Genomic DNA, 246,008 nt, shown 5'->3' with positions numbered 1-246,008 from the left:
AATTCCCTCCCCAGTCAATCAATTATGCACAACGACAATCATTGAGGTGATTGTTATACTTCAGGAAAGGCAAGGCTATTGAGATGTGTGTAGGCTAAGGCTGCCTCTAATTCACTTCCCCCTAGCTCCTTAGAACACCTGGAATTAGGAAAGAGAATGAAATGCACTTCCACCAAGCAGTCATGTGCCATTTTCCTAACACACTTTCTTTGATAAATCTTTCATCTAAATAAGAAAGGCTGACACTAGATATTCTGCCTTGCCATCTGAAGCTGTGCTTATTAGAGATTGCTGTAGCTCATGTGGCTACCTCCATGGTGAGCTCAGTGTGCTGCAGGCCTCAAGCAGCTGAAGTGGGGTGAGCCACAGCCAGCCAAGCAAAAAAGCCAGGATGGTGCTCATGCTGATACCAACAGTGAAACATGAAGTGCCTTCTTCCATTTCTCCACTGCCCCTTGTTCACAGATCATTTATTTTCTAAGCCACAGGAAACACTGTGTTTAGTAACTTGTCAATGATCTATTTTGAATTTGAATTTCTCTCCTTAAATCAATGTGTTTCAGCACCTGAAACAATCCATGATAATTACACAACTGAACACTGTTAAGAGCTGGTACTTTTGTTTGTTCTGAATCTGCCAACTGCTACTTTCTTGTGCCATCTAATTCTCCCCTTTGGAAAAGGAAAGGACGTTTCATCCATCCGCACCATCCAGGCATACGTAGATCTGTGCTGTAGTCCCACTCCAGGCTGAAGCATCCCAACCCACAGTTACTCTTTGTACAGAAGCTCTTCACTGCTCTGTATTCTTCTTGTCTCTCTCTAAACCTTTTCTAACAGAAATCCAGGTGGCTTTAAGTTCAGTGTTACAGCGTCTGCTTTTTTGTAGCACCTGAATTGCTCAGGTTTGTTTTTGTTTGCTTGTTTTTTGTGCTCGTTAGCTTTGTACTGACATTTTAATAACACTCTTTTTTTAACTCCAGGATTTTGTGTATAACTGGTAGTAGATGACTCATAATGCATCATTTCATATGTAAAGTAGGGTTATGTCTTATGCCCATCAGTTTATGTTTCTCTACACTGGATTTCATTTCCAAATTTAATCTGTAGTCACAACATTTCATAAGATCCTTTTGAATTCTTCCCAATTGGTACACATCTTTATTACCTCAAATAACTCGGCAACTCCAGCATCTCCTTATTATCATACTCATCCTTCTCCAGACTGTTCCATAACATGCAGAGCACCATGAGTTACAGCACAGATCACTAAGAAACTCCACTCCTGTCTGTGAAAGCTGAGTACTTTTTCTACTCTTTGGATCCTATCGTTGGATCCACAGACCTCCCCTCATTTTACAAAACTTCTTAGCTTCTTAGTTTTGTGCCCATCAGTACATGGAAGACATTGAGGCCCTGAAATGCATTCAGAGAAGGGCAAAAAAGCTGGTGAGGGGCCTGGAGCACAGGAGCTGAGGGGCTGAGAGAACTGGGATTATTTAGTCTGGAGGGTGCTCAGGGGACACCTCATTGCTCTCTACAACTACCTGAAGGGAGGATTTGGTTGGGGGGCGGAGGTCAGCCCCTTCTCCTGCGTAACTATCAATAGGACAAGAGGGAATGGCCTCAAGTTGCACCAGGGGACTTCAGGCTGAATATCAGGAAAAACTTCTCGGAAAGATTGGTGAGGAACTGGCACAGGCTGCCCAGGGAGGTGGAGGAGTCACCGTCCTTGGAGGTGTTCAAGAAACCTTTAGATATTGTACTGAGGGATGTGATTTAGTGGGGAAATATTGGTAGGTGGGCAGTTGGATGATCTTAGAGGTCCTTTCCAACCTTGGTGATTCTATAATCCTTTAAAGACTTCTGTAAGGAATCTTGGGGTATGCCTTTTTGGAATTAAAGTATAAGTTACGTTATAGGATCTCCCTTAGCACACACCTGCTGATTCTTTCAGAGAACTGACTTCCTCTTGAAATATTGTGTGCAGTCATCCCAGTAACTTCCTTCCTATCATTACAGTTTCAAACTTGAGTTTGTCCAACTTCAAACCACTTGGCCTTTCTATGCCTTTCACAGCAAGATCACAAGCCCCTTGAATATTGGAAAATCAAGCTTCAGAAAGTTCAGGGAATTTGTGACACTGATCCTTGTTCTTCTGCTATCTTTGCTATATTAGAATAAACTTCTCAGTAGTAAATGGCAACATTCTGGTAAAATTCTGCTGTTTTATTTATATGGCGGCAGTCTCCTATTTCGGCAGAGTCCTTTGGGACAAGAAAATCTTTCTTTTATGTATACAGGCTGTATTGAGATCACTGATGTATAATTGTATATATATGTATCTATCACACACAGATACGCAAATCTCTCTGTATCTCAAGAGATGGGCGCATATAGATTCACAAATATTCTATAAATAGAAGAAAAGTCTATAAAGACTAAAGACATTCTAACGGTGATCTTTCACGTGCTGTGATCTTTCATAAACATGAAAAGGGATCCATCCTTGCCCCATTTCTTCCTAGTAGCTTCATTTTGTACATGAAGAGTTGTGTAATCAGCCTTTTTGGCTGCCACCTGACTGGCAGCTTATGCTGAAGTGATCATCTATGGTTACACTTAAATCTGTCTTTGAATTCTTGCTTGCCAAGACAGTCTGTGTGTCTGCCTCTGGTGTTGCATAAGTTGGAATTTAGCTACCTGCCAGTGGGTGCCATGGGACTGCGGCCAGACAAGGCAGTTTTGCATATCAGTAACCCATCTTTCTCCCTCTCCACTACCTCCCAGTTTTCACTTCTTCCACAGCTTTTGCCAGCAGAAGTTTTATGTCACTGTCTAGTTCACTGATAAACCGAACTGTAGCAAAAAGATGCCAACCTTGTGGCATTTCTGATAAGGTGGTTATGCTTGTTGATGGTCTCCAGTGATCGATATGTGAATCAGTGATGAGATATCAGTGAAAGAACCTTTTTTTAACCCATTATAGTTAACTCCCTGATAACTCCATACTGCATAAGTTTTTAAAACATAGTACTTTATTAATGTGCTGGAGGAATTAACATTATACCTTGATGGTTTTTGTTATTCTACAGATATGCACTCCCAATATTAAAAAGACAACAGCTTTCAGACCCACGCTCTATTAATTCCCTTTGTCACTACTGGCCATTAAAGTGCTCTGAACTGGAAGGCTACAGATGATATTCCCCATTTAGGATCTCCTTCTCCATTTAGCTTTGAGCAGGAAGCGCTGCTGGCCAAATCCTTGTCTCTGCTGCAATTCCTAATTATGAAAGGAAATACCTTTAGATAAAGAATGTGCTGAAAATATTTGTCAGCCTTAGTTCGCTCAATAATGTCACATGGGAAGAAGAGACCACAACCACAGGGCTGTCAAGCATAGCTCTGACCTCGCAGCTTGTCTTGCCCTGGGCAAACGCCTGCGTTGGATCAACCTTGCCAAGCCAGAAGACCAGGTAGACTGGAGGGGGTCCTGGGACACGGCCTGCTCAATCACCAGGAATTTAATTCTCCTGCAGAAGGGCTCGAACACCCACAACAGCCCCATTGTGCATCTCCCTGGAGGCTGTGAAATCCCTTACAGGCTCTTGCTTGGAGCAGTTTCCAACTGTGCAGGCCCTGCCGTGCTGTCCTGCCAGGCCCTGAGCTCCAGCAGTGTATAGGCAGCAGTGGGCAGATCTGGGGCCAGAGTGCCACAGTACTACTGCGACACTGGCACTGCCAGAGTGAGTGACAGAGTATGGCTGACACCAGGGTGAAATTCAAGGTGGTGAGTTAGATCCATCCCAGATGTGGAAACCTCCTGTTCATGAGGTGTGAGCAGGGAATGGAAATCATCTAGCATAACATGTCTCACCATGCCAACCTGCCCTGGCAGGGTGCATTTGTGTTTGTAGCCAAGCTCCCTCTGCTTGACTCAGAAAAGCCAAGGAGTTCTGCACAGCGTGCTTTTGCTACTGACCCTTCAGCTTCCAAGCTGGGGACCAGCATAAGCGAGGAGCTACCTCCACAGTGACTCCTCTCCCATCACCAGCCATGCAAAAAGTTCATGGGGTCCTTAAGCAACATCAGGCTGCTGGCCAACACTATTGCCCCCATGGAAGTTTTATAGGGATTATGTCCTCTGGGAAGACACCGGCCATCTCAGATCTGCATGTGAGGTCTCTGCTGTTGGAGCAGGACTGCAACAAGGGTACCTCTGGGTGAAAGTGGTGAACCATGTGAGATGTGCCCACCTCACTCCCTGCACTGCCTTCTGCATAAGGGCCTCTGTAGTAGTCTCAGTGTGACCTCAGTGTTGCTTAGGAAAGAACAGAGGTAACACCAGAAAGGAAAAACTATTCCAGAAGGGGCAGAATCCAGGATTCTGTGATGCTTTCTTCTGTCACTTGAATAATAAACCAGCAGACCACAGTGTTTGTAACTAGAGTCTTCTCTATATTTTTAGCAACTGATCTATGAGATCATTTTGCTATTTTCAGTTGTTTGTGACTTGGAACTTTCTGCTGGGAACATGCTGAGTGGTGAGGAGTGCACACATACCCTGTGCTGCCAGCAAGGGTCCAAACAGTGCTTGAAAAACAGGCCTCAGCAAGCAGTGCACCACCAGCTGCTTTGGAAATACCCTCAAGGTTGCTCCTCCATGACAGAGATGAATAAGCATGGAGCCAGGGGAAGGCCAGTCTTCGTTAGACTGAACTGATCACTCCCTCTGTCGGTCTGTCCATCTGGAAGCCAATTCCTGTGCCTCATTTGCAAGCAAGAAGCTTCTTGCTTCATGCAAAGAATGTAATTCCCCCACACATCATTAGGTGATGCATGGATTTTGGTGTGAAGCGTCCCACAGCAGATCACGTTCTGTGCATTTTACATGAGCCCAGCTGTTAACAAATCGTTTGAAAGCACTGCACACTTTTGTGGCTGCCCAAATGCAGAGCCCTGGGCAAATCTCCAGGTGCCCCAGCCCAGATACGAACACCTTAAGCTACTTAAATACTTTTTCAACAGTGTTTCAAATGTATGAAGGATCTAAACATGCAATTTTTGCTACCGAAAATGTGCTTACATGTTTTTACTTCCCTTTCTGTTAGAGACAGTTAGAAGAAAATATGAACTTTCTTTATCCGAAAAAACAAACTGACCTTTTGACTGTTACGAAAGCCTTTATACAATGATTTGGGCAAAAAGAACTGGAATTTCTCCTGTGAAGCATATTTTTCCTTAAAAAATGCCAGTTTGTTACAGAACTGCTGGCAGAAAGGCTTGGTTTCAATGAATCTGCCCATTTGGTGCACTGTTAGATAGGTTCTGAGACTGCAGAACTGAGCTGGCTTCGTCAGCACAACTTTTCAGACAGAAACTTCATTCACAGCTAGTTAAAAGAAAATAGAACAAGTAAAAGTGGTAAAGGGATCTGAAATAAAAATGAGGTATTTTTTCATAATTTAAAACAAAAATGTTTAAACTGACAGAAGTCAAACGTGTTGTTATTTTTGCTTTTGGGGAGCAGAAAAAAGGTTTGTAAGCAGCCCTAGGAGGAGAGTGGGGACCAGAAGGGAGGCTGCATCCTGAGGTGCACAGAAAGCTGCCAAAACTGAGCAGCAGCGGTACTTTCCAGTACATTGAAGCAAAAATAAAAGATATCAGGCAGTCCTTCTGCCTTAGTATTTCCTTCGCAGCTGGAAGATGGGACACAGCCACTGGATGGTTTGTCTGAGCCTACGTGGCATGGGGAGGATGGGTGAGATGTTGGCTTGCTCTTGTTTGTCCCTGTTACACCGATCTGCTGCTGTTCGATGGTTTTGTTTTGTTTCCTCTGAATAGTGCAGCTTCAAAGCAACAGGTGAAGCATTTCTGGCTCTCTCCCCTTCCACAAAAGACAAATTAAAAAAAAAAAGAAAATGTCTTGTTATGCTAAAAAGTTAGAAGGCTTAATACAGTCTTCCTACTGATTTTTATCCCCCAAAAGGATATGTGCTGGGCTAAAACTAGTGCGAGGTTCAGTCAAAATCCTGCCCGCTGCTAAAAGTGTTCTTTTTCAGGAAATATGGTGGGGATGACTGACGGGTGGAGGAAACCAAAGGAAATCATTAAAGATAAGTGAGTAAACTGTCTTTCCTTTCTTTTCACCCTCCACTTTCCACACCAGAGAAAGATTTGAGAAAACACACAAAGCCAATTACATTCACTCCAATTTTGGACCAAAAAACTGTTTTTTAAAAGAAAAAAAAAAAAAAAGAAAAAGGCTTCACCCTGGAATAACACCTTCCAGAGTTGGCACTGGAGAGGTGCTAAATGCTCTACCCAGCTGTACAAAATGATGCTGCCTTTGGACTTCTGCCCCATGGCACACCAAAGGCATGACATAAAAGCTCATTGCTGATACTTTCTATCATGAACTTGACTTACCCTGTAGGAGCCACAAAGCTCCCAGGACAATCAATCTGCTATAAAAACACTAGACCCAACCTAGCATCTCTGGGGCTGATCTGATTGCTTCCCTCTGCTTTAGAATGCTCAGCTGTGACAGGTACTCTGTCTCACGCTTGGCTTTGCCTTTCAGTTGGAATCCCTTGGGTTTTGTCTGGTTGGTTGTTGCTGTTACTGGTGGTTTTGCAAGTCTTCTCTTATTAGGTCTACAAATGTGAAATATTTTGTAACTTTGTAAAAGTCATCCTTTAACTCATCCAGATGATATAGGAAGATGAAGACCACTGGGTGGATAAGGAATTGGCTCGATGGTAACACCCAAAGAGTTGCAGTCAGTGGCTTGATGTCCCAGTGGAGACCAATGACAAGTGGTGCTCTTTGGGGGTCAGTACTGAACCAACACTGTTTAACGTCTTTGCTGGTAACACAGACAGTGGGCTGCGCACACTCTCAGCAAGATTGCTGGATGGCACCCAGGTGTGCGGTGTGGTCAACATGCTGGCATTTGGCAGCAGTTAGTTTGAGCTGTGTGGACATGTGCTTCTCCTGCGGGAGACACGCATCTCCCAACCCACACAGTCACTGGCTATGACCTGCCTTGTCTGCAGGGGATGCAGGCAGGTTTATCATGGCTGGGCTGAGCATTGAGATGCCTGAGCATGGTCCTGTGCCAGCACAGCTCTACTGCAGGAGCTGCATTTGCCATAAACCTGAGACAAAGTGAAAACCTCAGCCTTCCCTCATGGTTAAGATTGAGTTTCTGATTGTTCTAGAAAGAAGAAATAAAAAATAAAAGTGTTTCACTTAAACTACATTGATTTTAAATTACTCATATTTTGAGTTGGTACAGATTCACATTGGCGAACCCAGCACAAGAGGGAACACAACCACTGAATGGCTGGAGCTGGAAGGCTGCTTCAGAGCTTCTGCTCCAGGAAGGTCCATGGGAGATCAGGACAGGGTGCCCAGCCCAGTGTTCTCCTGGGCCTTAAAACTGAGTCAGTAGATGCACACTGGTGCAGTCCCCTGTATGCTATTTCACAGAATCGCCAGCTCTTTGGTGTAGGTCTGCTCTTCCACACATTCTTAAGAAGGTGGATTGACCCGAGTCTGCAAATACACCAACCAAGCTAAATTGTTTGCAGGTGAAATAAGAACTCAGGTTCATGATGACAACTGTACATGTTACCAGGACAAAGTATAGCATCTGGAAAGAAAACCTCTGTGGGTGCGCATGAGGCTATTGAGCTGTTTTGATGGGGAGTATTGATTTTCCTCTGCCGTCAACTGCTGCCACACAACCTCGCAAATACTCCCTGCTTCGACTTTGTTGGAAAGTTCAAATTTGCCTGTGGTGCTGCAAAAAAGGCTGATGAAACAATAGTTCTTTTTCACTTGTCTTTCTTAGGCAACACAGCGAGAGAAAGTTGCAAGGGAAGAAGAATCAAGATGAGGTTCACCCTTTTTGCCAATGGGCTGAGCAAAGAGCACACAGCATCTTCTCAGAGGAAGCACAGAGGCTGCAGTGAAAGCTACAGCAGAGCGCACTCCAGTGCCAGGAAATCCTAAGTGTTCCCTCATGAAATGACATGAGAAGATTTTTTGGTCATTAAAAACTGTTACCCTCTTTCCCAAGGTGCCACAGAACTTAAGAGTGCAAGCAGTTGCCATCAAGTGACAAGACAATAAATCTCTGTCTCAAGGGCAATAAGAATGAAACCACCTCAAGTATTATTGGAAAATCCCTCCTTGTTCCTTACTGTGTTCAACCAAATGATTAAATCACAATTTTTTCCCACTCAGAGCTGTGCATCTTGTAGATAAAGGATGACAAATGTACTACCATCCACCTCTGACAGTTTGCATGGCTGATGCTCTGTGCCCAGGGGCTGCAGAAAACTACCTTGCAGAGGAGGCAATGGCTCATCCTTACAGGAATTGGGCCCTATTTTGGTTGAACTTGCTTTTTATTTTTCATGTAGGGAAGATCCAACATCAACATTGCTGTCATAGCAGCAGCACAAGGAAATAAGTGATTTCCTGTCTGAGCTTGTTCCACAGCTCTGCATTTTATTTTTGTGCAAAACCACAGCTGTGTGTATCATCCCACCTTGCAATGCAACACTTCACCCCATCTTCTGTCATGGGAAAGGCAGGGGGAAAACATCACAGAAGCAAAATTGCGTCCTAAATGCCTTCTTTTTGGTTGCTCCAAACGCCTTTCCCAGAAGCACGCTGTCATGGCAATCTTCTGGTGCCCTGGATTAGCTGAGGGCCCTTCTTGCAGCATATGCCCCTTTCTCCTGGAGCAGTCAGTGGAAGTGGGAACAAGAAATCCAACCTTCAGCTAATTCTTCAACCAGATTGCTCCAGAACCTAGAGCATGAAGCCCTCAGGTGGTGGTGCAAATAGTGGAGAAAAACAACAAAACCTACTGACATTCCCCTCCTTGCTTTTTTTTCCCTTAATAATAACAGTAATAATTTCAATAAGATAAAAGAACTAACATATCCCAAGAGAGATACGCTCTCTTTGTGTGTTTTGTCATTGATGTCTACGAGAGGGTTATTGGCAAGGGCATTTGAGTGTCCCAACCTCAGGCAGAAATACAGAAAATGTACTGCCAGCTGATTGCAAAACTCGTAGTCACCACCTGTTCCCTCACAAGCCTTTGCACAAGCTCTGGCCCCAAGCCATGTGCCCTTGCACCGGCTGGAGCAGGAAGCAGTGCCTAAATGCAATGTAACCTCCCCAGCCCACTACAGCTCTCGTGATGACAAACTCATGCACAGCTCTGCAGCTCTGGGGGCTCTGCTGCCTCCATCTGCCTCAAGCTCCTGGTCAGCACTCTGCGTTGTTAAAGTGCTGAAGATGATTCCCGCACTAAAGACTGAGTGTCTTAACAGGGCAGCTGAAATAAGGCACTTTTTATTTACACACAACTGAAATATTCTGTTGGATCCAAAATATCACGTTTTGTGTCTGATGACCTTTTAACCTATTCTCATTATCAAATTACAAAAACGTCGATTAAAATCTGCTTTGAAAATAAAAAAACCTCTACATCTTCTTTGAAAATATGCAAAAATGATTTTTTTTATTTCTATACATGTATGTAACATATATGTAACATATTCATCAAAACCTCTCATCTCATCTCTTTCTCTCTGTGTACGTATTGTACTGTTACCTTCATCCAAAAGTTACTTTCTGAATTAGGTATGATTTCTGGCCCATGGAAGAGGGAGTTGGAGAGAATGCCACCTAACTAAACAAAACGAAAAAAGGAATAGGAAAAAAGGGAGAAAAAAGGCACAAACCCTTTTCTAATTCTGAGATTTTACTTCCACTCATTTCAGCAGTCACTAGCAGAGATGTTGGGTCTTCTGAATGCACCCTGAATGAAATTCAATCCAGTCTTGAGGTCAATGCGAATGTCAGCCCAGCCTATGTGTACAGGTCCTGCTTGAGAGGTATGTGATCCATTGGCCTGTGCTGGTTCATCACACAGGGCTGAATGTGACCTTTAGATCACTCCTCCAGCTCATTTGCCACCTTGTACATTATCTTTAGGACATTAATCACAGCAGGACAAGCTCTCCAGGGAAATGCTGCAGTGCAGCCAACAGGCTGATTGCTACTTCCATGGCATGCAGTGTGATCCTTAGTCCCCAACTTCTGTCATATGATTGTAGTCATATGATTATATGAGGAGCTCAGCTTCCACTACAACGAAAAGAAAGTTTCTAGCCATTGAGACTGCAAAGAAAAGCTGGCGAATGCCACCTCCTAAAGGTAAAGGATCAGAAAACAAATGGAAAGGAAGCTCAGCTGTATCTGATTTTTAAGTCAACATGGCTTGAAAGCTGGATGGTTTTGAGGACTAACAATTGAGGTTTTAGTACTTTAAAAGAGCAATAATGCCATGAAATTCTTGCAGAGAATTGCTTTTTCCTTCTTCTCTCCCTACCCTTATTCCTTCTAAGGCTCGAGACAGTTGCTCACTCTATTTGATGCTTCTCAGCCTGAAGATGCCATTGGAGAAGGATGCTCTTAGCAGTCAGATGGAGTGTGAGTACTGGGGATTTTCCAGGGTTACAAAATGTTTTCCTTGCATCTGCCAAAACTAACGGCAGCCGTTGCTGAACACGTGTCACTGGAAAATCACAAGCAGGCTGGCTGCCAACTGCGCAGAGCTCTTTGGACAGAGGCTTGTCAGGGTCTTGTGAGTGTGAAAGGACACAGCCGTGTGCGAGCGGGGCAGGCAGCGCCGCAGGCTGGCTGCGGGCACAGGCGGCTCATGGCTGCTCTCTCAGCCAGCAGGCCTGGGGCCAAGCCAGCACTGCCGTCAGAACCCTGCTGCCAGTCCTTGGCCTCTGTGCTGAAGTGAGCCTTGTGTGAAGATGCTACGCTTGCCATCGGATGAGCACATTCGTTTTTCAATGGAGAGGTCTAAGTGGAAGCAAAGTGGCCAGACAGAAACAAGCAATGAGTAGCTAATGGTCCGCTGACATGCCATCATAGTTCAGCTGTGGCATCTCCCACGCACCTTGAGTCTTGTGCCAAGCCGTCAAACCTTTCTCACTCAGCAATAAGCATGTGCCAAAAAACAGATTTAAAGGAAAGCTGATGAGGACTTTACCTACTGTGAGCAGGTGAAGAGGAGTGTCACCAATGTAGAGAACTTTAGATTTATACTTTCCACGTAAGACATGAGCAAAAATTAATCATCGAAGCACTGTCCATGCTTGGTCAGTCCTGGGGTCTGTTCTCCCACAGTGCACAAAGACAGTGGGAAGCCTCCATACGCCATGGAAGGGTTTCTCCCAGCCTTGAGTGTGTTGTGACGCAGGAGATGCTGTGCGTGTTTTTGGTCACCACCATATAAGAAAGACATAAAACTATTAGAAAGCATCAAGGGCAGGGCACCAAAGATGGGGAAGTGTCTGGAGGGCAACGTGCGTGAGGAGCAACTGAGGTTCCTGTGTTTGCTCAGCTCAGAGCAGGGGAGCTGAGGGAAGGCCTGATGGCGGCTGCAGCTCCTCACAGGGAGCGCTGAGCTCTGCTCTCTGTGGCAGCTCCAGGGCCCAAGCAAACGGCATGGAGCTGTGTCAGGGGAGTCTGTGTGTGGTGTCAGGAGTTGGACTCAGTGATCCTTTTGGGTCCCTTCCAGCTTAGGATGTTCTTTGATTCAGAGGATCTGGTGAGGAGCTCTATTCAAAACATGTACAACCGTACAGTGAAAGGGCATGTCATGATGTATAATGCAGAGAAAAGCCAGCAAAAAGATGAATCCATGTAATTAAGAGAGATCATAGTATTTGATAGCACAGGTGAGAATCGCATATAGAGAAGAGCATGGTATTCCCCCAGAAATGCACACCTCTGCATACATCTGCTCGTGTTGGGTTGATTCTACCTTCATGCTTTTACACTGAAGCCAAATTCTTCGCTGAAGAAGATGGGAGATGCTCAACAGCACCCATTTTTTAGTGCAGGACTTCCAGAAAGCTATTCTTGATTTATACTAGCTTAATGAAAGCACAAGTGAAGCTCCACAGAAAGTTCTGTCAAAATGCTTAGGTCCTAAATTCTGCCTTCCCTTAACAACATGAATTTTAATGAGGTGCTTGAAATTTACAACTTAATGTAAATTACATCTGAATATGTTATGTGCCAAGCCTATATATACACGCTTGAAGGAGCTCCAAAAAAAAAGCTGTCTTGGATGCTAACAGGAAAGCATGGAGAAGGTAAAATCGTTAGGCACTACGTATGGCCAAGAATTTGTTGTGTGCTCAGTGCAGAAGGGATGAAGAGAGGAAGTAACAGTGGATTTATGCCTCTGCAGCAGCAGCCAAGCTGGGTTAGCCTCGCAGCATGCAGCCCCATGGCCCTCCAAGGTTGCTCCAGCTTTATGTTGGAGTAACATGCAGTGCCAAAACATTGCCTGGGGCTGACAGGCTACCAGCAGGACTGATTAAACCAGCTACTGGAAAAATCCCCAGGAAGCTAGGCAAAACATAGCATTTTCCAACGCTGAAACACCAGCTGTATCAATTCCTAGAACTGACTCTGGGATTTGGTTGTTTTAAATTTTAGGTACACATACACTTGCACAGCAGATCGTGACAGTGAGGTGACAGCACAACTACAGCATGCCACAGTCAGGGGTTTCAAAGTGCCATATACAGATAAAGTAGCACTGTCTGTGCTCTACTGACATGCAGATATTTGCTGGAAGGCATACTGCAGTGGCAGTGGCATCGGGATATATGTAAGAGACCCCAGAGCCACCATGCAATTAGGCAGCCTAGACTTCCCTTCCAGGCTTTCTATTCTTCTTCAAAATACTCTCAGAGCAAAGGGCTTGTTTGTGAATATGATGAATGGCTAATGAAAGAGCTCGTCCAGCGGGATGCTTACAGTGCCACGGGCTGAGAGCAGACACAGAAGCATTATCACTGCCTGGCTTCTTGACAGCCTCCTGCTGCCTTCCACCTCCTGTCTCCTGGAAAATCCACCCAGGTTTGATTAGCACGAGAAGGCCTCCAGAAAAAAATGAAGGCAAAAAGAAGTTGATGTCAGAAGGGAAAAATCAGTCCTACAAGGACCCACACAAGCAGCTAAATGCCTCGAGAAAGTGGGAGAGCAAGGCGAGTCCCTGGAGCAGGGGGAAAGAATTAAACCCCAAGCAACTTCTTGCTCCGTGCCATGACTGTACCCCAACCCTCCCACAAAAATGCTGTTTCTGGACAGAAAGATTGAAGAGTGGCAAGGAGAGCCACCTCTCCTGGAGCACTGTCAGTGATCCTAGCAAACTGGTGAAGCACTGGAATTTGGCTTCGGCACACAGACCTCACTCCTACATAATTCCTAAGCCCAGTTCAGAAGTGAGGATGGCCTGGCCCACCCCACCAGCTCACACAGCCACCGCAGTTTGGAAGGCCCTCAGCCACACTTAGTTTACTGGAAATAAAGCATCTCTGGAAACTGTTTTCTTCCATGTTTTACACTGCATTTTTGCCAGTCACCATGAACCAGATATGGCTCTGAGAAGGCTTTTTAAAGATTACACTGGAAAGATTCCCAAAGGAAATCTGAAACCTGACTTGCAAGATCTTACTGTGAGGGCCGGGGTTTTTTTACAGCCCAAGTAGGTCTAGGAAGCCTATAGGAAATCCTTTTCTTTTGATTCCTCTGCAGCATTTTTTTCCTAGGATAACTGGGCAACACTGCATCATCCTTCTCAACTGGCACCCCCATTTGCTCAGTGTTCTGCCAAAACGGCACCTCTGCTGCAGGCAGGCAGGTAGTGGCAGTGCCTGAGAGCATTTCCTGGCTCTGAAGGCAGCAGGAGAAGGGCAGGGGTCATCGAGCGCCTTCTCGGTTTGTTTCTGCTAAATGTCAAGTGCTGAAGCAGGAGGGACCATGTTAAACATGCAGCTACCAACCCGCAGCGCCAAGAGTGCAGTTTGTTGTTCTACGAGAAGCTGGACTCGGCCAAACCCTTGGCTTGCATGAACAACATGGCTCACTCTTTCATTTTGCAGGCTGTGAACGTTTGCACTAAGGATTTATGAACTATTTTTACTGAGCAGCATTTGCATTTAATGGCATTGAGAAAGGCTTTTATATTTACATGGGCTGCTTGAGACTTGTTTTGTGTTTTCATTTCTAGAAAATATAATCCGGTCAAATGATAACAGAATTAACTGCATAGCAACACTTAATTTTATTATGCTCTCTGTTTCAGTTTTTCCTCAATTTCTCACAGCTGTTTGCATTTTATTTCATCTGTATGTATTTTTACAACGTGTGATCTAAACCACGCAGTCTACCCAGTGCATTTCATTGCTTCCAAATTTTTAACACACTCTTTGCGAGTATCTATTGTGTCCCACTTGGCAAGCAAATAATACCTGCTGAACCATCTGTATTTGTGTACAGCCGTTCCACCCAAGCACATAAGACTTCCTTTCTCACAATTTAGAATGAGAAATATTTGTACTGTTGAATAGATTAATTTTTGTTTTGTGGCTTCGTGTCCACGACCCAGATTTGAGTTATAAACCTGCCATGTGTCAGGGCTCATTATCCACTGATTGCATAAGCTATTGTTACCAGGATACATTTAGAATTAATTCGAAATTCACACTTAATAATTTGAGCAGCTCTACAAATAAGGCCAGCCATTATCTACTGTCTTTTAGTTCATGTATATTTAAGTTCACTGCTCAGAATATCTTCTGAGTCTTTGCTTTCTGATCAGAAATATCTCATCCCCAATTCATACTATTTTGTGTAGTTATCTCACTAACTTGTGTGTCAGCATGTCTTTTAAAGAGCAGCATAAACTAAATTTGTGCACAGATAATAAAAGAGTAAAATCTGAAATAAATACTGTTTAGATCCTTTCTTTGGCTTTGTTTTTCTGTCAAAAATATTTTACAAGTAGATATTGATTGAAGACAATTAAGCTAAGACCTAAAATGTTTGTCCTAAAACATTTTTGTTTTCTCAAGTCCAGTAATGCTTCAGGACTATTTCCATCTGGTAGTAACAGTCCTGTTTATTATGGAACATCTTGGGTTACATTGTGCGTCTGTGCCACAAAATCCATTGAAATCATGCAAAACACCAATGTCTCTGCCAAAGTCAATAAAATTACTGCTTGCTGAAGAAAACAGTAAACAACAGAACTTCATAATGATGACATTAACACATCCTTTGTCAACAGTTGGAAAATCTGGAACCTTAAAAAAATAGAGCAAAGCAATGCATTCTGCTTGTATAATTAATTATGCAAAAACTTCTATTGAGATTTGGTTGGCTGGGCAAAATATTGGGGTAGCAGCACTAGGTGCACAGCAGCACAGCAGCGTGTGTTCAGGATGCAGAGTAGATGCTACATTTATTCATCCACCAAATAAATGGGAAAGTTCTAAAGCTGCTTTGCTTCTCAGCCTCAGTGTGCTACAAGTCCTTGGAAACTTGAAACTGCTGTGTAGATCTGAGCTGAACTCCAGTCCTGCTCGGAAAAACACAGTGCATTTGGAAGCTCCTGAGGAATCCTGTCCTACTCTGCCCAATTCTCCTGCTCTTTGTGTTCTCAATACAGTGTCCTGAAAGGGAATCATCATCACCTTTTTTGCCGTGGACATCTGATGTCTTCTGTGGAGGTCAGGTTGTTTCTGGGGGGGTCAGAAATCACTTTGGCTAAGGAGAAATTTCCAAGACGAGGTAGCTAAAAGAAAGGCATTTCCTGCCTCCAGCTGCTCCATCCTAATGCAAACTACATCTTGCTTTGTAACAGCACAGTTTTGTGCATCTATTTAGTATAAGTAAATAAGTACAACAAAAGAAAATAAATTACAAAATGAAATCATTGATGGGTTTCTTTTTCATCCCAATCAAATGTGTGACAGTGCAAACTTCTGTGGATGGAAGTGCAGCCAGGGGTGGAAAACCACTTTTAACCAGCATACTAGGTTAGTTCTCAGAGACAGTTATCAGAAAATGAAAGTGGGAGAAAGAGGAAGGGTTACCTTATTTCATCAAAAAGTAAATTATAAATAGCACTACAGAGATGTGCTTTGCCATAATATACAGGTCACTTGTAGTAATGTTAGGCTTTAATGATTCTAATGCAGAGAAGCTTCTGATGCTTACACAGCGTTTGTCTGGCTGACCATACTGATCTGGCTGAAGCAGAGAATAGGTTCTACCTGCTTTCTCCCACACTTTCCACTTTAAATCATCCACAACATTGTTGATATCTTCCTTTCATCCAATAAATTCATTGTAAATGCATTTCTATTGGGTTTCACAAGTGACAAACATAAATTAAGAATAATTTATGGTATGAATAATAACTGCCTTCTCCTGAAGTTGGATAACTTCCACAGCATGCTGTATGCTAACAGGCCACTAGATGGTATGACAGGATGCTGTCTGCACAACTGCAGCAGCTCAGCACAGCTTCATTCTGCTTGAAGATTCTACAGTGTAAGCTGGAATTTTAAATACAATAGCACACATCATGATTATTATCTGGTATGTTCCAGAGCTCCATCTTCAGTGACGACCTTTTGAGGTGTACTCAGAGAACAATTCACAGCTCAGCACAGTGCTGCCTCACAGCTGACTCGTTAACACCTACAAACGTTGAGCTATGAAAATTAAGTCACAAGGTTCACTTGTAGATTTCCATGAGGAAATTAAACTGCCCAGGAGGAAACTGCAGCTCCAAGTACCTTGTGTGGTGGCAATGCATTAGAAGAGGCTGCCCAGGGAGGTGGTGGAGTCACCATCCCTGGAGGTGTTCAGGAAACATGGAGACGTGGTACTTAGGGACATGGTTTAGTGAGCTTGCTGCAGGGAGACACCTCCAGAACCCCATACTTACACTTTATACTCAACGTGAATTACGTTCTTTGATTACATGCAGTCATCCCTGTGGTAAAATTGTCTTTTAGTATCAACCTCTTCCTTCCCTGAATCTGGTGTACTTCAAGCCAGCAGTAATATCTTCAGTTACTCTTCACTTTGATGAGCTAAACCATGCAACTTCTTTCAGCCTTAGAAAAGGAGCTCTCCACGACCTTTAAACAATCAGACAGTTTGAATTCATCTCCCATGAGAGTCAGTCAGTGAGGCTGCAGTGCTCAGAGGATGCTTCTTGCAGTGCAGCACTGGCACCTTGCTGTCCCCATTAGAGATGTGTCTCTGAGCAGCAGGCAGACCCACAGGTTTCTCCCACCACTAGACACCCTGACAGCCGCTATGTAAGCCCCACAACTCTGTCTTTTCTCTTCCAAAGAATGAGACTCAGTATCTCGAGAAATTATTTTTACTTCCTCACTAATTTATGAATTCTCAGTTTAAGATATAATCAGTTGGTTTCTCATAGTATTTCACATCAGTTAGGTAGCTTCTAATTACATCAGTGTTTCACATCAGTTTTATATTCTTCTGCATTCATCAAGTCCCAGGTCAAATATATGTCACAGTGACAACTATTAACTGCATCAGCTCAGTATTTTGATCATGCTGCCTAAGCACAGGCTAAGGCATAGGCCAGTCAGCAGAAACTAACTCCCAAATGACCATATATCTCGAGATAAGCTATGTTTATTTAATTCTCTATTGAGAGGGTTATATTTTTTCCTTAGGAATAGTGATAAATGGACAGGATTGGCCTTGCCATGACATCAGACATCTGGATCCTGAGCAGTGTTTCAAAGATGACTGGCAATCAGTAGTAGTATTACAAGAGCTCCTTTATCAGCCTCATCCAAACTGGTCTTGCTGGGTACGGACAGCTGATGGAAAAGCTTTAGCAGATGTGACAAAACACTCTCCTGAGCCCTGCTGGAGTGGCAAGGATTTATTATACTATTAGCACATTAATACTTCTCTGCTTTTTCCCAAATACAGAACATAATATTGATTGTTGCTGCATTTTTTTTTCCTTTGAGTTGATTTCCACCATTTCTATTTATTCACTTTGGTATAATCTCTTCCTTCTACATTTTAAAAATGCACAGCTGTTGTCTGCAAGTCTGCAGATCATATGCTGGTCCCTTGGTCCATTTGCTCCCTTATCACTTTTCTGCAAGAGGCTACCTTCTAATTTATATTCATTATTAACTGCTTCTCCCACTTGCTGTATAATTTCTATACTTCTTTCACTTTCTCTCATAGCCAAACCAATTTTCTAAGCAAAATAACTCCCTTTTTCTGTAGTGCACTTTTTCCTTGCTCTTACACAGTTTCGTGGTTTACCTGCTTAAATTCTTCCTTGCAGAGATTCGATTTAGAATCGGGTTTAGCTTATGAAATTTGCACTGTGGAAGCATCATCTACATTTAATATGTTTGATACCACTTTGGAATGCAACCTATTAGAAAAAATGTTCCAAAATGCTTTTAACCCTAGTGAAGAGATAAGTTATATGAAATGAGAAATTAAGAGCCTTTTACAGTTTTGAATTAATGAGCCCACAGCTAGAACACGGCATGAAGTTGAGAGTACTTCCATATCAGGTATTTGATACCTGGAGAGACTTTGGAAAAAAAAATCAATTAGGGACTGAGAGTATTTTTGAAGAATGCTTTAAATAAGGGAATACTTTTAACCAACTGATGAGTGATAAAGGAGAGGAATCGCCTATGTGTACTTTTATAGAGGTGTTCTGAGGTTTAAGTAGAAGATGGGGAGGAAAGAAGATAGAGAAACAAAGAAGAATACTCAGATATTGGATGTAGGGGGATTGTTTGGGGTATTTAGACTCAAATGCCAGTTACATACAGAATGGTTTTTCCTGCGCATACAGGATGTGGTAAAGAAAATAACCAAATAGATCTTCCATCTTTTCTCTTGACCTGTCCCTTTTTTAATAGTCTTATTTAACTCCTTAAAAGAACTGCCTGCTCAAGGCAGCTATGCTACCTAGTGTGGCTCAAACACTCACCATTGCTTGTTTTTTTTGGTATGTTGTGCTGAGATTCATGTACTACACAGTCAGCAGGGCTCATAGATTGTCTCCCCCAGGGTACATTTTCCTGGTTCAGTCGCTACTCATTTAACTCAGGGGAAAAAGCACTGAACTGTGACAGATCCTTACAAGAGGTAATTTCACCAGCCACATTAGAAATACTCCTATTGACACAGAAAAAAAGAAAGAAAAAAAAGAAAAAAAAAGAAAAAAACATCAGCTCCACAAAGACTTCTCCACCAGAGTTCAATCCCACAAGATCTTCACAGCCTAAAGTAAAGAACGCTTCAGCTGTGCCACTGCAATATCCCTGTGAGAGAGCTCTGCCTTAGTAGAGTTAAATGGTGGGTACAGATTAGGAAGCTGGTGGTGGGTACAGATTGGAGTTTTTTCTCTATTAACAGAGATTACATTCAGCACCAAAATAACAAATTCCTTTGCAACATTAGTCAATGAAGTCAAATTTGTCATAACCAATGAAATAACAAGTTTTGTCATCTTAGACCTTATCTTGGTCAGGTGCTGAGCATATCTAGAATAGCCCTGAAGCTGCAGGATGGATGCCCAGGAAGACAGCTCTGCCCTGAGCTGCTACAGGTCTGACAGCTGTGCTGAACAACGCATCTTCAGGAGCTGGAGCTCTCTCAAGGCTCCACATTTCCAGCACAACACCAGCACACACACTGGTGTTGCTCCATTACAGGAAGGATTCAAAGCCAGGCTGAATGAGCAACCTGGTCAACAGGGAGGTGTCCCTGCCTATAGCAGGGGGTTGGCCCCAGATGATCTTAAAGGTCCCTTCCAACCCAAACTATTCTATGATTCTATGACCATCACTGGCCTTGTTACTTTCACTTTGAAATGCAAGCTGCAATTCTGCGGACTGGTGATTTAGGTCCCTGCTGTCCTGAGGTTCCCACTCGAGTGATACCCTGCTGTCATTTCTAATCACACAGTGTTTAGTAGCTTACTTCAAGGAGTGACTGATCATGTTTGTGCTTCGAAGGCATACGCAGACAAAAATAAGATGATACCGAGTTTCAAAAATCAATTCTAGCATATGCTTAATGATGCCTACACACTCTGCTGGAGTGCTGAGAGGTCTGGCACTCTGTCCTAGCTCCCTGAGTGCCTGCACAACAGCCTCACACCTCCAAGGAAAGCTGCACAACTAGCCTTAGCCAAGCAGGTGCTCTCACCCTTCAGTGCCCACTGCACCATTTGTATTTTGTAACCACAGATGCACATTCTTGGAGAGCTCCAATATACAAGCCAACTAATTACCATTTGTAACTAATTAATTATTAATTTGTAAGTTGATCTTAATAGCAAGATGACACTTTAATAACTAGTGTAATACTAATGCTGGTGAGCCTGAAGTGACATCAGATTTAAAAGAAGTTTACAGATTTTGGTATAAATAGAATCAGTTACACTAATTCATTGTATTGTGAAGCACCACCATCATTTTCATGTAATAAATGAGCCCACTCTACTCATTTTAATGGTTTATATAATCCTCACAGACAGGCACATCAAAATGAGACAGCTGGGGATTGACAGTATTTCATCTGTGCAGTTCATGTTACACTCACAAGCACACACAAGAACAAAGCAGAAGTCACCAGCCAGGGAGGAGGCTGCCAGGCTGTGCAACTATATGGATAACACAGCAGTGAAAGAAAGAACCATCCTTTTCACAGCTTTACATTGGGCTGCCTCCAGTAGCCCATCGCAGCTGGCAGATCTCAGCACCTCTCTCTCTCCGCACAGTAAGCTCCTTCTTGCACAAAGGAGCAAATTATGTGATAATGTCACACCCTGCTGCAGTGTCAATTGTATGAGCTTCAACAAGACCAAGTGCTGAGTCCTGCACTTCTGGGTATTTCACAAAACAGCCAAAGCTGCTCCTACCCGTGACTGCCCTCCTTCCCCAAGCAAGATCCCAACTCACGTCCTCCATGGCAGCAGCAGCCATCTTACACAGCTGGACTTTCCCCTTGCACAGGGTCCCAGTGTGACGGAACAGTGAGCAGGGCCATCAGCAGCGCGAGGTGGTTGGGGGCAAGACCACCCCGTATGAGGTAATGGGGGCGGGGCTGCCTACAGGGTGATGCGAGTGGGCGGGGTGGAGCCTGGCAATGTCTCTAAAGGGGCTGCCTGGGGACTGGGGGTACTAGGGGTTTCTCTAGGACTTGCAGCCTGCTCTGTGGTCTTCCAGGATGTTTGGCTTGCAGGTGGACTGTGGCTTGTTGCTGGAGCCCCTGGGCTTCATCAAGGTCCTCGAGTGGGTGAGTGGGGCAGGGAAGGCCCTGGGGTTGGCTGTTTGTCCTGCTCAGAGCTTGGCTGTGTAGTCCTCAGCAGGAGTGTGTTGGTCAGCTGCCTGTCTGTGTTGTGCAGCTAGGAGTGGCTGCTCTGCAAAGAGGTGCTCCTCAGGTCCTGTCTAGGAGGGAAGAAAGCACTTCTGCAGATAAATAACACGATGTACTCATCGCTGCTGTTACAGCAACTTGGGCTGCTGGGTGGTAGTATCTTACATCCTGCTTGTAGGAGCTGTGGAGTTTCCATACTTAACAGAGGGCAAGCAGGAGCTACTTAGAGATACTGCTTCTTGCTGTGTCGGCATACAGTTGTGGATGTCTGAGACTCCTAGAAGTGCTTATTAATTACAGGAGATGCTGTGCTGGCTTTCCCTGACAGCATTCAAATCAAAATGGTACTTTCTCAGTAGAACTGAGTGTAAACAAGAGTCTTTGAAACTGACTTGTTTGCTTTTTTTTCCCAATTATTTCTATAGAAATACAATGCATTGATTCCTTCTTGCTTTTGCTTTAATGCTTTTTTTCATTAATAACTTGTTTGCTTAGTTCTTGGTTTTTATTAACTTCTTAATAAATTAATTTCTTAAAAAATTAATTTCTGCTAAAAGACTTTGAGCTCTAGTGGTGTGTGCTGATGTCTTTGTTTCAATTTCTAGATTTTTTCCATCTTTGTTTTTTCAACATGTGGAAGCTTTCATGGTGAGACTACCCTTCTAGTTTCCTGCAGGGGTGTGGTGAACAAAACAGTTACAGCTGTGTTTGCTTATCCATTCAGGTGAGATTAATCTGTTCAGTTGTTACTCATATACGCTGATTATTTTTTTCTTCACTTTCATCTAGCTTTCTCCTTGTGAACAGCTCACATACACAAACTAATATTGTGAACCTCTTGACTTGATCTATGGTAGTTGAAGGGAAAGAAGAGAGTATTAAGTTGTAATGACTGAAAGCACTGTAGTCATTGGTGTGCTGTGGAGGCAAGGAAGTAAAGGTGATAACTGACTATTTTGTATTGCTTTACCCTAAGCTATGTTCTGCCCATGTGGGAAAGCTATATAAGGTGATTAATCAGCAGAACAGTACAAGTAATCAGGGATCTTTTCCAACCTTAATGATTCTGTAAGATTATCTACAGTATTAACAGCCCCTTTCTTTCAACATAGTTGATCTGGGGACCCAGGTACAACTGTTTCTGATGTGCTGTTGTCATGATATCTTCATGCAAAGGCAGAGTAGAGAAAATTAACTTCGTAGTTTATTCCACTCTAGTCTTTCTGAGGTTGTTCAGTACGTGACTAAATACTCTACTGCAATTGTAATGTAAATGCAAGCTGCTTTCTTGGAGCATGAGGAAGAAGGCTTATTCTTTCTTTTAACTTTGGCACAATCATAAGAAGTGTATGTGTTACTTTCATGTTCAGTAAGCATATGTGTAATGATAGAAATGGATTCAGATGCTAGAATGTAAAGACCTCTCCAGAAGTACAAAGCTTAGTCACAAACCTCAGCATTGTAGCAGCACTTGGAGGAGAAGGTAGGCATCTGAAATGCTTCTGTGCTGGTCATTGAGTTGCTACTGGTTGCAAACTTAATTGAGCTTCCTTTGCTTGAAGATCCAGTGCTTGCATTTGTGTGTAGGTATGCAGTTGTTTCGTTTTAAGTCTTGCCCCTCACCTTCCCTCCACCTTTAAATGCTAGCCTCCAAAATATAATATGTCTGCTTCCAAACTGGAGCTACTTTCTTCAGTTAGTTGAAATATAAGGTCAACACTTCTCTTTAAGCTACTGTTGCATATCTCAATGTAGGAACAATCTTCAGAGATCTGTGTACCTTTGTATTGTATAACTGGTAATGTTATTCAAACAATTTTTCTTACAGTCTTAAACAACTAGCATGCTGAAGGAAGCAGTGGTGTTGTGAAGCATGACTGTATGAAGTTTCCTCTGCATAGTAGACTATTACTATGTAATATATTTTATCTTTTCCAGGTTGAATACTGTTCAGTTTAGTGCACCAGATCCTAGTCGCTGTGGTGGTACTTGGACTGACATCTATCTTGTGGGCAACTTCTCCTCTTCTGCACAATTCTTTGTTACGCTTGCAGCATTGGCTTTCCTCTACTGCATTGCTGCCCTGGTAGTATATATTGGATATAAACACGTGTATCAGCACAACAGCAAGTTTCCACTAACTGTGAGTAATAAGTATTTCCATGTCTTTTTGTACTTCTAAAAAGGATGGAAAATGCTGTTAAGGCAAGCCAAATCTGAGTTATTGTATAAATACTCGGTAGTTCCAGAAGCTGCATGGACTGTGAACCATGTGTCTTGGATGTGTGGCTACAGCACTTAAGCAAAAGGAGGAAGGAACCCAAAGTCCTTTAATATCCATGGCATCTTGTCCTATACATCTACTGAAGCGAAGACTAGAATGAAAGTCCTCCTAAAGTGAACAGTGTCTTCCCCATAACTTACTTTTATTATGTATTTGAGTGTACAGTTATTCCATGGGGAGAGGTCCTTCCTGTTAGGCACTGGGAACTCCCCCTCTGTAGAGCATCTGCTGTACAGATGTGATACATGGAGGGAAACTGTTACCCTGTGGGTTGAAATCACCTTATATACCAAAGCCCTGATCCTTACAGTGTTTTTTGGGTATGATCTGGAATACCTCTCAGTCCTAGTGACCTTTTCAGCTAAACTTTGGGATATCAGCAGTCCAGACTGAAATCACCCTGCTACCCCAGTTTTGTGAGACATTAATTTTGGTAAGTGCCAGCTGTCTGGTTTAGAAACAAATTTCTTCCCAAGGATAAAATTGCTTATTGCTTGATAGATACAAAAGGCATACGTGATTTAATGGCTGATACACAACTTTATTACCCATGTTGACTTGTAATTACGAAGCTGTTAATGTTTGTGCTTGTGTTCACTAGTACTGATATGGTTATTCTAAAGTAGTTGACACAGTCTCTGCCTTATTCTGGTGTGTACTTAATTTCTTTTAAATCTTCTAACGAGTACTTCTCTTTTGTAGGACTTAGCTGTAACTATTGTAACAACCTTTCTGTGGCTGGTCAGTACTTCTGCTTGGGCAAAGGCACTTGCTGATATCAAAATATCAACAGGGGCTGGCATTATTCCACTAATTGACTCTTGCAGAGCTCCAGAAACAACTTGTCATTTTGGCTCTGTGACCAGCATGAGATCTCTGAATGTGTCTGTGGTATGTATGTCTTACATCATGCAATTTTCAATGAATGTTATAGAATGCAGATGGTAGCTGAGAAGCATATTCTCATTACATGTGTTGATTTTAAAATTGCTTTGTGGGGATATTGGTTATACTATGATACAGTGCTTATACCTTTAAAAAAAAAAAAAAAAGGAAACTCCTCTCTTCTTATAAAGGAATAGAAACAACTTGAAGGATTTATCTTTAGAGTTGTTAGATATGATAGTTCCTAGACGCATTTAAGCCTCCTTGCTATTTCTGTCTCTAGCCTGTAGCACCTTTAAAATGTTTCTCAGCCACCCAAATGGCTCAGACTGCTTTAAGGAGGAAAAACTGTGCTTCCTGCTCTGTCTTCTGATACTGAACTTCACTTCTTAAAATCAGCTGTGTGAATTTTTACACCTCAGAGGTTCCTTATAAGATGGTTGGCATAGAGTGCTCACGTGCTCCTTGCAGCAAGGTAGCTCTGTCTCACTGTAAGATCTTCCTAATGAAACTTGCTTTCCAGAACTCAGTGTTATTTTTCATTGTCCCACTATAGTGATCAGTTGTGTGCTCTGTATGTGCAGAGGGAACTTGTATTTCTGTACAAAAGACAGAATATCAACTATCTGATTTCCAGAGAAGTCTGTTTAAAATATTCATAATATTCCGGAGTATATGCAGGTATCTTCTGTCATCTCTTTGGTTTGGAGAGCTGTTTCTGGCTTGTTTAGAAGTCATATTCTGCATTGTTGGGGTATTTTTTTTATTTTTTTTTTTGTTTAACCTAACCTCGCTTTTTTTTCTTGACCTACAGGTATTTGGTTTACTTAATATGGTTTTGTGGGGAGGAAATATCTGGTTTGTGTACAAGGACACCAACTTGCACAGCCAATTAATCAGAGGTTCTCAAGTTCCAGGGACATATTCAGCTCAAAGAATATAAGACCAAGATTATACTTTGCAGTGCTGCTACTTTCACATCAGACTGCCAAGAACATGGAGCCAATAGGATTTATTTCAGTAATAACTGATGGTACAGACTTCTGTTTCATATGAAGTGTTACCTTGATGTAGTCTTCAATATTTCAACTGAATTGCTACCTTGAAGTATATTATGCCTTAACAAAAGGCTGTACAACCTTGTGCAATATTTCTGAGAGAAAATGTTGAGGTTGCCTAAATGCTGGCACCTTGGGGGGTTCTTTAACCTCATAGGAGGGATGGGGAAGGAGCACCTGTGTTTGAGTTACAACTGCAGCCTATCTAGTTCTAACAAGCCTTTACTGGAGAGAGAAAAAAAAAAAAAAAGAAATGCAAATACAACCAGGACATGTGAAATCCCAATGAAAAATGTAGTTGATCTTCTTGGTAAGATGGACACCATGCCAAAGCCATCTGCACACAGCCTGGAGCTCTGTCAGGATTGTGGACGTCACACCTAGATTTGCAGGTACTCCTTTCAGATTACAGCATCAACTCTGTCAACAGGTCTTTTTTGGAGGACATTAATTTGTTTAATATTTGGTTACTGTTTAGTATCTTAGGATAATCTTCAGATGAGAACTGCAATATTTCAGTGTAAGTTCACTTATCAAAGGTGTGTGTGTGTGCAGAAGGTGACTTAGTCTCAGAACTTGCTCACATATTGTGGACTCCAAAGCTAATATTCTAGTGGCTAATATCAGTCTCTACTCCTTCCTCTGAAGGATATATACAGTCTTTGCACATGGAAGGGTTGGACTAAAGCTGTCTCAACATATGAAAGTCTTCATCGACTCTGCTCAGCTCACTTGTATTTACTGAGAGCAATACTTGATGGTTTCTGTGAACATCTGTGTGAAGATACCTGACTCTGAATTGCCTAGATACAGTTTATTAGACAAAACACATGCTTGTTAATCTTATCTTTAAGCTGTATCATGAAAATAAGCAAAGGTGTGTCACTGTATATGATGCAGACTTAGACTGTTGACTGTACAAGAGCTGTATTTCTGATAGTAAGCTTCTAAGTATAATAAAGTTAGTGTGGCTGCTGCAAAAAGAGGGTGCCTTGTGTCCTTACTGCTGTAATAGATGCAGATGTGTTGGGATGTGGCTTTAGCTGCTTCTGACCTTGCTAGCTGAATGAGGTAACTGCTGTGGAAGAGCAGTTAGACTGATGCCTTGAATTGTGTTTTAGTGGGTGATTTGGTTGGTTGGTTTGGTGTGGTTTTTTTTTTTTTCTCCATTTTTTGGGTAAAGATTCTTTGAGAGGACCATCACTTACTTGAGCAGGTCACATTCACCTGGTGCTGTGCAGCACTTCTGCCAGCTTGTTATATGGGACCTCTTATTACTTTTAACTGTCCAAAGTTTCTTTTGAGTTTTATTTCAAAAGCGTTAAGAAATGCAGTGTTCACATGGCCTTTTTAAAGGACATTGTTTCTTCCCAGTTCAAGGATAAGGGTTTTGAAAGCTATGGATATCTCACCATTTCCTGTTTAACAATGCCAACTCTGACTGATAAATAGGCAAGCTGCTTTTATTTTTATAATCACTCATGAACCAAGTACTATATCACCTTACAAAGGCTTGTTTTGAGGGAATGTGGAAGAAAAGTAGTACTTGATTTCAATCCACACATCAGGGGCATGACATGTAAAATCAAAATGTAGTCTCCTTGAGACCTTCTCAGTAGAAAAGAAACAGTGAGGTGCTGGAGCAGGTCCAAAGAAGGGCAACAAGGCTCGAGAAGGGCTTGGAGATGTACCCTATAAGGAGTGACTGAAGGAACTGGGGCTGTTTAGTCTGGGGAAAAGGAGGCTGAGGGGAGACCCTATTGCTCTCTTCAACTACCTGAAAGGTGCTTACAAGAGAGCGGGGATGGTCTCTTCTCACTGGTGACAGGATGAGGGGAAGTGGCCTCAAATTGCACCAGGGTGAGTTTAGGTTGGATGCCTTTACAGAAAGGGTTGTTAAGCACTGGAATAGGCTTCCCTAGGAAGTGCTTGAGTCCCCATCCCTGGATGTGCTTAAAAACTGTTTGGCTGTGGTGCTCAGGAACGTGATGGAACATGATTTAGCAGATGATTGTTAGGGTAGTATGGTTAGGTTGAGGTTGGACTCGATGATCTTAAAGCCTTCTCTGATCTGAGTGACTCCATGATTCTGTGCATCTCACTTCCACTAGCTCAAAGAAGCTGTTTGCTGCACCTTCTGGTAGGCAAGGTGCAATTCTCAGCCTAAAAAGGCTACAGGGTGGGAGAAGTGAGATGTTGAATGGGCTACACCTGTTACAGGCTTGTTCAGGGTTTGGTGTGTTATTTTTTGTGACTTTGTGGATTTTTTTTTTTTTTGGTAGCAACAGTGATTTGTTGTATGTTAGTCTGCTCTGTTTGTTTAACTGGTGTTAACACCTGGCTCGATGCCAGCTTTGGAGGTGTTCTTTAGGACCACCCAGTATAAATTGCTCTGCAGATGCTTCCTTCTGAAGGACTGATAAAACTGTCAACGTGTTTCACTTTTGGCAGTGCTGTTGGTCTTAATATTCAAAAATCCTCAGGCAGTCAGTGGTTGGTGTTAATGTAGTGCTTGACTGAGCTGTCTCCACAGCCTTGCTTGGGTATCTCTTCTGTGTGAACTGCCAGGATGTGTATGCTGTTAGTAATGTTACGCTCTTGGCACTTTCTTTGCATCGAGCTTCACAAAATTATTCCTGGCTGGGTTAGGTTTCTGTCATTTCAGTAGTCTTAATTGGGTCTTGAAGCTTCACTGGCATTAGTGATGTCAAGTGCTGAGCCTCATCTTGCCTTTCATCTCTGCTACCAGCTGGGTCGTGCCCTGCAGAATTGCATTGGGCTATAAATAGTGTGAATCTTGTTGAAAGGCTGCAATTACGATGCTCAGGCGTTAGCTAATGCAGGGCACGAAGCTTTTATCAAGATTTAAAGTATGGAGCCAGATAGCTGATTATGAATACACAGAGGCATTATTTTTAAGTGGTCTTGCACTAACTGTTCTCCTGTCTTCTAAGATCACATGCCAAAAACAACCTCTGTGGTGTCCTTTCTAACCTCTTCTCTTGTATCAATTCCATGCCCTAAATACTAACCTCAAACCTGAAACTCTCATTTCTCCTTGAAGAGATTTCTTTAATTAAGGGCTGTTGTGACAGTTATCACCAATGGCTGCCTTTGTAACAGTATGCTTATATCATGTGTGCAGATGGGAAGAGAAAAAAAGTGTTGGTTAAAAAAGGGGGGGAAAAAATACAAGTAACTTTGCTACTTATAAGGTTTTTTCACTTTGGGGGAGGGAGGGGAGTGGGGGGGGGGGGGGGGAAATACCAAAACTATTGGCCCTTCTCAGTGTTCCTGGTAGAATTATGGACACTTGAGACTAAGATTTAAAAAAAAAAAAAAAAAAAAAAAAAAAAAAAACAAGCTGTAGGATCACTACTACAAGCTTACCATAAAGACAATATTTAGGTGTTAGAGTAATTCCATTGCTATATCTTTAATTTTGGAGCAAACCGGTATTTGTGACTTGATCAAAGCTTGCACTGCTTTGAGCAAGGTTGAACCAAGCTTTTTTTTTTTCCAAGTTCTATATTGTTTTCTTTTGTCACCTGGTGGATGACTGTTTCCCTTTGTACCTTGTTTTTCTCTTTTAGCCAGAGGCTCCCTGCTTGCATCATGCTTAATTCAAGCACGTATTGAATCCTAAGGTCTAAAACTTCTGAGTTTGCTTATTGCTTAAGGAGATAAATAGCTAACTATAGACTAATTAGGCTCTTCAATCTCATAATTCTTTAGGACTTCAGGTTATATACAATGTGTATTACTATTTTTCCCTTTAATAGTGTTTTTGTTAATTTTATTAAAAAAAAAAAAATCTTGTTCCTGTCTATTTACCACCTGAAGCTCCAGTTCTACAATGAGCTGACTGTCACAGAAAATGCTATTGGAGTCAGTGTTGTATTTTTTTTTTGTTATAAATGGTCATTGTGTGTATTTTTGCACATAAGAGAAGGAAAGGATTAGATCAGTGTATTCTTCATTGGCCAAGGTCTAGCCTGCAAGTAAAGCTGAAACAAAGCTGGGGTTTAGCATGCTCTCCTTCTGTAAGGTCTATATGAAGAGGTATTCCTGTTCCCCATAGTCTGAAGCTCTCTTACACTTGTAGATGAAATGTGTTCTATCCCTGGAGTACTTCCCTTAGAAGACAGACAAAATGTGGCAAATGAGACTAAAATTGGTGAAATATACATAAATTGATGTAATTTCAGAAAAAATTCAAATTGAGCATGCCATGTTTGCAGTCATCAGCCAGGTAAATGTTAATGGTGTACTGGCTCTGCAGACTGAGGTGAATGTGATGCACAGTCCACAGCAAGCAAGATTTCAGAAAGAATAACCATGTGTCCCTTCCTTGTTCATTAGGATAAGGCTTGTTTTGCTTCAAAAAGAGGGGATTGCTGTAGGATACTGCTGCCTTTGATGTCTGTTGGAGTCTTGCTGCTGAGATGAGATGGGACTTGGTGCAGCAGAAGCAAGCAGCTGCTCTCATTTACACTGGACACCCACAAAGGGCTGAGGAGCCTTTGCTTTGAATTGATATCACATCCATGCTGGCAGCACTGAGATGCTTAGTGCCTTATTTACTGACAAAAGCGGGGGGGGGGGAGGGGGGGTAATGGGGGTGGAGGAAACCTGCCTGGTTTACCAGCTTTATCTTGATTGCATGAGTATCTCTGTGGCTAACAGGAGATGCAGTTTGCTTATCTCTCTGTGCTGAGGAAACAAAGGGCCTGGAGATCTGCCAGGTCTCTCCACTGAGCTATCATCAGCTGGCAGCAATCCTGGCAGCCTTCAGTTGTGCAAGCTCAAAAATCTTTAGAGAGTGTGTGGATCCTCCTGGTAGCAAGCTGTAACTATGCAGCCCTAGCATTTGCGCTGAGGGGTGATTTGTGGTGTGGTTGTGAGGAGCTGTGATCAGAAGACCAGGGTAGGAGGGAAGGCTGGACAGTGGAAGTGGAAGAAAATGGAGCAAAGGGGTTGGTATGGGACATCACTAGGGAACTTTCAGGCTGAGAACAAAATCCTGTCGTCATTAAGAGATGTCAAAGGAACTGGCTAACTTGTGGCTTAGGAGGCTGTGATCTGTGATGTGAGGGTTAGATCTGTGCAGCTGTGCTGAGAAATGAGCTTGCTGAGTGCATCAAGACCCAGAAGAGCTGCTGTTATGGCAGTTGGCGTTCTGTTGGCAGTGGGTGACGATACTGCCACAACCCTGCAAGAGAAGTCATAGGAATTGAAGAATGAGAGAGATCTGGCCACATCACATCTCCTGTTGGTCATATGAATGGAGTCCCTGGAGATGTTCAAGACACACAGAGATACAGCACTGAGTGATGTGATTTAGTGGGCGTGGTGAAGGAACCTGGCTTTCTGTTATTGCTCTCAGCTACCTATGCCCTGCCAGTGAGGAATGGCTTGTACTTGGCACTGCATCCAGCCAATGTCTGAGCAATTCCTCATTTATTCATAAAATGCACTTGTTGGCTGAAGGAGATGTTACTGCTGTCAGCTGCATTTTCTTCTCACCAGTCTGCCGGGCAGTTTGCCTCACACAGCAATGAAGGAGGCTCTGTACAGGTCCCTTAGAGCCTGATTCTCAATCTGAGTAAAAGCTGGTGTAGCAGATGCTCCAAGTTTACTCAATTTCAGTTTTATTCAAGTATTTTTCTACAAGTACCACACTCTGGACCACAGCTGTGCTTCCACCCTGTGGCCCAGGTTCTGTAGCTATCTGTCCTAAATTCCACGGGCTGCTTCTTGCATTGTAAAGCAGCTGGAGTTCTGCTTGCTGCACCTCTCCACTTTGGAGTGGTAACCTGTCAGTTGTTACACATACTGCTGCTCCCAGCTCATTTTTATTTTCCCATATATACACATCATTTCCTAAATCACTTTCCTCTGGTGACTTCAAATCTAATTCTCCACCACATTCTGCAGATGCAGGAGCTATTTTTAATTTTTGCATCTTGATCTGCCTTTGCAAGCATCTAATTTTAGCTTTGCATTTAATACAATCAGGTTCCCTTGGAGCTCTCCTTTGCTCTCAGGGAAATTGCTGCACTCTGCATCTTAATCCTTCTGCTGGATTCTGCCATTTTTCTGCTTCTGTCACTTTCCCTTTTTCTGAACTGTGAATTTTGTATTACTTTTCTGAGCCTTTAGACCACACTCCTTTTCAAGTTTGTTGGGGGTTTTATTTTAAAGTGCATTTTTAATAACTGCTGTGATTGTTATTTGCTGTTTTATGCTTTTGTGCTGGCTCTCTTACCACAAGATGTTTTAGTTGCATCCCACAACTGTTGCAGTGATGTGGGAATTGTGTTCTCAAGTTTCACTTCATAAGCTCTACAATGACTGGAGAACATATGTTCAGTATTGTCCCTTATCCTGCAGGCTAAGTTATCACATATATAGGGAAGGAAGTGGCTATGGCCTGGAAGGTCTTGTGTGGTTTTTCGGTTTGTTTGTTTTTTGTTTTGTTTTGATTGATTCTCTTGTATCTCTCAGTTCTTTAGCCAGATCATTTGGTACCATTTGGGCAGGAAATTTTGACTGCCTGCAGGGGAGGCCCTGAAGTTTGGTATCCAACAAAGAAACCAAAGGCTGGACGCACACTGGCTGTATAAAGATCATGGGATTATTTTATTTTTCTGCTGTGCTCTATTCTGAATGAATCAAAAGGTAGCTATGATGCCATCAGAGTAAAACTATTATTCTTTATCAAAAGGTCTTTGTGGAATATTGTACCTTGGGAACCTTTCCCCCTCAGCTTCCCAGCCAGAGAGTCAAGCATTGCCTGTGAACTTCTTGCTGACACAGTATACTTACAGCACTCCCACGGCTGGAGCAATGTTTACACCATGGAAACAACCATGATGGGATTGAACTGAGTGTTTCATAGAACCATATAATCACAGAATCACCCGGGTTGGAAGGGACCCCAAGGATCATGTAGTTCCAACCCCCCTGCCTAGCAGGGCCACCAAACATACACATTCAGATCAGGTTGCCCAGGACCCCGTCCAACCTGGCCTTGAACACATCCAAGGACGGGGCATCCACAACCTCCCTGGGCAGCCTGTTCCAGGGCCTAACCACTCTCCTTGTAAAGAACTTCCCCCTAACATCCAACCTAAATCTTCCCTCCTTCAACTTGCATTCCCTTAGTCCTGCTGTCGTCAGCCCTTTTGAAGAGTTTACTCCCCTCCTGGGTGTAGGTTCCCTTCAGGTATTGATAGGCTGCAATGAGGTCACCCCGCAGCCTTCTCTTCTCCAGGCTGAACAAGCCCAACTCCCTCAGCCTGTCCTCATAGGGGAGGTGCTCCAGCCCCCTGATCGTCTTAGTCGCCCTCCTCTGGACCCTTTCCAAAATCTCAATGTCTTTCTTGTACTGAGGGCTCCACACCTGGACACAATACTCCAGGTGGGGCCTCACAAGAGCCGAGTAGAGAGGGACAATCACCTCCCTGTCCCTGCTGGCCACCCCTCTCCTGATGGAGCCCAGGATCCCATTTGCCTTTTGAGCTGCCAGAGCGCACTGCTGGCTCATGTTCAGTCTCTCGTCCATCAGGACCCCCAGGTCCTTCTCTGCCGAGCTGCTCTCAAGGACCACTCCTCCCAGCCTGTACAGGTGCCTGGGGTTCTTCCAGCCCAAATGCAAAACCTTGCACTTTGCTGTGTTGAACCTCATTAGGTTCACCCGAGCCCAGCTTTCCAGCCTGTCGAGGTCCCTCTGAATGGCATCCCTTCCTTCCACCGTATCAACTGCACCACTCAGCTTGGTGTCGTCAGCAAACTTGCTGAGGGTGCACTCAATTCCCTCATCGATGTCATTAATAAAGATGTTAAAGTGCACCGGTCCCAAGACAGACCCTTGGGGGACACCACTTGTTACTGGCCTCCACCTGGACATAGAGCCATTGACCACCACCCTCTGTCTGCGGCCTTTCAACCAATTGCTCATCCATCGGGTCGTCCACCCATCAAATCCACTTCCCTCCAATTTGGAGATGAGGATGTGGTGGGGGACCATGTCAAAGGCCTTGCTCAGGTCCAGGTAAATGACATCGGTCGCCTTCCCTTCGTCCACCAATGCCGTCACTCCATCATAGAAGGCCACAAGATTAGTTAGGCATGACCTTCCTTTGGTGAAGCCGTGCTGGCTGTCTCGGATCACATGCTCATTCTTTATGTGACCGAGCATGTTGTCCAGGAGGATCTGTTCCATGATCTTCCCAGGCACAGAGGTGAGACTCACCAGCCTGTAGTTCCCCGGGTCCTCCCTGCTCCCCTTCTTGTATATGGGAGTGACGTGACCCTTCCTCCAGTCATCCGGGACCTCACCTGACAGCCACGACTTCTCAAATATGATGGAGAGCGGCTCGGCAACCACCTCAGCCAGCTCCTTCAGGACCCTGGGATGCACGCCATCTGGCCCCATAGACTTGTATTCATTCAGTCTAAGGAGGCACTCTCGGACTTGCTCTGCCCTTACAGTGGGGAGGGATTTACCTCCTTGGTCCCCACACAGAGGTTTGGGGATGCAGGGCTCAGGGACGTGAAAAAGACTAGAATCCTGGCCACCAGTGAAGACCGAGGTGAAGAACTCATTCAGCACCTCAGCTTTCTCTTCTTCTGTTGAAGCCAGTTCTCCTTTTAAATTTACCAAAGTAGGTACGCCCGTTTTGGCCTGTCTCTTCTGGGCAACGTACCTGTAGAAGGTTTTCTTATTGTTTTTCACGTCCCTTGCCAAGTTCAGTTCTGCCTGCGCCTTGGCTTCCCTGATCCCACAAGGTTGGAATCACAAGGTTGGAAGCGACCTATAAGATCATCTAGTCCAACCGTCTCCTCATCACCATTGCCACTGTGTTGGTGCTTGGTCATCCAGCCAGCAAAGAAGATATCCCATGCCAGAAGGAGAAGAGGAGAGAAAAGAAGGTGATGTGCTGGTAATAGGTCTAAAGGAGAAATATAGTGCTATAGTCACACTGCAAAAGCTCAGGTGTGAGCCCTGGGCTACCAGAGGTTCCCAGCAGTGGCTGTGACACACAAAGCAGCTTGAAGACAGTGTACAAGCAATGACCAAGGCCGGCATTGGTAGCAGGGGAGGAGGTAGAGCTGGAAAAGACACGGAGGCTGCACAAACAGGCATGGGGCTGGTGGGATTTCATCCCTAAAGATGATGAATGCAGGTAGATCAGGCAGTTATGGTTAGAGCAGAACACAGCATGTGACAGGAGAGGAGATGAGGGGATTATTTTTAGCTTTAGTTTCCACAGAGACTGTGCAGCGTAAGTAACGAGAAAGGACTGGTTGGCACAGGAGCCTGTGGGGTTGCACTCAGCTCCATGGAGAGTATTTCTAGGTTGTAACTGTGCCAGGATGTAAATCTGAGAAATGCATTGCTGAATCAAAGAAGCCAAAGGGTGTGTATCCCATCTTGTTCTGGGGCCTTGGAAGCTCTTAGGGAAATAATCATTTCATTATGATCATTTTTGACTGGCTTTTTTTATGTACATATGGCCTATGTGCCCATTTTGTAGCTTTCAACTTTACTGGAAACAGAGGAGTGCTGCTGGAAAGCTGCAATGTTTCTGCTTTCTTTTTCAAGAGACTACAAACCTGTTCTCCTGTCTGCAGTGCAGTTACACACACATCTGCAGCAAGTGCAGCAGGCCTTCAGGGTGGAGTGGCCGTTTGTATCTGCCATGCATCAGCGTCGGTACCCGACACGGACAGGCCTGGGGTGCACCTCTGTGCTGCTGCTCAGCTGCAGCCCCGGGCCACCCCCGACCGCTCCTCACCTCATCTATTTACGTTTATTTATGTGTTCGTATATGCACAAAGGAAAAGGGCCGTGGCGCTTCCTTCCCGCGCGGTGGAGCTGCCGGGCCGCTGGGGGTCAGTGTTGCCCCGCGCAGCGCCGCTCCCGCCCGGGGTCGGGGCACGGCCTCGGCTCCCTGAGTACCGCCTTGCCGCCGCGGAGCGAGCCTGCGAATGGGGCAGGGCTGAGCTGGGCGGGCTGCGCAGCCACGGCACTGCTGCTCCCAGACCAGGATTTCGATAACCTAGCAGCCAGACGCTTTGCTCGGGAGGAGATTGTCCCACTCGTCTGACCCTGCTGTGTTTGAGGGATCCATCTCTAAGTGGTGTGAAGTAGCAGTTTTGTGGGCAGATGTTCTCATCTCTGCAGCCAAAAGCTGTTCCCCTGTGTGGGTCTCTTGGAGACCATGAACAAATACAGTGTCAGCACTTCTACATTCCCTGATAAAAATGAAGTTATGTGGCCAGAAGCTGAGACATTTACTGGAAGTTCTATTTGGTGTTAATACTGATGTGAAAGCAGAGCATTTATGTATTAGAAGAGTATTTGCTTTGGAGAAAAGCTCTAAAACCACAGCATTATGTTCCCACAAGCTATGGGCATACGAGACCAGTGGGGGAGAGTGAGCCGTGCTCTTCTGTAACCTCTCTTGAAACTTCCACAGCAGCTTTATTCCAAAGGTCCTAAGTGGAGACGCAGCAGTCAAACACTACAGCAATCTCATTGATTTTGGAAGACTTTGGATAAAACTAATATGCAATGTGTAACAAGCAACTAGAGGGAAGAAACTGTTGCCCTCAGCCACCCTACTTGAACCATCAGAAGCCTTTCTCTTCTAGTCTCAGTTTATCAGTGCCATCACTCTAAAATAAATGGCACCAAAATTCACCTGTTCTTATCACCCGGTCTGTCCTCTCCTGCACACAGCAACATTCTTGCCTTCTGAACTCTTCCAATGGTGGAAAAGCCTCACAGTGTCAGCTAACCATTCTAGTAATTAAATGCTCGGACCTGCACATTGTCCTTGCTCACAGTCCATCTAGTGGTTGTTTCCAATGCTAAATGTGTGCCCTCAGAAACACTTCTGCATGAAAAAAGCTCAAAGCTGGTTGAACAGATAGATGAGGTTTCTAACATTTAAAGCTGCACTGCACAGCATCTTTTCATATATTCACACATGTAATAGGTGTGTGTCTAGATCTGTCATTTTTGTCTTCTCTCCTTTTGCTCAACCAAAAAAAGAACAAATAACTGCATTCCTGGTGAGATATGAGGCTGTTCTTGATTCCCTCACAGGGGAAGAAGTCAATAGCGCTGGGGGTAGCTGATGAGGAGGCTGTAGCTGATGGGGGGCCTCTTTTCCCAGGTAACAGTAATAGAAGGAGAGGGAATGGCTTTAAGTTGCTCCAGGATACGTTCAGATTGGATATTAGGAAACATTTCTTCTCAGAAAGTGGTGAGGCACTGGCATGGGCTGCACAGGGAGGCAGTAGAGTCACCATCCCTGGAGGTGTTCAAGAAAAGGGTTGGTGTGGCACCGAGGGACATGGTCTGGAGCAGTCACAGGCATGTGCTGATGTTTGGACTAGAGGATCTTAGTGGTCTTTCCAACCTCAGTGGTTCTGTGATACCATGAAAATGGTGCTGCTTTTACATAAAGCTGAGGCTCAGATAAAGCTGTGCTGTTCCTTGATTTTGTAGATTCTGAACATAAGTTTGTGCATAGTGAAAATAAAGAGTAGGATGAAGAATTAGATGGAGCTGGAGATGAGCATCACATCACCAGTGTGGGTCAGGAAGCATGTAGCTGTGCCTTAGGTTCAGCACACTGGTTTCCCCATACAGCAAGTGGCATGGAATTGTACAATGGCTTATTTTGTGGGGACTGCCCCCAGAAGGGCTGGCTGCACCAGGAAGTTCACCTACCCTGAGTAGTATTAGCTCTGAGGTCGGGCAGATCTTGGGCATCAGCAGTACCTCTTCATAGAGCCATCAGCTGTTCTGAGGTTTTCAGTGCTGCGGTAGTGGCTTTCCTCCAGCTGTTGGCCAGCTGTGGGGGGCTGCAGCACCGACAGCATTGGCTGTGACAATGAGTTTGCTGAGATGGATGTTTACAGTGTGCTGTGATAACGTTTTGCCATTGTTGGTTTTTTTTCCTGAGAAGGAAGGAAGGAAGTTTGTGTAGCTCAGCAGCAGAAACAGCAGTAGCCAAAGATGAGTTTTTATCCATCTCTTTCCAGGTTTTCTGGCTGAAACTGCAGTCTCTTTCTGCCTCCTCTCCAATAGGGGGTAATTATCTCTTAATCGCAAAAGTAGAATGAGAAGAATGGAGGAAGCAGAATGGCGCCCTGGAGAAATGCCTGGGAAAATAGGTTTAAGAAAATGATGAAAACAGTGCGTTTAACTTCCATGGGTAATGAAGATACAATATTTGGAGGTGCTGGGTGTGCCTTTGGGTTTCTCTTTGTGTCACAATGACAAAGCAATTGGAGTTACAACCACTACCAGTTACCATAGGAGTTCTCTTAGTGACTGGAAAACCACCTACACAGAGATTGCACGTAGCGTATTTACAGCAATGAATGGGAACAATGGCAGCTGGAGCTCCAACCAGCTCTGTTGGTGCTGGAGGGGCAAACAACACTATAACAACCACCACAGCCACAGGAACTGATAACACATTCAGAAACCATAAATCACTCTTTCCTATCTCTATCATTGTGTCCATGACACGCTGAGTTTCTGATTGCTCAATGAAATGTCATTTGACTCCAGACGTTTGGTATTTGTAAGGAAAGCTGTTCCTGAGCCAAATCACTCCTTTGGAGTGCAGCAAAAGGCTACAGCACTGGTGAGGAGTGGCTGTGTAATGTGTGGGATCCTCAGGGGCATTACCTCCCTGGCCACATCTCCCCTCATACAACAAAACCAATGCGTGTGGCAGGATCTTACTGTCCCCCCTGAACCTAGACCAAGGATTTTCTGTTGCCACCAAGCTGAGATTTGTCCCTTGATGAAAAAAAAAACAAAACAAAACAAAAAAAGCACCACCTTTTTCTCATCAGGAAAGAAAAGAATATAAGCCACTGAGAATTAAGTAATCATTTATAATTAATTTTATTCTGATTAAAATAATTTTTGGAAGTCTTGCAGGGTTTGCTTGTTTTATATCGGGTTCCTAGACAGCACTTACATTATACACGCTCACACTTGGAAAAGATTATTTCACCACATGTGTTTACTGTAATTATTCTTTTAAGTGTGCTCCATTTGATTCTGTAAAACACTGAATGTGCCAAAGGAAATACCAAAGGTGAAGATATTGAATGCTGCTCGTGGTACAAAAGAGAAATAAGCTGAAAATATTGACATAAGACCCTTAGTTGCCATGACAAGATGTGGGTTGTCCCCCCTCCAAAACTGCTTTCAAGCTATGTTCTTTTCTATGGCAAGTCTGGATGAGAAGGAAGGATGAAATAAAACACTGAATGAAAATATTTCTAGCTGTCACTAGCAAACTTTTCAGCTTTAATCTGTTTTTCACCCATTCGGCTTTTCAGACTTAGCAGAGACAGGAGAAGCAAGCCAACCTCACGCTTGGCTCTCCATGCAGCTGCACTCCTGGCCCCATTCACTGTGTCCATGTGCACGTTGCCCTCCCTGAAAGTGATCTGGGGACACGGCCATGTTGGTCTGGGGGCAAGGAGCTCTCCCAAAGGAAGCTACAGCCCAGAGGGCAGCAGATGCTTCTGTCCATTATGGTGCTTTAGGTTCTTTTTCTCATTCTTTCACATCATCCCTTTCTCAGTAAACAGCCTCTGCTGCCTGCAGGGACTGTCTCTGCACATGGAAAAGCAGGGGCTGCATTCTCCCAGATCACAGTCACTGTTCTGTTACTTTCCATCCCTTCTCTCCCAGTCTTACCCAGTTCTGCAGCTGAGAGAGGCAGAAAGCTTTAGGCCCGGTGTAACCAAAGGCAGCATTCATTCAGGGAGAAGAGTCAGTGTCTGTGCTGCTGAGCTGATGAGGGTAACTCCCTGTCCTCAGGCTCCCCTTTCTGCTTCGGTACCTCCAGCCCGTCCTGGCCTGGTGATAGGGATGGCCCAGCCGAGGGCCTGGCAGCTTCTCTTGGCTCTTTCCTCTTCTCTGAAGTCTCTTTTTTGCTTGGCACCTCTGCTCTGTCTGTCTCTTGGTCACCATCCCCTGTGGCACTTGACCTTACCTGCAAGGCTGCAGTGGGCTGGAGGGGCTCATTGCTCTTCTTCCACCGCCGGGCCCCTGACTGGGTATTGAATTCGTACATTTTGCCAGTGACTTGCAAAGAAGAGAAGACAAGGAATTAAACCATGCCTACTTTAGCAGGTTAAGATGAGACAGATCTCATGATGGGGCTAAAAAAGAAAATGTGAAACACCTGGAAACCAGATGAGTTTGGGAACAGAGCCAAGAGGGAAAACTTCACTTCTTGAAGCAAATATGCCCACCTTCCTGGGCAACTACCAGTTGTGGTCACTGCCCAAACGAGATGCTTCTGCATCTGTATAAAAACCAGCTACAAACATTTTTTGCCCTTTTCAGATTTTGTGAACAATTTCTACTTGGACACTAAACGTAAGTCTCTGCTCTTTCAGTTCACTTACTGTTCAGAGATAGGTGCAAAAACAGCTCTCTGTCCTGTGTGATCACATCACCCTAGTCTAATTTACTGCCTCTTGCTAAACAGGTAGAGAATCAGGAGCTTTAGTGGTACAGCTTTTAATTCAACATTATTAATATGAAACAAACAAAGGACTATTAAGGCCTGCAAGGAAATAGTGGCTATGTGTTACTGCATGTTACAGTTTGTATCAGAATTAATGGTTTCTGACACATGAACACAACTTGAGCAATTAAAGATGAAACTGGATCTCTTCACAAGGTGTTTCCTGAGTGCTTACAGGACAGACATGTTACAGCAGCCCAGATCAGACAGCAGCTCCTGACTGGCTCTCGTAACCAAATTCAGCAGCTGATATGCTGGGAATTATCAAATCTCATCTCCAAACTGCCAACACTTGATCCCCTAAGGTCTGGAATGAGCCACGGAAAGGAGAGGAGAGGAGAGGAGAGGAGAGGAGAGGAGAGGAGAGGAGAGGAGAGGAGAGGAGAGGAGAGGAGAGGAGAGGAGAGGAGAGGAGAGGAGAGGAGAGGAGAGGAGAGGAGAGGAGAGGAGAGGAGAGGAGAGGAGAGGAGAGGAGAGGAGAGGAGAAAGCAGGCCTCATTTCTCTGCTGGAACCACAAAGCCATGTTATATTGTAGTGCTTGTGTGAGGCATGACCCAAGTGCTATTGCTCAGGGGGGCTCAGATAACCAAAAATGTGGTGTGATCAGCTTTGTGAGGAAGGGAGCCACCAGCTGCCCTGTCACAACGCTGGCAAGCAGCAGGCTGGAGAACATCAATGTTTAGCGTTGAACAAATCCAGTTACAAAGTGGACTTCGGAGCTCATCCCTTCTGCTCCTCTGTATAAATAGCAGGTGGGCTTGAAGCCAGCCAAACCAGCCTTGAGCAGCTCTCTGGATGGCCTTAATTGCACAGTAGGGCCCCATTTGTTCACCCAAGTCCCTGTGCCTAGTGTTTCCTATTAGCTCACAGCCTCAGAGAGCCTGGAGCCAGCTAATAAGAAACACAAGTACAGACACTTGGGTGGAAATTTGGCCAGATTAATCCAAGGCTCAGAACAAGCCTGCCTTTTTCTGAATAATTTGAGACCTATTGTTTTGAGCCTATTTTCAGATGTGTTTGTTGAAGGCATATTTTGGCTGAGCGTGCCCCATTTCATCAGCCACCCTTCTCCGTGCTGAGGTCCTCAGCTGCCACAGTTCATCTAAAAGCAAACGCTATTCCTTGTTCTCCCCAGCCAGCGATGCTCAAGACTCAGAGAAATGGCAGCAATGCCTGTTGCTGTCTGGAGGAGGTTTGTGCAGGAGCAATCAGCTCACCCATGCAACCAGGGAGCAGTTTGGGATGCAGAACCCATACACCTGCAGTTCCATCAACCTGTGGCCGTTTCTCAGACAAGGGGAGTTCAAAACCATGGAACTGTGACAGCAACCAGGGCAGGGGACAGGAGCTGATTCCTCCTCTCCTTCTACCTCCTGCACCAGATCCATACATGTGGGTGAGCAGTGAATAAAATGGCCATTGGAAGTGGGTTCATTCCTCCATTAGAATTGTTAGTAGGGCACTCTCCTGCTTTTCACTCTGTGAGATAGAGCTCCTGCTCTCCTTGGAAACAGCAAACTTGAAGTATGAGAAGCAAATGTCGAACTGTATTTAAATCAATTCATCCAGTTTCTTTCTGGCCAAATGTTCATATTCACTGTTAATTGCTTTTTATTACCTGGGTCTCTGGCTTCTCCGTCAAAGACAGTGTTGAGTTTTATCATTTCCTGTGAAGAGAGACAAATTGTTAAATGAATCCTGTGAATCAGGTAAGCAAGGAAAGCAGTGACTTGGAAATGTTGACCTACATGGATGGAGGTGGATTTCTATGACCTGTGTGTCACATTCCTGTAGGCTGAGTTTAATCAAAACTGGCAACAAAAGCCATTTGTGGTGAAGGGTGTTGCTACTAGATGTTCAAAGGAGAATTATAAAGGTCTGACATGCACCATACCTCCACATGTGCAACCACAAGAGGGTCGCCTCCACCCAGGGGAAGGTTGGGAATACCCTCTGCAAAGAACCTGGGAAGGCAGAGTGCAATAGTGGGAGGACATTGCAATCTTTATACCATTACAGCTATCTGGGAGCAAAGAAAGTCACTGCATTATTTTTGTCACAAAATAGTACCAGAGAGGCTGCAGAATCTGGCAGTTGGAAGCAAAGGAACCATGATGTGGGTGAGCACCACCACACGTGGGGTTGCTTCCAGATGAGGAGGTCAACTGCAACACTACCCTGTTTTGCATTTAGGGACAGTCCTTTTTCCTCCCTTACCATCTCAACGTTCTCTTTGAAAAGAGTCATCCTCCATAAAAAGATGACCATATTGCATGATGGGGCTCAGAGTAAAACTTTTGTTCTGTGTTGTTCTGAGGATAGCAGTACTCACCAAAGCCACTTCTTTCTTAGGTTTCTTCTTTTCTACAGAAAAGTAAATGCACATAGCAAAGAATCAGATGTAACCAGATATTACATTTTTATCCCCCACTAAACAGAGATTTTTAGTTCCTAACTTCTCAGCCTTCTCAAAAAGACCTTACTGCTTTTCACAGGATGATCCCTAATGCTATTTGGAAAGTGAACACCTTCAGAGTGTTTTGGAGTGAGGCTCAGCCACTGCCAATAACTAACCAAAGTGCATACACTGAAAGGTCTTATTCCTTCAATAATGAACAAATAACAATGGTTTCTTAAATAAAATTCCCTTCCTAAATAATATGAATAGATACAGAAATTCAAATATGTTTATTATTAAAGTTTATTCATGTCTTTATTCCATGAATAATTCCTTGCATCTACGCCACTACACACCACCACAACTGGGGATTTCTTTGGGGTGAGTTCACTCCACCTGGCCCAGCCATCATGGGTCTGTGCACCACATACTGCCCCTTCAAGGCATATTTTGAGGGCTCAGGTGTTGTAGGAGCTTGGACTAGCTGTCTACCAGCAAGCAAATCATCCTCTGGGAGATATTTGAACCACAAATGCAGATTATTGTGTTTGGTGGGTTTTTTTTTCTGTGAGTGTTTGTACCTGCAAAGCTTGTGCATTCAAACATTTGGAGACAAACCAGGGAAGTGCTGCAGATCCAGTCAAGTCAAATTGGGACTGAAGAACAGTTTGGTTATATGTGAATTCGCCATGCTATTAATTCATCCCATGTGCAAACAAATGTAGTGGTGTCTCAGCAGCACGGCATTGTGGATGATACCCAACTAGTTGCTGTGATTTTGTCTCACCATTTTGTTTAATGCCCATCCTTTGGAGAACTGCTTGCTGGCAACATGGCCTTTTGCATCTGGGTGTGCAGTGCTGAGGCATTGCATTGATAGGAAATCTATTCTGTCCAGCCTTCAGGCCTTTCTGCCAGCCCTTGGGAACCAGTATTTTCAGAAAACATGAAGCATCACTTTTTTGGAATCTGGCCAATGCTGAAATGCCTCTAATTGGGCAACCAAGAGAACAGCTAGCTTTGTTGGGCTGTGTTAGTCATGTTTTTTTTTTGAGCTGGGCAAAACTATTGAGTAGAGGGAGTTATAAAAGTGGATTCTTAATGAGATGATACAAACCACGCTTGTTAGGGGAAAGCTAGTGGGTCTAATAAGATAAAAAAAATGCGCTTAAAAGCACCTATTTAAAAGGTGCTTCTTTTTGTATGTGCAATCTGTAGCCAGGCTAAGTGATACAGACCCCTGCAAAGGCACCAATACTTGACAATAAATCTTCAGGTATATGTAATGGTGCCAGGGTGAAATGAAAGGTGTTGGAGAACAGGGAAGGCAGTTGCTGATGAGGGATGGAAACATTTTTTTAAGAATTAACATATAAAAAATACAGTCATTCTTTACCATCTATGCCAGACAACTAGACTACTCTGAATTTGGTTTTTGCCTAATAATTAATAGGCATGAATATCGCAAGGACAATGATATAACTTAGGCTGGCATCCCATCATCAGCCAGGGTGTTTGGTCTGAGTACTTCTGTACTGGAGCAAATGTATTTGTCTAGAAATGGGTTTACAAATTTTACACAGAATAGTAAACTTGGTGCTGTTGAGAGGTATTAAAGAAGTACACACCTGGAGCATTTATCCTGCAATGAAGAAGAGTGAGAGATATTGTTAACAAATGTCTTAATTTCCCTGTATAAAAGTATCATGATTCATTCTCCTCCACTTGGCAAGAAGGTTGTGCTTCCTTGACTTCTGAGATATGCTTGGTTGGTTTTGTTTATGTTTTTGTTTTTACTGAATGCCTGCTCCATTTAACACTGTTCCCAAACAGGAAAACAACCCTGAGTGTTGCTCTGACACCTCTCCAAGAGGGAATGATAGTGAAAAGATACACTCTTATTGATTATAGCATTATGGATTTATATAATCTGGAAAAAATGCATGTTCAGAAATTCTCATCTTGTTCCATCCTTTGAGGAAGGTCATTTTTTTTTTATCTGCTGTGCTCAGATAATACTTTTTAAATATATGAAAGACTGTAAACGTATTTGAAAATATAAAAATTGCTTTTTAATGGGAAAGCCTGCCTCCCAATTAATCACTAGCTCTATTAATAAATAATAACAATGGCCAGGCTATATGCTCCTGGATTCATTTGTCATTTTTATCACAAGTTGCTAAACTCCTTGCACACATCAGTTGAATTATAATCACCATCATATATTACCTCTACATTTTCTATCATTTCCAAATGTACCTCAAGTCCTGAGAACACTTACATAAATCCTTTCCAAATCCCATGAAAGAGCTCTTATCTCTGTGTTTGTGACAATGCCAGTTTGCAGGCGCCTTGGCTCCCAGCAGCCATCTCTTGCCACTCAGAACCAGAACTGTTCCCAGTGGCTTTTGCCAAGAGAGAGCACCCGGAGGTACTGTGAAGCTCCATGGGTCAGAGCCTTGCAACAGGCCAGGGGAGTGCTGCAAGAAGTCTGCAAAAGCTGTTCCAGAACAGAGAATTTGGCATTAGCGCCAGTGTTTGAAACAGCCTCCGAGTAACATGGCTGAGCGGGAGGAGCACATGTGGTACCACCCTTGTGATGGGCATAGACTATGGCTGTATTTTTGCTCAGCACAGACAGGTACAGACTCCAGCTGTGCCTTATGAGCTTAGCTGTCATTAGAGGTCATAATGCTAAATCCACTATGACCTTCCGCTAATGCATTTGCTGCACTATTAGCAAATCCATGAAAAACAATCCATGGACATTTCTGGTAGATTTCTTAAAACCAAACATTAGAATCATAAAGTTATAGAATCATCAAAACAAGCTTCTCAAGAGATGAGCCTAGGGGAATGATGCTTGAGCAGGGGGTGAGGCAGATGACTTGTCTGAAATGTGTCTATACCAATGCACGCAGCATGAGCAACAAGCAGGAGGAGTTGGAAATGATTGTGAGTCAGGCTAATTATGACCTTGTTGCTATTTCTGAAACATGGTGGGACCACTCCCATGACTGGAGTGCTGTGATAGATGGCTGCAAGCTCTTCAGAAGGGATAGACGAGGAAAGAAGGGTGGTGGTGTGGCCCTTTATATTAAAGACTGTTTCAAGGTAGAAGAGCTTGGGGTTGGGAATGATAGAGTGGAGTGTCTATGGGCAAGGATCAGGGGGAAGGCCTGTAGGGGCAGCATCTTGGTGGGGGTCTGTTATAGACTGCGTAATCAGGACGAAGAGTTGGATGAGGCATTCTATGAGCAGCTCGCGGAAGTCACGCGATCGCCCGCACTTGTTCTGATGGGAGACTTCAACTTCCCTGATATATGTTGGAAATATAATATAGCACAGAGGAAGCAGTCCAAGAGGTTTCTAGACTGTGTGGAAGATTGCTTCTTTACGCAGCTGGTAGGAGAGCCTACTAGGGGCAGTGCCCTGCTGGACCTGGTCTTCGCTAACAGAGAAGGAGTGGTGGGAGAAGTGAAGGTTGGGGACTGTCTTGGGCAGAGTGACCACAGAATTGTAGAATTCTCCATTCTTGGGGATGTCAAAAGAGTGACCAGCAAACCTACCTTCTTGAACTTCCAGAGGGTGGACTTTGACCTGTTCAGGGAGCTTGTAGCGCGGGTCCCTTGGGAGTCGCTTCTCAAGGGTAAAGGAGCCCAGAAAGCCTGGACGTTCCTCAAGATGGAAATCTTAAAGGCACAAGAACAGGCTATCCCTGAGTGCCCTAAGGCGAGCTGTAGGGGAAGACGACCGGTGTGGATGAGCCGGAAATTACTGTTGAGACTCAGGGAGAAAAGGAGAGTCTACGTCCTCTGGAAGAAGGGACAGGCTTCTTGGGGAAATTACAAAGAAGTAGATAAGGTATGCAGGGAGGAAGTTAGGAAGGCAAAAGCCCAACTTGAACTCAGGTTACCCTCTGCAGTAAAAAGACAATAAAAAATTCTTTTATATCAACGGCAAAAGAAGAACGAAAGATAATTCTCATTCTATACTTGATGCAGCAGGGAATGTGGTCACTGAGGACAAGGAGAGGGCTGAGGTCCTCAATGCCTTCTTTACATCTGCCTTCAACAGCCAGATCAGTTATCCTCTGGGCTTTTTATGCCCTGATCTAGAAGTCCGGGATGCTGCTCAGAATATGCCCCCATCAATCCCGATGGAGGCAGTCAGAGAGCTCCTCCTCCATCTGGACTGTCACAAGTCCATGGGACCGGATGGGCTGCATCCTCAGGTGCTGAGGGAGCTGGTGGGGGTGATTGCTGAGCCGCTCTCGGCCATCTATCAGCGCTCCTGGTTAACTGGTGAGGTCCCAGAGGACTGGAGGCTTGCTGATGTGACTCCCATCTTCAAGAAGGGCTGTAAGGAGGATCTGGGGAACTATAGGCCTGTCAGCCTGACCTCGGTACCAGGGCAGGTTACGGAGTAAATCATCTTGGATGAGATTGCACGCCATGTGCACGGTGTCCAGGGGATCAGGCCCAGCCAGCACCGGTTCGTGAAAGGCAGGTCATGCCTGACCAACCTCATCTCCTTCTATGACTGGGTGACCAGTCTGGTAGATGAGGGAAGGGCTGTTGATGTAGTCTTCCTAGACTTCAGCAAAGCCTTTGACACGGTTCCTCACAGGCTTCTTCTGGGGAAACTGGCTGCCCGTGGCCTGGACAGGTACACACTTCTTTGGGTAAGGAACTGGCTAGAGGGCCGTGCCCAGCGGGTTGTGGTGAATGGAGTGAAGTCCAGCTGGTGACCCATTTCAAGTGGTGTCCCCCAGGGGTCGGTACTGGGGCCCATCTGCTTTAATATCTTTACTGATGACCTAGATGAGGGCACTGAGTGCACCCTCAGTAAGTTTGCAGATGACACCAAGCTGGGAGGTGGTGTCAATCTGCCTGAGGGTAGGGCGGCCCTTCAGAGGGATTTAGACAGGCTGGACCGCTGGGCTGAGGTGAATGGGATGAGGTTCAACAAGGCCAAGTGTCGGGTCCTGCACTTTGGGCACAACAACCCCTTGTAGCGTTACGGGCTTGGGGATGAGTGGCTGGATGATTGTGAAGAGGAAAGGGACCTGGGGGTGTTGGTTGATGCTCGGCTGAACATGAGCCAACAGTGTGCCCAGGTGGCCAAGAGGGCCAACAGCATCCTGGCCTGCATTAGAAATAGTGTGACCAGCAGGAGCAGGGAGGTGATCATCCCCCTGTACTCAGCACCGGTGAAACCGCACCTCGAGTACTGTGTTCAGTTTTGGGCTCCTCACTACGGGAAAGATGTTGAGGTCCTGGAGCGTGTCCAGAGAAGGGCAATGAAACTGGTGAGGGGTCTGGAGCACAAGTCTTATGAGGAGCGGCTGAGGGAGCTGGGATTGTTCAGTCTGGAGAAGAGGAGGCTCAGGGGAGACCTCATTGCACTCTACAACTTCCTAAAGGAAGGTTGTGGTGAGGAGGGGTTTGGCCTCTTCTTCCAGGCAACGAGCAGGAAAAGGGGTAATGGCCGCAAGTTGTATCAGAGGAGGTTTAGATTAGACATAAGGAAGAACTTTTTCTCTCAGAGAGTGGTCAGGCACTGGAATGGCTGCCCAGAGAGGTGGTGGAGTCACCGTCCCTGGCAGTGTTCAAGAGGCATCTGGATGACATGCTGCATGATATGCTTTAGTGCTTGTGGTGGCAATGGTGATGAGGTTGGACTAGATGGTCTTATAGGTCGTTTCCAACCTTGTGATTCCATGATTCTATCATTCTATGATCACATTTGGAAAAAACCTCTAAGATCACCTAGTCCAACTGTCCACCTACCACCAATATTGCTCACTGACCACATCCCTCAGTGTCACATCCACATGGTTCTTGAACATCTCCAGGGATGATGACTCCCCCACCTCCCTACGTAGCCTGTGCCAGTGCCTCACCACTCTTTCTGAGAATGTTCCCTTATCTCCAACCTGAACCTCTCAGTGTACAACTTGAGGCCATTCCCTCTTATCCTGTCATCTTATTGTCTTATATTGCAGCCAGCAATTGCACTTACTGCAGCAGAGGACGTATGGCTACAAAACATTCAACCAGGATTCTCACTCACAGAGGTGTGCTGTCAGCTTGGGGTGCAGACAGGCAGCGGGCACAGAGCCACCTGGCCAGGAGATGGCCCAGCAGTCCCAGGAGCAGCAGGCTGCCCAGTGTGGTGACAAATGGCACGTACCATGCTGAGTCCAAGTAGAGGTTCTCCTTCTTCGTCACCACTGTAAAGCCAGGCTATTAAAACAAGATAGGAAACGTTTCTCAGTGCTGCATTCCTGTACAGCACCGTTCCTCTGGCTGAACTTCTGCACCCAGACACCTGGCCCAAGGTGCCCCAGGGCTCTGCTCATGATCGGCAGAGGCAGATAGCATCTGTTGGAGGTGGTGATTCATCCCACGTACCTCTCTGTGAAGACCGAGATGGGCCATAAGCTCAAGGGGTAACTGCAGGCACTGAAACAGAGCCCACCCACCTCGCTGCTTCCAGATCGTGTTTCAATGTCTTATATTAAAATAGGCATGCCATGATGGGGCTGGAAAGCCTCAGATTGCCTGAGAAGATGTAAGCATGCTGTTGGAGGGTTTGGAAGTTCAGGGAATACTGCCATTATCAAGATAATGGTTTCTCGTTACCTAAGGCGAAACTGGAATTAGGTCATCTTCATTGCAGTGATCATTCGGCCCCCTTTGTAAAAAGAGCTGAACCCTGAGAAGTTGTGTTGTTGTATAAAAATAAGTGAAACTTCTTCTTTCCCTTGCTCCAGAAGGGAAAATCACATTTCCTGAGCACCTGCAATCTGCCACATCCTCCATGCACACAGCTCTGAGCTGGCATCTCTCTTGGTGCTAACAGCTCATTCACTGCGGTCCTGCCATGATACTATCCCTATACAGATCAGAAATTGCTTGTTTGTTCTACGGGGTTAATACATGGTGTGGTTCTATTCATTCTGATCATCTACTGAAGTTTTTATTAAATCTTCTGTAAGACGTTTGTAATCACATTGTGTATGAAATTTAGTGGGATATCTATTTGCTTTCCATCTAAGGACACCTTTCAAAAAATGGCACACGGCTGAACTGGGTAATATCTGTAACTATTAAAAGGAAGTGTTTAAAATGAAGAGGTGTCAGTGTCTGCTGTCAGCCAACAGGGCTGAGCACACCAAATTTTTAAAGAAACTAACAAATAATCTCAAACCACCACCACTGCAGCCTCACTGGGATAGAAGTACCAAATGACTTTGTGATAGGGTTTCCCACCACTGTGCTACCAGCCTTCCATCACCAGACTCATCTGGCTGTTGCCTGAACGCAGGTAACAAGTGGTGATGGGAGAAGGTGCTGTAATGGAAGTGCTCTTCTGGAAAACAGTCTGTAAGTGGAAGGCTGGTATCTCTGGGGAGGCAGATTTAATGTTGTGGTATGTGGGCTAGACTGTTTGCAGTTGTGGTAAGGCATGAGAGAAGAAACACAGAAGTTTTGTTATTCAGCTTAACCTGTTTCCATGTCAAGTAATGGGGAGGAGAAGGCTGTGAGGAAACCATTTATTCCTTCCCAGCAGAGCAGTAGATAATAATTAATCAGTCTACAAATTTTAATTTAAGCATTTCCATAGCAAAGCTTCCAGATTTGTACATGCTGCTTGGAGCACCCTCTGATTCTGTCAGATTTGGACAGTTTCACAATGAATAGCTCTTTTACACTTTCAGTATCCTCACATTCTCATTCCTGCATGCAGTGGAGAAAAGACTAATGATGTCTGCAGGCAGGCACAAAATGGATGGACACTGGATGATGGCAAGATGGCATGGCAAGGGATGAAAGCAGTAATCAGCACAAAGATGAGGACAGACTGGTCTGCGTCCCTCCAACTGCGCTTCTGCAGCAGGCAGGAGGAAAGCAAGAGCTGCTCATATCCTGCACCAGCCTGGTGGAAATCATCCAAGAAGCAAAACCAGTGAGCCAGAGCTTCCCTGGGATGGATGTGACAAGGAGCAGGTTGTATCATGGGCATGCTGGTCTGGGTGTAAGGCCAGAATACCAGCCATGGATCATTATGGGGCCCAGGAGCTCAGGAGACATCCAGCCCACCTGCCTGGTTCTCCCTGTCTGAAACATGCTGAGGACTCAGAACATGCTGAGGATGTGCACAACTGCTTCAGTTCCTGACAGGCAGCTTGAACTTTTACCTGAAGGTGACCTCTGCGTGGAAAAGTATCCCTTGTAAATGATAAGGATTTCTTGTTATTATAGTCTTTGCCTATTTTGGCTTTGGTAGGCACATTACAGAGTAATGCATACCCCTGCTAAAGAAGCACACAGAAGTAAAGGATGCTGGAGTAGAAAACAGCTTTAAAAAAAAGTAGTGCATGAGGTAATTTTAAGGTTAACCCCTACCCTATCCTTATTAACAAAGCTGTCAAAATCTTTAACTTTCCAGTTATGTGATAATGGCAGAGTGCCTGGTCTTTTTTTTTTGTAGTTCTTTTTCTTTTTAGAGACTACAATACAAAACACATTACAAATGTGTAACTGGAGCCAATCCCCCATGACACCAGGCAAATCAATGAACATTGGCTTCAGTGCAAGAACACAAAGCTCAGTGCTTCCTAAACCTGGACCCACGGTAGGCTTTTGCTTTCCTTTTGCATACATCTACCTTCTTTTCTTGAGTCTCATGCAGATTAGCCCATGAAAGAACTGCAGGGTAGTCATAATTTTCAGTGAACTTACCGTCGTGGTAGTGACAGTTGTTGGGTTTGGGATAACTCTGATGCTTAAAGTCACTGTTCCAGTTTTAACTAGGTGTGTAGCCTTGTTCTTGACAGATAGTAAATTGTCATCTGTTATGTAGACACGCAGTCTGTAAATCCATTTTGTATCAAGCCCACTCTCATAGTCAAAGGGAGATGCAAGAATCAGCTGAGACGTGTTGGAGCCAGCCACTGGTGAAAAGGTGAAATGATTGTTCACATTGCCTGCAAGTCACAGTAATGAACAAAAAACAAACAAATCATCAAAAAAAGAAGAAAAGTGAAGAAAAATCCCACATTAAAACAAACACATGGAACAAATTAAAAGATTGGTTTCTATTGACAACCTTTGATGGATCACTTATTGCCCGTGTAGTCATATGGCTCCTTGATCTTCTTGATAACATATAAAATCATTTAAGTAAATCGTCATAAAATCATAGTAAGACTGTCAAAATCAAGTAAGACTGTCTATGAAGACTCAGCTGAGGCAAGGCTGTAAAAACTCCTCAGTGCCATCAAGGATATGAGAGGAGATTCTCACCTCATCTGAATGATTTTTTCTTGTAGCCTGGAGTGCACCCTGAAGCAGCAGAGCCCAGTCTGGGTGATGTACGCCAATCTGCTGCTCATCATATTGGGGTATTGAATAGCGAGAGAATGGACCAGGCGGAGCGGGGGACCGATTCACTCGGGCGCTGGCCTGAGGGCTGTCAGGCCACTGCAGGCCGGGCGGACTGTAACCTAAGTCGCCATGAGATCGGCAACAGGGTGAGAACCCTTGTATGTCTCAGTCCCACTGCTGAGGTGGCTCTGCAATGGCCCCTTGGCCACATGGGCACCACCTGCATCTCATAGGCCCCTCCACTCCCTTCCCACCACTTGTTTCTCTGCGCAGAGCACACCGCACGGCCATTGATTGGCTCCCTCTGATGACAGCTTATGACTCAGAGCAGCTAATTTCCACCGAGGCTTCACTCCCTCTGTGAGTTGCTGCAGGAGGCAGAGAAGGGAGATTGATGTGTCTGGCCTTTCATCTCTTAATTCTCTGCTCAGGTTACTGGAGATCTGCTGGTGACCTGTGCAGTCTTTGGACTGACCAGAGCCAAAAGAAATCAAAGCCATAGAAAGGTAGCAGAAGTACCTTTGTTCTGCTTATTTTGCCTTGTAGAGCTCCAGAGTTGAGGTGATTTTGAAGGACACATCTACTGTGCAACAAATAATGACGCCATGAACTGGCTCAAAGACCAACTGCACAGCACAGATCATGTCTCTATAACCAAACCTCAAGGCCTGCACTCTAGAGGGCCCTTACACACTGCACCCAGCAAGGTCCTGGGCTCTGCAGCAATGCCCAGGATTTCTCTGAGGCTGTACTTCTTGGCACAGACCAAAATCATGCCAGCAACTACAATTAAATTTTCAGCAGTGTAAGTCAATAACCTCAGCTACAAAATCAGCAACAGCAAAATAAATTCATCCAAGAGAGTGTATTCCCTTTTATTGTGAAGCTGAATACCAATCCATACTCTTCTTCAAATGGATGCAATTGATTAATAGGTTCAATCATTCTTTCTAATAACAGGGTTTTAGCACATGCAGCATGGAACTAGAGCATGCAGGTTTACTCAATTATTTTGAACCACGTGCCATTATCTAAGTGAAAGCTACACAGGGTAACAGAAATCACCTTCATTTCTCAAGATTTACTCAACTTTAATTGCAAGTGAAATTTAACCATTAAGATATATCCCTCATTCTACTGAAGTCCTTGTCAGTAATGCAGTTAATTGTGGTTAATTAATGTGGTAGGCAATCCAAATGTGCAATGGCATCATTCTAGATGGCAGCAAACTTATAGAGTCATCTCTTTACAAAAGCAGCAAAATAATGATGCATGAAGCTTGAGGATCACAATTAGCTCTCCATAAGAAGCAGCATACAAACTGTGCTAGATTTTTATTTACAAATCAAATTGAACCATCAATGTTCAAGCACTTTTGCACTGTTTTCAGTTCACAGTTCACACACTGTGACACAATACCTTCAATGAAGTAACGGAAAGACCTGGGATCAGAATCACGATCTTGACATTGAATCCTGAAGCCATTGACATTGGTCCCAACTGCTAAACTGACTGGGATTTGAAATGAATAGAAATTTGGTGAACAAATGGGTTCTTCATCATTTACTTCCAAAACATTGACAGTTACCTGAAAGGAAAGAATAATAAAAGCTGAAGGTCTTCACTGTATTGGGTCAGAATTTTATTAACTTCAAAAACTATTTGGCTTTGCCAGTATTGCTCTTTAAATCAGCAGCAGTTGAAGAGAAATGAACCTCTCTTCCACACTAGATTCAACCAGAAAACATAAATGTTCCTTAGACCTTTACTTCTTTTTGTGACCAGTACTCTTTTGGGAACAGGTTCCTTCACTTGAATCATATTCCAAAACCACAGGGATTTCAAACTGATCTGTCTGTCTAGTTGAATTACCTGAGGTGTGTTATAGTAGAAATGATAAATATTTCCAGGTATTCATTAAACTTTCTTTCCAGTGTCTCAAATTGCTTCACAATTATTGCTTAGGCTTCTTAGTACAATTTGGTAATAATTCAGGGCAAGATCCATGGAAGGGATGAAGATTCCTTATAGACCGACCAGACTGAAAGAGAAATGCTGGTGATGGCCTTCTGCATGTCTGGAAGCACCCTTGTTACACCAGATCTTTTTAATGTGAGCTGGTGTTATCTGGTTGAGAGAAAAAGCTTACTACTCTCTAAGCTCTGTCCTTTTGTGTTTGTTGGATTTTAATACATAACAGATAAACCTGTCACGATTACAAGTTCCTGATGCTAAGTTTTCCTTAATGATTGCCTTGAAATATAACAGGTAATAAAGAGATTTAGTACCTCCTTCCTAGTGTCTCCATGGGCAGTACTTGGCTGGAATAGGAAGCAGGCCTAGAACCCATCCACCTCCCACCAGATGTGAAAAAATAAAATATAAGGTCATGACAGAGGATGCTCAAAGTATTCTTGTCAAGAAGAGAGACAAGGAGGAGAAGTAGAGTGGGTTTACTCACAGATGCTGTTGCAGTCTTCTCTTGGTCTGAGGCTTGCACTGTGAAAAAGTGTTTCTGGGTTGTTTCATAGTCTAATCTTTCTAAAATCTTCACATCTCCATTAATTGGGCTGATCCAGAATGCATTTGTGTAATCCTTGGTCCCTCCTCCAGCTATAATGGAATAAGTGATGACACTGGGCGGCCAGTCTGCATCGCTGGCAGTCACTTTTCCAATAGTGGATCCAACTAAGAAGAAGATAATCTGTATTTCATTGACATTTTAAACTTAAAGGAGAAGGAATTACAGAATACTCTTTCCTGCCAAAGCTTGATAAAAGTGTAACTACATATCTGCTCTAGAATTTTTCACCCCAAAGAAGTAAAACAAAGGCATGAGAAACACTGGTTTACCATATTGGGTCTGGCTCCCCACGTATGTGTCTGCTAACAATGAATACCACAATGCAAGGAATCTGTAGAGAACGACAGCAGAAATTCTCTGGTGGCAAGGGCTACCCCATAGCCTGGCACCAACACGCACTAATTATTTCCAGTGTCCAAGCACTGGCTTGAGTTGGGAGGAATAACTTGAGAAAAAATTGTTGCTCTTCTCTCTGGACAGTTTGAAACAGCAGTTATGGAGCTCAGCACAGACAAATGCAAATCCTGCTTCTGGATTAGGGTTTAAGGCCACATTTGCAGCAATTGTCCCTGGGCTGTGACAGAAATGGGGAAAAGCTTGGCTCCAGCCTGAGGAGCTACACTGCCTGTTGGAGCACACACTTCCCATCCAAGCACCCCTATCCCACTGTGCCTCCTCGGTCAGCTAGGTCTAAAGGGATGGTGGAGTGAATGAACACCATGCCTGGGCCAAGGGAGTCCTCTCTCATCTGTACCATGGTCTACATGTACAGTGTACAATGGTTTCTTCGCACTACCGCAGTCCTTTCAAAATGCTAATTTAGCAAGAGCAGAAAGACAGTCTCAAACAAGAAATCTGAGTTCAGTTCTCGGCTCTGTCCCAGATTTTTTCTATAATTGCTGAATTTGTCTGTCTCGATTTCTATCTGTACAACTGGAGTTCTTGCCAGTTTTGTCTATTTAGGGGTGCTAGGCAATTGTACAGGACCCCAGGTGAACAGGAGCTTTGAGCAATTCTCCTCATTCAAATAAATGAAAACATGTTTGGAGAAAAGTATATTTGTCAGCATGACAATGCTGCTCCTATCATGTAAGTGCTACTTACTGTACCTTTGGTAATTTCTGGAACATAAAATTCATATGATGGACTACTGAAGACTGGAAAAAATTCATTCACTGGCTTTATCCTGATATAAATGTAAACGGTATCTGGAAATATAACACAAGATGAAATCATAGTTAAGTATGGCTGTGAAATTTTCTCATGCATATATTCAAAATACATATGGCACTCCTCTCTCCATGCTGTTGCAGCACAGAAAAATATTTTTAAAAATGTGTAAAGAGGATACTTGCTTGAGTAGTTAGGAGAGGCGATATCTTGCACCCTGACAGTCAAAGAATAAACCTCAACTCCTGGATTAGATGGATTTTCTAAATCAATACTTTCAGTCATCTAAATTAAAAAGAAACACAATTGTATTTATAGTCTCTTACATGAAGTCACAACACTCATGATGGCGATCAGTTTTCTCGGCATGCTGTAGATGTGGTCTCCCTCTTGAATACCCAGAATAGTCCCGTAGGAGTAATATAGGCTATAAATCAATTACAGGGTTGAATTTCAGGCTTATCCTTCATGTTCACGGTTTGGGGTCTCTTGGCAATTCAAAACACTTTCCTTCTGCCTGTCTTCCCCTTTAGTGCAGGAACTTGTATCATTTGAGCACAGGGTCTTTGCCTTTTACCTGCTTAATTCCAAGTGCATGTAATGAGCTGGCTATTTACCATGCCCTTTGTTGGCTCAACATGGGCCTGTGATTGCTAAATAGCAATAGTTACTCCTTGAGCTCAGGTGTGCAGACCTATATTAAAGGTATCAGGTTCAGCCACAACTGTTTATCCAGGAACCAAATAGCTACTGAACAGTGGCTCATATAGAGCTTTAAATGCTAATCTCCTGAACTCTCTCTCTGCAAGAGCCTCATAAATTCTGGGGCAGTGAGATTAAAGCACAGGCATCCACTGCTTTTTGTCTATAGGAAAACTCCTGGAGAGATGGGACGCTTCAGATAGCCTATTACATTACACAAGCACAGTGATCAAAGAGATGACAACAGTCGTATCCTGTGCAGCACTGAAAATGTCTTGTGTGCTGGCAGATGAAGCAGCTAAGGATGGTGGTCATTCACATACATGCTTCTAAGAAAAAACTAGCGTTAGTCATACAAAATCATTTTACTGCACCTATCACATATTTGTCTTTTAGGCAGAATGCCTGTGCTCTCTCTACAGTTTGTGGGGTTTCTTTTTTCTGTATTTGTCTGTGGTTCTTTTTAAAGCAGCAAAGCAACCGTCACTGCACATGTCCAGCAGCTGGTGGGGATTCTGGCAAATGCAAATTTTACAGTAGCTATTAGCATAAGGAAGTCATATTTTGACACGTCAAATCACACAAAGTACAAATCCCACCACACTTTTGTGAATATTTACCACATTTACCATATTGCAGTCCTTCACATTGGAGAGAAAGATCTTCCATGATCTATCGTGAATAAATAGGTATGAGATGGTATCAGATTGCTTTGCTTAACCACTTCAAAGTTGGTGCTTCACATGCCCTAAAAAACTCTTTTTTTTCAGTCCTATCTAGCACTTTGATTTAAAACAGCCCTCTGTCTTCCAAACTCTGTAGGATCCATAGAAACCGTCCTATTAAAGGGTCTGTAGCTTACATCTAATCAAATCATTCTCACCAACTCACTCTGTTGCAACATGAATTACAGTAATTCCTTTTTCTTGTACAGGCAAAAACTCCAAAGTAAGAAATGTCCTTTGTGAAAACTCATAAGATGCTTTCTACAGCGAGTCCACTTGACATAAAGCTACAAATGACTGACCACAAGTCTTCCGGACTCCGCAGACTCCAGAGCAAAGTTGTTGCTTCCAAAACCAGATAATCCAGTGAAACTAAATAGATTGTTTGGTGGATCAACATCAATATCTCTACAGCTGTTTCTGAGATCAAGAAGAACTATCCCAGCAGTAGTATTTTCATTTATTTCTTTCCTGTTTAAAAGAAACATGTTTCCCATCAGAGCTCCTTATATTTCTCCTCTTGAATTCTTCATATAGTCCATGCCAAAACATCGACGTACTTCCATTTATTTTCTAAATGAAATCCTAGATCTAAATAGACAACAGCTGATGAAGCAATCTAGAATCTGAACCATATGCTGTGGTGGATAACAGCCCCATGTAATGAGCAGCACACAGACCCAAAACCAAGACCTTGAAAATCCACTGAACTACAGAAGGCACCATGAGATTTTAATGCTCAAGATTATTTCAGTTCCTAATTTGTATTTCAAAACATCTTTACAACACTCATTTTTTCATTACATTATAATGTTTTCCTGATGAGAAGTTCATTCTTTTCTCCTTAACTAATACCTGGATCATTCTGCTGCCTTGTAAAGCTAGTGTTTCTGGCCCTGCTGTTGACAGTGATGGTCTCAGTGACGCATGTGATGGAACTGGTAATGGAGGGTGCTGATTTTATCTTAATCAAGAAAATAAGACATAAAAGAATAAAGAACTAACTGAAATGCCATTATGCCCTGATGTTCCCTTGTACAATCCCTATATACAGTCTCTCATTTCTCCCCTGAAGACTTTTGCCTCATTCAGATGAAAGTTTGAGCTCAATGGACCACAGAGACTGTTGTGCTGTCATCATGGACATTGTAACCAAGCAGTGCTCTGAAGAATTGGATTCTTTTCCTGCTAGTCCATAAAACTACATGATTTAAACGCAAGACATTTATCTTAGCTAGTGAGCAAACAATTTAAACAGACACCTACTAACCAGGAATATCTCACTGCAGAGGCCTTGGCATGAGATGCTGGATCTTTATTTGCAGAACAGTCCATCTTTGGACTGGACAGTCCAGTACTTCGGGAACTACCCTATAAAGTGCTGTGCCCCCTACAGCATGGGACATCCAGCACTTCAGATGGACAATTTTGACCTCAGTCTTTCTGTGAAATTGATATAATGTCATATCCTCATCTACAAACATAAGCCAGCTGATCATCATAGAATCATAGATTCTTTAATGTTGGAAAACACCTTTAAAATCATCTAGTCCAGCCACCAACCCATCCCCACCACATTCACTAACTACACCCCTCAATGCCACATCTCCATGGTTCTTGAAAAGCTTACAAAGGTCTCAGAGAGTTCAGAGCCATGCACAGACATATTGCACAGACATATATGACAAGAGGCTCTGAGATCTGAGGACCCTAAGCGATGTGCCCTACACTGGGCACTGGGCTGTGGCAACAAGGCAGTACTAAGGCAATCAGAGCATCAGTACCTGAAGGTGGAGGGATTGCATTCTGGTGGGTTGTCATTGATGTCTCCAATGATGACTGTGATCTCCATTTCACTGGAGTGCCCCACACGAGGGCTGTCCTCCACCCGGATTATCATGGAGACATTGGGATGGAGCTGCAGGGGAAGGACATCGCGGTCGATTCTCCCGGACACCTGCAGCACTCCAGTTGCTGGGGAAAAGCAGCCAGCAGTTAGATGCTCACCCTCAGGGGAGGCAGTAAACACTTGTGGCGTACTTGTGGGAGGACGGGGTAGCTCAGCAGACAGGTAGCAAGCTGAAGTCTTTTGTTCTCCAGAAATTATGACTGGTTTAACTACTTTTTAAAATGATACAAAATGGCTTTGATAGCTCTGTGTAAGCCTTTCATAGATAAATACCCACTGCTCAAAAATACACCAGTGGCAACCTCAGCAGAGGGCTTGAAAAGCACTTAGATTTCATTACACTCTCAAGGAAATGGTGCAAGTCAGAGCTGAGTGCACTCACCAAGCAGCAAGCACAATGAGCAGGCCATGCTGTCCTTGTTCTCTAACTAGTGAGATGGCTTAACTTTCTGCTGTTGTATTTCAAGCACACTTCACCACATCTAAATCTACTCATATATCAAAAGATCTGCTCTCGGCTTGTGTCAAGTGCTCTGATCAGCCGTTCAATTAATTACTTCTTCAATTCTGTTAGCCTCTATCCGAAAAAGAGAAGATTGTTCTGGCAGAACACAATACTGTTGCCAGAGTCCTGAGGAGATAAAGGAACAGTTTGTATATCCTCTACCTTTTGGAGTGTAATTGAGAGGGATAGTAGCAATGCACAGCCAAAGGGCACAGGGAATCTAAAGCATGTGAGGATAATCTTGATATCCCACAGCTGGGTGGCATATTCTACCACTGTGATAAACATCTTTAAAACAATAGCAGATGAGGGACAGAGCTGAATTACAGCTCTAGGAGCAAAATCCTCAGGACAGACACGGGTGCATCCCAGAGAGCATGGGGACTTGGGACCAGCACACAGGAGATGACTCTTTAGAATGGCCTCACCTGAATAGGGGCATGAATAAAGCCATGAAGCTGAGCAGCAGATTTTGTGCATCACAGTGCTAGAGCAGATTTCATGTAGGAGAGAGCAAGCTGTGGTCCAAGTACTTGCAGCCATTGCAAGAGCCCCAGAAAAGTCACTACAACTGTTAGAGAAAAAGGCAGCTGATTCAACTTCCACTCGAGGAATCATCAATCTCCAGCCATAAAAAAACATTTGTCAATAAATCACCTTTGGTCTACTTTCTTTAATATATTTTACTTAATTTTATTCAGCTGATGGAGGAACTTGGCCCTAAAAACATGCTGAGAATTTCTTTTTTTTAGGGAGACACTAAAGAAAGTCAGAAACAATCAGGCAAAAACATCTTCTGTGTGGCCACTCTCTTTTTCGAGAGAGTCAGAAGGTATGTTTTTGTTTGTCTTACATGGATTTATGGAGAAATATGTGTCAGAAGACTGGATGCTGTAGAAAAGTCTGCTAGGAGAGTCTTCATCATCAGGATCTTTAGCTGTTATATTGGCAACAACAGTTCCTGGGCTTTGTTCCTCAGGAATCCTGTAGATTCTTTGTTTTCTATAAAAGAAAGCAACTGTTCATTCAGCAAAAGGCCTGCCTGTGTTTGCAAGAGCAGCTGAGCACAGACTTAGCTGAGCAACCAATTGTAGAGGTAAAGCATTTGGCCATGCTGGGCTTGGAGTTGTCACAGTCAATATCCCAGTCAGTGGTTCTGCCAGCTGGACTGCAGCAGCAGCTGAGCTGCAATGTGCGCATTAAGCATGACAGAGCTGCAAAAATAACTGTCCTTCCCTTTCTCTGCAACTTTTTCATAGTGACTGCAATTTGACTTTCACGGAATTGTGGAAACTGAAGATGGACAGGGCTGTTCAGTCAAGCAGTCTGTCTCCTTGCAGAACCACCAACCTGTCATTTCCTGTAAATTCTGTTATTTTCCAGGAGAAAAACAAAAATAGAAGCAGTAACAGTTATATTTTGGAGTGAATGCTGGAGGCATATGGGGTGCAACAGCATTACTAAAAAGCATGAGCTGCTCCTCAGGTAGAGGCAATAAAGAACATTCCTGTGGGTGCTCTGCTGATGTCCCCATGATGTTGCTCCAATTTCCCAACGTCTGTCTGATTCATTTTAAATACAGATGCTGTTTGTCATGTCAGTGCTCCCAGATTTCCCATGTAGTGAGTTTTATGGCTCAGATATGGTCTGGCAGACAATTGTGTAGGATTGTTTATAATGGTTGCAACTGAGTGTGCACGTAGGCACTAAAGTATGCACTTATGGTACTTGACCCATGTGCTAAAACAGGTATGGACAAGCATACGAAAACTGTGCAGACTATGTGAAAGGTGGTTTATTCTCCTGAAGTGCACAAACACAAAACATCTACTTCTAAAAGTCAAAGGGAGTTGAAGACGCTGAACGGTTCAAAGAAGCATTAGGAACACGTTTCAAGACAGAAGCTTTTTTGTGCATTTCAAACTGTGCCACCACAAACAGACTAGTGCATAGTTCCTAGTTCAGGAAGACATGAGCCCTATGCCCCAGAGAGGAATCACAACTCTGACCTCTCTCTGCAGCTCTATCTTCACAGCCCCGCCAGCCTTACATGTACCACTGCCTTGTTGCCACCAGACAGATTTCTCAGGAAGGAGTGGGCCATTCTCAAGAAATGCCTATTACACCGAAGGCTCATACAGCTGGGCAGGAGCTGGAGCCATCTCCTACAGAGCCATGTCTGGGCTGTGTCCTGTTGTCAGAAGACCCACCACTTGCCAGTCGTATTTTACAACACAGTTCAAGCAGACCTTTTAGACACTGTAATATAATTGCGAAGAAAGCACGTATTTGTTTTCTTGTCCTCTGTTTTCTTGACTCCACAAGTTTTCCACTGATTTTAGCAGCCAGAATTTCAAAAGGGTGAATGCTGATGCAGTGTTGTGAACACCAAAAACAGATGTGCCTGCATATACCACGGGAACAATTAGAAAGACCCTTTGAAACTCTGCTCTTGACAGCTTTGATCAGGAGAAAATAAAGAAGGTTTGCTAACTTGTCAAGTTTCCCAACTCCCATCTCAGCACTAATTATTATAGTGTCAGAAAACACATAGTCCCAGCATGCGGCTCACATTTTAGCAGGGTGAGGGCATGCATGTGCGTAGTGAGGACAGCTCACAGAGTAATTTAATTTCAAGCTCTTTACAAACTCAGCTTCTATTTTCGGTCCCTCTAAGAGGGAAAAGATTCAAACAAATACCATGCCTTATTTGTGTCATACAACAACTGAGTCTTAGACATTAGGTGTTACGGATACTCCACTCACCGTCTTGAACAACTAGATAAATATTTAAAAGAGCTCCTTCGGCATTCCAGACATAAAGATAAATAAACAGAAATGGCAACATTTGGATGAAATAATCAGTCTAGAACACAATGTGCAAATGTTGGCACTGGCAAGTGGATTCCTGCTGCTTATAAAGCACTCTGGATAGAACTGTTAACCTTTTTGGTTACTTCATACCTCTTGCCCTATCACTGTTACCTGAAAGAAGAGGCTGACCTCCACCTTGTCACAGCCTCCTTTCAGGCAGTTGTAGAGAACGATAAGGCCTCCACTGAGCCTCCTCTTCTCTAGACCGAACCATCCCAGATCCCTCAGTCACTCCCCATCAGACTTGTGTACCAGACACTTCACATCCCTGTTGCCCTTCTCTGGACATGCTTCAGAGCCTCAATGTCTTTCTTGTAGTGAGGGGCCCAAAACTGAACACAACACTTGAGGTGCAACCTCACCAGAGCTGAGTACACCCACCTCCCTGTCCAGCTGACTACACGATTTCTGAAACAAGCTGGGTTGGCACTAGCCTTCTTGGTCACCTGAACACACTGCTGGCTCGTGTTCAGTTAAGCGTCAGTCAGTACACCCAGATCCTTCTCCTCCATGCAGATTTTAGCCACTCTGCCCCAGCCAAGCCTGTAGCAGTGCATGCAGTTGTTGTGATCAAAATGCAGAACTTGGCACTTGGTCTTGTTGTAGCTCATACAGTCGGCCTCAGCCCAGTGATTCAGCCTGCCCAGATCCCTCTGTAGGGCCTTCCTACCACGCATAGATTGACGCTTCCTCCCAGCTTAGTGTCATCTGCAAACTTACTGATGGTGCTCTCAATTCCCTCATCCAAATAATCAATAAAATACTGAACAGGCCCCAGTACCAACTCCTGGGGAACATCACTTGCGACCAGTCACCAACTGGATTTGACTCCATTTTACTCCCTGGGCCCAGCCTGCAGCCAGCTATTTGCCCAGCAAAGAGTGTAGCTGTCCAAGCCACGGGCTGCCAGCTCTTTGCATAGGTGGCAGGTGAGATCTCACCATAAATACTCCCGCTGGGGACCTTCTACAGCCTCAGGATCAGACGACATAAAGAGAACATCTAGAATCTAATTAGTGTCTCACACAGAATGACAGAGTTAAATCAACTGCAGAATCAGACTAATTCTATAAGAACTGTGCTTGTCAACTTCCTGATTCAGAAACCATTTGTTCACTGTGCTTCCCACCACAAAAAATAGCCCCCTGGTAGCACATAGCTATTCTTTCCTATTTCTCAAATTTTCAACAACGTTCTTTATTTCAACTAAAGCTCCATTTATTTTCAAAAGCTATTTCTGACTTCTGTGTTATGATACCACAATTTCCTGCTTATGACAGAGACAGGAATGGCAATATTTCAAAGAGGACTAAGGTCGTTACAAGTGTGTGTGGCTGAGGAGAAGAGGAAAAGATAGATCAAAAGTGAGACCTTCTTATGTCTAGACATTTCTGCATGAATAAACATTATTACAGAGAAACACACATCTGCATGAAGAGTTCTGTATGATTGTACTCACATGGGCTAGAACAGGCCTTTGTCTAAACTTGTCCAAAGGTCTTTGCATAGCTTTGACCTCTACTTGCTAACAAGTACAACAAGCCTGTTTGGCTGCCCTTAGCGCCAGAGCAGAACCTGGAAAACTTAAAACTAATAAAAATACAAATAATAAAAAAGGGAAATGAAAGCAAATCTTTTCAGTAAAAGAATAGGAGACATAACAAAATGAAAACACTGTTCTTGGTAGTACTGTGTTGCTGTATTAGTTTGCCCTCTGTGACAGCCTCCCAGTGGTGCCAAGGCAGTAAAGCTGGGAAAACATCTACATTCTCAGTACAATGGAAATTTTTCACTCACGTGGTAAAGTAAGGGCTTTCATCATCGATGTTAATTATATTTATATTCACTGTTCTAGTAGAGTTTAGTCCTTCTGGATCTGTCGCTGTTATATTTAAAAAATAGCTGTTAAATAAGAAAACAAAATAAGAATCACTCTTTGGCTACATAGAAAAGCATTGCCTACTGCAAGCGCATGAATAAGAGAAATTCTCACCAGTGTGGATCCTTCTCGTAATCTATTTTTTTTCTTGAAAAAATGTCTCCATTTTCCAAGACTTGGAATGGCACTGATTCAGGGAGTGGTGAATACTGAAATGAAGAAGAGAATGAATTAGTTTCTGCATCATTTTGTTTGAGCATCCCTCTGGTCGTGCACTGCTTTGTATAAGGGCCGAGGCACAGCACAGTGTCTGACCCAGAACTGCATGATGAAGCACGGAAACACATAGATGCATTTCCCTCTTCGAGTCCAGCTCCTGAATGTGCTCTTTTATGTAACAACAGCCAACAGGACAGAGCTGCAAAACAATTCTTAGCTAATTGCTGCTACTTTTCTCCTTTCTGCAAACAAAGTTATCATTTCCCAGGGATTTTTGCTGATATCCAGAGTGTTTTCCAATATGTTAATCCATTTGCTTAACTGAGGGTCACAGTGTGCCCCAGGATTGTCACAAAAATAAGATTCCATTGCCTTGTGACCAGTTTCTTTACTGTCTCATATGAAAGAATTTACATTGTGACACAGAAGATTAAAAACTATACATGCTTTCAGTCACTATAATCTACTAAAAATGTTCTGAAGCCATTTTTTGTTTTTAAATGCATGATTCCTGCTGTATCTCTGATTAACTGCATCAAATTCTGCCTTTAGTGCCCCTCAGTTTTGGAATGCTGAGAATTCAAAATACGATTTGTGTTCAAACATCGAGGCTGGATTTCCTCAATTTATTATTGACAACGCTTCAACCTTTTCCAGTGTTCCTGATGATGAAGTGTGTTGTTGGAAGAGGCAATTAGCACTTCAGATACAGCGGTTGATATAATTTCTGGGTTTTTTTTCCCATCTTACTTTGAGTTCACCGTTTTCAGGATCTGTTGCATTGACTCTGTAGATGAGTCCAGGAGGCATTCCTTCCAAGACATAGATCCTCACAGCTGCATGGATAGAAGTGCACACAGTGTTAATTGCACAATAATGAAGGGCACACTAGCAAGAAGACTGACATTCTGAAGCTGTCTGGGTGCATTACTGTCTGCTGTGTGCTCTCACTTCACCAGCCCCTATCAAAATTCTCACAGGAATGAACACAAACACTCAAAAGATTAAAAGGAAAAATGTGTAGACATCCCTCACTGATAGTTGAGACAGACTGATCTGTAAATAAGGTCTTCCCTGAGCTGCTCAATGGGTATGGAGCACAACTGCATTTTGTAGATACATGTCTGTCTCAACCATGCAGATGGAGAGAACGTGATCTGTTCTCCATCCCCATCCCCTTCACACCCTCCCCTGCCCCCTGCCAGGAGACTTCAAAGCCTTTCCTCTTCATTTATGCTTTTCCTTTACATCTGTGGAGTGAATACATGGTAGATGGCCTGTGCTTAATCTCCTGCCTTACTTAGAGTAAGGGGTATTCCTCCACAACTTTGCTGCCCCACACTCAGCCACTGGCAGCTGGCTCAGGCACAGTGATGAGTGGAACAACAGCTCCTTAGATCCCATTATTTGCTTTCTGCCCTTTGTGTCTGCTGAACCTGGCATTTCTGGACTATTAATTGCTGCTGTGACCCCTGCTGACTGCTGCTTCTCATCACGGCAGTGGGAACCCCAGAGCAGCGTAATGAGTTGTTCCCAGAGGACAACAATACAAATATAAGGTTTAATGAGAGGGAGATGCTTTTTAATAACCAACGAATGCGCAATTAGTGTCTAATTGTGGCTGGTACTGTTAACTACAGCCATGCAGTTAGACAGATCAGACATCTGTGCTCACCAATTTATGGCAGCTCTAGCTGAGAGTTAAGCTGATGCACTTATTTGTAACAAGCTCTCACGTAGTATGTTTCACGCTGTGCCAATCCCCTGAAGTGTCACATTTAATTATTATTAGATTCCATCAGCACCCATGATACACAAGACACCCTCAACACTGAGAAGATGACACAGCCTCTTCCCTCAGGGAAGCTAATTTGCCTTAGAAACTAAATGCTGTATGGAACGGAGCACCCACATGCTCATTGGCATTGGAGAAGCAGCTATGCTGTGGCCGTGCTGTGCTGAGCTCAACCTGGGGACAGCCCAGCAGAGCCTGCACAGTCAGCTGCAGCCCGTGTAGCACTGCCATTCTGGGTCTGGGGGTTGGTCAGCCCTCCCAAACACCTACCGCGAGCAGGTGAGTGTGATATTCTCATACTAAGAAAAAAAAACAATATAAGGAAGAAGTTTTTTACAATAAGGGCAGTGAGGCACTGGAACAGGTTGCTTAGAAAGGTGGTGGATGCCCCGTTCAGGGTCAAACTGGACAGGGCTCTGAGCACCTGATCTAGCTGTAGGTGTCCGTGTGCACTGCAGGGAAGTTGGACTAGATGGCCTTTACAGGTTTCTTCCAACTCAAATGATTCAGTGATTCTACAATCAAATGTCCTTGTGCTATTGTGGATCCAGACACCCAGCCTCATTGTTGATGCTGTTGCAGACTTTTCCTCTTTGCATTTTTGTGACGTTAAAGCAAACCTGGTTTCCTGTGTGTGCAAATTTTTGCACAGCCACAGCGTACACTTCTTTAAATTTATCTTCCCTCTCCAAATCTGTCCAGTTTCAACAAACTACTGCAGCATGGATCCATCAGTGTAGGCTGCATCCCTATCAAACTTCGGGTTCACAATTCATATCTCTAGGACACTTCATCTCATTAAAAAGAAAAAAAACACCAAAAAGCAAACAAACAAAAAGATAAAGCATGCAAATATAAATAAAGGAACATATAAAAATAATATTGCTTTTATCTTTTTCCTTTTTTTTTTTCATTCTTCAAATGTATTTAAATGTCTTAATCAATTTTAGTCAAATCTTCAAGAAAAATAAACGAGCATTTCTGGAGATGAAGCATGCCAAATATTTGTGTGAAATAAAGTTTTGATAGAAACATCATCCTGTTCCACCTTTGTTTTCCTATGGGAAAATGTTTGGACCACTTTAACTACAGGCATTGGGTGCTGTGAAATTATGTATCTGATGCCATCTTTTTGAGTGCTGCTCTTTTCAGATGCCACCATTATCTTACTTTGAATTGCCATATTTCCCCAAAACACAGGACGTTCATTCTTATCCGCTACTTGGATAGTTAGTGTGTTGAGGTCAGTCCTCCCAGCAGTATCTTCAACAAAAATCTGTAAATCAAAGCGCTTTGGCATAGTTTCATAATCTAGGATAGGGTTTCCTGTGGTAACAACCTGAAAATAAAAATCAATGTTATTAGCACATCATGCAAGAGATGTAAGTTACAGTCTATAGGAGTGAATCTAAGGAACATCAACAAGCAGTGACCATTTTAGATAATCTTCCACTTACTGACACAGCTCTTGCCAGTGCAAGAAATGTGAGGAAAAAAGGACAGGCAGACCAAAAAGTTGTGGCTTTGTGGAGCAATGCAAGGAATTATTGTGTGAGGGACAGTATGGGGAGCAGAAAGCCCGGCAGGAACTGTCCTGCCCTGAAGGCAGAGTGTTGCCTTCATGACCACAAGCACATCTCCTTTGCAGAAAGGATCGTGCAGCAGGAGTCTGTAGAGCCCAGCAGGAACAAGGCCCTTCCCTTTGTAAGTGGGTCTAGGAGAAGACTTGCAGGAAACCACAGGAAGGAATGAGCTGCAAGAGCACACCGCATGAAAGTGAGACCAGAACTGCTTGGGGAAATTGAACTAATTAAAAATTAACACAGTCCTTATGTTTTGTAAGCCTGATAATGCAAATGTTTGATTTGTTGAGATTTTTCTGAAAGGCTTCCAGCTCTGCACGTCACCCCTTAAAATAGAAGGTGATAATCAAATGGCTTGGCTTGGAAGGGAGCCTAAAGTCTGCCAGTCCCTTTCTTGTGCTGGGGGCCCCAGGCCTGGACGTAGGCCTTGATCAGAGCAAGAGCAGGATGCTGAAAGTTGTATGCTACAATCATCACTGTGAAAGCCAATAAAGAAGCAAGAACTTTCCTTTCTTGGTACAAGAAAAAAAAATGTAGCTGCTAACTTTGTGAATCTAGATGATCTCTTTTGAAGTTGCACTTGTGAAGAATGGCTTTGGACTGGTGTAGGCTTGAGTGGTTTACTTCGGTTCCAGGCAGGAGCAGTGCTATCTGACAAAGGCAGCATCCACACACCTGAAGCAGCTGCAGATACAGTGAGCAGCGTCTTGAGTCACTCCATAACTGCCCACCCCTCACTCCACATGGAAGTCTCACTGCTCCTTGCTTTCCCCTTCAGTCCTGGGGAGCAGAGGGAGCATCACATCAAGATAGCTTTGAGCACAATATATTTTCATTCCCTCAGCACAGTGTTTACATCTCAGTAATGAGGACATTCTCAGAAACCCCAAAGCGTATCAAGAAGTGTGATATTGCCCAGGCTTGCTGCAAAAGGGCTTGGTTCACAAATACAGGAGAGCCTGTGCTAACAGGTACTTACCTAAGCTGTAGGCCCCATACCTTATGTACAAATATTGCTTGTATCTTAGCAAAGATTTAGTGGCAGTAAGAAGAGCTGAGGGATCTCATTTTGGACCACATTACTCTTGATAAATGTTGTACAAATCCGCTAAAAATAGTGTAAATAAATAAAAGTATCAGAATTCATCAAATAAATTATCTAAGGACACTCATGAGCGTTTATCCTTGCCTTGTGGGTTGCCAGTCAACTGCTAACTTGCACAACTGGTATGTAGCTTTCTTTATGAGTTTCTCATGACTGATATTCACTGGCTCAAACACCTCATTCCAGTTCCTCAAGTGGGTTAGGAAACCCCAATACCAATTACTGTTCAGTCAAGTTATACAAAGTCCTCAGAGGCAATTTAAGTAATGGGACTGTGTAAGAATGATGATGACAAGCTGGAACTTTGGAGCGACAGAGACTTTTAGCTATTTGCAAGGTCATTCTTCCTTCAGATTAGTTTTCCAGTCCCACTCCTCAAGTAGCACAGTGCTGCACAGCTTGTAGATGGCACAGGACAGGAATGAGCAGGCATAGGAAAGGACTATATTTTGCAGCAGAAGGGACAGCTTCAATTCAAAATGATACAATACAGCATAGGAAGTGAGAAACTTTCAAGAAACCTCCTCGGAAATGCCCAGAAAAACGTAATAAATTGTTTTTTAAGACTCTACTCAGTATGTATCTGTATCTTTTAAAGGTGCTCAAGAGCATCACTGTTGAGATTCAGACACACAAGTGGGCTGCAATGGGGTGACAAGCATCATGCCTCTGAACACTCATTGCCAGTGGCAAATGTGAGGCAATGCTTGCTAATTTATCCAGCAATGAAAGCTAGCTGGAGCCAATAGAAACTGCCTTGCATTTGACACAGAACAAGAGCACACAATCGATAGAAATAGATCAGGGATGTGTGGAAGTGTGATAACTTTGTACCTCCAAGTGACTTCCTCTTGGGTCACAGCTCTCATTCAGTGTTAAACACAGCTTTGATCTGACTCAGCTTACACTGTTTTGGAAGTGAGTCAAACTCATTTCAGTTCTAGGTGGGAGTGTCCACGCAGGAGCTCCATGTGATTTAAACAATCCACTTTAAATTCACAGGCAACTTCATATTAAGTAGGTTGAAAAACTTACAGATAACTACAGATAAACCCACAAAACAGAACTCTGTCCTATATACCCTTGTGATTATTGTGATGAGTGGTTTCTGCCTAGATGCAATTAATTGCAATCACTATTGTTACTCGTTTGTCCTATCTACTGCAGTATGTCCAAATAGCACCACAGTCTGCATTTACAACACCTTTCTGATTAACAGATGAGTCACTGTGCACTGCCAATTCTCAGCAATCCAGGAGCCATGAACCGACAGGACGGAGCATTGCTCAAACTGAACAGAAAACTCACCCTATACACAAGATCTCCTGCGGATACAATAGCAAATGCTTCCGTAAGTGGATTCGGATTCACTATGGTAGGATGTATTGCAACAGCTCCAGAAGACAATGGAGAACCAGTCACATTGAAGGTATAAACGGAAACACCAGCTGGTGCATTTTCTTCAACAGTACTTGTTGCAGGTAAGCCCCTAAGCAGTGGGGTTCTTCTTCCTGTAAGATGAAAATGATTGAAAAATTACTTCCAGGAGTCCCAGACTGGCAAGAACACACAACTGCTGCCAAGAGGTGTCACTGAGCACAAAATGCCCTTATTCTCCTTTTGCTGATGAAATGTGGTTTGCACTGCAGTAAGCCCATTACTAATGGCAGCAGAATCGATCTTTTCTTTGATTCAGTACTGTGCTATTTTCACCTCAGATAGCTGATGTTTAAGGAGTATTGCCTTCATATCCCCAAACTGGCAGCGTACCTCAATGAGACTGAGAAGGACAGAATGCTGATGGCTTATCCAAAACACTTGCCAAGAAAGCTGGCTGCTGTTGGTAAAATTTTCTGTGCACTGCATGCCAGGACAGCAGTGGACCCTGCTCACCGAAAGGCCAGGCTGCTCATATCCCAGCAGCAAAAGTACCATGAAGTCTTTCTTTTGCTGGGCAGCTGCAAGGTAAAAAGCTTCTAGGAAGACTGTTCTGAGGCCATCAGGTCTGCAGCATGTTTGCACCTGGGTGCTCAGCCTGAGCCTTAGGAATGCCAAAGGGAAATGTGCTGTGTTGCAACACCTCTGAATGGTGGGAAGGAGCCACGTCCTTCTGCCCCTCCTCATGTGGCTGAGGAAGGATGGCCCACATCAGCCCCCAGAGAAGCCCTACAATTGCCATTCCTCAATGATGGCAGGGCCTTTAATCTGGAGGGAAGAAATCAGCTCCAAGAGTTTCAAATGGCATTAGAAGAAGCCTTGGTGATTTTTGCCCTAAACTATCAAAAATCTTGTTTCTCTGACTCACTAGTGACCTTTTGGAGCAGATTACAAATGATTTGTGTTTGTGTGACAGACACTGCTTCTGTTACTGAACTCTCAAATAATCATTCCCCATAGGACTAAAGACCCTGGGTCCTAGTGTCTTTGCTTCCCAATAAGCAAACGCAACAGTGATAGTGAGTCCATGAGGCAAAGCATGGAGTACGATCCCTCTTCCCTAAACCCAGTGAAGGACTAAGCTTGTCTCAGTGTTCTTAAATATTCCAGAGACCATTGTCAATAAACATTGCCTTTGTAAATGAGATTGTGCCGAGAGTGCTTTCTGGGAATACATCACAAATGGAGCTGAGCTCTGAATGTAACCTGTGGGCAGTGTTCAGTATCTAGTACTTAAAACAAGTCAGTTCATTGACAGAAAGCATTTACAAAGTCTATTAAATCATTCATAACATTTGAAAATGTAGGGGGAAAAAAGTTTATATTTTCATATTATCTCTGAATGGTTCCTTGGCTGTTTACTCAGGATTCGTCTTTCTAAACCATAAGTGCTTGCTTTTTGCTCTTTTTTTTTAACTGAAATTTTCCATACTGTATCTAAATGGTTTCTTCTTTCAGCTGATTTTACAAAAGCCCTCCCTCTTTTTCCACAAGTCCTTGGTTACCTCCTCACTTCACAGCATGAACCATGCTTGAATAAATTTAATACACTATTTATCAGAATTACCAGTCCCAATCATTAACAAATTCTGAGCCCAATATAAAGCAGTTATGAGAATGGCTTTTGGAAGTATATGTATATTCAAGCCCTAATTACCTGTGATTCATTAACATTTACAGAGGGCTTGAGTCATATCTTCAAGCTATTCTCTTCCCGTAACCACATAGGTTAGATAAACTCTGTTCTTCAGGACCAGTTTAGATTCACATGCAGTGGCAATGCCCTGACAAAATGCAGGGGGGCATCAAAGAAAACACCAAATACTGTCAGGTTTCTGAGGATTGGAAGAATTCTTTCAGTTTCTTGAGAGCAAGTGATGCTACCTGAGAAGACAGCTTGCTACAAGCAACTCCATCAGTGACACAGATTGCAGTTTGTAGATCCATTTTAAGTTGCTAACATGTACGTATTGGCAAACTTTTTGTGTTTTTACACTGAGCAAAAATACTGATACACTTCTAATATTCTCCATAAGTGTTTTTCTGTTCAGCTTTACTTCATCAAATAGAAATGCTAACAATATTTGAAGGGACAATGCTACAATATTAAGAGTAGATAGCATTTCTGGCAGAACTGACCTCCTTTCCCACTCCAACACTGTCACACTGAGCAGCAGCTATTGCACACTGAAGTGCCTCTTCCACAAAAAAAGTCTTGTGAGAGGTCATATTCTCTTCATTATACTGCTGCAACCACTGCTGTAATCTATTTCAGTAGGAAAATAATTGTTACTTGATTTTTTCCATCTGTGTCTGATCCCTAAATATGTATTATAAAGTTCCCAAGAGAAAGTACAACAGCCAACAGTGTTCTAATTTTAGCAGTGTAATGAAATCATGTTCTTACCAGATACTACTACTCCCAGCAAAACGAAGAGAAGGAACGTGCTCTTCATCGTCTTTCCAGCCCTGTCCTTCGTGTCCTCAGGATGCCAACTAAAGGAAGACCATGGCATGTTTTCCCTCCTTTACAATCAGCTCCACCTAAATTCTTCCTCTTTGTCATGTGGCATGAGAAATGAAACACAGGACCGTGTCTCTAAGGGAGTTTCTAAACACCGTCAGCTTGTTTGCTTGTCAGGGAACTGCTCCTTGCTCACACTCCAGCCACAGACCTGGGCCACACTTGAGAAAACAGTCATGAATAATCCTTTCACTGCAGTGATCTTTTTTACTGAAGCATTGTGAAAAGAACCTAGGAAGTTCTAAATGTGGAAATGCTGCACTGTTTTCACAGCTCTGGCAAATGAGCTGCTCTCTTCAGAGACCAGTATCAAATACTCATGCTTTCTTTCTTACACCAGAAACCTGATGTTTTCTCATTTCACCAGGTACCAGAGAACTACTCGGAACATGCACTGTATACCTGGAGGTGAGACTGCAGCACATGCACGTGACAAAGTCAACTTTGCTGTAGCTGTCTCAGGAACAGCATGGACCACCAGTGCACTGATTCCTTGGGTTGAGCATTTAGACACTAGCCCACAATACACTTGTGCAACTTTTACTTGTTTGACCTAAGGGCAGTCCTAGCATTTTTGGTGAAGCGGATTATCGAGGTGGAACTAATACTGGAACTGGTGGAACTGGATGCGATATAGGTGCATCATTATCAATTCACAGAATGATTCAGGTTGGAAGGGACTTCTGGAGGTCACCTAGTCAAACACCCTGCCCAGAACAGGCCCAGTTAGATCTAGTTGCTCAGGAATTTGTCAGTTGGTTCTCAAGTACCTCCACACAAACTTTTCAGCTCTGCAAGGAAGTTGGAGCTAGTGATTCAGTTTTTTACACAGCTCTGGAGAAACCACACTGATCTGTGAGCCTCTAGATATACCTCTGGAGGGTTCTGCATGATGCTGTGGCTGTCCTGGTGATACTGCTTCAGGGAATTTGTAAGAAACATCCATTTGGTGCTTCTAGTGCCTGCTGAGTCCAGATATGGCCTTGGCCTACAAGCAAATGTGGTCACACTATGTCACCTGGAAGCACATGCAGCACCACGCTGTTACTGAGGAAGCTAATCTTCCACTGCCCTGGGAAATGTGGGCCTAGATACTATATTAGAAATATATATGTATATATATGGAAAACCTCACCCTCAAATGACCTAATTATGCTGATAAGATATGAATGCATATGTATTCATAGCAGAAAAAAAAAATCTGACCTGTTCCTTTACATACCAGGTCATTGCCCAGCCCTTCACATGCATTTCTTGGGTCTGCAAAGATGCTTTTGACCTGAACGGACGTGTCACAAAGATGAGGTCTGTGTGCACAGACATGAACAAGGCCTGGGCAATAAGTACATAATGATTTACAAATTACCAGAACAACATGAAACTGCTGCTAGATTTTTTCCCTCCTTCTAGTTGTAATGTCTAATCTATCCCATTATATTGCTATTTATCTTACTCTTAGAAGAGCTAAAAAAAACCAAAGGCTAAATTTTAAAGTCTGAAAAATACATGTTTACATTTGGTTAGCATTGACTTTGATAGATAGTTCATATCCTAAGCTCCAAATTGCCAAACCATGCGAGAACACAGAGATCACAGTTTTTTAGCCTTTATTTTCTTTCTCTTCATTCTTTGGCTGCTTTGGGGAGTTTGCTGGTAGTGGTGGTTGTTTGCTTTGTTGTTTGATGTTCTTTTTTTGCCTACAAATACATGCTTCGACATCTTTGTTTTGTCTTTCCTCTGTGTGAGAATTCACATGGATCTACTTTCAACAGGAACTCAGTATCCAAAGATACCATTCAGACTTCTCCCTGCACATCTTGTGCCAAAGACACCGTAGAGGGACCCTGGAGACATGGACGGTACAAGCGTTTGGAAGACATACATGCTTAAAATGCCAGCCTCTCTCCAGCTTCTCCTGGAAGTGCAACAACTTTCAGGTGCTGTGTGAATTCCCAGTGGAACAGTTAATATGTTTTTCCTTGAAATCTGTCTTCATGGCTTACAGGTATTCCCTGATAAGCCACCTGGTTCAAGCATGCTGTGAGAAGATCCCACAGAGGTGACCAGGGAGGGAGGGCTGGGGGGGGAAGCGCATAGCAAGGGAGGAGGGGACAAAGAGCAGCTGTGGAAGGAGTGCCTGTGAGCAGAAAGGGCTCTGGCTCTTTCTTCCTCCTTAATGCACTGTCAGTACCTCTCAGTACCTCCTTTGGCCTCTCTTTTTTGTATTCCCCTGCTGAGATGGTTTGTGTGGTTCCCTGATCTGTCCTGGCAGGTTGTGAGGAATGCGAGAAAGATGCCAGAGTTAAGAGAGCCCCAAATTGGGAGAAAATCAAATAATATCAATAAGTAAATCCATATTGGGAAATATAGAGGTGCTGAGGAAGAGATGAGTTAGTAAAGGTGAGCAAGGCAGGAGCAGCTTGCTGGCAATGAGCTCTGCTGCTGCAGGAAGGACAGGGATGAAATCTGTGGGGTATAAAGCAGCCAGATGAAAAGAGGTCAGGGCAGTGCAGGCAAGAGTGCAGCCAGGGAGTTTGCAGGAGAAGCAGAGGGAGGGAAAAATTAATTGGAGCACATGAAAAGGTCAAGGAAGGAGCTGAGGTTTTAATCATTCTTTGTTTTTCAAGATGATCTGAAACCTGAGCATTTTAGAGCACTGCTGAAAAAACACATTTCTGAAAAAAATGTCTTCTGGATTATCAGATAAAATGGAGAGAGTGAGAGGAAGGTGCTACACCTTTCAAGAAATTAAGGGTCTTTGTTCAGGGAAAAGACCAACAGATCAGCATGAGAGAGGCTGCTCCCATTTTAGGCTGGGATGCAGAGATAAAGCACATCAAAATTGAAGATATCAGGTAGAAAAGAGCAAAATCTAACATGCAAACTTCGAATTGCCTGTCCTCAAGAAAATGAGGGATTTTAACATAGGCCAGTGTCAGAGAAGCAGTCTCCTTGCATAACAACATGTGCAGCTTCAGGACTCTTTTTCTGTGCACTTAATTTTCAACAGCCTTCTAGTCCATTAACAGGAAAAAATGTTCTCTCGCTTTTCAAATACATCAGAGGTTCGAGACATAATTTTCTCATTAATGGCAATTTCAGCCAGAGTAGCGGCTCTCTTTTGTGTAGCCAACCCACAGGAAAAGAGGCATTTTGCTCTTACTGCGATAAATACCCACTAAGTATTGAGCAGCTTAATGAGAATTTTCCCACCCCTGATCCAACTTAAGGTCAAGGGTATTTATTGGTATTTCACCAGTCAAATTACTCAGATTGTCAGCTTTTATTTTCCTATCCTCTCTCTTTAAACAGTACAGCTTCTTCATCCGCTACCTTGGTAACCTTTCCTAAAATATTAAAAGAGTACCTCAGCATCCTACACCAAAAACTTACGCACCATTTCATTTGACTTCTCAGCTAAAAGCTTCCTCTGTACTGTTTGTGAGTAACAAGAGCAAGCTAAAAGCCATGAGTATCCAGGCTATCTTAATCTCATGATCCCAGCTTAGCAAGTTTAGTAACCGATCCCATGCAATTATGTAAAAACGTCCCAGACGGATATCTGGGCCATCTGTTTTCTAACATTGACTTGTAGACACGTAAACGTTATCAAGTCGTCTTGATAATTAACTTAGATGTCTGTTAATAAGAAGCACTACCATCACATCAAGGGCTTCTATGGCATTCAGCTTTAAGTAAAGGACAGTCTTAAATCTGAGTAAGGACGCACAGAAGCCTGAAAACATAGTTGTTGTCAGAACTGAAAACAACAGGATGGAGGTAGGCAGTGGATTGCAGAATCTCATAATCATAGGGGTTGGATGGGACCTCTGGAGATCATCTAGTCCGACCCCCTTCTAAAGCAGGTTCCCTGCAGTAGGTTGCACAGAAAAACATCTAGGTCAGTTTTCAGTATCTAGAGAGAAGGAGACTCCAGACCTCTCTGGGCAGCTCCCATTTGTGCCCATCACCCCTTGTTCTGTTGCTAGGCTAAAATGAACCTGGCCTCATCTATTTGATACCTGCTCTTGAGATATTTATAAGCACTGATAAGACACTGAAATTAGTTCAGTAAAGCTCTAGACACAGGAACATATCCTAGAATCCTTGAATGGCTTGGGTTGGAAGGGATCTCAGAAATCATTGAGTTCCACTGCCGTGGCCAGGGTTGTAAACTGCTAGATGAAGCACTGGATCAGGTTACCCAGGACCCCATCTATGCCCGTATAACTGAGTTCTCCCTACAGAGAAGTCAAATGACTTCTCCAGGCCCCCGCAGAAAAGGACTGCTAAGTTCAGTAGTGCTAATTGTAAGATATCATGACTTCAAACAGCATTTTCTTGCAAAATGTTTTTCCCTGTGCTGTTTGTTTGTTTCAACAAAACATTAAAGTTGGTGAAGCACAAGCTCTGCTATTCACTCAGTTGAGCAAAAGTAGATGCTACCAGAAACTACTTTGTGTTCTGTGGTTCAAGATCAAAAAGACATGGTAGTTTAGAACATCCAAAACCTGCAATAAATGCTACCTCTTGTCCATGTCAGCCACGTATGTAACTTGGATTTTAGTCATGTGAGCTGTCTTTAAATTCCTATATACATTAAATTCAGTGAAAAACGCACTGAGGTCAATGAAGTCTCCTGAGTGCTGGAAATTGGATTGGGGTCTGAGCTCATGTGGTGAAACCTTGTACCTTGGGATACAGTATTTATTGCAGATTACAAATTTGTCTGTTACTGTGATTGCCAGGCCACCTGGGATGATTGGTAAATATATAAACAAGGACTTGAAGTAGCAAATGATGCAAATGCAACAGGAAAGAATGCTCTGGGCAAATATGGGTGCAGAAACTCTGAGGTTTCTATGTACACAACATGATGCACTTCACTTTGGCATATACTTCAATATACCACCAAGAATTGTTTAAACAGGCCTTTGCATCACAAACCACACTGCATTCTGTCTATTTTATTCAGCAGAAGGGATTGATTACGCTCAGCAAAAATGACTTTTTTGCACAAATAAAATATTTCTATATTCACTATTTTCAAAAAGCGTATGGAATTAACAGAAAAGTGTACAGCTGGGCACAGGAAGGGGGCTCATGTAGTGGAGTATCACGCAAGGCGGGCAGTTTCTTAAAGTTAAGTTCCTCCATCTTTGGAACAGGAGGGCTGAAGACAATTCACTACTTCACTGCAGGGGACAGTGCTCTTTTATGAGGGGTCTGAAGTAAGTTCATAGTGACTTATTCAAGGCTCTGTGTTTCTGGTGATCCTGTCAGCTTCTCTCTCCATCACATTACTGCACATCAGCTGCAGTGTGCATAGCCTCAGTGCTACCATCACCCTTCTTGAGCTCAGCAATACCACCACAGTAGCACCATGATATTTTCAGCTATGTGACATGAGAACATGAGGACAAAGACTTATGATATAGAGGATTGAAGCAGGGGCTATAGCATGTTTGATGGTAAAGGGAAATAGTGGAGGAAGCTCAGGGAAAGTTGAGGAGTGGAAGAAAGAAGAAGACAGGGCATGGGAAGCTGAGTGGTGATCTGAGGACATGGAGAAGTGCAATAAGAGAATAAGGGAGGAAGTGGATATGGCTTTGGGATCTTAGAATCGTAGAATCACCAAGGCTGGAAAAGACTTGCAAGACCATTCAGTCCAACTGTCCACCTACCACCAATATTTCCCCACTAAACTGTGTCCCTTAGTACAACATCTAAGTGTTTCTTGATCACCTCCAGGGACGGTGACTCAACCACCTCCCTGGGCAGAACTGTGGCAGCATGGTAGTAAGTTTGTCATCTGGGAAAAGGATTATGTGGTGGGGGAAATGTAAAGTGCTATTTCAATAGACCTGGGTCTGAAAAAGAGTGTCCTGAAGACAAACACAGTCTCAGCCACACAAAGAAGGTAATGCAATATTCATAGCTGGCTCTGATCCTTGCTGCCTGTGGGCTTTGAGATCAGAAAAAAAAAAACCTTTAGTGATATCAAACAAGGATAGGGCCAAATTCATCTGGGTGCAGATACAGGAGCACTTTTTTATGGTCGCTGAGTTCACACGATGCTTATTTTATCTGAGAACAAACACAAGTGAAAAAAATGAGCCACCGATGAGTGGTGTGAAGCAATACTGCAGCTGAGTAATGACCTGACTGAGTCTATCACCACATCAATAGGCAGAAGGCAGCAGAAAGCAGTGCAGTACTCCACACGCAGATACTTCTTCCCTGTGGATCTGAGCACAACATCATGAAATTGCCTGAGAACACAAAAGCTTTCTTAATGAAATGGAAGAGCCCATGCCATAAACATACCTGTCCAACAGATGCTTTGACAGAGAACTGTGAAGCTGTAAAGATAGGTGAGGAAATATACAGAGAGAGGAAAAATTTCTGCAGCTCAGACTTCCATGAGTGATACAAAGCCTAGCTCCTACAAGCTATGTGAGTGATAACAAGGCAACAAAGTCAGAATGTGTCCCTTTGCTGTGCATCACTCCCCTGACCGCCGCTGGAGCTGAGGGAATATTGCCATCTAGTGCCACACAGAAATCCAGCTGTCTGCACAGAAAGCCATTGAGTTCCTGTAGGCAGGGTTACAATGTATATTAAAGATGTGCCAGGGATGTCAACTTGGTCAGTGTTTTTGCCAAACTTGTCATTCAAAATGGTACATTCTCTCATTAAAAAAAAAAAAAAAAAGTAGGTTGTGTGAATTGAGTCATGCTTTGGAGGAGAGACCATGTGCACATTAGTTCAAAGGTTGTGAAAAAAAGTGCAAATGTCCTTGCCTAATACTATAGCGACTCACAGTCAGATGGACAAGAAGTCATTCAGGATCAGATTTAGCTCACCTGCCTTGGGCTGAACGAAACACAGACGTGCTATATAGTCACCAGGCTTCTTCGGGAAACAAAGAAGCATTACCAGGGCACAATCGATGTGACCATATTTAACCCTGTTCTTCAGGATGTGATGTGCTGTATTTTTCCATTGACTGCAGTGAAAACAGGCACTGTCCCATCCCAATATTGCATTCCCTGATAGGCAGACACACTGGACCGTAACATATTTTACTATCACCTCTGTGGGCAGCAGTAAAGGAAACTTCCGTCCATTGTCATGCCAGAAAGAGCCCTGAGGGGTGAGAGAGCATTTCAGCTCCCCTCCGCCAAGCCCCTGCTGAGCCAGTGATGAGGGGTTTTTTAATCAGTGCATATGTCTGAGATACTTTTAATGAGGCCGTCAACTCACTTATCTATGCTACCAAATACATGCCAGATTATAACAACTTCCAGTCATTGCCCATCTGGAGCAGATTCAAACCAGTGGTTGATGTGCAAAAGCAATTTGAAATTCAGAATCAATTAAGCAATCAAATCTTCCGGCTGCAAACAATGTCCACATTTTCAAGCCAGTAACATAACGTTACATACGTTGACTTAAAACTACTTAGATGTCCCATCAGTACCTCTGAGTTAATTGGTATGTTACTGCTTGTAGCTGTGACCCTGCCCACTAAGCATGTAAAGAACAGGATTAAATCACAGAGAGAATCAAAGTCAGTGGTGTGAAAGAGTAGTATTTTTCAACCTGAGAAAATGTAGCACATTTGAGATAGCTACAACTCCATCTTCTTTCAAATAGCATGAACCCCAATTAAGCAAGAGGCTGCAAATTTAATTTGCTTATATTTCATAAATTATTTCACACTGTCAAGTACAAATCCTTACAGCGGATTTTCTCTCTCCGATGCTGATTGGAAAAAGAAATGTCATAGATTGTCCCAAATGAGGAATTATTTAAGTACTAAAGAGCTTCACTATAATAGTAGTGAATGAATTTCCTGTGTGAAGTCAAACTTTGCTGGGATTTTAGGTGTATTTTCTTTGCTTCACAGGGAGGGTCACTTGCAAAGTTCTTACATATGGTATTAGAGAAGCAGCAAATAACAGCACTGCTCCGAGTGTCCACAAATATACTTCAAGATTCCATCTAAAGAAGAACTTGAAAAGCAAGAATGGCAGATGCTTATAAATATGTTTTAAAGCACCTAAAAATGAGATGCTCTAAAACCCTCACTTTTATCATCTTACTCCTCCATGACTAAGATTAGCTAAAATATCTAAGCTGAAAACTTCCAGAAATAAATAAGAAGCTGGCTGCAAATTCCTAGTTCCCCCATACCTCTTGGTCCACAGGGACATAGAGTGACCTTTCAGATGCAACACAAAACCAGCCAATTTCCTTAGGTTTTTTCCTGAGACAAAGGCTAGCTCAGGCAGTCTGGGTGTCGTAGTAGGCAGAAAAAGATTACTAACATTAGCCCAGTACTGTACTTAAGTGGCTGTGCAGCAGAGCTGGATCCAGCACAGAAAGCTCTCACTGATTTCATTGGGATCTGGATCTTTTAGGTTTGAAGAAGCTGGGGATGTGGCAGGAAGGTTGGACAGCTTCCTCACTGGTGTGAGATGTTGTGGCTCTGCTGACATTTGCACCAGCTGAGCCTCTCCCCCAGGCTACACACAGCTTTATGAAAGCTATGACATAAAATAAATTCACAAATTATTTTCCCATCCGAAGAGGAAGCAGTGAGATGAAATACCACATCTTTTTTAGAATGAAGAAACTGATGCCCAAAATGTTCACACACCAGGCGGTCCAGCTGGTTCAAAGTGGTAAAGAGCAGTAATGTCCATACATGTATCTTTTGTCTCAGCTGACACTGATGGCAGATTTTTCTAACCATCTCTAGCTGAGACCCGGGAAACTGGATCTGTGAATTGATTCTGGATAAGAACTGAGGATGACGTGTCCAGGAAGGAGTGGCCAGGACATGGAGGGTCCGGGCAAGAAAGTGCCTGTGGAACCACAGCCTGAAAGACTTCCTTCATTTGTGTGCAGAGGATGTGGATTAATGCTGGTCTAGGTCGCGGGATATTCCGTAAATGGGGTTTACAGACCTTGAATCTCTAACACTGTTGCTCTTTTGTGAATACAGGAATTCAGCCTTGCTTCTGTTTCGGAAAAAGGAAAAAAAGAATTGTGCTAAGTATATTATTACTAGTTTTCTGCTGAAATGAATAAAATGCCCTGTGAAGTTTCAGAGGGGCACTCACGGTGTCCTGGCTAAATGGCTTCTTTGTAGCAAATTTCTTTCTATTCTTAAGCAAAAAAGAATTTAATCGAGTGTCAGAAACAAACTACGTCTTGACAGATTAGCAGGGCTGCTGCTGTTAATACAAATTTGTTGCCAGATTTGTTTACAAAACTTCTCCTTCAGGGATGGGTGAACTTTCTGGAATTTGCCAATCTTCTGAATAAATATTGTGGAGGATTTGTAAAATGAGAATTAATTAAACTTTTCTTCTGAGTGTAAACCAGACATATTGTTCCATGTACAAATTGCTTATAAGCAGAGGGAAGCCTTTTTGGAGTGCAAAGAAATGTGAGGGCTCTCTTTTCCTTGAGGGAAAAAAAAAAAGAGAGAAAACAAAAGAAGTCTGACTAACTCAGGATCTGCAATTTATTCACTAGATTTGATATGTCACTCTTTAATTTTCTTCATAGCTTTGGATTGAGCTCAATACATTTGACTTCAGCTTTCAGAACCTCAAAGGTTTGTGTATTTTTAATGAACCTTTTTGGCTGCTTCTGTAAAACATTCGTTTCTGGAAGAGTTTTTTGATACTGACTCCTATATGTGATTTGTGTTGCCCTAATGAATGCGTTGCCCCAATGAATGCGTGTGCTTTTTGGGTTTTGGATTGGGATTTTCTGAGGGTTTTTTTTGGTCAACATGAGGTACTCGTTCCTGATGAAGTCTTCCACTGCTATCATTGGGAAGATACTGACTCTGGCAAAGCCAGAAGCAGTAACAATCTGAGGGGCACCAACATCACTGTGAGGGTGAACTAAGGACATGGGCTGTTAGTAGAACATACAGATAACTTGTTAGAGATTTCATCGGTCAGAGCTATCACATGCTGCTGTTGTCCTACCTTAATTAAACACCACTGAGTCCATTCTCCAAAGGCTTTGCTGGTGCAGCTGAGCAGTGTTTCCCATAGCTGCATGTTGGAGGGATGGTTACACATCTCCATCTTAAAAACAGCCTCAAGCTTTTGCTTAAAGAGGCTAACACTGCCACTGACAACTAGGAAATCCTGGCAGAGAGTCCACATGAATATCTCTTTCTATATTTGCACAATGTCAGACATACTATCAGCACTGAATAAATAACAATCATAGAAACCTGGAGTCAGCCAGGAAAGAGCTGTGAAGGAGACATTCATATTTTAAAACCCGAAGCTGCAAAATTATCACACCATGACTCTGGGAAAACTGTTCTTTTTCCTTTTTCTGCATTGTTTTCTTTCCCTCAATAGGATGAAATGCTGCTGTTGCTGAAGGTACCAAAAAACACAAAGCCTTTATTTGGTCCTGTATTGCAGAATGTAAGACAATATCTACACCTGGAGTACCTTGACTGCTTAATATGCAAAATCCCTTCAAGGAGCAAAATGAAGAACATTTCTGATTTTAAAACCAAAGAATACATTTCTATCTGGAAAAAAAGAAAAAAAAAAACCAAAGAATATATGGTAGAAATTGAATACAAATATGGGAAAAAGAGTGCAATTTAAAAGCAATTTTAATAATGTCTGGACGTTGTCAATTTTTTTCTAAATATGGTTAAATCTCCATATTAAAACAGATTTATGCAAGCCATAAATCTTCAAAACAATGAGCAAAATTCATGGGGAATTTCATCTCCAGCTCCACAGAAATAATAATAAAGGGCGACTCCCCTTATTAAAACAGTTGTATTTGGTAACTCTCATTTAATTCAGACTCTTGAGAAACATTCAGGGTGGCTCTTTCTTCACAAAAGAATCAATTATGTTTCCTCAGCTGTTGATGTGTAGGGCTCCTACAGAATACAGAGGGTATTTCAAGACTGTACTTTTATGGTTGCGGATGAGAAGAAACAGACTCTTAATGTACTTTAAAATTGGCTTTTATAACTACTGCCAAGGATTCACATACAACTTCTTTCTTTTTTTTTTTTTTTTTTGTTCATTTATTGGTCATCTTTAATGAAAATACAGAAAGATCCAAGGTGTGCCTCAGTCTAATATAAACTGCAATTAAGTTAGTCCAGGAGCATTTTTCAAAAGATATAATGGCAAGGATAATAAGGGAGAAGAACAAGCTGAAAACACAGAATGCCAAAAATCACCATCTGCTGAGATGATGGAGTATCGTGCTTAAAGCTGTTAAGGTGTTACTAGAGCTGTTGTACGTTACAACATTAAACAGTTAATTGCAGTTCATGGGTTTTAAGTAAAAGGACTGGGGCCTGCTTTTTACCATAGCAACCACAGAAAAAGAAATTTCTTAAAGCATGTATTCAACTCACATCAGCAAAAAAAGCTAAGAAAATAAATATACTTGGTATTCAGCATTTAAATTGCAATTATTTGGAGAAATTCTTCTTCCCAAATTTACATTCAGAGTATCTTGGCTGGAGTAAGACATTTGTTCAAAAACTGCCAGTAGTCTTTCCTGAGGGACAAGAAGACGAATTAGATTCTGTATCTTATCTCACTACCAACTGCTAAGATGACTCCTGCTGCTTAGGTAAACAGAGTAGGGAAGTGAGTGGAGAGAAAAGAAAACTTCTGTCTCGTTGATGTGTGGCCAATTGTGCTGCAAGCAGAGTATGTGTATAAATGAATCAGTAAAGATCACATGTATACCACTGTTCACCTTTTGCCCCTCCAACCATTTCTTTTGTTTGCTGAGGTCAGCTTATTAGTGCTCTTTTAGTAAGAGAAATAAGTTACAAGGACAACATTTCTGATTGTTTAATCCCAGGTCAGGTCAAGTTTAAAAGGAAGGTAAAGGACAGAGAAAAGGAAAGTAAAACGACAGTGGCATCATCGCTGTTCCTCAAATAATAACACATGATGTTTTGATACGGATAGAGCTTCTTAACCATGTGCTCTTTTGAAATAAAATGCTGGCAAGTTAAAATATCTTTCAAGAATAGGTTCCATTTCAGTGGAATAATGAACATAAATTCTTCTGGGTGGTTGGAGATTCATGACCCTTGAGGTCCCTTCCAACCCTGGCCATTCTGTGATTCTGTGATTCTGCGAAGCCTTCCCAAAGGCCGGGTGGATGTAGGAGCAGCAGACTCAAGCGGCAGCCCTGCAAATCACCTGGAGTGGCAGGTGATGTAGGCAGGTAAAGAACAAGAAGGACTGAGGTCACTGTACCCAGAGAATACACTGAGGACAGGACACAACGCGAAGGACTGCATTTCACCAGCCCTGAACTGATTGAAGATTTGAATAAGGAAATGTTTTTAAAAATCTGCTGCAGCTGATGGAAAGTTACGTCTGCAGTATCTGCCAGCTCTCATAATCCCCTGCTGTTGTTTTAAAAGTATGCATGGGAAATTCTGCAAAACCTAGGACCAATAATCCCATGGCCAACACAGCATGTTCTTAGACTCTTACACAAAAATGTGACGTGAGAACTGAACAGGACAGGGGGCTACACTAGGATGCAGACTGACAAGGGTGGTCTGAAGGGGCTTTGCCAACTGATGTAAAAATTTCTGTAGACAAAAACATTAAATGCTGAAGAAATGTAGGATTTCATCCATATATGAGCCCCTTCAAAACCTGGAGACATCCTTCAAGTTTTCCCTCTACAAATGCAGGAGACTCATTCATGGCACAGTACATCTGCCCTTCAAACAAGACCACTTCTAACCCTCCAACACAGACTCAGTTATCCATTTCTAGCAATTTGTATCGTAATCCTATTAAATGTTGTGTATATCAAGGGACTGTTTTTGGGTCTGCTCACCACCATAATTCATTTCTTACATACAGCCTCTGATTTGTATATACAAATACAAAACTTCCTATCTGTATTTCTTTATAACAGCATGACAAAAGTTTTGCTCCACTGGTTATGAATAGCTTTGGAAACATTTAACAGTGCCCAACTCTACTGTCACCAGAACAAAGAATTCAATAAAATTCCACTGCTTATGCTATTAATAGATCTGTGAGAGTTCCTGTATCAATTGTACTAATTTTGATGAGGTATGAGAGTGTAGAAAAAAAAGGCTGTATTGTTCTTTTAACCAGAAGAGCAGGCACCTCTTGCCACAGATGACTGGTAGCTCAAATATGTTTAGACAGATAAAATTTTATGAGATTTTTCAGCCCAGTAACATAAAGCCTTCTGATTTTGGTAGTCTTTCCCATATCACAGACTACAATTGCAATTGCCTTTTAAGTCGTTAGCTGCTGCAATGCCATGAGAAAAAAAGTGTTCATAATGCAGCAAGAAAAACTGCCATTGCATTATCAGATTGTGAGGGGGTGTGATGGGGTCCTTGAAGGTAAATACAAATGCAAGTAAAAACAGAAGAGTTCAGATTTTGGATATTCAGAATAAGGCTTTAATTCTACATAAGGAGGAAGATAAGTCTGTGTTTAGGAACTGTTTTGAATTTGAACATTTCTAATTGATCTTACATAGCAGATCTATGATCTTACATAGCATCTTACAATTCAGCAGAATTAAACAAAAAGGGAATCTACACATGCCTACTGTCTCTTAAAGGAAAAGCATTTTGTTTATATCTGTCAATGAAAAGATTTAGAAAATAAAAGCCAATTCTAGCTATAATCTTGAATCAAATAAATGTGTATATGAAATACAACATATTCAAATACTGCATTTATAATCTCTCTTGAGGTTGCTGGCTTTTTTGGCTAAAACGGTATTGCTCACTTTTCATTAGTCTTGTAACTTTTACATGTACAAGATGGCACATGCTCTGTACCTAGAAAGCAAGACTTATTCAACACCCAGAGCTGTTTCACTGGAGGTTATTAGCTAGTTAAATGTTTGATAGCCAAAGATCTACAAATACTTTCTTAATTTGAGCCTGGAGATTTGGCTAGCAATCAGCTCCTATGCATTTTAGAAGTGTGAAGCCCTCAAAGGCATCACTTGATATTTTTGTTAATGTTTCAACTTTTGGCTTCTTGACTAGATTATTTTTTTTTTCTTTTTCTTTTTCTTCTTTTTTTTTTTTTGGCATTTAACACCAAGCATTATTAGTACTGTGTACTTACATGCATCTGCTCAAAGGAAATCGTAACTACTCACCAAACTACAATTTTCCAATAAAAAGATCATCAATGGATGACCTATTTATATCTTTAAAAGGAGGATTAATTTTAATTTTAATTACAAAATTCATTAGATCTGTGAGACTGTAACTTGAGTCCATTCAAATCTGACATCTGCATTCATATTGTTTCTGTAAAATGCTTGCTGAAGAATTTGACAACAGAAGTGTAGGATCACCTGCAAGATGTTTTGAAGGATGATGTTATCAAAACTTCTGTGAAACAGCCTCTCATTGCATGCAAGCCATTGCCTGAATATTAAACGTGTTTTTAACTTCAGTTGCCTTTAGTTACCAGGCGTATCACTTGCTGTATCCAAATTCCTGCTATAGCTTTTGAGATCTATTTGGGCTACACACAGAATTTCCAGTGTTTCTGTGAAGATGTTACCTTTAACTCTTCCAGGTTGAGATGGGAATCTCCTAAGGACAAAGCATTGCTGGACTCTCAATGCAAGGAACTTACAAGAGACAAACTTCCAGCCTCAGCCAGAAATACAAGAAGAACAGGATCGCTTTCTTCTTTGATTTCAAAGTCTGCTTCCTGTATAAGCTGGAAATAGGACATACCATAACAATTGTCAAAATGTTTCAGCACCTTGAGTAAGGTTTGGTTTGAGATGGCTCCTGGAAACAGCAAGGGCTCAGAGAAGCCAATACAAGGGGCCTCCAGCAGAGCCTGGGCAAGCTGAGGAATCCTGCTGGCTACCCAGGGAGAGGCAGAGTAGAGCTGCTGAAAGGAGAGGAGGAGAGGAAGAACGAGGTTTCTCCACAGGTGAAGAGGGCAACTCCAAACAAATTTCTGAGGAGAGAGGCAGCTTGCTGGCACGAGGTAGAGATACTCCTCAGGGCTGGGAGAGACATATACAGGAGAGACCTGTCCTCTGCTGAGGGAGACAGGAGGAAAGGCTTCAACCTGCAAAGCAGGGGATAAAAAACAAGTCAGGGAATATTAAAAGACATGTCAGTGTTTGTCAAGATAGCTGGGCCCAAGTGGGAAGGCAGTTAGAGACCCGAAGATAGCATTTCATGAGAGTGATCTGATGGGAGAGGAAAACCTAATCTGTAGTGTTCAGGGTAAAAGTGACAGAGAAGAGGGAACAATTCAGAAGGCGTAGGTCTGGGAGAAAGAAGGATACAATAAGGATAAATATGACATCTACACTGAGAAGGAGTGGAAGAAAATCAATTATGATCCATCGAGTGAGGCACAGTAAAGTTGCTGTTGTGCCATGTGCTGCCAACACAGCGCTGGGATAGCAAGCACAAGTGTGTGAGTGAATGAGGAGTGATCATACGCATTATTCAACAGGAAAGCTTTGTTTCTAATATATTTCTGTGCCTACCTCATGAGAAAAGCGTGAAAATCTTTGGGGACCTGTGTTTTGTGGTTTTTGTTATTTACAGAAGTATTTTGAGAGCAAGGCTTAGGAAAGGAGCAAGCTGCTTGAATGCAGACTTAATGTTGAGACAAGGTAATGGTCTCCACCCCCGAGTATTTTCATCTTGCAAAATCTCAACAACTTTGTCAGGCCTTTCAAAAACACAGAGAACTCGTACAAGTTTCATCTTTTCTGTCCTGACTGCATGGTTAAGAGGTTACTTTGCATAAGGCACTCAAAAATATTAGAATTGATGTTATTTACCAAGAAACTATTTAAAAAAAAACTCAAACAGATGAATATTTAATAAGTAAAATACAAGTGATTTTTGCTGCACTAATGATAAATATACATAATAATTTCAAGAAGCACTGTGACTCATGCACTGCCACTGTTTTGAAACAATTCCACTGCGGTCTTTTCTGGGTACCTGTCAATATAGAGAAATGCAATTTTAGTCTGTCAAGTCTCTGCCCAAGTAACAGAATCTGAAGGCAGGGATTAGGAGAATGAAGACCCACCCACTATAGTGAAGATCAGGTTCAAGACTGAGGAATCTAAAGGTGCAGAAGCCCACGGGACCTGATGAGATACAAAAGGAAAAACAGCCCCCATTTTTAAAATGGGCCTGAAAGATGGGCTCATAGGAACTTCATGAAGTTCATGAATGCCAAGCCATGCCAAGCACAAGGTCCTGAACATGGGTTGGGGTGATCCCTAGCAAAAGTAAAGGCTGGGTGGAAAATGGATTGGGAGTAGCCCTGAGGAGGACATGGGCATGATGGTTGATGAGAAGCTCAACACGAGCTGACACTGTGTGCCCAGAAAGCCAACCACATCCTGGGCTGCACCAAAAAGAAGAGTGCCCAGCAGGTCAAGAGAGGCTATTGTCCCTCTACTCCACACTTGTGGGACCCCACCTGGACTAATGTGTTCAGCTCTGGGTCCCCCAACCTAAGAAGGACAACAAACTGTTGGAGCAATTCCAGAGGAGGGCCATGAGAATGATCAGAGGACTGGCTCACCTCTCCTATGCAGACAGATTGAGAGAGTTGGGTTTATTCAGCCTGGAAAAGGCTCTGGGGAGATCATTTAGCAGACTTCCATTATCTAAAGAGGGTCTACAGGAAAACTGGAGAGGGACATTTTACAAGGGCAGATAGTGATAGGAAAAGATGTAAGGGTAAGGGCTTTAAACTGAGAGGGTAGACTTAGAATAGACAAGAGAAAGAAGTTACTCACTACTGGGATGGTGAGGTGCTGGAACAGGCTGTTCAGAGCTGTGGATGCTCCATCCATGGAGATGTTCCAAGTCAGGCTGGATGGGGCTTTGGGCAGCCTGATCTGGTGTATGCTAGGGGGGTTGGAACTAGATGATCCTTCAGATCCCTTCAAATCCAAACCACCCCATAGTTTTTTGACCTGTCATTCATATATCTCATCTTCCCAAATAGCCACATTGTTAAAAATCTAGCTCCCAATATTCTGCAACCAATGTGCTTCCCTGACCTGCTATATCCCTACTTTTCTCACTATAAATCCATTTAATGGAATGTTAGAACATGGACCTAGCATGTTTTAAGAAGTGACTTTGAGATCACTTTCGATATGGGTTGTAACATGTTGCTGAGATATTCAGGTGTTTGGTGGAAGCCAGGACATGGGGAATATTCTCATGGGAGTTAAAATACTGGTAAGGAAGATGGGTCTGAACTGAACTGTCAGAGACTCCTGGTTGAAACTGAAACCCTAACAGAAAAATACGAAACATACTGCTTTGCTTCTTACAAGCAATTGGTAAGTTCCTGTATCCAGGGAAGATGCATGCCTGCACAACATGGGACACAAGTCCCACATAGAGATACAATGGCAGCGTTGCTAGCCTTGATGTTAGAGAAAATCCAGCTATGGTAATATGGTAGGTAAGATAAATTGTCTTTTCCCACTATTTATCCCACTAAAGAGTGGGATAAATTAGCTGCAGTACAGTGCCGTGCTAATGCACTTAAACTACAACCAATATGTGAGCAAAATTGTTTAGAGCAGGCTTTTAGACACTGGAACAGAAGGATGTACAATTTATTTTTCACACTGCTTGCATAACTCTCTTGGGTTAGAAATGTGCAGTAACTGTTGATTTCCACTTCTACTTCACAGCCATTTTTTGGTCATATTTTTCTTTAAATTCTCCAGAGTTCACTGTAATAAGGCAATGTACTATGCATTTTCTGTGCATAGTTCTGTGTAATATACCTTTCTTTATATTTCCCCTTTCATCTGATCATTGCTGCTACAGTGCTCCAAGCATTGTTTTTCATTTGGGGTGCAGCAATTTGCAGCACTTGTTTGAGAAATACCTTTCGTTGGGATACGAGTGGTGGTATGTAAGATAAATTATACGCTCACTTAGAAATTCTTTCTCAGTTCTCCATTTTTTTTTACTGTTTCTTTTTCTGAAGGTGCTGGCTTCTTTGGCTAAGATGGAACCAAGAGCTTAATTTAGAATTTTGTTTCTTGTGTTATTTCAGGGGATATTAAAATAGATTTCTCTGCTATAAGTGTCTGTTTAATCCAGTTTTCTAGCTAAAGGCTTTTGTGATGGCAGTCACATACTGTTTGAGACACCTTCTGAGACCATGAGGTGATCCCAAACCATACAGAGTGAACTTCTGGCAACAGCGTGGCAGTAGGGAGTGGGTCAAAGTGGCTCTCACATTTGTTTTGCTATGTGCTGAGATGTTTTAATGACAATCCTACATGCATGTTTGCAGAAAACTCAATGTAGGATTTTTTAGATATCCGTTTTGCTTAATTAATTTAGCTACTGTAATTATAGCATAGACCAGGATGCTGCACTGCAAAAAAGTTTCAGAATCGGTTTCAGGACAGAAAGACAGGGTTATCTGTGGGTTTTGCACTTTCTCAGTCCAAACTTCTCTGGTATCACTTCCCCTGAGATGGAGATTTTGTAATGAGAAATTTCATTGTCCGCAGTGGAAAGTAAGCCTAACTATGAATTGAAAATCTATAGACTACAATTAGCAAGAGTGTAAAAATAAACTTTAAAAATCATTTGTACACCTCAGCAAATGAATTAGCTTAACATTTCTTGAGATCCTGGAAGAGAACTGAAGTTTCTGTACTTTTGTAACTGACAGCCAGTTGGTTTGATGGGGCTTTTCCTATGCAAACTCTGTCACTGACAGTCTTCAAGAAATCCTTGAGATTCATTTGCTGTTCCCTTCCCACTGAAGTGGATACCTGGGTTCATAAAGCTGTCTGCTATGTAATAATTTCTGCTATGTAAGATAAAACCACCATTGTGGAAAATCCATTGTAAAATAGGATTCTGAGAAGTACTAATGAATCTCTTGCCAAGCTGCTTAAATCATAATGATTTTGTCACAAGAACATCATATGTTTATAATCTTGTTATGATAGCGAAGCCTTATCCAGCTGTTTTTTGTAATACTTTTGTAGCCAGTTTAAAGCCATCTGCTGCACTTATTGTCAGGTACACAAGATTTAAAGCAGAGGTTCACAAATTGTTGTTGTTGTGACTGCACATGCAGCTTCAGCAACCTCATGGTATTTTCTCAGTATATGATAGCAGAGCTGAAATGCAATCATGTCATTATTTGTACATAGCGATTACATGTGATGTTTCTGACAGCCATATGTGAGAACTGCTGTTCTGTTTTGCTTTCTCTTACAATTTAGATAATGAAAATTAGAGAAATGTTGAATTGATCTCCATATAAACCAAAGATTGGGTCGCAACTTTCTTCTCGATGCCATAACTTTTCCTCTTATTTTACAAAGTTTTTTTCAATTCTATTAAGTATATATAGAAACATACAACTTTTATCTCCTGCTTGCTCAGTAGAAAGCTTGCATTTGGAGTTTGTCATATTATAGATCAGTGATACATGGATTAAAAAGATTTGTGTTAAAGTTTCATCTGTATTTTGATGCTTGTTACTTAAAGGCCTTAATTTGCTTACAGTTTTCTTTGTTACTCTGTGTAATGATTAGATTGCTGCAATATTTAGAGGCAGCTACCAAGATCAAGGCTGCATTACATTAAACTTTGAAAAACACATAGTAAGAGAAGCCCCTTTTTTGAAGCTGAAACAAACATACAATTCCACAGGGACTGGAGAGGGACAGAAACATGTCTCCTGACTGACTGAAATACTTCTTTTTGGCAGAGTGATTTGTTCATAAAAGAATTTAACTTTTAACTACTGGTGTGCAGGTGGAAAAGAAACATGGAGGGTGTTTCATCTGCACTTTCATGCATGTTTTCTTTATTCGTTTCCTATGGAAATAAGGCTTCAGTGACAAAATGTTTGTGCCTTTCCCTCTCTTCTTTCTTCTCCATCCATAACTTCTGGATTCATTATTGATGCTAAACTGGAACAGGACTGAAAGTCTTAAATACAATTGTCTTTCTACAAATGCTTTGAAAGCAGATGCCAGGATGAGGAAAGAAGAAAGCATTTGAGCACACTTTTCAGTGTAAAGCTGCAGCCCACGTTCAAATTCACCACATGAGAAGCTTCTCTAATGTCAGGTCGCCCATCTTCCGATTTCACTGCACTACCATCCATGCTGCACACACTGTCCTTCAGTCTCACAGTGAAGTAGCACTCCTGGGGAGCAAGCCTAGCATAGACCAGAAGCTGCTTTTCTGCAGTGCTGGCACCCTACAAGCCGATGGAGACAAATCCATCTGCAGTTTACCTGGGAATGGGGGTCATTCCTTGGTGCAGAACATAAGGGAAGTGTAGACTTAATCAAAGCAGAACTTGCACTTTCCAAATAAAAAATAGTGATCATTGGAAGGTCGGACCTAACTGCTCTAATGATTGAGGAATCATTTGTTTAACGATAATGTTGTTCTTGAATACATATGGTAGAGAGGAGGAAGAATTCCTTGGGGAGGGCTTTCAAAATGTTTCCCTCAAACTGTAAATCATTGGATTGTTTCTTTTTAAGAAAAATCGGTGCATCTTGCATCTTTGATTTTATGCTAATTTCTTTTCATATGGTCTGTTTCGGTTAGAGCCTAGACTGTAGATCTGCGGTATGTCATGGTGAGCAGCATGTAGATTAGTGCCATGTGTTAAAGTTGGAAAGTTTCTTCACTTCTTTTGCTTGGTTTGTGGCAGCTTGTATTAAATAGCTTCCCCCTATACCCTCCCCTTTTTCTCAGCTGCGTGGTTAGGAGCTGCTTTATTGCTTGCGCATCCTGTGGCAGTGTTTAATATTAGTTAGATGTTTGGCATTATGTACCTCCCTGAGATCTCTGTTGGTTTTCATTGGTGGGAATTTCCTGGGTGCTCACATCTTCCTTTTGAATCTTCTCTCTGATATATACATTTTGTGTTCACAGGACATCACCGTGTAAAGCTGTGCTGTGCAATTTCTTTAATTACAAATCTATCTGGCTGTTGTCAAAGACTTTTGTTCAAATACCTTGCTGTCAGTTCAAGCACAAATGCCAAACATGGCTGACCATTAACTTCATGGCATTTATTGCTACTCTCAAGGAATTTCATCTTGCTATTCCTAACTGAAGTTGTATTTGTTATAAACACGGATTGCGGGTTTTGGGTTTTTGTTTTTTTTTTTTAAATTGTAATATATATACTACTAAAATCAGGACTGTGAGGTATTTTACTTTCAAACAGTTGCTTATTTTCATTGCCAGGAACAAAAACAGCTGGGTGCTTTGCTAGTATTAAGAAAGAAATCAGGAAATATTCGAGCATTTTAACGATTGTTCAATGAAAATTGAAAAATAGGAATATTTTTATTCAGAGTCGTCAAGTCCAGTCTCTTATTTTCCCATGTAACTGTTCTATAGCTCATTCATTAACGGAAACCTTCCAATTTTCAACCTCAGCATAAGCAGTTTATGCCTATTTGTTCTTTTTATTTTTCTTCACTGCTGCTGATTATGTGTTCTCATAATTAAAAATATAAATCTAACCATTTCCAGATGAATTTTGCTAGACTAAATCAGGTTATTTTCATATGACAGACTTTTAATTCCTCTGATCATTCCAATAATGCTTCCTTACTTTTTTTCTTAGAAGGTTAATTTAAACTGTTGACTAGAATCGTACCTAATATTCCAGGATAGATCTCATCAAGGCTTCCTATCATGGCACAACCATGATAGGTTGAAAGTTCTATGTGTAATGTATCTAAGGTCATACACCTCATGCCTGCTCCATGCTGGTTGCTAACAAGCCTGCTGCGATTGACTGGTTTTCTTTTGAGGCATACGTTGGCGAGCTCTCTGCTTCTTTGATTGTTTTAATTGTGTTCCTGTCATTTCTTGCAGCTAGCGTTACATGACTGGAGGCACTCTGGCCAGGCCATATGGTATGAAAGATTTTAGGCTTGCCTCCAGATATTAGTGATGGGGCTTGTGTATTCCAGCTACTTTTTGGGAAAGGTGGAGTGTAAATGCTGTCTGTATCTAATACTGTCTGTTAACAGCATATATGGGGCAAAGCTGATTGTCCTTTGCCCAAAATGTTTATCCATTTCAGTGCTGCAAGAGCCCAGTCTCCATAAAATAGTAAAAAAAGTACTTAAACTTGTTTCAGGCTGCAGTACCGCATACTCTTCTCCAGCCTGCTTTGCTGCCTTCAGCAGCTCTTGTTCTGCCCCTCTGGCCACTGTTGCAACCCTTAAGCCAGCACTACGTGCTATTTTATGCTTTAGTCTAAAGTAATTGTATGCTCTGCTTCAGCACAGTCCCATAACCCACAATGGGTTGGAATGGAAACGGTGACAAAGGGTCATAACTTAGCTGGGGAGAGAGAGGTAGTGGGGAAGGGATGGCGGGAGGCCCTCAGCACCCCCAGATGAAGGGCTGGGCTCTCCACTGCCCACAGCCCCGACCAGCAGCAGGAAGGATGCTACGTGTGTCCTCGGCAGGGCTGCCTAAATGCAACCAAACCTTCAGCAGTGTTTGCGTGTGGCTTTATAGGTGCGAGCAGTAGGTTAACACTGTAATTCCTTTATGTGAATTAGATGTATCGAGTCAAATATTTTCCACAGGCGTGTTTTTCACAGATGCGCATTTTCTATTCTTACCTCAGCGAAGCAATGAGCCAGCAATGACACAGGCCTAGAATAAGGTGCATGCGTGGGTCCCACGGCTCGCAGGCAGCGAGACGAGACCTCAGCAATACCTGAGAGGGCCGGGACCGACAGCTCTCCCGAGTGCCGCACCGCAGCCCCACACCCCAGCCCCACGAAAACCATTTGCCAACACACGACCACGGCCCGGGCAGCGCTCGGACAACAAAATGGCTGTGGCCGCGCCGGAGGCGCTCCCCGGGCGCGCAGCCGGAGGCGGCCGGGGGAGGGCGGCCCCGCGCCCCGCTCCGGGCCGCCGCGGGGCCGCGATCCCGAGAGGCGTCCCGGGGACTTACTGCGGGGCGCCGGGCCGGCGGCCGCCTCCCGGGGCTCTCCTCCGCCGCGGCCCCGCGCGACGGCTCCGGGCCGGGCCCGCGGGCGGGGGGTCGCGGGGCGGCGGGGCCGGGCGCGGGGCCGTCGGGGCGGGCGGGTGGCGGGCCGGGGGCCGGCGGCGTCGCGGGGCGCGGCGCGCAGGCGCGGGGGGCGCGGGCATGCGCGTTGGGCGGCGGGGAGCCCGATCTGATAGGGAGCAGGGGCTGACACTACCCCCGTGTGGGCGGCGGAACGTCCCGAGGATGACGTGCGGCGTTCTCGAATCCCGTGTCTCGCTCGCTCGCTCGCCGCCGCCGCCGCCGAAGGAAACGGGAAAAGCAACAAGGAGGCAGGAGCAGGCGCGGCGCCATGGCGGCCCTGGAGCGGCCCGTGCCCAGTCCCGAGGCGTTCCTGGGCCAGCCCTGGGCCGCCTGGGTGCGGGAGGCCGCCCCCCCGCACGCGCACGGCGCCGCCCCCCCGCACAGTAAGGGCAGGGACCGGCCCGCGGCTCGGCGCGCCGTTCCCCTTCCCGCAGCGCACGCACGGCCGGGGCACGGCTGCCCTCCACCCCGCGCCCCCCGGGTCGGGCCGCGCCGCGCCGCGGGAGGTGCCGCCCCCCCGGGCGCTCAGCTGACGCGCCGGGCCCCGGTGCCATGCGTGCGGGTGGCGCGGGCCGGGCCCCGCCGCGCGGGCTACGCCGCTGGGCCGGAGCCGCGGTGGGGGAAGGGGGCGAGGGGGAGGATGCGCGGCGCCGAGCGGAGCGGTCGCGGGGAGGGGAAGGAAGGGGAGAGAAGGGGGGGCCCCGCCGGCGCTGTGGCGGTGCCGGAGCAGCGCACCTCCTCACCTCTCTTCCGAACAATGCGTGCACACCTCGGGCCTCGGCTCCTGACTGTGCCTCTCCTCCTCTGCAGGTGCAGATCTGGAAGAGACTGGAAAGGAGGGTGCGAAAAGCAGGGAGGTGATGAGGCTCAATAAAGAAGGTGAGCGCGGGGCCGGCGCATCTCCCTACCTGTCGGTGGTGGTTGGCCGCGGCGGGCGGCCCCGCTGTGCCCGAAGTCGGGCAGGTGGCTGTGGTGGTGTTGGTGTGGTGCGGGAGCACAGCTGTGCGCAAGTGGCAGGTGTGTAAGGGGACAGGGTGATCCTAAGGCAGCGGAGGGGATGGGGTCATCCTAAGGCAATGGATGGCCCTGTTGGGGCCATATTGGATTTTTGCTGGGGACTCTGTCCCTTCTCAGTGTAATGCTTTGCACTCTTCTATGAGAAGATGAGCAGATCGAGCCGTGCGTCAGGGCAGATAACCTCTATGTTGTATTTTTATATACGCTTATATTCTTAAAGCATTTGGCTTGTTGAAGCAGTCCCTCAGGATCATTGTATTCTCTTTAGGCCAAGTTCCGTTTTATTCTTTCATTCTTGCTGCTGGATGTGACTTACAGTCAACTGAATACCCAACGTCTGACGTTGCCGTACAGTAGGCCAAGTCATGCGTATTGTGCAAAACCCAATACAATAGGTCACTTGGGTCAGAGGGTTTGCTGGTACCATAAGTATGGACGGGCAAATTCCAGGCTGATGATGCCTGCCCATAGGCCATGCTTGGTTTAGTCCTGTCAGCTGCTGGGCAGCACAGGCAAATCACTCTGACACATCTTGTTGGTGATGTGTATAGTTGAAATTGTGCTGGAGGAACATCTAGTGCAACTGGTGGGATGGTTTGGGACGTGCTCTCGTGTAGTGTTCTGTTCACTTTGTTTCGTTAAGGAAGTGCTATGTGCTTGCTGTCTTTCCATCACAATAAATACTTGTGAAATTGGTTCCTAACAAGTGGTCAGGTATAGAGTAACTTCTGTGTGACTTCCTGATGCTGAGAGAAATCCCACCGTCATATCTAATGCCAGAATAGATATTCTGAAATGGTGCAAAGGTTCTTGTTACTGTATCGCTGCCTTTACATTATTTAAGTTTGAGCACCTCAGCAGCTTAAATGAATTTTATTTTCTGTAAACAACTCCTGAAAAAGAATGAATTAATTAGTGAAGTCAATTTGTGTGATAAAATTGCGTAGAATACAGATTAAATAAAAATAAATTATGAACAATATAGAACCCCCGCTTTGACAGACCTTGATAGAGATGCCAGGCTTGATTGTGTTCCTGTCTTGATTGTTTTACGTGCTGGAACTCCTCTATTTTGCCATCTCTAAAACAAGCTAGAGACAGAACTGGGATTTTAATGTAGTTCATCAGTAGGTGCAAGGTTTGAGGCTCAGTCTGTACGGCTATCGGTAATGTTGTGCATGCACTTATTCAGAAGCAATTGAACACAAGTTTTGGTAGAAGAGCTTGACCTCCATAGGGAGCTTGGTTTGGTGAGATTAAATATTTTGTGCCTAGAAATCCTAGAGCACAAATTCTTGTTGTGATGTTATTTGAGATGTAAAGATCGAAGAGCATCACTGCTCCTTAGTCATACCCACATGCAAATCATTTCCTAGAACGGTTCAGTGTATGGGGTGAACTGTAGTCCTTTATTGGTTTTTGGGGAGTTCACAGACTCCATTAAGGGAGATCTAGTTGAACTTGCTCTCCAGAAAAATTATTTCCAAACATGCAGTGTCATCACTGATGGTGACAGGTGTGAACTACTTGCTGCTTTTATAGAGCTTGCATTGCAGAACTGTTTAAAACAAACAAAAAAGCTGACAAAATACTGTTGCATTTAGAAAATAAAAAGCTGTAGGAATTCTTTTGTTTCCTTGTAGCAACTTGCTTTGGATCACTTAGAACTTTCACAAAGTTCCAATAAATGAGTATGTGTTGAAATATTTCTCCCATGTTCACCTGAGCAGTCTGTTAACACAGGTGCTTCCACCACACCCACCCATGTGTCTGAACACCCAGTGTAGATCCTGCTTGAGCCCTGCTGTCCTTAGCAATAAAGGTGTGGAAAAATGTGAAGAGTTAGATTGTTTCACAGAAAGCATTGCTGGCATACTTGTGGAATCATTCGTGCGCTTCCTGGGGTCTTGCACACAATGTTCTGTGCGATGTTGACTTTTTTTGTTGGGTTTGTTAGTAGACACGGGCTGTGGTCATGGTAGGTCTTAGTATCAAACTCAACTCATTTCTGCTTTGCGTTCTTACATGTTTGAGTAGGCAGTCTATGCCGTTTATGGTGTCAGGAGATTGTGAGTGGTGTTGTGCAAAAATCAGACTTTGTGTGTAAGGTAACAGATGGACGGGACGTTAAGAATAATACCAGTCCTGTCCAATAAAGGCAGTGTAAAATCTCGTCTCGTCATGCTTGCTTCTTTTAACATTTATCTGAGTTTTGTCAACTTTCATTTATGTGGCCTTTCCTTTATAAATTACTGAAACTGTAGGCAGGATGACATGGGAAGGGGACGACAGTGATCATCTCCAGACCACGGCAAGGTGACACGTGTTGTTATGGTAGAACCTGATGTCAAATACTTCCAACCAGCTTCATCCCCGCATTGCTGCCTCCTCTCTGGTTGTATGCTACTGTGGATAGGGTGGTGGGCTGCTCTTCCTCCTTCTGCGGCCTTGCTGGGAACCCGGAGACAGTGTGGAAGTGGGCTGCTGCATTTCCACCTGATGATGTGTACTTCTGGCTCATCCCTGGGCAGTGGGGTCACAGTCCGGCTGTGCTATTCATTTCTGTGACACAAGAGGTGCACTGAGGCTGTGTGCACCATGGCCATCTTTAGGAAAGAAATACTGATGCAGAAAGATCACTCGTTGCTTTTATTTATTCTGCAGTGGATGTAGAAGCAACACCGGGAGAGAAATTTCCTGAACATTTGTTGTTCAGTTTTGTAGATGGAATTGCTTTTTGCATGCTAATACTTCTGGGTTTTCCTTCAGCGAATGCGGTTTGTCCACGGTTGACTTCTACTGCCGTGTAGATCTGCGGAGAGAGGATTACGAAGTTGCAAGCGTTCACAGAAAATGCAAAATTTGATGCATAAATGTATGTGCCACAAAAAAAAAACCAAAACAAACAACAACTTTATCTGCTTATCTAATCAGGAAGCTGAAACAGTATTGTGTAACTTATCTGACAAATCACTACCAGCCAACTAGCTTAGCTAGAAGAGGGGTTATCAGAATTGGAGCAGCATTTGGAATTTATGTTGAATTTTTAAAAGCTTGAATGGTGTATTTGAACAATTGAAGATTTTCTTATAGATAGCATGAATAGTAAAGAGTCTATATTTATTTGGCAATTTGTGTCCTGTAAACATTACCATAACTGCAAGCTTAAGACAGATACTGTGGCACTTTATTACTGGTGATATCCTGTACCTGATTTTAGATTAATTTTGGAGGTGTGTGTTCTACCTTATACATTAATCACATTCTTCTACTGTGTTTTTTTTTTTTTTTCTTATATACAGAACTCTTTATTAATATGTATATATAATCAGTTTAGCAAATGTGCAAGGATTAAGTGCTGGGACTATTTCCAGGCAGAAACTGCCTGTAAAGGAGCAAAAGATACCCTGTGCATCTTCCGTAACTACAGCAGAGTTAGATGTGACCTGTGGGATTTAGATCTATATCTGGGTACTTGGTGTCATAGCCAGCTTCAGTTTCTCAGTTCATTGGGTTTGTATGATTGAGGTTTCAATCTGATGATGTGCGTGTTTTGTCTTAGATAATCTTTTCAGTAATCATTCTGACTCGTTGTTTAGCATTAAGAATGTTATATAAAAATGGCTCTATTCTGTTTTTCTGATTTCTGTGTTTAAAATTTGAGATTTTCAATATGATATTTGTGTAGCTCCAACCATGACAATTTTACTTGAAGCTTGTATATGTAAACTAGAGCTTAAAATCTACTGGTTTTCCAATACTCTTCCTTTTTTTTTTTTTTTTGACTTTCCATATGAATATCTGATGGAGAGTTACTTGGTAAATGCTCTGGTACCATCAGAACTAATCTAAGAGGGTTCTGATTAATTTTGCTTTCAGGATTTTGTTCTTCAGTAAAACATCTTGATACATTTATTATTCTTCATGGGAAAAAAAATAAGAAGTTAAGGAGGTTGGGAGATGGTAGGGAACACTTCAGTACAGAAGAAGGATGTAGCATATAGCATTGTTTTATATGAGAAATGAGGAAGAAGACTAAAATTATTTATGAGGATATTGTGAAAGAAGGGAAGACAAAACCAGCTGGTTGATGTAAGCATGGAGTTTGGAGTTGATTTTTTTATTTTTTTTTCATTATTTTAATTTTAGTTTGTTTCCTAGTGGCTTGCGAATGGAGCCGTCTCCTTTAGAAACATTTCAAACAAAAACTGTAGAATAAAACTTTTGTTTTTATTTCCTCATCTTTTCCCTTTTTTTTTGTGGTGGTGAGGAATGTTGGTGAGGGCTGAGAGGGAAGGAAATGGTAACGGTGTGCCCCAGAAGGGCGAGGTGAAGAGATTATTGGATTTAGATCACCTTACCGTAGCTGATGATTCGGGTTTTTTGTTTGTTTTTGTTTTTACCGTGGGCAAAAGAGAGGAATTAATGCTGTCTAATTTTAAATCTCTTCCCCGTTAGCTAGTAAAGTCTTCCAGAGATACTAGTTCTTAAACAGATGCAGTATTCAGGTGGAGCTTGATGAGTGAACAACCTGAGAACTGGCAGGATGCAAAACTTGCTGCTGGCAAGGGAAACTTTTTCTTACTGTTCTAACTTTTATGCAGGGGATAAGAATAATGAGCAAAGGTCCCAATGGGATTTTTCTTCAGGATGAGAAATGACAGTGGGTTTGAATTGTATGCGTTCTGGTGTTTAAATTCCTGATCAGTATATGATATCTGACTCAATTCTTTTCCCCTTTTTTCAATAGCTTCTGCGTGTAGAGTGGAGCGGCTCCACGCTGTGGCTATAGCCTCATTTAATATGTCTTGAGGACTGGCTATGGAGGAAGAATGGAACCTTATGTACGATAGTGCCCAGAAATGCAGTGATAAGTATAGTTCAGCTTTCAGAAGATAAGTACGTAACTGTGAAGATAGAGCACGTTCTTTACCTCATCATCCTGCACCCTGGGTGAAAAGAGCAGAGCAATGAGAATGTTCTGTGATCAGATACTCAGTGTTTTGAATCAGGATTTTAATATATTAAAATATATATCTAAAACTCTTGTTCTCTAAATGACGTCTTCAGAAATTCTGATTTGGTTAGGTGGCATGTGTTCAGGAGATAGCTTTCCCAGTATTTGTCCAAGAGTTACTCTGAAAAGCTTGGTCCCCCTCTGGTTTGAGGTATGTCTTTTGCATATCAAGGGGGAAAGCACATGTGGTTTTCTGTCCGCTGACAGCGCTGCTACTAGAAGTCTCACTGTGACATTCCTTCTACTCGTTGTAACTTATCACAGGACTTGAGAGCAAGGGAGATGACCCCAAGCCCTGTTGTCATCACAGAAAGTGAAGTCACGTGTATCTAATTTTGTCTAAGATACAGAAGCACTGTTTCTTTATTGATCCCTCTCTTTATAGGGTTAATGGTTCATAGATGGAATTTGGGTTTCCGCTTTAAATAGGGTCTACGCAAGTGTTGAACCATTGCCTCTCAGTTGGAGTAACTTCCTTGAAGTGGGCCTTTTGTTCTTCAGTAATTAAAAATGGAGACACTATCAGGTTCTATTTTACCTCTGAGGCAAAAGATGCTGGCCACTTAATGAAAGCTGAGGTATGTGAGATGGGAGCAGTGCGAGAGGGAATGTGTTTAGACTGCATTTTAAGTTACAGATCACTGGAGTCCTGTGGGCAGAAGGCCTGAATTTCTGGTAGTCCCAGTGAAAGTTTAGATTTATGATGCTATGTGCACTACTAAGTAAGATCACTTGCAGTGAAAGTAATATATAGATATGAAAAGGAATATGTAGTGTTTCTTAAGGAATTAATTCTTCTCTAATATTAAATGCCATGACAACTTGTTACTAAAAATGATTTTTGAATAACTAGCAAAAAAAGATGTTCAGTTTACATGGGTATGGATTAATGTCAAGTTACTCGATCCCTCTATCTTTTAGCTTCAGCTTGGCAGAGATGCTCTTTGGCTTGTACTTGAAAAAGCAGATTCAGGAGTTGATGTGGGGTGCCAGGTGAAGCTAGTAACTTAAATGTCAGAAGACCTGTGGATATTGCTGTAGTGAAACAGTAAGGATTGTTGATAGAGGTCTCTCGGCACATCTGTAGGAATAAGTTTTTGGTTCTTGTTCTGGGTGAGGAAGATGAACCCCACATGGGTATAGTAATCCAATTTTTATCATAGTACTTTGCAGCTATCTGAGCTAACTCGAATTGAAGATGGAATCCAGCACTGTTATTTAGGACAGAAATGGGACAGAAGGAAACCAACTACTTTATGCATGATTTGCATGATTTCTCTCTCTTTTTTTTTTTTTTTCTTTCTGGTCTACTTTCCATAGATGATTGTTGATGATTTTAAGGGAGTGCTATGTTATAATTTGTTTTGCATGGCTTATTAAAAATTATGCTTGCAAGCCGCTTATATTGTTGGTGAAGTGGACTTTGTGATTGCTCTCAGTCTTGCACTCAACAGAATTAGAGATGTCTTCCTTTCTTCTGAGATGCCGTAATTATTATTCAGCAATTTATTTTCATGTTTCAGTCTGTTATATTAATAATACAGACCTGAAGCCCAGCTTATCTTCCTCCTTGTACTGTTGACAGCAATAAGACTTTAGAATTGTTGAGTCTTACTGAATTCTGCTGTTAATGTTCAAGTATGTACAAAATGTGTAGTGTCTGAGGAACAAAGATTTGTCTTTTCCCAGATCCAAAAGAGTGGCAGCCAGAAGTTCTTGAAGACAGAAGTCGTAGATTCTGTCTTCTGGTACCAGTTTGTGCCTAGTGCAGTTTCACTTAATCCCCAGGCCTCCTCTGAATCATGTGTAAAACGGAAGCAGTTGTATTGTGACAGAGCTGTGTACAGCACACAGGGGGGTTAGGCTGGCTTCCCCTTCTGTTTGCTTGGAGCAGGTGTTCAGCAGAAGAGAGAAAGAAGGGCTGAGGAAGAAGCGTTGAGAAGTAAGGTTGACTGTCAAAGGGTAAGGGTTCATGGCGTTTGATTCTGTGTGGGGATCTTTGCTGTGCTCTGTTTTGTTTATATTTTTTTCTGATACGCAGCATTTGATGTTTCTGACCAGTCACTCTTCCTCTTCCTTCTACTGCAGGGAGCTAGACATGAGAGGGGCAGGGACTCTGGGAACTGGAAATTGTATTTGCACTGGACAGTGCTAATATAAGAAATGTAAATTGTCACGTGTCATCCTTGAATCTCTGATAGATGTTCTTTCCTCAAGTCACCTTTTGGCTGGCAGTGATTGTGCAGATCAGATCGATGGTCAGGTGAGAGTTAGCATTTTATTTTTTAGGCTGCTTTTAGTCACACCTCATCGAGTTGGGATAGTGTTGATGATTTAGATCAGAAAAGTTTGTTGGAGCCATGTCACTGCAACAAGCACTGACAATCTAAAACCTTATTTGTTTGGGGCTGATAATGGAGTCAGCTGGAGGACAGTGATCTGGATGAATGTAAGTAATTAATCTCTTACTACCGTGATTAGGAAGGGAGAATTATTATTTGCAAGATCCTAATACTAGCAGCCCCTTCAGGGACTAGACACTGTTGAGCATGGTAGCAGCGCAGGGACAAGGGGTGCGTGCACCTGCATGTGTGTTTGTTGTGAAATCCTTGTGCTATGGAGAACTAATTTTTAATGTATGATAAAACAGGAGTTTTAGTATTGACAAAGACACTTAGTTGTTCAGCATGGAAGGTGGTAGACTTTGTACACTACTAGCCTAGTAAGCATAATTTTCTTAGAGCAGTGCAAGGAGAGCTTTCAGGTGATGTTTAAAGGACAGTGAAGTAGTTTTGCAAGTACTCAGAAGGTGTCTTTACTCGGGTGTGGAAGCTGAGTCACAGAATTGTAGGGGTTGGAAGGGACCTCGAGACATCATTGAGTCCAACCCCCTTGCCAAAGCAGGCTCCCTACAGCAGGTAGGAACCTGAATCAAAAGAGTGGTTGTTGAAAATTTGGTAAATGGATACTGACATCACGAGCTAACTAGATACGTAAGCAAATGATGTCTTGGCAGGTAGGATGGGGGCAGTATAGCTTAGGTAAGGTAGGAACCTAAAAAGCAAAGATGAATTGTTCCCAGTGTTTGAAGTTGGGGGATTGTGCATAGATGAACGTAGAGGGAATAACAATCAGTATCACAAAATAGAAAAAATAACTTTTGAACCAGTGGGAGTATGTAAGATAATGTTCGTTGAGACAAAAAAGAAGAAAATCTTAAGTATAATGTAGCAAAGGACAAACCTTTGGGGGTGTTGAGAGAAGGATTTTTTTCTAAAGGCTAAGACAGGAGGAATCAGTTACAGACAAAGCATGAATGAGTGGATTGAGAGAGAAGTCATTGTCAAAGATGACATAGTATTTCACATCTGAATGATGGACAAGATGATGATGTTGTCCACAGTGATCAAGAAGGGAAGTGGTGGGGGAAAAAAAGAGGGTGGAAGAGGTGAGGCCTAAGCTCTGATCTATCTGTATAGAGCTGAAGGTGACAGCTTTTCAGTGACAAGAAGTGTCAGAAAAATAGGCTGAGGTTTTTTGTTTAGGCATTAATCTGCTCTGTTTGAGACCTGTCTCATAAGGAGCTGAGTGTAGGGATGAAATTCCCAAACAGAAGGAAAGTGCAAATGTTGTCATTCAGGAGCCCTAAGAGAAGATGAAGTAGGAATAAGGAGCTTTTCAGTGACCTTGAAAGGAGTTGATATGGGGAGGAAGGGAAGGAAGCAGGAGAGAGCAGAGTTGTGGAAATGAGGAAAGGAGAATTCTTTGAAAAGAGAAATGCATTTAATTTTAGTGAAAGACACGAATGGGTTATGGAGGATAGAAGTGGTGAAGTTGCAGTAGTAAGAGGTTTCTAGATACTTTAGTGGAAATATTTGCATCGTGTTACAAGGTATAACTGAAGGGACTCGGGGCTGGAGTCAGAGAGATGTTGCAAGTGTAGTTTGTCATTGAACAGTTCATAATGAGCTCAGGTGAAAGGATAGAAGAAGAATCAGTGTAGTTAAAGAAAGGGATCAGAGGTAGATTTCGAAACAGAGGAAATACTGGTTGGCTGTCTGGGAGAAAGTTGAGCAGAAAAGCAGCAAAGGAAGAGTGAAGAATAAGGTGATGTGAGTGAGAATTTTGACATATGTGTTTCATATCTGTGGTATGAGGAAGAAGGGAGAGCTGAAGGGAAGGGAAGGGAAAGGGAGTGGGAAGGGGGAATGTGAAATGATTATTATTTTTTTCTGGCTTTCTTGTAGAATAAATATTTGCATTCTATTCTAGAGAAAGAAGTGGATACAAGAGAAAAGATTTGAGGAATGAGTCAAAAGTAGGAGGAGAAAAGGCTGAAATTGCAGGTGTGGGTTCAGCTCAACTGGAGGAATGGTACAGCTTAGTAAGCAGCAAGGGAAGAGAGAAAAAATGTGCAGTAACCTCATTTCCAGACTGGTTTCCCTTTCCACTGCAAATTCTAGGACAAAGGGAATGGTATTTAAAATGAGCATGGGTTCAGGATTGGTGGAGCTGAACCTCATCCTGGGAAGAAGAAAGCAAAACACATCAAAGGTAGAAGCAGAAAGAACAAAAAAAATGTTAGTAGTATGAAAGAGGGTGGAGTCCAAGCTAGTGAGAATAATGGGATGGGAATAACAAGCAATGCTGGGAGAGTAAATTGCTGCCACTCAGAATATGCCAGGTCGGCCTTCGCATCAGCTGAGAGATTTTTTGGAGATGGCTGGGAGGACTATCAGGAGTTTCTCTTCAATGACTACCTCATGCTTGAATCCATCACTTGCCTTTGAGAAAGATCAAAGTCCTTAAGAAGAGGAAGGTTCTGGAGCAATCAAGAGGCTGTCACCTTTCTCTGGAAAGAGATGATTGTGACAACCATGACTTTGGCAGTAGAAGGCTTCTGTGCATCGCTGTGTAGTTTTATCATGCAACGTATTAGGTGGAGGTAGAAACCAAGTAGCAAAGTACTTCTGTTTGAGCAGTTTTCTTTTTCATAGTGCATCGTAAGTAGTTACACATCTACCTGAGCCATTTCTTGCTGATATTAGCTTGTGCTTCCTGCTTTCAGAGCACTGCAAGGCCGTATGATTACATTTTCAGGGACTGGGCCCAGGTTAACATTGTATTATGTTGGGTGTATCTTCAGAGCTCTGGTAAACATGGGCTCTTGCTTATCTTGCAGGGCAGAATGAGCTTGTTGCTGTCTACGTACTATGAACGGGCATGCTTTATGATACAGCACTTTTTATTATTATTTTTTTTTTTCTGAGGAAGCAAGACTTAATGAGTTCTGCGGTGTTAACATGGGAATGGCTGTCATTCCTGATACAGGCTACTCAGTGTTTAAGAAGTTAATCATGGGTTTTCACACCTCTTCAGTAGGTCTAAATACCTGTGTAAGTGCAGGAACAGGAAGAGGGTGCTAGAGGAAGAGTTGCCTGCTCCCACATGGAGGTAGGTCTGAGCTGATCTTTTGGCTTGGGAAGGTTTCGCTCCTTAGCTTGCCTCTTTCCCAAGCAGTTTTCGGCCTGTCCCTGCATGTTCTCAGTGTTCAGTCATCCCGGTGGTTCATAAACATCCCCTTGCTGGGTCACTGAGATTGAATTAATGTTTGTAAAAAGTCTTCAGATTCCTTATTCAAGGTCTCCTAAGTCCAGTTTTTGTGTGCTGTGGTTCATGTTTTTGTTTTGTCTTTTGGCTTTATAGAAGACGGAGAGAATTTTGGGCGAGTATACTAAGAAACTGAAATCATGACAATTCAAAAATATGAGGAAAAAATGGAGGAAAGAACTTGAAATTATGGTGAGCTTCATGTAGTTGTTTGGTTTTTTATTTTGTTTTGTTTTTTGGTAGACTCGGCACATTCTGTGCTTGATGTAAGTTTCCTTCAGCTAATCTCATAACTCAAAGCACGCTGGATGTGCGTGTTACCAAGCTTTGTAGGTATTTAGACTCTGACAGAAGTAATGCAGCTTTACATATTCTGGTGTTACTTTGTTCATCAGAAAAATATTCTTCATGGCTGCATCTCTGAATGAGGGAATCATAGAATCACAGAATGGCCAGGGTTGGAAGGGACCTCAAGGATCATGAATCTCCAACCCCCCTGCCACCAACCTCCCCATTTAATACTAGACCAGGCTGCCCAGGGCTCCATCCAATCTGGCCTTGAACACCTCCAGGGACGGGGCATCCACAACCTCTCTGGGCAGTCTGTTCTCTGGGCGACACCTCACCACTCTCTCTGTAAAGAACTTAACAGAGAATGCTGCTACAAGGTGGCTTTTTTTTTTTTTTTTTTTTTTGTGGCTTTTATTATTGTTTCCAGCTTTCAAGGTACCTGTCTCTAGCTTGGCTGTTTTCCAAGTTTTTTTGATAGAACAAAGCTATTGTAAACTATTGCCTTCCTGGTAGGTAAGTGTTTGTTCTGAATGTGAGGTTCTTGGATATTTTTTAATTCCTTTTTAGTGAACATTTATTTGTAGGAGCTCTAAAGAAGTGTGCAACTTTTATGTTCAGGTGGTGTAAAATACATAAAAGTAGTAGCTTTAAAAAGTGGTAAGAGGTGGTCTTTACTTCAAACCTTAAACTGTACTTCAGGTTCAGCTATGAGCAGTTTATGTTGTAAAGATAAATATCTGTGAATGTTGAAGAGTTGCATGTTTGCAGCTATTTTAAGGACGAATTTGAAGGAGGTAGAGAATTAATTTGTTGATGTGAAAGAATGAGGCATCAAAGTTCATAGCATAGCACTCAGGAAAGACATATATAGAACAGATATATAATGAAAGCACGTTACTTGTAAAAATAATCTCTCCTTTTCTCTAAATACTGTTTTAGTGTAGTGGAGCTTGAAAGTGAAACTGATTGTAATTGTCAAACTGCAAAAAGGACATAAATACTCAAAGACAGATCTTCCTTAAATCCGTTCCCTAAACATGTCCCCTATTCTCTAAGTACTTATACATTCCTTTTTTTTTATTAGTCATCAGCCTCATCTGTTCTCTTGAATCCTGCCCAAATTTTGATATTAGCCCCAAACTGAAGAGAAACTACCACAACATGCAATAGTATTCCTTATTCTTTCATACTCTGCTCTCTTCTGGACTAGTTCTTTTATGTCCATTTATTTGCGCGTTATGAGAGAAGAGACTAAATGAGATACGAAATTCTAAGTAGCTTTGACTCTTGGTATGGACTTTCATCCTTAGAGTTGATTCTGTTGCAACCGCATTCCTCTGAAGTTTGAGTTTATTTCAAGAGACCCCCTTAAATATGAGCTTTTCATGGCAAATTTTGGAAACACTGTGTGGAAGCGTTGAGAGCAGCAAGAACTGTGTGCAGAACGTTCTTTGTTTTAATACTGTGAGTCTGTGAGAGAGACTTTCTTTATGTTCAAAATCATGTGTTAAAGCTGCTTTTAGTAGTAATCAAGACAGTGTACGCATAGAGGAAGGATATGAAATGTGATTTGTGCCTGCAGCGTTACCTACCATCGCAGTGAGGCAAAGGGACCGAATGAATAGGAGAATAAACAAGTTGACTACTGATAATGTTTATGTATCACCTTTCATTGGAAAAAGATCCAAAGTGTTCTGGTGGCTATGTGCAGAAATTAATCTGTTTGTCACTGAAATGGGGGAATATGAATGCAAATATGGCTGCTGTTGACAGCCTAATCCTACCTGCACTAGAATTAAATGAAAGAATGCTGAAAACCTTCTGTATACTGGTAGGGTATAATCCAGTCCCCACTGAAATATTTTGTTGCATGATGATTCGGAAAGGAAAGAAACAGCGTCTTATTTCTAGATTACTATGTGAATGCAGGTACATAGTTTTATTTGTTTGTTTTTTAGCAAATACAAAGGCAAAACACTTTCAGACCTAATCGTGTTACTTTCCTTGTCAGAGGTTGTGGCATACTTTGCTGGCAAGCATTGTGATTACCAAGTTCCAAAAATGGTGCTCCTATTGGCACCAAATTTTGCTTATTAAAATTAAGCAGTACTGAAGCAGAGCCATGTTTTGAAATGCAGTGGTAGGGCTAATCTTTCTTCCAAAGAATGGTTACCTGGATGACTCTTGAGAGAGCAGGTCAGTTACTGGTAGGGTGTGAGGAAACAGGGTACTTTACTGTGTGTTAGCAACGCACCATGAAGAACAATGTGGCCATCCTAGCTACTTTGTGTCTGTGTTGGATTATTATTTTTATTTATTTTTTATCCAAGATAAAGGGAGAAACTAGATGGCAATTAATTTTTACTACATGCGTTGACTTATAACATTAGCAAATCCTCCATGGCCAACCTGCAGCTCTGCCCTTTGTCTGGTAGAACATTGCCTCAAGCCTGAAGCAATCTTTTGTTTGCCCACTTGATTTTGCTTAGAAAAAATTCTACGATGGCCACCTGGTACTGCAAGAGGTGAATATACAACAGAATGTAAAAATGTTATTGTGCAAAATAGACGGGAAGTGGTGAGATTATTAAAGGAAATGGCTATTTAAGGAGGTGCCTTTACATTAGGTAACTACTGCGTGGTTGCGACATAATGTTTTTCTCCGCAGTTTTTCCCTTGTAAGATGTAGGTACTGAATTCTTACACTCTATCACATGTGGAGTTTATACAATTAAGATTTAAAAAAAAAACCAAACCCACAGTGTGTTTCTGCACAACATATGGAAGCAAATTTGGTCATGGTTCATTCTGAATTTGTTGTGTTAGAAGGAAATTTAGTCTAGAGTATAAGGAGGGAAGGAAGCATTACTCAAAAAGGTTGATTAATTGAAGTGTGTGGCGTGTGTGGAGATCTGGAAGCGCAGGACAGGGAAATCAAGCAGTAGGGAGGTGAATACTGCTGCTTTCTGTACAGCTTTACTGAAATACTGTGTATCAGTTCTGATGTGTGTACTGTAAAAAGGTGTTGGGAAAAACTGGAAGGAGTTCAGAAAAATCTACATTAATTTGAGGTCTGGATAATCAGCTTTAGAATGGAAGATTTAAGAAGCTCAATCTATTTAGTTTATCAACAGACGGTAGAGGCTACCTGATAAGTCCATAAGTACTTAGGGCGAAGGTATCTGTCAGTTAGATGGTTCTTTGTCATTGAGATTAAGGGGATTCTCAAGGCTGAAAGCTGAAGCTAGATCAGTGCAGACTAGAGGCAAGGTGCAGTTTTCTAATGATACAATTAAAAAGGAACAGCTTATCAAGCGATGTAGCAGACTCTCTGTTGCACAAAATCCATGCATGAGGCCCCAGTGCTTTCCTGGGAAGCACCTGCTTTAGCCAGCCAGGAAGCTTGGATTTAAAACTAGAATAATATGGTGACTTTCTGTAACCAGTCTTAATGTAGAGATTTAGTCCAAGTTATATGGAAGCTTTTTGTTCTTCCCTTCTTTAAAACTTCATATGTGTTAAATGCTTCTTTTGGTAAAGTTCATGTAAAAGATAAGGTGATCCAAGCAAAAAGTTTTCTAGAGGAATGGGTAAGAGAGGACTGTTCCTTAACAACAGGCAAAGGAATAAGTAACACTTTCCATTCTCCCTTTTTTACTTTCCTGATAATCAAAAACACAAATATGCCTCCATCTGTTAGTTCTAAGAAAAATTTCATCTTTAACAAAATGACTGTTAGTCTTTCTAGAAGCATTGCAGATAGCTGTTGTTCCTTCTCGCTGTAGTTCACACAACTGACAGCTGGGCCTGAAGGTCTTTAGCTTTGTTTTGTTTGGAAAATGACCTTTGTTAACATGCTTTTTCTGGTGTTGTTTTCTTGTCCACGGATTTATATGGGCATGGCAGGTCAATCTTTATAGTGATGTAAGAGGCTCTGTAATTTCTAGTGGTCTGTGTGAGAGTTCTTTGTGTCCTGGTTTTTGCAAAAGAAGTATTAGGAATCCTTGGAAGGACTTCATCGCTTAAATCATTTCCCTCTTCGCAATAAAGTCAGGGACTAGCCAGTCTGAGTGAAAATATCACCTTTTCTCTTGGTTATGTCCACAGTAAGAACAATCATTGCTGATCTGAGGTACTTAGCAACTTAGATGAGCTGAGTAGCAGCACCTAGCCTGCTTTGGGTGCAGACGCTCAGGGCGTTCTGAATCTCTTGTAAGCGGAGTACACAAAAATAGGTGGCAAGCAAATGTGCGAGAGCTCCCTTACCCCCTCACTAGTATTGCTGCCTCCACAAATGTGTAAAACAAGACCACATGAATTGAGGCTCTAGAAAAGGAAGTAGTTAATATTGCATTTGTTTTTATGAAATGGAAGGTTTCTGGGCCTGCACGCTCAACAAAAAACTAAAGGTCTATGAATGGATTTAGACTTTCTATTTCCTGCAGTTGGAAATGGTAAAACAAATTGTGAATTGAGAAATGAGATTTGCTCCAAACTGTATCAGTGTGCAGTCTGTTGTAGGGTCACATGAATTCTCTGTGATTGAGCACAAACTATTTCTAGTGGGGAATATACAGGGCTGTACCTTTCCTGTGCTATCTTACAGCAGTATGGTGGTTTTCCTCAGTTCCTTGCTGCTGCCTGTGACACGGTGACATAACTTGGCAGATCTCTGATCTGTCAGCTCTTAGCTGAGTAACTGTGCAACATTTAGTTTATACTCTGTTGGCATGTAGAGTGTTACACATGTAGAGAGGCAAACTGAATGTTTAGACTGAGTATCACTGTCGTGATTTCCTCACCAGATAGGTCCCTCTATCCATATTTTACCAGATGTTGGATTAGGCACTGAAAATGTCTGTAACAGTCAACAAAATCATTTGAGGGGTGCTTCACTGAGTAGCGACAGGTATTTGTCCAATGCTTGCATTAACTAATTCTAAAAAACACAAAATTTCATTATTACTGTAAAGATAGTTTGGAGGCTAAGAAGTTGGAACTTGTCTTTTTCCAGAGCTTTTTTAATGTTATGTCCGTCCGTCCCCCCGCCCCATGCAAGTGGAGTTCTTAATGTTACTGAGATTTTTATGATGAGGTACTTGTTTCCTTAGAGGTGAACTCAAAACAATGTGTGAAGGTAGTCTTTATGATACTTGCATGTATTTCTCTTGTGCTGCTTTTCGTATCTGAAATATCTGAACCAAATATGACAACCTTGTTGAGGAGATTTCAGCCTTTCAGTACTTAAAGTGCATTTATAAAAAAGATGGAGGGTGAAAAAAACAAGCTACATGGGCACGTAGTGATAGGACAAGGGGGAACAGTTCTAAACTAAAAGTAGGGAGATTCAGATTGGTTGTTAGGAGGAAATTCTTTACTCAGAGGGTGGTGGAGCTCTGTCACAGATTGTGCGGAGAAGCTGTGGATGCGCTGTCACTGGAGGCACTCGAGCTCTGGGCGGCCTGATCTGATGGGTGGCAAACTCCCTCTGCAGGGGTTTGGAACTGGGCGGGTTTTAAGGTCCCTTCCAATCCATTCTTTGATTTTTAAGCCAGGATCTGCTCTGCAGAATGCCAGCAATCATGCCAAGATCAAGCAGATGTTTGGTGTGCTTAATGTTCCCAGCATCATTTAGTCCATACCTGCATTCAGGTGAGCTGCATGTGAGACTATGGCAAATACAAAACTGAAAGATGATACTTTGACATAAAGCACTAAAAAAGTTAATTTCTAATGTGAAAGCAGGAGTACAGGAAGGGGACGGATATTGCGCAGTGGAGACAGACTTGTGGAAACGGGAGGAAGCAGTCAGATAAATTTATTTCATCTGCACAGTGTGACCAGCCAAGGCTGGTAGATGATCTGTGTGTTAGGCAGGTCTCACTTGCTGTTGCTGTCAGATACAGGTCTGCAATTGTGTACAAACCCTATTGTAAAGCTTCCTTTCAGGTGGTGCGTTTTGTAGCTGTTGATCAAGCTGGAAGGTAACAGCTCCAAAGTTCTTATTTCTCATTTGACTTCCACAGAAAAAAGGTTAATGTTTAAAAAATAAATAAAAAGAAATCATGCTCTGGATGTCATGATGCAATCTCAAAGTCTGAGTTGATTAGGACTGTCATCTTGGTATTGGTTCAGGAGAGAAAAGTTGGAGAACTTCAGAGCAATGTATAGCCCACAGTGACACCAAACTATTCTGGGGGCTTGCTCAGCATTTTGTGTCAGTGTCCTTCCTGACAGAAGCCAGGGCATCTTGAACCATGCATTTCCATCTGTTGGCTATTGCTTCTGAAGAAGGCCTTCCTCTCTTTCCTATTCCCCTTACCAAGATGTTGAGATATGCTTCTGCAGGAGACAGCTGACTGCAGACAGTGGGGCTCCATCCCAAAAGGCAGCAGTGTGAAGGAGCTCATTAACTCCTGCTAACAGTGAGCACTCAGTGTAGCACCCACACACAGAGAGCTGCACCTCTGAGGAGGAAAAACATGACTTTTAGGATCCAGTTATGCTTTAGGATACTATAGACAGGGTAGAGTCTGCAGTGTGGAACCATGAAACTGAAACACTCCATGCTAATGCAGGAGCTTAGGGATGCAAAGAGCTAGAGCACAAATCTGACAGTAGAATCAGGCCATCTTTTAAATTGTGTGTTGGCTAAATGAGCCTGTCCTTGCTCACCCTGTGAGCTCTTTCATCTGCTTCCTCCCACCCTGCTGAGGAGGAGGAGGACTGAGAGCAGCTGTGTGGTGCTTGGCTACCACCAATGTTAACCACTACAGCTGCCAATGCGATGCACATACACACTGCAGTCTGAAAGAGATATGAAGTGTTCAAAAATGTTAGCAAGAGCAAGGAGAAGGATGGCACTGCAGCATTAGCATCTTTATATGCTGAAATTCTGCAGGTGAATTACAACAGATATCCTGAAAGTGCTTGTGTATACATACATATGTTTAGAAAATTCTCTGTTATCAGGTTTTGGATTTTGAGATTTTTCCTTAAAGTATCTGTTGACTCAAAGTGCCACTCTTTTCAAGCATCAGTCATATTTCCTTGTGCACACTTCTAGAGTGTGTTCTAGGGGTCTTTTGCCAAAATGAAAGCTGCTTTTCATTTGTGCTATATTGGAAAATATTTATAGAATCATTAAGGTTGGAAAAGACCACTAAGACCACTTGGACTAATTGCTAACCCATCCCCACCATGCCCACTTACCCGTGTCCCTCAGTGCCACATTTCCATGTTTCTTGGACACCTCCAGGGGCAGTGACTGCACCACCTCCCTGGGCAGCCTGTACCAGTGCCTCACCACTCTTTATGAGAAGAAATTATTCCTAACATCCAACCTGAACCTCACCTGGCATAACTTAAGGCCATTATACCTCTCGTCCTATCACTGTTACCTGGGAGCAGACTATGACCCCCACCTCACCACAACGTCCTGTCAGGCAGTTGCAGAGAGCAATAAGGCCTCCCCTGAGCTTCCTCTTCTCCAGACTGACCCATCCCAGCTCCCATCCGCTCCCCATCACACCTGTGCTTCACACCCCTCACAGCTCCGTTGCCCTTCTCTGGACACACTGTTGGGCCTCCATGTCTTTCTTGTAGTGAGGGACACAAAACTGGACGCAGCACTTGAGGTGCAGCCTCACCAGTGCTGAGCTCAGGGGGACTGTCACCTCCCTGCTCGCTGTAGTATTTCTAGCATTTGATTCTGATTTCTGATATATATATTTTTATGCTATTCATGTATTAATAATTTGAAAAACTACAAAACATTAATTTACTGTTATGTAGAAGTCTCTCTATTGGGCTTCTTATTTTCTTTCAGCTGTATTTTTAATAGCAGGTAGCTTTAAGTATATACTACCTACTTTTAGGTGTACCTGGTGTTAAGTGGGCTGGTCAATATGTATCTGTATGGTCTAGTGGTATTTTTAGATGACCCTTGCCCATCATCAGTGTTTTAGGTCGCTTTGTGAGAATTCTCTCAGTTGTCTTGCAGCAATGCAGTGTTCATAAAAAAGCACATGATCAAACATTGGGTTTGTTTAGATAGAAAATTCACACGTGAATACTGCTTTCAAGGAAGCCTATGCTTAAGTAGTGCTCACTACCAATATCCAATACATGGTCTTTTGCAGGTGTGAGGAGCAGCTTGCCCTTGTCAGACTATTTTCTGCCCTGATCAGCTGATCTGTGATTGACATCTGCTGTCAATTAGAGATTGCTGATGGGCCTCCATGTGTCGAGGTCTTTCCCCTTCGGCTTGGGGGTATCTGGCTGGGCATGTGTCACTTTCATTTGGCATTACTGTTTTGCTTTTCTCTGCTTATCACTTCCTCCATGACTGTAGTAGTAAATAGAGAAAAAGGGGTCCGGGACATCAGATCTCATTCTAATAAAACACCTAGAGTCTGGAGGCCTTCTGTGAAGGCAAATTAGATAAATGTGATGCTTGTGCATTCAGATTGCGTAGCTATTCCTGTAAGGATATTGTTTTCACTTTGGTTTGGCTAGCGGTTTACCCTTTTAGAACCAAGGAACACAACTTTAAGGCACACTTGTCTAAGGCACTTGGCAGGCTGTTAATAAATTAAGCCTCTCAAGCTTTCTGTGACACTTCACAGATGGAGAAACAGAAACAGAGAGGCCAAATGACTTGCTCCAAACATGTAAGAGAAATCTCCAGTGCTGTTGCTAGAGTGCTTTGAATGTGCTTCCACTTGGAGAATGCATGAGATTGGAGTGAGCAAAAAGATTGCTCCTAATTGCAGCATGTAGCACATTTCAACAGAGTTCCTAAAGGAGTTGCATCTTGCAGTTGATGCAGTGTAGCTAGTTGTGTCTGAATGGAGGCTACATCCCACTTTGCCTCACTTTGCACAGCTGCTGGTACTGTCACAGAGAGCAAGGTAACCGAGGGTCAGTTTTGGATATAGGAACTTGGAGGCTGAGACCTGGCACAGTGTGACACTGTCTGCTGCTGGCAGGTTGTGTTTTAATTCTTCCTTTGTTTACAGAGACAGAAATTTCTGTATCTTTTACAAAGATACGTTATGGAAGAGCGTACGTGCAGTCAAACAGGGTATCTGGCATAACCCAGTCAAACACTGGCAAACCTTCCTTTGTATTGTGTTATTTATACAAGAACATATATGGATTGTGCTGTATCGTTGATGTTTAACCTCTGTGTTGAAGCCCGAGATGGTTTAAATTTGTGGCTTCTTTCCTCAATTTCCTCCAAGCAGCAGGCAGAGCAGCAGTTTGTTGTCACTGATGATGCTCAGCAGCTTGAAGGTGGATTTCCTTCATTTCATGGTTGTACCAGCTCGGTATTTTCTTTTTATGAGAACAACCTTACTTGGAGCACTGCTGTGGGGTTGGTTAATTCAGGGAGGCTTGCTGCAACAAGGACTGTGCTGATGGAGATGATACCTACTTTTGTTTTGGTTTTGAGTTTTGACACAGCACTGCTTCTGTCAGAGATTTTGGGCAGATGTAAGGGGATGGTGGCTGGAGGTGAGAGAGAATTACCTGGAGAAGAAGGGTAGGGAACAGGAGATGGGGTGATTTGGCACGGTGGTGGAGTTCTGGGAGCAGATCTTCTGAAGTTGCTGGGAATGTGTCTTGGCCAGTTGTTTGCCCTCTTGCCTAATTTGGTTTACATGTAAGTGCTTCAGCTACAACCTAATGGCAATAGTACAGGAGCCTGCGAATTGCCAGAATATGCTTGACTGAATCAAGAAGTGTGGTAAATGATTAAGCATCTGTTTACTCAGTGTCCTGAGTTGGGATGGTGTCTGAGCTACTGATGGCTTCCAGTTCCCTTGGAATGTGTGCTCAGCGCTCTGCGGGACAGAGTAGAGGGCAAAGTTTCATTAACAGCTGGATAGCTTCCACAGCAAATGACATTGGTCACCTCACACATCCAGAAACTTTTAAGAAAAGTTGAAAATTCTGATTGCTTTGGAAATGATAAAGTTTCTTTCTCATTTATGTTCGGAAGTTTTAAAGTCTGTAAGTCTTCTGGTTGTATTTGAGAGGTGTGCAGACAGATGGATGCGTGTCACTAAGGAGATATCATTGTCCTCATGGAGGGATATCATGATGATGATGATACAGTAAACCAGTCATTAAAATAGAAGTTTAGGTCTTTGTGCATTTTGTTCTATAACTTTAATGAAGTGAAGTGTGATTCCAGTGAGAGAAATAACGGCTGATGATTGGACTGGAATAAATGGTCATATATTTTATATACTATATAAGTTTATAAGCATACTACATAATACTTATATATATTTAAATTATATATAAATATAGATATATAAAAATACTATATATATTAAAAATACTTTTTGCAAAGAAGTGTTATTTGGGAGGAATGCTTTCATTATTTTTTTGTGAAACATCTTTTTGGTGGAATTTTAGTAGAGATCGTTTTTATTTGCAGTTTCATCAATGGTTTTGCAACAAGTTTGACATTTTGTAATAGTCTGTTTCCACAGAGGAATAAAAGTCCTTGTAAGGTTATTGAAACATGCAGTTGTAAAGTGCTTATGAATTACCTTGGAATGTAAACAGTGATTCTAAGCTAGCTATGATTATGTTATTTCAGTAATAATTGGGACACGTTTGATAATTAACTGGGCATGATTGAGGGATTTTTTTTAAGCTATTATTTATTTTCATATATATATATATTTTCTTTTTTTTTTTTTCTTTGACAAGAGGAGGTGACATCAGTTACTTTCTGCCAGCTGTGCCACTGATACTGAATCACAGTAAATTAATTTTGTCTGTAATATGGGCCAAGTGTTCAGCTGCTGAGCTGGAGGTGGTGTATAACTGCAGCATTCTCCTCACTGTAAAATATAGCTCTTAGTTGGAGCTAGATCATCTCATTACAGTCTAAGATTTTGAATATGAGAGTGGATCTTAGTTATCCCCATGTTTTCCTTTGAAATTGTGAGTGTATTGTAGTTGAATTTAATTGCTGATGCCTTTGATAGTGCTGACCATAAAATTCAGGTGGTACATGAAATGGAAACTGCTAATCACAATTCAGTTCCTCTGTCATTTAAGTGGAAGCAAATTGTTATTTGTGTTCGTTAAGAGCTTAGGGTGATGTAGTCAGGAGAAACGAATCTTTTGTTATTCACTAATGAAAAACTGAGGTAAGGTAAAAACTATGTTGAGAACATGCAAGTAGCATTGCAATACTTTTTAATGGTTGAAGTGATATTCCAAGTATTCTTCTAACGAGTATTGCAAATGTAGGAAGTGAGAGATAAGGCTATTAGTCAAAACACTAAATAAATACATTCAATCAGCAAATAAATTGATAGTTGCAGCATCCAGACTGCCTTGACTCTCTTGTACAGTCATACAATAATTATGCATCCTGGTAACTTATGAAGAGTATTTGCTTCCACAGTGGATTTTACAGCTTTCTGTGGCTTTTTTCATTGCAGAAGCATGTTGTTTTAATAAAAATAAAGAGTTCAGTTTTATAAACTGTACAAATTCTTGATTCTTCAATGCTTACAATTGAAACGAGACTTAACGTGTGGCCATTGGCCTCAGTTTATGTACCAAATGATGTACTCCACTTGAACTTGGGAACTTAACAAATATACTTTGAGGTATGAAGCTGGTTCAGGATTCTTCAGCCTGTGACAGAAGTATTTTCCCATGGTAAAAGCGATGTCTCAAGCTGTTCAGATGCAGAGTTCAGCAGCGCACTCACGTCTGTCAGATGGGAGATCGAGAATGAAGGTGTGCGCTGGTAGCTTGGAAACGGTGTGTGATACCCAAATAAGCACCACAGGTGTCTATGGTCTTCCTGGTACTGTGCTGATGTTAGTGTATAATGTGATTTCTATGGTTGGGCATTTACCCTCCTTAATAGAAAGAATTTCACAGCCTCTTTTGGTTAGGGTAGTGATTCTATTTGTGGTTACATTCGTTTACTCTTCATTAAATCCATGGACCAGATCAATCTCATCCAGCTGCTGCCCACATCCCTGAGACAAGTGTCTCTGCGGGTCTGGTGCTGTATGTGCCCCCTTCACACTGAAACAGCCTCAACTCACACAAGCAGCTGTGGAGTTCGTTTCTGAGCTTCCACGTAGTTCCACTTGGAGGTTGTGCATGCTCTGCAGGCAGGTGTCCGCTGTGACACCATGGGTAGGCTATTTGCTGTTTGTTTCAGAAGCTGAATTTTGTTGAATTTTCTTTTGGAAAAGTACTGATAGCAGTGTTTGTTGTTGTGTTGTTTGTTTTTTTTTCCCCTAGATAGAATGTGATGGTAGGAATTAGCTGCCACTTATGCCTTTGTAATTATCACATAAACTTGTAGATGAGGTGTTCACATATATTAAGGTGTACATAATACTTGTTTTTGTGCATGGTGCTTTTCATCAATAAATTTGAAAGTGTTTAATTAGAAGTTACCATGTTCATAATTCCTCCTGATGTATGGAGAAAGCAACACTAAGAATTTGAGAAATTTGGCTAACAGTTTTCCCAGTAGGCCAGTAAAAGAATGCAGGGTTTGGCTCTGACCCTGTCTGCTGTCCTGCCTGCTGGATTGCATTTGTAACAGTCCTGCAAGGATCATACTGCTAACAGTAAACAGGGGGTAGGTTTGTTCCTTGTAATAGTTTGGAGGATGTTTTTATTTAACGGAGTTGGTGAAAAGGTCTCGTGTAATCTCTGCATGTAGACCTTGGTGATATTTCTTGCTTTACAATGGTAGAATATATCTGAATTCCACGAGAGAAGGTGGCGTACCTTTCTTTGCTACCTCTTTTCTCTCATTTAGCTAAGGTGCTGTCACTGCTGAAATCAGGTGAGAGCCAGAGATCTGAGAGTGGCTGTGAAAAGCTGTGTCATGGGCTGGATCTGGGAGACATCTTGTTCCAGTATTACTAGAACTAAATAAATTGGGGAATACCAGGAGGCACAGTACACTTGCAGAAACACTGGGTAAGTGGATCCTAGACATATGAAGAATTGATCTTTAAATAGACTATTTTAAATGACATTTTTTTTTAATATTGTTGCAGAGCTAGCACGACACTATAATACGGGATTAAGCAAACAAATAACCTCTTTGCTACACCCAGTCCTGTAGTGCTGGCGGGAAGATTGCTTTTGGGTGAAACTGGCAGGCCACACACCACAGCATAAATAGTGCTAAGTGATCCATTCGTTCCAGGTAGCTGGTAGGAGGATGATGGAAAACTGGTGCTGGTGAAAGTAGGGCTGCTGGGACCAGGCCATGTCAGCAAATATTGTTGTTGATCTTTCACAAGTTCGCACTGAGAACCTGAGACAATCACCGAGCAGACCTGTTTTCAGCAGCTTACTTCTAACCTCTGTACTGGTTTCTTGTGCGTTCTCCTGGAATGGTCTTAGCACCCTGGTAAAAATGGCTGAGCCCTTTAGGAATCATGGAGCTGTTAGAGTTGAAAGGGACCTGTATAAAGGTCATCTGGCCTAACCCCTGTGTAACAAACAGAGACATCTAGAGCTTGACCAGGTGCTCAGAGCCCCCTCTGGCCTGTCCTTGAGTGTCTCCAGGAGCAGACATCCACCACTTCTCTGGGCTGCCTGTTTAGTGCTTCTAGAACAGTGTTCTAGTGTTCTGGTATTCTACCCTTACTGTAAAAAAGAAAAAACTCTTTCCTTATATTTGTTCTTTTTTTTTTTTTTTTTTTTTTTTCTTCAATGTGAGAATATCACATTCATCTGCGTAAGGCTCCCTGGACCCTTCCCTTCTCCAGGCTGAACAGCCCCAGCTCTCAGCCTGTACTTGCAGGGGAGGTGTTCCATGCCTTGGATCATTTTTGTGGCCCTTTTCTGGATGCGCTCCATCAGGTCTGTGTCTCTCCTGTACTGAAGATTTCCCATCTGGGTGCAGTGCTCCAGGTGAGGGCTCACCAGCGCGGAGCAGAGGGGCAGGGTCACCTCCCTCACCCTGCTGGCCATGCTGCTTTTGATGCAGCCCAGGATACAGTTGGCTTTTGTGTGTAAGGGCACATTGCTGGCTCATGTCCAACTCCGCCATCCATCAGTACCCCACATCCTTATATGGTGACCTTGTTCAGATGTCAATAGCAGTGCAGCTGCTGTCATGTACCCACTGTGAGGAAATTCATGATGAAGCTGCCTTGAGAGGCACACTCAGTGCCTCAGTGGTGAAATGGCTGCAGAACAGCGGTTTTTTTTAGGTCGGTGTGGCACAGCTCAAAATCTGAACTGGCATGCTGATTCTTGATCACGTGCAGTGGTCTTTTAAACAGAAAAGCTTCTCAACCTGCAGAAATGCTGCCTCATGGTATTTGTATTACAGCTTGAAGTACTAGGAATTATTGCTGCTGCCAAATAGTGGAAAATTAAGCAATGTTTTGAAAAAAAGTGAGCTTCAAAGTTCCTTGTGGTACAAGTTCCTTGTAGTACATTAAATATTTAAGGTAAAAGTAAGAAAAGCAGTTATCCTGCCTTATTTTGAGGTGTTAATTCCCTAACAGCCACCCTTTTTTTTCTTCCTGTTCAGGAAGTAAGCTCTCCAAAGATTTAAGTTTAAGCCTCTGTTTGAGAATGTGAAAATGAAATTATTGCATAATTTTGTGTGTTAAATGGCATTCTGAGAGTTACATATATGCACATCAGAATATGATTTTTGCAATATTCAATAGGTGGCAGAATTTGAAACAGAACTACAATGAAATTGAACTAATAAGCTGCTTTCCTTCATTGAAAGGAAAGAGACCCATTAATAGTTTTTGTCATATGGATGGCCAAGCATTTGAAAGGCAATATTAAACTGATGATTTATATTATGGGTATTACTGAGCAATGTAATAAGTGGTGAGGATCTTTTTGATATATACAAATAACACATTTCACAGTTTTTTCATTTCTTTATTTTGCTGTTTCAGTACTACTAAATGTGCAGGTTTCTTCAGGTTTGCTTTTTGAATTTTTTTAAGGCCTTCAGAACTGAACTATCTTAAAATTTCAGAGGGGGTAACACTTTTAGTTTCTTCTGTTCATTCTTTAGATGGTGAAAGCTCTTAAACAATCTTATGGTCTTTTCTTCCTGATGAAGCAACAGCAGAAAAGATTCATTTTTCTCTCATCTAGACAGTGATTTGAGTGTCTCGGCACTTGGTTTGATCTTTTATAGGATGCTTGCTTTAACTACAGTTTTATTTTGAGGCTTTGGTTGATACTGTACGTGTAACAAACTGTATCTTTGTTGGAAATGCCCCTGAAGGAAGGAGGGAACACCTCTGAAATTAATGCGTATGTCTGTTTTAGGATGTTCGTACTAAAGATCTGATGGGTGTTGTAATACCGTGTGGAGATGTACTGAGCCTTGTGCTGTGCATGGGCATACTCTCTGCAAGGGTTGGGTATCTCAGAGGTAAGAATAGGCTTTGAGCATGGACCCAGTTAATCTAGTAAAAGTGCATGTATCTCCTCATCTTTCTTTGAGAATGGGGAAGAGATCACTGTACCAGCACAGTATGTTGCATTGCGAGACTAGTTTGTCTGTATTTAGCATCTTGTACCAGCAGTAGTATATTCTTTTTCTGGAGATATTTGTTGTGTACATATAACTGTAAGAGCTAATGATGTGTGTGTGCTTTTTTCAGACTAAAACATTTGACTGATCGTACTTGCAAGGATAATTATTCTCTTGAGAGCAGAACTCTAAAGACAAGAGGTATTTTCTGGAGTTGCATGTTAGTGGAACTAAAGGCTGCTCTTTACTCCGCTAGAAATACTATCAACTATTCTGTCAAAGTGGCCTTGGGGTAGAGTTTTTGTGAGTGCAAACTTCAGTTGAAAACATTCTCTTTCACATTTCCACATCCTGTTATCCATTTATGACCTTTCTCTCACATATTCTTTGGCATAAAATCCTCTCACTGCAGTAAAAGCCCACCTGAATGCTGTGGTAACTCAGTCTGCACATCAGCAAGAAAGAGAGCTAAGTTCTATGTCATTTATAGCTGTATGAAGGATAAAGAAGAGGAGGGATGGCTCCAACTTTGGCTGCTAGCAGCTATCTTTTAGAGTTCTGCAGGAATGATTGCAGAATTAATGCACACATGCTGTATTTTGTACAGTAGTCTATGGAAACATTTGGAACCATTCACATAGCATTCTGAAAGCAAATACTGAGGTTGATGTTTAGTAGTACCTTTCTCTGGGCATAGGAATTTGTACGTGTACAGAGTATTGTAAGAAGAGGACCTTTGCTTTCACTGCTTATTGCAAATTGTTGAATAACATATGAACAAAATTAGGTGGCTGGATGTTTTCAGTCCACTTACATTTTCAGGGTCTTCTGGAAATATAATGTAAAATACATCATTGTAGGAAAGAAAGGAGATATACATAATGGGATCTTGTTGAAAGTCTACCTGAAAGTAACTTCTAGGGGAGGGTTGGTATATATAAGACAATGTTCCTAAAGCACTGTTAAAGATGTAGGAGGCAAGACAAAAAACACAGGGCAGTTAGTGGCAGAAGGGCAACAAAAAGAATTGGCATAAGAATTAGTGTACTTTGGAAATAGCAGAACAATACATTTTCATATAATATCCAGCTGTCATTTAGGAATGAGCAGGCACCTTGCATCTTCGGTAAGAGGAGAGTTCTTATTTTGAAAGATGCTCTTTGCCCTTTGTTGTTGTTATTGAAAGGAAAATTACAGATCACACAGAATCACAGAATCACCCGGGTTGGAAGGGACCCCAAGGATCATGTAGTTCCAACCCCCCTGCCTAGCAGGGCCACCAAACATACACATTCAGATCAGGTTGCCCAGGACCCCGTCCAACCTGGCCTTGAACACGTCCAAGGACGGGGCATCCACAACCTCCCTGGGCAGCCCGTTCCAGGGCCTAACCACTCTCCTTGTAAAGAACTTCCCCCTAACATCTAACCTAAATCTTCCCTCCTTCAACTTGCATTCCCTTAGTCCTGCTGTTGTCAGCCCTTTTGAAGAGTTTACTCCCCTCCTGGGTGTAGGTTCCCTTCAGGTATTGATAGGCTGCAATGAGGTCACCCCGCAGCCTTCTCTTCTCCAGGCTGAACAAGCCCAACTCCCTCAGCCTGTCCTCATAGGGGAGGTGCTCCAGCCCCCTGATCATCTTAGTCGCCCTCCTCTGGACCCTTTCCAAAATCTCTATGTCTTTCTTGTACTGAGGGCTCCACACCTGGACACAGTACTCCAGGTGGGGCCTCACAAGAGCCGAGTAGAGAGGGACAATCACCTCCCTGTCCCTGCTGACCACCCCTCTCCTGATGGAGCCCAGGATCCCATTTGCCTTTCGAGCTGCCAGAGCGCACTGCTGGCTCATGTTCAGTTAGAGTGACAAAGCAGAAGTACCTTTGGTGGTGAACTTGGCAAGAGGCAATTATTGGAAGAATTTTACATTGGTATACGTGGCTACATAGGAAGTACCTTTTTTTTTTTTTTTAATTCATTCCTTATGTTTGTTGGTAAAACTTGTTTGTAAGAAATTTAATTTACACAGTAGACACCAAATATTTGGTGGTCATAGTAATTACTAGTCATTTACTTTAAAGTAGCAACCTAGTAGTGAGAGATGGTATATGCCAGACTTGCCCTTTTGCTGGACATCACATCTTTTTCTCAGGTGTACTGAAGCAACAGGATGTTTCCTTGTTTGTCATTAGGAAATGATAACTTGATTGGAAAAATATGTAGAATGCTCTCAGAGCTGAGGAACTAGGTGTGAAGTATAAAGAAACACAGATTTTCCTCAGTGATAAATGATACTTCAACAGCAGTAACAAAGAAAAAAAAAAAGAGGAACAACAACAAGACTTCTATAACAACAATTGATGAATTGATGGGAACAGCATATGGATTCACTCGTCCCATATGAAGACAAATAGTGAGGTGCTTCACATTTTCTAAATGACATAAGTGAGATTATGATTCCGTTTTTCTAAATTTTTTGTTTTTGCTCATTGTTTTCCATGCTAAAAAAAATTAAGAGTGTATAGTCAGTAGTCCTGATGGTACAGTCTATTATTACTATTGTTGAAGTTTGTTTAGAGTGAAAGTCATGAAAAATACTTATTTATAGAACATTCTTTTTAACCTTTACTGTAGGCTCTTACTCAAAAAAGTGGGATTTCTGTGAAGAATGAATAGTTTTCTTTGGTAATGTCAACAAAGAAGAATATTTGCTGTAATTGTACATGCCAACTGGATCTACAAATGCTCCTATAAAGATCATTAAGACTTCTTTAAGGCTTTATGATAGCACTGCAATTGTCACACACTATTTCTAAAATGTAGTGAGAGTTATCTTATTCATCGCCTGTTCTGTAGGAATAGAGAAGTCCAAGCCAAAATGAAGGGCTCTGCTGTGGCTGCAGTGTGTGGACGAATAGTAAGAGAACACAGGCTGCAATCTAAACAGGAGTGGCAGACAAAGAGCATATTATCCTGATTTTAGAGATGGGATACTGAGGCACAGAAAAATCTAATCAAGGTCATACAAGAATGTTGTTCTGGAGCCAGGAACTAAGCTCTCTTTCAGCCAGTTGTACTGCCTTCAACCAGAGTTGATCTTCTGCAGAAGAAAATGCAGCTTCCCAGACGAGAGACACGGTATCAGTTCTGTCTTGCTGAGTGTTTATGAAGAAAATGCCAGTTGTAGGATTAAGGTCTGTTTCATGGCAGTCTGCACAGAAGAAATAGGAGGGAAGTATTTTGAGTCAGGGGATTTTCTCTTGAAGAATGATTGACTGGAGTGAATGTTGTTGGTGTGTATTCTCAAGGAAGTGAAAGAAGAAAATCTGCACTCTTTGTAGGATTTTGCTGTAGTCTGTCCAAATGATGGTTCTACTAAAACAAGTTATGACAAATTAATTGCATTTAAAACTTCTTTATTTTTTCTCCTCATCTATGTTAAGGACTAGCGAATGTATTCAGCATTTCCTTAAAGATGAAAAAAAGCACAAGTTAAGTTTTAAGCACAATGTCAGAGAAGTTACACTCTTGCCACTTTTTTTTTTTCCAGGCCACCTAATTTATCATTTAATGTAAAATCATTAAAGCCATTGTTTTAACAAATGAGAAAAATAATGAAAAAAACTCTCAGTGACTCACCATGACCTACCATAAAGATGATGTGTGGTACACTGGTTGTGTAATTTGGAGAGAGGAGAGGTTATTATTTTATTTTCATTTCAAGTACTTTGACTCGCACAACAGGAAACTTTGGATCTTTGCACTAGGTACGTGGAGAAATCCTGCTGATTCTAATTAAAGTAATAGCTTACCTACACCATTAGTAAATATTTATTGATTATAGTGAACTCTTAGGATTATTGTGCTGTAAAAAAGAACACAAACTGACAGTAGTTGATGCTGACTTCTCACCTTTTTGGCTAGCCATAATCAGAAACGACATTCACACTGAACTAAGAATACAATTCTCTGGTTGCTCTGGCTGTTTCTCAGCTGTTCTAATAACCCCATAAAAGCTTGTTATGCTCTTGTGGTGATTGGTTAGCAATTGTTGCTTAAATTTGAACATCAGAAGTTATCTGTGAGATTTGCTTTGGAGTAGAGAAGGACCTGATTTTTTCCAGAATTAAAAGTGTATGAATATCTGTTTTCTTTTAAGTCTTAACTGGTGTTCTGTGGGGAGGAAATTACTTTTACAGATGAAACGTTCTTAGAATTGGCGTTGCTGTTGGTTCTGCTGCAGCAGTGTATACCAGTCATATGGGAGATGAGTATTTTTAATTGTACAAAGTCAGGAGGGAATGGTAACAGTTGCAGCTCTTCCTTCCATTTTCATGTCATAGCATCAAGGCTGTCCTTTGTGAATATCCTATCTGTTACAGCTTAACTCAAGGAAAGCATGAACAACCTCAAACCTTTCTTCTTTATCTCTTGTTTCAACTGCTGTTATCATATTAGTCTATCTCCAAAAGGGATCAAATCAAGTGCTCGCCAAGAAGCTCAGTAAGGAAGTCAGCCTTGTAAAGAAAGGGACAGGAAAGTTCTGTAAGAACATATTTCAAATTCTTGAGGTTTCACTTGCTAGGAACTGGAGAGCCTTTATTCTACTCCCTAAACACCATTTGCCTTGCTGGCTGGCTTGGTGCCCATCTTGGCAGTCATGGAAATCACCTGTGTTTTGATGGATGCTGATATGGCTATAGAGAAACAAAGAAAACAGTCTGCATCACTGATGCAAGGGAAGAAGTCTCCTTCTCCAGTAGCATTCTTAGCCAAACTTCTAGTGCCAAGCTACCAGAAGGAGTGAGCTCTACGATAGGAGTATTTGAGTGGCTCATCTTTCCTAGAAAATAAATAAATAAATAAATAAAATCCCCAATTGTCATTGATACTGTTTTCACCTTTGCCTATGGACAGACTAACATATGTAGCATGTGAAGACTCTCCTGACTTGCAGAAGTCTGATACACTTTTCTGAAATCTGTTAATGTCTCCGGCCCACCGAACAAGGGCTGCTCAGTGAAGGGCAGTGAGACCAGGCTGTTGCCCTGTGGCAGTCATCAGCTGTTGTAAAAGGAAAAGCTGAGAAGTCCTGGGCACCTTCTTCATAGCTTCAGTACTTCTGTAGCTTAGGAATATTTGAAGTACCAAGGAAAGCGTTGAAAAGAGATCATACATTTCAATGGGCTCTTAAATATCTCTGCTCTTCTGCAGTACTCTGCTAATTCTGCAGTACCATTGTGTTTAGGTTGGTTCCTTTTCAGAGTTACTGGTTCATCAGAAAGCTTCTGGCAATACATCAAAATCTTGTAATTTTGTCAATTACTGTAGCCAACAGGCGTCCTGAGATCTCTTCCTGTCCTCTGGATGCCAAGGTGTGCTGTCCCAGCAGAGATGCTGGCAGAGTCCACCTGCTGCAGATGTCTGAGTAAGCATGTATGTGGTGAAACCCTGCAGCTGTTGCTAAAGGTCAGGCATCTAACTGTGGAGAGCCATACATCAATCTTAAATGAAATGTAGTCCCATCATCCGTGAAGGATACTGTTGGTGCTGACAGGACTCATTTGCAGCAAGCCCTCTGTTGATAGGTGTTCAAGAAGAAAGAATTGTTCTGTTGCCGCATAATGATTCATGGAGAATCTCCAGTTAGGTTGTATGACATTGACCTGGAGTTACGAGGGAAATGAAGATGATTCCAAGCTATTTCTCTTCTTTCGGTTTTCAGAACTGAATAAACCTGGTCTAATGCAGTGACTGCATTTTTTCTCCCCTGTGTGTGCACAGCTAAGTGTGAACACACTCAGTCTCTAGTATTTTTGATAGTAATATACTTAAGCTCGTAAGAGAAATTCACTCCTTCTGCAAGGTCAGAGCAGGTCTTCCATGCCTTATTCTCCATGTGCAGGTGGCTGGGTGTTCTACACGTATGTTCTACACTTGGGATGTCATCTCTGATTCTAGATATGGATTGTGTAGTTGGGGTCTTTACAAATAAGGTATCTTTCAGTGTTTCTTACCATCAATGATTTACTTTTGACTCTCATTTCATAATAAAGTTACTATCTTGGTGATTTCCAGACATAAGTAAGACAAAGTTTGTAGCTGGAGGTGATATCTTTAAAAAGACTAATTGTATCTGGTAGGGAAAACAGAAACATTTTTGGACATACCTCATCTCCATATGGCCCAGAAGCCAAATCTAACTGTTCACCTGTGTAATTGAAGTACTGTCTATGTTTACAAGACTCCTGATTCCTTAGCAGAGGTTTAATTGCCTGTCACCCTGCTGAACTCTTTTGCCATTGCATTCTACCCATGTCTTGCTCTCCCAGTTTTTCCCTGCAGATTTAGAAGAGAACAGGCAGTGCAGGGCAACTTCTATCTCAGCTCTCACTGCACCCTCCTGGGACATCAATCCACTCCAGGCCTGAGCTGCAGTGGCTGAATGCATATATACACTGTATATATGACTATCTGTAGACTTTAACTGTATTTTAGCAGCTTGAATGTTTGTGTTTACCCTATAGTATAAAATCTCATCTAAAAAATTAACAGTAAAGCTTTAACAGGAATTCATGTGGCCAACCAAGTGAACCTTAGTGACATGGGACCCTCTCTCAACATGCTCTGGTTTCTTAGTATCATTGCCAACACCATTTGTCATTGAAGGACAGGCAGGAAGGCCAGGGTGTTCAGGAACAGAGAAGGTAAAAGTTAACCTGTTTGGTTACCTGACTGAAGAGTGAAGTAGTGAAGTGGGAACTTGGTTTGAAAGATCATTTTAGTGTTAGAAGTGTATAAAGAACTATGTAAAGCAGATGATGTGCTACTGAATGCTGGTGGCAGAAGGCAGGGGCAGGAGGATGAAGGATGAAGGGGAAAAAGACCATACCAGTGCCTAACTTTGATCAGCGTAAATTCCTATGTCACTGCTGCCTGATTTACAATTGAAACAGAAAATTGCAAAATAACATTTATTCTAAGCGTCGTACAGTGTTACAGAAAGAAGATTGTTAGAGAAGAAATCAAATGCCTTTTCAAACACAAAGGAGTAGCTGGGTGCTTTACTGGTTTGTCCTGTGTCAGGAGCTGCACTTTATCTGCATTGTAGAGAGTGAAATAAAGACTCTGGGAGCAGAAGAGCTGTTTTCTGCCTGCTCCAGGAGGTAAGAACTTCCATAGGAACAAGTTTTCAGAAGTGGGGTTTTCAAGGAGAAAGAACTTTTATTAGCTGCTGTCTCATCATCTGCGTTATCTTAAGATGTGGAAAGCTGAGATTTCGTGGTGCTGCAGGTGTGCAGCACGTTTTTTAACATGTGAGTTTTATATTGTCCAGTATTCTTGTGATGCATTATTTTTGTGATAGCCCTGGCAAATCTGATCCTGTGCTGCCAACTTATTGTAGGCTGAAATTGTGAATAGCCTGCATAAATTTTATAAAAGTCAGAATTCTAAAAGAAAAGCCTCTTTTTTTCCTTCCTTCCCTCCCCCCCATTTATTTTGTTGTTGTTGTTGTTGCATACTGTGTCGTGCAAAATAGTAACGTCAGCAAAGCTTACTTTACAATCTTTTCAACAGATTGTTGTTCTGAAACAATTTTGAACATTTTCTCTCATTTGTTAGGAGTCTTTGGGAATAGAAGTCACCACTTTCAACTTCAGTAGAGTCTCAAACTGTCTGGGTAATACTGTGTAGTGCAAAATCCTACACTGTCATTGTGAGTGGTATGTCCTGCATTAATGTAATTAATGGAAAATTCCCAGTGTCCTTTAGGATTGCTGACATCGTCATGATTGCTCTAAGCTGGGATGCAACATACCATCCAAAGCTACTGCTCTGGCTTGAAGGTGTTACCACTGAGACTTCTTACTGCACTGACTTGTCAGTTCTATCTGCCAGGGGGGAGGGTGCCCCTTCATTTTTCTCATCTTGATCAGTGTTTTGTTTCAATTTATTATTGCTGTTGTTGAAAAGGCCAATATTTCTGTTTTCTTCCTATCAGTCAGTTGGGTTTTAAGAGTACAGTTCCCTATATTAACACCCAAAGTGGCTTGGCCAGAACTTAGGACAGTTGCATTTGGTGCTATGTTAGTTGTGTCCTGAATATTTAATTTTACGTTTTCCTCAATTTCATGGTTACTTCAGCTATGCCTGCCTTTCTTTAATCAGAAAAGAAAGCTTGTTCGTTACTTTGTGGTTCTGACCATGAAGTTAGCCATGAACTGAGCACAGGCTTGGAATAAATGACATCCAGAGGTCTCTTTCACCTTAGATTATTCCATGATTAATTGCAACTGTGACTCCAGCACTTCCAGGAGTAGAATGCAATTGACACTGGACAGCTAATTATTGAAGCAATTTGCCTTTTTTTTTTTTTCATTGAAAGGGGAAACAAAAGGAAAATCGTATATGGGGGGAGAATGAAGGCTAATGCAAGGAATGTTGTATTTATTGCTAAGATGAGACTACCCTGTCTATGCAAGCATGTGTACCTGCTGTTTCAATGATACCCAAAGGACTACTTTGTATTGTTTCAGTTTTAAGTTTATTTTCACCATTCAAATTACTTAGCTTAAGTAATCTCAAATGTAAAAGTAATGTAATGCACTGTAAGATTTTTTGTTCCCCTCCATTTCTGAATGCTGCAGAGATTTTTCAGCTCTAGAGCAAGAGGGAAATATTGAGCAAATTTCTAGATGCAGACTTTTGGAAGTCTGTATCTCTGCATGGGTTTGGATTTTCTTTTCATTGCTTTTTTTTTAAAAGCTGTTCTTTTGTTAGTTTTAAACCACTTTGTAGTGTTCCTTCTCTCCTCTTTCCCACCCTTCTTCCACATATACGTCACTAATATTTTTTAAGTAGGCCTTGTGTGATTACTTAGCAAAGCAACTGATATATAAAAGGATGTTTAAAGTGTGTACAATTTGTAGCAAAAGAGCATCATTAAAAGTTTAATTTCCCACACATTATTGTGAGGTCTTGCTGTTCACAATAACCTTAATTCGATGGGAGAAGAATGTTTTAGATTATTTCTAGCTTGTGTTTTACGATATGGCTGGATGTAAATGATTATAAATTATATAATAACAGAGACAGAACTTCATATAACTCATCTGGCTTTGATTGTTGCTAAAAATAATTATTTTGTGTGTTACTGTAGAAGTTAAAAGTTGTATCTGACACTGCATTTTTGTGTTCCTGCTACAGCTTGTAGAAGCAGTGTTTTCTTTCCTTTCTGTGGCTTTTGTGCTTTTTAATGCACATTTTACCAAGTCTTACAAAACTGTGTCATGTGGCTACAACTGTCTTTATAATTGCAAATGCTAGTAATATGAAAGCTACAAGCAGAATGTATTTGTTTCCCAAGCACTACAGCAAAGCATCTACACAGTAATAGTAGGTTTAAGATTTTAATCTGAGAATGCCAGGTTTCTTACAGTCAGCATTCACTGTCTGTGATTCCACGTACCTTGCATGTTTTACACATGATATGGACGCTCCACATCCTGTTAGTCAGGTAGCTCACTTGCAAGCAAGACTTTTGTCCATGCTTGGTATTAACAGACATGGCAGGCCAAAAGATTTCATTATGGGGGTCCAACGATTTGATGCAGCAAGGAGAAGGGCACTTAAGAGTGCACTTCCACAAAGTCTGGCAGGGCTATATAATTAGTTGCCTGTCTTTTCTTGCCATCAAAATCTGCTTTCAGTCTGCTGAAAGGATCTTCAGATAGATGAAAGAATACGATAGGGCCCATGAGCAGCTTTTACTTTATGGAAGTGGTGTGCAGCTCTTCTGCCTTGAACTTGTAGTTATCTGTATTAGCAGTTAGCAAACAAGAGGGTCACAGGCTATGATAGAGATCACTGTGCCAATGTGGGTTGAGTGATGCCAGCTTCAGTCTCTCTTTGCCCTTTAGAGGACCCCGGTAGTGGTAGAAGATAAATGCTGATCACAGTCCTTCTCTCTTTGGTCCCTCCCTGTTCTTTCAGAGTTTAGTATTACTTGAGAATGAGATGATCTTTAAGTTCCCTTCAAACCAAAGCCATTCTGTGATTACTTGATAGTTGCATACCTTATTTACAAGTTTTCTGTTGTCTTCTTCTATATTCTTTCCTTTTTTCTTGAAGAGGTCCTTCCTGAGCTAACTTTGGAAAGAGCTGTTTTCTTTTCTGAAGCTAACCTTTCCTGAGGAGCTTATTGCCAGTGCTTCCAGCTAACAGCCAGAGAGGTGCAGTGGTTGCCTCTAGAAGATAAGTCTTTGTTTGGAGACACTGTTTTTTTTGCTGCAGATAAAAAGATCTAGATTGTCAAATGGCTGTAATCAGATCTAGGAACAGTTATGTCCAAACAAACGCTTTTGTTCTGGTTGCTTTGGGTAGGACATATCAACAACTAACTGTTCTATTATATAAGTATATATATACATATATATATACTTATATTGCCTGCTTCCTTTTTCAGTTTGTACTGTCCTTGTTTCTTGGTTCTAAATTCTCTGCGATACAGATTGCATTTGTAATACTGTCATGCCTAATAAATCTCTGATTTGAATTTCTGGCGAGACAATACTAATGCTTGGTACAGCTTTTAATTAAAAAATAATTTTTATATAATGTGTGTGTGCTTACAAATCATGAGTCTAATCAGGAAGATTGATTTCTGCCGGTGTTAACATCAATGGAACTACTAAGGTTAGTTGAACCAGATTAGACTTGATGAATTTTTGCTCTTATAAATTCCTGAATAATGAGTTTTTAAGGAATCCAATCTGAATGACATTGTTTATAAAAGTTTTTTAGGTACCATGATTAAAGAACAACAATTTATTTGTGTAGTCTGATTCCTGCTTTTGATTTTCGACTTGTAGTTCTTCAGTCCTTCGGTTAGTTTAAGTGGCTTTTGATAGGTAACTAATAATCAACTTGGTAACAGAAGGCTGATACTTACAGTGGAGGTTTGCACTTCCACCAGACTATTGCTATGAATCCGCAAACTCAAAAAAAACTTCCAAGGTGCTGCTTTCAGGATGTCACTTACACTGCATCTGTGCAGTACCCTGATGCTGTATCCCTCACAGCTGTTTTGGTACACCCTCTTGCATGTCTGTGTAGTATCTTTGCACCTCAGCTTCTGCCACCTCAGTATCACAAGAACCTGAGTGTTTGCTGTTTGCAGAGAGCTTGCAGGTACTAGAACTTGCCCTTCTGTGTACTTGACCATGTCTGGTGAGAAAAAGCAGACAATTTAGTGATCCTTTGAACTGACCTGATTTCTTATTCTGTGTCCTTGGATAGATTTCCGCTATATTAATACTGTACGTGTCTCTGTAAGTTATTCCCTGCAGTCAGTCTCTATGCTTTGGAGCTAGGTATAATGAAACCTTGTATACAGAAAGGTGCAAGCTAAGTGCAACTTGAAGAATTTAACATTGAAAAGGTTGCAACTTTTAAGTATCTTTTGTATTTGCAAAAGGCAAGTTCTGTGTCTTTTCATGGCAAGACTGTCATTGCACTATTCAAGCAAGAAGAAAAAAGAAATATTCTATAAACATAATGAAATGGTTGGGTTTGAGCTGGGAGTCTGTATCAAATTATACCTTGAAGAAATACTGTTTTCATTGGTGTTTTTAAATCTGTTAGTTGTTATCTGTATGTTCTGATTGGAAATGAGGTTTTAACTATGTAAGAACTGCCTATGTAAAGTGATCTTTAAGATCACTAACTTATCACATGTAAAGAATTGAATAAAGCAAACAGATCAAAGTAGTTATACTTAATTACTGCACTCCTTCAAATTTACCTCAAATGTGTTATTTGTAGTCACCTGCTTGTGGTGCATTGAAAGCTTCAGGTGGTCCAGGCCTAGTGCTGCAAGGTGACAGTGACTCATTCAGCCAGGTGACAGCCTGGTAAGAGCAGTAACAGAAACAGGGCTTGATTTTCAGGGGTAAAGGGCAATATCCGTGAGTTGGTAGTACTGGTGTGTGCCTAAGGAAGCCTGCTTGGAGCTGCCTGTGGGGCTGCCTGGATAGCAGGAGGGGCTGCCCTGCTCCTGGGGAGCTCTCACAGTCTGAAGTTTCTGCTAAGATCATAAGCAACTTGCACAGCAGTGCAGGCCAGCCCAGATCACTTAAAACGTATTGCTAAGGACAGAATGTTTGCTTTTGGTAAGAACTAATGAAATAATGCACTTGCTTAGTCACTTTTTGAAAGAAATAGCTATCATTAAATAAAAGTGACACATCAAAAACCTCTTGGAGAAGTAATGGTTATCAATCACTGCTGCTGTTGTGCATGTTTATTGTCACTGAGGATCTTTGTGTTTTTCTTCCAGTTGAAGAAGTGCCTGCCTAAGAGGTGCCAGGCTGTTGCTTCAGTCTGAGTCAGAAGGCATTTTTGCAGGTTTTGTAATGGATTTGGGATGCTGCTGAATAACACTGGAATGCCATTTTGTGATGTCTTTATTAAAGATGTGACGTATTTAACTAAATGACAGCAAGTAAAGGTGTTACTGGCCTGTGTGGCTCAAATGAGACACAGTTCCTAATGCAGTAATGCCTTTCTTGGCAGCGTTGGCTCCGATGGCGCAGTCGTGGGACCAAATATAGCTGAAGTTACTTCCCTTAAAGCTGAAATTTAATGGCTGAGCACACGTGCTTGTTCTCAAGTTATAGCAATGCAGAGCGAAGTGTGTTAACTCACTGCTGTTAGAGCTCTGAGGCCTTTAGTAGTAATTTAAGCCCATTTTCTCTCTGCTTGTAATGGCTTAAGAATGTGTGTGTTGCCTTCTGTGTTTCAGCTGAGAAGGACAAGTGCCCATCATCGTGTGACTGTCCCATCATCAGATTCCATGCAATTCCTTGTGCTGTCACTGGGAAATACCTCATTAACCATCGTTGTCTCTTCCCAGTTTTTTCAAACAGGAGAGCATTGAACAAGGAGGGAGATTTTCAGAGAACAAGGAATTTCATGTCATTACATCTGGTTCAGAACAAGGATGGCATTCCTGACTGTGTGAAGCTCTTGTAGCATCCCTGTCCTTGGCTGCTGTAACAAGCTTTTAAGCAGGGGACTTTCTGCAGCAATCTGTAATTGAGCTTGGAATATTGTAACACGGAGCATATAATTCATGCACTGTGTTCTCTGAAAGAATCTTTTTGAAGAGATCTGAAAAGGCGTACTCTTCTGCTGTTTCTACAGCTGACCAGCACAGAAACGTTTAGTGCTCTTCTTGGCAGTGAGCACTGCTGCCTGCCTTCTGACTCAGACTCAGGGAATGTGTCCACAGCTGTAGTATAGGACCTTGAAACCCTGAAGAGGGAAAAAATCTCTTCAACACAGTAATAAACTGTTACGGAGCAGTGTATAAATTTGCTTTCTATAAGTTAATATAACAATAGGGCCCTACGGTATTTAATTTTTTTTTTCTTAACATTTACTTAAAGCATAATTTCTAATTCTTGTATATATTTTTAACTTTCCCACAGATATGCACTTATTTGGCCATTATCCAGCTCATGATGATTTCTATCTTGTAGTGTGCAATATCTGCAATCAGGTAGTCAAGCCACAGGTTTTCCAGTCGCACTGCGGTAAGTGAATGTTTTCTTTCCTGAATTACAGTGCCAAATCAGCCTATGGTTCTCTTAAGAATTGTTACATATGGTCATGACAGAGGCATTGCAGATACGTTTCCAATTATCTTGTGTTGTTTCCACAGAAAATATGAGGAATGCCTTCAGATAAGCATGTTTCATGTAAAGAACAAAATTAACTCAGTTATCCTAGAAGCTGGGCTTTTTGAGTTGAACTTGTTATACTAAATTAAGCTATTTTAACCATCCCTGTGGGTTAGATGCTAGCTAACCTAAAACTATTATGATGTAATGTTGGATTATCTTTTATTGAAGCAGCATGGTGATACTGGTTGATGTTAGCTAGAACTTGGATGTTGTGATGAGTTGTTTTCTGATGGGATTTATACATAGGTGCTTATAGGGTTTATTTTATTTCTGATAGGGCTTAACGTTTAACATAATTGGCATGTTGCGTCACATTTGTTAAGATTTGCTTGAAAACTTGAGAAACTGCAGAAATGTGGAGAATACTTATTTCTCAATTAATATGATAAGGTGATAATTTTTATTTGTAAGTAAAATAGCTTTGGTTAGAAATTTTTGTTATTGATTAACAAACTGCTGTCAAATATTCTCTAAAAGCTTCATCCCAAGGTCTGGTTTATTTATTATTTATATGGTGGTTTCTTCATTATTTGTCCAGTAGTTTGTTTCTGGTTTGTTGTTTTGAAGGATTGCAAAGCATAACTGGAATGGCTCACTTTGCATGAGATTTTTGAAATTTTTCTTCTTAAAATTCAGTTTAACCAAGTAAATTTGAAGGTGATTGCAAAATAATGAATGGTAGCTAGTGGTGGTATCAGTGACATACATTGAGAACAAACAAACAAACAAACACTAAGATTTTCCTTGCCTGTGTGCGACAAATAGACCTCATAAATCCTGTGTCCCCTTCAGTCTTCTCAATAACAAGGCAGCACAGTAAGTGAAAAATGTGAAAAATGTATTTGCTATGAAGGAGTGATTACCAAAATATTACCTTGTGCTCTTATGGATGGACTCGTAGCAGCCAAGCAGGAGTAATTGCATGCATGTTGAAAATAAAAATGGAACTAATGCATTAAACAGAGGTATGTCATAAACCAAAAAATAAGTGCTGATGAATTCCTGACTAATTTCTATCAAAAATGCATTGATGTAGCCTTCTGTAGCTGTACTGGACGTGACCTTCTGGCTTGGGAAGCAGTATGAAGTTGGGCCTGTTTTCACACAGGAGCCATGCAGAACTCTTACAAGAAGTGTAAAATGTGCTGAATTAGAGTTTTGAATTTTTTATCTGTCAAAATTTGCTACAGGATGACATAGTTAAAACAACCATTCTCTGAATACTTGTTATATATAAGAGCAGAGGTGGTGGAATTTTTTAGTAATACGTCCTTTAAACAATATTGAGGATACTGAAAGGAATTGTGGTAAGGATAACAGAAAGCTAAGTAGCTGGGCAAAATATTTCTTATAGATGAGAGTGAAGTAATCCATGTTGGAAGGAACTTTCTGAGCTTACTAGAATTGACCATAACTTTTCTGTTAGTGTGTTGTCTGTGAACTGCTAAGATAACTGTGTCTGTTCCTTTTTCCTTTTCTCCATTATATTTATGCAGTTCTTTCACTTCATTCTCACAATCCTGTTACACTGAACAATTGGACAAATTCACTGAACAAATTCTGGATTGCTTGATTTAAGACCCCAAGGTTAATAAAGACTTCTAAATCAAGAGTCTGCATTAAAAGAGGTTGAGAATATTGAAAATAATTGACCAAAGGCTTTACCCCTTGAAGATTATATTTAATGTACTTAACTACTTAATGTAGTCAGACTTATTTCAGGAAATGTATACAAGAATATGTTCAAAGAGCCTGTACAAGAGCTCTAAATGTATGTCTGTGTTTTGTCTTAAAGATGAAACAAAAAAAGTGATATACTAACTATACAGAGAAGAAGTTTTAGAAGAAAGAAATGTTCTTGGAGGACTTAGTAATTCTTGTATAACAACAGTGATATTTTTTTAAGTATGTTAATCTACTGCAAATACTGCATGTTGTGTAACTGACATGCATTGGCTAACATACAACCATTCTGATAAGAAATGGCTGAGATATAAAGAATGCATCTTGTTAATCAGATTTTAATTGATTTGGTTGTGCAGCAGTATAACTGTAAGTTCAGTGATACTGAAGATCTGTCAGTAGACTTTGAGGTTATTTAAGACTGTGCTATTCACTGTAAAACACATTATTTCACATCTTGAAATGCAGCTTTAATGTTGAAACAAAGGCAGTGAAAGGAGAAAGCATTAGAAGCCACCACTGTTCTTTTGGCTCATGAAGGCTGCATCATGGGGAGTCTTTATTGCTACTGACAGGAACTGGTAGAGATTTATCCCAGAATCTCCTGCAATGTGTGGTTTGTTACTAATATTCCTGGTAAGAAACAATGCATATTCTCTCAGTAAGGATTTAGATCCATGCCATACATGTGCTTTTTGTCTCTGAGTTCCCTGCATTGCAGCGTAAAGGTCCTGGTTTTGGAGCTTGATTTGCAATGCTTAGTTTAGTGAACATTTGGGCTCCTCTTGTGCCCATGATGGCGTGTGACTTTCTCCAGAGCATTAGAAGACCCAGTGCTGCATTTGTCTCTAATGTCAGACATGTGGCAGCCATCCTCAATGATGCTGGGAAGTTGCGAAGATTGAAGAAGCAGATGTTGTTGTTTAACTTTTAAGGGTTTGCTTCCTGGACTAGCAGAAGAAGAGAGAAATCTGGTTGTGGTTCAAGCTTCTTCAATGGGGGCCGATATGTCAAACAACCTTGGAGTGACAGAAGTCAGAAAAATAAAGTAAGAGATCTGGCTAATTGGAGGACTGAATTGCTGAACTTGGGAGCCTGTAATGAACATAGCATAAAACCTAGTGTTGTGAAATACCAGATCTGTCCAAACCTCTAAGAGAAATGCTGAATTATTAAGAGCAATTTCAGATCCTTACACCTGTCAAATAAACGTTTGCATCCATTTGTAAGGATTAAACCATTCATATACATATGACACAAAGTAGCTTCTTAGAGTGGAACAATATCTTTTTTTTTAATATGTGAACATGTATTTATTTCTTCATTAAGGGCATTGAAATAAGACATCAGCCTAGTTAGATGGCTTGTAGCATATCTAAGTGTATTGGTATGTGGAGAATTTTAGTTTTGAGACTGTTTGTTCTCAAATGCTGACCTCAATGAAAATGTAGAACATTTTTGGGACACTAAAAGTGTAGTGCTTTACTATCCCTGAAGTGCATAATGTTCCTAGCATTTGCTTTTTGTTTGTTTTCTCCAATATATCTGTTTTCTAGAAGGTTTTTAGAGCAGCAGCCTGTGCTGAGGTGTCTGACGTACAACTTCTCTTATCTGTGGTACTCTGTCTGTTGCTTGTTAAGACAGGCCTGTACCGTTTCCCAGGAGATGTTTCTCTTATTTTAGCCCCAGTCAGAGCAAAGCTTCATATTCTTATCCTGCATTATCCTTTATTGGAATAAAAAGCATCACATACGGATCTGGTTATTTTTTTCAGAAATGTTCCTTACTCTCGTAGACTTGTTAACTTTGGTCTTTTCCTGTTGAAAAGAAAATCTCTTACAAAAGGTAGCTCTGCAATAGCAGAGAGCTTGTCAAAACATCTTAGCTTCTTCTTTTAAAGTGAGGAAATAAGATAATGAGAAGAAAGTGTTAAAAGTAAAGGGGGAGAGGAGGCGTTGAATTACTAAGCTAAATAATGAAGCTTGGTTAAACAATAACTGCACTATAACCATGAAAGAAAGTTTCCAAACATACTCTGGAACAGTTTCAAGAAATATGGAGGGTATCTTAATGAATGGAATGGTTAGGATCCCCATTTGATGTAGTAGCATGTAGAGGAGAACAATTTTGCTTCATCAAGGAAAAGTGGCTACAGAGATCTCTGTTCATTTCTTTAGTGGAGGTTCATTGCTGTCTGTCCTTCCTGTTTCTAAGTTTGTTCAAATACAGTCTTCTGATTAAGAAGTAGAAATTCTTATTCCTTAAAAAAGAAAAAATCATCCTTGATGTGTCTTACTTGTGTTAAAAATCCTTGGGTTGACATACTCATGTCCTTATGAAAGTAGGAAAACTGTTATTTCCTTTTGATCTTTCAGTTTGGTCGTATAAGCATCACTGAAAAAAAAACAAGCTGGAAAGTAATGAAGTGCAGAAGAATATAAATAATTTTCCTAGGAGAAGTTATATATTTTGAATTACTCAGACTAGTTATTCTACATTATAATATTTGCTTGTTACAATTTAATGAACCACAAATAAAGAACAGAAGGCTGAGTATGTATTGCATACTGCATATTGCAGTATGAATAGTAATGCTTGGCTTTTCTAACACAACTAAGAACACTAGCAGCAAGTATTTTTGCGTGTTCATAAGAGTTTTGTTAGGGGTATCACTGTCACATTCGCTGGATTATTCTCAGTTTTGATATGATTTTCAATTACTCCTTGTCTTTTTTTTTTTTTTTAAGTACACATTTGTTTTTGTTTTTTTAATGGTAGTATTTTATCCATTGCACTTGATCTTTTATCAGAGGAAGCGTTCCTGTGCCCTTTAATGACAGTGATGTTTTGAATGATTTTCATTCTGTTGCTGTGATTCTTTTCACAAAACTTGTTCTGCAGTATCTGTTTATCAAATGAATTTCTGGCTCTCCTGTGGTTAGGTTTCACTACAGAAGAGAACTAAAATAATGAAAATTACTCTCGTCCCCCCCTGCTTTTTGTTAAATGTAGCAACAGTTGTTTAATGTTAGCAGCTGGACTGGCAAGAATCCAAGTATTCTTTTTTTCTTTTTAGGAGGTAGAGAAGGAACTGAGTATTTTGTACGTACTGTATTTGTACATTTGACTTGTGCCATTGGCTAGGATACACTGATTTTTTTTCTGCAACTTTCATTGCTGTTATTTGAAATTGGAAACTCCTTGTAGCTGAAAGCATACAAAAATTCTCTCTAGCTTTATAGTCTGTCAGAAATCTTGTTCTCCAGACCAAATTGCAGTCAGTGGCATAACTGTTTCGTCTGTGGTGGAAATTTTAGCCATAGTTCCTGCAGTGGTGCGTGATGCAGGGTCAGTTCTTTGTCCTTGAGAGTTCTGTGGGTCCAATGTGGCAGTGATCTCTGTGAAACTGAGGCCACAAGCCATCTTCTGTACCATTCCCGAAGAACGTAAATAGCAGTGCAGTGTTGTACGGACAATCCAGGTAGGGTGAATTTAGTTTTAATTTAGTTTGAATTCAGTTTTGCAAAGGCAGAACTGAAAGAACTATTTTGAATTCATCTTCTTCCCTAGGTATTCTTAGAGTGCTTTATTTTTAGACTGTCAGAGCAATTCTTGGGATTCTGAATGGGTACAGAAATGCCAATTCTGTCTCGGAGAGAGCAGCTCTGTATCCTTAGTGCTGATAGGCTCTGTCCAGATTCAGAAAAGTGTTTAGATATGTAAAAGGTAAATTGAAATTTCAAGACTTAAGGATTTTTATTCATTGGTTCATTTGAATTCTTAGCTGCTTGTATGCATGAGATTGTCGGTCACCTTAATATTGGCTACTGTACTCACTTGGAACAGCTTGGGGTTTGGTTTCTTTTGGATATGCCCTAGAGAGAGCTTGATGAAAGATACACTGGCAAGGCTATGTTCATTCAAGAAAAACAAAACAAAATCTTACTTTCTCTGTGATAACTTGGCCGGGAAGCAAGGTACGTGGATTTAGTAGACTTACCTCCTAGTTGCTATTCTCCCATCTTCCACCTCCTAGGAGAGGAGAATGCTGTAACCACCAGACACACTATAAACCACAATAAAGCAATGCTTTTTGCATTGGGGGTGTATCAGGCAACGTGAATCTGAACGTAAAGATTAACATCCAGATCTGAGGGATGGACTGTGGCAGAGGCTGAAAAATGTGCAGCCAATGCTCAGAGCAGCAGCAATGTGTTGTGTCTTCACCTTGTAGGTCACTGAGATCAGCTTAAAGCTGGAAGGAGTTTGTTTGCTTCTCTCTGTCTAGCAAGTGAATTTAAGTCGGAGCTGTGTTCAGACTTGCTGACCTGCTTGCTTAGAAACAAGCAGTGCAGTATTTTATAGGGTTGTTTTTTTTTTTTTTGGTTTCTTTTCTACTATCATCCCACTGCTTATACTGCTTTCTTGTTTTTTATTAGTTAATGTTCACAGAGCTTAAAACAAAGGTCGGATATATAAATATAGAGAGAGATAGAAGGTCAGTGAGTCGTGTAAGTGGAAAGCTCACAACTGCCGATAGAAAACTACTTTTCAAAAATCCACCCTTGCAACCTACATGGGTAGGGTTTGGGCCCTTCACCCACATAAGTAGCAACAGGACAGGAGGGAATGACCTCAAGTTGCATTAGGGGAGGTTGAGGTTGGCAATTAGGAAACATTTCTTTGAGTGGTCAGGGGCTGGAGCAGGCTGCCCAGGGAAGTGGTGGAGTGACTGTCCCTGGAGGTGTTCAAGAAACATTTAAATGTTGTACTGAGAGACATGGGTTAATGGGAAAATATTGGTGGTAGATGGAGAGTTGGAGTAGATGATCTTGGAGGTTTTTTCCAACCTTGGTTTGATTCTGCATGCCAATAACTGAAAATTTCTGCATTTGAAAGATACTTCTAATGCAAAAGCAGGAACATTTGGGCAGTGTCGAACTCTCAAGGGATTGTACATTGGAGAGTGTACATGAAAGAAGATGACATTCAACAGTGAACAGAATGCTATGCATGTGTGCAGTTGCTGTTGAGCATAGTGACCTTCCCCCCTGTCCCTCACCTATTTCTGGATCTACATGTGAAATTAAAAAATCTGAAACTAAAACACTGATGTGTTTTCCATAATTTACTCAATGAAGTTTTGGTTTTACAGTCGCTTGATTGTGCTGTAATTTTACAGTCTTAAATAATTCCACAGAGGAAGTAGGTTGACAGAGTAATAATGGCACTGGGCTTCTAAATGCACTGAAAGTTTATTGTTCATGTTTACACCTAAGATAATTTATAATGATAGAAATTCTCTTTTTCATAATGTAATCATTGATAATACTTCATTAGTGAACCATTATGTATTTTTTTTTAAACTGCAGGTAAATTGTGTTAAATGATATAGTACATATTTAAACTGGATGGTGTTGTCATGGCATTGATGGAGATGCATATCACTTGTAATTTCTTTCAGTTGTGATTTTAATAGAGATGTAGTTTTAAATAGTAACCAATAAGGATTTCTTTTAAGGAGCGTCCATTTATAGAATTCAGCTGTTGAAGGTTGACTGTAGCATTAGGCTTAAGTTTAATCTCCTACATGCTGTAATTCACAGGGCTGAGTTTAGTGCCTTGTTCTCCCAGCTGCTGCACCTGTGGAGGGGTGGGGGTGTGATAGTGAGGGAGATGGGAAAGGTACGGTGAAAATGTGCAGTCATAGACTGTAAAAACCTGCCAGAATTAAAAGCAGAGCTATTTGGGCTGAAGTTTCCCATAGTATGTTTTTCCTGGGCTGAAGAAAGTGAATGTCTTCCATCTTAGAGAAGGAATGTGTTGGTGGTGTTTGTTTCTCTTAAAGCAAAAAAATCAACCAGACTCCACAGTCCCATTCCTAGGTAAAGTTCAAATTAAGAGCCATTTGAATTCACTGTTCAGAAGTGTTCTGGTGAGCTAAACATAAGCAAGAATAAGTCTATTTTATATCACATTATGTTGCACTGTTCAGAAGGTACATTTGATGTGGAATCTGGGTTTGCCAAAGGCCCAGACAGAAAGTTGTTGCTTCTTCAGCGTATTCCAAAGTCTGGAAAGCAAGGCTCCTCTCTGTTGCTCTCTGTTAATCCAGCCCATGATCTGACGAGGAAGATGTGGTGGGTTTATTTGGGTGGAGTTGTTTTCTGGAAGTTGACGCATTCAGATGTGTTTTTGTTACAGAAGGTAATTAGCACCTGGATTAGTCACAGCCCAGTGGTGTTCCATTTCAGTTCTGTAGAAGTCTTGTCTGCATATAAGCCTGCCCAATGACAGTGACTTCTAGCAGTTCTCTGACCATTTTCGGTCTAGTTAGTTTTCCAGCTGTTACATGCAAGTTCTCATGTGCTAACATCAGCAATTTCTTGCAAAGCAGGCTCTGGGCCTGGCAGGAGGTCAGGGCATCCCAGTCACAGTGCAGGCCCTCATGGCTGCCCAGGTTGGGTTGCCTCAGTTTGTGCCATTGTAACCAGCTCGTTATACTGTAAAACTGTGCTACCTGACTGGTGCCACATCTATTCAAAACATTCTGTTTGCATGCATAAAACACTGTACTTAAAATTCTCATCCTTTCAGCTATAACTGAAGCTCTTCTGAGTGTTTCCCATTTCCCAGTCCTGCAGTGATGCATATAATTATCTTAACAGTTTAATGTTATTCTACTTAACTTGTGGTATTAATGTAATAATTGTCATATTAAAATCTAAAAGTATTGAATTAGACATTCTAAAATGTATTTTATCATTACTGATAGGTTAAAGGTGCTGTAGGATTCAATTTCTAAAATAAAAATATTGTATTTATCTGGATAGAGTAATTAATCAGATTTTACAGGACATAATAAGAACTAATAGATGAAGGGCAACTTATTCACCTCACAAGATGCGTATTTTGATTACAATTTATTGTCAAATGCCTGATTTAGCTTCCTGCTCCAAAATCTACCAATTGTTAAGACGCAAAAATAAAATCTAGGAAATCTGCCTCACTATTTATTTATGTTTTTTAGACTACTGATGTTGCTAATGGGAAACATTTTCTTTGACTAGCGTTATGGGAAATAATAGATTGTTTTTCTCCTTTTTTTTTTTTTGACAGACTTCCAATTTCTGAGAAAATAATCTTTTATCATGCTTAGAGTCTGCTCTGTATCTAGTGAAGTATAACTAATACCATACTTATATAGAATACTTTTCACATGCAATGGTTGGTATGTTTAAGGCTAGTGTTAGTCTATCATTATTTTGTACTACTGCTTCTATTTTATTCCCAGGGAATAAATAATGTGTTGTGCAGAGTTATTGTTTTCATGAGTTCATTGTCAATGTTGTGGATTACTAATTATGTAACTAGAAAATTTTATTTTAATATTGTTTTAGAGGCTTGAGATTACTGAAAACTGCTTAATTTTTTAATTCAGTTTTTTGGAGAGGGATTAGCTGGGAAGAGTCTCATTTTTCCTTTTACCTGAAAATACTGAAGCAGGAATAGATCTGTGCAAGCTGAAATGTGGGCCAGTAACTGGCCAGTAATACTGAAAAGGTGTGTGTAGGTTATACTTGTTCAGACTGATTTGATTTGTGCTTGATGATTAGACTGTATGAAAGATGCAGTCTGGTATATCCTTGCGTGTTCTTTACGCTTTGTCACCCTGGCAGTACCACGGTGTGTGCTCAGATGAGTATGAAGACTCATGCTCTGACTTTGGGTCACTAAAAGCTGTAAGATAATTGTGAAAATGGTGCTTTTGAAGTTGATTAGGACAACAAAGAATTAGTTTGCTATTTAAACCTTTTTGTTGCTGTGTAATGCCAGATGCATTCAGTAGGAAAGCTGAAATGAGCAGTAAAGCTTTTCAGCATTTTTGCATGGGCAGGAAAGGTGTGATGAGACACATAAATCTGCAGAGAGCAGCACAGTGCGGGACTGTGTGTTTTCAGTTCTAGGGTTTTTTTGTTCTCCATTAACTAAAAACTGGTATGAAGCCATTACAGCCTTGATGCAGGAATTAGCTGTAATACAAGAGAAGACTGTACTCAAAATAATTGTGTGAGTTCAAAACCTGCAGTTCTATAGCAGTGTAGATCGCTTGGGTCTAAATCACTGCATAACAGGACAGCCTTTTGTAGGCTAGCCTGGCATGCAGCGTACCTTTCCATTAGGTGAAAATGCAGCGGAAGTTGTGTAGCAAAAAAAAATTTAACTTTGAAAAGAGAGGTCTGATGTCTGTCATTGGACTGCTGAACAATTTTGTTGACCCATTGCTTTTTGAACTTAATGGAAATTTAAAATTAAGACCAAGATAGTCTTGCAGAGAGGATTCTCAAAATGTAGCTGTAGACTGTGTGAAGAAATACCTCTCCTTTTGTTTTGAACTTGCTGCCCAGCAGCAAACACTCACTTCCTGTCCACCTTCATTATAAATGTGTATCATAGCATTGCTCTGTCATCGCTTTTCTAGTTTGACAAGTCCACATCTGTTTAATTGTCACTCTAGTAGCGACTGTCTGTGTCCTTGCCCCATGTATTTGTATCTGACTCAGCCTTCCTAAACCATTTTTGAAAGGAGGGAAGCAGTGGTATCTCGTGCCATATTTTTTAACTAACATTTGACCACTACAGAACACTGAGATGATAATTAAATCAGTATCTCATTACTCTGTAATAATGATTAAGAGGCCATCATTTTGTATATAAAATTAAGAATTTTTTCTTCTATGTCTTCCATCTTTTCTGCCATGACACTTCACATTTCTCTGCATTGGATTTCTTTTACTATTTTATTACACCGTTCAGCAGCATTAGGTCTTTGTGCAATCTGCTGATTTTTGTCTATAGTTCTCTGAGTAATTATATACTGAAGATCTTCTTCTCTGGCTAACCACCTCCTTTTTTGAACTGCTTCTGAGTATGTTGAATAGTTCTGGCCCTAATGCAGACCCCTGCTGCATGCCACTGGTGAAACTCTTCAAGAAAACCGATCATCTTCACCCTCTTCTTGCCTGGTAGGTAGTTAGCTAGCCTTCGTGGGATGGGGCTGGAGTCTTCCTTCCAATTCCCTGGCAGCTACCTTTGCTCTAAGAAACATAAATGCAGTTTAATTTCACTTGGAAATTTAAGTAGACAGCATCTGTTGGATTCCTCGTGTCTACATGTTCATTTATGCCTTCCAGAACATTTGTGACTCATAATGTTTTCCCAGTATATCATACGTATCCGTATGTTTACTGATTTGGTTTCTTCATATGGTTTCTACCACTCTGACCTGGGTTCTTTTCTGTCTTGCTACTGTTCATTCATCTGTGCTGTCTCAAAGGTGATGTTATCTTCTGAACTTTGATACAAGGGGCTCTTTAGTGAGAGGCTTTGCTTGCATGTTGGGAACTCAGTAACTGTGTTTGAGATTTCTGGGAACTCCTGGACCAGTGGGATTGGTTTGTGCTTGCCAGCCTGCTTTGCAGCCACTCCATCAGTCATTTATTTAAAGATGGAATCTTAGCATTACTGTTGTATTCCATAAAACAACCCCGAACCTTCTGAGCCACTGAAATCTTTTGTCAGGACTAGAAAACAAGCAAATTTTATTTTTGTATGTCTTTGTGTATGCGTAAATTTCTGTGTGCGTATTTATATATTAATTGATCAAGCTGTTGCACCCTGACTGCAACAGTAGCCTTAATTCTGGGTTAACTACTAGAGAGCAATTTATTGTTGCTGCCTGCATAAATGAGATGGAAAAAATGGAGCTTGCTGAAGAAGAAAACGCAGGTCTTTCATGTTAAGGAAGTGGCTTGAATATAACTAATTTTCCTCTCCCTTCAAAGAGAATTTCATGCTGGTAGAGGCAAAGTGTTCCATTTGGCCTGAGTTGAAATCTCTCTTACAAGACTGAAGTAAAAACGGAGGAAATGAAGGGAATAGGTTTACAAAATGATTTCTGTTCCTTTACCCACTAGTTTGCAGATCAGAACAGTTATGTGTGATGTGGGACATCCAATTTACCCTTTTGGTCCCAAATCTGAGGGGATCTTAAAGAAAAATAAAGCCAGCTACAGAAAAGAAAAATAAAGCCAGTTACAGAATCCTCAGAGATTATAAATTGATACTTGGAAAAAAGATCTATAGTAATATCAACTCTGTATTATTGGATCAGTAGTAAATACTGCCATGTCCTGAATATGAAATAACTTTGAGGACAGTCAGGATGCTCAGACAGCAGTTATCTGTGTTGGGTTTGTTGACAAAGACTCAGCGTTCCCTTACAGTTCATTCTGCGTCACTGCAGCACAGCCTGCACCATCACTGCGCAGCCTGTCGGGTGGAGATCCATGCACTGAGTTAAATATTCTCTTGCACGTGACATGATAATACCCCAGTATTATTTGTCCTATCATGGTAAAGAAAAAGAATAATAATTTTTAAAAAATAGCTTTTATTTATTTATTTATTTTTTTTTTTATAAAAGCTAAAAGCGGAGGATGGACATACACAAGAATGTAACACACAACCCCAGTGGCACAGTCGCATTTCCTCACTTGGAAAGTGGTGGCCACTTTGGTTACCACTGCAGTAAAGTGAGAACTTCATCTAGGGTCTGCTTGTCAGCCCTGGGAAGATCTGGAATATTTTAGGCTCTCTTCTTTTCGTTGGCCCATGTCCCTGCTGCTTCAATCAGTCTTACCTGGCCTGCTGGAATCAGTCAGGTCAAAACCAGTCTGTCTGTAATTGGAAAAGAGTGAGAATGAGAGGTCAGCAAAAACACTGAAGTGGGGAATATACTTAGCAGAGCTTTTTGCTCTGTTTTGTTTTGTTTCTTAAGGAAACTAGGCAGAGAGGTCCCTTGAGATGTTTTTGTATCCAGCCCATGTTGTGTTGACTTCTTCACTTGTATCCAACATCATTTTCTCAACATTAAGAAAGAAATTCAGAAATGCTAGCACACACATTTATAGTTTTGAGATCACTACAGTATCTAAGTATCATTCCCCAATTAGGGAGTTCTTGGGAACACCCGAAAGCTTCAGAAAGCTTTCATCTCGCCGTTGGCATGGGCCAAGCACTGATCTGCCTGTGCACGATCTGCAGCCATTCCTCCTCGCCACAGTGTGGGTCGGGATTGTTGCAACCCTCACAGCAAACCGCTGAGGGCAGGCAGGAGCAGACAGAGCTGAGTTGTTACTCGTGCCCTCTTTTAAGGATGCCTGGTTGCTGTGATCCCGTGAGTGACATTTCATTCTTCCGATGACGAAAAGTCCAAAGGAGAAGTCAGATTTTGGAAGTGCAGGCAGTGAGGTGAAATGCCTTCCTTCCATGCTTTTCTGAGGCCTGTGCCACCAAAACCTGGCAAGGTTGTTATCAGTCTCTTCTGCTCTTTCATCCAGAAACATGGATTCAAGTTACTCAGTAGAATTCTTTTATTTCCAGTTGCTTATCACATGATGCAGTTATGTGAAGAAATGATTAAGTTGTTACCAGTGTTTACACCAGAAGCAATGTTTAAGCAGGCAACTTGTTTTGTTGAACTCACAGTCTGGAAGTGGCAATTTTAGCTAGATAGCATCAATCAGATAAAATGAAGTTCAAATAACAGGTAACTTGAGAATAAAGCATAATGGTTTCATGAGAGCTATAGAAACAAACATATTCCACTCCACACTTAACACATTCAGTTTGCTGAATGCAAGCTACAACCATCAGCTATTCACTGAGTAATGTATGCTGCTTCATTTTCGTTTCAGTTCAGTTCCTGGGATTTGGTTCCACAGTTCCATTTTATAAAACAAATCTTTCCAGTTTTTAAACTGAATCTTAGTTTAATGTCAATTTAGTAGAATTTCTTTGCATCTTGTTTTTGTTTCTTAAAATTTGACATTTAATGTAGGATTAGATTGATTTTATTTCATTTTTTTTTTTAGACATATACATCACAAAAGAAAAAACACAAGGCAAGTTTTTATTTAATCTTAAGGGAAAGTTAGAATATCTTTTGGAAGGTCATGTTTAATGACAAGTGGATATATGTACACCAGCTACATTGTGAATTGCACAATATCAGTTGAAAAGTGAATAAGACAGGTGACACTTTTGCCCGTTGATTACAGAACAAAACTGTCATCTTTGCTGCTTTATCATATCACACCTTTCTTTTGCCAATTTCCCTTCTCAGCTTCAGCAAATACCAAATATACTTCAGTCTTCCCCAACGTGATTTCGAGGAGTCCACCACTACATACCTTATTTCATTTTGTTTTCCAGCTTATGAGAAAATCTGCTGGAAAATGCACTATAGCCTCCTTTTAGATTAATTAGCATAATCATCTGAAACTTTCTTATGTGTCTGTATTAACACTCAGCTACCTGAAGGTCTGACTTAGGTGTTTGTGTCTGTAAAGGGAATTGCTTCATAGCAAAGCTTTGCTTAACTCCATATTTAGCATATTTATGGAGTTATGTGAGATGCAAAGGTAGCTTTTTCTTTTTTCTTTTTTCTTTTTTTAAGGTAGATTTTAGAGCAATAATTTTGCATTCTGCAAAATGCTGTTCAACTTCTGCTCAAAAAAAAAAAGCTCTCATTCAGTTAAGTCATACAGTATAAGTTATAGGGTATTTCATCACAAATAATCTTAGTGGGCAGTCCAGACAGCAAAAAGCTGAATGTCTCGTTCAGACGTATCTTCTCTAAAGCTGGATGTATGTAAATCCAGTACAGTGTGTTTAATGCATATGTGCCTGTGCTGCTGGTGGTGTCGGTGATGGTGCTGCTGCCAGCAGCATGTGCAGAAGGAAGCACGGAGTTGTGACAGAGGAAGGGCTTGCAGACTTGCTTCACTCGCAGAGGAAGCTGCTCACTCCTGGCATTTGTATTGCAGTTCATGCTGAGTTTTTAAGACAGGATTTCTCCTCGCATGGGCCTGTTTCTTTTTTGTCTTTTCCTTCTTCTGTTATGCTAGAATTTGTAATGCATTTCACATAATGCACATAATGCGTTTACACACTGCATTTCAGTGGATGAGACAGCAGCAGCCCTGCCTTGTGCTGGTTATACCTGTTAAGCTCTGCTGTTCTTGTTTTTATCACATAATTTTCTTTAAAGCACTGTTTCAGCTGCACTGCACTGATCAGTCACCAGCTGGTCTTTACAGTGTTCCAATTACCTGGTAGTTTGTTTTTTCCTTAAATAATGGCCATCCCTGATCTTACACCCTCCAGGCTGAAAGAGGGCCGTGGGTACACCGCAGGCATGCTGTGTACAACTGGCTCCCTTGGGGGCGCCTTCAGTCAGCGAGGTTTGGTTTGGTCTGGGAGAAATGGTTTGGGGATCTGAGTTTGAAAGTATTCTGCCAAGAGCTTCCACATAGGTTTCCTAAGCACTAACAAAGCTGAGTGGCCGCAGCAGTAAGCCAGCACTGCTCCTACCCTGCCCAAGGCCTGGAGCCTGCTCAGCTTCATGCGGGGTGGTGCTGGAACAACACCCTGAGACTGCAGCATGAGTTACATTTCTGGTTTGTGTCACCAAAAGCTGGAATCCTTCGGGGGATTTTGAAGCATCCTGTATTTCGGTTGCTTAAAAAATAAAGTGCACCCATTTACAAAAACTAAACTCCACTTTTCACAAAGAGCAATATGTTTAAATTAGATCATTTAGAAATATGCATAAGAAGTGCTGCCGGATGAACTTGTAGTAGTTAATAACTTGTTTAATTTGAAGAATTACAGTGATGATTATTGTATGTAGAATCAAGCTATGGCTTACAATACCTTTTTTTTTCTGTAGATTGCTCTGTTGAATGGAAGAACGTTGAAATATCAAGTATCTACATTATTGCAAAAAATAAGAGAATTTATCATATAGGCTTTCCATGTACCATCACACAGCATGGATGTGGAAATGCAGGCTTACCTGTGCTGAGGTGGGATGTGCCAACACCCATATGTGAGGAAGTCATTCAGTATTTGCTTTACATGAGCAAAGGCGAGGGCAATTTTCATATAATTGCACTGATGCTTACCCTAGAAGAGGAAGGAGTGAGCTGCTGATCTCTTTTACTGCCTCTCATGCTCAGCAGAGGTAGAAATGTGCCCACTCCATTTCCAGAGCGCATGTTCACTGATGGGGGCTGGTGGTGGGCTGTGTGAAGCCATGCGGGCCCTGAGCCATCCCACTGCTCAGCCCAACTTCTGTGGTGTTCTCTGCAGAGAGGTGATTCTTTCAGAGCTGTTGCTCAGCATTCTTTTTTTTTTTTTTTTTTTAAGATTATTTTGTACTTTGTCATTGCAGTCATCCTGTAAATAGGGACCAGACCTCTGGCACTACAGCAAAAGCAGTTTTGAATAGAACGAAAAGATACCTTACAATTAAATCACTATTTCCTTTAATTGAGCATCAAAACTCTTTGACTTCTGCCATTCAAACAGATATTCCATGCATGTGCTGGGAAAATGTTTGGAGGCATATGCAGAATTGTAATTTTCCTGGGGTTATTTTTCTTGGAACTTAATGTTGTTAACTTCCAGCAATGTCTGCAGCTGGCTGCCTCATAAAAATATCTTGCATTCCTAGAAACATTGCATTGTACAGATGACCAGAATGACCAAACAATTTTAAAATGCAACCCACATGGTTACTTTAAAATACGTTTTGTTTTACTCAGTATGAATCTAAACTAAAAGATTAGCTACAGTAATACCTAGCAGTGATTTAATTTATGTGGATTATCCATCCACAGAAGTTCTCCTAGTACTATAGCACTTCACTTTTGTCACTTTGTGTGCATTCCATCTTATTTCAGAGCTACTACAGGTATCCTGATTTCTGTTGCTTTTGTGATCTGGCCTTCCTTAATGCGTAGAATGCTCATGTAGGGTTGCAAGAAGTAAAATAACTGATGCTCTTATGGTACAAATGAATTTTCAAGCCTAACAGTGTTACCCTGTCTTTCATACTTTTTTTTTTTTTTTTCAATGCCAGATTCTTAGTTTTAATGTAGTAAAACTTTGTTCTTTGTAGAACTTCAGTTTAAGGTAGTGACAATGTGTTGAACCTTGAATTGAATGAAAGGCATGGCCTTCAGTTAGCAAAGAGAACGAATGGTGCACTGATGTATTTCTAATTCATCTTCTATTTGAAGACGCAAATTAAAAATGTAAAATACTTTGTTGTTTTAAGTTTAGATTTGGGAGAATGTTAGTGGCAGGGCTGGATTTTTTTGCCATGAAGTAGCTGAGTGTCACAAGCAAGGTACTCATAGCATGACAGCACTGAGTCGCAAGTCTGGCAAGGCGTGTTGAGTGCAGAAGCGCTGTAGCAAATGGCTGTTAGGTGGCTGTCCTCAGGCATGCTGAGTGTATCACCTGGTGTAGGGAACCTGCTTTGGCAGGGGGGTTGGACTCGATGATCTCTGGAGGTCCCTTCCAACCCCTACAATTCTGTGATTCTGTGTGAGTCGCCATGAAGCAGGTCTGCTGTACAGAGCTCTGCAGCAATCATTTGTTCCAGGGCGCTTTTCTTGAAAATGAGGAAGGCTGTTTCTTACTGATGCATATAGGTAGTAAACAAAGAGCTTGTCTCCTTTTGTGTCCAGTTCTCTAAAGACTCACAATAATCTTTCTGAAAAATACTGTATGAAGAGATGCCTGTCCTTACATTTATCACACCCTCTTTGCTGGATGAAGCTGTGACGGAAGAGTGCAGGGTGAGCTGCAGCCAGCAGTGTGGTGCAGAGTATCAGAGGTAGAAACCAGACTGTCAAACTTCAGCATCTCTCCAGGATGCTTTGTTGGTGACATCGGCATGGCTGTGACAGGGCCAGGCTGTGGCTTGTTGGGCAGCTGATGGGGATTGAATCGCCCTGTGGCGTGCTGTGCAGAGAGACAGCATCTGCCCTGCTCATCTCACCTGTGTGTCCCTGTCACACCACCATCTTCCTTACCCACAGTGCTTCTGCAGCTTATCTCACCTTCAGTGAGACTATTCAACTCACTATCAAAAATAGGAGAAAACTGTGCACTTGGATTTGGTTGTTCATGTGAGGGTTTTTTGTTTGTTCTGGTTTTTTTGTGGCCTCACATCTTTCCTCCTTTTGTTTGTTAGTTTTCAGCTGGTTTAGCAAGAAAAGCTGGTGAACACCAGAGGCAAAGAGAAAGGGAGAGTACATGGTTTAGTGGGAACAACAGCAACAATTATTAAATCAGCTTGGCCTGTCATACTAAATTGCAATTGTAAAAGCATAACTTTTAGAAAGGGCCTTACCTTGAAGATGGAAGATTTTGCTGTTTGCATTAGCCTAGAAGTGGTATTTTTCTGGGCTATACCAGTTCAGGTTTGAGCATTTCTGTGGAGTTGGTATGTCCAGATTGATGATATATTCAGGTATTAGTGGCAGTGTGGTATTTTCCCCCAAAAGACATGCTCACCTCTAATAGGAATTCAGAACCCCAAAAGGATGTGCTAAGGAGAGAGCTTTAATATATGGAGTCAGCCTGATAATGTAATCAAAAAACACAAAAAATTGACTGGGGATGACATCACAACTAAAATTCTGTATCCTTTGACTGAATAGCATTGAAGTGAAAGTTGTAAATTGTAGAAAATGACAATTAGAAGAAAACAAAAAGTGGTGAGGTTTGCCAGACTGCATATGCAGAATGTTGGCTTCTGCAGCACTGCATTCAGAAGGGAAAAGACAGCAGATTGAATAGGAGTCTCTGCAAATACTTCATGAACTTACCTAAGGATGCTTTTACTATATGTTGTCTGTGCACTTGTGTTTAGTGAGACTGCACTGAGACTGAAACTGACTCCAGTTCTGAAAGGCTGGAGATCGGAATAAAATAGGTAAGGAACTTCCTATGTTTTAAACATTTTTACTATTCTTTTAACCTTAGAATTTTCTATTTTCTATTCTGTGAGTGGAAAAATACATCTGGAAGGCTGATAGCAGTACATGCAGACTAAAAACAATGGAAAAACCTGATGTGTAGTTCGGGAGTAAATAAATGTAGGAATAGTACCTACATTCTTCCCATGCATGCAGGTGACCTGTAAGACACATTTTCTGATTGTACTTTTGTACATAAAAGAAGCACAAGTGTGCTTCTGTATGTTTAGATAAATACATTCTGGTCTGTTTTCCACCAGTTTGACAGTTTGAATCACCTTCTTTGTAACTTAGAGTACGTTGTTGCAATACTGTCTAAATGTGCATGTCCACGCAACATGAAAATAATGGTGTGAATATAAGTTAAATTGCTAGTTGTAATGCAATGCTAAGAGGCTGGCTGAAGCAGAACCTTTATTAGTAGCTCCAATTAAGTCAGTAAGAGATCGCAGTATTACTTGGAATTCTGGAATCTCTAAAAAGAAAAGAAATGCAACTTTGGAGTGCTCATGAACATTATATGGCATTGCACAGGTGAAGCAACAAAGATCACTGAATTACAGAATTACAGGGGTTAGAAGGGACCTCAGGAGATCACTGAGCCCAATCCCCTGCTAAAGCAAGTTCCTTACAGTAGGTTGCACAGGTGGGTGTCCTGATGGTTCTTGAGCACCTACATGGAAGGAGACTCCACAGCTTCTCTGGATAATCTGTTCTGTGCTGTGTCACCTTTACCATGAAGAAGTTCTTCTGCATATTTGAATGGAACTTGCTATGTTCAAGTTTTAGGCCACTGCCTTTTTTCCTATTGCTACACACCACTGAGAAAAGCCCGGCCTCATGCATTTGCTTCCCACCTCCCCTTAGATATCTACAAACATTAACCAGATCCCCCCTCAGTCGTCTTTTCCTCAGACTGAACAGATCCAGGTTACTCAGCCTTTCACTGCTCTTGTTTGCTCTAAATTGTTGGTTAACATTTGAGACTTTTCCTGTTTAACACATTAAGGAAGCAATGTGCATGCAAGGAAACTTAGGAAAACACTACATTGTCCAGCAGCATTGCTGCCATAAGAAATATTATTTCTGTGTATTTTTACTTGTGCATTCACTCCTTATGTATCATTTAACATGAATCTTTTAAAAAATATTCAGAAGCTTTCAGAGTTGTAGCACAGTTGAAAAGGTTGTACAAGAGGAGTGCTGAAGTCTGTTGCTTCTGAAGTTGCACAAAGAACTGAAGATTTGAGTGTAAGAGGAAGAGTGTTCATTCCTCTTTGGGTTAGCTTCATCTGTTACTCTAGATTCATGTGAGTGTTATTCCATACCCAGAGCGGTACTGCTGAGCTCCATGGCACTCATGAGGTGCCCAAGTGTTGAGATCATCGTTTGTAAGCAGCTGAGAGCAAGGTCTGGTTTTTATGTGATTGTACAGTGTTAAGTGTGGCTATGTTTTGGGAAGACAATGCGATCATCTCTTGTTATTTCAGCTTGCTTAGACAATTTAGGTTGGAAGTTTTACAGCAAGAAATCCTTGTTCAGCTCAAAATGGAGCAAAAAATGCTCTTAATTTTGTTGTTACAGTGTTTTATTTTTAATAAAAGAAACTTATCTCTAAAGACCCCCTCTGGACTACGGCCAAGAAGGAAAAACACAGTAAAAAAGAACTTTCTTAGGAAAGCAGAGATAGGAGTATGTCTTTTCTTTTGCTGCTAAAGTACTCAAAGCTGTTTTTAAAATACTCTTGAATTCCTCCAGAATACCAGGCCTTTCTGGAGGAGCAGCTCTGAAAATTAGGGACTGCTGAGGCATCAGCCTGATCTGTAAGATAACATAAACATAACTGAATGTCTGTCAAGCAGCACTTGCTAGTCAAGGATTTGTACTTTTTCACACAGAATCACAGAATGGCCAGGTTTGGAAGGGACCTCAAGGATCATGAATCTCCATCCCCCCCGCCATATGCAGGGCCACCAGCCTCCACATTCAGTACCAGACAAGGCTGCCCACGGCCCCATCCAGTCTGGCCTTGAGCACCTTCCAGGGACAGGGCAGTTTCTTGGTACGGTAACAGTTGTTTGATTAGTTTATGAGGATCTGTGATGTATCAGAAGTGTTTTATAGGCTGCAGACACAGCTTTGGTAGAGCGCGTTTCTGAAAACGGATGAGATGGTTGATTTTGTGGACTTGTCGAGTCAGGATGCTGGGAATTCATAGAAATCTGTTCCCTGCTAAATATGGTTTAGGTAAGATACCTGGTGACGGTGTTTTCCAGGAGTCTGCACAGATGATCAGTTAGAGCTTTAGGGATTCATCTGAGATGATCTCTGCAGATAAAATTAGGAGAATTTTGGCTTTCCCAAATGTTCTGACCTACGCTGCTCTGAACTCCTCTTCCCTCCACCAGTGCAGAAATATCCATGGCCCTGAAACATTTGAAATTGGACTTCAGAGTGAGATTAATACATCATTACAGAAAACCTTCTTGAAACAGTTAATGCAGCTGCTGTTTAAGTATATGAGCTGGTATTTCAATTCTGTGTTGGGTTTATTTTTTTGCCTGAAGTCAGCTCTGTTGTTTTTGCCAGTGCTGGATTGCTGAAGCTGTAGTCTTGTTTCTAGGTGGAAAAAAAAAAGCCTGCATGTTGACCTACCTAGCACTATGAGGAAATAGAATTAATTCTGTCACTATTTTAGGCCCACAGAACTTGAGCAAGAAGCACACATACTCCCAACAGATTGGACTCTTATTTCTGCATTTCGAAGTTTTAGTCCCATAACACATTGCAGACTCGGCAGTGTCCATGTACTAGGTGCTAAAAAGGGTTCTTATTTTTAAAATTCAGGTCCTTCTATTGAAAATTGCATGGGAATATTCTTCTGTTGTGCAGCATTAAAAAAAAAATATTGCTCCAGGTGGTGTTGGTGTGATGCCCTTTCTGAACAGGGACAAACCCAGCTCCATTGGTCCAAACCTAGCAACAGTGAGGTGAGATTTTCTTTTGAAAACAGTCTTAAAAGCAGCCATGTCTACAGCAAGGCACTGCTAAATGGGCAGTCTCCTTCATGTTTTTATGGAGCAGTACTCTTTCCTGAGCCACACGCAGAGTTTCAAAAGTGTAGGCTGCAAAGGAATCACTTTCTGTTGCTCCTTGTTCCTTAGACACTCAGTTAAAGCTTGTGAGATTGTGAGATGAGCACAGTGTGATCTTCAAAAAACATTTAAAAAATCCTTTTTATCATCTACAATGAATTGTATTTCTCATTCTTGGCATGTTTTGTTTTCAACCTTAAAGATTCTGGGTTCTGTAGCTAGAACTTCTGCACTAAGATTCTGGAGAAAAGTTACATTGCAGTGCTTTGTGAATAACAAGGTACACATCTCGTCTGTCATTAGCACAACCTGTCTCTCCTAGTACAACATTTTATAAAGAAAAATATTTACAGGAAGTTCATCTATAAGGAAAATGTCTGGGGTCTTCATCTAAGCTGAAGTTGTTCTCTTACATTTAAGTAAGAGTTTTGATATTGTTGCTAGATTCCCCTTTTTAGACTGAAAAGGATAGTGTTGGTTATCACTTCCTGGAGCGCTGGTTCAGGCAGTCTCTTGATGGATCACTTAAGGCACTTTATTTTAAGATATGGAAAAGGAACAACCTCCTGGATGTATCTTAAACAAAAGCTAACATCAGCCTTGCTTGCCAGACAGTACCTTTTCACTTTCAGGAATTGAAAGCATCATTTTAAATAAATTTGTTTGTATGGTTACTACGCATCTTCCCGCTCCCCAAAAAATCAGCATTGGAGAGTTATTTTGTTTTTTACGTGGGAGTTAACTCTTCCTTAACATTACCAACTATTAGAATTTAAACAGTCAGAACCATGCTGTGACTTGCCGTTCAAACTGGGGTGTGAATGTTATCACACGATCTCGTGAGGCAGCAAGCGCCGCTCCGTGCAGCAGTGCTGCTGCATCCCCAGGATTGTCACTGCCCTGCACACATCTGCTGGAGTCACACACGTAGGTATTAGCAGTATCTATGTCTCAGCCGTAAATGATGCAGTAAGCAACATGACCTGGAAAATTAAGCTTTTTAATTTCTCTTGTCTTTATATGTGCACATACGCTTGGATTTTTTTCCAGATGTTACCCAAATGTTTGTTAAATATTTTTACTTAAGTATCTGTTATTTACTTATATACTCGCCTGTTATTTCTGCACCTATTGCTACTTTCTCTCGTTTGTTTATCTTATTTGTTTTATTTTGTCTCATTAATCCTTTCTTCTGTGAGGGATGTATACCCATAGCGAATGTTTCTCATTCAGAAATCCCAGAAGCATATAGTGTTATTGTGCTCAGGTAGGCTCATGCCCCAAATGCAGTTTGTTGTGGGGTTTGGTTTTTGTTTGTTTGTTTTTACTTCAGGTCCCACACTGAAATTAAATGAGGTGGGGAAAAAACCCACCACCACAGGTTATGTACCTTCAAAGACGCACTGGCTCCATTTGCTCTGTCTGGGCTCCGTTTTGGGCCCGGTGGCTCAGGATCTCTCATATCTAGTTCTGTCTTCCGCTCAACTGGAGCTGTGCCAAGAGCTGCAGTGCCCCATTGAGCAGATCTCTGGGAACACTGCTTCTGTCTGCTTGCGCTGCCAGCATCTGCCTCATCAACCAGGGTCTCCAGCAGAGGGTTCTGTGAGTAAGAGAGGTGTGGGTAAATGGGGGCTGTCCCCTCACCACCCCTGGGGACACTGCAGAGGTGGGAGGATGAGCATCTGGGGTAGACGGAGCTCCTGCGCCATCTCTGAGCTGAACAAGAGGGAACAGAGCTCCGCATGTGTGCAGACATACACGTGCTAAGTCATAAGACGGCTGTAAGTGCCTTACGAGTTGAGCTTGTGTTTGTCAGTGCATTTCATGTTGGCCACTGCTGTGAGAATAGATCTTGTTAAGCTGAGGTGCCATGCTGCCATGCTGCAATGGAAGTTCCGGGCTGGCTTTCTGGGTGCAGCTTCTGTGCCACAGGTAGTTGGGAGCTGGGCTCGGTGAGCCACGGGGGTCCCGTTCGACACAGAACATTCTGTAATTCTGTACTATTGACAGCTGTGCAGAAAAACACGGAAACGTTGGCACTTCCTGCGCCAGTTCCGGGCCGTTCTCCGTTCGGGACCTTCCTAGCTGTCAGTAGGAGTGCGGAGGCTGAAGAATGCGGCGCAGGCCGTCGGCAGGGAGCATGCGCCGGGCCGCCTGTTTACGGCGCGCTGCCCCGGGCTGCTGCCGCCGGCGGCCGCTCCGCCAGGGGGCGCTCACGGCGCCGGGCGTGCCCGCAGCGGAGCCGCGCGGGGTGCGGCCGTTCCTCGGCGTGGGGCTGCGAGCCGCGGGTACCTGCGGGCGGCGGCCGCTCCGTCCCCCGGCGCCTCCCGGAGCAGGGCTGCGGCGGCGGGTGGGGCGGGGGTGGGGCTGCGAAGCGGCGTGCCCAAATCGGGAAGTGCCGCCGCCGGGACTTTGGCCCCGGCCTTATCTGCGCCGTGATTTTTTTTTTTTTCCAACCCTTATCAGCGTAGCGCCGTGCAAATAACGATCGCGCGTGCTGCCTGCGGAATTGGAATCTCGCGTACTCTGCCATGTTCGCTTTTGCTCCGGTGCTTCGGAGTCTGAGCGCTGATGCCGAGTTCCAGCGCAGGCCGTGTCGCTGCCCCTCACATGGGTGCAGAGAGACAGAGAAACCTCCGCCGGAGCCGCGTGCAGAGGGGTTACCGGGATTTCGCCCTTTTTCATAGTATGTATTCCTACGGCCTCAGTTTTGCACTGTCACGTTTATTTCACGTGTCTCCGTGTGGCACAACGCAGTGCAGACTGTGCTGGCAATAGGCTGTGGCTCAGAAATAACATCACTCGTACCTTGAATTGAATGATGACGCGACAGCGATACCAAAGCAGTTTAAACACAGTTGGGAAATTGCTGATTCCTGAGCTAGCAGCTGTCAGCTTCGTAGTGGGTGCCTTTATGTAAATTCCATAGAGCTTTTTAAATAAAGAGCAGGGGAATTACAAAGCGTTTGCTTTTGGAGCTTTGATATGGTTTGAATTGTGTAAGTTAAATTAAAAGAAAGTAAATATTTTTGTTTGTATTCTCTAAATACCTGTGGTTTCTCTCGGTTTGGTGTTCTTGGAAGAACAAGGGTTACCTGCAGGCTGTCAGGGCTGTGTGCATGTCTTAGTGTTAGCATTACCGCTGGGTATCGGTTGCAACCTTATGCTATGTGCTCTAATAGGAGAAGAGACATTCTTAATAGGAGAAAGAAGTTTTCTATCTCCACTACATTATTTATGAGTTATTATAATTGCCCAGACAGGTTGTGGATGCCCCGTCCCTGGAGGTATTCGAGGCCAGGTTGGATAGGGCTCTGGGCAGCCTGGTCTGGTAATAAATGGGGAGGTTGGTGGCCTTGCCTGTAGCAGGGGGGGTTGGAGATTCATGATCCTTGAGATCCCTTCCAACCTGGGCCATTCTGTGATTTTGTGATAACTATCAAGACTTAAGTGGCACTTCTGTGGGTTATCCAGTGGAAGACAGGATCCTCCTGGCTCACCTGAGACCAGTGTCAGCCAATGGAGGTGGCATCTGTCCACAGCTGTGGAAGTTTGTGACTCCAAATGAGCTTTTCCTGTAGAGCCTGAAATGTTCTGAGGTCTCTGGTCAGTATTGCAATGTAGGATGATGAAGCTGTGGAGGGTGTGGAGCACAGGACTCACGGGGAGCAGCTGAGGGAACTGGAGTGGTTCAGTCTGGAGGAGAGGAGGCTCAGGGGAAGCCTTATCGCTTTTTACAGCTGTCTGAAAGGATATTGTTGTGGTGAGTGAGTTGGCCTCTGCTTACAGGTAACAGCCATAAGGGGAATGGTCTTTGGTTGTGGCAGAGGGAGGTCAGGTTGGATATTCAGAAACATTTCTTCTCAGAAATACTGATGGGTTGTTGGAACCAAGTTACCAGAAAGAGGGGTAAGAATTGCTTGTAAGATTTGTGACTGGCAGATGGGCATGGAATGGTGAAGCAGAGTGAGGTCCCTGAGCAGGGTGAGCCCAGGTGGCAAGGGACAGCCCCCAGGTGACAGGACAGCAGGGCCCAGCAGTAGCATCTGAGGAGCACTCACTGAAGGACTCGAGGTTAAGTTACATGGCTTGCCTGTTCTCCATTCCTACGCCTAATGCAGTCCCATATTAATATAATACAAGGTAGAAAACAAAGGTGAACCAGAAGTGTTTTTAAGCAGAGTAGAGCGGGTGCAGAAGTTGCTTCTTTTGATTGCAGTACGACTGTGGCAGCATGCATGAAGCCCAGTGCCAGCCTCCATGCATTTCCCTGGGGCCTTCAGGCCATAACATGTCACTGTCCTTCAACATGTGTGTCCTTGGAGGTTCTCTGAGAGCCTTTCACATGCTGCTAATAGTGTACCTGGCTAGAACTGTTATCTTGTGGCAGGGGGAGCAGTAACAAAGCAGAAAATTTATTTAAGCACAGTTTGTGTGTGTGTGTGCTGGACAGATAAACAGCTGCTTTACCTGGAAGCTACCGACTGGAGTTTGCTGTGGTGGGAGCCCACATGAAGGTGAAATACCTTTGGTGTATTTCCTTAAACCTCACAGCAGTTGAGACTTTTCAGTGCAGTGGTTTAATGCTGTAGGCTTTGCATTTCTGGTCTTTCCTAGTTCATGGCATTTGGCAGCAGGGAGGAGGGGAGCATTGGTCTTCACCTTCTTACAGTAAATAAACCTTCTGCTGATATGAGTCACTGAATATTTAGCAAAGTCTTGCTCCCAGTTGTTTATCAGTAGTTGAGTCCATTCCTTTCTAGTGTTTGTGGTGCTCTCATCATTAGTAAATACTCCCAAAAAAACACGCTACATAAGACCTGCAAATAATATACAGCAGGAATCATTTTCCATTGTTGTCTGAATGTTATGCCATCCAAAATACATTTATTACTTCCTAATCATGAGAATAAATTTTGTGTCCTAAGAAAACAGTAAAGGACAGTAAGCCTGTAACTTCCACTGCTGTCAGCTTTCAGGTGTTGAACTCTAAGGAGATAAAACAACTAAATCTTCCAGAATTCTCTGATGAGTAACAATAGACTGAATTTTGGTTTTGAACTGTTGTTTTTCTTGAATTATTTCTGTTTCAGACTTGAAACAATTTGGCAGATCAAGGCATTTGGTACTAGGGAGAAAGAAGGGAGGGGTAATAATAATAATAAAAATAATGTTTTAGATGTAGGACTCCAGATTCCCAGAAGTGTTACAGCAATGTTCATGGTAACTCTTGTTATCTTTTGCTTTCTGTACTCTTTTGCTACCATACGAAACTGCTTAAGAAGCTCTGTGCTATACACTGTCGTCTTCAAACCTAAGTAAATCTCTTCCTTAGTATTTAGAGACAAGGTTGATTGCTCAGGCATGGATACTTCTGGTTCATGTGTTAGCCATCGCTGGTTGAATCTGCTGTACTTTCTAGCTACCGTTTGGCAGACACAGCAATAATTGCTCTGTGATCAATTTGCCAAATAAAGAGTTTAGTTCCTCCTCTGTAATCAGGCTGGAGTCAGCTGATTATAGCTGAGATTTTTCATGCCAATGTTCTGCGTGTTGTCCTTTCCCTGTCTCTGGTCAAGTTGCTTCCATAGCTGGGGGGAAAAAAAAGAGATTTTTAAACGCTTCCAGTTTCTGCAGTTTAAATACTTCTTGTTACCCCTAGATAGTAGGGTTTATTTCAACTGTAGCGCCATCACTTTGATGAGGAGGGACAACTTCCAAAAGGGTGTAGGAGTGTAAGGCCTCTTTGGACTTTTCTGTCTTCTGACAAGTGGGAGAGGATTTGGCCCTGTAGCATGAGCACAGATTGTCTGGTTCAGAGGAAGCAATTGGCAGGTAGGAAGTCACATTGCTGAGTTTTTTCCATTTCATTCCACGACTACCTTTTTATTTCACTGTTAATTACACTTTTGGCATTGTGGCCAGCTTCAATCTGGATTGGTACCATCCGTTGCTTTGTTTTTCCTACAGTTAGGAAAGCACTTGTATTTTAACTTTTCCCTCATTGAGAATATTGGGTTTAAATGACCTGGCTGTAAATCACGATCCCAATTGATTTCACAGCTTGATCCCTCTGCACAGCGGCCATCACAGCTGTGTTAGAATTTGCTGTGCTGGCTGCTGCCTGTTGCTGTGTTGTCACAAGTGTCCTGCGCTCATCTGCACTGCGCTCCCCAGCTTCCCCCAGCCCTGATGCAGTCTGGCAGGAATGCATGCAGCCAACTCTGCCTTGACACTGTGCCTGAGCTAGTAAAAGTTCTTGGTACTGGGAGCACAGGACTGATGCTGCAAGGTAGTGGCTTCACCTGGGTGCAAAGTAGTGGCTTAATCTGGAGTCTCTGCCATTTCTGCCTATGTTCTTGCTTTTGGAAGTGCTATACAGCCAGCCAGAACACCTCAGTTTAAATCAATAAGGACTTCAGTCTTTTGCTGGAGAAAAAGCTTTTGTAACATTTCCAGACACACGCCAACCCAGAAGTGTAGGAATGTCTGCACAAAGCTGCATGTAGGCTAATGAGCCCGACTGGAGCTGGTTTGTTTCTGCATCTCTGGTACAGATAATCTGACCACGGGTAATTGAGTGTTGACTCTATAAATAACTCATCTGTACACATTGCAGTCCTGCCCTTTAAAATGTTTTCTCTTTTTCCTGTTGGCTCCCAAGCTTACTCCCCTTGTAATTGTTTTTTGACTGACCAAAAGCTGCTTTCCCCTCTTGTCAAAGGGTTGTGCTGTTCTTTCTTCCCACCTGACGTGACATTGCATCTGACATGGATGAAGCCAACTCAACCCCTATAGGAAAGTAATCCCAGAATGTTTTACCTGTGCTCCAGTTGACTGAGGTGGTTTAAATTAAAAAAAAAAAACCAACTGGTACATGTCAAACATACGATACCTTGGAAAGATGTTTATTGTGTGCTTGTTCTGTAAGACCTCCTGTGACATTTAAAATCATAGACACATGTCATTCTCTTCCATTCAGGTCAGCAATTGGAAAGTTGGTACATCATTTATCCAAAGCATGGCATTTGTAACACATGAAGTTAGTTACAGTGAGCAATGGTTTAGACACATGTTCAGAAGTACAACACAAAGTGCATTTAACTGGGATTCTCTTAAGCTGATATGTATCTCTTTATGTCCTCTTAGGGATGAGTTTCTTTAGTTTACACTGCTAGACATCACAAATGATACAAGTTGAATTTGAAAACATATTTTTTTAGATCTTAACTTGCAAATAAGAGTAAAACTAAAGAGGTTCTGAAGGAAAAGGAGCAGCTACCAAAGTGCCTTTACAGACACCCCTCTGTGGTTTGGGTACGTGTGTAGTATTGTTTGCCTGCAGTTTTCTTCTGTAGAAGGCTGAGGGTTTGGGTGTTTGTAAGTGCAATTGTATCTAGTGAGAGAAACACGAATAAGTGACCTCTCCAGGAATTATTTTGGACTTCACTTTGGAGGCTGTGAATGTGGGGTTATAACCCATGGCTATCCCTGCACTGTTCTGAAGAATTGGTTTTGTTATTTGTGGCACATAATAGGCCTGACAGATAAGGAGCTGATTTATCTAAAACATTGGGAATGAGAAAATACTCTGCACTGACACTTATCAAGCCTGCTATAAAGGCAGTGTAATACAGAATGAAACTGAAATGCAAGCTCATTAAAATTTCAAAACAAACCTGCAGTTCCCAGTCGGGCAGATCTGTTTGGTTAACTTGATTTTCAAAAGCTGTCAGAATATCCGAAGGGGATTCATTTGAGGCTGGGGAATATCCATGAGGAGTGACAAACACAGAAGAACAAGTAAAATTACCATGTAAAAATGTAAACTTGAGTTTCCTGAAAAATAAATATAATAGCAACAAAGCTCATCCAATTACACTGATTTTTCCCTCAGAATTTTTGACTCCCTACCAGTATGGCATTAAAGATGCATAGTTTCAGTGATTCTTTGAAAATCAGCTACTGTAAAGAGACACATTCATTAACATGCCCCCAGAGAACAGCATTTGGTGTGGCAGCAGCGCTTGTGCTCTGACAGTTGTTGCACGGTGCCTGTAGAACAGGCATTGCTCAGACTGTCTCGCAGGGGCTGGGGGAGCACAAGGGAGCTGGAAATGGGGTGAGATGGCAGCCGTGCCGAGGGGCAGGACCGCTCAGGGCGATCGAGGTGGGACACATACAGAGAAAAAGGCCACGGAATCTTAGAAAAACGCTTTTCTCTATTTTTCTGCTAGTGGAACAGCTTGCTGTTAGTACAGAGAGAAAATATATATGTACCTTGTATCATGAAAATGCTGTTCTGGGATTCCAAAAGCCAAAACATTTAAGTAGTAAATTACATCCAAGCACCGCAAGGCTGTTATTCTCAGCTAATTCAGTAGTGCTACCACGTCTGTATGCAATTATTCTGAGGAACAGTGAAATAAGTTATCTGGTTATTGAGTAAACTCTGGCATGATGCTATGTGTATAAACCAATCATGAGCATATGTCTCCTAAGGATGATAGGTTGTTTCCTCTGAGTTATATAGTGTAGTGTTGTTGTTGGGTATTTTTGCCAGAGTCCTGAAATACATGTATGCTGCTTAAACATGGCTCATCTTGCTGTAATGTTTGCTTTACTCTTTTATCTGTACAGCAGTTGTTTTTAACTGCTTGAAATCTGACTCTGACTGTTACTAGTATCCGTACTGTGGTTAGTACCGTTAGCTCGGTTACCTGAAAAGCCGTTGTGATTGCATTCAGTGTTGTAGGAGGAGCTGAATACCATTCATCCCATTAGTTTTGATCTGAGTATGGACATAATAATATGACATCTAGTGCAGAGCTCACTGTGGAGTCCTGCCAGCCACCTCAGTTGTCCATCCTTAGATTCTCTTAGCTCTGAAAAGAAATGCTGTTCTATCTCTGTTTAGATTAAGTAAAGCATTGAAGAATACTCTTTTTCTCTAGTAGTCTTACTGTAGATAAGGGGAAACATCCGACAAGTTCCTAAAATGTTAATATATGTAAATTATTTTATTTTGTAAATATCACTGAAGATGGAGATTGAGATGCAATGACATATTTTACCTGAGACATTCATGTAAATAAATAAGATGACCCTAGATGGGAAGGATCTGCCCCAGGGGGCTGGTCATACCAAATTTTTCACTATTTCCAGCAGTCTGTCTGAAGCAAAATGATTTAAGTCCTGTGCTTCAGGGAAGGAATAGATGAGTTGCTTTTAAATTTGTGTATCTAATAAACTAGACCGCTGCTGCTCACATTTTATTTCAGTGCTAAACATAATGCTACGTCCAACAAATATTCCAGTTAAAGATTTCTCTTCACATACAGCCACGAAATCGCCCATAGAATTCCTGCTTGTCTGCGGTGCTGCTGTTGCTTGAAGGAAGTGTCATAGCTTGACTGCCAGGCTGGGGCTGTTAGTGCAGGTAATGGAACACCCATGCAGAAGGCAGGTGAGGGCTGTCCTTGCAGGATGAGCACAGGGTGTAGGATGGCATTAACCCCGCACCCTCCAGGCAGTTCAGAATGTCTCAAAGGTTTTATGTTGGACTATCAGAGCATTGCTTCCAGTGCAGCTGGAAATTTCCACGCAAAGCTCTTCTCACCGTTCTTTGGGAGAATGTCAGTGAAAAAAAAAACAAAAACATTTTACCTACGATTCATTTGCTTTTGCATGTGTCTTTTTTTTGCCCAGGGATTCCTGGTCTTACTGAGCTGAGAATAGCTGAGTTCCAATAGCCAACCAGGCAGTTTTGCTGCGGTAGCAGTGTGCCGGGGGCAAATACCAATTACACATACAGAATTGTGTCTTTATAAGAAGTGATGACTTCCTACTTAGATATCCAACTCCTTTTTGAAGCAAGTTAATACTGTGCATTGTTACTATCCCATTTTATAGCTGAAGAAGTAGGCCTTGTCACCAGAGATACATCTAGGTCTCCTGCTGCTGCGATGCAAGGCATGATGTTGGCAGCAGGACAGGGTGTTTGCCCTGCCACCGTCCTCCCAACTCTGCTACGCCAGGGTGCCTTGGGGCTGCAGGTCTCGGAGTGCTCGCAGAAGGAGCGAGCCAGCAGCCAGCAGCTCTGCTTCGCATTTGGTGCGGTGAATCCGCTATTGGAAGCAGTTTTGTGCTGTGGTGGTGCTCTGCTTGACCCTTCCTTTTTTTTACACTTCCTACTGAATAGAAGTAAGTATTCTGGGAAACACTGAGTGTTTTTAATGGAATTTGGCCATTTTTAAGAGATTTGGCCACTTAAGAGTAATTTAGTGGTATTTCAGAGATGATTCCTGCTGTCTCATGTGTAATTACTCTGTTATCCCACAAACGAAGGATGTTTCAGAGAAGCAGCAGGCTTGTCCTGCTGCGTCAGACACAAACACCCCCCCCTTTCCTGAGTCAAGAAAGAAGAAAACAAAGCCAAACAAAACCCGAGCGTCTTCCTCTCAGTAGGTGGGTTTGTTGCTTTCCATTTTACACTTCGGTTTAACTGCGCTTAACTTTCAGTTGTATCAACAGTCCAAAAAAAAAAAAAAAAAACCAACCAAAAAAAAACCCAACCCACAGCTGCTTTCAGTGCGTATTGTTCTTGGCGCGGGCCCCGCGCTGGTGTCCGACTGGTAGGACCTGAAACTCGGCGCTCAGCGAGCGCCTGGAGTCAAAGCAGGCGGCGCGCGCGGGCCGGCGGTGCTGCAGGGCAGGTCGTCCTCTGCCGGCAGCGCGTGCGGAATGCCGCGCTCCTCTGACGGCATCTGCGGCGGCGTGAATCATCGCGCGTTCCAAAAGTGCGTGTTTACAGCCGTCGTAGAATCAGATTAAGTTGGCAGCCCGCTCCTCGCTGTAAGTGGCTCGGTTTACGTTTCTTCTCCCTGCGGGATGTTTTGCATAAGTTTGCCGACCCTTCGCGCTCGTAGGCTTTGTGAAACGGAGAGTCGTTTCGGTGGGTTTGTGTCAGAGAGCGGAGCTCCTGTTTGTCGTAAATAAACGTGGGCAGAAGGGTGGTTATTTTAGCACTTGATAATTTCCCACTTATGTCATTTGACCTGGATTGAAGCTGTGATTGCTGAGCTGAGTCCTGCGCAGCGTGTCGGCTCCGGGTCGAGCTGGCGGTGCGCTTCCTTTGTCAGTTTACAAGAAGTATCAAAATGAAACTGGCTGTGCCGTTTCCTTCGCAGCGCGCTGCAGGGAGGAGGAGCGCCTCGCGGGCACCGTTTCCTCACTGGTTCAGCAGCGCTCCGGGCAGCGTTGTGCCCACAAAGCTGGTAAAGTTGTCCTTCGCTCTCACGACGTTATGCTGCAGTTGGTTTGCACCGAGCCTGTGTTTATTTTTAGCGAGCTGCACGTCCTGCCTTTTGTTAGGTTGTTGGTTTTTGTTTTGTGTTTTTTTGTTTTTTTTTTTTTAGACCGCGGTTGCAAAATGAAAGTGCTTACAAGGTGTTTATGAACTCTTGTTACGAAGCAGCTGCCAGTTGCTGCAGGATGACACATTTCTGCAAGCAGGCGGCTCGCTGGGCGTGCTGTGCGCTGGCTCTCGCTTCTCAGGCATGTGCCGTTTTCTTCCTGGTTTGGTTTGATTGGAATTAACGCCGAGTGCATGTTTAAACTTTGAACTGGGAGAAGTACCAGGTGGAAGGTTTCCCTTTACTGTTTGCTGAAATTGTAAGTATGCGTTGCTCAACTCCGCACGGTGTAACAAAACACCTCGGGATATACTGTAAATAGAAAACCTGTAATTGGTACATAGGTGTTGGATGGCGTTACCATAAGTAACGGGCTCATAACAACGCCGGGCTCTGTTGTGAAACGGAGTCACTTGTGGATGAGATACTAAATTGCATTAACGTCTGCTTAAGTGTTGTATGCAGGGAACCATAAGCGATATTCATATCATGTACGGGAGGTCTGTTTAGTTTATGCTGTTTTAAATAAAGGAGCTATAAACGTGAGTGTTGTGGTGATCCTAAGTTTAAAAGGAATGGTGTTACACCGTTTCTGTTTATTAACAGCAAATAACATTCTTACATGTCTGGGTTTCAGCAGTTGTGTCTTGCTTCTGTTTTCCAAACGTGGGCCCGAGCCGCGGTCCCTCACGTCGCTCATGGAGTTCCTCGTGGCCCAGCTTTGCTCCGGGCCTGCTGCGTGTGGGAAGCAGGGCTGTGTTCAGTGAGAGCTGTATTTCACAATGACTGCTGCTGACAGAGATCTGGCACGTCTCTTCCAACAAAGTTAGAGGGATTTTTTGTTCAAATTACCCGCAAACTGTACTGAAAGACCAAAGGCACATCTTCCTGCACCCCAGCTGTCCCGTGACTCCTTCCTGTGCAGCCTTCTAAGTCTCGCCAGCGGAGGGGATGCTAACTGTGAGCAAAAGCTGTTCCCTCGATTGGGTGAATTTTAAGTAGAGCAGGCGGGGTAAGAAGGGATGCAGATGGAATGTACTGCATGTGGTGTTGGTGTGTAGTCCAGGCGAGAGAGGTCTGTGGTTTCAGTATCATGTAAAGGTCTTTTCTGGGTGCAAAATGACTGCAGTCCGCCTATCAGCACATGGTTGGCATAAAGTACTGGCAGTGTGTTTAGTGCTGAGGTGTTACAGGGCTTGCTATGAGCTAAGCGGGCATTTGATCTGATGTGAGAGCCAAGGTGAAAACTAGAGAAGATTCTTTCAACTTCAGAATGTGCTTTTACCCCTTTTCCCACACACTGTGGATCTGGAGATTGTGTTGCTTTTCTATTGCTTTGCTTTTTCGCATTTGATTAGAAGGAGATGCAGCGTTTCCTGCAAAACAGCTGCTAGTATTCCCCTGTGGCCAGTTACAGAGGATACGTGGAGTTAAAGATTCAGAGCCAGACGTAGAGGACTTGGGCAGCTGCAGCCGAGGTTGGGGACAGGTAGGGGGCTGCATCATGTGGGACACAGGAGGGAAGAGGAGAAAGGGAACACGAGGGAGAGAAGCCCTGGAGGCTGGGGGACTGTTAAGTCTCTGACAACATAAGGACTTCACATCTAGCAACAACAATTCTGATTTGGCTGAGAAAGTTGGATGGTATCCATGTTTCCGTAGGACATGGAGAATCTCCTGGAAAAGTTTAAGATCGTATGCAATGCTACCAATGCTTGAAATGCGCGTTAGAACAGTATGTAGTGTTGAGCTTCTTGACTCTGAAAGAGAAAGAAACAAAAACACTGATCTGAAATAGATTCTTCAGGAAGCGCAGTGAATTCAGTGCGAGCATGCTAAACTTCTCTCCGAGGTTCGTGTCATTAATACATTAACTGTTTGACAGCAGCAGTCACATGTTGCTTGTCAGTTGCCACAGGGGCTGCACTGAGACAGCTGAGAGGTTGCAGGAGGATTAGCGTGGGGCAGAGGACTGGAGCTTTGATCATGCCCTCTCTGTTCTTGGAGTTGACGGCAACAGCAATTTGGGGAAGAAAAACAGAAAATGTGTTGTTATTTTTGTGGAGCGAGCATTTATTCGGATGTATTCAGAAAGTTCTCTCATGTTTTAAATGAGTGCACATTCATAACATTGCATGCTTCTGAAGCAGTGGGAACAGCAGTAAAGTTTAGGCTGTTACTTTGTGAGTGGTAACTGGATTTCCACTTGTCTCACACTTCTCTTTTTGTGGGGCAGAAACTTTCAATCTGCTCTGGGTTCATGTCTAGCCAGTGACTGTGCTGTTTGCTCATACAAGCAGGGACAGCTATGGCCACAGCTGTGTGTGCATGAGCTCAGCTGCCCCACTGCGTGCCATTTGTCTGTGCATCAACTGCAGAGGGGTGTCCAGGTTCTTATGTAGCTGGGCAGTTACATGCCGGATATGCCAGTACAGGAATATCTTGTTTTGTAGTGGCCATCTGATCTGTAAATGTCTTATGTTCACATTTATTAAATAGGGTGGATGACAGCAGACCAATAACATAACAAGTAAAATGTTAATAGGCAAATTAGCAGAATTTTGTAAGGAGGCGGTGTGACCAGGAAGTTTATTTTGATAGGGAAACGCAGCCACCCTGCACACGCAGAAAGAAAAAGAGAAATAAGTGCCAAACACGATAGCTTGTACAGAGGAATACAGCAATAGTTAGTTACGATTTATGCCCGCCACCCCCCCGCAGTGTGGCTTTATCGGTGTGATTTCCCACCTTTGCTGTCCGGCCTCCTGCTCCAGGTCCTGCCCTGCTGCTCTTTGTGCCCACCCAGGAGCAGTTCTCCTTGCAGCTCTGTGAAGGTGCTTCTGCCATCAGCTCCTGCTGCAGTGATGTTACCTCACGTGAGCAAACACGTTGATTTTCCCTGCTGCAGCAGGGCCTGATGCCATCCAGGACCGTGCAGCACCGACTGTTCATGTTCTTCCTTCTGTACAACTTTGTAGTGGTTGCGATTTCCATTCTATACTTAGGAGGTTTCAAGAGAAGCTGAGTAACATTGGTAGTGTTCAGATAAGTGTCAGAAGTATGCAGGACTTTCTGTAGCTATGTATTGGGCAGTTTGGAGATGAAAGGAAATGCCAAGTGCAGCAGTCAGTTCTGATTGCAAAACTGACCTCCGATCTGACACATAGAGATAAAATAAATAATCTTGTGATCTTTTCCTTCCCTATCTTCTGGGTAAACATTTATTTTAAAAAGGGGGGTTTGTGTTATTGTAATACCATGTTACTGCTGTGCTCCTCCTATCATTTTGTATGTTATGTGGAAAAAAGAAAAGCCACCAAAGTCAATGCGTTGTTTTGCTCTCAGGAATTAATGAATTGAAAAAGTTGTCTTGGTTTAGCTTAATCAAAAATCCAGTGTAAGGTGAATCTTAAAAAATACCCTGCTGTGGCATGTGATACTTATATGACTTTAAAATATAGTTTTAGATGGCCCGTGTCTTGAACGTCTGTGTTTCCAGAAGATTAATTTTAATAATGCAGTATTTTGCACTTCACTTCCAAATATATTCTTGGGGACAGCATCAAACATATGGCTTACCAGAGGAGAGTCGATCTGGAGAACACTAGGACCTAAGGCAAAGATCTGAGTGGTTTATCCTGAATTTGCATGATTTGTATGTGAGAAGCATGTTTGTTCCAAGTTTCACTTTAAACGTGGCTTGGTTTTATTGGTTAAGGAGCAGTTGCTTTTTTCATCAGCCCTCAAGTAATTAATGGTAAAATCACACATTTTTATTAAGCTAGTTTCAGTTGATTAAATAGTTGCTGGGAAGGTTGGTAATTGTTAAAACAATAGCTATTACTTAACTAAACAAACATTCAATGAATTAAACTCCACATTTCAGAGGCAAATGCATAGCTTCTGTGGGCATTACACAAATGAGTCGTAAAATGAGTGTATATTAATTGCATCCAGCAAAAGACTTCTGGAGGTAGAGTCTATGTGCTGAGGCCTGTGGCAGGGTGGGAACCAGGACATGATGGCAGGGTGAGAACCAGCCTTTGGGGGTGAAAGAAGCTGCTTTTTGTGTTAAAAATGAGTAAGAATGTTTGGGTCTTCAATTATGGGAGAATCTTGAGTGAATTTCTGCAATTGTAGTTGAAGCTTGGATACAGTGGTATGGAAGTGCCTAGTCTTTAATGGAAAACACCTTTATTTAGTCACTAGAGATGTAAAAAGAACAGTTGAAAATATTCTTCATATGTATTTTAAGCATTTCTCTTCATTCTTTAGGTGTTCACCTATTACAAATCAGTCATGGATGAATCCCTATTCTCCCAGCATGTTTTTACCCACGGAGATGCCAGACAAATTGCCGTGTTTTGATTCTCCGTAGGAGAATTTTTTGTAGTTCTCCTTAAAATGTCAAATCAGGGAGCATGCAGTTTGTGGTGTGGATATAGCACGTGTCCTTGGAGCAGCAGGCTGCCATTGCTGCCTTATGCTGCTCCTGGTTGACGGTGTGATGCTGGGCAGGCCCAGAGATCAGCACCCAGCCAGCCGCTTTCAGTGCAGGAAGCTTTAGAGCTGAACAGTTTGCTATGTGTTGGCGAAGTTCTTGGTCTGTTACCGTCCTGTTTGGAATCAGAATTGTTAAGGTTGGAAAGACCACTAGGATCATGTGGTCCAGCCGTCAACCCATGCCCGCTCTAGACCACACCACTCCCTGTGACGTCCACCCTTTTCAACTATAACAGAGAGGAAAAATTTCCTCTTCCCTGACCTTTAGTTTTCCTTTTAGCCTATGAAATGCTCTAAAGTTCATTATTTTTCCATTACAGAACGAAGACACGGTTCAATGTGCAAACCTTCCCCTTCTCCAGCTTCTCCAGCTTGCAATTCCAGGACATCCCTAGTGCAGATGAAACCGAAATCCTGTATCAGCGGCCATAACCCTGTCAGCAGCAACTCAAAGCCATTCAAAACGCCCAAAGACAATCTACTTACCTCCAGTAGCAAACAGCACACAGTCTTTCCTTCAAAAGTTTCGAGGGATAAACCATGGTAAGTACCAGAAGAACAGTTACCTGAGCTGTTGGTGTTCAGAAATAAGTACCTATGCGTAGTTCATAATCACAAAAAACCAAAAATCTGTTATCTCTTCTAAAGCTTATCGTTTAAGCCCCAATATTTCCTAGGGGAGGAATATAAGATGTTTTTTAAATATTGTTTTTGTTTTTTTTATGTATATATTTATATCTGTATACGTGTATGTATATGTGTGTACACATACATAAGGATGACATAGGTATGTATGCATATATTTGAAAAGGAAAAATGAGCTGATTTACTCTTCTCATGGTCCCTCAAATTTTGGCTTGTCTGAGATGCGTGTAGCAAAGGGATCAGGCCAGTTTGTTATCTTCACGGTCCACCTGTCTTTACAATGTCAGCCCTTAAAACTGATGCTTTTAATCAGCCACGTAATTTTTGTAGAGTTCTTAATATTGACTTAGCTCGTGTTCATGAAAACTTGCTGCTTCTAGTCATTTATCTTCAACAGCAGCTGCTGTTGGAGCTCCTTCTGTATTCTGATAGCATGTGCTGCTTTATAAGACAAAGAAAATTCCGGCTGCAAAAATCACTATTTTGTGGAAGTTTTACATCATGTACTGCAATGATGGATACCCACGTACAGGCTTGGAGACAGCCTGCCTCGTCCTCCTGTGACGGTGATGGTTGCAGCAGAGTTGCAAAAATGTAAAGGAGAGCAGAACTGGGTCATTGTTTTATTCCTTAATAAACTAGTAATTCTTTACTTACCTACAGAAAAGATGCTCTGTGATTCAGTCACTAAATTGGTGACTTAGGAGATTTGGGTTTGGTTCCCGTTTCTGCATAGGCTGCTGTAACAGCTTCATCTCCTCAGCTTCGGTTCTGTGTCTGTGAACTTGAGATAATCAGACTTCCTTTTTCTTTTCATCAGGTTTTATCTAATTGAGTAAATATCCTTGCTTTTTATATGCAGTGTCTAGCATCCGAGGATCATGATTTTAGACTGCCTGAAAGCAGTAAATAATTTCATGCAAACCGTTCACCAATGAGACCAAGTATAAACTCACATTAAGTTAAAATAATAGCTCATGTTTTCTGCTGTAAATATACACCCTTCAGTATGATTTCAAAGACAGCACAGTCTGCCTAGCCACTGAATTTACCTTGCACTGGAATAAATCTCATTTTCCTTTAAATCTGAACCCACCATTCCTGTACATATGATGCACATTGCAGACAGCTATTTCATTTAATCTGAAAATAGAGATTATGGATGTTTTGGTTACTCACACAGATGAGGGATGAGCTATTTCAGTTAACATGTAAGGGCTTCACTTACTATTAAAAATATTCTTGCTTGAATAATGACCTTTCATTGTGAATGTCGAAGAGAGGATATTTATATGAGAGCGTATTTTTTGAACTAATTAAAAGAAATTCAGGAAGCTCTTCAGAGCATTAATGCTGTTGACTGTGAATCTGTTTTCCAGCTCCAGACAACAACTTCCATATCTATTTCAGCATCTAAGTGAAGCTGTAAGCAAATATCTTCTGTTTTAGCAACAGATGGCATTCTGTCAGTCAATAAAAGCCAAAACGGAACAAAATAACTACGTGTTTTCACCAGTCATTTTCCCATTATTAGGAAAATCCCAAACATTTATGGATGATTAAGAATGTAGATTGAGTTGTTTAAAACTGTTGTAATGGTTTATTAATTATTTGGCAATTAATATGTCTTTAGATCTAGTCATAAATTACAGAATTCTTGCAGCTCTGTGAGGAGGTAATGCTGTGGTTCTGTTTACCGGCGGGGAAAACGAAGTATATACTGCTTAAAGATACTGTAATCTTAATGTAACAAATCACTAGCAGTCTGAATTGGAGGTGGATAAAATTGTCCTTCAAAATGTAGTGTTAAGTGCCTGGCTTTTGACACGGCTTTTTAGAGAATGAAATTAGTCTGATAACTGTCACAGTTCATAGCGAGCTGACATCAGTTAATGAAGAAAGAGTTTTCCTACCTGAAAATTAGAAGAATTACCTGGATTATCATTTTCATTTAGGATTCTATAAAATATTCAGCAGGTCTCATTTTGTCAAATAAAAATTTATTCATAAATATAATTCCTTTTCATGTTAAGGTTGTATCTTCCATTCACCTGTCTGTTCAGTCTGTCAAATTTCACCTCCTTACCTTTTAAAAAGAAATACTGGAAAATATTTTTGTTTCAAAATATATGAATGGAATTCATCATGTATCCATGTGTTACTGTTTATATCTTCAGAAACTTCCAGTGATTCACTGAGTTTGTCCATTTCATTGTAGTAATTGCCACAGATATTTACTTTACATGGGTTAGCTTAGTTCAGCGTCTGTATTGCTTGTAATAATTGCTTTCCAGAACTAGAGTAACCTTTCTTGCGCTTACCTGATTCTTTAGCATTTTACTCAGCATGCCTTATATTTTAGGTGCCAGGATTAGTAGTGATATAGCAGCTATAATTATTATGATTAGCAGCAATGGCCTCTGCGACACCGTGGCCCAGTACTCCGTTGTCACACCTGCCTGCATGTAGACCCAGCTCTTCTGGTGTTTAATTCACTATTGATTTGCTTGACTCATCATCATAAACCCTGCCCTAGCAGCTTGTTCTCTTCTTTGCATCCTTCTTGTCCTGAGATGTACTGCAGTGCTTCAGATGGCTCCTCAGCTAATGCTTTAAAAAGCGTGATCAGAATGCTCAGCTAAAAGAGATCTGGAATTGCTTTTGTTTTGTCTCTGCTGTCTTAATCCTTCCCTAGCTGGAGTATGGAAGAATATTGTGAATACATTACCTGGAAATACCTCTCAGCTGTTTCTTCCTGTGTCTCTCTAGCATTGTTACTGTTAATCCAGCTGTGCTCAGAGGCTAGAGCAGTGCTAGAACATGACTGCAGTGTGCACAAGGCAGGCGTAAACCAGTGTTTCTGCAGCTTGCATTTGAGGTTGTAGGAGATACAGCAAGACAGTAGAAAATAGGAAAAGGTAAAGAGTAAGACAATTGTTAGTAATAGTAATGATATTGAATAAGAGTTCATCATTAATAAGAACAGCCCAGGTACCATTTGTAAAAGGCATTCTGGTGCCGCTTGTCTCTCCAGCTTGTTCCTTTCTCCCTGGGCTGCTGCCCAGGGGCCCATGGGCTCTGGCTGCCCTGGCTGGAGCTGGCTCCAACCTGTATGCCTAAAGGGCACAGCTTTGCTTTCTGCACTCCCTGCAGGATCTGGGTGCCCTGATGCTACAGGGCATCCACTTCTTCACACCATGGTCCTGAGGCACTGTAGAACTGGAATGAAGGTCTAGATGATCCTGAAGATCTTTTCTAACTTCAGTGATTCTGTCATTGTAAACCAAAGTAAGTCTCCTTGACCTCCCTCCACAAGGTCTAGCTGCTGCCTGCCAGAAATTCAGAAAATGAAGAAAACGAGATGGAAATTTCATGGTTTTCATCAAGCTCAGTCTTTTTGTAATAGGATCACAGAGGTATACCTGTGGGTAATCATTTACAATTTGTAGCCTCATTTACGAGGATCTTTTAAATCATCTCTTAGTCTTTATTTCTTTCTGTTTAGGAAATACCATTATTCATGCAAAAGCTGAGAAAGTGAAGCTTGTCAAGATTTAAGGATATTCCTAATGTAGCAAAATTCAGAAGAGTTAATTTGGGCCACGTATTTGTTACATCTTAGAAGCACTTCCAGATTGCAGGCTAAGACAATGTTTTACAGTTTTTAATGCTTATGAATTTTCTTAAGAATTTTTAAAAATGAGTTGAAGAGGTGGTGAGATTTTAGAATGATTATAGTAATAAATGACTCCCCCATTCCAGCAAAATTATGCTAGAACAAGGAAAAAATATGCAATAGAGCCTGAAGAAGTGAAAATGTAGGTAATAGGGAGACGCAGGTACTGTGGCATACTGTAGCTCTTTTTCTTGCTTAGGAATGACATGACAAGCAATGGCTTTGAACTGAAAGAAATTATCATAGATTACTGAGGAAGGAAATACGTCGTTGTTTGAGGAGTTTGTCATAGGCTCTGCTGAAGAAGCTTTTATTTAATCCCGAAGGAAATCAGTTATCCAAAAAAGAGCTTTTGAAGCCTGCCATGATGAAGTGCATTCTGTAGGCCTCAGATAGATCTGTAGCCTTTTTCTGGTTCATTTCTAATTCATGGATGTCAGTTTTGACTACTGGTCAGCCAAACTGGTAATCACATTCCAGTATCAGTGTAACAAAGGGTATGTGAAAAGCAAATCTGCTTCTTAATCTTATTTGCTATATCAATTTTTTTCAATATAAGCACAGAATCCAATAAAAGCTCGTATTGTTATTCACCAGGAGCACTAAATAGTTTTGTCCAGTGTTTGCCCTGTTTTTTCGTATGCAACTTTACATTTGATGGCATTTATTTCTTTGATTGAATGCATGTTACCAAACAATCAGTGCTACTTTCTGTAACTGCCTTTTGTCTCTTCATTACTCGCATTTCCCTCAATCCTGATGCCATTGGCAAATGTTACTAACAGTAATCTGGTGTTCATTTCTAAAAGCCTTTGAGGTTTTCAGATTGGGTGATGGTGGCTGAACATCCCACAAGCAGACATCCTCTCTGAAGTCCCCAAAAGCTAATTTTCAGTTGTTTAACATTTGCTTTTCAAGTGTTTTTATTTGTATTTTCTGAGAATTGGAACAATTTCCCGGTGATCTTTGTCAGCTTCACTGGTAACCTCATCAAAAAGTGCAAGCAGAATCCTTTTGCTAAGATTTGCTTTTCAGTAGGACCACATGAACAGATTGTTTATCAGTTTATTTTTATTACTTCTTCCATTATTATTTCCGAGATATTCTCGCATAGGTTTTCAGCACGAACGCAACAGCAGCGCTCTGCTATCTTCTCCAGGTTACCAAATATTCCAGTGTTGAGTTAGAAATAAACGTGCAGACACCAGAAGATCTCTCCTCTGCAGTTTGGGAACTCATGGCCACATTGTCCAGGGTTTTTTTTTTCAGATATTTTCAGCCAGCGCTGTACAGTTATTGTATCAAAAGACACCTTTATCCAAGTGAAGTGCACTATCATAATTCCTTCTTAGAACAGGAGAAACAGAGAACATTTTTGTGATTTTTCACATTGCTGATAACTTTTAGTACTGCTGTTGTTGTTAGAATTTCTCTTGTAAAAGGGAAAGAAACACAACTGAATACAGATTAATATAGATCTTTTTCGCACATCTTTGGCAGTCTTCCATACCTTCATTTCTCTCATTTTTATGGATTGCCATGTGCCCTTCCTCTCTTTTTGTTGTATTTTCCTTTTCTGACTGTTCCTTGCAGCCATTGTCTTTACAAACTCTGAACAAACTCCGTATGCAAAAAATATTTTTTAAATATGGTAACAAATTAACTTTTTGAAATATCCTCACTTTTCAGTCAAAGAAACCTGATTTGGAAAAGGAACTCTCTTGAGCCATGAAGTATAAATCTGAGCATTTGTGATTTATTTACCTTTTTAGTCACTGGTAGTCTCAATCACAGTTGCTGTGTCCTAAGCAGCTCCCAGTTTCCAGTTCAGTTATTGATTCAACTTTACTTGTGCTGACATGAAATGGAGTTCTTTAATGTTGTGTTGCCCATTTACTTTAAGAAAGAGAGAGTAATTATCATTTGTATCTTCCAAAATCTAAAATAATTTACTGCAGGCTGTATGGAGTCATACAGAATGTCTGTCTTAAAATATAAAAATATTGTTTTTTCTTCCATATGTTGCAGTGAAATGCAGAAGGAATTGCGTTTGTTCTCAAGGTTGACTTGCTGGTCTGTAACAAAAGTAAAGCAAAGCATTGCTCCCTTAGGCTTGGCTCGCTTTTACTGATCAGCCCATGTGTGTTGTAGGACTTGCTCTAAGTTCTGTGCACTGCAAAACATATAAAACTTCCTTTGCATTACTTGAATAATGGATCTGCTTGATCTTTTCACTGTGTTATCAGCATTTGAATTAAGATAAGTATTATAAGCTGGTTGTGAAGATACGTTTACCTCCAGTTTATGTATACTTTCTATATAGTAAAACTACTAGATCTAGAGAAGAAAAGACAAATTCTCCTATTTTCAACAAATGTATTTGTCATCTGTTTAAAAGCAAAGCAAAGTCCTTCTGCAGTGCTCATTTATCAGTAAGTTCAGTTGTTTTCATGCTGACCAGCGCCTTGCATCTTTTTGTGGTCAGCTCTGTGTTCTGACCAGCTTACTTCTGCACTTAAGATACGAGTATAGAAGTTTTCTGTAATTCCAGCTGCAAATTTGCTACCATACTGAGAACTTAACTTCTGTTAGTGTCGCAAGTGTGCTGCTGCAGTAGTTAAGTGAGGCAAAGCTATTCATAAGTTCACAGATTTTATTAAAAATACATTTTGGTGATGTTCACTTCATTGAGGATTGTGTTACTTTTTAAGGGATTGCTATGAAGATTTCCATGCTCAAAACCTCTTTTCTCTTTGTTTCTGTGTGCCATTCTGAGCAAATGAATTGCTTTTATTTTAAACTGTTGACATTGCTAGCACATTACTTCATTATTGTGGTGAACATATCCTCGGCCTGCTAGTGTTAATGGCATAAGAGTATATCCTTAAAGGAATGTGTGTTATTGGCACTTTGTTTATGAGTAGTGGGGAAATGTCTTTAAAAAAAAAAAAAAAAGACAACAAACAACTTTGCATAATTATTTCCATTACCAGGCTTTACAAATGGCTGCTCTGTAAAGGTTTAAGTGAACAAAAGTAGTGAGTAATGATATTAAGTATTCCGTTTTGGTCTGAAAGTGCTGTTTCACTTGCATCAAGTTCTTTTTATCTGTGGAAAGGAGCTAATGAAGTGTGCATTTGTGATACAGAAAATGCAACATGAACATTTTTCTTTGTTTTTTTCAGTGTTCCTGTTCCAGTAGTCAGTCTAGAGAAAATTCCTAATCTAGTGAAGGCAGATGGTGCCAATGTTAAAATGAATTCTGCAACCACTACCACCATCACCTCCTCCTCAGCCTCGTCATCCACCATACCTGCTCCAACCTTGGTTAAATCTGGTTTGACAACCAAGTCAGTGCCGCCGTCGCCAGAAAAGATTCTGAACGGCAAAGGAATTATAGCTCCATCAATAGACAAGAAACACCAAAATGGCACTAAAAGCAGTAACAAGCCTTACAAAAGACTTTCAGGTGAGTAATGTCATAGTTTAACTTTTGATATAGTCCACTTTTCTTTACTAATATTCCTATAGCTCAGAAATAATATGCTACTAAAATGCTGTGGCCTGTTTTTGTTCTGATCTTTCTGCTGGAAGATGCCAGTTTACACGTGAGAAAAGGAAAGCTTTCAAACTTGTAGCATGTGAAAGCTGTTTTCAAAATACTCATTCCATTTAGTTTGAATGTAGAGTGCTTCATGCATTTCTCAATTGGCCAGCTGGTCAAGTAAAGTCACATGTAAAATTTTAAGGAAGTAAAATCATTAAAGCAGAAAGATAGAAGGCTTCTTCAGTCTGTTGTGTAACATCAGTTTAATTACAACAAAAAACAATATTATAGGCTGAGTGACTTCAGTACAGTCATGACCAAGTTGTGCAGCTTGACCTTTAGGACATGGAGTTATCCACCAAGTCATAATGTTCTTTAACTAATACTGGAAAATTCTAGGAAGATACTGGAGATTTTGGGGGAGTTAGGAAAGTCATAATTTGCCTCCTCTCCTTCCTCTGCAGTTTACATATGAGAGGAGCAAGAAGGTGGGAGTGTGGGGGCCTCTGTTTTTTTTCAGGAGGGGCAGATGGTGGGGCTGAGGGGCTGGCATTAGTGTGGAAATTGCTCGGGTGGCCTTGAGCAGAGCAGCACTGAGGACACTGGGCCCTGTGCAAATTGTCACCACGTGCAGAACAGCCCCACGTGGGAGGGCTGAGGGGCGATCAGAAAGGTTGCCACGCTTTGGAGGAAGGCGTTTTTCCATGGAGCTCCCCAGTGGTGACCTGTGGCCATTCTTGGGCCTCAGAAGCTGAAAACATGTTTTTGTTTTGAATCAAAAGAGGAAAAAAAAGTGTTTTGATGCTTCTATGATTTTGGGTTTTGTTGTTTTGTTGTAGTAGTTGTTGTTTTTTAAGCAAAAGTAACTGACCCAAGTTTACTGCTTTAAGAGCTGCACAGAGTCTATTCATCTGCTGGCAGTACTTTGTGATTTGGGCAGGAGCTGCCTGTGTGTACTGAAAGGCTAATTTGGCTAATGGCAGCATGAGCCGCATTAGATCGTCCGATGACAGGGTTAGTTCAAACGCTTTCTAAATGTGCACTGGTTATGAGGCAAGTATAAGTGTGCAAGATAAATGCTTTAATTTCCAGTTAATAAGTGTGTCCTATTTTTGACTGAATATCACTTCTACTTTTTTTTTTTTTTTTTTTCCCTTCATTTTCTCAAATTTGGCAGTGAGCTCCGTGGTACTGCTACCATGGCTCGGATCCAGAGCAGAGAGAAGTATTTGCTAGGGCTGTGTGTGGTGTGGAAGGATGCCATCGCTTTCAGGGATCCAACACTGATTGCTTTCTTAACTAGTTAAAGGTGGCATATAAGAAAACAGAGCAGTTGTTCATGATAGCATTCCAAAAACTAAAAAATATTAAGAAAAAGGAACTGGTTAGGCTTTTATACCATGTTTCACTTGCGAAGAACCAATTTGTTATTCCAATAAAAACTCCATGTAATGTATTTTGCAGTTAACTTAAAACATTGATTTCTTTTTACCCGTTATTTCCTTTAATATTCCATAAGCTTAATTTAGCTAATCAATTAGGGTTTCTCACGTGGGCAGTTGAAAGCGATATTGATGCTCCTCATGTCTCCATGTGCCACTGCAGTACACTGTAGGAGACACTGTACCTTTGTTGTACAAGTGCTTGCTGCAATATGCTCATAAAGGAGAACCATTTCTGTTCTGAAGGGCCCTCCTTCAGCTTGCTTGGAGGTGACTCCTTCAGCCTCCTTGGAGGTGACTCTGTCATTAGTCTGTCTCTGGGCTTATCACTCTGATTTCTGCATGATAGAGAAAGTTTCAGTGCTGGAAATTTCCAGTCAGACTGGGACTCTGCACAGGACCACTTGAGCATTCTGATGGGCCTCAGTTTCTTTTCATAAGATAAAAAAAAAAAATTAAATTGATACTGTTTATAAACTCCTCTCTCATTAACAGATTTGGAATCCATTAAATCTTGCTTGCGCTGCCTCACATGCAGCAAGGCAATAAATTAGTGATGATGCAAATAACAGAAGTTCTGTGAGCACTGTAAATTAATTGCCTGTAGATTGCGTGTCATTGTGATGGATTCCGCTCCATTATTATACCGAACTGTGCAGAGGCTGAGAAAAAGATCTTGGAAGGTCAAGGAGATGATTATTTTTGCTTTACTATAAATTTCATCCATTTTACATTAAAAGAATGAGGAGCTGGCTGGGGATTTAGGTTTTGCTCCGTCCTTCACTGTTCAAGTGTACAGCTGTTAATTTGTGAAGGTCTGACTGGCTTACATCTGTTCTCTTTCCTTTCAGTAGCCTCCATTTTCTCTCGTGCCATTTCCCTTTCCCTGGCTGTGGCTGAAGAGGTTTTCTGGTTGTTGGTTTTTTTGTTGGTGATGGTTGGTTTGTCATTTGGGTGTTGTTTTTTTTTCAATCTTTGCTGAGACCTGCTGGTTATTTAGGTGAGGAATGCCCCTGCTCCTTTTTGGAAGCATTGTCTTTGGTGAGAGAGAGGAAAGCAGCTCCCTGACCCCCAAAAAGAGTCTGTAGCTTCCGGGCATAAGTGGATCACTGTTCTTTAGTAGCAAACTGGAAAAAAAATGTTGGTTTTTTGTTTTTTTTTTTTTACATATCTTCAGTTCCTGTTCTCTTTGGGATGAAGTTAAAAATACAGCTGCCCAGCTGAAACTAAAAATATCCTTGCACTACCTAGAGGAGGCCTATGAGAATGCTGGAGGGGGACCTTTCTGCAAGGTCATGTAGTGACAGGTCCAAGGGGTAATGGATTTAAACTAAAAGATGTGAAATTGAGGTTAAATGTTAGGAAGACATTCTTTATTCAGAGGGCAGTAAGGCCCTGGCACAGGTTGGATGAGGCCCTGTGTAGCCTGATGTGGTGGGGGGCAGCCAGCCCACAGCAGGGGTTGGGGATGGGTGGGGTTTAAGGTCTCCTCCAACCCAAACCATTCTGTGAGTCTCTATCTGTTATGTCTCAAACAGGAGTTTGACTCTTCTTCCCTCTGTGAGGTTGTAATAAAAAAACAGTAATGATTGTCTCTTTTAGCTTATGAACATCTGTTTTCATCCACTAAAAGTAAGAAAAAATGTGGGTTTTTTTATGTTTGGTCATACTTTTTATTATTAGATTTATTTATTTATTAGATCTTTTTACTATTTCTGCTGAGTTGTGTAAAAGCCACAGAAGCTACAACTATGTGTGACAGATATCAGACCCTTGGTAGATTCTACCAAGAAGTAGTGCCGACTATTCTTCCCAAGCTCTCTTTTTGATATATGTCTCTGCTAGTAGGCCAGTAACATAGCTGTGAATTGAACTTGATCGTGTTTAAGTCCATGTAGCAGATTACATACAACTGCTAATAATTCTGTTATCTAGAAGGCAAGAGTTAACGTATGAGGCTCCTTGGCCTGCAGTTTTTCCTGTTGCTCTGGCTGTGATGTCCTAGCATTGTACTGTAGCTGTGAATTACTGTCTTCATCCTAGCTCTGATTTTTTGTCGTCGTTGTTTGTTTGTTTGTTTATAATGAATGTTTAGGTCCTTACATCAGTTGTTGTATTTAAGTACAAGATGTTTATTTTTATCCAAATGTAACACAGCTATATGGTGAAAGAACACCTTGGCAAATGTTTTTGATCATATATTCCATGATCAAGCAGATGCAAACCAGCCTGCCAATTAAACATACCATGTCTACATGTGTAAAGATGATGGTAGATTTTTTTTGCATAAGTAATAACTCTACGTCCGTAGTTTTGTTACAGCTCTGTAGTGCAAAACCTAGAATTATATTAATACAACTTAAAGGGGGTGATGCTATCTGTGGTATACAAATACTGAAATATTAACAACAATGGAATATGCAAGTATAGCACATTAAATATTAAATACACTTCTAATGTTAATCATAAGTAGAACTCAAATGAGACTTTATTTTCGTGATCTCTGCAAACTTTAAATTCTGTGCCTCCATGACTTAAGGAAACAAGAATTAACATACTCTTTTCTTTATACTTCCTGAAGATGAGACAGATTTAGATAAATTCTGTTTTTAGCATGTCACTAGTAATCTTGTGTTTATGTTTTAAACAACACTGGTTGTTCTTCAGAGTTTCAGAGTTCACAGTAAGGTTGTATAACACACTGCACTATTTAGTCTGTATGTGTATTAAGTGTGCTCCGTAGTCAAATTCAGAGGGTGGGTTTGCAAATGCGTTTCATGGCTTCAGAAGCAGTCAGTGTTAGAGAGTGAAATGGGAGGTGCCCCTGCCTGTAGCAGGGGGTTAGAACTTGATTATCTTAAAGGTCATAGAATCATAGAATCACAAGGTTGGAAACGACCTACAAGATCATCCAGTCCAACCGTCTCCTCATCACCATTGCCACCACAAGCACTAAACCATATCATGCAGCATGTCATCCAGACGCGTCTTGAACACTGCCAGGGACTGCGACTGCGCCACCTCCCTGGGCAGCCATTCCAGTGCCTGACCACTCTCTGAGAGAAATAGTTCTTCCTTATGTCTAATCGAAACCTCCTCTGATACAACTTGCGGCCATTACCCCTTTTCCTGCTCATTGCCTGGGAGAAGAGGCCAAAACCCTCTTCGCCACAACCTCCCTTCAGGAAGTTGTAGAGTGCAATGAGGTCTCCCCTGAGCCTCCTCTTCTCCAGGCTGAACAACCCCAGCTCCTTCAGCCGCCCCTCATAAGACTTGTGCTCCAGACCCCTCTCCAGTTTCGTTGCCCTTCTCTGGACACGCTCCAGGGCCTCAATGTCTTTCCTGTAGTGAGGAGCCCAAAACTGAACACAGTACTCGAGGTGCGGCCTCACCAGTGCTGAGTACAGGGGGACGATCACCTCCCTGCTCCTGCTGGCCACACTATTTCTAATGCAGGCCAGGATGCCGTTGGCCCTCTTGGCCAGTTGGGCACACTGTCGGCTCATGTTCAGCCGAGCATCAACCAACACCCCCAGGTCCTTCTCCTCTTCACACTCATCCAGCCACTCATCCCCAAGCCTGTAACGCTACACGGGGTTGTTGTGCCCAAAGTGCAGGACCTGGCAGTTGGCCTTGTTGAACCTCATCCCATTCACCTCAGCCCAGTGATCCGGCCTGTCTAAATCCCTCTGAAGGGCCTCCCTACCCTCAGGCAGATTGACACCACCTCCCAGCTTAGTGTCATCTGCAAACTTACTAGGTCGCTTCCAACCCAAACCATTCTCTGATTCTATGACTCTGTGAACTCCTTGGGATATGGCTGAGTTGTGTGTGTAGACCACTCTGTTGAGTGCAACTCCATAAGTAAGCAGACTTACTCCTACAAAGTCTGTGACTAAATAGTTTGAAGCACATACGAACAGAAAAAAATGCACAAGTGGCTGAGTGTGATGCACATGGCACCATTGTGGAGCACTGGGGTTGGGAACAGCGCTTCAGGCTGAGCTTGGCTGCATTAAGTATTGTTAGGCAAATATGGTGCTCTGGCTAAAATTCCTGAAATAATCTACTTTTTCTCCTTTTTCCTCCACCTTCATCAAACAGAAAGAGAATTTGACCCAAATAAACACTGTGGAGTACTGGATCCTGAAACAAAGAAACCTTGCACAAGATCGCTCACCTGCAAGGTATTTTTCTTAGAAGATAAAATATCAGATGCTTTGTTATAGTTTAAATCCTACCACAGTAGTTTGAGAGGTCATACCTGCTCCTGTCTTACAGACAATGGGTATGGTATTCAGACGCTGTCTTCAGGTAACTCTTTTGAGTAATTCTGTTTCTTTGAATCAGAGCCATCTGCATTATTCTGCTGATATTTCTAGAGAGATGTTTTTTTCTTGTCATTTTGTTATGCAGAAAGCATTAATGTTTCACGTAGAAGCACAGAAGTTATTTTTAGTGCTCCCTTTTCAACTCATATGTGCAAAAATGCTGAAGTATAATCACTTGAGTAAAAAATTTAACATGATTTTCATGTAAGAAATTATTTGGAGGCTGCTCTTCTGATAATGATGGGTCTTGTTAAAAAGTAGCACCAACGTAAGATGTTTATAATGACCATTTGTATGTGTAGCTGGTGCCTCATGGTAGAGGTGATCGGTTACATTTGCTTAAAATGTATTCACATTTTTCAATCCACTGAAATCAGTTTTTCTTTGTAAGTTAAGAGCCTCAATGGCGTTACTTCTTAATATTTTAAAGTTATTGGAATTACACTTTCTGTCTTGGAAAAAGTAAGTCAATGGATTCTGTTATGAAAATTCTTGCAAAAGTAATTTCTTAAGAAATGACCTCATAAATTATCAAATATAATATGGAGTAGCAGTTTTATTTCCATAACTGTGGCTGAAGTTGCTTGAAGTAGATTTTTATCTTTTAGAGTTGTGGTGTATCGGAAGTATAGAGGACTCATAAACAATGTCATGCACACACAAATGCTTTTTAACCACCCTATTTTTAGACTCATTCACTTAATCATCGACGAGCAGTTCCAGGCCGTAAAAAACAGTTTGACATCCTTCTAGCTGAACACAAAGCTCGATCCAGGGAAAAAGAAGTCGCAAAAGACAAAGAGCATCCACCATCGGCAAGGGAAAGCTATCAGAGCCAGCCCACACCAGCACAAGACTCTCTGTCAGGATCTTCAGTGAACTCTGGACAAGAATCTAAAGTAACATCTCCTGCAAAATCTAGACCACCAAATTCTGTACTTCCAAGGTAAGCAGTTCTCCAGCGTGAAGTGTTGCATTCTGGAATTGCTGTAAGAAAGTGCTAGTTCTTTATACAGCTTATTTTATAAACATTTAGTGTTTGGGCTATTGCATGATAAAACATACCTTCATATGAGGATTTCTCTTAGCAGTATAAAGTAGAATATTCTTACATTAATGTAAACCCATCCATGGTAGTCTGTGATCTGGTTGGGACTGGGGTAAGGAGTGGTATCTGTCCTCTGCTCTGAAGCTCAGACTAACAGCATTTTTGGCTAAGATGGGTGGTAGTAATGAGGAAGGTTATAACTGAGTCATTCTGACACATTTGGAAGTGAAAGTTGCTTATATGAATTGAGATACTGCTGGCAAAATTCTGTACAGTTGTATAGGAATGTTTTATGCAGAAATGTCACCAACTACATCAGTGGAATGTCTTAAAGAAAGGTGTGCTTCTGTGTAGATGACAGTGTAAGCAGCTTAAACCCATCCATCTGAGTCCGCCCATGGTGTGTCTTTCACCGCTGTGGCAATTTTTCTTAGAAGGAACAAAATCAGAAAGACAACATAAACTTCCAAAAACGTACCTTTAGAAGAGCCACTATGAAGTATTGTAGCTACTGAATTCTACTCTACCCTCTGGGAAGCTTCCCATTTGTTTTGTATGGCTTTTTGCTTTTGGAGAGGGTTTTTAGGTATTCCTGTTTTTTTCTGGAGTGGATAGAGTTAGGCTGGTTGGTTTTGTTCATGTTGGCATTGTTTCATATGTCATGTCTTTGCAGAAGTCTTGGTCAGAATTAGGTACTCATGTTTGGTCATCTATATGAAGTCCCTCTTTCAGAGTCTTATCTCTAGTTCTACAGACAGCTATTTCCATTTTTTATTGTGTGTTCATCAAGTCACAGTGAAATGCTATTCACTCAGTGGCAGAGGTGAATCTCACAGGGCTGTGGATGAATGAAAGAATAGGAAAGTTGATGAGAATTATGTGTAATTTCTATTAGAAGGCTGACCTTACACAGTGCTTACATGCAGAGGAGTGTAGAGGGACGGACAGGCGTTAGTTTTAGTAGGTGTTACAGTCAAAAAAACAAAACTGAAATGTGGTTCAGTGGCAGCAGAAGAAATTGCAAAGAAAAGATAGTTGTATGCAAGGAGAAGGATTTTAGCAGTCATATGTCATGTTGGTACGATTTATACTTCTGTTTCTCCTGCAGTGTCTGTTCTGTCATCTTTCCTGTTTTTACAAGCAGCCGTGCCAGAGGAAAGCCTTGCTCCCTGCTGTGAGTCAGCATACAGCCTACAGCTCTGCTGGCAGAGGTTATGTGGCTGCTGCCTGCTCCCCCAAGCAATGTTTGCTGGTTGCCCTGAAAGTGACTTGGCCTGACCGGGCCACCTCTTCCTCAAGGCTGAGGAGCACTCACACAATCTATCCCATGCACCAGCCAGCAGCTGCAGCAGTGATTTTCAGCTGGTGGACGTTTTTTAACAATCCCACCTCAGTTCAGGAGAGGGCACTATCCACAGTTTTAGTGGCTGATAGCCCAAATTCACTGGATGAGGAAGGCTAGTTTTGGAGAGCTTGTTTTTCATTTTCTGGTTTTGCTCAGCACAGGTATTTTGTCCAGCCATCCCTACATTCTGCAGAGTCCTCCCAGTGACTGCACATACTGAACTGACTGGAGGGAGTAAACTAAAGACTCTTGTTGTATTTAGTATGCACGTTTCAGTAAGAAATAAATGTGATAACTGGACACTTGGGATTAACGAAGTAGTGGAGTAATGGTGCTTTGTGGGAAGATTTTACACATCTAGTTTTGTTTGCACATGTAATATATTTTGCATCTGTCAAGATCTTAAACTGAACTTTTTGGTGGATTTAACATTTCAGGCAATACAAAGATATTTCTGTTAATGTCAACTTGGTGATAACTGTTATATTCTTGCAAGACCAAATGTCAGCTGTTCTTTATCCTTTACTGTCCTTCTTTCCATGATTGTTTCTGGCATAATTTACTTCAAGGCTTGACTCAGGCAGGTACCTTTGCAGGGCTGTTGAATGCTGGTAATTTAAATGTATATTCTCTTTCTAGACCATCATCTGCCAATAGCATAAACAGCAACAGTTCTTCAAACCACAGTGGGTATGTACCAGAACTGCCACTGCCTTCCATGGGAGGAGATTTAACTAGTAGATTGTCCAGTGATGAAGGAGAAGTGGATGGAGCTGAAGAATCTGAGAAATTAGACTGTCATTTTTCTGGACACCATCCCAGACCTCTTGGGGTATGTCTCTCTTGCTGGCATGCCTTGCTGTTACTCTTAAGAAATTAAAGAGGGGAGGAAAGAAACGTGCTTTGGTAAAAATGTAAGGAATGGGAAACTATTCTGAGTCTGTATTACATTTGGCAGAAAACTATGGTTTGAATGGGAGCAGGTAGGAGGAGAAGACTGGTCATTGCATATGATAGTTAAACATTGCCGGGGCGTGGGATGGGATAAGGAATAGAAAGTAAAGTTCTCCTTTTAGTTTTTTTCTCAGTAGTCTGAGAAGTGTAGTTCTGCTAAACTGTGCAGTTGCAGTGTTTTAAATGTGACGTGAACAGACAATTTGTTCATACATAGTTCTTATGAAACTACCTTGCAATTGGTTATAGCTCTAAAAATCATATGGCAGTGAAGAGCTATTATGGTACTCGTTGATCTTTGTAGCATGCTATGAAGCAGTAATTAAATATCATTTATGTGAGTGTATGTGGACATAGGAGCTATTGCTTCATTCATCTAAAAATGGAAAGTAGAGCACAGCATAGCCCATCTGCTCTGGCAGTGGCTTGAGAATGTGTTTCTCTGGCAGCTGTTTTTGTCTTTCTCCCATGCTACTGGCAAACTTTATTGTAAGTCAGAGAACCTTGTGTCACTGAATTTGCAGTATGAATTTGTTTACGCTGTACAAACAATGGGAAGAAACAATGGGAGAACTCGCCAACACCTGAGCAGCTCTTTCTCACAAAGATCAAGCCAAGGAGTAAAATCAGTGAAGACTTCATTTATGTGTTTTCCTTACGCAGAATAAAGTGTGATAACTGTGACATTGTCCGTATTCCTTAGAGAAAAGGAGAAATTTTGTCAGACCCCAGTGTTATTAGCCAGAACTGCTTCTTTAATAGTAGCTTGGCATTTGTATTCCTTCCCTGTGACACATAGGTAGGTACCCGAGAGTAAACTGAATTGTTAGCAGAGTACAAAGTATACTTTAGGCAAAAATGTTACGTGTGTATTTCATACATCATGAAAAAAGTATTTATGCTGCAATAGAGAGAAATATCCCTTTAAAGCTATTTTGCTATACAAATCGCAAAGATGTTGCAGGATCGATAAATGGTCATTCTTTTATAGCATAGAAACTTTTTAAATAACATTGAACGATCTTTTCTTTCAGTTCTGTTCGTATGGTAGTCGCTTAATGGGAAGAGGGTACTATGTCTTTGACAGAAGATGGGACCATTTTCGATTCGCACTAAACTCCATGGTAGAAAAACACTTGAATTCACAGATGTGGAAGTAAGTGGGAGTTTTACATGTGGGCATAGCTCAACATCTTTAATTCTGTATAACTACTAAATGAAACGATCCATGGGATTTGTTTTTGACATTACCTTTGTGTTAAGTCATGCCTGTAATACAAATACAAGATTTCTTTTCCACTGAGGAATATGCAGCACGAGAGTGCAATCACCTATTCTGATGTGTGGTTCTGCCAGATTTAGAACTTTTCTGTAGTCCCTCCAGTCTTGGGATGGGGGAATAATTCAGTAGCTCTGCTAACATTTAAGTGCGTGAGAGCTTGGTGTTCTCTGGGCTTGGAGGTATGTCTTGATATCATGCAGTTTTATAACACAGGTTGGATTTGGCCTGAACTTTTATATCTGTGTCACACAGCTTTATCACCATTCAGATTTTTCTCAGTGAGGCTTGTGTTGTATGGTAAGAAATTCAGTATATATATAGGTCGCTCTTAAAGTAATGCCTCCTGTTTATTTCCATGGAAACTACAACATACCAAAAGCACAGGAACACCATTTGGTAGAGCAAATTCTCAGCTATAGAGCACTGTTTTTCATAGTCACCACCATTTGCCAAGTTGCGTGGATGAGCTGATAGAGACCCTCTTCATTTCATGGTGTGACAGCTGTGCACCAACCATCTGAAATGGGGCTTGTCTTTCACATCACTGTTGCCATTGCCGAAACACACCACTCAATGCCTCACTGTGCTCATATCCACTGGTTGGTCTCCGTCGGCATTCAACAAGTGTCAGTGAATGTCAATGGGTGCCATTTTTTCCATGTGACACACCTTTGCTTCATCCTCACTTCCATGTCAGACCCCATTCTGTCAGACTGCCTCTCTGCTGCCATCTGTCACACGGCAACAAAACATAATGGGATATTGGTGGGAAGGTTCAGCCTCTGCTGTCATACCACCAACATCTGCCTCTGACGTCATGGGCCAGCATAATAAAATAGAAGGCGTTACTTTCAGAGCAATCCTCATATTTGCTAATGTGTAAAGGAATGTGGAAATTTTTAGTCCACAGTGCCTTCAAGACTCACCAGCATTAGATGTCTTAATTTTCTGTTTTTGACTCTGCATTGAAGCACCTCTGTGTGATGTATGCAGGTTGCAATCACTGTATGCTTAGGTTACATAGAAATATGAAAACAGACTGCACTACACAAAGTTTTTTTTTTGTATATATTTTGAAAAGGCTTGTGGGATCTGAAGATGTGATTATTTTTTTTTTTTTTTTTTAATTCTGCAATGGAACATGCATTCTTCTTTCAGTGCAATTGCTCTAAAGTGCAGTGTTTCATGTCGTCGCTCTTTATTATCAGGACTGTATTATATTCATTGGATGCCAGCCATTACATAAACAAGGTCTGATTTTTATTTATATAAATTATTGAAGTATTGAACCATGGCTTGTCTGACTGACCTGGTAACTGGGTGATAACAGTGCTGCTGTACTTGGAGACATCATTTGGAAATGGGTGGATTTGCCATAGAAGGGCCACTTGCATCTGTTTAGAGACAGATCGCACTTGGTCCAGAATGGGTTCCTTTCTTTTACTCAGCAATTTTGGCTGTTAACCACTGTCTGCCACCTTCTACAAATAAAACTAATTTTGTTTCTATAAATAGGAGAAGTAAAACTTGTTATCTGTTGGCTTTGTATGTCAGGAGAAAAGACATTCAGGCATCTGAGGAAGTGACACCAAGTATCATTCCTTTCATGAAAAGCTCAAATAACTTCTGCAGTAGTAGCGTGATACAAGAAATAAACAGGTCTTGTCCTGCTTCCTCTAAATCCAATTGTAAATGTTTTCCCAAATTCTAACTCTTATTGCAGCCTCTAATATTTGAATGGATTCCATCCATACTTAGTTGTCTTTGTAACACAGGAACCTGACCACTTAATCCTTTTTGTATCCCGCTGCTGTCCTCCGTCCTTTGGACTGATCCTTTCCTGTCTTCCCCAAGCAGAGCTGTGCATAAAGCTGTTATGTTGTAGTGGAGCTAGTCCAGCCCTAGCTGTGGCTCATCCAGCTGAGCCAAATGGCAAAAGGGACGCAAGGCCACATTTTGAGAACAGTAACAACATCTACAGAGTGCTTTTTACCCCTAGTTCTCAGTGTATTTCACAAAGGTGGGTAAGAGTTATTGGCTTTTCTTTAATAGTAGACTGAGGAACGGGCCTGATAATTGCTTTGTTCATAGCCCCATAGGAAGTCACAGGCAGTAGGACTTTGCTTATTTCTGAGAGCACAGTCCGTGTGCAAACCCTTACTCATTTCTGTCATGAGCAGGGCTCTGTCTGAGAGTCTCTACAGGAAGAATACCAGGAGAGAAGTCAGTTAATTAGGATTTGATTTATGGTAAAACAGCAGAGGATTAATTTTGTCATAAACCATACCCTGTGCTGTTTTATTGTACTTAGCTGAGGGCAGGCGTGAGTCTTTACAAACTGAAGAGATGTCAGTACTGGGATTAACAAGGGCAGAATTATGGTGCTCTGTGGGTTCTTAACAAAGAGGAATAAGAGTAATAGTCCAAATAATGAGAAAAACTCACGTGATAATTTTCCAAGAGACATTATGCAAGACTGTTTTTTGTTAACATTGGACTGGATAACGTAATAGATGATGTGCTGTTGGTGGTGGAATAGAAAGGAACTTAAGTACATTCTACTGATTTCACAGGTAATATCATTAAATTTTATTCTCAGTATTCAGCTAGTCATACAGTTTATCAGGTGTTGTTTCAGGTTCTGTCAGTCTTTCAGTATCAATGAAATGAATGACTTTAACTAGTTAATCCTGTCCACATGAGCTCTTGGGAGTGGTACTGCATTGAGGCAAGGATGAGCCATTGACCCATTACCTCCTTTTCCTCTTTAAGCTCAGTGATAAGTAATTCACAGTCCCCAAAACTGACTCATTTACTGCCCTCACAGGTCTGACCTGCGCTCAGGCTAATTCTGAAACTGTTCTACAGCTTGAACTTTTAGGCAAAACTCATGCAGTGAATGAAGCATATTGGTTAGTATGTTTGTAGACTCCACCGTCAGACATTTCAGACCCCTTGCCCTTGCCCTTGCTCTGCCCTTCCTTTTTTTTTTTTTTTTTTGTAAAGTAGAATAAAAAAATGAGATAAAATTTGTAAGAAGCTGGTTAATTGTAACACCATATATGTAATTGCTACGTGGGACATGTGTGCAGAAGCTCAGCTCTGGTTTAATAGTGGAACTGCACAGTTCAGTGGTGATGTTCCATGCACAAAACATTGCACTGCATAGATCTTCACCTAAACTTCTGTTACATCTCCAGTGCCTTCATGGAAAGAGTGTCCCTCATCTGAACATGCATTTTTAGGAAAACACAATTTGCTGTTTTCCTGAATTCTTAGAACATCAGAACACACGAGCTTTGTGACAGGCTTTTGAAGTTTATAAAGAAAAAAATCAGGAGTGAAAGTAAGCTGCTATAGAATGTGCAACTTGTTTCAAGTTGTGCATATTAAAATATGTCTGGTTGGCGGAATAGGAAGCAAAACTACAATGAATCAGATCTGCCTTTTCTTTTTTTAATAAGTTGGCCTTTTCCAGGAATCTTCTCTTATCAGTATTGTTCACATGGAAGTTTTTAATGCATCTAAATCTCTTTTATTCTTTCCCGTGTAGGAAAATCCCTCCTGCGGCAGACAGCCCAATGCCTTCTCCAGCAGCACACGTCTCCACTCCCTTTCCAGCGTCCGTCTTACAACCTTTCAGCAACCCCAGTGCAGTATATATTCCGTCAACACCTATCAGCTCAAGAATCACTTCTTCTTACATAATGACATCAGCCATGTTATCAAATGCAGCCTTTGTGACGACATCGGATACAAATTCCATTATGTCACACACTACAGCTTTTCCTCATGTGGCTGCAAGCCTAAGCATCATGGACTCGACCTTCAAGGCGCCATCAGCTGTGTCACCAGTGCCAGCAGTCATCCCTTCCCCATCCCACAAGCCATCCAAAACAAAAACCAGCAAATCCTCAAAAGTAAAAGACTTGTCATCTCGTAGCGACGAGTCTTCAAGTAACAAAAAGAAAAAGCCGCAGTCATCATCATCCTCGTTATCTTTGCAGACATCTTCCTCGTCTTCATTTTCAGGGTCCCACAAAAAGAACTGTGTCCTGAACACCAGTTCGACTTTGAACTCCTATCAGGCCACATCTTCCTACAACAGTATGTCTGTGCACAATACAAACAATGGAACAAGCCCACTCAGTGCCAAATTGGAGCCCTCAGGACGGACTTCATTATCAAGTAGTTCAACAGACTCAGTGAAACACATGAGCATGGTAGTAAGCAGTATTGACTCTTCTAATCTGTCTGTACCTTCTCTTGTGCACCATTCAGGGGACCACTCCCTGGGAGCACACAATGCAGTGTCTTCTCTACCCCTTTCTTTCGACAAATCAGAAGGAAAAAAACGTAAAAACTCTAGTTCTAGTAGCAAAGCCTGTAAAATCACTAAAATGCCTGGTATGAATAGTGTTCATAGAAAGAGCACTGCCAACCTTATTTCTGCGGTGCCAGACCCAACAAGCAGCTCCATCTCTCGGCAGGTAAGGGACCCTTCCGGTTATTTTTTTGCAGGTCATGTTTGACTTACTCAAAGTAGTTCATGCATTATGAACAAGAAAATGCAGTGTTTGCTTTGGGTTGTTTTTCATCAAACAGCTGATTTTCTGTGTTCATACAGAAATGTATTTGTATTTATTTTGTACAAATCATAGGGACATGCCGAGGGGGGCAGAGGAGGGAGGAAAGGGGTTTTTTACTCTCCTGAAATATTTTAATGAGAATTTTTATTCAATTAATAAAATAGTCATTTGTAAATTTGAAAATGAAACTAAATGTCAAGAACGGATCAGTAATTTTTAGAAATCAATTTCCAATCTTAATTCTCATCTCTCTGAAATAAATTGTATGTCATTAAAGCTGGGAGATAAGAGTCAGCATTTCTTTTTTTCCCATATTTGTTGCTGATTCGTTGTTTAATGTTAATGTTAAACCTCATTCCATTTATGCAGAGTGCTTACGTTTTGCCTTTTCCTGTGGGGGAGGCCTGGGACACGTGACTTCAGATGCTGTTTCCTGTTTGAAACCAGGAGAATCAAGAAGTTAAGATCTTAACCAGATCACCTTTAATTGACACTTGCTTATCTTTTAGTGTGAACACCTTCAGAATATCGAAGTTGCTGCAGCAGATAAGGTTTCTTCCTCATCACTAGCAGTAGAAGTTTGGCTTTTCTTTCAGTGATTCTGTGTATGGACAACAGTACATGTTAAATTTTGCTGAAAAAGCTGCCAGTGCTATCTTTTGTATGATCTTCTGGTTAATTCTGCCACTGTGTCCAGTGCAATGCTGTGCACAGAAAACAAAGCTTGCACTGGCCTCTGGGTGTCAGAAGCACAGAGAACAATGTCAGAAAATCCAGAGAAAGTAGCTTAGGACAGGTTGGTTTGTTTCTGAGCTATTGTGAAACTCTTCTTTCGCAAGGATGTTGTGCATGAAGTGGAATTAAGAAATGGAGAGGGTAGTGTCCAAGGCAAGGCCGTCCATGGGTGACAGCAGGCAGCAGTGGGAGTGGAAGGAGGGAATGAAGAAATGCTAAATGCGGTGTAACAGGCAGAACGAAGGCCTCAGGATGGCTTAAGATGTCTGTTTTCTCCTTCCTGCTTCCAGTAGAGGTGCAGCTGAGATTATTGAAGTGGCATTTAAAAACAGGCTACAGTATTGTCTTTCTGCTTAAATCTTTTTATAAAGCCCTTTATCATTTTAAATGTGTCTTGCAATCAGAATTAATCTTTAAGTCACTGAAATCGTTGGAGAATGCTGTAAATTCATTGTTCAGTTACACATCTGATGTTTGAAATACATGTGTGCCTAAAACGTGGAACTTACCCTAAGATACAATATCTCAAATGGGAAGAAAAAGTAAGTACAGGCTGTTACTTTGGTGCAAATACTGGCAGGAGAAAATGGATTGCATCGTCTTTTCACATTGCGTAAAGTATCTGTAGCTGTTGTAGTCCGGAGAAGTCTTACAAATACATGTGATGCATGTAGGCTTGTGCAATACATGCGTGTGTAAAGAGGTCTTATGTTCACATTTTGAGTCTCTTAGTGATTGGATGTGTGCCTGTGGGACATTCCTGTGCCAGTGTGGGATATATTTCAGCAACTCACACTGTAATGGCAATAAAAAACCATCAAGGATCAGTCAGAGGCCTTTGTTAATATGTTGTTAATTCACGCTATAGTTTTTCCTTAAGGAAAATGTTAGATGTGTGTGATGATGAACAGTAGACATGTATGTGTACGTATGCATATATGTATGTACATGTAGAAGTCATCCGTTGCTGCTCATGTAGCTGTCCTTGGAGCTGCACTGGCTGCACAGTACAGCAGTGAGGTGAAGCTGACAGTTTCAGGTGTCTGGCTCACAGCTTTGTGTCAAGGATGCTGAATTCCTGCTGTTTGTTTGTGCCATAAACAAACGAAATTTGCACTCCCTTAAGTACGTGGGTCTTAGTATATTATGTCCCGTGTGTGGGAATACTAAAACTCTAGAGGATGTAGCACTTGCAGTCAGCTTTAAGCTGTGTTGTTTTGGCTTGCCGTGCGCTAGAAGTGCAATTGCAGTAAAAATTCCACAAAAAATACGGCGTTACTTAAAATCTTGTTCCTGCTCCCTGATGTAATAAGGAAAATTAAATTAAAGAAATACGAATGCAGGAAGAAGCTCAAGTGACTGCTGATAAGCCCTGGACTTCTTTTTTTCTAATTTGACTCAGGTCTCCTTGATCGGTAGTAACTGAAAATGCCAAGTGCTTAGCTTTGTAGTAGAGTTTATTTTTAAAAGAAAGAAGGGATGAGAGCTGTGGCCTCAGGTGTGTGCAGCACCGAGCCCTGGCACAGCTGGCGCCGTCTTTGCTCTCCTCACAGCGGCCTGCGGCAGCTCAGCCCTCACGCAGCCCTTCTGCTGAGCAGCGCAGCCCAGCAGCAGCCGGCAGCACTCAGCCCTTCATCGGGCAGCGCAGTGGGCAGCTCTGGGGAGGTGGGCTGTGTTCTCCACATGATTCCAAGACCTCTGCAAGGCTGTTTCTCAGTGAGTGTTTTTCTCATTGAAAGAATGGAGCACCTCTCCTGTGAGGAAAGGCTGAGGGAACTGGGCCTGTTCAGTTTGGAAAACAGAAGGCTCCCAGGAGACCTCATTGCGGCCTTCCAGTACTTGAAGGGAGCATATAAACAGGAGGGGCAGTGGCTGTTTACCAGGGTGGATAGTGACTGGACAAGGGGATGGTTTTAAACTGAGACAGGGGAGGTTTAGGTGAGATATTAGGAGAAAGTTTTTCACACACAGGAACAGGTTGCCCAGGGTTGTGGATGCCCCATCCCTGGAGGCATTCAAGGCCAGGCTGGATGTGGCTCTGGGCAGCCTGGTCTGCTGGTTGGCGACCTGCACACAGCAGGGGGTTGAAACTAGATGAGCACTGTGCTTCTTCTCAACCCAGGCCATTCTCTGGTTCCATTCTCTGTATTTGCTCTGTATTGGGCAAGGATTTTATGAATATTGTCATGGTGGATATAGGTCTGGAAGTTTGCCATAGTGTTTGGAACAGCTAGGAAAGATTTTACAGGGCTGTGTATCTGTTCAAGATTTGCGTATTGAAGAAAAGCTGAGTGGGATGCATTGCTATCTAGAGAAGAAGAGCTGTGACATTCAGAACTGGCTGAGGGGGAGCTGGGTGGGCAGGCAGGGGCTGCCCCTTCAGTCCTTGTGCCATTGTTTGGAAGTGCTATAGGAGTCAGCTGTATGCAAAAGCACTGCCCATTTCTTCTGGGTAGGGAGTGAACAGAGAAAACTCTGCTGAGCAGTCGTTGTGAGGTGGGGAAGGTGCGTACAGGGAGCTGTAGGCTGCTCTTCGGTCTATGTATGAAATGGGAAATAACAAATGATGCTGCAGAAGGGAAGGAGAAAACTGATGTTGATGAAAACTCTGCTGGCCACTGCCTGAGTCCTGTCTATTCAGTGAGAAACTTGCAGCTGCATTTCTCACTGCGTTCAGATGATGGATCCTTGTTACCTCTTTGTCAGGTGATTAAAGTTGCCATTACTTCAAGTCCATCACTGATGTGGATAACTGCTCATATCTGGTCACTTGCCCATTGTGAGCAGGTGTCCCTGGTCACTTTTGGTTGGTCTCATAACCCCTTTGATTCAGTAGCTCTCTTCCCTCTTGTGCAGCAACAGAAATATCCACCATGTGTTTATGGGGTGCTACAAAAAGTTCTAAAACAAACTGCTCCTCCAGAGTGCTGTAATCTTTCAAGGATTTAAGTACACAGACGGAATTTTGCAGAATTTTATTTAAGCACTTCCAAAATGTATGTACATTTTGTGTACATGTACTAATAATGTGCACTTATTCCCAAATTCTGTGATCCAGTAATGTGGGACAATCGCATGTTCAAACCTCTGAAGTTTGATTCTGCTGGTTAATATGTGCTTCTTTGAGCAATGCTAAACAAAGGCCACGTGGAAGAAGATGCAGTAAGGCAGGGCGTGCCGTGGTGCTCAGCCAGCTGCTCTAAAGCCATGCGCCCCAAGGAGAGGGCAGGGGCTGTGGGAGGAGGCTCACTGTGCTGTCATTTGCTGGCCTGCTGACAAAGGGAGTGTGATGAGCACACAAACCAGTGCTCCTGGCCACAGAGGTGGGATTTTACAACCTGAATTCCTCCAGAAAGCATTTCTTAATGTTGTTTTCTAATCACTGGTAGTATTGATGTGCCTTCAGAGTTTATGGCTCTAAGAGATAATTATGACTCTGAAGAAGTTTTGTTTTTTTTTGTAATAGCAAAATACCTGTGTTCCAAATGCAAATCAATTAGTGCCACTTTGCTCAGGAAAAGGAAAGCCATTACCAGCGTCTGCATTCAACTGACAAATATGTCTCTCAATGCTGCTCAATTAATGTCTTTCAGATTGGAAAAAATAGCAGTGTAGCTTTGTCACAATCCAGTCCTTCGAGTACATCAAACCCAGTACACAACAGACAAGTAAGTTGTTTTTTTAAAAGTGCACTTAAATAGTTTGTAAGTGGTGATTAAATATTTTCTGTTGCAAAGCCTTAAAATACGTTTTCTTTATAAATGCGATTATTTACAGAAGCTTTCTTTCAGTGAACTAATATTAGGTTTTTTCCCTCTCGCTTAGTGTTTTTCCAGCTATTTTTCCCTCTGAGATTTATGAATAACAAGTTCTTTGCTTGTTTTCCACCACCTATAATACGCTTCACATTGGCTTATCCGATGCCCACTAGCTGTTGCTTTGGTGATAAAAAAGCAGCAGCAGCAGCAACGTGTCTCTGCAGGATCCAGCTAAGCTAGCGTGTGTTTTCCATCCCGCTTCCCCTGCTGGGTTGGATGGCACAACAGAGTCCCAGGCTGGCACAGAAAGGACAGTGTTTAAAAAGAGACAGAAATGAAAATCAGCAAAGGGAAGGCAGAAACAGGATGGAGAAGGCAGAGGACTTGACTGTTCACAGAAACTAATCTGAAAGTGTAGCCTGCATTCTTCTCAGACTTGAGAAATCCTTAGTGCTCCCACCAGGCCTGTTTATCACACAGACTGCTGGTCAGGTTGTAGTAAATTCTGAAGGTCAGCTCTTTTGTGTTTGGCTCTCCAAATTGAGTCATCTATCAAGAATTATCAGGATCCTCGTTTTGGAAAAGGTTTCCACCTCAGCAAGATGTAACCACAGGTAGACAGAAATGCCAGCTCATTTCTCTGTTTGACCAGTCAGCATTTTAGAATCCCATGTGCATTGTGAGTACACCACAGCATAGTTGTTCCAGATGGTTATGCTGCTTAGTTTCTGCTCTGCAGGTGCAGCACAAGAAAAGTAATTATTGTGGTGGTGATAACCCACAGCAGTCTCACCACTAAAACATGTTCTGAGTCATGATGAACTGTCAAAAGGTAAAGCAGTTCCACCCCTTGCACCCTTGGTACTGAATGCAAAGGAGTGTACGTGTGACAGCACTGCACTGAAGGGAAGTAAGTGGAAGGTATCTTCGTACCACAGCATTCGTAGGGACTGGCAAGCTGCTGTGTGAGACACTTTCATCCAGCTACCGGTGACAAACGTGGGATAAAGCTCAGCTGAAGTGTAGAGCTGGTTTTGTTTTAGCCCTGTGCTCCTGCATGAGTACAAAATGCACACTGCCCAGGCGCACGGTGCTGGGATCTGTTGCCTGGATCCCGCAGGGAAAACCTTACTGGGCAACACATTAATTTTGTGGCAGCTATATACAAACAGAGGCTACCGGTAAGCTTTTCAGCTGCCTGTTTCCATGACTTTATCAAAAATAGAAGTGTTTGCTTGTTCTAAGCTCTGCAGACTGGTGTTAAAAATACATTTCTGGCAGCTTAGTAGCTGAGCACGGAGTTCAGAATACAAACACAAAGGAAAATGAAGATCTGTTAAGCTTCATGAAACGTATTGTTCCTGTTTGGGGTTTTTTTTCTGTGTTAACTCTGACACAGGATGTTAGTGCTTGGAGCCATGATTGCTTCCCACTGCCGCATCGGAGCTGCTTTGCTGACAGCTTTGGTTCTCCAGTCTGGTGAAGGAATAGCCTCTAAATAAAATTCTAGTCTGAAGCTGAGCTGTACTACTTCTTTATAAAAAGTGTTATTAATTAGGTAACATAAGTGGATCTGCAAATGTATTCTTTGGCAGTCAGTGTACCGTTGGGGCCTGAGAGAGAGCCTGAGCTCTTTTGCTTTTAATATTAGTGCTGATGTAACCACGATAATCAGAGTCCAAGTGATGCAATGTCAGTAGGCAGAGAGAACGTCAGTTACTGCACGGAGTTTTACAGCTGGAAAAAAACAGGCATGTATTCCTGAGTGCAGACCTGGGAAGCAGGCAGAAGTGGCGTGGTGTTCTCAGTGCTGCTGTGTGGGACCGGTGGCACTCCATGCCTGCTGGGCCTGCTTGCTGTCTCCACTGTGTTAAACTCAGTGAGTTCAGCTCACACGGGTTGTTCTCAATTTGTGTTTACTTTGAACTTTCTTGCATCTAGTTGAGAACTGAACAGGAGCTTGTGTACATAAAGGTGCGCCTGGTTTTCCAGCTGTTGTTGCTGTAATAGAAAGCACTACTTTTCCTTACAAAATCTTCATCATTTTTAGTAAATGTGAATGGAGTTATAGTTTTACAGTCAAATTCTTTGTGCCTGTAGATACTATATGTATGTTTAAGGCTTGTTTTGTCTGGATTTTGTCCTTCTAGGTCTGTAACTAATCAGTGTTTTTTTCTTCATAGTGCTTTTAAGTAGATCATAATTCTCAGTATGCAGTGGTTTATAAGTACTGAGTACCTACCTGTTTCTATGAAGGGAAGGTGCCAGTGTGTGCTGGATGGAGCTTCCTAAGGCATGAAAATGTGCTGTGCAGAAAGAATGATTCTTCAAAGTTACTGTCTGATTGCTGCTCTTATTTCTACTGATACACTGAGTTAATGAACGTAAGATTCACTAAAGCTTTCTAAAATCAGATAGTCTCAAAAACAAATGCCCAGTTTACTCAAAGCAGTTCTTAGAAGTCTGTAATGTAGTCAGTAAATAGGGGTGGACGTGAAGTAAGTTCCTGGTCTGAGTTCTCTCGGATGCAGATGTTGTTAAAGCATGATGTACCGAAAGATGTTTTCTGAATCTGAACTTGGTTTCTCTTCTAGAAGACATCAAACCGGACTGGTAGAATAAGGACTCTTCCATAACACGGAACAGGAACCAGCCTATAATCTCTAGCTCTCAGCAGCCCTACTCCACAGGGTTTTTCTTTTCTATGACCTGCAGATGGATTTAACCTTTTATGAATTTGTGGTTTTAAAGAGAATCAAATTTACAGAAAACTGTAATGGTGATTTGTTCAGTTTTTCACTTTGTATTTGCCACTGATCTGTGCGTTCTGCTTGGTTATGTTTCATGCCTTTTCAAGCTGTTAGCGTTGCAATGCTCCCTTTGTTTCCTTACCAGAATACGGTGGACATTCCAAAAACAAAGCAAATCAAAAAGACCGCGATTTGAATTTGTTTAAAGGATCTCCAAATTGTTTCATAGAGTAAAAATTACAGTAATTCTGTATTTCAGCTTGTCCCGCGGATAAATATTGAGTGCATTTCTTCGTGACTCGCAAACAGCTGGGGCACTGCAGCCTTAGGGATTAACCCTGCCTGGTGCTCTCTACCTACAGCATTTAGTGATTTCAGTGGGAACTCTGAGTGTTCGGCATCTTCCGGGATCGATCGAAGCGCAGAGGATTTCTGCACCAAACTGTAATGGATGTTATCAAAGGTTCGACACACGAAATCCCCTGGGAGGAATTCTAGACCCTTAAGATAACAGAACTTGATAACCTCAGTAAACAGCTTGAGTGTGCGAGGACAGGCGTTGAGCAGATTGGCTTGCGTTCATAGAATTGCACTGACAGTGTTTCTTATAGGATTACTGAATAATTTTTTAATAAAATACAGATTTTATAATCAGGAAGCCAATGCTAGGTACTGGAACAATAGTACGGAGGAGTTGATTTTTATTTCTACAGTGTTAAAAGTGCACTTATATGCTGGTTTATTTACATCTTGGGGAAAGGCGAGAGACTGCAAATAGGGAGATTATTACTACTTTCTTTTTTAAAAAAAGAAGGCTTAAGGTAAATTTTAAGACTAAAAATGTTTAAGCAATTATAAGCAAGGCTAGACCCTTTGAAAAAAAAAGTTTAGAAATATTCTTAAAATAAATTTTTATAGTGTTAATTTTGTAATAATTTATGTTTTGCTATACTTCAGAGCTAACTGACCGTATAGTTTCAGAAACAGTATGAAACTTAGGAAAGTTGAAGCAATGTTTATATTTTTAAAATGTTCTTTGAATTATGTTTTTATTGTACATTTCTTCAGACTGAAAAATGTGTACATATCTTTGTTATTTTTGCACAATTTTTGTCTCGTTCAGTTTTAGGAGCAGTACTATGTTGATTTTTTTTCTTTTAATTTATTTTGAGTTATAAAACCGCAGGAGTTTATCAGTCTCAGTAACAAATCATCCTCTGTTATCAACGAGCGGCTGTTTCTGGTTGTTGAGGGAAGAGAGCGGTGCTGAGGTGCAGAGGTGGCTTCTGAGGAGCAGCGCTCAGCAGGGGCGGAGGAGCGCCGTGCTGGTGCTCGGAAGCTTCAGCTCTTTCCACGCCTCTTGGGATTGGAAAGCTGCAATATGGAGCCTGTCCTCTGAATGCTGCTGACTTGTTCCGTTTCATGCGGCTCACACCTGGCAACGCTGGGGGAAGTGAAGCACCAAGTAAAATCCCACAGTCTTTCATCGTCAAGTAATCATTATTTAATTACGAGTATTGAAAATTTCAGCCTGAGAAGTGAAATGGAAGTAAACATTTGAATAAAGTGGATATAAACTGGACCAGCCTATAATGCATTATTAGTGTAGCATTCACTCGGTAGTTCTTTTTGTTACCCTTTGCCTGAAAATCTCGTGGTTTGTTTCCAGCAATAGAGGCTCAGAAGCTTTGGTTGTTGACATACGCAATGCATAGGCCCGTCAGCCATAAAAAGCGACTTGGATAACTTGTATGCCTTCTTTTGTATCGATGTAACAATTGTAAATAGTGCTGATCGACCTTTGTAGAGAATAGTTTATACAGCATATTCTATTATTGCTGATTCTCAGTGAACTATTGTTTTAAAAAAAAGAAGAAAAAAAGAAATTTTTCTATTTACACCTTATATTTTGTTATGCTGTCGACCCATGGCACTTTAACAAAACTCTGTGGGTTTTGCATAGCTGGTCAGTCATGGGGTATATTAAATAACTGTTGTTGCACAGAAATGAATTTGCACCTGCTATATTGTGCTTTCCTACTACAGATTTTAGAACCTTTTCCAGAAGACTTTTGAAGAAAGCATGTCCAATCATTCTAAGAAAGAAATGCCATACTTGTACAGCCAATTTCTTTTCTACAATCCATATTTTGTAACACTAAGTATTTTCATTCTTTGTCCTGCACCTTTATGTATTAGCAGTATCAGATAGAATCCATTCCATGCTTGTGATAATTGTAAGCGGAATAAATGTCTAAAGTAGGTGTAAATAGTAAATTCTATGGCTTACAGTTTAAAAAAGGAAAACCAGAACAAACATGTATCTGATTGATACTGCCATGGTTCAACACCGGGCCTGGAGATATTCTCTAGTGAGCGATTGTATTTTTGTTTTTTTGCTTTATTATTATTATTTTTTTTTTTGTAACATGGCTTTGTAAATAAAATAATTTATATGTTTGTAAGAAACAGGTGAGTTCTGTCATCATTTGTCTTTGCAGAGCAGAAGCGGTGTGTGTTGCAGGGCCGCCCCTTCTCCTCCCTGGGGCTGACGTACAGAGCACAGATGGATGGCCGGCACTGAGAGATCTGCCCAGCTCCCTCTGCAGGGCTGAACTGATCTGGGATTATTTTTGGCACTCGTGTCTGAAATATTCCTGTGCTTACACATCAGACGTGTATCCTCAGCGACTGAGGGTTTTATACTGATCAGCCGTGTTTCAGTTCCTCTGCTTAGCTGAATGTGTTTTCTTCTTGTCGCTGTGAGAATCAACCTCACCAGAGCTGCTGGATTTGGGAATTCTGACTTAGTGAGCAGTGCAAATACATAACCAGTCTTTTTTACTGTTGTTAATTCTAAAAATGCAACTTCTGTCTCTAAGTGCTACGACCCTTGTTCTGTGTGAAAGCCTGCTCCAGTTACAAATGAGACTTGCACTGTTCGGTGCCTTGTCAGCATTGCTGGTTTTCCTCTCGGCAAACCTCTTCTGCAGATCTGGGGAACGCGTACACTTCGTGTTTCTCCTCTTAGGAACAACAGTTTTGCAGATACTGCAGGAAAGAGACATCATTGCAGCATGGTCTTGAAAGCAAGAAATCGAACTACAAGCTGGGGTTGTGTTTGCATACATTTAGAACAGGCAGAAGAGGTGGCAAGCTGCCCTGGCTTACAGGAAACAAAAGTAGGAAGAAGACTTTACCTTCCAGCTGAAGAGCGTTGTGTGTAATGCCTTGCTTGTTCTTGATGCCTGTGGCAGAAGCTAATCCTGAACTTCCTCTTTACCGCACAGTATGTTTGGGCTGCTTATATTTTGATGTTTCTTTTTAGTGTTGAGTTTAACCTTTTCAGTACGCTGTAGAGAAACCAAACATCATTTGGTCACGGTGCGTGTTGAAGTTTCATCTGACAGAGTGATCTCCATGTATGCCTGAAGATAGCTGAAGAGACATTGTGTTTGTGAGATGGTATTTCTTACAGGCATTAGGAATCAAGGCTACAACCAAGAAAACAGATTATTGCAGCCACGAGTTACTGGTTGCTTGCCATCATCTGTCACAGCCAGCAGAGGTCAAGGGCCCTACATTTATTTTCCAAATATGACTGAGTCATTTATTAGCGCTTGCAGCTTTGCTGTCCTGGTTTACAAGCTGTTCTCTGTTTGGTTTCCCACACCCTTTTGGGTTATGCAACAAGTATTTTGCTTGCAACAGTATTCTCCTATTATCTAACGCGCTCTAAATGCCACCAGTTTCAGAGGTAAGCAAATCACACCAGAACTTTTTTTATTTATTGCACTCTAGTTCTTAGGCTTCTGTTTTTACCAGGGAAATAACTGTTCTAGAAGAAAGTCATTGCTGTCTGCAACCGGTATCTGTTTTACTCATCCAAATCTGTCAGGACTGACAATTGGAAGCCACGCCAATTGCTGGTTCCAGAAATGTTTGGAGGCGATTCATGCAGTGCATTCAAGCTTTTGAACACAGTGTTTATTTCATGCAATTTTCTCTGCTGTTTTTCTCCACGAATACCTCCTGAAAGGTATGACTCCAAACGAGTGCAGGCCTCTTTTAAAACTTAATCTCCTAGGCTGAGGGCAGCTGCAGCTGGTAACTCAGTAGCAGGCCCTGGTTTCACTTTCAGCTGCAGAACGCACGGTAGATGGCATGCATGCTCTCCTGTTCTCATTTCGTAACGCATCACAAATTACGTGAGCTGGATTCTCCTTTTTGTGGGTGGGCAGAGGGGTGCCTTTTTTAGTGGTTAGGGCTGACCTGCAGAAGCATAAAGATCTGTGAGCAGCTCTCCACAGAAGGGAGAAAGGAAGAATTCTAAGCAACACATAACGTGCTGCCAGCTGCAGCAGTATTTGACTGGCAGGGGAGAAGGGGCAGATGGGCATTTTTCCAACTCGGAGAGTAGAAGACTGACTACAGCTGGCAGCACGGCTGCCTGCAGGCCCTGCTCCTCCTCCTGTCACTCTTCAGGACTGTTGGTAGTCTATGCAGTCCAGTGCAATGAGATAGAGAGGAGGCTGAAGTTATATGCTGTATTCTACAAGAGGCTCATCTCCTGCCACAGCAGCTAGTAAGTAAAAGCACAATTCAATTGTAAATAAATAACCACACAAAAATAGAAATGATCCTTGCGGTTGTGATTAAAACTTAATTAGCAGCAGCATTACTGTGATGAAACCAGAGATCATTCAGACGCGTTGTCAAATCCCATTTTTCTTCATCAGCAGAAGCGCAGTTCCTCTCGGTGAGCATCGCAGAGCTCAGAGCTCACCTGGTGCAGCACGTGCTGGTGCTGTGCTGTGGACCGAGGACAAGTGCCCTACACCATGTGTTAGCAGAACGTTTTTCAAGGAAATAAATTGTGCCTTCTTAACAAAGAAATGACTGTATATATATATATATATATGTACGTTCCTATGGAGGTTTGCTTTGCTTGGTGATTCTTGGAACCGTTCTTCACAGAAGCACGCTGACTGAAGCCTGCGGTTGCTGTGCGCGCACACTGCAGGTGTCAGCTTTTCGACGTGTGTTTCGTGCTGGTTTCTGCTGCTGCCCGCTGAAGCAGAGCCGTGCCGCACCACACGCCGTTTCCCTGCCCCGAGCGCTGATTCTCCGCCCCCTCCCAGCCCCGAGGTCCGCCTCGCTTCGCCCGCCCTCCTCAGGCACCTCCGAGGTCTGCGACGACCGTGAGGGGCGGCGCCGCGGCGGTGTGGCGGCGCGGGCTCCTAGCAACGCGCCATGGCGGCGGGCGAGCAGCAGAGCCGCGAGTACCTGGAGCGGCACGGGCTGCCCGCGCTGCTGCACCGCCTCGCCGCGCTGCTGCTGTACCGCCGGCCCGGTGCGGCCCTCCGGGGGTCGGGCTGAGGGAAAACGGCGTGGCGGCGGGTTTATCGCTGCGCTCCGGAGGGAGAGGGGTTCTGTAGGGGGTGGGAAGGAAACCCTCGGGGCGGGCGCGGGGAGGGGCAGAAGAATGGGCGCGGAGGGCCCGCGGCAGCCCCGGCCTCGCTCCGTTGCAGAGCGGCCGCGGCAGTTCCTGCTCCAGGCGCTGGAAGCGGTGCGAGCGGCGCGGCGCGGCGAGGCGGCGATGCCGTCCGTGCTGGACGAGGCGGATGTGGAGGCCGTGTTCAGGATGCTGGACGCCGCGGGGCGCGGCTTCGTCACGGGCAGGCAGTGCCGAGCAGGTCGGTCCCGCGGCCCCGCGTTTGCTAAAAACGTTTCAGATCTCTGCCTGCTTACACCGTGACGGCATCGGCGCTTGTGCCGACGCGGCCGGCGCTTCGCGACGTTAAACACTTTCACTTTTCTTAACGATATCCCGGTCGCGTTCTGCCTTAAATCAGTCTGCCGAAGACTTGCTCGGGAACCCCTTTCCTTTTCCTCAGCTCTTACGACGCTGGGGCTGAGCACCGCAGAGCTGCGCGTCGGGGATGAGGAGGAGATCGGGCTGGCCACGTTCAAGGAAGAAATGTAAGTGCCGCCGGCAGGGGTCCTGCAGGAGTTTCCTTGAAGGTTACCCCTCGCAATGCAAGACCTAGGAAGGTCGACGCTGTAGCATGGACGGGCTGCTGAGCTTTCGAGATCCCTGCAAAGCAGCCCTACCCCGTTTCTCCCCCACAAACCGGGCAGCATCGGGCAACCCTGCAGATCGTAGCAGCATAGAATGGCTCCTGAGTTCCAACCCCCCGGCACAGGCTCCAGCTCCGGTACCAGAGCAGGCTGCCCGGCGCCACAGGGAGCAAATCGCTGCTATAGAAACAGCGCGCTCAAGCAAAGCTGGCCGTTGTAACGCGGCAGGGGCAGTCACGCAGCAATGAAGCGAGCTCCAGCTTGCGCTCATTGCTGATGGTCACGGCGTGCTTCGAGGGACGTTGTTTGGTCACTTACAGCCACTGCAAGAAAACAAAGCAGTTGGTCCTCACTTACCTAACCGGATGTTCTCTTCTGTCCTAGGATGAAAACGTTGCTGGAAGGCTGGGCTGTGGAGTGATTTAAGAGTGGTCTGCTCTGTATATTAGAAATAGGTATTTTGCTCCATCCAGTTACTGGTGGGTCAAGACAAGTTTAAGCAGTGCATTTATTTTCCCCCCATCCATTTTAGCTGTCGGCTGAGAGAACAAATGACAAAAACATGTTTGTGCTTACCAGGCACTAGAAATGCATTAATTAAGATAATAAGATTGCCTGAATAAGTAGAAACCCTGTTTACAAATCAAAAATAAGTGTTTTGGCATTTCCTCCTTCAACTGTGGCCTCACAGTGCTGGTACGAAAAACATCATCGGCTTCAGCAACTTCAAAATGTTCATGTTTGGAGAAATACAGCATTGCCAACGATCACAGCTTTTAAATAAGGCCATGAATAAAGGAAGTCCTACTCAAAAAACAGAGGCCACTTGGGGACAGCAAAAAAAAAAAAAAAAAAAAAAAAAAGGAAAAAAAAATTGAATTTTGAAATAGTATTGATAAATAAAAATGATATATTCCTTCATTCCATGCTGAGACTCGCTGTGCACATTTTAATACAGAACACTCATTACACCAGGGATTGAGAAGTGGAAAACATCTGCACTTAGGTGAGAGCATGCCAGCTGTCCATACTGCACACAGCTGCACCTGCATACATGCACCAGCTCTGAAGTCATTATACCAGTGTGACAGCATGCCAAAGCAACAAGGCAGGCCATCCGAAAACAAGTAACACATTCATTAGTAATGAAGAACCTGTGAGCTTCTAAATGTCAAGACAAAGCAGTGCTGGAAAAGAAAGATCTGTGCAGTTACAAGTCAGCACCATAGCACCTTAAAGGTTTTTTTTTTTGGAACTGTATATAATAAAAGTAAGATTATATCAAACCAATGACACAGCTTTCTGCTTATTTTTTTTTTAAACAAGTGATCTAGATTAAGTTTTAACCACTTCTGAAAAAAGTCTTTATTTGCCCGTACTTGGCCAAATAGCTCTCAAATTGAGAAGAATCTCAACATCCTGTTGTGCTAATTTGTAAACTCCCAGTTCATTTAACGCTGCTGTTGCTGATGGCTGGTTTGGCTGCAATGGCGCTTCGCTTTCTGAGGCTGACTGCAGTACCTCCTTCAGAAGCAAGGCAGAACCAATATTCAGATTCAGGATAATGCAGGCCTCTTTGATGCTACATGAGGGAAAAAAAGGTACATATGGATTAATAAAAGAAGCAACCATGGGATACTCAATTTTGTATGCCCAGCAACTAAGAAAAAAAAAGTTCCCACTGACTTCTGAAAAGTATCAGAAGTACTGAACTGGAAACTACTGCTTATAGCATGACAAACATGCGGGTGGATTATGACAGAACAAGGGGGAATGGTTTTAAACTGAGACAGAGGAGATTTAGGTGAGATATTAGGAGGAGGTTTTTCACACAGGGTGGTGACGCACTGGAACAGGTTGCCCAAGGAGGCTGTGGATGCCCCATCCCTGGAGGCATTCAAGGCCAGGCTGGATGTGGCTCTGGGCAGCCTGGTCTGCTGGTTGGTGACCTGCACATAGCAGGGGGTTGAAACTAGATGAGCATTGTGGTCCTTTTCAACCCAGGCCATTCTATGATTCATTCTATGAAATAGCATATTTATTTTTGCTAAGTATTTGCTATTATAAATGTCAAGACTGTGCCTCCCCAAGACGTCCCCGATGATCCACATATTTTAAGTCTTTCTTCCCCTCTCAAACTATGAAAAGATTCCTGATATGTAAAACACATGCATCTGGACACTCTTTTCTGAAATACTGACTGATGAGACTTCCTACTTACTGCTTGAAGTAGTTTTCCGGCCTCTTACAGTAGTGTGAAAACAAAGGAAAAAGGTTTCTGGTCATGTCAAACTGAAGCTGTGCTGCTCCTCCTTCATTGAAATGATTTGCCATAATTATCTGCCAACAGAAAGGGGTGCATCTTCTGTTTAGGCCAGCCACCAACCCTTCGCTGCGCCGCGTGTATTTTGTGCACACCCACCTCCTGATAGATGTAAGTGTCCACTTTCTCTGCGAGCATTTGCCAGAATATTTTAAACAGAGAGTGACAGAGCTGCTGTTCCAGTTGTAGCAAGCGGTCTCGTAGAGTCAACAACATTGGGCAAGCTGTGCTTGACAAAGACATGACTGCCTGCTCTGCCTGAGATGGTAAAGACAACCACCTGAAAGAAATCATCGCTGACGTCACTACAGTGAAATTATTCGTATTACAATAGCTGAAGTTAAAATATCACTTGAACAAATCTTAGCTGTTCTCAATGGTGCACAGTTTTCTCCCTTTCCACTTCAAAGCTAAAAGCAATCGCTGAGCTGTTGTATTTGTTTAGTGAAGTATTTTAGGATCTCATCATCAACCAGCCAAGAACCCTTGTGATTCTGTGAAGACAGAACTGGTCACTACATGCCACTTTTGATACTACTTTGAGGAGAACAATTCTCATCTAAACTGTATTTACCCAGAATTCTTCCTTGTTTTCTTAAGGTAACGTGCCCACTTATTGCAGAAGTGCTTTAGAAAACATAACAATAAGTAAGCTTGAGGAAAGTGTAAAAAAACTCTTCAAATGCTTACTACTCTGAGCCCTTCCTATTCAGAAAGCTGAATTTCTTATTTTTCTTTTCTTGCCTTTATTTGCCCCAGTGTTTTTACCAGAAAAAAACGACTGCAATGTGAGAAGAGAATGAGCAGATAGAATCACCTCTCTTTTTTGTACAGCTTTGCAGCATCTGTGACCTCCCTGAAGACGTGGTACACTTGGCGACTCAACATATCGTGTTTCAGGCGTTCCAGGAGGTTGATCATTTCATCAAAGACAGAACTCTCCATTGAAGCCAGCTGCCCCAGCTGCAGCTGGCTGACAGCATCGCTTTCTGCACAAACCTCCAGTTCAGCCTGCTGTAGCTGCAAGAAGAACTAGAGAAAGACAATCAGATGTAAGTGCTACCAAAAATAATCTTATTATTTGAACTTCTCTTCTGTACTTTAGCAGGTAGGATTCCAGAAAACACTCTTCTGACACTTTGATAATCTTACAATTTTAAGATTATAAAAACAATTTCCACATGGTCCCCATGTTTCAATCCTAAGAGCGTAACCAACATGGGTTTCAAATACAACAGCAGACAGATCAAAGGAACAGATTCAAAGAAATACTAAGTAGGTGCTTTGAGACAGCAGAACACTTTAAAACAGTCAAAATCACTTGCCCTCGCCCCATCCCATCTGCAACAATAAACTAGAATTTAGAACTTGTTTCAGAATTAATGTCTCATTAAATCGTAAGTTTGCTGGTCTGACAACAGCAAGGAAATGGATTGAGTTTAACATGACAGCAGTAATGATCTCCATGTTGCCTCTAAGAACATCAAGATGCTTGTACAGATGCAGCTACGTAACATGAAGGCTGCTCTCCCCTCAAATCATGACTTCCTAGAGCCACAGTTCCCTGTGAAGGTAAAAAGAACCTGCTGGCTGCCTGTCCCACACACAGTGCCTATTGCACATCTTCTACACGTGGCAGTTGTATGACCTCGTACCACAGCAGTCACAGAACAGCTGAGCTGTCAGCAGGCTGTTATACAGCACAATAACCCACACCCCATAACCAGTTATCGATGAGTGGTGTTTCTGCACACCTGGTCTGAGCTGTAATGCAGGTACCCAAACCAAATCCATTTAAGCTAACTTAGCAAGGAGCTCAAGAAACGTGTGCATGCTACTGCTCTCCATGCACTTCAACCAGCAACACACTGGCTCAAATCTCCAAAATCAACTTGCTTGCTTTTACAATGTGGAGCACATAAAGCAACAACCTTTTTGGCTGCTCAAACCATTCCATTCCTCAGGTTCTCTCTGCATATCTCTACCAACTTTACTGTTAATAAAGCTTAAACATCAGACAGTAATCTACCAGTATCTTTTCTATTCAACCTGAATTCATATCTAGTTATATTTTTTCCATAATTAATTGTTCTGAATACATTTAAATAACGCTGAAAATAAAATGTTTTATTATGACACAAACAAAACTATTGAACATTTTAAATAATTACTTACTACATTGTCAGCCCAGTCTGCCAGCACAGTTGCTATGTAGTTAACAGCATTGAGGATCGCACAGTATCGGAAGCCTAAAGAATCTCTACTCTCTTCCTTCATTACTTGAGTTAATCGTATCCTAAAATCATCAACCAACTCCTTCTGTAGCCCCAGGAACTGCAGTTTTCTGGAAGCCGTTGGAAGATTCTTATACCTGTCTGGGAATTAATATGTTTTATATTTTCCAACACTGAAAAGTTTTGAACAAGAGACATTACTGGCAGTTTATCCTCACTACTATAATGGCATCATACAGCACTTGAAAACACCTGACTCACAACAGCATCAAGGAGCACACACCACAACCTCCTTGGGCAACCTGTGCCAGCACGCCGTCACTCTCTGCATGAAAAACTTCCTCCTGATATCTCACTGAACCTCCCCTGTCTCAGTTTAAAACCACCCCCCTTGTCCTATCACTATCCATCCTCATAAACAGTCCTTCCCCCTCCTGTTTATGTGCTCCCTTCAAGTACTGCAAGGCTGCAATGAGGTCTCCTGGGAGCCTTTTGTTTTCCAAGCTAAACAAGCCCAGTTCTCTCAACCTTTCCTCATAGGAGAGGTGCTCCAGCCCTCTGATCATCCTAGTATCTCTACTATTAACGAGTTTCAGTATTTTTTAAGTGTTACTTTCTAAATATCTCAATGGCTCAAGATTATTTGCCCTGAAATTTGTGTCCAAAACACAAGATGAACAGGAACATTTTTTATTAAGTTAAATATCACAACTTTGCAACAATTTTATTTGGTGATTGTTGTTAACACAATTAACCTTCAACAAAGGAATCTATTAGCTGCCATTTTTCTGTTACTCGTTATAAACAAGAGGAATGTCCATAGGTTAGCAGTTACCTGTTATAACTAACAACAGAGTCATAAAAGTTTCTGCACAGTCTGGCACTTTCATTTCATCCACATCACTGATATCTTTGTACTGCGATACCCACGCAGCCTCTGATGAAAGCATAGAGTCCATTTTCTGAAGAGCAACTGAGATGCAAAAGAATTGTAAATGTTGTTAGTACTTAGTAATTTTAAAAAAACCCTCAATTATCTAAAACCCCAAAAATCATCAATATAAAAATGTTTATCTCCAGTAAGTTGAATTCTATCTTTTCATGTACAGAAAAATTCCTGATGACTGGTTTTATATAGAACCAGCTCCAATAACAGTATTGCAGACACAGATGTAACAACATCAGGGTTAACTGTGGTTTCTGTTTTAAATAGTTGATTGGTTCCTTTCCAGTATACTTCCTCTCCATTTCCTCAAAAATTAATACCTTCCCTTCATTTCAATTTCAAGGCTGTCTTCGCACAAATAAATATGTAACACTGTCTAAAAATAAACATACAGTTCCCATACAGCTTAGTCTTATAAACTTCAGGAGCACCATTGCAGCCAAACCAATTTTTAGTCAAAACCACCACAGAATACTGAAGTATCACAGAATGGTTGGGGTTGGCAGGGACCTGGGTCTGTATGGCCGAACTCCTGCTTAAGGAGGGGCACCTACATAACAGGGTGACCAAGGCCACGTCCAGGCAGCTTCTGAAGATCTCCAAGGAGGAGACTCCACAGCCTGTGCCAGTGCTCAGCCACCCACACATCACAGAAGTTCTTCCTGATGTGCAGATGGAACCTCCTGTCTTCCAGTTTGTGCCCACTGCCTCTTGTCCTGGCACTGAACATCACTAAGAGTCTGGCTCCGTCCTCTGTGCACCTTCCCTTCAGGTACCGAATCATAGAATCACTGAATGGCTTGTGTTGGAATGCATCTTAAAGCCCCCCAGCCCCAACCCCTGCCGTGGGCTGGCTGCCCCCCACCAGCCCAGCTGCCCATGGCCCCATCCAACCCGGCCCTGAGCGCCTGCAGGGAGGGGGCACCCACAGCTCTATGGGCAGCTGTGCCAGGGCCTCATCAGTAAAGAATTTCTTTTAACATTTAATCTAAATTTCCTGTTTTTTAGTATAAAACCGTTTCTCCTTGTTGTACCACTATCAGCAAACTAACAAAGTCTGTGTCTTTCCTGTTAATAAGCTCCCTTTAACCACCAGAAGGCCACAACAGGGTCTTCCCAGAGCCTTCTCTTCTCCAGGCTGATAAATTCCAGCTGCCTCATCCTCTTCTCATACAAGAGGTGTCACAGCCCTCTGGTCATCTTCATGGCCCTCTGGTTCTGCTTCAACAGCTCCACACCATTCTTGTGCTGGGGGCCCCAGGCCTGGGAGCAGAACTCCACATGGGGCACACAAGGGCAGAGTAGAGGGGAAAGGCACAGAGATGAGATCTCCTGGAGCCCACCGTTCTCCAGGCTGAACAGCCCCAGCTCTCAGCCTATCCTCACAATGGAGGCACTCGTCCATTCAGCATCTTGGTGGCCCTATGCTGGACTCTTTCCACTATGTCCATGTTAGCCTTCAGGACAGCAAGAGCACAACTATTGGCTCATGTTCAACTTAGTGTCCATCAGGACTTCTACATCCCTTTCTGCAGAGCAGCTTTCCAGCAGGATAGCCCCCACTATGTCCTTGTGCTGGCAGTTGTTTCTTACCACATGCAGGATTTTGCATTTCATCATGTTGGTCTTCACAAGGTTCCTGCCAGCCCACCTCTCCAGAGCCTTCTGGATAGCAGTGCAGCCCTCTGGTGAATCAGCCTCTTCCCCTAGTTCTGTCACCTGCAAATTTACCTAGGGTACACTCTACCTCACCGCCCAGATCAATACACAAAACGCTAAACAGGACTGAGCCCAGTATTGACCCCTGGGCATTCTACTCACTGCTGACCTCAAGAATGTGTCTTTTATAGTAGCCCCATTCAAGTGGCTTATCCTACTGGAGGAGTACATATTGCCCAATCAGAACGAAGACATACACAGACCGACAAAATTCCTTTTAAGTCTTACATTTCTTTTCCACTGTTAGCCATCTCTGGAAGCAGGACTCTTCTGAGAGAATATGCATGCAACTGGGAAAGCTGCTGAGATAACCATGAACACTGTACAGCTCTCTCTCAAACAGAAGTACCTCGTCCACAAGGTGACAAAAAAGAGTGTCATCATATAACAGGAATGGAATATCAGCAGCCAGCTTCTCCAAAATCAGCATTACAAGAGCACGAGAGAATTCAAGCTTTTAAAAGAAAAAGGAAGTGAATAAAATATCAGAGAGAGGTATGTATAAACATGTGCAAATGTATTTGACTTTTCAAACTGTTACTGGACTGTGTTAAGTCTCACTGCACACTAAGTAAAATCAGCAGACGAGTGCCTGCACGAGCTGACTGTGCAGGTATTTCTACGCACACAGCACCACTGAAGCGCTTACCCCAGCATTCACTGCCGATCCCGCCTTGTCCAGTATTGGCTGGATTTTGTCATCAAGGAACTTTGCGTGATTTCCAATCCACATAAGCACTTGTGTTAAATACCACTCAGGCTTATTTGAAAAATAAAATAAAATGAATAAACTCACTAATATGCACAACATTATACAAAATGCTCTGTAGTAGCAACTGTCAGAGTGCAAACACACTTAGATTTGCCCAAAACTGTCAACACAAACACACAGACTTGTACACCTAAACTCTTACAAAATGGTTCTCAAATCCTGCCGCAGAAGCATTACAGCAGTGCTAATGCTTTGCTTGTAAGAAATCTGCTTAAATGACATTTCTTGGATGAAAAGACTCAGCTTTTGTAGATAACTCATACAAAAATCAAGTCAATTTCCAACAAGCAATCTGGACGTAAGTCAAACAAAATTATACCCATTATATCCCAGCAGCTGAATCCAGCATTTACAGTTACATGAATGTAACTGAGCACAACACAAAGCCACAGCCTTAAACAATCTTTGAGTTCAAGCAATTTTCAACATTGCAAAATGATTTGCAAGGATGAAGATGAAATTAATCCATGCTTCTGAAATAATGCAAGTGAATCAAAGGTTGCAGTAATTATTTCAAAAAGATTTAGGCAAGAGAAAAATATTGCCTAGCCCAGAAAAGATGTTAATCCTCCCAAAGGCCTCCAAGCACTCACCTATCCACACTACAGTAGATGCAAGTACCACATATTTTAAGAAACTGAATTTCCAGAACAAAAGCATTGAAGCTATATAACTTAATGCTGCTAAAAATAGTAGCAATAAAATTAACCTGCTTTCTTCCATACCTTGCTTAAAACATTGGTTGGTTTATTTCCAGTGAAATGATACCGGAATCTTTTCTGGAGAGGATTCAGCATGATCTGCATTGGAAGGATAATAGGCGGTGATGGGGGTAAGGCGTACTTTTCTGGCAGTTGTTTAGGTTTGGTTAACAGTTCATCTCTAATTTTGACAGTTAAGGACAAATACAAGCATTGAGTTGCTCCAAAAGCATGACTTAAACTGTTTACAAAAACAAACAATGTTTTAGCTCTACCTCATTGACTGTATTGCATCTCATTGGCAGCATTACACAAACTATAAAATTCCTCAAATTTGTACAATACTCAAAAGTTTCAGTTCTATAAACTATTTAACATAACTCTGGCTGCTAAGAATTATTTATTCTATGACAGTACAAGTCACTGAAGTCAGTATGATTTAGGAAATCAGTATCACGAAACAGAATCCCATCATCATTCCCAAACCTGTATCCAAGAGACACGTGTATTCATGTTTCTTAAAGGAGCATCAAAGATTCATGAAAATAATACATGCAATATGTGATTTCCCTCCTTGAAGCAAGTGATTTAAGTGGCCTAATGTAACCGACCAGAATTGTTCCCAGCACCAGGCTGTGTAAAATGACCACGTTCATTCCTATTCCAGTACTGTGCTGGGGTTTTGTTTGTTCAAACCACCTCGGGGGGGAAAAAAACAAAACAAAACAGCCAAACAAAAAAACCTTGAGTTTTATTTCTGCTTGATTTTACCCTCAAACGAAAGGAACAGGATGAGCAGCATCTTCTGACTTACCCCTCAAAGGCAGATCAGAGTCAGAGAAGAGAATCACGAAGGTTAAAAGATTTCCAAGATCATTCAGTCCAACCATCCACCTACCAATATTTTTTTAGTACAACATCTAAATGTTTCTTGAACGTCTCCAGGGATGGTGACTCCACCACCTCCCCGGACAGCCCATTCCAGTGCCTGACAACTCTTTCAGAGACGTTGTTCCTAATATCCAATTCGAATCTCCCCTGGCACAACTGGAGGCAATTCCCTTGTCCTATCACTCAATCACAGAAGGAGATCCCACTGCTACTCAATGAAAATCGTTCTGTCCTTTATAATTCCCTTGTGGCACACACATATATTTTCAACTCTCTCTCCCTTCTGGGATGGGACATATTAAAGTGATTAACACTTTTTTGAATTCTAGCTCTGTTCACTTATTATCTCCTATATGAAAAAGTACATTCCAATGTTAACAAAAGTAACAAATTCAAATTGTCTTTTTTCTTTAGCGAGAACAGTTTTACTGCTTTCCACGAGAATGTGCACTTTGACATTTATTACCCTCACAATATTTTAATTTTTAAAGGATACGATGTTTGCAATTTCAGAAGCTGACAGAACAACATCTCTAAATTGTTGTAAACATCAGAAGCATTGGCTGGTGCAGTAAGGCCAAATGCTTGAGACTGCGGCGGCCCCACAAATGGCCAACGAAGCTGGGTCAGCACTTCTTCGAAGTCACTGCAACACAAAACACACATTTTACCACAAAGCTACAGCACCACATGAGATGAGGGAGTGATGAGGCACCCCGTACCTTGACAACTTGTCCTTAAGAATTTTATGCCAAAATTTAACAGTGGATCTCACAAACGAAAGAAGATGAGAACAAGATGACTCCTGAAGTTTAATATCCAGTTCTGCCATAGATGCTAGAGTACTGGCTGCCTCTGGAACATTGTTGGTCATCAGATACTGCTGAATGTTATCACTATAAAATACAAGAAGAGCTGAGACAAAAATTCACTAAAGACAACACAAAAGAATCAACTGCATACTGAGAAGCTGACACAAAACTTGCTCAATCTAAAATATTTTAATGAGACAAACTAGGTTACCACCCCATCACATATATGTAGTACTCAGCAAGGATTCCTGTACAAAGCTCTTTGTGTGAAATTCCTTAAGTGGCTGAGAGTCTGTCACAGAGACCTGCAGGCAGAACTGCTGAAGGAAACAAACCAGGCCCAAAGTTCTTTGAAGCACTGCTCTTTAAGTAACTTGATCAAAGAACTGTTTTTTCTCTTGCTTCCCAGGAGGAAAACTGGAAACAAGTTTCAGACTGCAGCCGACCTGTCACATTTTTGTAGCTTAGAACAAGTTGTTTCATAACTTAAGTCTCTCTATACAAGATTTGATCCAAATTTCAAATTTCAATTTCTGACATTCTTCACGAGCATTACACAAAATTTTCCACCAAAAGAAGCTACAAATCGCATGAACTAAGATGGCACTGCTCATTCCCATTAAGACAGAATCAGTGTACCAGAATGAAAACTCAGAATTACAAAGCCCAAAGTGTAACACTTCTGCTCAAGATATTCAAGTTAATTTTAGTTCTTTCACTGTAGTTTACAATGGGTGAAAAAGTTTGATGCACACAGCACCATAGAGAGTTACTGCGCTCTTCCTTAAACCAGAACAGTACTTTCCAGCTCTCACTGGAGAACACGTTAACAGTTTACATGATCAGATGACAACTTGCTGTCCTCATTATTTCTTAAATTTGTTTATTTACCACTGAATCTTTGAAAAAGCTGTACGATATCACTAGTAAGAATTCTCCGTAAGTATATCAGCTTTACCTGAGCTCTTCTATTCGGGAAATCCATTTAAGATAGGACAGGTGACGCTCAATCTCCTCTACCTGGCTGATCAGCACACCGAGATCCTCCATCCATGGCTCAGCTTTCTCTAAGTGGCTGCTGATGGAATCAGACAGGAGAGTTTCTTCCTCTAAAAGCCGATTCAGACTTTTTTTAGAGTCCTCTGCATTCTTTAAGGCATTCTGAATTCTTTTAGGAACTTCGGATGAAACTGTAAGCACCTGCGTTTACAGACAAGCATTAAGGCTCACACAGGAACACCGCACAGAGAAGAAGTGAAGATACTCACCTGTTCTTCCAACTGCTTTTTGTTTTCAGACAGCTTTTCAATGAGGCTGCCCAGCTTCTTCAGAGAATCATAGTCATTCCCAACTTCTCTTTCTACAAATTCCGAAACGTAATATGGGATATCGCAGCGATCTGGATCTCTGAAGACTTCTTTTTTCATCACATTAACGGCTGCCATGCCTTCTTTCTCTGCAACGTTATTTACGTAATTTCTACTTGGTCACCACTAAGGCAGCACTACCAACTACTGACCCACCGAGGACACAGAGCTGCGGGAAACACAACCTGAACGTTAAACGCGGCCTTTAATAGCAATACCGGCTTCAGTGAGGTGGGACGGGACAGGACAGGACAGGACAGCGCGCAGCTCCGCCAGCACCGTGTCCGTCCGCCCTGCCCCCCGGCCCAGCCCGGCCCGGCCCGGCAGCACCGCGCTCCCCCACACCGCCCCCGCCGCGTCAGCACAGCGCGGCCCAAGGCCGCAGCGGCTGAGGCGCGCGCAGCACAGCCCGGGCGGCGCCAGAGGCGCATGCGCACCTGCTTCCTCCCCGGCCTTCCGCACGGCCACGGTCGCGCCCGCCTCCTCCTCTCCCCTCCCCGCTACCTCCGGAGGGCGGCACCGCGCTGTTCCTCAGGCGCCGTCCTGAGGGGGCGGCGCGACCAGCCTGTGCGGCGGCCTCCGTCCCGGGCTGCTCTGCGGAAGGTGCTGTGCTGGCGCTCCCGCCGTGAAGCTGCTCCGCCGGTTGAGGAGGGGGCAGCCGCCGGGCGGTGTCGGGCCGGACCCATACCCCCGACCTCAGAGCGCACGGAGCCGGACCACCTTCCGTTCATGGGATTTTATTCACACAAGCAGCACGAATTCCCGATTTGGTTTAGAATCGCTGAAAACGCAGCGTAGCTGACGCTGCAGAACAGCCTCGTTCTGCCTCCCAGCAGCAGCCTGGCTCAGCCAGGGACAGAGCGAGGCGCTACGGCCTGACACACCGTTCTTGTTGGTTAACGTATTCCCAGCACCTTTTCTTGGCGCAGGTAGTGGCAAAGCTGAAACTACACTCGTTTTCCCCAGAAGACCTTGGCTAATTAAAACAGCTGTGCCTTGTGACAGCACGTAGCCACAGCCTGGCTGACTGCAGCAGCTTCGTGGAAGCAAACAGCCATCAGTACCTTCATTCAGCTCTAACTAATTCTCTTAAATCTGTACCTTAATACAGAGACTTCAAGGTGTGCTGAATTGATCAAAACATCCACTGCTCACTGAAGAAGAGCAAGATGAACATCTGTCCAGGTCAGAAGCTATAAGCCTGCTTCTCAGAGATGCAGCAACACAGCTCAAGCAACCTCATGGTCCATTCATTAAAAAGCACCAATCACTAAGGCTTGTATTACATTACAACCAGCATCTTGCTAATAACTACTTAATTTAAATGCACTAATAAAAACTTAAAAAAATACAAATCTCTTACTATCACCCTTTAAAGATTTGTACAGAACGTAAGTAGGAAAAAACGTTGTGCATGTTAAAATCTAGGCCGTGCCAGCAGTTCGCTCAGCGTAACCAGGTGGTGTTCAGCTGCGTTTGGTTTTTTATGCTTGTGTCCATTTTCAAAACTTCTCGAATTGCCATAGTAGCGTAAGTGGAAGGAGGAAGGGAGAACTCCATCTTCAGTGCCCGGAATTTACCATCTATCATCAGAGGAGAGAGAAAACAAAAATAAAGAACATAAGTAATGTTTATTCTGAGGGCCATCCAAACTGGACTAAAGTTTTCCACCACCATCCCTGATCATCCCTGATCCCATACTACAGCCTTTACCACCACACCCCAGTCTACAGTCCATAGCGCAAAGCAGAATTTTGTAAACCATCTTCTATTTAACATTTTCTTTCAGCAGGAAGTGATATTCTAAGTGTTCATAAAAAATTAGAGGGACAGTTTTGTCAGACTGAATTCCTATCCGCTGTTCTTTTTTGGTCTGGAAACTACTGTTGAAAGACTTTGTGACCAAAGTTACTTGGAAGATTTACATTGAATTCTGTTAAGTATCTGAGTGGTCTGTTATGCTCAGCACAGATAAACACTCAAACATAGCAATAAGTTGTAGCTCACTTCCAATTTTTCTTTACACATTCCATAGAGATTTATTGTGGGATGTTTATTTGATTGTACAGATGTCTGTGAGAACATGTAGCAACTGATACAGATTGCGCATGCTCTTGAGAAATAAGGGTCCTTACTTACACTCCTCATTTCGATATTTTCAGTACCACTGTTTAGCAGTCTTGTTCAGTGATGCTCTTTTAAAGAGCTTTCAGCAGGTAGCAGTTTAAAGCAACAGACAGATCAACCTTCAGTTTTGCAAAGATCAGCAAATACACCAATTTACCTGTAGGAAGATCTGGTAAAGGTTTTCCTTCCAGCTTATCCAAATCCGTAGTAAATAATGGGATTCTAGGATCATCATATGCAACAACTTCCCTACGTAACATACATAGGATTTATTATTATTATTCTAATTCAGCAGTTACAATAATACAATTGAGATGGAATTACTGTCTATTAAATTAGGTAAGATGCTGTTTATCTTGCCGTAACTGGTAAAGCTTTCAGTACAAAACTTGCCTCTGTTTACAAGTGGATTATAAAATAATGAACTAGTGATACATTTCTTTGCATAATTCATCTCTTTCCTCCCATGGAATATCAGGATTTCCAGCTATACAAGAAGTAGTTTATGAAATTATGGGAAGAATGTTGTCAACTCTGAGAATACTCGAAGGCTTTTTTTCTTTTCATTTTGAAGGAACCTCTCTAAACCTTTAGAACAGGTTCTTAAGCATTTTCAATGTATTCATATAATAAAGACTATTCAATATGCACTGACTAGGCTGAAAAAGTAACTAGGAAAAAGGTAAGCTTTAAATATCAGTAATAATTAAAGTAAAATTCAAATATTTGAATTTTATCTCCCTTTCAAACCTTCTATATTTTTTTCCAATGTAATAGTGATGTTTCTTTGTACATTTGTACAGTCACCTGTTTAAAAGGTATTTATTCAGTTGCTATGTGACAGCCAGGTGGTGCCACTAATAGCAGTGATCTTGTACATTTACATGATAGAAATCTTTCTGATTGACACCGTTAATTGGAGACCAACTTTCCCATCTCAGGATTACAAAAAATAACTGTTTTGAATATTATCTATCATGCTTTCACCATCAACCTGAGTAATTACGGAGTGTTTAGGCAAGCCCTTGCAAAGGAAGGTAGCAACTAGACAGATGTCTTGACACCAATACATTACAAAACCAGAGGACCAGTGAAGAAATAATACTATGATTCAACTGTGTGAAAAAGTGGGAAAAAAAATGCACAAAGATTTCTCCCTACCTATATTTTGTTCTGCATGTGTATGCTGTAGGTCAATCTAATGGTTCTTAGTCAGCCCTCATATTACTCTATTCACATCCAAGTTCCTTTGTCCTCCTACTTACCAACTGACATTCTGAGGTCGAATGATAATCTTTCTGTACGCCCCAGAAAGTGAATAGTCTCTGATTTTATGCCTCATGTTGTTGATGTCAAGATTGTCAGCTACTAGCATTTCCTTGTAGGCGTCTCCAACTGGAAGAGAAGATATTTAATCAGAGATTGTAGAGTGGCTGATTGAAATGGGCCATTTTCATAGAGCACTCCTTCCTTTATGTGCATTTTAATAGTTGTCAGTGTATATGGGTTAAAAGTTAAGCAAAAATGTAAACTTATTTAGTAAAAACTTTATTAACTATTTTCTTATACAAACTGATTAACAGAGGCAAATAACCAAAAAAGAATCTTTCTTAACAAATAAAAATTGAAGCTGAAAACAAAACTCAGAAAATGATTTACTGACATTTCACTAGCATCTCATATACAGTTTTCAATTATCTACACTTCAGAAAACTGATCTCAGATATATGAAGTTTTAAAAAGAAAGGCCAAACTACTGCTTGTTCTGTCTTTGAAAAAGCACAGACTGAAAAGAGTTAGGAAAGCCATCTGAAGAACTTAGCAAAAGGTACCATTAAGTAGCTCTAACACTGCCAAAGCAATGAGTAACTACTATAATCTCATATCCCCTAGTAATGGTGTGTGTATATACACCTGGGAAAGATGGGGTGGCAGTGGAAACGTAAGAATCCATTGCAGCTGAAATACTCTTGATTACAGCACAATTACCAGCATAACCAGAGAAATCTGAATCAATAAGTTAGCCTTCTTGTAGGAAGAAGGAGCTGAAATTCATCCTCCGCCATGTCTGTGGACAAGATCAAGCTAAGGGAGCAGTCAGCACACTCTAGGCCAGGACTGCCACTCAGAAGGACCCAGGCAGAGGCTAGATGATTGAGCCAAGAGGAACTTATGAAATTTGTTAAGGAAATGTCCTTGTATCACAGAATCATAGAATTGTAGGGGTTAGAAGAGACCTCAAAAGATCACCAAGTCCAACCTTCCTGCTAAAGCAGGTACCCTACCAGTAGGTCACTTGGGTCGGCATCCAGACAGGTCTTGAATATCTCCATAGGAGACTCCACACCTCTCTGGGCAGCCTGTCCCAGTGCTCTGTCACTCTGTGTTCTTCTGCGTGTTTCTATGGAACTTCCTGTGCTCCAAGTTTTAGGCCATTGCTCCTGTCCTATCACAACACACCACCGAGAAGAGCCTGGCCTCATGCGTTTGCCTCTCACCTCCTTTTAGATATCTATAAACATTAACCAGATCTCCCCTCAGTCCTCTCCTTAGACTGACCCAGGTTACTCAGCCCTTCCTCATACAGGAGATGCTTCAGGCCCTTAATCATCTTTGTGGCTGTATGCTGAACTCCTTCTAGGAGATTCCTGTATTTTTTGAACTGTGTAGCCCAGAGCAGGAAACTAGTCCAGCTGTGGCCTCACCAGGGCAGATCAGAGGGGAGGATCACCTTCCTCCACTTGTTGGCCACGCTCTTTTCAGTGCACCCCATGAGAGCATCTAGGAACACTTAACTCCTTGTGATGATGAAAGGCTAGACAGCAACTTTAATTGACAGTTATTTGAAAGTCCCAGTGGAAAGGAAACCAGCAGCAAAAAAATCTAATGGCATGCTAGACTGTGTCAACAGAAATGTAGCCTGTAGCTGTATCAAGAAAAACAGTTAGTGCCCCTTACTGGGCTTTTATTTTTACTTGGAACAGTGTGTCCAGTTGCAGGTATGAGTACAAAGTAGGTTCTAATGAACTAGAATGAGTCTAACTAAGAGATACTCCAATGGCCAAGAGCTGTAGCACATATCTTGTATGGAGAATCTGAAAGAACAGGTCTTCTTTAGCTTAGAGAAGATTCAGAGACCTGAGACACTATTTGCCCTTGGAAAATTCAGCCCTGACAGATCAAAGCCCTGAAGTTGGCCTGAGTGCCAGATGGCCTCTGAGATCATAGAAATCAATCACAGAAATGATTCTATGACTACCTCTTAGTAACAACAACACAGTTTTCCAAATGGATTGCTGAATTTATTCAATTAAAAACAATTTTGATATAACACACTTTCTATACAAGATATGAAAGATGAAAACATGTTAACATTTAATTAAACAATATCTTTCTTTTCTTCCCAATTTCATGTTTTTGAGTTACATATTCTGTAAGTTTGGCTTGTTTCCTAATTTTAAAAAACCAAATGCATATACTCCTTAATGAGCTTTTCACTACTTTTTTTTCCTTGTGCCACAATAAATCATTTTGCCTCAGTAGCAATCTTCAGGAAAAGCTATTTGTTAAACTGAAATATGAAAAAGATTTATATTAAATGAAACAAATTACCATGTAAGCTATTACCAAAGTGGGAGAGGCTGACAGTAGCATATCTACTACTAGAGAACAGCTCTGAAACAGTCAATTTTTGACAGTCAGGAAGGCTGCATAGATCTCATCTTCCTTTTAAGAGCTATCTTAAAGCAGATGTAGTTTCACATTTATTGTGTAAGTTAGCAGACTTACTTTTATGCTTTGGATAAATAACATCAAATCCAGGTAATGGCATCACTACATCATGAATGGTGTAGTTATGAACATCTCCTTCTTCAATGTGTACAGCTGTGGCTACAGTCAGGACAGAAAAGGAGAAGAGATTCTAGTTACAGCTACATTAGCCAAATTTACAATGAATCATTTGATTGAAACAAGCCTACTTTGGGGAGGGTAACCATTGTGTTTTAATCTCCACTTAATAGACATTTCCAAGAAAAGAAATAAGTTTTCAAGGCTGTTATAAGCAGAATCACAGCCCAGTTTCCAAGGACTTTTAAAGCTGAATAATATAAAGACTGCTAGGTGATGTCTCCTAGCCAGACATCTGGTTTACATGAAGGAGAAATACTACGTATCACAGAATCACAGAATTGTAGGGGTTGGAAGGGACCTCCAGAGATCATCGAGTCCAACCCCCCTGCCAAAGCAGGTTCCCTACAGCAGGTAGGTTCTCATTGCATCAAAATGCCAGTGAAAAATCCAGGTAAACAAAGCTTTGACTGAGTCTCTGCTTTACTAGATGCTGTCATAGAATGACTTGGGTTGGAGGGGACCCTAAAGACCACCTAGTTCTAACCTCCTTGCCACGAGCAGGGTCACCAAGCAGTAGGTCAGGCTGCTCATGATCTCATCCAGCCAGGTCCTGAATGCCTTGAGATAGGGCATCCAGAGTCTCACTGGGCAACCTGTTCTAGCACCTCACTACCCTCTGAGTAAGAAATTTCTCCCTAATACCTAACCTAGATCTACCATCTTTTGGTTTAAAGCCATTCCTCCTTGTCCTATTGCTATCAGACTGTGTAAAAGTCCATCCCCCCTTCTGCTTTTAAGCACCTTTCAAGTACTGGAAGGCCGCAGTGAGGTCTTCCCACAGCCTTCTCCAAACTAAACAAGCTCAATTTCCCCAACCCTTCTTCATTGGAGAAGTGTTGCAGCCCTTCAAGCAGCTCTGTGGCCCTCCTCTGGACCTGCTCCAACAGTTCCACAACGTTCTTATACGAGTCCAGGCTTGAACACATTTACCATTGTAAATTCCAATGTAATTTCCTGTGACTAAAGCATTCACAACATCCTCCTTTACCTCCTTTAAGTGTGAGATCTCCTGGTACAGCTTTAAGCCCATATTCTTCTATTCTCTTGCTCACCATATTGTTCCACACATAACTCTGGTAGCTATGAATATACATTAAACGATTATTCCTTGGTATCTGGAGGTTAAAAAAAAGTGAAAAATTAGAAATATGTACTTTTAGGACTTTCTCTCAATCATAGCCCAAAATGCCTATGTTTGAAGCATTACCTTCTCCAGCAGCAGACCTAGCAAAACAATTTATTGGTATACAGACTGTTTAAAAAACTTATCTGCGATTTGGAAAAAGGGTATATAAAGAAGTAATGCTTTTGTCCATAGGGAATCCATACACACACACAAAAAGTGTTAAAATTAAAAATGAGATGCTACATCTTTTTTTTTTTTTTTTTAAATTGAACAGCTCAAAGAAACGAAGCTGTTATAAAACACTGCATTCATATTCAAGCTCCTGAAATGCTTAAGTAAACTTTGCAGATGTTAAAGCACAGTGTTAGCCTAATTATCCTCATCATAAACAAAAAATTAATTCTCAGCTCCTATGCTGGGCCCAATAATTTGCTGGTTACAAGATATTTTCTCCAAAGACTTCATCTTAATTACAGTACTTAAAAGTGACTGTGAATCCACCACGTCTATACAGTGCTGCCTCGTTAGCACACTGTCAGTTTGATTTATGCTTTTAAACCAACAGGAAAAACTCTTCTGCACCATTCTCAGATCCATACTATACACAGCTACTAAACATAACTGTATGGCTTCCAACTTAACTAACTGTGGTATAAATGGGAGAGCTCATTATGCATACACTAATTACAGATGTTGCACATTACTATGCAGCAGCAGTTCAAGCAAAAAAGGTAGGATAAAAGCAAAGATTTTACACAAGTTTAGACTAACAGAAGCCTGATGAGTGTATTTCAAATTCACTGTGATACCATAAAAAGAATATGTTTATTCCAGTAAATGCCCCACAGCACTTTTACACTCACTATGCCAAATGCAGAGATTATGTTCTTCATTCCATACTTTAACAGTCCACGTAGAAGCTGTCCTTCCACGCACCTTTTTACAGGTAGTTTTTTGAGAGCTGCTGCTGGATCTTTTGTCTTTGCCCATTCTTCTCTGCATTTTACTAAGTATCCCTTCTCAGCTAGAACAAGGATGCAAAATAAAAATAATTTAGCCACACACAAAAATCCATCTATTCTTTTATTAAAAGAGTTGAAAAAGTAGCATTTCAGTCACAGTAACTGCAGAATCACAGAATGCCTGAGATTGGAGTGGAGATTGGAGTGCTCCAAGTGCAGTCCAAACAGAGTGTGTATTAGTATTCAGATCCCTTTTCACATGCACTGCACAGTAAGCCAAAAGAAACAGAAAGGCTGAGAACTCCATCTCACTTGCTAAATGGGCTGATGTTTAAATTTCAGAAGCTGTGCAAAGTTGTCTCCCGAATGCCCTTTCAAATGAAAAGAATCAGAATCTAGAAGTGGTTACTCCTCAAAGTACAATTCTCTGGGGAGGAGGGAAAAGAACACTTCATGTATTTCTCAGTCCTTACCTCCTGGTCGTGGTTTTAGTATCAAATCCATTACTTCATTCCAGTTGTTCTGTAGAATAGCTCTAAGATCCAAACAGGAAAGTGTATAAGAATTTACTAAATACATCTTAAAATTTAGTAAATTTAAACAAAGTAAGTACTGTGTTTATGCAATATTGGCATTATGCAGGACACCTGCTGAAGCAAGTTCAAAACAAGTTCCTTCATGAACCTAAAATTAAAACTAGCATATGCAGTAGGATAGGAAAGCCTTCCAAGAAATAAATAAATTAAAAGTTATAGAGATTAAGAGGGGGAAAAAAAAAAAAAAAAAAAGAGGATGAAAACAACACATACCTGCCAATCTGATATGTAGGAACAGCTGTGGTTCCAAATCTTTGCATTCCATAGTAGTTAATGAATCCAATTTCCCTGAGAGAGTTCATTGCTTGCTCTATCTGGTCATCAGTTCCTGTTATATTTCTAGCATTAAACAAACAAACAAAAAAAACCTGTCTATAACTTTTCTTAACCTTTTCGAAGGGCTTACAGTATTTTAAGGTCCCCAAAATAATAAAGCTCAACATTAACATTATCCAACACTCATCAAGTTCAATAACTTCCATCCCAATGGGACCTTTCTTCTCTGCTGTAAAACCAGATGACTGCTGTCCCTGTCCTGTTTGAGGGGAAAACAATTACCTGAGAACAACAGTGAAATGGTTCCCTTGCAGTTCTCCTAATTTCAGTGGATGATTCTTATAACTGAAATTTCCTAATTTAAAGTTCATCAAGCATTTATTCAAATGAGCAAGTCTTTGTGCAGTGATTCTAAAAAAAAGAAACAGACCAACAGTGACCATCCTCTGTTTAGAAAAGCAGGTAAGTTAAATAAATATAAAAATGCCATCATTTCGAAACAAAAGCAGCGAGTTGTGTTTCACCACTCTTCTGCTCTTCTATTCAAAGTATTTTTATGTAGCATTTAGAAGAAAATTCCAAAGACCTGGTTATTCACAACAAAACATACACTGCGACAAAACCGTTCATGCTGTCTTCATGTTTATGTTAGTGCATGCCCTCAAGAAATCAAAGTTGTAATACTGAAGTATAACACACCCTACGCCACAGGTGTAACTCTTCTTCACACTTGTGAGCGTACTCAGGACAGCACGATCTTAAACACTTCAGTAACTGGATACTGTGTAAGCTTAGTGGAAATGAAAGAGCATGAAGTCAAACCTGTCACTGAGTTTTCTCACCAGCATTTTGAGAAATATGTCCTGTTTTTTGCATCACAGAGCTGGCTCTTTGACACTTCCACTAAAACTTACACCAAAACAGAGAAGTTTATCAAACAGTCTGGACAGTGTACTCGGCTCAGAGTGGGCCGATGGTCAGTAAGCTCTCCTTCCCTACTCCACCTCTCTTTAGTGCTCTACAGGAGAGTCTGGTACTGAATGCTACTGAACACTACCAGAATCAGCAGGTTCCTCCCTAGTAGGCTGTCAATGCTTACAACAGGCTGAGCTATTGGATACAGTGTTAGAAAAAAAACTGAACAACACTCAAGATGGCTAAACCACAAGTTCAGTTAACTGCCCATCAACTGATAAACTTGTAATCAGAAATTAAAATCTGGGGCTTCTTACCTGATTCACAAATCACTAATTCCCTTTATACATGCAAAACACTGGGAGAAAAACTACCAACAATTAAGCAGTGAATGCCTTCCTTTTAAGAAGGACTTGATCAAGTTCCTGGCTTTTAGACCTCAGAATTGCTCCACTTGAGGAGAACGGTTTTCAAAGAACTGAAAAAAGCAACAGGGGCAGAATACTACAGCGGCTAAACAGATACTGTAATCCATGGCTGTGAGGCATCTTAGTTACTGATGTAGCAGTAATTTCAAGTGCCTACAAACCATGTATTTATCTTAGATCATGCCACAGTAAATTTTATTATGGGAGCAGATTAAGGCAGGAAAAATTTCTTGTCTTTTTCTTACCCTTCTGGCTACTCAGAGATGGGAAAGGCAGTGGTTAGAGCTGTTCAGAAAGTTCAGTGAGAAAGGAAACAGGATTCCAAACAGAGGAAGGGGAAACAAAGGCCAGGATGGAAATGAAACAGGATTTCCATCGTGTCATTCTGCTTTGCTGTGCTGCAGAGGGTCATGTAGTGTGGGAGCACACAGAGGCAAGTTGGGCCACTACTTCATCCAGATACACGCATTCACATGTGCCTACCCTCTGACTCAGGACACCACTGATGGAAAATATCAGCAATCACCATAGAATAAAAAGAGGGATTACAGTATTTTTATTAATGCGTGGCTCCGGTACTCAGCAAGATCAGGACATGAATCTGCCACTCATGACATGCCTACTGAGTAAGCATTATAGCAAGGTAGTAAAGTTTCTGTGGTAGGAATGCAAACACTCCAGTGTATTTTTACTTACCTAAGAACAGCAATTTCTTGAACTGTTATAGCCCTTTTATCTTTAGTTCCCATGTAAGAAAATATGTTTGGCTTCACTCTTAAAGACAATAATGAAATAGATTAAAACTACGAAAGCAGAGACAGATTTGACATAATTTTCAGCATAATTACCTAGTGATATTATTTTATACGAAAAATATGAATTTTACATTAAAAGCAGAACATACACATATATATATGTCAATGTAGCCTAGTTCTGGGAAAGAAAATTTGACACTCCTGAATGTGTGTGGCATTATCTAAGCTATCTCTAAACATGTAAAACACAAGGAAACCTTCCGGAGCAATTCACTTCTAGCACAACTATGCTTTCAAACTACAAGCCTTCAAATACTTCCTTACACAAATGCACTCAGTTCACAAAGGTGCAGTAATCACTACAAAAAAAATAATAATAATAAAACAATTCACAAGACATTCATTTCTCCCTTAAACTTCAATTAGCATGTCTGCTTGAATAACATGCCTGCATATTATGTGAGAATATGGGAAGTTAAAGTTTTTTCCATTTCTATCCTCAAAAAGAAAATTTCCTTTCCTTTCCTGTGTTTCCAGTTATTCCTTCAATGGGCACCAGATGGTATCAAGATTGCCACTACATACCTATTTCCATCAAACTACACCCCCAGCAGTCTCTTCTCATACAGAAACACTAATATGGTGTGCAATAGAGTTAGAAGCACAGATATGTACTGTGGGACAGAAACAATGAAGAGAAGCAGGCAATAGATCACTGAATTGACCCAATTTACAGATAATCTTTTATCTGTAATTGATTATATTCACATCATGCCTTTCACAAATCCTTTTGTTGCTGCACCTGATGGGGTGAAAGGAACTCAGACTGTGTTTGCCTGGAGAAATTAACACACAGAACTACAGATTATCAGTCAGTGTTTAGGAACAAATTAACATATCATCACAACAGTATGTATCACAACATACTGTCATACATATGCACACACTTGAAACAAATAGCTTTTCATTTATGTTATTTTCATTGAGGCTATGGGCTGCCTCACCTTTCTCCAATCAGCCCACCTGAATTACAGACTTCTGCCAATGAAATAACAGGATACAGTCTTTTAAATTACTTGAAATCACTTGGCTCTCTCCTTCTGAGACTCGAAGTTTTATATTTGATATCCTAAAAAACAACTTTTTTTTTTTTTTAAAGAAAAAAAAACTTGGCTAAAGATTAGGCAACAGTAACCACTTGTGTTGCTCTTACATTACCCTGAGGCATCACATTAACATGGAACAGGCAGAGGGAAATCTGTATGCGGGACAAGTTGACAGAAACAACAGCCTTACCTTAAAAATTTTGATAGGACATTAATGGCATCCATAGTATCCTTGTTCTCCTTGTACAGTACAAAATGGCAGTAGCTTCCTCTGGATTTTGGCCAAGAGTGTTTTCTTGGATCTTTAAAAACAAAAGGTTAGAATGTTAAAAGCGTCTCTTTTTAATTGTTTCAGTGAATATGGTTGCCATTGAAGCTTCATTTAAAACAAATACACAATTGTCAGTTTCTGATTATTTCCATCTGCTTTAGAAAAAAAAAAAAAAGAAAAATTAAATATTGACAGTAAGAGCCACAAAGCACACTGAAAAATGCACTCAGTGTGTACAAAATGGTGAGTTGTCACAAAGCTAGCTAAAAAAGATCCCCATGTCACTTGACTGCCATCTGATTTGATTAAGCTCTTCAAAACCTTTATCATTACACTGACTTCCAGCTAGTAAAGTAAAAACCACTCTAAATTTCAACTAGTGTCTGCTCTAACTAACAGATGAGGACCACTGGAGCACTGTTTGTAAGAAGACTACAGTATTATTCATTATTATTATTTATATGCAGACAGTAAATATGCTTAAGCTTCATTAAACTTTTCACTAAAGGACAGCTCTTCTTGTCTTCCTCAGCAAAATCTTGCATTCAGCTTGAAGAGCAAGATACCTCCATCAAGAAATCATTAATAAAACAGAAGAGAGGAAAACAGCAATTCACAAGGAAAGTCTTCTCCATCCAAAACAGTTCTTATTTAACCAATCCATCTTGCACACAGTCATTGTCACACCCTCCAAGAAAGGAACCCCTCTCAGAACTAAATCATCAGCTCTCTACACAATGCACCAAGAGACTCCCCAGCTCCGGGCACGACAGCCACAGTGTGCCTGTCCCCACACTGCCCATCACACTGAGCACTGGAAGGCTGCAGCTATAATCCCAATGTTTAACCATTCCTCACTCAGTATGTCAGGGTATTCAATCAGGTAGATGGGGCTGGGGGGGCAGCCTGCATTCCTGATTGCTATTTTCCAGAGTCACATTACATATTTCACAATAAAATCATATTTCTAAGCCTTCTTCCAAATCTTTTTCTGCAACTTAAAGGCTAGAAGCAGTTTGTTAAGATCAGAGTGTATGATACATGAAGTTGTATAAATCTGGAAATTGCGTTCTGAAACAGAAGGCTCAAGGGTAAAATTTAGGCTTAATGAAATCCAAGGGAAATTTACAATAGATTTCATCATCAACCCTGATCATTCAGCATCACTTCTCATTGGCAGACACCTTTTCTGCACTGAACGGTTACTGACTATCCTGCACTAGCAAAGAAAGCTGTAGCACAAGCCCAATTCTTGCCTGCTTTTGGGAATTTTAAACACTACTTGTGTGTAGATTGTTTGGGGTTTTGTTTTAGAACTGTAACTAGTTTGGCCAGTCTTATCACAATTTAGGAGGTCATAATGGTTGGCATTTCATTTTGTTAGCATGAAATGTCAACATCTCTTACCTGTTGCAGTTCTGACCTCTGTCCCAATGCATAGCATAAAGAGCACAAAAGAGTAGCATTTAATTTTTAGACTGTCAAAGGGTTTTTAAAGGTGAACATGCAGGTTTATGGTTATGGGATTGTTTATGCTTTAGAGCATCCAACAGTTAGGTGGTGGATGACAGCAATTTCGACAGTTATGCAATGGAATCGTGCAGAGGCAAACGGTGAACATATGGAAAGCTTCAATCAGAGACACAACAAACTTTCTTTGTGGACAATGATGAAACAGCAATTTACTGACAACCTAAAGTATCTGGGGTGTGAACTTACTATAGACACAAAGTATCTTCTAATTTTAAGATTTTAGGAAGCCATTTTTGCTATCTGCTTACATTATGAACAAAAATAATCAGATACCTCTCAGCTAATTACTGCACATTTCTGAAGAGTTTCTTGCCTGGGGAGCCCACACAGGACTGAGAAGTGTTGGTGGCTACATAAGCATGGAAGACATAATCCTGACTAAAAGCAACTGGCAGCCAGAACTCGCATTCATTAGCACTTACACACACCCACCAAAACTGCACTCATCTCCACCAACTTGCACAGGTGGCTGCAGCATCACAACTTAAAAGGCCAAGTTTAAATAGATGATGCTCCTCTGCCTCACAAGATGGTGCTCCAGATCACATTTTAATCCTACAGATACATTGCTAAGTTCTCTTCAGTGTATTCCAAATACCTGAAATCTTCTATACAGTATTTGTCAAATCAGACTGGCTGAATAAACAAACTCAACTGTAACAATGGTTAAAGAAAATATGCAAGCAGAAGGGAAAGGTGAAGGTAAAAACATTACAAACTGACAGAGAATAAAACTGGTTGAGGAGAATTCTGTGTTGGTAAGTATACATATCCATGCACAGTGCATGCAAATACACGTTTTCTAAATGATTAAACAAGATATGCAACATGTTATAATTTGTGCCAATAAACGTACAACATTCGTTATATTCCTTAATAAAATTCCTGTTTCATTCTTTAATAAAAGCCTTAGAAGTAATAACTAAATTGAATGTGGAGATAGTCTTACTTCAAATTTTAAATTATCCTATTTCCTTGTCTTTTGCTTTCTCCACCTCCTTCATCTTTAAAATGAAAGGGCTAGGTTTACAGATTGTATCACTTGTAAAAGTTTGAAATGAAATAGTAATCAAGCAGTTTAAATTGAATCTTAATAATAGTTAAGTATCTGAATAATAATGAAGTGTCAAAATGGCATTTAGACAATTCTCTCAACTTACAGGAGAAGCAAAGAACTAGTAACATTAAAAAAACATAAATAAATAAATGCAGAATATATGAATTTATCTCCCATAAATAAAACAAGATTTGGTAAGACTGAAGTGGATAATACAGCTTTTTGAAAATCTTTCATTACTGCCATCGCTCCAAAATAGTGACCATAATATGTATGGACAATCCTCTGAAAATAAAATTAGCCTTGAAAGCAGAAGGAGCCTTATAACTGAAACTAACTTAAAGGCCACAGTAAATACTCATAATTTATGTCTATATAAACAGTAACTCTGAGAAAACAAAATATCTCTAATCAAGTCACCAAGAATTTCGTCATGAACTTTCCAGACAGCCAGGATTACAGCGGTGCATTTCAGCTACAACCACAAGGCACACGTACATTTCCAGGCAGGTTCATGAAGTCTGCTTCAAACAATACACAGAACAAAGCCCCTACTTTGCCTTTTTCCATTGTAATAGCAGAAGATCCTCTTGCTTCTAATATAATTATACTTGATTAACGATTTGGAAAGAAAAATGAGTAAAAAAAATAAACAGTAGATACTCTTTATGTTTCTAGTTATTTTAGATGCACAGTATTGCTGCAAAAAAACAGCAAGCCAGACTGCATGAGGATGTACGTTCCATGTGAACTACCTTCTAATGATACAATTTTTTATTTTTTTTTAATTTTCAGATTAGTTTTAGCATTTACTTCACCCAACTGCTGTGATACTGAAACTCACTTGCCAATGCTTTTTTCCCAGCAGCATGATAGGCAATAATGTATTTTTTTCCATCACGATCTTCCGTTTTAGTCTCCAGCCCAGGAAACAAGGACTTAACAGCTTGGTGGATAACTGTTCTTTTTTCTTTAGTGTCTTCAATGACCTGTGTTGAAACACAGGTGTGCACAAACAAAATCAAATAACACAAAAGGAAAAGGACTCCCCAAGATTTAAAGTTTTGCATGCTTAAAAAAAAAACCAAACAATTACTGAATCTCACCAGAGTACTGAATGGGTATACTTTAAGAAATCTGGCCTAGTCATTAGTTTTAAAAATAATAAATGCTATAAATCCCAGAAAACCAAAAATTCTCAAGACAAATTCCCTAACTTTGTATTTAATAAAATTTCCTCTTCTAGCAACAACTCTGGCAAAAGTAAGGTTTTCTATATGAAAAAGAAGGGAGAAAAAAAAAAAAAAAAAAAAAAAAAAAAAAAAAAAAAAGGTAAGATAACTTGGAAATTACCTAGCCTAAGATTCCCTAGCCTGGAGAAAAGAAGGCTCCAAAAAGACCTTACAGCGGCCTTCCAGCACCTGAAGGGGGCCTACAGGGAAGCTGGGAAGGGACTTTTCATAAGGGCATGTAGCAACAGGACAAGGGGAAATGGCTTTAATCTAGAAGAGGGCAAAATTAGACTAGATATTAGGAAGAAATTCTTTACAGTGAGGGTGTGAGACACTGGAACAGGCTGCCCAGTGAGGCTGCAGATGCTCCTGCCCTGGAGGTGTCCAAGGCCAGGCTGGATGGGGCTGTGAGCAACCTGGTCTAGAGGGAGGCATCCCTCTGTACAGCATCGAGGTTGGAACTAGGTCATCTTATAGGTCCCTTCCAATCCAAACCATTCTGTGATTATTTAATATGTTAATGCTTCTTTGAAATTATCAGACCTAATCCTATTCTACCATCTAACACAAATGCAACAGCTGTTCTTCAAAAATATGGAATATTGGACTATTCAGAAATATGAAGCTTTGTTTTATTTTGTACATTGTTTGTATTTCTTGTTACAGAAGACCATTTTTAGCCTCTTTTCTATTAAGTTACTTAATACTCACCTTTGAAATGATCTTTTTATCAGGATGAATGTTTATTTAATACTTCTCAAATAAGTATCTTATAAAACACAACTAGACAGAGAACCAAAACATTGCAAGAAAATTTTAACACCGCAGAAATTAAGATGTGTTTGAGTTCAGGTGTCCCACTGAAATCTAAGTAACTACTCCTGTGCACAAATTTAAGTGTTTGTAATGCCTTACACAATTGCATCCTAACTTAGCAACATTTCGGCATTAGCTGCTGCAACATCACGTACAAGCTGCTCTCATACCTGACATGCATTAGAAAGCTCATAATTACCACTCACTCTTATTCCCTCCCCACAAATTTCATACTATTTATTCATTTTACCTCTATGGCCACACTAGTTTCCTTGTTCTTAAGAAGCTGGAGCTCCTCTAAACGCTTCTTGTCTTCATCTGACAAAACAGTGAATGTTTCTTCTGATGGATCCTGACACATATTTAAGGGGGAAAAACAAACAACCAATAACCCACATAAAACAATTTTCATTTTCTTCATGTTTTTGCTCATTCAGCTGCTACCAAACCTTTACCTCAAAATTTACCTCATCATCCACTGGGACAGTGAAGTCATCCAAATGGCTCACACGTCCATCTTTGCCTATTTCGTGAACAACGAAGTCTGAGTACCTGATGGGAAAAAAAGCACACAAAAATTGTAATTAAAAAAAGAAATCCCACATCACAGAGTGCTTCCTAAGAAAATATTTGTTTGTAGAAGCCATTCAAGGGAGCACAAAAGAAACTTCAGCTATGATAAAACTGTGCCTATTCCCACTCCTCAAAATACACCAAGAAAAGAAAGCAAAAAAGTGTAAGGTAATTAAACAAAGATGTTTGCAGATACCCAAGCAGGTGCCATAGTTACCTGCTAATAATTAAGACACCATTACCTTGCTACAACTTCAACACATGTGTTAACTGTAGCTCCCAACAACTGCAGGACAAAACACATTAGCCATTCTTTAAGGAAAGAGGGACAAATAAAGCTCTATTTCATACGTTCAGCTGTAGAGAACACCTTCCAAAATAAGCTGCTCTGCATCCTCTGTCACAGCAACAAAAACATTGAGCACAATGTTTTGGATTGAGTCACTATGCCCAACAGTGAAACATCCTAACTTTAAGGGAGTTGAGACAGTTCATGTTGCACTTGCTGCATTCTTTTTAAGTAGCAACCACTTCGAAAGAAAAAAAAAAATCCTCAGTTTATAAACGTACAAACACTAAAAGATTAATAAAATACTTCATCATGGGAATGTTTCTATAGCACCCTCCAGCCTATGTTTCTACATGTGCCATGCTATTAGCCATAAGCGTTATTGGCAGAATTCCTTGCTTACGAGTGTTCTGTACCCTCCCTCATTATCTGCAGCTGTCTAGACATGCTAGTGATGGTTACCATAAAATTGCTGGGATTAAGTTAATTATAGGTGTTATAAACTGACATCAAAGTGAAACTGTCAGTCCACAAACATTTCTACCACACAGCCACCTCTGGCCACTTCAGTCTGAAAACTGGCAAATTTCCCAAAAGGCATTTCAGCACAGACTGTGCTCACCAGAGAAGGCTTATGTTAGCTGTTCAGTGCTGCATGGAAAGATTAAATACATCACAAGTACATTTCATTTTATATCATATTACATATTTTATTATATAAAATGATCTGTATGTTCAAAAGAAAGCAAAAAAGTCTAAGATAATTAAACAAAGATGTTTGCAGATACCCAAGCAGGTGCGATAGTTACCTGCTAATAATTAAGACACCACGAAGTTAGTACTTAAAAACAAGGACTTGGTGCAAAACAAAACTGCCTTGCTAAGGTAGGAGAACAATGATTTTCATTTCAGAGTTCTTGTGTTTGCACTCACAGTTTTACTCAAAGGTGTTTAATTTAAAAACTAGATTTTTCATAGGGAAAAAAGCTACTAGTATTCAAACATATTATTAAGTATACAATGTAAGATCCATACCCCATGTTATAAAGTTTCCTTTTATGTTTTGTAAATGACATTACAACTGACCAGAATATATTTTAAAGCCTACTGAACAATCTGCCAATACACATGTATAACTACTGCAGCACAAAAGTCAGGAAAAAGCAGGAGAGAACTGGAGAGGGATGGCTTCAGTATCAGTATCAGTATTGCATCTCGTATCAGCACTAAGCGGTATGAAAGGTAGCTGTATCACATTAAGCTTTATGCTGCATGCTGCTGCCACAGAGTAAGATAAATGGCAAAGATCAGCATAATCATCTACCTCCATCCACACTGAGCTTCCCCCTCATTTGACAAGAAAGAAAAAATAAACCAAAACCAATCCAAAAAAATGCCAAATTAAACATTTCTTTCAATCTCAGCATCAGCAAAAAAAAGTGATGAACCTCCCAAATGGCAGCACGTAATCTGGTTGCACCCTGTGTGTTAGAAAAGGAAAACAGAGAAGAGCTGTTAACATGGGGAATTAACATACGTAACAAGACAAAGACTTACCTCTCTTTTAAGATTCCAGAAAATCCTTTGTGACAGCTAACAAACTTAGTTATGCCAACGTCGCTTTCTGTCAGTCCATGCTTCATCATGTCTGCAAAGCTCTCTGGATCTCCATCTTCATCACTGTCCTCTAGTTCTTCGTCTTCCTGCTCCTCACCTTCCTCATTGGGAATTATTTCATTCTTCGTGTCCTCAAGCATACATTTGTCAGGTTGTTCTATTACAGTCTGAACACTCTGCTCAGAGTTGCTTCCTGTCTTAGAGTTCTCTGAGATCTTCTGTCTTTTAACTTCATCCACATTAGCCGCATCACCCTCAGAATGAGGACGTTTCAAGGATATGTTATTCATTTCTACAGTTTCCATGTTTAAGGCACAGTGTAGGATAGAAAGCCCTGAGAAGCAAGAATGGCTTACTTCCTTGTTTGCTTAGAAGCAGTATCAATACATGGCCTTTTCACCACTCCAAGGACTGCGCACCCTGCAACAGTTCAAGAAAACCATAAATTTTCTGCATTTTTTTTTTTTTTTAAAGTAAAACACCAAGTAAAGGTTTTTTACAGCTGAAACAACATGACTTGGAAAGAAAGGAGTTGTTAAAGGCACTTAATATCCACCCAAAGGCAGCATGCACATTAGGCTGTAGAAGAACACTACACAATCCCTTTACTACCATCAGTTTTGCCATCACAGCTGCAGCCCTGTCCATGTAGGCTCTGCTGTCAACGGTAACTTAGTGCCTATCAAGCTTTCCGTTCCCAAATCTTCTGCTAAAGTACTACTCTCAAATACTTCTCACTCTACCAAGATTTCATCTTGCAAGGTTTGAGAGAGGATGGCTTGATTCCCCTTGCAAGGACTGGGAGAGGATGGCCTGATTTTTCTAAGCCTAAAACCTCATCTTCCCCTTTTCTACAGTCATCTGCTGTAACACACACAATTCCATACAGAGCTCAAGACGGCAATAATTCAGACCAAAAGGTAGCACGGAAACGATGACAAAATCCTTGAATGAGTGGGACAAACAAAACACAAGCAAATGAAACGATCTATGAGAACACAGTATGACTACTCACATTGGTGGAGCAGATTCTTCACTGGCAACTTCAGCCACCACCTCTCTGTCAGCAGAACCCAGACATCAAGCCTGAACAACAGAAGAAAATTTTCTGAGAAGGTTTGTGGGGAGGAAGAAACAAAAACAAACAAAAGACAACCTACCAAAGCAAACCAACAAGCAAACAGACAAAAAAATTAATGTTGCAAGGATATCATCAACTGCCCTGTGGCTGTTATAGTTGCTTCCAGCTATTTCCATAATGGATGATACCCACCACATACCAAAACTCCCCTCTGCAGAAGTGCTGATACATATTGAAGAAAGAGAGCAGACAGCACAGATAGAAGTACAAGAGGAGGTGTGTGAGGATATGGGGAAGGATGTGAAGGAGACACTGCTGGGGACGGCTGAAGATGCACTCCTGGAAGAAGGCACACCATTCCAGAGCAGGGACACCTTGAGGGGCCCACAGCCTGTGAAGGGGCCCACATGGCAGCAAGGCACATCGTCCTGTATTATTTCTCCAAACACTGGAAAGAAATTTTTTTAAAAATTTTGAAGAATATGATGTTTTTAAAGGAGGGCTCGTGACTAAGTCATTAATCACCCTGTGCTGAGTTGTTAATTGATTGCTACTGCTAGCCACAGTTCATCTCCTCGTTGGGACTTCTCACTCTATAGCTGACATAAACGTAGGGTAAATAGAAAATGCTTGTCCTATGGACACCTGCAATGCTTTGCTTCAAATGAAGGACTGAAAAAAGAAGCTAAAGAAAAGAACGGATGAAAAGAAAACAGAGACTTATAAACTAAGTGATTCAAAGAGTGACAAAACACACAGAAGAAAGTAAAACTATCCGCAAAGCAACGTACCTTCAAGCAGGAAGCTTGAATTTCAGTTTGTCCTCAAATAAAATCCTCCTTTAAAAGTAAGGTAATTGTATCCAAGAGAAGCAATTCACCAGCATTTCCATATTCTTTCCATATCTTCTTAAATATACAGAGCCCTGACTGTAAAGCACCAGTGGGGACAAGGCTTCTAGATGGCTCCTGAGACCTTCTGCATGGCGAATAAAATCAAAGCAGGCAGACTGAAAACCCCTGAAATGCCTGCCAAGGAGGTAATGGTAAATCTGATGTTTGTAAAATAGCTAATAAATGACAGCAAATGGTTACAAGAACTTAGCGTTGGCCACGGACGTCGCAGTGCTGCAGGACACTGCCCTTGCTCACAACAGTCTCACAGTCCTGCCGTGACGGCAGCCAAGGCCGTGCTCTGAGGGCCGTGACTGGAAGGGATGTGCAATGCCCGCAGGGGCTGGGCAGGAAAGGTCTGGCCTCTTCCCGACAGCCGTGCGGCCGCCTCAGCCCCTTCCCTTGTGAGCAGGTGTTTCCATAAAAGCCAGATTCCGCACCCGGCGCGGCCGAGCAGCAGTTTCAGCAGGGATAGAGATGGATCTCCCGCTACACCCATAGCACTGCCTCTCTCCCCGGAGCGGTCGCTCACAGCGCAGCCCGTCACGCGGGGCGCTTCGGCGGCGGCCAACGTCCCGCCGGTACCAGACGGCCGCCATTCCCCCACCGGCGAGGCGGCTCGGCGCGGCCCGCGGGCACACGCGGCAGAGCGGGGCCGAGCCCCACGGAGCTCGAGGCCGGGGAGACGGCGTGGGAGCGCGCGGCAGCGCCGGGCCCCGGCACCGGTACGGAAACGGCAGGCGGCTGCCCGGGGCGGCGGCGCCGCTCGGGCGAGAGAGCAGGGCCGCGGCCCGCGGCACCTTGGAGCCGGGAGCCGCGCGGAGGCGACGGGCCGCCACGGAGCCCCGCGGGGCGGCGGCGCCGAAGAAGGGCAGAGCTCCGCCCGCCGCCAGGCACACGGCGCTACTTACCGCACGCGGGAGCGGGAGGCCGGGCCGAGCGCAGCGGGGAAAGAGGGAGGAGGCGCGGGGAGCGAGCAGCGTGGGCCCGCCCCGGCTCCGCTCCGCGTGTGCGAGGGCGGGAGTAGGAGGGAGGCCGGCCGGCCGGCCCCGGCACCGCCCGCGCCGCGAGGTGAGCTGAGCACCCGCTCCTGCCGTGGCGGCGCTGCGGGGCGTCTTTCGGCAGCCTTTCGGCAGTCCGGTCGCTATGGGTTCCAGTTCCCAGCGAGCCGACGGCAGCAGTGGTGCCCGTGAGCGTCTGTACTGCGCCTCCGGCCCGCTGAAGGTCCTTTTGGAAGCGAAAAGACTGCTTTCAAGCATCCAGGGGAAGCAGGCGGGAATTTATTATAAATTCCTCTAAAGTACAACAGCTCTGCAGAAGCAGATTAATTTTGCCCCGGCCGCTGCAGGCAGTGAGTCAGCACAGCGAGGCGCTGCCCCCGAGCTCTGCTGCTGGCCGCGCTCAGTCCCGGGACGGGCGGTGCAGGAAGCGCCATTTCGGAGCTTGCGCCGTGCAAAGCGGGGGGCCTTTATCAAAGCGGGCTGTGTCGGCGCTGCGCGTTCTCCGACCTTGTCGGAATGTCTGCGTTCACCTTTCTGTTTCGGGCGATAGTGAAAAATC

The 246,008-nt window shown here is 42.0% G+C and overlaps 6 protein-coding genes and 1 long non-coding RNA gene across 15 annotated transcripts; 3 read left to right on the top strand and 4 right to left on the bottom strand.

Moving 5' to 3' along the window:
* Positions 1 to 14,351: 14,351 nt before the first annotated feature.
* On the bottom strand, positions 14,352 to 21,015 carry LOC125696788 (uncharacterized). The gene is made up of 3 exons (XR_007378535.1): positions 20,907 to 21,015; positions 18,929 to 19,116; positions 14,352 to 17,057 (listed from the first exon to the last, which is right to left on the bottom strand). It is a non-coding gene; the product is annotated as an uncharacterized LOC125696788 (long non-coding RNA).
* Positions 21,016 to 21,118: 103 nt separating this feature from the next.
* SYPL1 (synaptophysin like 1) lies at positions 21,119 to 25,805 on the top strand. Its single transcript, XM_048933476.1, has 5 exons — positions 21,119 to 21,243; positions 21,930 to 22,048; positions 23,263 to 23,467; positions 24,311 to 24,499; positions 25,308 to 25,805. The coding sequence occupies exons 1-5, from the start codon at positions 21,175 to 21,177 to the stop codon at positions 25,434 to 25,436; spliced, it is 711 nt and encodes a 236-aa protein (XP_048789433.1). The 5' UTR covers positions 21,119 to 21,174; the 3' UTR covers positions 25,437 to 25,805.
* Positions 25,806 to 44,110: 18,305 nt separating this feature from the next.
* Positions 44,111 to 72,873, bottom strand: CDHR3 (cadherin related family member 3). The gene is made up of 16 exons (XM_048933325.1): positions 72,825 to 72,873; positions 70,289 to 70,491; positions 67,463 to 67,568; positions 65,248 to 65,333; positions 64,393 to 64,487; positions 64,197 to 64,301; positions 60,379 to 60,527; positions 58,896 to 59,085; positions 57,414 to 57,582; positions 55,870 to 55,969; positions 55,624 to 55,722; positions 54,392 to 54,618; positions 53,350 to 53,518; positions 51,286 to 51,530; positions 48,611 to 48,783; positions 44,111 to 44,177 (listed from the first exon to the last, which is right to left on the bottom strand). The coding sequence occupies exons 1-16, from the start codon at positions 72,871 to 72,873 to the stop codon at positions 44,111 to 44,113; spliced, it is 2,232 nt and encodes a 743-aa protein (XP_048789282.1).
* A 23,368-nt stretch (positions 72,874 to 96,241) lies between these two features.
* On the top strand, positions 96,242 to 207,506 carry ATXN7L1 (ataxin 7 like 1). 6 transcript variants are annotated; one of them, XM_048934081.1, is made up of 12 exons: positions 96,242 to 96,516; positions 96,944 to 97,012; positions 137,088 to 137,192; positions 175,256 to 175,478; positions 182,442 to 182,725; positions 188,350 to 188,432; positions 189,266 to 189,522; positions 191,609 to 191,801; positions 192,958 to 193,079; positions 196,759 to 197,695; positions 202,123 to 202,197; positions 205,400 to 207,506. In XM_048934081.1, the coding sequence occupies exons 1-12, from the start codon at positions 96,402 to 96,404 to the stop codon at positions 205,541 to 205,543; spliced, it is 2,607 nt and encodes an 868-aa protein (XP_048790038.1). In that variant the 5' UTR covers positions 96,242 to 96,401; the 3' UTR covers positions 205,544 to 207,506. The 6 variants fall into 6 exon arrangements, with proteins under 6 accessions (XP_048790038.1, XP_048790040.1, XP_048790041.1 ...); XM_048934083.1 differs by having other exon boundaries at positions 204,882 to 205,512; XM_048934084.1 differs by lacking the exons at positions 96,242 to 96,516; positions 96,944 to 97,012; positions 137,088 to 137,192 and adding an exon at positions 161,685 to 161,704.
* A 2,690-nt stretch (positions 207,507 to 210,196) lies between these two features.
* Positions 210,197 to 212,178, top strand: EFCAB10 (EF-hand calcium binding domain 10). Of its 3 annotated transcripts, XM_048934093.1 has the most exons (5): positions 210,197 to 210,390; positions 210,569 to 210,733; positions 210,893 to 211,019; positions 211,503 to 211,573; positions 212,077 to 212,178. In XM_048934093.1, the coding sequence occupies exons 1-4, from the start codon at positions 210,291 to 210,293 to the stop codon at positions 211,537 to 211,539; spliced, it is 429 nt and encodes a 142-aa protein (XP_048790050.1). In that variant the 5' UTR covers positions 210,197 to 210,290; the 3' UTR covers positions 211,540 to 211,573; positions 212,077 to 212,178. The 3 variants fall into 3 exon arrangements, with proteins under 3 accessions (XP_048790050.1, XP_048790051.1, XP_048790048.1); XM_048934094.1 differs by lacking the exon at positions 212,077 to 212,178 and having other exon boundaries at positions 210,935 to 211,019; positions 211,503 to 211,615; XM_048934091.1 differs by lacking the exon at positions 212,077 to 212,178 and having other exon boundaries at positions 211,503 to 211,615.
* RINT1 (RAD50 interactor 1) lies at positions 211,609 to 223,339 on the bottom strand. The gene is made up of 14 exons (XM_048934088.1): positions 223,321 to 223,339; positions 222,785 to 222,972; positions 222,475 to 222,716; positions 221,427 to 221,600; positions 221,201 to 221,350; positions 219,838 to 219,994; positions 218,990 to 219,100; positions 218,569 to 218,794; positions 216,511 to 216,648; positions 215,617 to 215,816; positions 214,259 to 214,473; positions 213,541 to 213,721; positions 213,340 to 213,458; positions 211,609 to 212,700 (listed from the first exon to the last, which is right to left on the bottom strand). Exons 2-14 carry the CDS (start codon positions 222,959 to 222,961, stop codon positions 212,484 to 212,486), a joined length of 2,307 nt encoding a protein of 768 aa, XP_048790045.1. The 5' UTR covers positions 222,962 to 222,972; positions 223,321 to 223,339; the 3' UTR covers positions 211,609 to 212,483.
* A 773-nt stretch (positions 223,340 to 224,112) lies between these two features.
* PUS7 (pseudouridine synthase 7) lies at positions 224,113 to 245,469 on the bottom strand. Of its 2 annotated transcripts, none has more exons than XM_048934089.1 (18): positions 245,360 to 245,469; positions 244,347 to 244,583; positions 243,490 to 243,560; positions 242,415 to 242,894; positions 240,463 to 240,547; positions 240,246 to 240,347; positions 238,792 to 238,936; positions 235,277 to 235,388; positions 233,922 to 233,999; positions 232,165 to 232,293; positions 231,820 to 231,945; positions 231,484 to 231,545; positions 230,912 to 231,072; positions 229,911 to 230,037; positions 228,800 to 228,901; positions 226,276 to 226,405; positions 225,168 to 225,259; positions 224,113 to 224,466 (listed from the first exon to the last, which is right to left on the bottom strand). In XM_048934089.1, the coding sequence occupies exons 4-18, from the start codon at positions 242,777 to 242,779 to the stop codon at positions 224,330 to 224,332; spliced, it is 1,953 nt and encodes a 650-aa protein (XP_048790046.1). In that variant the 5' UTR covers positions 242,780 to 242,894; positions 243,490 to 243,560; positions 244,347 to 244,583; positions 245,360 to 245,469; the 3' UTR covers positions 224,113 to 224,329. The 2 variants fall into 2 exon arrangements, with proteins under 2 accessions (XP_048790046.1, XP_048790047.1); XM_048934090.1 differs by having other exon boundaries at positions 244,347 to 244,533; positions 245,360 to 245,449.
* Positions 245,470 to 246,008: the final 539 nt, after the last annotated feature.

Source organism: Lagopus muta, chromosome 1, assembly GCF_023343835.1.
Source record: "Lagopus muta isolate bLagMut1 chromosome 1, bLagMut1 primary, whole genome shotgun sequence".
NCBI lineage: Eukaryota > Metazoa > Chordata > Aves > Galliformes > Phasianidae > Lagopus > Lagopus muta.
The sequence above is the reverse complement of the archived record's forward strand: the minus strand, read 5'-3'. Positions and strand labels throughout refer to the sequence as shown.

Bases quoted from the DNA above. Each gene is read 5' to 3' on its own strand.
- SYPL1 (XM_048933476.1), top strand. From the start codon at position 21,175: ATGTTTGGCTTGCAGGTGGACTGTGGCTTGTTGCTGGAGCCCCTGGGC. The intron at 23,468-24,310 runs GTGAGTAATAAG...TCTCTTTTGTAG, and splicing joins ACAGCAAGTTTCCACTAACT to GACTTAGCTGTAACTATTGT. The intron at 24,500-25,307 runs GTATGTATGTCT...CTTGACCTACAG, and splicing joins GATCTCTGAATGTGTCTGTG to GTATTTGGTTTACTTAATAT.
- CDHR3 (XM_048933325.1), bottom strand. From the start codon at position 72,873: ATGAAGAGCACGTTCCTTCTCTTCGTTTTGCTGGGAGTAGTAGTATCT. The intron at 64,488-65,247 runs GTAAGATGGGAA...TCTTCATTTCAG, and splicing joins CTGAAAACGGTGAACTCAAA to TATTCACCACTCCCTGAATC. The intron at 57,583-58,895 runs GTACTGATGCTC...TCTTTTAAACAG, and splicing joins TGCAATCCCTCCACCTTCAG to GAAAGAAATAAATGAAAATA.
- ATXN7L1 (XM_048934081.1), top strand. From the start codon at position 96,402: ATGGCGGCCCTGGAGCGGCCCGTGCCCAGTCCCGAGGCGTTCCTGGGC. The intron at 189,523-191,608 runs GTAAGCAGTTCT...TTCTCTTTCTAG, and splicing joins CCAAATTCTGTACTTCCAAG to ACCATCATCTGCCAATAGCA. The intron at 193,080-196,758 runs GTAAGTGGGAGT...TTTCCCGTGTAG, and splicing joins TTGAATTCACAGATGTGGAA to GAAAATCCCTCCTGCGGCAG.
- EFCAB10 (XM_048934093.1), top strand. From the start codon at position 210,291: ATGGCGGCGGGCGAGCAGCAGAGCCGCGAGTACCTGGAGCGGCACGGG. The intron at 210,391-210,568 runs GTGCGGCCCTCC...GCTCCGTTGCAG, and splicing joins GCTGCTGTACCGCCGGCCCG to AGCGGCCGCGGCAGTTCCTG. The intron at 211,020-211,502 runs GTAAGTGCCGCC...CTTCTGTCCTAG, and splicing joins GCCACGTTCAAGGAAGAAAT to GATGAAAACGTTGCTGGAAG.
- RINT1 (XM_048934088.1), bottom strand. From the start codon at position 222,961: ATGGCAGCCGTTAATGTGATGAAAAAAGAAGTCTTCAGAGATCCAGAT. The intron at 222,717-222,784 runs GTGAGTATCTTC...CTGTAAACGCAG, and splicing joins AAAAGCAGTTGGAAGAACAG to GTGCTTACAGTTTCATCCGA. The intron at 219,101-219,837 runs GTATGGAAGAAA...TTTTCAAATAAG, and splicing joins CAACCAATGTTTTAAGCAAG to CCTGAGTGGTATTTAACACA.
- PUS7 (XM_048934089.1), bottom strand. From the start codon at position 242,779: ATGGAAACTGTAGAAATGAATAACATATCCTTGAAACGTCCTCATTCT. The intron at 238,937-240,245 runs GTAAAATGAATA...GTTTCAACACAG, and splicing joins AAACTAGTGTGGCCATAGAG to GTCATTGAAGACACTAAAGA. The intron at 234,000-235,276 runs GTAAGGCTGTTG...ATTGTCTTTAAG, and splicing joins GTCCTATCAAAATTTTTAAG to AGTGAAGCCAAACATATTTT.